This window comes from Protomyctophum bolini (genome assembly GCF_963924005.1).
Source record: "Protomyctophum bolini genome assembly, chromosome: 20".
In the NCBI taxonomy this organism is placed as follows: domain Eukaryota; kingdom Metazoa; phylum Chordata; class Actinopteri; order Myctophiformes; family Myctophidae; genus Protomyctophum; species Protomyctophum bolini.
In genome coordinates, this window is record NC_137881.1 from 25,156,659 (window position 1) to 25,445,016 (window position 288,358).

Consider the following 288,358-nt stretch of genomic DNA (forward strand, 5'->3'; position numbering starts at 1 on the left):
TGGGATCTCTGACGGAGTTGAGCCCTGAGTCAGATCTGCTTCGTACCGAACCAATCAGCGTGAGCTAAAGGCGGGATATGTGCAAAAGCGGATGTGACGGTATATAGACACGTCGATATGATTGGTTGTGTTTGCACGCCCACACGGTGATAGACAGACGCTCCCATCCAATCATCTACCATGTATCTTGAAAAAAAGGAACAGCCCCGTCATCGAATTTGCTTCCGCGATCCCAGATCCAAATAAGCTGTGAAACAAATTTGTGTAGCAAGCTTTTTGGATCTGGCAGCGTCAGGTTAGGTAAAAGTATATGCAATATAGAAATACTCTGTTACAAGTACAATCTCTGGAATTCAATATGTACTTTAGTAAAAGTATAAAAAATAAACTACTAACTAAGTGTAAATGTCCCATTGTAAGTTTCCGCGTGCATAAAAATCAGTCCTTAAGTACAGTAAGCGTACTTATACTTTGCACCACTGGAGGACAGTAACATTTTAGGATGCTTTTGACGGTTTTCAGCCATTTTCAAAGCCATCCTAAATGTTTCAGTTCGTGACGTCGCACATTAATTCCAGATTATCTCTGGATTAATCAAACTGTCCCCTGTTTATTTAATGTGAAAGCGCATGCATGCACACACAGTTGTGGTGATTCTGGATCAATCCGGCATTGACGTGGCAAGAGGACATGGAGACAATATCAGTGGTTCTCACTTTTCTTTTTTACTTTTTCATGTCAAGGACCCCCAAATAAGCCTGCAGACCACATTTGAAAATATATACCAGGAACCCCCATAGCAGTGATTCTCAACCATTTAAATTTCAAGGGCCCCCAGTTTGACCGGCATTAATCTATAATGGACCCCTATTTAATGGCATTTCTATCTCTGGAAACCCGATTTATATTGTAGAATCATTGTTAATTTAACTCTGAGAGTGTTCCATTTTGTACACTCTCAGAGTTACAGACACACAAGTGTCCATTTGGTTCCTAACTATCATTTAGCTGGGGACCCCCTGGAACTCCCTCAAGGACCTCTGGAGGTCCCCGGACCCCACTTTGAGAACAAATGCTGTACAGTGTTATCAGACCCTAGTTATGCTGCTACAAGGACAAGCTGAACCATAGACAGACAGACTGTACCAAAACAATCACTATCAGGCCACATTCTTGACTCTTAAAATCTACAAAATGTCAAGTCACAATGTGTTTTTGAGTAGATTTGGATTCCTTGTTCTTTTCATTTTCCAAAATATTCCAATATATATTTAAAGAAAGAAAAATCACACCTGTGTGAACTGAGCTGTCAAAAAATGGATTACAGCGATCCAGTTTTAAAAAAATGAACAAAAGACTTGTATACGTATACATACACATACACGTCCAAGGCACGTCCCGGTTTTATTAGAGAAGACGTGTATACACGTTTTTCTAGCCTCATAAGTGTTAAGCCACCATACATACCAGCGTTGGGTCCGGCGGCGGCGCAGGAGGCCAGCAGGGTCATCAGCGGCCTGAGCACAGCCTTGTGGTGGAGCAGCGGCTGCCGGGCCTGGCTCAGCAGCATCTGGTACATCCGGAGCTGCTCCACCTTCAGCTCCTCCGTGAACTGCCTCCGGAGGCTCCACAGGAACAGCCTCTCCATCACGCCCTCCACCACCACCAGCTCCAGGATGGGGCCCATCGCTCCACCTGGACATCCATCCATCAATGACGTGTACATGAGCCTGACAGCCTATAGGTATTGGTCTTTATGTAGCCTATAGGATCCAGACTGATTTGATCCATTCACCTGGCTGGCTGGCATGTGTCTGAGCACGAAAATAGCATTTGGTTGGTTTTCAAAACCAAGTGACACTGTTGCACCACTTACTTCACACGGGTATTATTTTTACTACTTTGAAAACACTATCTGCAGTATAAAGCATTATTGTTTGGTGGTGCCTGTAGTTGTTTTCGCAGATACCTGGCCCCGCCTCTTCCTCCATCAACAGGAAGAGCATGTGTTCTACGTAATTCTGCACGGCGCTGGCCTCGTCCGCGGGGATGGGGACCAGCCTGAGGTTGGAGCAGCCCGTACGAGCACCGGTGGACAGGAAGCCGAACGACACCGAGCCCAGAACACCTCCACGACCGGGCTCATGTTTCTCTAGAATCCTCACTACCTGAGAGACAGAGAGAGAGAGAGAGAGAGAGAGAGAGAGAGGGCGAGAAGAGATGGAGAGAGACAGAGAGAGACAGAGAGAGAGAGAGAGAGAGAGAGAGAGAGAGAGAGAGAGAGAGAGAGAGAGAGAGAGAGAGAGAGAGAGAGAGAGAGACAGAGAGAGAGAGAGAGACAGAGAGAGAGAGAGAGACAGAGAGAGAGAGAGAGACAGAGAGAGAGAGACAGAGAGACAGAGAGAGGGCGAGAAGAGATGGAGAGAGACAGAGAGAGACAGACAGAGAGCGAGACAGAGAGGGAGAGAAGAGAGAGACCGAGGCAGAGACAGATATATATATTACAATTACAATCACCCAAGAAGAGTTTGAAAACATGACTAATGACAAGAAAAGAAAACTCCCATATCTGCTGGGCAAAGTACAACAATGCTCAAACACAGCAGCAAGATGTGTGAGCTGGAATGGAACACTACCACCCTAAAGACTAATCATTGTGTGTATTCCATTTCCTGCACGGTCTGCATCGAGTGACCTCGGCACATAGAGAGTGATCTATATTTGGATATTCTGACTTTCAATCGTACACACATTTTTTGTTGACAATGACGTACACTTTTTGCTGTGGCATTGTAAACGTATGTTTTCTCATGCCAGTTGAATTGAAGTGAGAGACAGAGAGGATGTTATGGATGTTTTTATTTGGACTATGATGACTTGACTATGACGGACTAACGGTTTATGGCATAATGTACAACAATTAAATCTGTATTTCTGTCTTTGTTGATGCTGCTATTGGTTTTAAGTGGGTGTACTAAACAACATTTTGCTGTATGTCACATACAGTGCCATGTCATCATGTTGATGGTCCTATATGGGCGTGGTCGCCGTTTGAGAACAGGTGCGCAGCCCTAGGATTGGGTCTCTCGTGATAACGAAGGGAGAGGTTTTCTAAAGTTAGAAAACTACAACATAGCGTCACTCACCGCGGTGACTAACTCACTGCTCACCCCATCCCGACACATCTCTCTGTTTTTACTGACCCACATCTCCCCTTTCACTCTGGGCAGAGCCGTATAGCTGAGAGAGTTGCGCCATTGAGGGGTCAGAAAACAGCGCTTGAGCGCTGTTCATGCAGCCCTGGAGTGTGACAGCTGGAGTTTGAAATACATTGTTTTCAACGAGGGCGGCGCAAATGTCAGCAATTTAAGGCATGTGTGCAACATGACAACTGTTTTAAAGTATTGCACAGTGACAACTAAAGTCTCTGTAATGTTTATGTTGTACTATTATCTAAAATAAAGGGATCTAAGATCATTAAAGCTGGGCTGTTGCCTGAGTCCAGTGCATTCTGCCAACCTCCGGTCCAGGACTCGTCACTCTTCGCCTAGCACTTCGCCAATAGAAGTCTATGTAAAAGAGCCGCCATTGGACTGGCCCCATGAAGTGAACGGAGTTGTCGTAACTCGATTGGTCTAGAAGTTGGGTGGGCGGTCCCCTTGGGTTTTGCAGGCACGGGGGCTGCACATCTGAACCAGAGGGAGGCGGAAAGGTTATGCATGTGCATACTCTCTATACGGTGAGCTAAAAGGTGCGTTTCTGTCATCAAGACAGGATGAGAGAGACAGAGAGACAGAGAGACAGAGAGAGAGAGAGACAGAGACAGAAAGAGAGAGAGAGAGAGAGAGAGAGAGAGAGAGAGAGAGAGAGAGAGAGAGACAGAGACAGAGAGACAGAGACCTGTGTCCAGTGGTTCTTGAAGACTATCATGCAGGTCTCCGGGTCGACCCCTCTCAGTGTCAGGGACTTCCTCCGGTTGCCCGTGGCAACCGCCGATGCCATCATGGTGATTGGCTGGCGAGGTCTCTAGGCTACACCATGTCTGAACAGGAAGAGGTGGACACACCACACACAGTCAGAAATGTCATGAAATAATAATTACAATAATAAATACATGTCATATTACACACACACACACACACATTTGTGGTGATATTTGCGCGCACATGCACGCACGCACGCACACACACACCTCTAGTAACCACCAGGATATGTCAGACTTCCTGATGGAACAAACGAGGGAAGAGGAAGTAGGGGTCGTCCCAGCGACGACTCGGGAACATTCCAGGGATGCCAGGAGTGCCTCTGAACCAGGCTGTTGTCATGACGACATCGGACCTGAGAGAGTGAGAGTGAGAGAGAGTGAGAGTGAGAGTGAGAGAGAGAGTGAGAGAGAGAGAGAGAGAGAGAGGAGGGTGATGAAGTGCAAAAGGAGGGAATGAAGAGAACAATTTGTGAGATTAAAATCTAAACGCTACTTTGCAGCATGTGTGCGTAAAATACTGTGTGTAGTCACACACACACACACACACACACACACACACACACAATACATTAGTCGTGAGTGTTTGCAAATCCGCACTCCACCATCTGGGTCTATAATCTGTGTGTGTGTGTGTGTGTGTGTGTGTGCTGTCATCTGGTGGCAGTGGATCAGAGTCTATGGGCTCGCGCAAACTCGTACATGAACCACGTGACCGGGCTGTTTTTCTGCCACCTCAATGTCGTAACTCTGTCTTACTCTATGGCTCTGGAGCTAACTATCCTATCCAAGTCTGACATCACAAACTCCATATTTGGGCGTGGTTGATCTACATCAGTGAGAAGTCAGAGCATCACCAGCCGAGCACTGTATAAATAAAGGGTGGAAATCACACCTTCATTTTAAATGCAAGCAGGTGAGACTTCAACCTTCAAGTACGTCCTCGACCAGCTCTCTCACCAAGAGAGACTCCATCGCCTTCCCGTTGGCTGTAAGGATATCTGGCCTTACAACCAACCCAGGTATCTCTGCATTATACAGGGGTCTAGACGTCTCAGTTACCTTCTTACCGGACACCGCTGCGGCGGATTCTGGACTCGGACAACCAGTCCCCACTTCATCCCCGTCAACGTCCATTCATAGCAGAAGATTTGACGATGGAAGGAGACTCCCAGGTCGCGTGTTCCGAGTGTCCACATGCCCGTGCCTCCGCCGTCCTATGTGAACACACGAAGAGGAGCCACACTGACCACAACTACTGCCAAACACTGAGGGAAGAACAGATCCCTTCAGCAGCCCGTCGTCAGCAAATAAACTGTTCTGCAACCAGCCAGAAACATGGAGACACTGCAGATGGACAAAAACCTGACAGTCATCAGCAGTTTACCGAGAATATAGCTCTGGTGGGAGAAGGAAAGAAGCCTCAGATGAGTTACCCTGGAAAGAAAACCCACATCTGTCAACAGTGCAACAAGAGTTTCTCTACATTGTACCATCTGAGGAGACACCAGAGTGTCCACACTGGAGAAAAACCTTTCCACTGCGAACAATGTGACAAACGTTTCGCTGATTCCAATGCCCTGACTGAACACAAGCGTCGCCACACTGGAGAAAAACCTTTCCACTGCAAACATTGTGACAAGAGTTTCAGCTGGTCGGGCAACCTGAAGACACACCAGCGTATCCACACCGGAGAAAAACCTTATCACTGCAAATGGTGTGACAAGAGTTTCACTGCATCATGTGACCTGAAGAAACACCAGCGCATCCACACTGGAGAAAAACCTTATCACTGCAAATGGTGTGACAAGAGTTTCATCTGGTCGGGCAACCTGAAGACACACCAGCGTGTCCACACCGGAGAAAAACCTTATCACTGCAAATGGTGTGACAAGAGTTTCAATGCATCATGTGACCTGAAGAAACACCAGCGTATCCACACTGGGTAAAAGTTTATCACTGCGAACATTGTGACAAGAGTTTAATTGAGATAGGTAAGAGACACCAGCGTATCCACGCTGGAGAAATAAAGATAATATTGCTGTAAATGGTGTGACAAGAGTTTCATTCGTCCAAATACTCTGAGGACACACCAGAGCATCCACACTCGATAAAAACCTTTCCATTGTGAACAATGTGATAAGAGTTTCGGTCAGTCGGGTACCCTGAAGAAACACCAGCATCGCCACACTGGAGAAAAACCTTTTCACTGTAAACAGTGTGAAAGAGATTCAGTCATTTGGGTGCCCTGACCATACAACAGTGTATCCACACAGGAGAAAACCGAAAGACCTTAAGACCCTACCGCTGCCAACATGGTGACAAGAGATTTGGTCAGCCGGTTACTCTGCAGGCACACCACCAGCGCCGTCTCCACGCACAAAACCTAACCACCATAAACTGCTATATGAATTTCTGTCGAAAATATTACTATTATTACTAAGGACACATTTCAATAGTCATATAGGCGGTTCTGGACAAACGTGGCTCTGACCGACTCGACAACGGGCAATCAGGCAATGCAGTTACAGTATATTGTGATGACAGAAGTGATGTCAGCGGGCCACCATTATAGGCGATAACAAACTCATCTAGCAGAAACCTTGTCCTGCCTAGTAGTACTACTGTACATCGTCAGGACACTAGACTGACTGTCTATATGCTGAATTCTCCACATTCCACTCAGATCTGACATCTGCTGCATCGACATGTCTCACATGTCCTTGATACCATATGTGTACAGTAGGCTATAGCCTATCATGGAAATATACACACACACACACACACACACACACACACGTCAGTGTGTACTGTGTAGGCTAGGGGTTCACAAACTTTTTACTGCCACCTGTAGAGGCTTTGGGAGTTTGGCCCACATTATAGGCTACAGAATAGTTGTTTATTGTGGCCATTAACACTCGTTTTCTAGTTTACCAGGACCTCAGTGTGTGTGTGTGTGTGTGTGTGTGTGAGAGAGAGAGAGAGAGAGAGAGAGAGAGAGCAGAAGTGGCTCACAGAAGTATAATTGTTGCGTTTTCAGACAGTAGAGTAGAATATAGTGTTCTACTCAGCTACAGTAGAAAAGTAAAAAGTTGACAGACAACTTAATTCTTACCTTGACACGGCCACCGCGATGGAGAAAACAAAACAATCCAATGGAATCTCTCTCTCTCGTTGTGTTTACTTGTCGTGGTGAATGTCTTGCACCTGCATGCATATACACACAGACAGTGCTCAGCAGCTCAATAATGTGTGTTTGTTTGCGCTGAAGCTGATATACAGTAAGCTGCTTGACTGTCACTCACCGTGACGTCACTGGCAAGGTAGCCCTCTGGCCACGCCCCCACGCACGCTGCTATAAACGCACCCGAGAGAGAGAGAGGGAGAAGAGATAGTCACACACACACACACACACACACACACACACACACAGTCACACACACACACACACACACACACACAGTCACACACACACACACACACACACACACACACACACACACAACCATCCATCCCTCTGTCAGAGTATGTGACAGGACCATGATGGACAGGAGGACATGTAATCCGTCAGAATCCGCTCGTGACCCAGAACTGTGAGAAAAAAGAAAAAAAACAAACATCTGCGTACATTTTCACGTTTTGGTCGAAATATATTATGCCCGGGCGAATAATCCTAAAAATCTAAAATGTTGACACTATAAGGAAAACTTTTACCATAACGCCTATTTTTAAATCACATCACACTCAGTGTGATGAGGATTATGAAAACAATTCGGCTCTGTCACACTGCAAATGTGTTTTTGTTGGGGTCCGTCCAAGAACACACGTACAGTTATAGCTCTGGTCCAGAGCTATTAAAAACACACACACACACACACACACACACACACACACACACACACACACACACACTAGAAAACAGAGTAAAACAGCTACAAAATGTCAGTCTACTAGCTCTTTCTTTGGTGGCATAGAATATTGAATCTGGTTTCTCTTTGTTGACACGAGCATGGAAATATAACAACTACAAATCAGAGTCACAGAGTTAAATGGAAATCACCACACCTGTCTGTATAGTAGAGAGGTGCAGGTCTCCCTCTTGTGGCACAGAACTAAACTGCCACTGCACATATGGCCAATAATGTTATCAGAAATAGATAGGCCTAGCCATACATGTATAGGCTAGTGGACTCCTAGATATGTCAAATCTGCCCATTCTTTTACAATGATAGTATTTCTAGTGGTATGGAGTCTATTTGACAGGTATACTCGAGTAAAGTTTTTTTAAAGTGATGCCAGTCAAAGTTAGTCACATAAGAAAACCACTTCAGACAAAGTATCTTATATTATGTAGGCTACTCGAATATCTGATGTAAAGTACAGAGCTTTTCATATTAGGCTACAAACAAACAAACCAACCAGCTTGGAATACTTTTATTCTCCGCTCTCTCGTCTCAGCTTTATTATCTCATTTGAACTGTTTGAAAACACAAATAATTTGTCCCGGTACCATTCCTTCAGGCGAACTATCTCATTCACATGTAAGTGTTGGACTTGTTTTAACTTAATAGCTTAATTGTGCCTAATTTCAGAATTATGTTGCTGTTCATGCTATTTTTGTGGTCCTTGAGGGATGGTCCCCAGCTAAATGATGGAAAGTTGGTACTTGGTAACCTGCATTACTTCATTTACAAGAAGTCTACACATTTAGAGAATGTAAAGTAATTGTTATTTTGATCAATGTTTTCCTGTTATCTCTCCTAATGGTACCAACATCAATACAGCATGAAATGCTGTATTGATGCACAGAACACAAACTGGAATATTACTGTACTTCTTATTTTCTCAATGTCAAAAGCAAAGCCTGTAACAACATAATTTAAACAACACAACAATTGACGATGAGAAACAAAACGAAAGCAAGCAGGACAATGATTAAAATGTCTCATACTCAGTTTATTGGGATTAAACATTTGGAATGTTTGGTGATACATTTAGAACATGTTAATTGGGTACATGATCAGACAAAACAATAGCATGTTAAAGACAAAAGCATGCGTTTCTCTGTTGAATGCTACTGGATTGGACCTTAAAAAATACATTGGGTAAAGTATGTGTTTCAATAGATTCAAGAGGAAATCCCGTCTTACCTTTAATAAATACAAAAGCACTTTGAGAGTTTCGGCTAACACTGCAGACTCAATCATAAAAGTACTAGCAACTTGAAATGTAGTGTGTTTAAGATGTACTGTAGTGTTTCGACAAAGCAAATGTTTCTTGTCTGACTGAGCATTAAGGCTCATTTGCACTTTGCGTCACGCGACCTCTTCAACAAGTGTTGCTCGACAGAAATGACGCCATCATCCGAAAAGTAAGAACCGTAGCGTTCTGGTTGAAAACCACTGGTCTAACTAAATATCAGATATCCAAGCTCACAATGTGTTGCCTTTCATGTGTTGCCTTTCAAGACAGTATATTTGTTACAGTAAATAAATGTTATCTCGTACATAATGTTGGTGTGTCTTGGTGGATTTAAAGTCTTAACCCGCACAACATGCTAACCACAAAGTTGGTTTTAAAAAAATCCCAAACGTCCAAATCTTATCCACGTCACAGGCGCTGTAAGGTAGAGCAATAATTATAGCACAAGCGAAAAAAGAAACTACTGTACTAACTTTATCAAAATGGTCAACATTCTAGAAGATATTTCATTATACTTGTATGGTTTCTAAAGGAATACTGGTGTCCCGGGAAACATACAGTAACATGGACAGTTAATATGCAACTTCTGTTAACCCATTTAAGACCAGATTCTACAAAATGTCTTCTAAATCCAGTTTTCTGAAAAACCTGCGTTTCTATGACAGTGGTTCTCAGACCCCCATATGGAAATATGTTGTTCCAGGGACCCCCCCAGACGCAAAGATACGAGTTAAAAACCTCCACAGTAAAATAATACATATTCAAAGATCTGCACACGTTTTCACTATTTTTCAAAATAGCAGATCTACAAGCTCGTAGCGTCCGGGTCCAACCAAGTGATGAGAATCACTTGGTCAAGGCAACAGTGGAAGAGTAGCGTTCCGTTGGTTGCGCAAGGCGACAGGCGTTCCGTGTGTTTCTCACCAACACCCTCGGTTTCGACAGCGAGGAGGATACTGGGTTTTCGGTTCAACCGGCAAACCCGGTTTCCGGTTCAATCAATGTCGCCATGCCGCCATGGTAATGCTGCCATTGTGCTCTCGGATTGTCAAGACAACAACCAATAAGGGAGAAAAAGAAAAGTGTTCACAGCGGAAATGTAGGAGAGATTTTTATTTCCTGAAGTCGTCAAGGCAGCGAATAATTCAGCATTCCCAGTCACCGTGACAGGTCCTAGTGAGGTTGTTGGGCTCTCTCATTGGTCCATTAAAAAAGAAAAAAACACACCCCAGGTACTGTTAATTTGTCGTGTTTCAATCAAAAAAAAGTTTTCGTAATATTTCTTAGGTTTTCTGAGCTCAATTGCACCAAAAAAAATGAATGTCATGAAACCTTTAAAACACTTGATGATGATCAGAGATCTCTACCGATACGTCTGGGGAAATCTGAATTCAATGTAGAGAACGGTACCGCTACCAAACCTACAACCAGTGCTTTGGAAACACATCAGTCACATCTGTCCCAATCTGAGAATCCCATCGTCAAATATTCGGGAAAACAGCGCCTCCCCTGTTGTTCAACAGTCTGTCTTGAGAGACTACATCTGTCCTAATGTTAGGTCATTTGCATTGGTTCTGTGATGCAGCTCGTTTTAAATCTATGCCGTAAATAGTGTCCTCCCAGTTTAAGCCCGTTGTGGTCAGGAGCCCCTTTTGGTGCTTTAAGCATTATGTTCTACTTTAGCCGTTGAAAAATACCAGATCTACAAGCTCGTAGCGCGGCACGTGAAAATGTGGCGCAAATCTTTGAATATATATTGTTTGCCAGTGAACACTTTTAACACTTTTGCTTCTGGGGGGGTCCCTGAAACAACATATTTTGAGATTGGGATCCGCGGGCAATTACATATAATTCTGGGGGTCGTTGACATGAAATCGTTTTAGAACCACCGATATAGAAACATTAGATTTTTCAGAAAACTGTCAAGATTTAGAAGACATTTAGTAAAATCTGGTCTCCGGTCTAAATGGGTTAAGCCCATTCATTGAATTTAGAGGTCCCTAGACAGGGATCTACTTCTGAATGTGCTCATGATCATTCTAGACTTTGTTACGAGTTACTTCTCGATGAACTTGTTTAGATTATTTTAAGGCACTTTAGATTAAAGCACTTGTAACTTGTGGTAACTTGAGTGCTGGTATCTAGTCAGGCAGTGTACAATTACGCACCAAACAATGTGTCTGCCTATAATATCCACGGCGCAAAAACAACAACAAAACCACTTTCAACCTGTTGTCCATATTTTGGGAATGTCATTGTAGGCACATTTTCATGTCCTTTAATAGACATTGAATTCCAACAATCCTCTTTCTTCACTGCAGGGCTTTCCTGTTCATAAATGGAAGCCTTTCCCGTTTCTCTCTCTCTCTCCGAGTAAACATCGCCTCTGATGAAACGAAAAGTACACCGAGTCACAGACACGAGCCAGACACCCCATCGTGAGCCCTAGACCGCTGGTACTCAAGCCCAGGGACCACCAGAGGTCCAAATTACTCTTTTGAGTGTAACAAATGGAACCAAATTTGGTTCCATTTGTACACTCAGAGTTACAGGCCTGTAAGGGTCCATTTGGTCCCCGGAACCCCATGTTAAAAACCAATGCACTACACTGTGTCCTCCGGTGACTGTGGTGACATCCATGCTTGCCCATATTTGGTCAGTACCGGTTCAGTTTGTGTTGAGTTGGGGTGGGTGGAGTTTTCAGGCTACTTCCTTATAGTAGAGAAATGTAGTTCTTAGGGACGATGCCACGCCTCCCGCCTACAGTTCCCATGATCCACTTCTCGTCCACAGTCTCCACCTCTGTTAAGACGTCCCCCACCTGAGGGGACAGGGGGAGAGAGAGAGAGAGCAAGAGAGAGCAATAGCGAGAGAGAGAAAGAGAGAGAAGGTGGTATGGAGACATAATGAGATCTATCAGTTGTTCACTTGAATTGCAAACAAAGAAATTGCAATGCAATTGCCCCAGTTCTGCTACAGAATAACGCAGCTGGGAATGATATAACGTGATTGAAGGTTTGCGCAAGTAATTTCTCTATGGGGAATACCATTGGGTCATCTTAGAGTGGTCTCATATAATCATTGTGGTCCAAAAATAAACAAACCGTCTCTGCGATATTGTTGGGGAGGTGCCTCAATATCGTTTACGACAGTCAGTCACCCAAATTTGATAGTCTGCTTTCGGTGAAAAGTAACTAATTCAGCAGCAGCAGCAGCAGCACAGTTCTTGCAAATGTAGCAATTTAGTCACAAGCTCTTATTGACACTTTTTATTGGATAAACATTAATAAAAGTCACAGACACACTTCATTCTTTCTTTGCTGCTATCTGGTAGCATAAATGTAGTTAAGCTGTGCACCGCCTGCGTCCACTTTAAGATAATCGGTTTCCTCCCCGCGGTAGCCCCATGCACACACACTCACTGTAACCATTTGCTATCATTAGCATTAGCGCACACTGTTTACCTGTCGCCACACAAACGTTTACATGTCGGGAGCAATGCGAGACAAAGTCACAAATGACATCCGAACTTTGGATGGCTGACGATCACCAAGGACAGCACTCGTAGATTCCGAGTTATGGAGCTTTGAAAATAAAAGAGTTTAACCTGGCGTCCTTATTATTGGGCAATTGGGCATGTGATTACAGGCAAAAAAAAGCAGACACCTGTGTGAACTGAGCGGTGCAACTATACTGTTATTGTTATAGGTATACTGTACTGAACTACTCCCACACACACCTAGTTTACCTTCAGAGTCAGCTCATCGTCACACTCTGCTGTGAAGTCAAACAGGGCCTTGGCCACGCCTCCGACCTCCGACTGCTGTTCCACTATTGGCTGAGCTGGAAACAGGAAGAGGAAGTGCTTGTTAGGCAGGGGTCAATATTGTTTTTCAGTAGTCAAGGTATATGAAATGGAGGTAAAGTCACCAACGTCATTCACGCAATTCCAGACGGCAGATTTGTCACACCATGGGGAGGGGGGAGGGGGTCGCACGGCAACTGGCACAAGAATTAGTCACTAGCACTCACCTTAGCCAAATTCCAACACTCAAATTCCAGCCTCATCTGCTCCACACTGGTGCAGAAATTGTTCTCCCAAAGATTAACCCATTCAGGATGGGAATTGGGAAACCCCTTTTGGTGTTTTAAGCATTATGTTATGCTTTAGCTAAGGAAAAATGTACACAGATCTACAAGCTCATAGCGCTGCGCTACGAGCTTGTAGATCTGCTATTTTAGAAAAATCGTGAAAATGTGGCGCAAATCTTTGAATATATATCCTTTCAGAGTGAACGTTTTTAACTCAAATGTTTTGCTTCCGGGGGTTCCTGGCTGGAACTACATATTTTCAGACGGGGGTCGGTGGCCAAACACATAATCATTCTAGGGGACATGAAATACTTTGAGAACCACTGACATGGAATGTTTTTCAGAAAACTGTCATGATTCAGAAGACATTCTGTAGAATCTGTTCTCAGTCCAAAATGGGTTCATTTGCTTTCAGAGGAGCCGAGAGCAACATACAGCAGTACTCTATGGGTTGTATTAAAGCTACAGTACGCTATGTATTACCGGTGTAGGGTTGTGTGAAGGCCACAGGATACACCCCCTCCTTCCCATCCAACCTGCCTCTCCTCCACTCTGCGTCGATGTGCTCAACCACGTTGATCACTGCCCCCTTGTGGAAGGACAGGTCACCCGCAGCCTGCCCGGGGAAGTCAAAGAGCGCTATGGCCCTCTCCTCTATCTGGAAGGGCACACACACACGCGCATGGACACGGACACACACACACACACACACACACACACACACACACACACGGACACACGGACACACGGACACACACATACACAATGTCAAACTTAAACATGATATCTATATCCTATCACAAGGGTTTAACTTGGAAGTTGGTTATTGAGTCGGGTTCTTATCTATCGAGCAATTTCTATTATTTTGTGGAAAGACAGGAGACAATAAATTCTGAACAGAACCAGTATCTTTTACTAGGGCCTTCAAATACAGTACATTCCTAACAGGCAATTGACCTTTTTACCAATAGTATAATATTAAAGAAACTGTTAAACTTAAAAGTGTTATTTTGTTTACCCTGGCAGCGCTGGTTGGCAGGTATCAATACACTTTTAGACTGACATGTTTGTGCCAGCATGGATGATTACATTTATTTCTTGATCGCCTCTTGCCATGATTGTTTGAACATGACGTCATGGGGCGCTATGCTCGATAACAGGCTTGATAAGCCCAAAGCTTATTGATAACGGGAACTCAATAAGCTTGTTATCGGATTTGATCAGGTATCGGTTATCGAGCTCCATACCTAATTACGAGTCAGGACATGAAGCGATTAAAGAGGCCAAACACAGTAGGTCTGCTTTCTTCAGATTTCAAGCACGCACGCACGCACGCACGCACGCAAGCACGCACACGCCGCGCCACGCACGCACAAAGGGTGTTTGTGACTTAATATCCAACTTCCAAGTTCTAAACGGGATATTCCATCCTAAAAGCCAAGTAAATTTGATTAGACATGCTGTCCTCACCTCAGATGTTTTGTCCTGACATACAGCAGGCCCTGTTTCAGACAGAAAGAGACAACATTTAGTGACAAGTGGACAAAGATTGACATTTTTGTGACATACAGATGAAAGAGACGATGGCCTTGTTGATTTAAATCAGGGGTGACCAAAAGTAGATCACAAAGGTATAGATCACATAAAAGATATAATGCAAATATTAAAGAAAACTTGATATAAGGTGACTTGATAGATTTTTTTGGTGGGCTCCCCAGTCAAAAAAGTGTGGGCACCCCTGGTTTAAATCAACCTCCTTTACACATATAAAGCTAATAATATAGTAATCAGCGCGCGTGCGTGTGTGTGTGTGTGTCTATTCTCACCAGCCTCTCCCCGTGCCGGCGTGTCATTGGTCGTGTCTCCCCGTGCCGGCGTGTCATTGGTCGTGTCTCCCGGCGACGGCGCTTGCAGTGGGAGGGGCTCCACCACCTCGGTGAAGTTGAGGGGGAAGATTCCTATTCGCCCGTGGATCTGGCCTCGCGCCCACTCCTGGCCAATCAGCTGCAGGAGAGCGATGACATCCCCCTGAGAGAAGGTGAGCTCGTCGTCTTCCTCGCCCTCGTAGTCGAACTTGGCGACACACCTGGGACCGCTGGGACACACACACACACACACACACCACCAGTAAGACGCCTGAGGGTGAGAAGCGTGCACGCATCCGCCTGGGTGACAGCAGACTGCTGGGTGAGCGCTGGTGCTTTGGCATGGGTGGTAAGATCTTAATTTTCGGGACGGTTTCGGCGGTTGCCGGGCGCGGCTGCACTAATAACTTGTGTGTGTGTGTGTGTGTGTGTGTGTGTGTGTGTGTGTGTGTTACCTCTCAGGTGTAGTGACAGGTGGTTGTTTTTGTCCAGCAGGATGTTCGGGAAGGATGGACTGAAACAGAAAAAGTTGAATTGCAATGCAACAGATGGTATGTTATTATAATACCATTTATGCTTGTATTGTTTCTGATTAGCTGGCATAATGTACATTTAATTTAAGACACATTCAGTTCAGGTCAATTACTGCACTCTATTACTCTGTTAAAACATTGTATTGCCAATCCAATATCTTCTTAACACAATCTCTGCCGGGATTAATGTATTTATTTATCGCGCATTGCAAAGATTTTTTCCCCTTCAACCCTTATTTTGAAGAGCCAAATATCCGTAACTGTGGTGTCTTGACCGGTTGTTGTTCTCTCACTGGGTGCAGAAAGACCTGACCACGAGTATTACCTCGCCGGCTGTCGGCCGTTGAAAAACCTTGTTTTGACCAGAAACGACATTCATAGCGTCGATTTGGAGATAAAGGCCATTGAAAGCAGCACATAGAATGCACATACTGTATGTTTCTTTAATAAAACCCCATAAACACATCTGCCGAGCGGAGTGTGTCAGACAATAGACAATGGCCCATCTCATCGCCTCTCAGCAAACTGAATTAGTTTGCTCTCCAGCATACACTCTTCACCCCCACATTGAAAGAGACAGGGCAATGCATGTTAAATGACGGGATTTCTCCATATAAATAATCGCTCATTTCAGTAGCAAGAGCATCAACATGCCTTCTAAATCTAGTCAACCAGGCCTGCAGTAGGCTATGCACTGGACAAATTTGCATGACATTATTTAAATAAACTAGAAATACGAGGAAATGACAGAGGGAGACTACCCGACAGGAGTTTTCATGTTGCATGGTAAGACTACGGTCATTAGAATTATTGCCATCACCTGGGTGGGTCAGTCGTGTAACTTTCCTGACGTTAAGCTGCCTATGTATTCAACAACACAGCCATGCAAAATAACATTGACAGCTATGAGGTGGCGAAAGCATGACCTGCATAGCAACAGTTGCTAGACTATTTGGATTGGCATTGGACAATCGCTTGTGGGATTTAGCTTGTGGGATTTAGCAAAGGGCTAATAAAGGCCTTTCTCGGCCCCACCCTTCTCCCATTGTGTATACCGTGATATTCTGATGTGAATCGAGGAACATTGTGAAGGATCTTACGCAATAGAACCGTCACCGGTTCCACCTGTTGTCATCTGGGAGGCAGTGTTGGTGACTACCTTTTTTCACTAAAACTAAGACTAAATATAATTTTGTCAACAAATAAAAATTTGACTAAAATTTGCAGATTGCAGATCTACAAGCAGATCTGCTATCTTCAGCAAGTGTAAAATCAGTCATTACGGCGGCATCAAGGCCTGCCAAAATACATTTTAGTAGACTAAATCAACTGTAGATTTAGTCAAACTAGACTAACACTAAAACATTCCAGGTGACTAAAATGTGACTAAAACAAAATGAAAACTATTCAAGAGACTATGACTAAAACTAAAATCAAAATTTGATGTCAAAATCAACACTGCTGGGAGGCGCAACAGGTGTATCAAAGCAAGGACAGACAGACAAAAAGTATTGGAATCAAAATATATATAATGCTGAAGTGGTTAGTGTGTTTTGTAATAATATTACTCTGATCTCACGACGACATAACGAGATACCTGAGACTCCGATAGGCTGAGGCTCTCAGGGGCCATTTTCGATTGGTCCTTCTGCTCGGGAGGAGCCGGGTCGTCTGGTTGGATTTCCAGGTCTAGGAGACACTGTGATTGGTCAACGGGTGGGGTGACCGCGTTCTGACCACTCCCCTCACTCAGGATAGGCTCCGACGACAGGGCGGGGCTTGGATCGTCCAGCACAACCAGGACTTCCTGTTTCTAAAACATGAGTCCAAAACATGAATTAACAATCAATTAATTATCAATTATTCATCCAAACATAATGTACCTTGCATATGTCGAAAACACATACTTTTCAGGGAATGGACAAAATGTGTTCCAATGTAGTTATTTAGTCACTCTTGTTCGTCATTTCGGTTCCATACCGAATTAGCGGATTTACAGCGGATCAAACGCTAGGACTCTTATTCAATCGCGCAATTCGTTTTAGTTTTTTGTTTACATCTGTTCTAGATGATATGAAAGGTTAGTCCATGGAGTGTTGTTGTTGCTGCAACTCTTCCAGTTCTACGTGAGCTGACGTTAGTCCCCGCCTAGTGAGCGCCTACCCTTTTGTTAATTCTTTTTGGTCAATATACATATTATCAACATAATATTGTGTAAAAAAAAAACGGCTAGGAAGGAATTAGCCCTTCACTAAATCCCACCCCAAAAAGCAATTGTCCAATGCCAATCCAAATAGTTTAGCAATGGTTGCTATGCAGGTCAAGCTTTCTTCGCTGCTAACGTGCCTATTGGACAAGGATGGGTTGGGGAAGGACATGAGTGAGGGGCTAATTCCAGTTTAATACTTTTCATTGGTTCAGTATTTATTTAAAAAAATAGAAACATGAAGATACAAGGTTTCTACAACAAATATACATGTACAGAAACATTCATACCCAATCTAGAAACACGCACGCATGCACACACACACACACACACACACACACACACACACACACACACACACACACACACACACACACACACACACACACACACACACACACACACACACACACACACACACACACACACACACACACACACACTTTTTACAGTTTATATTTTGGTTAACCTCACGCCACCAGGCTTTTAGGAAAGCCTGGTCTGTGTTACTAAATTGCCGTGTGATCCGGTGGGGAGTGGATGGTAATTGTTACGTCATGTTCTACTCATTGTTTAGTAGTCATCAGGCCGGAACCCTCAATCTGGAACTTCCTTTCCCTCAAACCGATTGTTCCCAATAAAGAGAGTATGAGTTAAGCTTTTATTTGGAAGGTTATTATGTGTGTGTGTGTGTGTGTGTGTGTGTGTGTGTGTGTGTGTGTGTGTGTGTGTGTGTGTGTAAATGCCGTACTGTATGTGTGTATGCGTGTGCCTGCAGACATACATACCCCATAGCTATTATAAAGGGCGTGTCCAGGTTTGGGTCGGGGCGGCAGAGGGGGGCCTCTTTTCAACGTATTTTGACCCTGCGTCTGATTGGCCGTAGTGGGAGAAGGGGCGGATCTGTCCTTGGAGGGAGCAGGCGTCTGACTGGACGGTGTGGGAGAAGGGGCGGATCTATCCTTGGAGGGAGCAGGTGTCTGACTGGACGGTGTGGGAGAAGGGGCGGATCTATCCTTGGAGGGAGCAGGTGTCTGACTGGACGGTGTGGGAGAAGGGGCGGATCTATCCTTGGAGGGAGCAGGCGTCTGACTGGACGGTGTGGGAGAAGGGGCGGATCTATCCTTGGAGGTAGCAGGTGTCTGACTAGATGGTGTGGGGGAAGGGGCGGGGCTCTCCTTGACGGGAGGAGGCGACGGCTGTTTGGCCGACGAGGGAGGAGGCGTGGAGCTTAAATTGGAGAGAGGGGCCGGATTGGTTGCAGACGAGGAAGTGGAAGTGACGGTGGGAGGGGGCGGCCGGCTCGGAATGTTTTTGATTGGTGGAGGGCGAAGTGGGAGGAACTTAGCCGCCGCTGGCCTGGGGCGAGGAGAGAGAGAGATTCAACTTTACTGTCACATCACACGTTTTTACAGTTTCAAGAAGAGGCTAAATAAAATGGAGAAGGAAAGAAACAAGGAAAACGGTCACATAGAAGAAGACACAATATCCATATATAACCAATATAGTACCAGCAGCGTGAAATATACAGTATAATTGGCATTCAGTTGACTTTCAATACCATTCCAATACCAATACCATTATGCGTTAACCCATTACAAGATCTGAAATTGTGAAAATGTGGCGCAAATCTTTTAAAATATAAATTATTTAACGTTTTTAACTCAATTCTTTGTTTCTGGGGGGGGGTCCCTGGAACAACATATTTTCAGATGGGGATCGGCGGCCAATTACATATAACCTTTGGGGTCCTTGACATGAAATAGTTTGAGAATCACCGATATAGAAACATGGGGTTTTCAGAAAACCGTCATGATTTAGAAGACATCTGAAGATCTGTTTTCAGGTCTAAATGGGTTACATTATGTGACGTTGTTGGGGCGGAAAAAGTGCGCTCTGATTTTCATAATAACAGTGTTAACCGCCAGTGTTTAGTTCAGTGCCGCCGGTCCCCGTACCCGTGAGCTGGACGCAAAAGCATCGAAGAAAATGCCAAAATGATCACTGAACAGGAGGAGCCGGCTGCGGCGCTACGCAGGCGGTATGAACAGCCCAACTGGTTAACAATTGCAGTGAGGTCTTTCTGACACATTTTGAGATTTTTAAGTCTATTATCTTTGCCCGTGAAGCTCTGAGAAGGTTCCCCTTCCATAACTTTTCCTAAATAATATTTTTTTTGCAACCAAGTGTAAAATGACTTATACTGGATCTCTTGTCCACTAGTCCCTAGTCTTAACCATCATAGCTTAGTTTTCATTTAGTGTCCACCAGTGAAAAAAGGTAGTCGACGAAAAAAAAATTGTCATAGTTTTAAAGTGGATGAAATCAACACCGATAAGGCGGTCTGTTCCAGGCAGCTCACCGTGGAGGGAGAGAGGGCTCCGCGGTGGCCTTGCTCTGGGCCACGGCAGGAGTCTTCCTCTGGGGCGCGGTGGGCGGTGCGGGGGGTTTGGAGGGTGCCGGGGTAGACGACGTGGGGCTCGGTGGTTTCGTGGGCCCCGCTGGGGGTTTGGGCGGTGGTGGTCCGGTCTGGGTGGGAGGTGGGGGTTTGGGTGACACAGGGTCTGGAGGGGGTCCAGACGGCTTGGGAGCCAGCGATGGAGCTGTGGGTGTAGGACAAAAGGCACAATTTAAAATGGTATTTATGAACACTTTAAGACCTACAGTATTGCTACAATTGCCAACCTGCAAGCTCACAATGCATCGCATCACGACACTCGAGTGGTCCCGATACCATTTTTTTCAGGCTGAGTACGAGTACAAGTACTTAATTATTAATTATTTTAATGGGGTTTTTTTCTTTCGCCTTTATTTTATATTTTTTATGGAGGGACAGACAGTAGGCTGACAGGAAATGGGGAGAGAGATGGGGGGAAGACATGTAGTAAAGGCCGTCGGGATCGGGAGTCGAACCCGCGGCACACTGCCAGACTGGATTACCAGCCAAGGTGCCTGGACCATACAAGTACTTCATTTTTAGTACTCGTAATTTTTTGTTGAGTACCCCCTCGATTGGCGATTTGCTGCAGTGTTGGGTCAGACTTGCTCCGTTCAGCCTAGTGTCAATTGGATGTTTTGGTACTCGGGTCAGAGTATCGGGCCCGGTTTCGAGTACCGAGTAAGAGTACTTGAGGGTGGTATCGGCCCGAGTACCAGCTACCAGTACCGGGACAACTTGTGAGCTTGTAGATCTGCTGAAATTACAAGAGTTGATATACAACACCTCCCGATGTGCGCGAGTTAAAATGCGTTGGCAAATCTCTGTCGGCTTACGCAAAGAAATCTACGTCGGTTTGCATGAAAGATAATATCCAGACATGTTATTTTGTAGACTGTCTGAGATATGTCAGCACCTTTGAGAGCAATCTCTTAAATCCATGTGGATCAAAGTCTACAGTATGTGATGCTATTATGAAATGCTGTGCAGCAGGAATAAATGTCAGATTTATTAATGTGTGTCAAATTAAATCCAGTGAAAAGGCGTAGTCTGCCATTAATATTTAATAGTTTGGTTGATGCCTTCAGTCTTAAAGTAAATGTTCTCCATGATGAAGAAACGTGTTTATTCACAATAACAACAGAACGTCATGTGCTGTATTTATGCACTGCTCGCTCTCTCTCTCTCTGTGTGTGTGTGTGTGTGTGTGTGTGTGTGTGTGTGTGTGTGTGTGTGTGTAATGTATATGCGTGTGTTTTCATGTGTCAGCATGTGAAACACCCACACATACCACAAGAGTTATGTGGATAATTATTATGCACAGCCTAGACACTGAAAAACACATGAAATCGCACGCACGCACACACACACACATCTTCTGACCCAAACAAAAGAGAGTCACACAGCACACGTACATGAATGATGTACAGTAGAATTACAGTGTGTCTGTGCGTATGACACACACGAAACAGTGCCATTTGTGTTGTTCTTGCACAAACATGCCATGTTTCTCTCCCTCTCACACACACACATCTCTCCTCAAGTCCTCTATTGTCCTGTTTCATTGTAAACACACACACACACTCTCTCTCTCTCTCTCTCTCTCTCTCTCTCTCTCTCTCTCTCTCTCTCACCACTGGCTCTGCGTGGCAAGGTCAGTGCTGGTGGTTTGACAGGAAGTACTGGTCTCCCACTTCCTGTTTTCACTACAACAAACAAGCAACAAAACAAAAAAGCACTGATTTAACAGAAACAACAAATACAACTTATAATTTGATGCAGTAAATTGTCCGTCTCTGTTCCCTGCAGTCCCATATATATATATACACACACACACACACACACACACACACACACACACACACACACACACACACACACACACACACACACACACACACACACACACACACCGGTATATATTATATATATATATATATATATATATATATATACACTCAAGGCTTTATTTTTATCACAGTATCAATAAACGTAGTATCTTAGCTTTTCATTAAACTCCGAGTCATTCATGAATAATTTATTATTGTGATAGAATAACAAATAATGCTATAAAGGGCTGTTGGATTTATCTTATCACAGAAGTCAAACTTCCTCTCTGGGTGTTTGTTCAAGCACTGTATCTCAGTTGTATCACCAACAACACACCTTGTTCAAACATTGATCCAGCCCAGGTCGTACACTACAGAGTTTATTCAAGCTGAATGATAGGGGGAGTGTACAGAGCGTGTGCAAATCAACATCAAAACTGATAACACCCAATGGTTGAAAAAGTACTCACTCACAAAAGACAATGGGATTTAGTTTATACTCGAGTCGTGACCAGTGTTTTACAGTACACTGCCCCAGACATTACTGAGACCCCGCCCACTTAGTAATCTGGCCATTTTAAGACCTGTGAATCCCTTGACTCCTTTCGAAACTCTTTTTACTTCCTTTATAATGATTTCCTGTTTTCTTTTATTATAGAACTTGTACGTCACTAAATGTTGAATTTGAATGAATTGAAGACGGTTGTAAACAAGTGTAATGCTTTATCATGGTATCGTCCACAGTAACAGTTTTTGTATTGAGTTGTGATTTCGTTTGAAATTGACCTATTCTGCATATTGTTAATCAATCAATCAATCAATCAATCAATCATAACACAGCTCACCAGTTTGGATGTTGGACGTGTTGTGCGTGGTCTCGGCGTTTGAACCCGGCGTCTCTGCTCCGTCACCCGCGTCAGCGCCCACCTCCACCGAGGAGGGGGGTCTAGGAGGGGGCGTAGCCGGAGAGACGGGCCCAGCCACGGTGCTCTTTTCCCGGTTCAGCGTGCCGCCACCGGCCCTGGGAGCGACCGTCGGTCTGGGCGGGGGTCTGTGGCTTGTCGCGGTGGTCGTGGAGAGGTTGGAGCTGTTGTCGTTGCTTGGGGCGGGGGTGGTGGAGGGGGTCTTGGGGCGGGGACCGGGGCTGGGTGGAGGGGGTCTGGGGGCGGGGAACGGGGATGGGGGGACGCCGGGGGACAGGGTTTCACTGGGAGGTGCCGGTGGTGGTTTTGGGGGGAGGACAGAGGGGCCTTCGCCGGTTTGAGGCGGTTCACGTTCCAAAACGGCCTCTGGATTTGGGGCACCAGAACAAGCCGAGTCCGTTGGGGGTTGGTGTGGCGCCGAGTCGAGATTTAAAGTGCTGGCGTCGCTCGTTTCCGGGGTCTCCGAGACACCCGAGCGGTCCACCGACGCCGGCGAACCTCCCTCTTCCCATAATCCTTTGCAGGAGGAGGGTTTGGGTTTGGGGGCGACGGAGGGAGGGGCTGGTTTGGTCGGAAGTGGCCCCTGGGAGAGTCGTGGGCCGCGCGGCCGGGGTTCCGGTCTCTTAGGGGGTGTCGCGACTTCCTCGCTACCCTCGCTAGCGGCACCACCATCGCCGTGGTTAGCGTCTCCACAGCCGACGTCGGCAGACTGCTGCTGCTGTTGTTGTTCGAAGGCCAGGATTCTGGCTTTCAGAGTTCCCATTTCCTCCTCGTCCTCCTCGCCGCTGTCCGATTGGCTGAGCCCGCTCCCGCCGCCGCCGCCGTCGTCGTCGCTGTGCTGGTCGGGGAAGCCCCAGTCGTCGGAGCTGAACGCGTCCAGCAGCTCGCGCAGGTACCGCCCCTGCTGCTGACTCGCTTCCTGTGTGCTGATGTCACTTCCCTTGCGGGCGGCGAGCGTGGCCAGGCCGTCGTCGCGGAGTTTCACCAGGGTCTGAACGTTGACCTCGCGGCGGCCAATCGGTCGCAGGCCGGGCTTAGAGCGGGGGCGCGGCCTCGGGGTAGGGTCAGTGGGAGGGGTCGTTGCAAAGAAGGGCTCCCATTGGTCGGTCTGCGCGCCGGAGGTCGAGGACAGAGGTGCGTTGGTGGACGGGTGCGTGTGTGTCGACGAGTGTGTGTGCGTCGAGGAGTGTGTGTGTAGAGTGCGTTCAGCCTCAGCAGCGTGTGCGCTTGCTCCCAGAGAGTCGGACGGCGAGCTGAGCGATGATTGGCCTGCGGAGGCGGTGATGTCATCAACGTGAGACGGTTCGGGAGTGCAGGGTAAGGACGGACGGGCAGGTTTCACTGGTTTGACTACACACACACACACACACACACACACACACACACGCACACAGTCAAATAATAATCGATTTAATTGACTAGCCCTTACCCGTTGTGAGATATTTGCCCCCCCTCTTGTGGCCGTGGGGGGGTACTGCGCCCGGTGTGTTTTTAATTCACTGATAAATCTTGCATCCTTTGGTATTCTTCTCCTGATAAACTACACGGTTTGCACACATCTCACCATGCACAACGGCGACAGGTAGCCTGTCCACACATGGACCGCTACTTTGCATTCATATTCATGTGATATAGACAGTACAATACCCATTTTTGCATTTTTTAATCCACTAATAAATTCATTATAAATCATTAATGTGTCAAATCTGAAAAAGAGCTCCATTAAGACCTCCATGTAATTATGGTCCATGCCTGTGTGTGAAAAGTGGGAGTGATTGGGCCAGGCAATGTTGAGATAAAGCGCTGTCAGGGACATTCAGACAGACAGACAGACAGACATTCGCTGAATTTTAGTATGATGATAGTATGATGATTACAAAAATCACACGCTCTAATCATCTAAATACATCACATTCCACGCCCAAGCAAATCATTTCCATGGTACAAATGCACAGAGCACAGACACAAAGCTGCGCATAAAAAAATAATCACCAATCAATAATTACTTGCGTGAGCAGAGCGCAAGTACTGTTTTCGGCTGCGTATGTTGGTGACTGCCTCGGCCAATCAGGGATTGTGAATGTTTGGCGGTATTACAGTAAGTTCTGTGAGTTTGTTTGTCTTTAGTCCTTCGTGAGTAGGTCGAGTTCTGTTTCTTTGGTTTATGCCAATTCTTAGTTTGTTTCTTGAGTAACTAACGTGTATTATTTGTTATTTGCTCATTTCCCAGCAAAATAATCAACAAAATATTCCCTAAGAAAATACTGGATAGTTGCAGCCATGAAGTGAACTGATGTAAAGTGTGGTTCTTACGGGGGGCGGGGCGGAGTTTGGGGGCGGAGCCTGTGTCCGTCTGCGTGGCGATGGTGGTCTTGGAGGAAGAGGGAGATGAGGAGGAGGAGGAGGAGGAGGGAGGAGGAAGGAGAACCTGCTCCTGTGACTTCTCCCTGATCACCTCCTCATAGGATGGAGGAGGCTGGGGGGAGAGAGAGAGAGAGAGAGAGAGAGAGAGAGAGAGAGAGAGAGAGAGAGAGAGAGAGAGAGAGAGAGAGAGAGGCAGAGACAGACAGAGAGAGAGGCAGAGACAGACAGGGAGAGACCGAGAGAGAGAGAGAGGCAGAGAGAGAGAGAGAGAGAGACAGAGGGAGAGTAAACAGTGAGATAATAAAGAAAATAAATACATAAAAATCAAGTTTGAAGTGAGGGGCGCCTTTGTTTGCGTTTACTTTATACATGGGCATGCTTAAAGCAAACGTAAAGTCCATAGACTTGGCTGCCGCATGACGTCACAGGGGTGGGGGTATGCTAGATTCTGTGGGCTTGCTGATTCTTTTTTTTTTGGGGGGGGGGGGGCATGAACAGGACAAACATTAAAAGTCCATAGTACACTTGGCTGCCACATGACGACAATTACATTTAGAGAAGTCTGCAGGCAGACTGACAGACAGACAGACAGACAGACAGACAGACAGACAGACAGACAGACAGACAGACAGACAGACAGACACCTACCTGTAGGGACGAGGGAGGGATGGTTGGGCCCCAGATCAGTGCGCTGGGGGGAGGGGCGGGAGGGATGCCCCCAGAGGCTCCTGGGAACCCGGAACTGAAGGCCAGAGGCTCCGCCGACAGGATGGTGATCTCTGGTCGCCTGGCAACGCAACAGGGGTCAACAGGAAGTCACCGCACAGGGACAACAGGAAGTCACCTCACATAATCATTATAGAAATGTAGAGAAAAACCACACCCGTGTGAAGTGAGGGGCGCTCTTATCATTATACATCAACTGAATTTGTGCGATTGGTTAGCCAATTTGCTCGTCTACATAGAACGTACATTTTCCCTTCATTGTCAATAGCATTTAATGTTTGTGTTGCCACAAAGACATACAAAAGCTGTATATAGGAGAGAGAGAGAGAGAGAGAGAGCTCCGCTTATCTGGGAGTGCAAAATAATGACCAGTGGTGGAAAGTAACTAAGTACATTTACTTAACACTTAAGACTGCTGGCCACAAGTGGTAGTTAGCTTGCACGGGCCGGAATTGGGGAGGTTACTACTCAAGCACTTCCGTTTTCCCATCTCGGCAAATGAGAGGAGAAGAAAAGGCTAATGTTTAGCATTAGCTCACACTAGCTATCAGAAACGTTAATATTTCAATCGCGATGCCGTGAAATATCAGAAATCAGATCCGAGCCTCGGATGTCTGATCAGCACAACGGACAGCTGAAAAAGAAAAGAAAAGAGCCAGAGAAGGTCGTAATTATAACAGTATAGTCTATGCATGCGCGAGCATGCATAGACTATACTGTTCAGTGAAAAAAGGTAGTCGACGAACTTTTTTGTCATAGTATTAGTCGACAAAATCAACACTGCTCTCGTGTTCCTCCATAGCAGGTCTCTTACCTTCTGTCTCTCTCTCTGCTCGTCTCACTCAGAGAGGTGGACCTTGTGGAAGCTAACAGACAGAAAGACAGACAGACAGACAGGCAGAAAGACAGACAGAAAGACAGACGGGTGAGATAGAATTCTCCGGTTAAATCTGAACGCAGCAGCAGCATTTTAACCAAAACTAAAATGATTAAATTAATAATAAACAAATTGATTGATTTTATTTATTACTTTTCAGGCACGACGTCTAGATTTTATTAGATATGAGCAGGTGTGTTGCCTGAGATCCTTGGGCAGACACATCTGATCTAACTTTTAGATTTTTTAAAGAATCATACGTAAGCTAAGAACCGTGGAATATCTATATAATGAAACTGCGAAAATGCATATACAGTATAGAGTGCTATATGTCTACATAAAATGCTATCTAAATTACATAAGTTGAGCCTTTGCATGTATGCCTGTAAGGTCGTCGAGGCTAGGGCAAGTGCTACAGGCTAAGATAGAGTCTGAAGAGGTGGGTTTTCAGACTACGGCCGGAAGATTGGGAGTGAGGCTGCAGTTCTGATTGTAATGGGAAGCACTTCCATAGTTTTGGAGCCAGAAGGGAGAAGAGTTTGGGACGTGTGGAGCGTTGTCCCGGCGTTTCTTTAATGAATGTACTTCCAGCTTCCCTGCGTCGGCTGATCTGAGAGGGTTTGTAGGGTGCGATCAGACTTGCAAGACACGGGGGTGCCATTTCTCTGGTTGCTTTGAAGGCCAGCATCAGAGTTTTCTACTCTGGTTGTAGACCAGGCAAGCTGCCGCACGCATTCTGGATCAATGTAGTTTATGATGTTGTTATGACATGTTGTGTGAATACTCACTCCTTTTGATGGCAGCTCTGATGGAGGACAGCGGGCCCTGGCTGGAGAGGGACGGGAGAGAAAAGGGAAAAGATTAGTCACCACTTCTTCACCTCCGTCATCTCCTCTCTCTCTCTCTCCATCTCGTTTTCCATACAGACACGGTTCGGTTGAAAGCCAGTCATCAACACAGTTACAAATGTGGACCTGAATAAAAGTACATTGCTCAAACATAGTAATTTGTCTTCAATGTTTTGGGTCTCTTCAGGTCTCTGGACACTGAAAGTAAAGCACAGTGAATGGTTCTAAATGAGATTATGTGACCATATAATGTGTGTTGACCATATAATGCAATTGTTCGTTCTGACCTCGTCTAATCCACAGAGACACATGAGCCGAGGTTGAAGCTGTGACCTTTCCATCTCAGCGTGATCCGAGTCACATGGTCACATAAACTCTACTGTATATGTACTGTAAATGGTACATTTACTGTTATATATTCCCATCCGGTAACTCTAACTGTATGACACACATCAAGGAGTCAGGAGGTTCATGTGACGAACATGAAACTGTAAAGAGCCCTGGCCTCTTTTTAGCACCGTCCCGTTCCGTTTTCAAGTTGAAACATGAACATTATATGTACACTAAATGCAAGAGCAGGTACCCTGCTGTAGTACCCTATTAGTCTGATGGTGTTTCATATGTATGAGGCCCTAGACTCCGCGGTGGTGGGCAGATACTGGGACACGATGGTAATTCCGACGGAGCATTAGTCCGACATGCAGCAACAACGGTCGGACTAGTGCTCGAACATGCACTGCTCCCGTGCTTGTGGTTATGGTTAGGATAGGATAGGATTCGAGGTAGGTTGCCTGTACCCCAGTCCCCAGATACTTTCTAGTAGCTGGGGTAACTAATAACTGGATTTGTATTCAACCACTTTAGCCGTATTCGAAAATAGTCGATCTACAACGCTCGTAGTTTGGCTATTTTTGGAAATGTTTGAAACCTTTTGAAAAGCATCATTGGTCTGGCTCTACCTCTTGACAAAGAGAGTTATTAATTAGAATCGTTTTTTCTACTGTTTGGAGTTGGACAACATTTTATAAATACCTAAAAAAAAAGGAATACCAAAGACTAGCTGATGTTTTTTAAACATCATAAAACACTATGACTAATACAACAGAGGGGTGCCTTAACGCATCCCATCTGTCTGAAATCCACACACACGCGCACGTCGCACACGCGCACACACACACACACGCACACAAAGCAGGGCTCCATGTCCTGTCCGAGGAAACTGGAGATAGCTAGAGGGCAGATAAGACAGGAAACGAGTTCAAACGACCTTCCAGCCAAAAGCTATGGGACTTCCCTTTAACACAGCGTGTGTGTGTGTGACACACACATGCACGGATTGCACGTGCACACACACACATTTAACATTGAACATTTGAGTTCACATTTAACAAGAAATTCTTGAACACAAACAATAGAAGATGCGCAAACTTGGGAAAACTCAACAAGCGCTTCAGGATACAGATCACGGGTAAAGGACTTTATTATGGCTGGCGACTGCCAATTATCGGACGGACGGACGGACGGACGGACGGACGTATGGATGTATGGGCTGGGCTGTCAAGGCCGGGTATGAAGATGATGTCACACGCATACCCTCTATATACGGTAATTAGAATCGCAATATAAGCCTGGGCCACGGTCCACCAGACACCTAGGCTGGTAATCCAGCAAGTGTAAAATCTGTCATTGCGACGGCATCGAGGCCCGCCAAAATACATTTTTGGCGACAAAAATCGTATGACATTTAGTCGACTAAAACTAGACTAACACCAAAACATTTCAGGTGACTACAACTAAATGAAAATCAACACTGTAGCAGTGAATGCATTGCAAAGAGCCCCACAAGTGTGCAAAACTGCTGTGTGTGTGTGTGTGTGTGTGTGTGTGTGTGTGTGTGTGTGTGTCTGTCTGTGTGACATTGTCGTCTCCATTGTTGTAAAACAGTAACGCGTCGCTGCTTGGCTCATTATCTCAGAACAACGGACCCCAAGCAGAGGATTTTCTACTTTCATGTTGCTCAAGAGCACAGCGGTTTGTCTGTTTTCACTTACAAAGTTCTAACTATGAGCAGACAAGAATGACTCACTCCCCACAGACACACACACACACACACACACACACACACACTATAGTAAGGACATCGACATACACTATCAGGACGGCATTCAAAAGTAGCTGTAAAATATCAGATCCATAAGCTCACCACTACGTTGGCAGCTTGTAGATGGAGCAACTTTTTTGTGCGCGACACTGCTGGCTGCACAACTACGAATAATACAGGGACAATTTGAACACCAAACCCTTCAAAACAAATATGAATGTCTAATCCTGAATGTTTCCTATTTTTCTTATAAGTACATTTTGATTACCAGACTTTTAGGCTACTTGTAAACGTGTTTCTACATTGGCAGTTGGCACTATTGATAAGTAAAAAATAAAACCACTTTTCCTTTGAGTCTCTCACACACACACACACACACACACACACACACACACGCACACACACACACACACACACACACACACACACACACACACACACACAGCTCAGTCCAGTTATTTTAAATCTCTGGGTTCATTAGTCATGTTTATGGTTTCTTCTATGTGTGTCTTTGACTCTCTTCTCTTCTCTCTCTCTCTCTCTCTGTCTCTGTCTCCAAAACTCTTTCCTTCTCTGGTGTGTTGCTACGGGAACCAGCCAGCACTGTGAATACTTTCAGGAGTGTGTCAGTGAGGGGAAGAAGTCCCAGCAACATTAAGCTGACCTCAGCAACTGCACCACCAAAAAAATAATACCACACTTTTAGTTTACGGAGATAGATACAGAGAGAGAGAGAGAGAGAGAGAGAGAGAAATAGCAGATCAGCTATTTCCGCTATTTTGAAGTGGTGCACAACTTCCTTAAGTAGCTTTGTGTGTGCCTGGGTGGCTGGCTGGCTGGCTGGCTGGCTACCTGTATCTGAGCACGGAAATTGCATTTGGTTGGTTTTCAGGTGTATCAGTACAGTACAGTACAGTACAGTAGAGTAGAGGGACCCCCTGGGTACCCCCACATGGTAACTGTCATTTCTCAACCGTTTTGGACGCGGGCGGCTCGCCGGAACCGGCCCGGCTCGCCGGAACCGGCCCGCCCCCCTGGGCGAGTTCCTGGGGGTCTTTATGTTCCGGGGACCCCCCGGGGGAACCCCGGAATTTCCAGACCCGCAGGAACGCACCCAGGGTGCACCACTTACTTTTAGTAGTAGTATAAAAGATATATAAAATGCCTGTAATTTCTTGGTATGTTTCAGTTATTTGTCATATCTGTCCCGTTTTTTATTTACGAAGCCTAAAAGCCAAACAGAAATGTAATTTATTTTCATAATGTTCAATGCCAAAAAACGTTAATTGCAATTACTTGTGTGACAATTCATCGTCAACTAAACTTAAATGTGTAATCGTGACAGCCCTAGACAGATATTTTGGCGATGTAAACGTATGTTTTCTTATGACAATAAAGTCCCATTGAATCTTGGATTGGGTCTGCATTGCTCAAAGGACACACACACACACGTCACACACACACACACACACACACACACACACACACACACACACACACCCCTGCAGAATGGCAAAGGTGAAATAAATCAATTGCACCTTTGCCAAAGTAGACTGAACTAAAGGCACCGCCGTCATGACAAGCGGGGTGAATCAAATCAAACACACCTCCCTGGTCCCCAAAAAAATTAAATAAAACACCACACAAACCAAACGCACACTTTTCCTGCATGGCATCTATGACCACACAAAGCCAACTCCACCCACAGATGGTGGCCACAGCTTCACCAGGTGATGCAAATGAAACAGCAGGGGGTGAGGGAGTGTGTGGAGAAAGGGTGGAGGGATGTGTGTGTGTGTGTGTGTGTGTGTGTGTGTGTGTGGGGGGGGGGGGGTGATAAAGACAATGAGAGGAAGAGTGCAGTGTGTCTTACCTGTATCGGTGCTCTGGTTTGTGTCTGTCTGGACGACCTACAGACGGACAGACAGACAGACAGTCAGTCAAGACAAGACACAGAAACAGACTGTTTTTCACAACAACATTAAACTAGGATGGGGACATTAGCCCCAAAACAGCCCATTACATCTACAAGCTCACAACCATCAGCAAAAAAAATTGAATCAATTTGTAACCGCCCGTTTGAAGTTCAGACTAATATCTACGCAGTGACATCAAGTCTGATGATCATCACACACACACATCTTCATACTCATACAGAGAGTGAGAGAGAGAAAGACAGAGAGAGAAAGACAGAGAGAGCACAAAGAACAGGAGTAGGTTTAAGCAGAGTGCTGAGTTAGTAGTTCTTCTTACCTCCAGTAAAAACTCTGCACAACCAACATTAAACGTGAGCATTTGACTTCTGCACTCCTCTGTCACTGTCCTGTTTTCCCCTCTCTCTCTCTCTCTCTCTCTCAGTCTCTGTCTTTCCGTCTGTCTCTCTCTCTTTCCTGAACTGCTTCAAACTATTTCCATTCTCTTTCCTCTCAAACGCCAACTGGACACAGCTCTTCCTAGGTTTTTCCCTGGCTGCCATTGGTCGTTTGGGATGAGGTCATCCAGGAAGTGACCTTCTGATTGGTCGGTGTAGAGTTCTGCTGCAGTCATCAACAGTTTTTCCTTCCTTTTTTTTCTCTTTTCTTTTTTTCCCTACAACATCCAGATGTTTCTCCAGCTGGCATCCAGTGTTGCCATGTCTAACTTTGGGCTTCTTTTTTCTGTGAAGTTGCTTGTAAATATTGGGGTTTCGGTTTTTTGGGCTTGTTTCTAATTGTTTAAACCAATGATTCTCACACCCAGATTAATGTATTTATATATCTAAAAAATATATATTTGTGCCAGGGACCCCCGTACCAGATTTGTGTCGTTTAAAATTTCCAAGATTCTTTATTATATTATATATATATTTTTTGCAGATAGCTGATCTAATGTTCACAAAACATCACATTGTGGTGTTGTGAGCTTATAGATCAGCTATTTTCAAATAGCATAGCTGCATCTATTGCGCTCGCTTTTGTAGACCTGGTTGCTTATTTCTCTCACACAATCTGGCAACACTGCTGGCATCACACACACACTCAAGTTTTACCTTCCCCCTACACATTCTCTAACACACACACACACACACACAGTCACTATTACAAATTCAAGTTGCCGATTAATTGTGACACGAATAATTGTGATTAACGATTAAATTGTGTTTTTGGCCTCGCAATCGAAAAAATGCAAAGGGTAGATATGACCAATTAAAGAAATCACTGATCAACTATAGTCTGACGGAATGCCTGACACAGTTAGGTGGTCTGAAATGTGATTCAAGTCCGATTTCTGAACGTGTGTCTCGGTCTGGATCAGGGGTGGGCAACTTTGGCGATGGCGAGGGCCAATATATTTCCACACGTCGTCGTTGACTCGTTACCACAGCAACCACTGCAGTTGATTGATGTCTGAATACACAAATCCCATCTGATAACTTGGCAAATAAGAGTGTGGACAGTCAGTCCTGTAGATCAGATTTCACAAACAAAATGGGATTTGCCAGCAGTCTGAAGTGGAAGGTCGACATCCTCTTTAGCGTTCTGTGCAGCAGTCATTTCTGCAGGGACCCGTCTATAGTGGTGTAAAGTAACTAAGTACATTTATTTAAAAATAATTGAGGTATTTGCACTTACTTATTACATATTTCCAATTTCCAAGACTTTTACTCCACTACATCTCAGATCCAAATATTATAAATGGTGCACATATAGTGCTTTTATCCAAGGCGCTTTACACAGATTGTGAATTACATTCACCCATTCACACAACCTGCACATTGGGAGCAATTAGTTCATCGTCTTGCTCAAGGACACTTCGACACGACACCAACTCTGGGGGAGCCTGGGTTCGAACTGGGAACCTCACGGTTCCCATCCGCTCTACCCCTGAGCCATTGTACTTCTACTCCATTCATTTGAAAACTTTAGATACTAGTTACTTGTAATTGTAGATTTTGAATATTATTACCCAATAAAGCATATACATTAACCACTTCAGCCCTATATATTTCGGCCATTTTAAAATAGCCAGTGTGCAAACTCGCAATGAGACACATTCTGAGCTTGTAGATCTGCTATTTTTAAAGATATTTATACATTTGAAAACTTCTGCACAATGAGTATTTCACATTTTCAATTCTGGACTTTTACTTTTAACAGAATATTTCTACATTGCGGTATTGATAGTTTTACTTAAAGCTTCTATAAGCAATAATATGTCAAAAATGTGTCTCTGTGACACATCTAGGGGCCGCAATCTGCACTCAAAGATTTTCCTAGAGGCTTTGTCATTGGTCGATTTGCCTGTCTACTTCCTGACTGGTTACTCAAGCTTCTAGGGACATCTTTGAATGCAGATTGTGCATGAGTCACTCATGAGTCATGACACGCCACTATTATGGGCATGTCATGACTCAAAAATGAACATGACCACCAGTGTGTCACTAGTATGTGTATATTATGCAGCACTTTGTGAGCTTGTAGATCTCGTATTTACATTTTTAGCTACATGTGGTACAACGAAGTAGGGCTAAGCGGCTCTACTAGAATGCCAATTATTACAATATACATAGTACAATTATAAACGATTCTAATTAGCATTATATATTTGTAGCCAAAAGCAAGTTGCAGCAGCAATGTTCCAAGAAGTGGGGAAAAAAGCCGTCCAAGAAACAGTGGCAGTAGCCAAGTAATGTATCAGTGCTTCTATTCAGACACGAGACATTTGCATTTGGGTCAGACTCTGATGTTGAGTGATTAGACCAATGCATTCCAAAGGTGTTTGATAGCAGGGCTCCAGACTAACGTTTTGGAACACCAGTGGTGGAAAGTAGCCTACATGCACTTAAGTACTGTACTTAATAAGTAAAGGTTTCAGGTATTTGTACTTTACTTGAGTATTTCCAATACTTTTACTTCTACTCCACTACATGATCTCAAATCCAAACATTGTACTTTTACTACAATAAATCACCCAGTGTCTTATCCAATGTAAACCTGGGCGCTACGCTTCCTCTGCCAACCTGGGGGGGGGGAGCGGACTGACCTCATGCTTCCTTCTATGCATGAGGAGTCCAGGTTTGCTTCTTTTCACCTGACCGGCCGGACGTAGCACGTAGAAGGAACACGTTATTCCGACCAGTTCCTTTCCCCTCCATCAGGCGCCCCCGGCTGGCCAGGGGAGGTTTGGAGACCAGGATTACTGCGTGTTTTTTGTGAGGGTACCTACCCTATAGGGGACACAGCGTCCCCAGTGCCTGTGAGGCGACAGCAACACTCCACTACATTTATTTGACAGCTTTAGTTACTAGTTACTTTGAAGATTCTGATTATTATTACAAAACTTACATTAACCACTTCAACATTTCGGCCATTTGAAAATAGCCAATCTACAAGCTCACAATGTGTTGTGATAAAATGGCACATTTATATAGCGCCTTTATACAAGGTGCTTTACCATTCACACACCAATGGCGGAGGAAACCATGCAAGGCAGGCACTAACCTGCACATCGGGAGCAATTAGGGGGTTCAAAGTCTTGCTCAAGGACACTTCGACACTAACTCTGTGGGAGCCTGGGATTGGACTGGGAACCATCCGGTTCGCAAGCAGCCACTCTACCTCCTGAGCCACTACTACTATCAAATCCGATGCGACACATTAGGTATATAGTTTTTTTCATTGGCCTAAAATATTGTCTATATACATATATTAATGAATCCACTTGCTGACCGGCTGTTAGTATTGGGCAATTTGTTTTATAGGGGTTTATTCACTTTATTGTGACCTCACCCTACCATTAACATCCTATGGCTACTTTTGCTTTAAGTAGCATGTGACATGTCAAACTATAGGGGTTTTTCATGATTCTGAATCCATTCCAAGCATTAGTTTTGCACAAAATGCACTCCTTGGGCTAAAAACAGCCCAAAATATGCTGACCTCATCACAATTGTGCTGACCTCATTTGTCATGATGTCTATGGGAGTTTTTAGCCCAAGGAGTGTTTTTTGTTCAAGGTTTTTACTTCTACTCCACTACATCTCTGTCATGATCTCAGAGGCAAATACTTTTACTGCACTACTGTACATTTATTTGAAAACTTTAGTTACTAGTTACTTTGATTATAATTGCAAATCATACATTAAACACTTCAGCCCTATATACATTTCAGCCATTTGCAAAGAACTCGAGCTTGTACACCAAGATCTGCTATTTTCAAAAAGATTATTATACATTTGAAACTTGAAACGGGACATTCTGCACAGTGAGCACTTCTACTTTTGGCACTTTAAATACATTTTGTACTTTCACTCAAGCACATCTTGAATTGCGGACTTTTACTTGTATGGCAGATACAGGCACAGGTCAGTCACACTGTGACTGTGGATGACAGTCTCCAAAGAAAGGAGCAAACAGTAAACAGAGCAAACAGGAGCTGCACTAATGTGGCTCTAACATCAATGTTCTGTCAGAATCTATAGCCTATACCCTTTCAGTAGAATCAGTGCACATGCATACACACACGCACGCACACACGCACGCACAAAGGGAATGGAGCAGTGTGAGAAAGAGGGAAAGATAATGGTACAAAGGACAGACAGGGAGGGGAGAGGGTGAGGCAGCATGAAAGAAAAACAGACAGGGAGGGAAAACAAATGGAGAATAGTTAGAGACTGGGAGACACAGAGAGAGAGACACAGAGAGAGAGAGAGAGAGAGAGAGAGAGAGTGTTGAACATTAAAATAATGGGTTTCAGTCTTGGCACTACCATGTACCATTGCTGTCACCCTGGAATGTGTGTGTACTGTGTGTGTGTGTGTGTGTGTGTGTGTGTGTGTGTGTGTGTGTGTGTGTGTGTGTGTGTGCGCGCGCTCTGGGTGGGGGTCAAGCAGGTGCACACGACACAACACGTGAGTGTGCGTACAGGGAGGGTGTGTACACACCCTCCCTCGCGGCCGCCGGCTGATATAATTAAAAACACCCGATGAAAAAATTACAAGTGTTTTGAAGCACACGTGTGTTTAACACATACTGGTATATCATATGCAGGAAATATAGGTCAAATTGAATAAACAACGTCCTTCAAACTTCACTTACTTATTTTTTGCTTTACTTATAATAAGTTGTGAGCTTGCAGATCAGCTGTTTTCTACAAAGAGATGTGGTGTAGACTAGAGACTAGTGCCTGAGGGAGAAAAAAGGAGCTGACCTAGCGTAGAACCCTGGGTGACACCCGTCAACGAAGTATAATACACATTAAGTTAGATATTAACTTACTTATCCCCTTGTTGAACCCTTGCGTCCATATTATTTGGAGAACATTCACCAAAGATCTACAAGTGTCACTGTGTCACGTCCAACATGATGTGAGCCTGTAAACTATTTTCAGGAAAGAGTTTTGGTGTAGAGGGAATGAGTCTAATAAACTCAGTAAAGAGCCCTGGGGGACTCGATCTTTACTGGGATCCCACACATGTTTACCAATGAATTTCCAAAACTTTTCCAAAACCTTTCCTTTTAGCTTGTAGATCTGTTTTTTTCGTCACGTCCGGTGCAATAACCCAGCTTGTTCGGCAAAAGACTAATTATGTTATAGAGTAATGTTATATTACCATATATACATGTTTTGGAAATTGTTTTTATTAACAAAATCAATAGCCAAAAACAATGCATAGCCAAATACTTTTCCAGGGCCTTTGTGAGCCCTTGATCTTGTGAGCCTTGTGAGCTTGTAGATTTGCTATTTTCAAAAGATTTGTTATACATTTGAAAACTTGAAATGGGGCATTCTGCAAAATGAGTACTTACTTTTACATAAAATAATAAGGGAGTATGTATATATTGCACTATTGATACTTCAGTATTGAAACACTCATTTGAGTACATTTTACCATAACTGTTTACAATAAAACCATGATCATTTATCATAAAGAGTTGATCACCTCCAGAAGAGTTGGGTCTGGGCTGTCTCCTGACCACCTGATCCATCCGAGCGTCTCTCATGTTCTCCTCCTCGTCCTCTGTCCTCCGAGCTTCGGCCATCTCTTCTTCTCTCTCTTTCTTTCTTTTCTTTCTATCTCTCTATCTGTCCTCCCCTCCTCCTCCGTTCCTTCCTTATCCCTCCGTCCGACAGTCGGGTAAAATGGAGTTGAGAAAAGTGACAATAATAACACTAAGCCAGCCTGCCTAGCTCATGTTGTGATGATAGATTTCACGCCGACACCCACCCACTGTACTTCGTCCCGACGAGTCATTCGGTGAGTTGTCGTGTCTGTCTATCGGTCAGTCGGTGTTATTCTGTTAAAGTAAAGTTTGTAATATCTGTTGTTATTCTTTTCATGAGTTTCCTCGGTGTTCTTGTGTTTGTTTGGTACCGACAGGAACGACTCACTGCACTGTCTGTGCACGCTGCCCTCTGACGTCACCGCGGAGAACAGAAGAGGGGAGGAGATAAGGAGAAACAAGAGGATCAGGGAAGGAGGGAGAAATAATAATAAAACTTCGGCTCCGTTATTTCAGCAGATATAAGCTTTCCAGTTTACTTCCGGGGTGTGAGCTAGCAGATATATGGTTTCCGGTTGACTTCAGAATAAGAGTGAATGATTGATTGATTGATTGATTGATTGATTGATTGATTGATTGATTGAAATATGTATTAACAGTTTGCAGAATTACAGTACATTTCAAGCACAAACTCAATACAAAGACTTAACTGTGAGTGGATGACCCAATTAAGCATTACACTTGTTTACAAGAGGGTCCACCATGTTCAATTCATCAAAACATTTATAGTCGTACAAATAGACACTTCTATATAGTCAAAGAACAGAACAGGAATTCATCATAAAAAAGAAACTTATACAGTGAGGGGAAAAGGGGGGGGCGATGTCGTGTGCCCTTTGAGAGCGGTTTTGAAGGAGTCAAGGGATTTGCATGTCTTAATGATGGTAGAGCGTTCGTAATTTATGTTTTAAACGACATACATTTATTTTAAAAATGCATTTATTATAATGTATTTTTAAATTGCTTATACTAGAGTACTTATATGTGCCCTTAAAATGGCTATTGATACCCATTAAATGAGCACACATTCTCCTACGGTCCCTTGTATCATTATGTACATTGTGTGAGTGTCTTGTAAGCCTGTGTGTGGGCTTATGATGTAGGTCATTGTAGGACACTTTAATAAAAAAAACTCGTATCTATGTTAGATAGGAAAGTGTGGAGGGCAGCGATCCAGGTATCCCGAGTTGGTGTTGGCTAGACCTCACTCTTGCAGTAACTAACTATTAACTAACTATCTATCTATGTACTGTGCAGTGTGGGGGTTATAGTTAATCTCTCACCTATTTAACAATACAAATACAATACAAATACAAATCTATTTATAGGCCTACTGTTATATAGGCATATGTATGTAATTAATTAATATAGGCCCACAATGTTAAATAATTTTATTATATTCTTATTATTTAATGTATCTGTCTATTTAATTAGAACAATTTAGAAATATTGTCCAAATCATAATTAGCTTTTGTCATAAAAAGAGAGATATAATGACTGAATTAATGAATTGGCCTAGTTTAATTAGTTTAAAGACAGAAAACATTTTACCCATACCCTACTCTACTGTGTGCGTGCCGTCCAGACCAGTTTGGCCAGAGTAAAAAAAAAGGTGCAGACTATAGTGGACACTGGACCAAAAACGTGTATGAACTGCTCTACAACTCCACAATCTCCGCGAAGCCAGAGTGTGGCGGGTGATCCAGTGGGGCAAGACGCAAGAGGTAAAATATGTGCCATTTCCAGACTATAGTGGATGCTGGAGGAAAGAAAAATACGGTTCTGTTTCAACTGGTCTAACATATAACACGCATTCGGATAGAGAGTATACCTATAGGCTCCTTTACAACACCAGACTCCACTAAGCCAGAGAGGTGTAAAAACACGTGGCACATCGACGCACATTGACAGGTGGGTGCTGGGCTAAAGAGACTTCAGTTAAAAGATGGATGGAGCCTGCACACCACAAATTATCTGTCAACGTTTCGATCCTGTGGAATCTTCATCAGGTCATCACTCCATTTATAACCACATGCAAAAACAGTAAAACACAGTTTTCAAAATCCGAATGAAGCATTCTGTACTTCAAACTGATGGTTCTCTCTTAGTATTGACCCTCTGTCTCAGGACAGCAGGTCTCGTGTCGTGTGTACATGTTTTTTTTAACTCTGGCTGCACTGGAAGGCCCACCACACTTTTATTTACACCTGTCTGCATGGCTTAGTGGAGATTGTGGTGTTGTATGTAGACTGTAGATGAGGTCTCTCCGAACGCATGCGTATATGTCAGACCAGTTGAAACATAGTTACAGTTCTTTGTCCACTGTCCACTATAGTCTGGAAATGGCACTTCTTTTTTTTAACCTCTGGCCCCACTTGGCCAAGCTTTTTTTTTTACACTGCTGAGTGTGGTGTTAACTTGTAGAGGAGCTGAGGAGGTCTCTACGATCGCATGCGTAAAGACCATGCACTCCAGTGAACATAATTTATCAATTTATATGTCATTATTATTTGTTTTGTAGAGCATCGTTTGAATGCTTAATTTATAGTTTTAATGTTCAAATAGTTTTTCAATGGATTCAGTTCACTCTTGACAATACTCTTATTTTGAAGATCGTCCACCGGATCGTAAACCGGAAGTCTTATACCTACTAGCTTATATCCGCTGAGGGAACTATACCGCAGTCAAGAAGCGAAGCGAGGTATGTTTTATAATGTCTACATTCTGAATGATTGTTATTGACGTGCATTGTACTTTCTTTGTGTGAATATGTCTGTGCGTAAACCGTATTTGCGCGCATGCACGCACGCACCGTCACGCGCTGTGTGAGCTGTTATTACAGAGGTATGTCTGGAATACAACCACGTTAAAGTCATGTGTATTCCTGCACCATGGTCTGCACCGATAGATATAGTGAATGATCACTGTACAGATAAACACAGCAACTATAGGCTACCTTTTAATCACATCTGGGGGGGAATAACTGCTGTGCGCAATTGTGAATACATGGGTGGAAAAGATCTGCAATTTATCCCAATAAAGGTTTTATACCATGATGATGATGAATAGTGGGCCTACTAGTTTCAAAAGCATTATAACATGTTATGCTATTCCTGACAAGCAGTAGGCTACGTGACAGCAATTAAGTGCATGGTTCTAATGGTGCTGTAAAGCTGTTTCTGTTAAGTTGTGGTGTACGCTGCAATCTCTTTATTCCCTTTTAATTGCATTCATGTTTTATTTTAGCTTTGGCAATGTAAACACATGTTTTCTAATGCCATTTAAAGTCCCATTTAAAGTCCCATTTTGAGAAAGAATCGTGCAACACGTACTATGCCAGATGTCTATAGATTCGGGGCTGTTATGACATTATGATATTCTTGTCTTCCATCAGAGTGTGAATTCAACAACAGAGTTGTAGCAGTGATGCAGACCACCATGTTGAAACCAGTGATCAAGTTACACAGGATAGGTATGTATATGTAATTCTTCAATTTGTCTGCGTGCAGAGGAACGCACATGTGGGTCTCTCTAGGTCGTCCTCAGACGAGCCCTCCATCGTCGTTTCCAGTCATCCCGGTTCTCCATACATCTGGCCAGTTCGTTGGTACTTTGCGCTCCTGCGTCGTTCTTGAGTACATCCACGTGACGTATGTTAGCGTTGGACGTCCTCGTGACCGGTGCCCGTGCGTTGGTTCCCACAGCACTAGTTTACTGGCTGGCAGCTCTTGGTGTCTTTGGCAGTGTCCTGCTAGTCTCATTCTCCTGGCTGCTATTTTCTGGGTCACCCTTGGCATTCCATCATACAGGGTCGGTTAATAAAAAAGTCCCCCCCCCGACCTCGGTAGCCAATAATGAAAAGCAGAGAGCCATTATACTATGAATATGCATGATCATGAGCAGTGAGTCAATGATGACGGGGTTCCAGGTGGTCACCAGCTGAATAATGCAGAGTTGTTAACCAAATTTACCCCTTATAGATCTTTAAAAAAAATTGTTATCAAATGTTTTTTATTTAAGACAAAATAGCACAATAAAACATGTTAACACCATGAATGAATAAAGAAAACAAAAAATTAACACATACAACAGCAAAAGAAAGGAACACAAAAACAAACAACAAACAATCCCACCCACCCCTCCCCCCGGGACCAAAGATGCCACAAAATGCACAGCTGCGTCAGGACTCCTACCACTGTGCAATGGGGGGGGGGGGGGGGAATAAAATAATGACTAAATCATGTCCTTGACCAAATCTGCAATACCAGACCAAATATAGATGTTTTCCTCTTTCGCTCCGTGCAATCTTGCCGTTGACATTTCCAGATAGATGATATCTAGAAAGGTCAAAGCCCATTGGCGAAATGTCAATGTATGAGGCGGTTTCCAGTGCGAAGCAACCATTTTCTTTGTGGCCGTTACGCCAGCAAAGAAGACACGGATACGGGTATATGGCAATTGGGATACACTGATGGCGGAGGAAACCATGCAAGGCACCAACTAGCACATCGGGAGCAATTAGGGGTTCAGTGTCTTGCTCAAGGACACTTCGACAGTAACTCTGGGGGAGCCCGGGTTCGAACTGGCAACCTTGCGGTTCCCATCCAGGCACTCTACCCCTGAGCCACCGCCGCCCCTATGTAGGGGTGTAATGTTAATTTGTAAAATAATCGAAAGATTAGCAGCAACCAAATTCCAAAATGTGAGAACACTCGGACACTCCCACACCATATGAAAGAATGTACCTATGGTGTTCGAAGTGCAGAAAGTGCAGTTGGGATTATTTAAAATCCTCATAGCACACAGGGGGTCAAGTATACGTCCGATGAACAAAATGTAGATGAATTTGTTTGATGATCAGGATTCCTAGAAGACAGCATAACATTAGACCTCACTGTATCCCAGCCCCAATCTGAATCTAGATTTGGTATGTCATTCATACAGTATCGATAGGCAAGGTCCCATAACTAGATTCTAATAAATAAGCATACAATATGGAAACAAAACCTCTTGATCTAACATCACAGATAAGTCTATGCAACGGGTGCATTGCAAGGGGGGTCTGCCTGCCATGGAACCCCATAAGTCCTCATGGCAGTTCTCAGTTGTAAATAGAAAAAAAAAAAGAGTTACCAGGCAAGTTAAAAATATCACATAAATTCTGGAAAGAACGAAAGAACCATTGTCATCAAATAAATCACCCAAAGTATGAATCCCCTTGAAACTAGATTTTTAATTCTTGAGATTGTAAAATGGACCCGCAAGGATCCATTTGATTTCATTGTACGCTCTCAAGAGTGAAATAATTGTTAAAGATCTGCATTACTTAATTTACAAGAAGCCTACACAATTAGAGAGTGTAGAAGAATTGTTATTTTGATCAACATTTGCCTGTTATCTCCTATGGTACCAACATCAATACAACATGGAATTGTGGACAGAATCCTATCCAACGATAACTAAATATTCTAAGGTCTGAGAGGCTAAATGTCATGTCCTTGGCTCAAATGCAGAGTAAATAATGGACCTTGATATGAAAAGGGGTGAAAACCACTGCCATACAAGGGGAAGGAGCTAAAACATAAAAGTCGACTTTTTCAATTCTTTGGCGTTTTTTGGGCTCCCTGTATATTCTATCCCCACAAAGTCCCATTTTCAGGCTCTCTCATCCTATATGCATATGGGATTTTATGTAAATTCTATGTCAAAACGGTTCATCTGATTTGGTTGTACGGCCGACATCAGCCATGATGCCCAGACTCAGGTTTCTGTCTGATTTATTGTAGGTCTTTTATTAGACTTGTCTTATGTGTGAAACTGTGAATGAAGGTTTGACCCTTTTTTTACATTGATCTGTGCTCACCACCACCAAGAAATGCGCAGTCTAAACTAACTAATACGGTTTTATTAATGTTATGCTATTCCATTCTACTAGGCTTACTCTACTCATAACTCCCATACATATTACACAATGAAAGAACTAGTAGCCTAATCCATTTTATATTATTTCCATGTTTTAATATAGCATTACATATTATATATTAAATGTTTTGTATTTATTAGCATATGTTTAATTTTCCATTGATATTCAAGTGATACAATATCACCATAAAATAATAGTGACAGTGCCTTTAAACAGAAGATAGCTAATTCGATAACCAGTCACTCTTATTTTGCTTTATTGTGGAATGTTTCTAAACACTATATTCATCGTGATGATGTTGTTTTGCACTGTACGCAAGTAGTAAATGCAACCAGAGGGCTACAATCAGTCAGTCAGTCAGTCATAGATTATTAGACTCGGTGAGACTGACCCAAGTCGGACATTCGTTCATACTTCACACTTGTTGGCTGGCGGACCGGTCGCTCGGTCACAGCATATCGTTCAGGGACTGAAGGAAGAACGGTCAATTTCGTGGTCCGTCTCTCAGTCACCAGTCACAACACTTTGAACGAAGAACGACATATGCATGTCGTTTATCGTTCTTCTCTCGGTCATTCAGTCACCAGCCCCGTCTCCCTGCAACTCAAACTAGCCGTTATGTGTGCTGTGGGAGCTGGAAGAGCACGGCCCCACCCTCCAGGCTTCAGCTCGCACTGAATGAGAAGAGCAGCTGGCGAATCTCTGTCCTCGCATTTGCAAATGAACGGACGGCCGAATAACTATAGTTCATTTCATTTGTTCGTTCATGACCGACACAACACTAACAGGAATTTGTTCTATTAAAAAATAGCAGATCTTCAAGCTCATCCCTGAAACAACATATTTTCAGATGGGGGTCGGGGGCCGATTGCATATGATTTCTGGGGTCCTTAAATTAAAGACATTAAATAGTTTGAGAACCACTGATATAGAAACATAGTTTTTTTTCCAGAAAACTGTCATGATTTATAAGACGTTTGTAGAATCTGGCCTCAGTTCTAAATGGGTTAATTACAAAAGGTGGCATTATTAATTATTAGTTAAGGTTAGTTAAGGTTAAGATGATAATATACATTATATACAACTCACATAGATCAAGCTGCCAAAAGTTAAGCAACTACAGAAATTAACATTTTCTAAATATTGTTGCATTAGAATTTGTACTTCATAAAAACAAAACAGAGTAGCAGTGGTTTCACAACTCTAAGTGATGAAATGTCAAAGATTGGAATATGAAACCTAATGAACCAATGACACTGGTGGCCACCATTACTTCTCATTTTACACCCAGATCCTGTGAGAAAAGGGCTTGAATCATCATACTTCAAAGATTCCATAATGGAAATCTTCACACTGTCTTTCTGGTGGAAGTGAACAACTGAGCCTATTTTTTGTTACATATCACCCCCACAATAGTGTCTGTTATTGATGGAATTGACTTAGTGAACCCTGAATTAATGCCAATTAAATTCCTTCATTCCAGATCTGTCTGTGGAGTACAGACTGCAGGTGAAGATGAACTCTCTACAACGTGGGAAAACCATCACCGGAAAATCTATTGTCGTTCACACAGGAGAGAGGCCATTCAGCTGTGAAACATGTGGGAAGAGATTTCTTCGTGTCGGACACTTAAAACAACACCAGATTGTACATACCGGAGAGAAACCTTACAGCTGCGAACAATGTGGCAAAAGGTTTGGTTTGGTCGGACACTTAAAAACACACCAGACACTTCACACCGGAGAGAAGGCATTCAGCTGTGAAAAATGTGGGATGTGTTTTGCTCAGCGGGACACCTTAAAATCTCATGAGCATATCCATACTAGAGAGGAACCTTACTGTTGTGACAAGTGTGGGAAAAAGTACCTTCACAAGGATAGTTTCAGAAGACACCAGAGAATTCACACCACAGAGAATCCCTGGTGCTGTGACCAGTGTGGACAAGGCTTCACTTCATATTATTATCTCAAACTTCACCGGCAAATTCACACGGATCAGAAGCCTCACTGTTGCGAACAATGCGGCAAAACCTTCACTATAAAATCTAGCCTGTTGAAACACAATAGAATTCACACTGGAGAGAAGCCTTACAGCTGTGAAATATGTGGGAAGTGTTTTAATCGGTCTGGACACCTAAAAGGGCATTGGCGTGTCCATACGGGAGAGAAGCCGTACTGCTGTGACCAGTGTGGGAAGCGGTTTAGCGGTGAGACTGCATTAATAAAACACCGGCGAGTGCACACTGGTGAGAAACCGTACAGCTGTGACCAATGTGGCATAAGCTTCACACAAAACTCTACTCTCACAGTGCACCAGAGACTGCACACCGGAGAGAAGCCTTTCCGTTGTGACCAATGTGGTAAAACCTACAGACAAATGAGTCACCTTAGGATACACAAGAGACGTCACACTGGAGACAAACGTTACAGATGTGACCAATGTCCAAAGAAGTTCTATGACTCGGGTAATTTGCAGACACACCGGAGAACTCACACGGGAGAGAAGCCTTTCGCCTGTGTCACGTGTTGGAAAACATTCAAGCAAGTGGGCTATCTCAAAATACACCAGAGATTTCACACAGGAGAGAGGCCTTATGGCTGTGACCAGTGTGGGAAAAGCTTCCATACCAGTAATGGGCTCAGTGTTCATCAAAGAAGTCACATGGAAGTGAAGCCTTACTGCTGTGACCTCTGTGGGTTAACGTTCATTACAAAGCAATCTCTCAACTCACACAGAACAATCCACAGTGGAGAGAGGCCCTATTGCTGTGATCAGTGTGGGAAAACGTTTACTCTTAAGGGTAGTCTAACAGTGCACCAAAGAACTCACACAGAAGAGAAGCCTTACTGCTGTGAACAGTGTGGAAAAAAGTCCACTACATTGGGTACTCATAAAGAACACCTGAGAATACACACGGGAGAGAAGACTTACTACTGTGAGACGTGTGGGAGGATGTTCAATGTACTGTCTGCTCTCAAACAACACCAGAGAATTCACACTGGACAGAAACGTCCCCGCTTCAGCTGTGACCAGTGCGAGAAAAGCTTTACTAAAAATTCTAGCCTCAGTCAACACAAGAGAATTCACGCCGGAGAGAAGGCTTACTGCTGTGACCAGTGTGGGGAAAAGTTCACTGCGTTGTCTGATCTCAAAGTGCACCAGAAAATTCACACTAGAGAGAAGCCTCATCATCGAATCCCTACTGGAGAGAAACCCGACACAACCAGGACCACCTGTATTAAACAGAAGGAAGCTGATGACCTCCAGGACCTCAGTAAGTTTCATTGACCCTCATTTATAGTAGGATAAAGTAGTGTGTACTGTGTGTACTATGGACACAGCGATGGTTGGTATATTGCATCCTTTCTTTATAAAAAAAAATCACATCCGTGTGAAGTGAGGGGCGCTCTTATCATTGCACATCATCCATTCATTTTCAATGGGAATTTAATATTTGTTTTGGACAAAAATAGACGATTTGCTTGTCTACATATGACATAAATTCTCAATTCATTGTCAATGTGAATTTAATGTTTGTGTAGGACAAAAATAGCCGATTTGCGCGTCTACATATGACATAAATTCTCAGTCATTGTCAATGGGAATTTAATCTTTGTATAGAACTCGAATTTGCTCGTCCACAAACTCCACATATGACCTGAATTATCTGGGAATGTAAGACGAAAGTTCACTACACGGTCTTCTCTCAAAATACACCAGTGAATTCACTGGTCACAGCTGTAAGGCTTCTCGCTGTGACCAGGGTGAGAAAAGGTTCACTGCATTGTCAAAATCTCAAAGTACACCAGAGACTCCAGAGAGCTGCTCGGAGCTGCTGTGGGCTAGGGATGGAGTTGGGAAACCACTCGTTCTTGAAATTAACATCAAATTAAGGGAGGAAACAGTCCGGAATTCTGCTTTAAGAGATCTAAAATCATGGTTGTCGTGGCTTGTTTTTGACTTCCCCTCTCTGCCTTTGTACAGAGAATCAAGATCTGGGGCGGAAGCGTGTAAAAAAGGAGCCTACCAACACCCGGTTTGGTATGGGAATGCCAGGGATCCGGGCCGGGAATTTCCGTCTCTCCGAGCGGCAGCAGGTGGCCATGCTCATGAAAATGGCTGCTGAAGAGTCGGCCAACAGTCCAGGTAGGTGCTACTCGTAATGGAGGGTAACATGTCATTGTTCCAACCTCGCGTTAGTCTGACCGATTACTAACACTATCCCAAACCCTAACACTAATCTCAGTCTTAACCGGCCACGTAGGTCGCATACCTAACCTCAGTCTTAACCGGACACGTAGGTTGCATACCTAACCTCAGTCTTAACGGGCCATGCCTCAGTCTTAACCTGCCATGTAGGTCGTATAACCATAACCTCAGTCTTAACCGGCCACGTAGGTCGCTAACCCTAACCTCAGTCTTAACCGGCCACGTAGGTCGCTAACCCTAACCTCAGTCTTAACTGACCACGTAGGTCGCTAACCCTAACCTCAGTCTTAACCGGCCACGTAGGTCGCTAACCCTAACCTCAGTCTTAACCGACCACGTAGGTCGCTAACCCTAACCTCAGTCTTAACCGGCCACGTAGGTCGGACTAACGGGATGTCGGACTTCTGGGCAGTCCCCGTAATGGAGGCCACCTCTCCCTTATCTCGTTTAGTTTTATTTATTGATTTGTATTTATTGTATTCTGCCCTACAAAGCCAATATCCAGTAACTACAGGGATTTATTTTTGACTGATAGGTCAATAGTAGGTCGACTGGTCAGCCAAATGAGATATCGGCAAATAAGTGATATTACACTATTTGTAAATATGTTCTTGAGATAATTGTTTATCCCCCCATAAAATTTGACCTTTGGGATACACAAATAAGTCGACGAGTCCAAAAACATAGTTACTGCACTTTGTCTTTGTAGGGCAGTGTTGTGTAGCTGCTATTTTGCGTTTGATTATTGTATTTTTATGCTCATCTGAATGGCTCTGAGACTGATAATCTCTTCAGAAGGATTGGTTAAATGGATTAACTCCACAATTCATTCCCACATGTTTTATTGAGTTATTTTGAAGACCTGTTTTGTTTAGGGGGAAAAAATCACTCCCGCTTGAAGTGAGGGGCACTAGTCTTATCATCATACTGTACATCATCTCATTCTGGCCAATCACAATTTGCGTCCTCACTTTTGTCACCAATGTCTGTGTTTACGCAAACACTCAAAACTAGTCGTAGGAAATGGTATTCCCAACAATGGTTGTGTTTACACAAACCCTCTCCGAAAATCATTCAATTTAACATCAGACCCTGGTGCATGTTAATATATGTCCTCCTGTCTTTGCCATTTGTTCTATTCACTTCTCTCACAGGCTCCGATGAGCAGCCTGGAGTCATGGGAGGTGTGATGTCCGACTACCAGTGTCCTCTGGACTTCCAGGAGGAAGAACCTGCGTGATGTTTCTACTTAAATTCACCATAGTTAATATAGTTAGAGTTTTCTTTCAGAGCTGCTGAGTTTACATGTTAAGAATTTACCTATAATGGTTGAATTGGAGAAATTATACAACTTATATTACATCTTATTGTATCAGTCGTGGTGAATGCTGCAGTGGACTAACCTAAAAGTGTGTTGTGTTGTGTTGCATTGATCAAAGTGAAAACATTGGACCAAGGGCGGCGGTTTTCGACGCAGCGAAACATCATATCGGAGCTATCGTGAATGAGATGTCCAACAGACATGATTGTGATTATCATTATGATTATGATCATAATTGATTATTGAGCCCAGTGATTGAGTGGTGATTTTTTTCAACTGGTGGGACACTATTTTAATGACGTCATATGTGTGCGCAGACATACAGTACGTCCCACGCACATGCATGCATGTTCCAACTGTATTGGAATGCAACGCATGCGCACAGAACTCCATTATGCCATTTTACATTAGGATGTACTTAAATTTACTTTACGAGTGCATAAATAGTAGGAAACATGTTGTGTAGGAAAAATGACTATAGTTTTAGTTTAGTTTTTGAAAATCTGAATTATTGATGCTGAAAAGGGTGGTATAGGATGTTGAAACTGTATGCGTACATAATAAACAGATGGAAAACAAAAACAATGTTTTAAATGTAATTTCCGTCTCATACAGGTAGTTAGGCCTACATGTGCATTTTTATTATAATTTCTAGTTTAAAGGACAACTTTGTTTTTTTTCAACAAAGGTTCATGTTTTAGGTTGACATTGGAGAAAGTAAAAGATGTGTGTTAATCAATCATTTGCTGCTTTCTTTTCCAACTTATAGAGAGATGATCTCTAATGTTTTATTTTTATCCCACGATTTTGTAACCCATTGCCAATAGAGTGGCGCAGTCCCACCCCCTTTCATGACGACGCCAGGCCCAGGAAATTAATTCCAATGCATTTTTCCCATAGAAATTTCACTAAGTATTTATTTAAATACCTTTTAAGCGTCGTACGAAGCCAACTCGAGTCGTGACAAATCATGACAACATGAAAACAAATAATTACAAAAGAAGAAAAAAGTGTTTTTTTGTTGAAACCTGCCGTTTCTTTCTACTTTCTAATTCTTTGTTTGGCCCAAAACATTGTGTTTATTGTCATGATTTGTCACGACAAGAGTTGGCTTTGTCCGCGGCGTAAACGTCTTTAAATAAATACTTTCTGAAAAGTCAATGAGGAAAATGAACGGGGATTACTTTTCCGGGTCTCTCGAGGGGGCGGGACTGCGACGCTCTATTGCCTAAACTGTAATCCTGGGCGCTAATCTCCCTCTGCCAACCTGGGGAGAGCCCCGAACTGAGCTCATGCTTCCTTCAATGCATGAGGAGTGAGCAGGCCGCTTCTTATCTCCTGACCTGGGGGAGTTTCCCCAGTATAGGACTTAACGCGTGGAAGGGACACGCTATTCCAACCAGTTCCTGTCCCCTCCATCAGGCGCCCCGGCTGACCAGGGGGAGGCAGTATAGAGACCAGAATTACTGCATGTTTTTTGTGAGGGTAGTACTACCCTAGGCCGGGGACACGGGGAGAACATACAAACTAGCGCTAGCACTCCACACAGAGGCCCTTTTGTCAACCCCACCTATAGGGTATGGGCGCTGATGACGTGGAGGAGAGAACACGCCCAGGCCCCAGCACCCATAGCATCCCCAGCGGGAATCGAACCCGGGACATGTAGGCTGTGAGGCGACAGAGCTACCGACTCCGCCACCGTGCCCCCACTATCCGTTGCTTATAGCAGAGTCCCTCAGGCTCTATATACTGTGGTTTTGCTATACATTCGTTGCTGAAAATAGCCGATCGACAAGTTCATGATGAGTTATGCGCTTATCGACAATGTTCTGTGAAGGTTTTCCCAGAATAACGGGGTTTAAGTGGGTAATAAATATGTCTTGTGTTGTGTAGCCTGCAGGTACATAAAAGGAAAACAACACTGCTTGTTTAACCTGCATTGATGAAAATCTATAATAAAAAATGTGAAAATTAAGTTCCCCCCCCCTATAGGCTACCTGTAATATTGGAAAACTGCAGGAAAAGACACGCGCACACACACACACACACACACACACACACACACACACACACACACACACACACACACACACACACACACACACACACACACACACACACAGACCACACCTTAGTGGCCATAAATCCTGGTTAACAGCTGACATGACAGCTGTCAGTCAGGACAGTCAGAATAGCCACACACCGTATGTAGCTATACAGATGACAATCAGCATCATCAAATATTTACACCTGACACAATGGGAAACATTATTTATGAATGCATGCAGGCATAATGGTATAATTTGTATGATTGGTTTCTTTTTTTTAATAGTTCATAAATCCAGTCCTGCCTTATTATTTGTTTCTCAACCAGTGGTCCTTGAGGCGGTTCCTTCCAGGTCCCTTTATATATTGGATCTTTACTCTTGAGAGAGTAAAATAAAAAGGGGACCATTACGGGACCAATTGGTTTTCATTTTACGCTAAAATTATTGTTAAACATTTACTTAATTTAGGTCTATACTCAATTAGATAATGTACAATAATATGTTATTTTGATCATTTGCCTGCTATCTCTCGTATAGCACATCAACGGAATTGTGGACAAATTTTTATCAAACAACAAAATATTTTAAGTCTACAATAGTTTTAGGTTAGAAGTTGTAACTTGTAAGTAGTAAGATAATAGTATAATAGTAATAGGCCTAGTGATGGTCGTGGTGGTAGTAGGCTAATTATGTTAGTTGTAATAATGGAATTATTAGTTAGCCTACTGAATAGGCCTAGATGTTTTTTTCTTTACATGATTTTCTTTTCTTACATGGTGTTTTATTTTATTTTATTGCAGCCTGCAGTGCTGCCTATACTGGGGTAACGCTATCATACACTCACGAACCCCAGTGTATAACTCAAGTGCATGTCTCATGTGATTAATTGAAAATGGAGGGAGGTGGTGAAGCTGCTGGTCCTCTTTGTGCTCCATCCATCATTCACCTGATGGAGGAGCTGTCACACTGAGAGAGAGAGAGAGAGAGAGAGAGAGAGAGAGAGAGAGAGAGAGAGAGAGAGAGAGAGAGAGAGAGAAACGCTGCAGACAGTGGGAGAGGCAGGCTCAGCTGCCGTCAGTGCTGTGTGCGCGGTGTCTCGTGCTCTCTCTCTCTCTCTCTCTCTCTCTCTCAGCAGCGGCCATGCTGTCTGGCGCCTCCTCGCAGTAGATAGAGAGCGCCGTACAGTGTCACAGTGACTGAGGGGACACTCTAGCCACGGAGGGACCGCGGTACGTGTCGTCGCGTGGCGTGGCGTGTGTGTATGTGTTGTCTCCTCCCCCGTACTGCAGCAGCAGCAACACCCACGACGACACAACGGGAAGGACCGAGCCGGCCGGCGCGTGACGTTATCCACGGGGATACCGCCCGTCTACTGTAGCCTACCTACTGGCCCACGAGCCTGCAGCCACACACCCGCACACCGGCGACCAGCCGGGGAGGAATCCTCCATAGCAACAAACACACCGCATTCATTATCGGTACGTGTCTCCCACTCTAAGGTCTCCCCCTCCTCTCCCTCTCTAAATGACAGATGCAGACTAGACTGTGTGTGTGTGTGTGTGTGTGTGTGTGTGTGTGTTTGAAAGGCGATGTCAGCAGATGGATGGATGGATGGATGGAGGCAGGGAGGGAGGGATGCTATACAATACATACTATATGTATGGGTGGATGGAGGAAGGGATGTGCGTGCGTGCGTGCGTGGGGGGTGTTGACCATAAACCCTGTTTTACCTAGCGACAGAGAGACAGTGGTTAATTATTTAACAGTAAATACAGCCAAGAGCCAACTATACTTAATTGGGCTACATCTGTTGTAGGCTAATCTGGTTCAGATCAGATCAAGTATAGGCTAACAGGAAACAGAAGATGATCTGATTTGAATTAAATATGTAAGCCTGCGTATCGATCAAGACAATCAATCGATTGATTTGCACTGCAAAGTCAATATAGCGTCATGAACACATTGCCAAGCCTTAGGATAACGTTATAGCATACAAGCATCATGTGGTCTATATTACAGGCTACACATATCATTATGTATCTTAACATTAATGTGTCTTATATGGTGGGATGTAGATAGAGTCTGGTGATTGAACACTAAATATTGACCCCCCCCCCTCCCCCTTCAGGACCAAAGGGATCTCCATTGTAAAAAAAAACAATTGAACCGGCAACAAAAGCAAGCCGGAGAAAGACGCAGCAACCATCATCAGCCCCGCACGGCCGGTACAAGCAGGAGGAGAGAGAGGAGGAGGAGGATGGAGCCAGTGAACCTGGACCACCTACTGAGAGCACCGTCGTGTCCGATTAGCGTTAAACTGCCGGGGTCGGTCTGTCTATGCACCAGACGACTGTAATCCTGCTTAATGGAGAGGAAGAGGAAAGCCATTAGCAACATTAATAATAACATTAATTATTGCCGACGGTCCACCGGTAATAGCTACGGATACCGGCCACACGTTTTATTTTTGACATCGCGCTAGCCGAAAGCGTCCGCTTCGGACTTTGCGCGTTTTGTGTGTATGTACGTATACGAGTCGAATGCAGCATGAACAGCCGCAACTGATTGAAGTGTAAGGCTGCAACTAATTACATGAATTTAAGAGAGACACGCTGGCTGTGTCTGCAATATCTTTTTAATTGTCACTATTGTCACTGTGCGGCGTCGGAGCGTAGATTTTGTCCCCACGTTCGCCCCCCGAGAGGAACACGGTGGTCATGAACACACAGGTTTTTGGTCTGTGAAAACGTTGAGTCGCAGGAGTAAAAAAAACAAACGGAAGACATAGTTACTTTTAAAGCTCTGACCCCTTGCAGCCATGTCGCTGACCAACAACAACAAGAGCCTCGAACTGGAGCATTTCGACGAGCGGGACCGCGTGCGGCGCGGCCGCTCCACGCGCTCCAAGCGGGGCGAGTCGCCGTCGGGCCCCGGCTCGCGCGGGAGCAGCCTGGTGCCGAGCCCCGCGCACAGCGCCAACTGCAGCTACTACCGCACGCGCACGCTGCAGGCGCTCACGTCGGAGCGGCGCGCCAAGAAGGTGCGCTTCTACCGCAACGGCGACCGCTACTTCAAGGGCCTGCTGTTCGCCGTGAGCAACGACCGCCTGCGCTCCTACGACGCCCTGCTGGTGGAGCTGACGCGCTCGCTGGCCGACAACCTGCACCTGCCGCAGGGCGTGCGGGCCATCTACACCCTGGACGGCTCGCGCAAGGTCGCCGGCTTGGAGGAGCTGCTGGAAGGTAATGTATAGTTACACACACACACACACACGGGTGGCGGTGGCTCAGGGGTAGAGTGGCCGGATGGTAACCGCAAGGTTGCCAGTTCGCACCCGGGCTCCCCCAGAGTTAGTGACGAAGTGTCCTTGAGCAAGACTCTGAACCCCTAATTGCTCCCGATGTGTAGGTTGGTGCCTTGCATGGTTTCCTCCGCCATCAGTGTGTGAATGATGGGTGAATGTAATGCACAATCTATGTAAATCTATGTAAAGCGCCTTGGCTATAAATCCACCATTTTATTTTTACACATACTGTACACATACACACAGTCACACACACAGTCACACACACACACACACACACACACAGGGTTGTCACGATTACAAATTTAAGTTGAAGATTAATTGTCACACAAATACTTTTATTTTAACCGTGTACTGGTCAGCTCCCAGTGACCAACAGTATAAGACTGTGAGTGTACTGGTCAGCTCCCAGTACAACAGTATAAGACTGTGCTTGTACTGGTCAGCTCCCAGTACAACAGTATAAGGCTGTGGTTGTACTGGTCAGTTCCCAGTACAACAGTATAAGACTGTGAGTGTACTGGTCAGCTCCCAGTACAACAGTATAAGACTGTGAGTGTACTGGTCAGCTCCCAGTACAACAGTATAAGGCTGTGGTTGTACTGGTCAGTTCCCAGTACAACAGTATAAGACTGTGGTTGTACTGGTCAGCTCCCAGTACAACAGTATAAGGCTGTGGTTGTACTGGTCAGCTCCCAGTACAACAGTATAAGGCTGTGGTTGTACTGGTCAGCTCCCAGTACAACAGTATAAGGCTGTGGTTGTACTGGTCAGCTCCCAGTGACCAACAGTAGTAGACTGTGGTTGTACTGGTCAGCTCCCAGTACAACAGTATAAGACTGTGCTTGTACTGGTCAGCTCCCAGTGACCAACAGTATTAGACTGTGGTTGTACTGGTCAGCTCCCAGAGCAACAGTAGTAGACTGTGGTTGTACTGGTCAGCTCCTAGTGACCAACAGTATTAGACTGTGGTTGTACTGGTCAGCTCCCAGTGACCAACAGTATTAGACTGTGGTTGTACTGGTCAGCTCCTAGTGACCAACAGTATTAGACTGTGGTTGTACTGGTCAGCTCCCAGTGACCAACAGTATTAGACTGTGGTTGTACTGGTCAGCTCCCAGAGCAACAGTAGAAGACTGGTTGTACTGGTCAGATCCCAGTGACCAGAAGACTGTGGTTGTACTGGTCAGCTCCTAGAGAAACAGTAGTAGATTGTGGTTAACTGGTCAGCTCCCAGTATAACAATACAAAACTCATGTGTTTGTACAACAGTAGGACACTAGTACACTACTGTGGTTGTACTGGTCAGCTCTCAGGACAACAATAGAAAACTCTGGTCGGTTCCCAGTGTACTGGCCTGGCTACTAGAAGATTGATTGTACAATGGTTAGATCCCTGTGTCCACCAGTAGCAGAATGGTTGTAGGCCTACTGATTACATGATGTGTGCAAGAGAAGGTCTTCTCTTGTCCACAGACATTATGGCCAGAGACACACTAGTACCAGCGTCAGGTCAGTGACATTCACAGGTGCACATTAGCGTGTGATTGGCTGTAATGCTTGCTATTTGCCAATTTGCTAATGCATTTGTTACTGGTGGGAAGCTGTAGAGAGCTTCTGAGAGAGGGAGAGAGAGAGAGAGAGAAAGAGAGCAGCATCTTTAGAGTTACTGGAACTCACTAATTACTCACTCTCTCTCCCTCTCTCTCTCTCTCTTATATTAATTTGGGGTGAGTCTATAGCAGTGGTCAAAATGCCTTCTTCAGGGTATGTACTTCGTCATATGACACACTAATGGATTACTAGCCAAAACAGCAGATCTACAATCAATCAATCTCATGGCCTGACCTGACTCCCCCCCCCCCCCTTGCTTGTTTGCTAATGCTTATTTTAGTGCTAGGAAGTAGGAAACCAAGACTCAGCCTTCAGCTAGGAGAAAGGCGTATGTGTGTGTGTGTGTGTGTGTGTGTGTGTGTGTGTGTGTGTGTGTGTGTGTGTGTGTGTGTGTGTGTGTGTGTGTGAATTAATGAAAGACATGATATTTCTCGATGTACAGAAGGGATCAGGCACAGAAAGACACACACGTCCATGAGAAACACATCCATGACACTACCTAGTAGTCTACATAATTAGTTGGTACCGCGCACTGAGTGTTGCATGGTCCTAAATACCACATTAAATCAGGGTGCCCAGCGATTTGCAGCTTCAGGGCCTATTTCAAGGTGGCACGGCGCCATCTTGGAAGTAGCTAGATGTAGCCAAAACACCCCCGAGGGGATCGACAACAACGGGAGCTATGATTACTTCTAAACGCGACTAGCGACGGGACCGCGATGGGCCGTCAAAGACATAATCTTTGGTTAGAATTGGAAGCATTGATTTAGATCAAGAGTTATGGGGACCACTTTGGATGACGTCCCCAAACGGAAATGACATCCTATGTTGCTCAATAGACGCTCCCAGCATGTAGACCGGTGCACGAGTCGGTTATGATATCATTAAAGATGGAACTTTTGATTCATCTCCGTCCTGGGCGTCGAGCGGGATTTATTTGATAGGACGGAGACCTCCGTTTTTGCCGCTCAGGGTGTTATATTATAATTATAATGTAATAATGATATAAATCTACAAAGTAAGTAACTAAAGTTTTCTAATAATAATTCAGTAAAAGTGCAATAATTGCCTCTGATATGAGATGTAGTGGAGAGAGTGGAAGTAAAAGTATTGGAATTGAAAGGTACCTACCTACCTCAAAATGATACTTCATTAAGTAGAACAGGCAGGCCAGGTGGTATAGGCAGGCAACGCCAGTAACTGCAGTAGAGAAAGAGAGGGGGAGAGAGAGAGAGAGAGAGAGATGATTAAAATGATGGAAAGAGATAGAAAGTGTGTGTGCACGTTCTCATGAGAGAGACATGGGACTAGCCTAGCTGGCACCGTGGCACGTGTGTGATGAATGGAGGATGAGAGGAGAGGTGAATGGTGTGTGTGTGTGGCACACACAGACACAGCATGCACACAGCATGCACACACTACACATGCACGTGCGTGCATGCACGCGCTGCAGACAGATAACTGTGTTGAGGTGTTCCCGTCCTTATAAGGTAAAACAGGAAGTCGGCCGTACAGTAACGCTACTGTACGTGTGTTTGGCTCGTTGCATCTTAAAGGTGCACGTCTTAATTAGTGCGATAATACCAGGAAGCCATCGCATCATGGCAGTTATGTTCATGATTAATGCAACAAAACACAACATCCTGCCACACTAATAGCCAGCGCAACATCCCATCCTTGGTCCGCCTTCTCCTACCAAACCACACCGTTTGCACACGTCTCACCATGCACAACACCAACAGCATACCTGTCCAGACAACACGCACTACTTTGCATCCATGCAACTGTCATATCTACAGTACATATACCCATTTCTATGAACCGCACGGAAGGCGGCGAAATTCTAGTTTAACAAATTAATGTTTGGATGAAATGTCTGTGTATGAATTAGCTGATTAATTAATTCACTTATTAATTGACTTTGAACTCAGAGTGTATAAATAGACCCTTAGAGGACACATTAAGTACAATTTAGCCCTCTACCTAACCTGACTCCTGTCTCTCTTGCCTTAACATCTGCACTATTTTTTCTCTCTTTTTTAACTGCACTGCCAGCTGTTACCCTCTTGCCAGCCTGTTTTGTTATAACTAACCTATTCAAGACAGGTTGCGTTTAGCATCTTCAGTTTTCTTTTTATCCTCAATCTCAATCTACACTATAAAATCCTCAGTGTTAACACTCCCCCCCCCCCCCCCATTCACGAGTTACACGAGTTAATTGATTGTAGAACAGCTTCCCTCCCAATAACAAGTTACACAAGTTACATTTTCATTGTTTAATTAAGTTGTTTTAATACGTTTCAAGACTTCTTTAAAGGACCACTTTTCATCCTATATAAGACACACAGACACACAGACAGACATGATCTGCTAGGTCTCATAGTGAGTGCTCACTGCGTTCGCAATAACCATATAATAGGTCCTCACTAATAATCATGAAAAAATGGCATGATTCTTTTTTCTACTCAGTCTGTGTCTCATAGGACGGCTGTGGGCAGTTTAGAAACCGTCTTCCAGTGACATCATCATTAGGCAATTTTTTTTTTAAACAAGATCTTTTTACAAAAATATTTTTGATTTTCATTATCGTGAGAACGATGGCTTCCATTTTCGCGTTGCAACTTTTCAGGACTAGAAAGCCTGCAGTTTCTATTAGCTTGTATTCCCCATCGATGATGTCACTGGAAGACGGTTTCTAAACTGCCCCAGCCGTCCTATGAGACACAGACTGAATAGAAAAAAACGTGCAATTTTTTTGCAAAGTGGTGAAGTGGTCCTTTAAGGGTTTTAAGAGTCTCCATCGGACAGAGTGGGATAGGTGACACGTTTTGATGACGTCATCGGAAAAACATCCGTCGCATGGCATGCAAAGGGTTCTGGTAAATTGAGGCTTCCTCCCCGGCTCCGTTGTTGTGATCGCCACTTTGGATCGTTTTTCAACACTATGACAAGCGATTACACCATTTTAAAGCAGATTCTCATGAAAAGGAAGGATGATGCCTGTGCAGTCGCTCTTCAAATGTTAGTGAAATCCAGGCAGTGAACGTGGCATTGCAATGTAATCAAGTCACTTTTAATATAACTCTTTATAAATCGTACCCATTTGGTTCCCTTACGGGTCCAATTGGTTCCATTTCTTACACTCTCAAAGTTACACAGCCGTGAGCGGTCCATTTGGTTCATATCAATCATTTAGCTATCTCGGGGTGCCCTTGGAACAACTTCAAGGACCCCTGGGGGGTTTCCCAGACCGTTGAGAACCGGTGACTTGCATCATGTACTGTGTTGATGTTTGACAACTCCAGTAAAACCAAACACAGTCATTTCGCGATCAATTATTCAAATGACTGAAACGTTTCCTCAGCACTTGTGATGTGAATATTTCATGCGTTTGCCATTGGACCAGGCAGGGTGGTCATTAAGGGGTCTCGGCCAATCCGAGGGCTCCGTTCAGGGACGTTGCACGGAGGCAGACGTTGCTTGCCAGAGTGGTTTGTTCCGCCAGTAAAACTAGTTCCACCTGTCACCTCCACCATGCCACCCCCATGCTGCCAGAGTGGTTTGGTCCGCCAGTAAAACTAGTTCCACCTGTCACCTCCACCATGCCACCCCCATGCTGCCAGAGTGGTTTGGTCCGCCAGTAAAACTAGTTCCACCTGTCACCTCCATGCCACCCACATGTCACATCTCTGTAGTGTCTGACTGCTGACATTATCAGGTCAAACATGCATGCCGCTAGTTAAACTCAAACGCATGCAGGCGGAGGAGCTACAGAGAGGGGGGGGGTACCTACCCGCACACACACACACACACACACACACTTTAAAGACGCAAAAATACGTTATTTCTATTTGCATTTGCAGAGCAGCGAAGATGTCATCACTCACACATTCAAATAACCAACCAAAGTGTGCACATGTGTAGCTCCAGACTCAGTCACATAGTGTTACCATCCAGAATTGGGGGTGAAGGGTAAATATAGGTCATTTTCACCAGTTTTCCATAGGACACCTGTAGTAAAAACGGGGTGGTAAAATGATATTTCACTCCAAACTGTTTTATTTTATTTTTTATTTTATTTTTTATTTTTTGACAAGCTATGCAGGAATGTCAGTGTCTCCTCCTCTTCCTCCTCCTCCTCCAGGTGAGAGCTACGTGTGTGCGTCCAACGAGCCCTACCGCAAGGTGGACTACAACAGCGCCAGCGCCCCCAGCTGGAGGCCAGGGGTCACGGTCACCACCGGGACCAACAGCAACACCTCCAGCACTGGGACCAGTACGGCGGCCGCCACGGCGGGCGCGGCCGCCACGCCTCCCAGCGCCTCCGTGGGCAACGGCGGTGGAAAAGGTGCTCACATTTTTGAGGGGCCCTCCTTATATGCCCGGCTTTGTGTGTTTGTGTGTAACGCTACCCCCACGGCGATGACGTGATTGGCTGAATTCAACATTTACTCGAGTACAAAGTACAATTATTGGCTCAGTACTCATTCTGCAGAATGTCCCACTTGTTTTCAAATGGATATTAACTTTTGAACATTATGGCCGAGATGTATATAAGGGCTGACGTGGTTAATGCTTGTTTTGTTATAATAAACAAAATCTACAAAGCAACTACTAGTGACTACAGTTTTCAAATAATTGTAGTGGAGTAAAAGTAGTATTTGGATCCGAGATGTAGTGGAGGAGAAGTAAAAGTATTGGAAATTGTAAATACTCGAGTAAAGGAACAAACACCTCAAAATCGTACTCAAGTACCAGCAGGACGGGAATCCCTTTTGGTGTTTTAAGTATTATGTTATTACTTTAGCTATTTAAAATCTTTGCTTCTGGGGGGGGGGGGGGGGGTCCCTGGAACAACATATTTTCAGATGGGTCCTTTACATGAAAAAAGGTTGAGCACCACTGACATAGAAACATAGGTTTTTCAGAAAACTGTCAGGATTGAGAAGCCTTTATTTTAATTTTTATCTGCCTCAGGTCTAAATGGGTTAAGTAAATGTACTTAACCTTTTTTCTACTTTCCACCACTGTGACCGTGCAGGCTCCAGGGTGCGCGGCGGCGAGGTCATGGACTTCATCAAGCCCAAGCTGGTGACGGTGATCCGCAGCGGTGTCAAGCCTCGCAAGGCCGTCAGGTAGGGACAGGACGCTAATCGCCATTATCCTTTATATCCAGATAAAAAAAGGTTCAAGTGGTTAGCAAAAGTGTCATAGTAATATTTTTAAGCATATTTTGAATATAGCAGTATAATATCGTCAATCGCAACTATTGTTGGCCACAATAATCACGACACGCAATCCTTTCTATCGCCCCGCCAGGATCCTCCTGAACAGGAAGACGGCCCACTCCTTCAGCCAGGTGCTGGCCGACATCACACAGGCCATCAAGCTGGACAGCGGGTCCGTCCGACGCCTGTACACGTTGGACGGAAAACAGGTCTCACACTGGATTATACACACTAGTAGCTACAGTAGGGCTATACATACAGCAGCATTATTTAAAACAGGTCTCACACTGGATTATGCACACTAGTAGCTACAGTAGACATATACATACAGCAGCATTATTTAAAACAGGTCTCACACTGGATTATACACACTAGTAGCTACAGTAGGGCTATACATACAGCAGCATTATTTAAAACAGGTCTCACACTGGATTATACACACTATACAGCATCATTTAAAACAGGTCTCACACTGGATTATACACACTAGTAGCTACAGTAGGGCTATACATACAGCAGCATTATTTAAAACAGGTCTCACACTGGATTATACACACTATACAGCATAATTTAAAACTGGTCTCACACTGGCTTATACACACTAGTAGCTATACGTAAACATCATTTAAAACAGGTCTCGCACTGGCTTACATTCAATTCAATTTGATTAAAGTGTCAAATTGATTGATTGATTTAAAATTGTATTAGCTCGAATGGGTACAGTCCAAGGAAGGTACAGGTGATTACAAAAATACTTGTTTACATCAGGGTCCACCGTTTTCAATTGTAGTTCTAGACTATATAGCATTCGGAGATTGTGGAATAGTTGTCTGGCTATGCGAGACTACATATTCTGAATAAACGTTGTGGTTTTAAAAAAAAGTTAAAAAGTCTATATTATGCACACGGTGCGATCCGCTGTGAGCTTGTGCATCTGCTATTTTCAGTACTTCTGTATACGTTTGTCAGGTGAAACCTGAATAATGAAAGCTCATGAAATGTAGACGACCTTTTGAGGACCTATAGTCATACCGATGGCCTAGCCCGATTGGCTGCCACACAGTAAGCCAATGGGAGTGTAGTATGATTGCCTCGAAGCGACAACAGCTGCTAATGTTATGAGCTGGACAGCAGGAAAGCCACAACAAAACACAGTCATTGAACCACGCACAGAACGTCGGAAACGAACACGGCCGCGAGGTTGCGCCAGAGAAACATACATGTTACTAAAATCATAATAATAATATGGGGGGGACAACAAAGACAAAAGGGGGGACAACGGAGACAGCGCCTGTTTCACCTAACACATTATTAACATGTAATCATTCAATGTCTTAGTTTTTCTTCTCTTTTTTTTGAGTGGTGCAACCAATATAGACAGCTATGTGTATCCCTGGCTGGCTGGATCCCTGGCTGTGTTTGGTTGGTTTTCTCAACCAAGTGTCACTGTTGCGCAGCCTAACACATATTGATGATCTGGGGACACCCACACGGTAACTCTCAACCATTTTGGAACGCGGAGCTGCTTGCCGGAACCGGGCCGGCCCCCTGGGTGTGTTCCTGTGGGTCTGGAACTTCCAGGGAGTCCCCCACACGGAGTTGCACCACTCACTTCACACGGGTGTGATTTTTTGTTTGTTTTTAAATGTATGCATGGAAAAAGAATGTCTGAAAATGTTTGATTTAACGTACTTGCGGCCAGCAGTTGATATAGATAGCGGGACATGGGTTGCTTCCCAAGGTCGGTTAGCAAGGACAACGAGGAATTCCAGGTGGTAATCACATCATGCCCATAGACTTATTTAGACCTCTCTGATCTCGTCCAGGGCCGTGTGAGATCAATTGATTCCAACTGAAAATATGTTGCTTATCGTTTAGTAACATGAATTTAAATCTATACTTTGAAAACACGTGTGTATGCGTACGTGGCTGCGTGCATGCGTGTGTGCGTACGTGCGTGTTCAGGAATGTTGATATTCTACAATGACAGGCATGCAGACAGAATGGCCTTATTGTCTGTCTGTTTGTAGTGATGTTGAGTACAGGGTTGAATCTAAAAACTCTGCCACGAACCACTCCACATACCTCCTCCTGTGTGTGTGTGTGTGTGTGTGTGTGTGTGTGTGTGTGTGTGTGTGTGTGTGTGTGTGCCCGCGTGAGTGTGCCCGCGTGAGTGTGCCCGCGCGCATGCATGTGTGCATGTGTGTCTGGGCGTGTGTCCTCTCTGTCCTTTCAGTTTCTCACTTCAAGCAATGGGGCACCAGATCGCCCCCCCCCCCAACACACACACACACACACACACACACACACACACACACACAAACACAGCACTCTCTCGTTCCCATAGCAACCACTCCTGTTAACCCACAATCCCTCCCCATTCCTAGCCTCCTTCGTCTCTCACACACACACACACACACACACACATACACACACACACGCTGTGCAGTTCCGGAGGCGTTGAGACGTTGAGAAATGAGTGAATAGAGGGGGAATGGAGAGATTACAAGAGGAGAGGAGTGGAGGGGAGGAGGGGAGGGGAGGGTAAAAGGGAGGAGAGGAGAGGAGGAGTGGGGGGTAAAAGGGGGGAGAGGAGAGAAGGGGAGGTGTAGGTCATTGGTATGCTGCAGTGGTCCTCCTGCAGTGAAGGAGAAGAAGTGAAACATTGAAATATACTGTATAATGCTCATTACTGGAGAGGAGGGGAGAGGAGAGGAGAGGAGAGGAGAGGAGAGGAGAGGAGAGGAGAGGAGGTAGAGACATACTGACTGAGTTTAGAGTAGAAACAGCATGTCTGTCTGTCTGTCTGTCTGTCTGTCTTGTTTATGTGACCCCATTCCATGTCTGTCATTTCGCTCCTGTCTGATTTAAAATGATTTGACAAACACGGAGAGACAGAGAGAGAGAGAGAGACAGAGAGAGAGAGAGAGAGAGAGAGAGAGAGATCCATGGAGAGGGGGATTTAGAGAGATCTGTGTTAGGTCATTGGGTTGTCTGCACAGCACTACGCGCACACACGCACGCACGTACGCACAATTCTCCAACTGGAGTTCTCAACAGGCCCCAAAATTAAGGGCCAGCCCTACCTGTCTCCACCAGCTATGGGATTTTTTCCATCCAGCTCCATTGAGCCTCCATTATAACATGGTTTTCAAAGCCCTAAATCTCTAAAGCTTCGAGCGCTGTCCATGGTGTGCCGTTGCGCATCCCGGCGATTTGTGACTTTGGCTCGCATCGTGCAGGCCGACAGCACAAGAACCCCACCTCTCATGAGATGCAATGGAAAAGTTCTAACTGCAATAGATACTTCCTTAATGTTAACGAAGTCCACACCCATAACCACATAGGGAGTGCAACGCATGTGCAACCCAGATTCGGCACAAACAAGGGACTAAATTATTTTCGCTCCTATGCTACCAAAATGTGGAACGCCCTACCAACAGTCATTAAGACATGCGAATCCCTTGACTCCTTCAAAACCGCTTACTGTTTTTCTTTCCCCAGTGTGGGGAAAGAATCTCTCGCCCTTGAAATATATAATCCTTGGTTTCTGTTGTGTGTGAACAATAATAGCAATTCAAAGCAGTTATTGTCCTCAAAACCACACCTGCAATCGCTCTTATAACAACGCAGGGTATCGCTCATGATCAACGGCAGCAGAGCCTGTTTGTGCATGGCTGCACGCGCACCTGCAGCCCATCAAAAGTATAATTTATGCTCCGTCCCGCAATGGTGTCGCACACACAGACCTCTAAACTCACAAAAGTATAAATGTCTCCTATAGGGTGCACCTCACTAGCCAACACACAAGAGGAGGTTGAATGGACTGAAACCAGCGCTCCCCAAAACAACAGGTTTGGAGATCTGTTGGGAATTGATTACATGACACAATCACCCGCGCCGCAGAGTCCCAATGTTTGTAAACAAATAGTTCATACCGTTCACGTATTCAATGACAGAAACGCAATTAAATCGTTAATCGCAATGATTCTAGCGACAATTAATCAGCAAGTAAAATGCCATAATGGTGACAGCCTCTCTGGAGTAGTGTGTGTTTTTCTATGAGCAGGCAGCAGTATAGTCTGTCGGTGTTGTTTGGGCTGCATTGTTGGAGAGAGGGCTCTCTCTCTCTCTCTCTCTCTCTCTGTCTGGTTGAGTGCAGAGAAGTTGATCAAACAAAAACAGAGAGAGAGAGAGAGCGAGAGAGAGAGAGAGAGAGAGAGAAAGAGCTATCTTGCGCCACACCCCTTATCCCTACACCTATTTGCCATTTTTTACTATTTTAATGCATTTTAAGAGAGTTCAAATAGCTGATCTACAAGCTCACAACGTGTCAATGCAGTTCGGATCGCAGTGCCATCCGAACCAAAAGCTTCATACCAAATGGTTCAATACGAATAAGTGTATTGTTACACCATGCGTGTGTCTGTCTGTCTGTCTGTCATCAACATTCTATTCTACAGACTCTTCTCTCTGTTCCCTGTCTCTCTAGTTGTTTGTTTTAATCCCCCTTTCCCCCGTTTCCTTCATTCATGGATTATTGTTTTGTTCAACTCCCCCCCCCCCCCCCCTCTCTCTCTCATTATTTCCCTCTCAGTAAATCTGGGCCAGTTTGATGAATGACTTGCATTTTGTCCTCAAGACATTTATTTCTGTGTGCGTGCGTGCACGTGCGTGTGTGTACGTGCATCTGCGGCTGCGCTAGCGGTGTTGTCAGCCGAAAACTGGACCACAACTAACACACTGTAATGTGAAAAGAACACATGTATGCTATTATAATTTTATGATCAATAATTAAACCTCCTCGGGTGACAGTGATTCTTTAAATCAATAATAAATGTGTGTTTATGTGTGTGTGTGTGTGTGTGTGTGTGTGTGTGTGTGTGTTATTCTACCACTGTAGGTAACCTGCCTGCAGGATTTCTTCGGTGATGACGATGTGTTCATGGCATGTGGACCCGAGAAGTTCCGCTACGCTCAGGACGACTTGCTGCACAGCAGCAAGACGCCCACCTTCGTTAACGGTAACACAGCCCGCGGACCCCCATGTGAAAAGATATGCCAGGGACCCCCGATAAGAGAAGACTTTTTTTACGGCTCTAGCGGTGATCTTCGACGATTTTAGGACCCTCCAGTTTGACATGCATTAGGCTAAGGAACCCCGTGCAATGACCTCGTCCATCTCTCAGACTCAATCAATGTTAATTTAACTCTGAGAGTGTACGGGTCCATTTGGTTCCATGTGTACACTCTCTGAGTTACATACACAGTTACACACCCATAAAGGTCCATTTGGTTCCTAACTATCTATCATTTGGCTGGGGAGTGGGGACCCCCTGGAACTCCCTGAAGGACCCCTGGGGGTCCCCGGTCTATATGGTAAATGGTGCATTTTATCCAAAGCGCTTTACATGGATTGAGTGCATTACATTCACCCATCACATACACATTCACACACCGATGGCGGAGGGAACCATGCAAGGCACCAACCTGCACATCGGGAGCAATTAGGGGTTCAGAGTCTTGCACAAGGACACCTCGACAAGCCCGGGATCGAACTGGGAACCTCACGGTTCCCATCCAGCTGCTCTGCCGGCCACTCTACCCCTGAGCCACTGCGGCCCCACTTCTAAGCACGGCTTAAAGAATATTTCTCTTCTCTTTCTCTCTCTCTCCAGAGGTGAAGTCCAAGGTGTCTCGCCCGTCAGCTCTCCAAAAGATTACAACTCCCAGGATTCCTAGCACCTCCAAGACTCCGCCCAAAACGCCACCCAGAACCAAGTCACCTGGACCAGGTACCATATGTAACAACGCTAACAAAAAAATATTTATAATAATGTAGTAACATTCATGGAAGAAGTATACTGTATTTGATATGAAATCTAGTCCTTAGTCCTTCGTCTCGGTTGGATTCATGTTTTCATGTTCATAAGCGGGAAGTGAAACATTCTTTGTATGAGCAAGGTGGATGGAATGGAGATAAGGTCACCAACGTCATTTTCGCTATCATGCAATTCCTGACGGCAAATTCGTCGCACTATGGGAGCCAAACTACACCCGGAAGTTCGGTGGAATGCATTGGAGTCTGTGAGAGCCCCGTGACCATCTCATGAACAGACACTAGAGATCTTTTGTAAAGTAATCGCTTCTGGAAAATAACAGACGACATATAACACATTATTGTCTGCTGTGTTGCTTTTCGATGTGTACACTTTGTACATTTTATAGAGGTATCTAAAGAGCAAAAAGTATGTTTCTGAACGTGCCAAGTATTGCGAGTTTCCTGTCTGGCGATAGCTTCGAAACAGAAACAATGCACATCGAAAAGCAAGAGATTAGAAAACAAACTTTGATAGGTCTTCTTTTATATTCCTGAACCGATTATATGACACATGTCTCAATGGTTCATAAATAATGTTTGTTATGAGCTGGTAAAGCTGGCTCCATTCACTGCTTTGTATTCATGTAACTTCCGGTGCGAGATTTGGCTCCCATGAAAGTGTCATGTGACCATGACACTTCCTTCTCTAAGCTTCCTTGTGTATGAGCAGGAAGTGAAAGTTAATTGAAGAAAACTGTAATATTCTAGCATGGCTCCTCCTCTCCCTGCATTTCAGCCAATGAGGGATCCCAGGCGACACAGAGGTCATCGCGCTCAAGCCCCTCCCCCACCAGTCCTGGAAGCCGACGCAGCCTCAAGGTGAGACAGATGCTTTCACAAGATGAGAAAGACAGGTTAACAAGATGAGATAGACAGGTTAACTCTCCGAGCGGCCAAGGCGGGATTGTGTTTTTGACCGCCCATCGCGGTCCCGTCGCTAGTCGTGTTAGAAGTAATCATACATAAGTTGGTTGCCAATCCTCCAAAGGGTATTTTGGCTACATCTAGCTACATCTAAGATGGCACCGTGCCACCTTGAAAAGGGCTCTGAAGCTGCAAATCGCTGGGCGCATTGATTTAATGGTTCCAAATGTCGGCGGGCAATCAGAGTGTTAACAAGATGAGATAGACAGGTTAACAATATGAGATAGACAGGTTAACAAGATGAGATAGACAGGTTAACAATATGAGATAGACAGGTTAACAAGATGAGATAGACAGGTTAACAAGATGAGATAGACAGGTTAACAAGATGAGATAGACAGGTTAACAATATGAGATAGACAGGTTAACAATATGAGATAGACAGGTTAACAAGATGAGATAGACAGGTTAACAAGATGAGATAGACAGGTTAACAAGATGAGATAGACAGGTTAACAATATGAGATAGACAGGTTAACAAGATGAGATAGACAGGTTAACAAGATGAGATAGACAGGTTAACAATATGAGATAGACAGGTTAACAAGATGAGATAGACAGGTTAACAAGATGAGATAGACAGGTTAACAATATGAGATAGACAGGTTAACAAGATGAGATAGACAGGTTAACAAGATGAGATAGACAGGTTAACAATATGAGATAGACATGTTAACAAGATGAGATACAGGTTAACAAGATGAGATAGACAGGTTAACAATATGAGATAGACAGGTTAACAAGATGAGATAGACAGGTTAACAAGATGAGATAGACAGGTTAACAATATGAGATAGACAGGTTAACAAGATGAGATAGACAGGTTAACAATATGAGATAGACAGGTTAACAAGATGAGATAGACAGGTTAACAAGATGAGATAGACAGGTTAACAATATGAGATAGACAGGTTAACAAGATGAGATAGACAGGTTCACAATGTCAATCTGAAACCCTGGGAAACTGGGAAACAGAGCTGTTGTACGAGCAGCAGCCGACATGTCTAACTGGAGCTTATTAATTCATGCTTAAATGAGCCATGAGCCATGCAAATAAACAACAACCCACACTGACCGGAGAAGGAGAGATTCATGCGTCCCGCGTGTAAAGCTAAACCAGAAACAGGACAGTCAGCGTCAGCACGGATGTAGCCTCGGAAACCCAGACGTTTTATTTCCAGCACGGAGGTGGGGGGGAAATAGTTTGGGGATAAAGTTTGCGTGCTTCCATCTGTTACTTCTATGACACAGCACAATTCAACTGCAGTCAATAGTGGGACACCGCTGAGAGCCACACACAAAGCTGCAGTTAGGTTGTTAATTAAGGGCGCGTTCTGAATGCAATGCAAACTAATAGGCGAGTGCGCTCCGGTGCGGTATGCAAAGGGAAAGAATGACTTCTGTCCGTGACAATAATCAATCCTACAGTTTGAATTCTGTACACATGCAAGAGCAAAAAATATGATATGGGGAAAACAATTGAAAAAAATTTTTTGTCGTTTTCCACTTTCGACTTCTCTTAATTTGAATCGACTTGTGTTAATGAAATCGATGCATCGATGCATCGATTTTTTAAATGAATGCCCTAGTATGGCACAGTTGGATACAATAGCTATTCACAAGATTATCTCGTTCTGGCACAGATTCAGTTAAATTGCACCCATGAAAAGTTTGACAAAATTCGGTGTAAAGACTAAGATTTAGCAATTTAGTCGACCAAGACTAGACTAAGACAATTTCAGATGACTAAAATAGGACTAAAACTAGGTGGTGTGTTATTCAACAAAAGACTATAGATCAGAATTCGCTGTCAAAATTTGCTCAATGCCAACAAATAATACATTATATAATCTATCTCTGTCTGTGAAGCAGTGGAACATTGTGAAATGCTCACTCCGAAACGGTGGTAAACAACGAGGAACGACACTGTACATTTCTTTCATTAGATTAGACAACAGACTGGCACTCTGCTCCTAATTAGCACATCACTCTATCTCTGCTCTCTCTCTCTCTCTCTCTCCCTCTCTCTCACATCACTCTATCTCTGTGTTTCTCTCTCTCTCTCTCTCTCTCACGCTTATAGCACCCTCTAGCGATATTGACATCAGACTTCGGTGCTCTATTGCTGCAAGTAAATTAACTGAGATTACAGACATTAATAATAGACCTGTCTGTCTGTCTGTCTGTCTGTCTGTCTGTCTGTCCTATCTTCCTTTCTCTCCAGATCTCAGCTCATCATGGCTCCTCTGATTTGAATGGATCTCTAAATCAGACTGAAGACACCATCCCTGAAGGTGCTCATGCACGCACGCACGGCTTAAAGCCCCAAAAAATCCCAAGACTGAAATTGTTTTTTTGCAAATCTGCACGGATCTCATTAAATGACCCCTATGAAATCCTCAGGACTGAAAACGTTAAGCCCTGTGCACGCACGCACACATGGACATCTGCTTCAATCACGCTATTTCTTCTGCCAGAAGTGTATGTAATTGTGTGTGTGTGTGTGTGTGTGTGTGTGTGTGTGTGTGTGTGTGTGTGTGTGTTTGTGTCCAGTAAACGGTAACAGGTGTGTGTCGTCCTCAACCATCAATGACAAGTACAAGGTCGGCAAGGTCATCGGAGATGGAAACTTTGCTGTGGTCAAGGACTGTGTAGAGAGGTATTTACCGCACACACACACACACACACACACACACACACACACACACACACTTTATTTATTTATGTCCACACATGAAATTGCATACAAGGACATAAATAGTTTAGGTGCAGCAAAGTTACATGCACAAAACCCAAAACCAAGGGTCCTCAGTCACAATACAACAAGCATGTCATGTCACCCATGCAGAATTCCATGGGCACAAAGAGTAGTGTTGGCATCCTAAGTTCGAGACCCCATCCAACAACCAGTCCGCGGGCCGGGCATGGACAAAGGAATAAAGTTCCCAGTCCACTCCTGCCTTTCCGCCCGGTTTCATATCGCTCTCCGTAGCGTGTCCCATGGGCCCAAAATCCACCCACTGTTGTTCTGACAGCAGAACAACAGTGGGTTCGGTAGCTGCCCACCAGGCAGCGTCGGCTGTCGGTATACTCCTTCTTGTATGCAGGCTTGCGATCGTGTTGAAGCACAGTGTCCACAGAGGTTGCAAATGCATCTTCAATCTGCACCCGCTACATTAACGGCGGTAGTTACAACGGAGCAGGTTAACGTCATGCCAAGCACACGCACACACACACACGCATTCACCTCATTTCAATGTGTGTTCAATGTTTTGATTGACAGGTCGACAGGTCAGGAGTACGCTCTGAAGATCATAGACAAAGCTCGCTGCTGTGGAAAGGTACACAACTACTATCTATCTATCTATCTATCTATCTATCCATCTATCCATCCATCCATCTCTACTTTTCAAACACAAATTCCCCTATAGAGATTACAATGCAAATGAAAAGTACATGAACCAACGGACGATATTGACGTCAGACTTCGGTGCTCTTCTTGTAAATGATGTAATGCAGATGTTTAACCATCATTAACTTCTGAGAGTGTAAAATGGTCCATTTGGTTTCATTTTACGCTCTCAAAAGTTAAAGATCTATGAGGGTCCATTTGGTTATCAGCCCTTCATGATTTAGGACCACCTGGAAGTTGGAACCCCCCCCCACCAGTGCTCTAAACTGCCAGGGATCTTCCAAATTCACTTTAACATGACTATTACTATTGTCTGCTGCTACTGCTACTAATACTGCTATCTCTACTACTAACAATATGATTACCACATATATCACTGTGGGTGTACCTACTTTCAAAATGACCAGCTCAAAAAGACCTACCAATCAAAAAAATATGATCTAATATTATCTCATTGCTGAGAAAATTCCTGCACCCCCGGTGTACACACTGTCCTCTAAGCCTGTTGCACAGTTTTAAGCCTGATCAATACATTGTACTCTCTCTGTGCGTGTGTGTGTGCATGTGTGTGCGTCTATGTGTGTGCGTGCCTGTGCGTCTGACAGGAGCATCTAATAGAGAACGAGGTAGCCGTGTTGCGTCGGGTCAGACATCCCAGCATCATTCAGCTCATTGAGGTGGACGACACGCCCACTCAGCTGTTCCTGGTCATGGAGCTGGTCAAGGTATTTTTAACGCCATTTTAACAACATAGTCTTTGTCATGGTCTTCAAAAGTGTATTAAAAGGTTTTAACTGAAAAATCCAATCCAGTATGCCATGCCAGGTGTTTTTCTCTCTGGTTCTAAAGCTTCTTCAGATGCATGCACTTTGCCTGTCAATCATCTCCTCTGCACACTATCCATACTCACTCCAGAGGGCCACTATATTTCCATACTCACTCCAGAGGGCCACTATCCACACTCACTCCAGAGGGCCACTATATTTCCACACTCACTCCAGAGGGCCACTATATATCCACACTCACTCCAGAGGCCGGGCCACTATATTTCCACACTCACTCCAGAGGCCGGGCCACTATATTTCCACACTCACTCCAGAGGGCCACTATATTTCCACACTCACTCCAGAAGGCCACTATATTTCCACACTCACTCCAGAAGGCCACTATATTTCCACACTCACTCCAGAGGGCCACTATATTTCCACACTCTCTCCAGAGGGCCACCATATTTCCAGAGACGCTTTATACTTTTTGTTTGCATTTCATTTGGATATAAACATTTGCATGATTTTCAAAACCTCTCTGTCTCTCTGTCTCTGTCTCTCTCTCCCTCTCTCTCTCCGCTCCCTCCTCTCTCTCTCTTCCCTCTCTCCTCTCTCTCCTCTCTCTCTCTCCAAGGGGGGAGATCTGTTCGACGCCATCACGTCGTCCACTAAGTACACAGAGCGAGATGCCAGTGCCATGGTGTACAACCTGGCGGGGGCCGTCAAGTACCTGCACCGCATGAAGATAGTACACAGAGACATCAAGCCAGAGAATCTACTGGTACACACTACTAGTACTAACTAATACTACTACATGAACATAGTACACAGAGACATCAAGCCAGAGAATCTACTGGTACACACTACTAGTACTAACTAATACTAGTACACACACACACTATATAAAACGTACTGTATTGTGAGAAGCCCAAATTAAATTAAATCATACGCTTTTTGCGGCATTATTGCTTTCCCGACCACAGTCGGTGAAACTCACCACACACTCTTCATTTGCGAGCTTGTTTGGGAATCAAAGAGGAGGAAATGGCGATAAAGCACACAGAAGAGCATTAATTACCGTTGGATCATCATGTTGGAGCCTCCCGACGGGGATGTAGAGTTAAATAATCAATGAGGTTACTCTGCCGTGCCTCCTGGCCATTACACACTGCCTTAACTCTTTTTTTTGCTGCTAGCAAATGGAGGTTTGAAAATCCTGCTTTGAACCGAGGTGAATGGAGAGGAGTTGCAACGTCCCACAGCTGGTGGTGACGGAGGCGTTGCATAGCAACCGGATCAATGTTAACAGCTGCTCTGGGGCTCAACCACTATATACAGAGTATACGAACATGTTCGTACCTGGCTGATAACGTCCCATAGCTGGGGGGGTACGAATATATTCGTACCTTGCAGAGAAATAATTAATGACAGTGGTGGAAAGTAACTAAGTACATTTTTCGTTTACAGCCTCCAATTAAAATAGCTGATCTACAAGCTCACAACGCGTCGCGCTGTGACATGTTGTGAGCTTGTGGTGTAGTGTAAAATAAGTCATTACGACGTCATCAAGGCCCGCCAATATACATTTTAGTTGACTAAATGAACTGTAGATTTAGTCGACTAAAGTCGTATGATATTTAGTCGACTAAAACTAGACTAACACCAAAATAGGTGTTATAGGTGACTAAAATGTGACTAAAACTAAATTAAAACTATTCAAGAGACTGACTAAAACTAAGAGCAAAATTAGCTGTCAAAAACAACATCCAACCAAACCAACCAAGCCGTGTAATTAATGAATTGTGTTAACAGGTGTGCGAGTATCCAGACGGTACCAAGTCGTTGAAGCTGGGAGACTTCGGTCTGGCCACCGTGGTGGAAGGTCCTCTCTACACCGTCTGTGGAACACCTACTTATGTAGCACCTGAGATCATAGCTGAGACTGGGTGAGTTTCTCTCTCTCTGTGTCTGTGTCTGTGTCTGTGTCTGTGTGTGTGTGTGTGTGTGTGTGTCCAGGGTAAGAAATACCATCACAATATAGAGAATACTAGTTGTAGAGAGACAGAGAATACTTACAGTAATAACACCCATCAATAGGAGATAGAAAGCTAACAGTTTATGTGCGGAGTCACAATGCCCTCTACTGACAACATTGGTGTACTGCTGCTTTTGTATTTAGTTTTGTCCATTATGAATATTATCATCTTTTATATTACCATTACTAATGCTGCTCAGCTGCAATGCTGTCTGGGGTCAAATGGAATCAAATGGAACCCTTTACTCGTATGCACCTGTACACATCATATTTAAGAACATCTTGATCCTTGTTAACCCATTTAGGAGTAGGACTGAGGCCAGATTCTAAATCATGACAGTTTTCAGAAAATCTTGTTTCCATGTCAGTGGTTCTCAAAAACACTGAAAGCTCAATGGCACTTTGGTAGAGGTTTGGACTTTGTTACCCAAGTAGAATCATTGGGAAACAGAACAAGTACATGGTGAACATTCAGTGTGTGAAACATACAGCATCAGTAAACATAATGGAGTGGTGTGTGTGTGTGTGTGTGTGTGTGTGTGTGTGTGTGTGTGTGTGTGTGTGTGTGTGTGTGTGTGTGTGTGTGTGTGTGTGTGTGTGTGTGTACAGATACGGTTTGAAGGTAGACATCTGGGCTGCAGGAATCATCACCTACATCCTGCTGTGTGGGTTCCCTCCATTCAGAAGGTCAGACACCACACACACAGGATCTACAATGTTTTAAATAATTCTAGGAGGCCTGTTAGCATGTTCTAAATAAAACTTCTAGAATGACCCAGAAGACGTTTTCCTAAAATAAATAACACACATCCTCTGATGTCCGTCATCACTCCTCAGTGAGAACAATGTCCAGGATGAGCTGTTTGATCAGATCCTCAGAGGCAAGTTGGAGTTTCCCTCTCCAGACTGGGATGCCGTCAGCCTGCCAGCCAAGGTTAGAGCTTTTAACCACTTTATAAGCCATTCTTTTTAAACTTTTGCTGTTGACAAATAACCCTTTTTTTGTAATGGATTTTATCGATTTAATAAAAACATGTATCGTGATCCAAGGATTTGAGATCTGTGAAAAGGGTTCCCGTCATTTACTAGCTAATCGGCTAAATAAGCTTTTCTCTCTCTTCAGAAGCATTCATATTGAAAATGCGAGGTAGCGACGATTTAGTATTGAGCCCTAAACATCCACGCTTTGATCAATCGCCGCAATCCGCGGCTCAATTCAGAGAAAAACGCCTCTAAAGATGCGGCGCCCATAGCATTGAGCGGGCGGCCATCTTGAGGAGGGCAAAATGCACCGATCCGAGCGTTGCCTAGGGACGGAGAACGCTGCTTTACGGTAGTGCTGTAAGTGTAGTGTCAGAGTCAATGAAAATCTACAAATTACGTCAATTACGTCAACGGTAAGAATCGGCATTGTGATTTATTACGTCAATTATGGCAAGGGCTAAGCATTATGTCACACTAGTAGAACATACCTGGATTGGACTGTAAACCTGACCGCTGACGACCCGCCAATGGCCACCATTAAAGCTGACCTCTGACCTGTTCCTCAGATGCTGATTGGCCAGATGCTGCAGGTGAACGTAGACGCTCGTTTCACCGCTGAGGAGGTCCTGTCACATGAATGGGTGACGGTGAGGACACGCACACACACACCGCTCTCCATCTCCTATTGATAAAATACAGAGACAATCTGTGCGTGAACCATACTGTAACGCTCTCATCACTGTGTGTTATCGTTATATGAACGTTAACGTTATGCATGCGTATTGGTCCAGGACGAGAGCCCAGCAGGGAGCAACACTGTGACCAGTACGGATGACGAGCAGCCGACCGAACATCAGTCTCCCTCCGGACTGGTCACAGACGAGGAACTGGAACGCCACTCTCCAGAACTGGTCACAGACGAGGAAGCTGAACGCCAGCTACGCCACTCTCCATCACTGGTCACAGACAAGGAAAATGAACGCCAGCCACACCACTCTCCATCACTGGTCACAGACAAGGAAAATGAACGCCAGCCACGCCACTCTCCATCGCTGGTCACAGACAAGGAAAATGAACGCCAGCTACACCACTCTCCAGTACTGGTCACAGACAAGGAAGCTGAACGCCAGCTACACCACCCTCCAGTACTGGTCACAGATCAAGGTTAGAACAGTTTGGGATTTTTCATTATAGTTTAGTTTTTAGTTTTCTAACCCTAAGGGCATTTTATCTGTAATTTTCAGTTCGTTTTAGTTTCAGTTTATTTCATTTTCATATTATTATTGTCATTATTATTAGTTTTTATTTAGTTCACTTAAAGGAGAACTGACACGCCCCTCGGGAGCTAATAACTGCTATCAAACAATGCTATCATGATTCTGACGTCAGGGTGGCGAAAGCTTTCCCCAACGACTTCTATGCGGGCTCGCCGGGCTTGGTGGCCGTGGTAGCATAGCAACTTATGCTACTATTTTGGTGTCACATTTAGCTTGAATACTGGGTGAAAGTCTCATTCAAAAAATTAATTTTTCGCAACATTGTTCAGGTGAACTGTGTGTTTATGCTTGTTCATTGTAATAATCAATATCGCTATGATTATTTTATTTATCGCCGCGTCGCTCCGCATGACAACATACAGTCTAGCCCGTCTCAGATGCAGGCTGCACACACACGGACGGACGGACGGACACACACACACACACACACACACACACACGCAATGGCACGGAATCTGCCTCGGGCGTCTGTAGCTCTCTTCCCCGCTGTCATGCACTATAGCCGTGTGTGTGTGTGCGTACACACATGCCCAGTTCAATGCGGGGACCTGACCAGAGACTATACGTCCGTCCGTCCGTCCGTGTGTGTGCAGCCTGCATCTGAGACGGGCTAGACTGTATGTTGTCATGCGGAGCGACGCGGCGATAAATAAAATAATCATAGCGATATTGATTATTACAATGAACAAGCATAAACACACAGTTCACCTGAACAATGTTGCGAAAAATTAATTTTTTGAATGAGACTTTCACCCAGTATTCAAGCTAAATGTGACACCAAAATAGTAGCATAAGTTGCTATGCTGTGTGTGTACACACATGCCCAGTCCCCCGTAGAGGCTCATGATCTCGTCCGCAAGACTATGCCTCGGCATAGCGATATTTATTATTACAATGAATACAAACATAAACACACTATAGTTCACTTGAACAATGTTGTGGTAACTAACTACGGTATTACAGAGTGAGAGCGAGGGTGTACATGTCAGCCTGCGGCTGAGAGGGGAAAAGAACAGTAGTCGCGCTGCTCTCACAGCGGCCAGACAACAGCAGACCGTCCGTAGTCGCGACTGTCGCGCTGCGGGGCTGAGAGGTCTCAGAGCGGGCAGACAGGGGTGTTGGCGACCGGGGGAACATGGGACTCCAGTCCAAAATTTGCGCTTGTGCTGCAGTTCCCCTAAAAAACCCCACGCCAACCTCAATTGCATTCAAACTAAGCATTTCTGGCGAAAAAATAATTTTTTTCAATTACATTTATAGCCAATATGACGCTAAATGTACCGTCAAAAACGCTAGCCTGACCTATAGCCACTTGTTGCTAGCGCCGTAGCCCCGTTTCAAACTGTTTCAAACTGTTTTCAGTCAGACCACGTGATGTGCTGTACCACCCATATTAATTTCGGGGCATGTCAGCGGACCTTTAACTTCCCCCCCCCCCCTTTTTTGAAGGGGTTATTACGTTAACTTTTGTTAACTATAATCTCCTTGTTACAGATGATGAACAGCATCGTGAACGCCACTCTCCAGCACTGGTCTCAGAGGAGGAAGGTACTGGACACCACCAGTCTCCAGGAGGACTGGTCAGTGAAGGCCAACAGACAACTGACCACCAGTCTCCAGGAGGACTGGTCAGTGAAGGCCGACAGACACCTGACCACCAGTCTCCAGGAGGACTGGTCAGTGAAGGCCGACAGACACCTGACCACCAGTCTCCAGGAGGACTGGTCAGTGAAGGCCGACAGACACCTGACCACCAGTCTCCAGGAGGACTGGTCAGTGAAGGCCGACAGACACCTGACCACCTGTCTCCAGGAGGACTGGTCAGTGAAGGCCAACAGACACCTGACTACCAGTCTCCAGTGCTGCAGACCAAACCACTGCCCTCACCACTGGTTTAGCCCTGATGAACTCTGGACCCCACCAATGCATAGTCACGGATCTTCTTGACCTTTGCCCTTGGTCTTAGGCAGTCCTGTGCGGTTCCTCTCAGACCTTTCCATTTCGATGAGTCGACCCCCAATAGAACTGAGAGAGTGTACGACTGGAACCGAATGCACCCTTGCGCGGGTCCATTCGGTTCCACTCGTATACACTCTCACAGTTACAGACCTGTATAAAGGGTCCATTTGTGAGGGTCCCCCGGATTCCTACTTTGAGAACCACTGGTCTAAGGTTTATCTTAAGCATGTCTTTGATGCCAGATCTAACCCTATAACCCTTTATAAATGCCCTAAAAAGTACTGGTCCCATTTCTCCGCTGGGGGCTCAAAAAGTAAGCTTTTATTCTACTGGACCCCTGTGCGAGTCTGCTTGGATGTGTTCCATTTGTCCTTCTGGGCCTTTCTCTGACCTGTCCACCTTGCCTTGTTGTATGGGACAAGTCCAGTGGTGGAAAAAAGTACTTATTCTTTACTTAAGTAAAAATTAGGGACGTCCCGATTGCTCATGATCCGATTCCGATCATTTGATTTTGAGCAGCTTTTCCCGATCCGATATGTATATTTTACAGAACACGTTTATGCCATATCACAACAGTACAATATCCCAAATCACAGACAATTTCCAGTCTCATATCATGATATGGACATAATATCGATACTAGGGATGTCCCGATCACGTTCTTTGGCTCCCGATCCGATTCCGATCATTTGAAAAGGACATGATCATGTTGATGTCCTCTTGACACTGAAGTGTGGATAACTGTTTCCTAGGCCGGGGGGGGGTTCTGTACGGCCATCTTCCACTGGTCTAAGGACATGTACCATTTCACCGCTAATTCCCTACCCCCCTTACCTTCTACTAGGTCAGGATATGTTGGGGCATAATTCCATTTCTCCTCCCAAGTCCATAAACTTGACCTTCACGGTAGCATCGACACTGGACAGAAGGACACGTCCCATTTCTGGAGAACATATTTCCCATTTCTGTGCCTATTCAAGCAAGAGACAAATTCCACTAAACGTCCTGAATCCTAACCCCTTAACTCCTTCATCCTCTGCGTGCCACGTTTAAAAAAAGAAAGCAGACGTTCAATTTAAAGCATTTCCTCCTTGACTGTCTTATGTCGCATAACCTTGCACAGAGGACCCATTCTATTTAGCGTCCTCTTACCATCAACAGCAAGTTGAAGTCCTAACGGAAGGACACCAGTTCCTGGAATGTTCCAACTCCTAACCTGCGCCCTCAAATCCCCTTACTTCCTAAAGGGTGCATCTCTCAACAGAAATTAACCGAAGGACGCGTTGCATTCCAAACCCCCTAGCTCCTTGCTTCTAGGGCGAGTTCCAAACCTCAGTCAAGAGTGGATGGACATGTTTCCAAACCAAACTGCCATGCCATTGCCTCTCCCCCTATCTGCAGGTGAGGGGGGGTGGGACACATATTGTAAATGTTGTATATATCGTGTGTGTGTGTGTGTGTGTGTGTGTGTGTGTGTGTGTGTGTGTGTGTGTGACTGTGTGTGTGTGTGTGTGTGTGTGTGTGTGTGTGTGTGTCTCTCTCTCTGTCTGTCTGTGCGTTGTTGGTGTCTGTGGTGAAATAGAGGAAACCGTAGTTAAGAAAAAAATAATGAAAATAATGTCACAGAACAAAGACATGGCCCTTCAGTGACGCTTTTCCTCTCCAGAAATTACACCAGTGAGGGGCGGCAGGGGGGGGGGTATAGATGTACCGATATCTATAGCTATAACATATAAGCTGTTTGTTTCACTCATGATACAATTCATAACAGATGCATGTGCCAGATAATCCCCACATACATACAAAACACCAAGAGAGTACAAAAGAATAATAATAAAATAAGTAGTAGTAAACCAAAGTAGTAGTTAGTTGTGAATTAGCCAACTGGACATTTGGACCGAATGTTTCCTTTGTCCTGATGCACGCAACCGTGTTCCCATTCCTTCCCAGCTCCTCCCACCCATCACTGGTGTAATGTCAGGGAGGAAAAGCTACGTGGCTTCCGCTTCAGTGACCTGCACAAGTCTGTCACATCATCCTGAGCGCTAAAGCCACAGTCAGGAGGACAGGAATCCACATGATGTACTGTATATCCTGCCCAGGATTCCAAACCTGGGTCCCCTATGCAAACTGAGCTTACATTTCTACTCAAGCCCTTAGTTTGAACTGGGGAGATATGACCCCAGTATTATGCCGAATATAAGACAACTCACATTTTTCAAGACTGAAAAATGAAATAGACTAGTCCCAGATTTTTAGGATATTTCTATTGGAAAGAAAACTTAGTCTTATATTCAGACCAATAGGGTACACTTTGAGGATTTATTTTATTTTATTACACTGACAGATCTGTTTACACTGGAATTGGCTCTATGCACATATGCCATTTTGGAAAGAACTTGGTCCTCTACCCTACTTCCTTCAAAGGTGTTACCGATGCAAAGATAAGATATGATACTTGTACATGTTGGCTCACTGGAAACACTCTGCAGTGCTACACCAGTGCGTCTCAAAGTGTCCTTGAGTGGGTTCCAAATGGCCCCGTACGGGAGTATAACTCTGAGAGTTATGGGAATCCATGAAATTAAAAAGGTTTGAGAACCATTGTAAACCAAATGGAACAGAGCCTTAATTAGTATCATCTGTAACACCTGAAGGAAGTAGGGAAGGGGCCCTGAATTAGGAAGATCTAATCTGTGCGCATTTATCAACAACACTGATTGGTTTGTTTCTAGTATTAAATTCACTGTTAAAAGTGATTTGAAAAAGCATTTAAATGTTCATTCATTACAGATTAATCACAAAATATATACGTTAAAGCCATGAAACAATAAACATCTACTGTACAGCAGCGGGCATCAGGTACGGTCGCCCATAAGCCATCTCGCCCTCGTTTTCTTTCCGCCGACCTCATGCCGACCACTCGGTGCCGCGGTTCTTGTATTCTTTATTTTGTTTTACAGAGAATAAGGTTAGAAATAAGTTTAGGTTTAGGCGTAGTCTTACTGGGGTTAAATTTAGGTATAGGGTTAGGTTTAGACATAGTTTTTACGCCGGGGCGAGTTGGTAAAGGGGCGACTCGTCTGGTATTCCAGCAGCGAACTAGCTGTCAACAAAGTTAGAGCACACCTAAAACACAACAGTGGTATATCGGTTGTTCTATTAGGCGCGGGCGGCACTGAAGTCAAAACAATAGGCCTATATAACTTCCTTATATGGCCATGTCTGAGATCTGTGACATCATGGGGACAACCACCAATCACATCACCTAATTCATACCTCCATCATCTAGTCTATTGTTATTACTGGTTATTGTTAGCATACTCGTTTCTTTTTATAATTATTCGTTCTACGGGCAAGACAGGTGTGTGTGTGTGTGTGTGTGTGTGTGTGTGTGCGTTGGGGAGGGGGTATTTGATGGTCTAATAGACTATTGTGAAATGATGTGAAACACTGGAGGGTATTTATGTGTGCGCGTGTGCACGTGTGTGTGTGTGTGTGTGTGTGTGTGTGTGTGTGTGAAAATCTTTTTAGTATAACCTGAAAAGGAAAGTCCTGGGTGGGACACACGCATTGAGCTGACCCAGTATTATGACCTTATCATGACCCCTTGACCTTATGACCTTTCCATGGCCTTGTTTGAACTTTTTGACCAGAGCCATACATAGACGGACACAGCATGTACTGTAGTACACGTACATGCAAGACACACACACACACACACACACACACACATACGTATGCATTTTGAAGGAACACGCCTGTTAAATAGATGGAACAGTTTAAAGGGTGACCCATGTTTAATCTGAATCCTCTGGTTCTGTGGTGAGGACATGGAAGCTGTCCTAAAAGTACCAAAGGTATAGAAAGTACTCATTATGCAGAATGTCTCATCTTTCGAAATGAGCAGATCTACCAGCTCACAATGCGTCGCATCAAACGGCTATTTTTAAACGGCCGAAAAGTATATTATAGAGCTAATATATTATATTATATCAAATATAATAATCAAAACCTACAAAGTAACTAACGTTTTCAAATAATTGTAGTGGAGTAAAAGTACAATATTTGCCTCTGAGATGTCGCCTCACAACAGAACTGAGAGGATTCCTGCTCAGAATAGCCAAACGTTGGCCTTTAATTGGCTCTGTGAAAAACTAGACGCTTTTCAGAAGTCTATAATAACTTTGCCCACCTTCTGGGTGGAAACCTGGGACTATACAGTTAATGGAGGTTGGATTCAATCACTCCAACGAAAAGAGGCTCACTGCCTCGTGGTCGAAAGTCAACAACACCCTTAAAACACTTCCATGTTTACTGCCAGTTCAATCCAGTCTAAATGTAGCCTAATCTATACTCCCGCCCCATGACGTAGTAGCACTTTTGAAGCTACTGTGACGTGGCACGAGGCATGCAGTGAACGGTGTCTGTGTATGTATGGCTCTGTCTATGACCTGCTATATGCCTGCTAAACGAACCCAATAGTCTTAATACTGTTTTTTGCTTTAAATACCAAACCGACAGCAGCCTTCTTTTGATGTTTACGTTTCCGAGTGGTTCCATCCGTTTGTCTCACAACGAGTCAGCAGTTACACATTCAAAATGACTCGGATAACTCCAGAGTTTTGAAGCTGAGAAAATCCTATAACTTTATCTCCCCAGGGTATTGTAGTCTGTTAGTAGCATTCGTAGGGTTACATTCTAAACCCATCATAATGGCCGTTACTTGTTTGTCATCGTAGGACAGAACACCGTATAGTACAGTGGTTTTCAGCCTTTTTCATATCAAGGACTATTATTTATTCTGCATTTGAGCAGAAGGACTATTTTGTTATCTTTGGATAAGATTTTGTCTACAATTTCATGCTGTATTGATGTTAGGAGACATTAACAGGCAAACGTTGATCAATTGTTTACATTCTCTAATTTGTGTAGACTTCTGGAAAATTAAATTATTGTTATTATTATTAATTGTGTAGACTTGTAGAATTAAATTATTATTATTAATTAAAATGTGACACTCTTAAGAGTTAAAGATTCATGAGGGTCCATGTGGTTACTACTAGCGTTCCATCATTTAGCTGGGGACCACCTGGAACCCCCTCAAGGACCACTGGTTGAAAACCACTGCCGTAGTATAGGTCGATTATCTGTGATTTTGCTTCGGTTACTCCAAAGAGCACAGTGACGACAACATGCGCTCTAGAAGAGTCCCAATCCCGTTCACACCTCTATAGTCTATGGAAGCAAAGCGGTGGAGCTTCCCGTTGAGGCACTTTGACGTGTCGCTTTCATGTGTCTGAATTTCTGAATTAGGGCCGTCGCGATTACAAAGTTGTTAGTTTAATTTGACGATTACACAAATAACTGCGATTAACTATTTAATTGTGTCTTTGTTTTTTTGCATCGGAACATTATGAATAGACATTTCTGTTTGGCTTTTAGCATTCGTAATCACAAATTGCACAGGGCGGATATGATAAATGACTTGAATATACAAAAGAATACTGACACATTTAATCATTTTATACTTAATACAAATTTACAAATAGTGGAGATCGTTTCGGCTATGTTCGGAAAATGTTTGAAAATGTACGGACATTTCTCAACGTGGAAAACGATTGATGGTTATGCAAGAATAATCGAGATCATCTCAAATAATTGCGCTTAGACGGTTTTGTAATAATCGCGACAGGTAGTCTGAATGGAGGAGTACGTTGGAACTCCCAAAGTAAACTGGCACTCTTCACAACCACGCATGGCGAACGTGGGAAAGTGATGCGTCTGACGTCTCTGTGTGTGTCGCATGTGTTCACGCGCCAATCTGTGACCTTTAGGTATGACGCCTCTTCTATTACCGACTCCACCACCCTCATCCCTTTGCCAGGCTCCCCTCACACTTTTCTGTAACACATGCAGCAGTTTAATAATGTAGTTGGATGACTGGCTGGGGGATGATGCACAGGACATCATCCTGTACACTGTACACAGGACTTACACTGTGACATCACTGTTTAATACGTTTGAACGACTGGAGGTTCCACTGTGTGTGAGACGGGCGTAGTGGATGGAAAAGTAACTGAAATCATTTCAAAAGTTAATTGAACCCAGGATGGGTGTGTGTGTGTGTGTGTGTGTGTGTGTGTGTGTGTGTGTGTACGGCTCATTTGAGATCTATCAGGATCATGAGTACAATAGGCAAGATAGGTTTCTGAACCAAGCTGGGCTGTATTTCCTTGAAAGTATCTATTAAACTACCATAACCGAAGTCTATTTCTGCCAATGCAATCCCCCCCCCCCCCCCCCCAAGATTAAAATAGACATTGCCGTTGACATGACGTCATTTCATAACGACAAAGGTTGGATGGGTTGCTGAAGCAGCACATTTCAGGCCTTAAGTTCCTTACATATCGGGAATGTTTTTTCATGGATTAATTTTTTCGTACAATATGAACAGTTTGATGTGAAATATTTGCAAACATTTTCTGATCGTTTATTTGTCACCCCCCCCCCCCCCCCCCCCCCCCAAAAAAAAAAAAGGTGGGTAAAGACTTCCCACTCTTAAAAAAAAGTGCATTGTAACCTTTGGTTGGACGGAAACCTGGCCATGTTGCCGTGTTTCAACAGGAAGTTAAATATCACTATCAAACGACTTCTTGTCCCACCAAAAGTGGTGTCGCTACAGAAGTTAATAGTTTATCTTTTAGAGATATGTATGGTAGATTTATGGAGAACATAAATCATAGAGTTCTGGAGTGATTTCTTTCTTAGATACTTGTGAGGAAACAAGTGAAATACAGTAATGTAGTGAACACAGCAGACATAATGTAGACATATATCTGTACAGTATATTGTCTCTATTAGATGGAAACCTTGTTTAAAAGAAGTGGAAAATGTAATCTGTCCTCCCAATGGATCCAATGTTATAATTTTGTCACAAGCTCTCGTTAACTATTTAACCAACTTTTTTTTTTGGTGAAATAGTTCATTTTGAAACCCACAGACAAACATTATCGTCTACTATTTTGGGCATGACGTCATTATGGCAAAAGTTTTAAAATGTACCAACATTTTCAAAAGTGAAATTTGAATTCCCCCCCCCCGACTCAAGCTAGTGAAAATAGCAGATCTACAAGCTCACAACGCATCGCTGTGCTTGTAGATTGGCTATTTTCACTACCGACTTCTAATTTATGGAATTTATCTAAACATTTTCTTATATTTCTTCATGAAATTACTGGAAAAGAAATCGTTGACTTTGTTTGGAATTCATGAAAATGTGTTTTTTCTTTATTTTTATTTTTTTTGGGGGGGGGGGGGGGGGAGGTTTTTTGAAAATGTTTAGAAATAATAATAAACACAACATGTGGGGAAACCAAAAATAAAGGTTCCCAGTAAAGGAACCCAATGTTTGGAACCAGTGAGCTACCTGTGGACAAAGTAGGGCGGATGTGAGAAGATTTAAGATACAAGGTTTCTGTCCAACACCGATGATGATATGTTTGCAGATGTGTGCTAAAGAGGCTGTGCTGTGTACTTGTGTGTTGATTTGAAACGTTTGTTTGATTGTTGGGAACAGCGACATTCATAGAAGTGATAAAGAAAAAGAAAAGAACCTCCACCCTGGTTTGTAAAATGAGAAAAGAGCTGCATTCAAACTGAAAGATTAAAAACAAACAGAGTGAAACGTGACGAGTCAGCTAGATTCATTAATTCTACTCAATCTCATCTCTCTTAATAGAGCCTGCTGCCAGGGGCAGGGGCGGCCTTAGGGTTCGGGAGGCCCCATTCGTAACGTAATATGATTTTTAATAATTAATTAATTAAATAATTCATAATTCTTCTTTTTTTTTTAACCACTGGCCTGCAGGCATTATGTGCGGTGTGACTGTGTATTATCGGACTTCAAAGCATGAACAGCATACAAGTAGAAGAAAACACAAAATCAGCTTGATTAAAAACAAAGGGAATCTACCAACACACCTCAAGCCTGCTACCACGGGTAGTCCGTGTTTTTACCATCTTTTTTTACAAATTTAACAAAAGCAATGGCCAATTTCAGGGGCTCAAAGTACCGCGCGGTACAGTTTCCTCGAAGGGCCCCTGGTCCACGGCCCCACTGGCCTAATGGCTAATTTGGCCCTGAGTCCGGTGCATCACAGGAACAGCGACAACAGTTGCAGAGGAAGGAGAAGACGCAAGCCTTTTATTTAATTAGGTGCTATAGTATAAAAACTGCCGCCCCAACGTCTTGTCCTTCCTCTGCAGCTTGATTAAACTATTACTTTACTTTGTCTTGAAATTACGGTACAACTGAATTAGGCTATAACTGGCAGGCTGCAGTTTGATAATGGGATGAATCTAGAGTTGCAATACTATCCATTGACTCCCCATTCATCCAATTTTCATCTGCAATCTGCTTGTATTAAACGACATTAAACTCACCAACATTGCAGCTGTAGCTGTAGGCCAAGCTTGAATTATCCTTTCAATATGCAAAGGTTTTTCTTTCATACATACATATATATCACATATACACAACATAACATTGGGTGTCTCTAAAGGTTTCTGCTACCTGCTTCCTGTTACCTGTTTCCTAGTCATGTGACCTGAGTAACCAATACATGACAGCAGTATGGCAGCCAATCAGGACTAGGTCCTCAGTATGACTCATTGTACATTTCAGGTTTCACCTGACAAAAATCTAGCTGCAAATTGATCGGTTGCCTCTGCTACAGTCAGACAGTTGGCAGGTTCAAGTCCCATGTCATCAAGGTGCTGGAGGACCATCGGGAGGGGTGCGCTCTCCCCCTGTTTCCTGAGAAGTAACGGTTGGTGCTTATGTCTGAAAGAAGTAAGAACCCTGTCCACCTAACATTTTACAGATAAGAATTAGGTCAAACGTTTTTTTTTAAATAGCTATTTATTTTGGCCCATCATCTGACAGAATATATATATATATATAATCTGTGTATGTGCATACTGGGCCCGATTATAATCGTCGACAACGGCATACTATGTCATAGTATGTATTTTTTCTTGATTTGAAAAAAAGTGTGTAATTTTTTCATAATCTTCATAATTTATTTTAATCGTCGCAAAAACCATGAACTGTGGGCAGTTCAGAAACCCGTCCAATGACCAGTGACATCATCAATGGGGAATCCAAGCAAATAGAAACTGCAGGCTTTCTAGTCCTGAAAAGTTGCAATGCGAAAATGGAAGCCATCGTTCTCACGATAATACAAATCTGAATTTCTTTGTAAAGAAATCTTGTTTAAAAAAAAGATCTGCCTAACGATAATGTCACTAGTGGAAGGGTTTCTGGACTGCCCACATCCCTCCTATGAGACACAGACTGAAAGGAAATGGGGAGAGAGATGGGGAATGACACGCAGCAAAGGTCGCGACACGCTGTCAGGCTGGTAGACTAGAGCATCCTAAACAGTGGCAAGAGGAGTGGAATAATGAAGAGAGAGGGAGACTGTATTTCTCAGCACAGGCTTCTGTCAAAAGAAAAAGTATGTACCTGTATATGGGAGCTGGTGACAGAAGAGACTTTGGGCATTGTGGGCTAGCCAGTTGCTTGAAAACAGTGGGGAAACATCCAGATGGACGTCGGAGAGGAATTTCTTTTAACGTTTTTTTTTTTTACAACCCCTCAAAATGAGTACAGCAGCGCGCGCACACACACGCACACAAACAAAAGCATACACATGCGCACGCACTGCGCCTTGGTTTTTTCCGCCCCAGGGTCTCGAGGACCTCCCTAGGGAGACACCCGAGAGGCATCCTAACCAGCTGCCCAGGCGAAGAAGCCTGGGCAGCTGGTTACACTTTGTGTACAAATGGAAACCAAATGGACCCTTACAGGTCTGTAACTGAGTGTACACATGGAACCAAATGGACCCTTACAGGTCTGTAACTGAGTGTACAAATGGAAACCAAATGGACCCTTACAGGTCTGTAACTGAGCGAACGGTTCAGGCTAGTAGCTCTCAGCCGCCCAGTCTCTGGAATGTTGTTACACCGTTTGTCCAGCAGATGGCTCCAACTGGCATCTTTTCCTATGTGCAACAGAGAAACCACCTCCTCACAGCATTACATGTGACATCAGTCCAGAGGAACCACCATTTGATGACATTTAGCCTCTCAGACCCAAGACTAAAGAACATTTTGTCTTCAACAATTCTGTGCTGTTGGCAAACATTGATCAAAATAACAATGAATTCTCTAATTGTAAATGTGTAATGTGTATTGTAAATGAAGTAATGCAGATGTTTAATAATTTAACTCTAGAGTTTCAAGAGTTAAAGATTTAATTAGGGTCCCTTTGGTTATCAAATCCATAATTTAGCAGGGGACCACCTGGAACCTTCTCAAGGACCACTGGTTGAAAACCTAAAGAGCTGCAGCCTCTGTGGACATTTTTAACAACCACCTAAAAACAGTTTCACCAAGCATTTAGAGAATTCAATGTCCTTGAGCCTCTCTGCTGACAAACCTTTTTGGGCCGAACAAATATTTAGAAAGGAGAAAAACACAAAAAATGTTGTACCCCGTCCTTTTTTTCTTCCAATTATTTGTTTCGGGCCCAATTTCTTTGTTTATTGTCATGAGTTTACAGGTCTTTAAATAAATACTTTCTTAAACGTCTATGGGAAAAATTAATTGGAAATTCTCTTCCGGGCCGCTCATCGGGGGTGGGACTGCAACGCTCTAGACCTTGCAATCTTATGCAAAGGTTAAAATGTAATTAATTTATATAGCCAGGTCCATTTGTTTACCTGGCATCTGATAAGATTAAATTGTGAGGTGAAATTACTCCAGACAGCACTATTAATTAAAAACTACAAGTTCAACAATCTTTTTGATTTTCTTTGGTGAAGAACTTTGCAAATGTTTGTGAAAAATGTAGAATCTTCTCTTCTGGGGGTCCATGGCACCAAACATGTTCAGAGGACGGGGGTCTGCGGCCTAAATACATACATGGGGGTCCTTGACATGAAAACGTTTGGAGACCCATTGCCCTGGCCCCTAGCATCCCTATTCTGGAGGCTGGACATTCTGCTATCATTTTAGCTGAATGTATTTGGTGCAGAGCGAAGAAAGCAGATGTCCTAGGACAGACCCATGTGGGACTCCAGTGGGTTTAAGTGAATGAACAGTAAAGAAACCAGGATATTTCCAAAAAAACAAACTTTTATTGAATGGATTAATTACCGTATGTTTTACTTTTCAGTACAAATTAACACGTATAAGTAAGTGTGTGTGTGTGTGTGTGTGTGTGTGTGTGTGTGTGTGCGCACATCAGTGTGTAGAACACTTTGGCAGCTGGTCTCCGGTCAGAACTTTTCTCTCCACTCCGCCCTCGTTGATGGCGGCCAGTCTGATCACCCCCCCACTGGACCCGTCTCTCTCCATGGCAAGGGCCAGAGCTACACACACACACACACACACACACACAGAGAGAGAGAGAGAGAACAATTCATTGTTCAGGTCTTCTAAAGGACAGCATTTGTCCCAATCCGATCACGTGATCGGAAATCGGGGCAGATCACGTCATTTTCAAATGATCGGAATCGGATCAAGAGCAAAACAAAAAAATAATCATCATCGGGACATCCCTAGTGTCAATATTATATCCATATCATGATATTAGACTGGACATTGTCTGTGATTCTGGATATTCAATCAAATGTATTTATTCAGACTCAGGTCCAGTTAAAAACAAGCAACCTAAAATACTACATACAAACAGGAACACCCCTAACCCATAAAAACATACCAGTGCTTCCAAAAAGCAGACCGATACCTAGTGGTACTCAAGATATTTGTCAAAGGTTTACCAACTACCCATACCCAACCATCGTGTGTGTGTGTGTGTGTGTGAGCTGCAGACATTGCTCTGTGTGTGTGTGGGGCAATGCGTGCGCATGTGTACCAGAGGCAGTGAGCTCCAGATAGTGTGTGTGTGTGTGTGTGTGTGTGTGTGTGTGTGTGTGTGTGTGTGTGTGTGTGTGTGCGAATGCGTACCAGAAGCTGTCAGTTCCAGACATTGGTCTTTGGTCATCCCAGGTTTGTAGTTTGAATCCATGAAGCCGTAGATGTAAGTACTGCCACTTCCTCCAATGGACACAGGCTGTCTGACCATCATGCCGCCTATTGGTACAGAATACACCTGGTAGGGAGACAGACAATACATAGAGAGAGAGCGTTAAGACTCGTGGCTCAAGTTGGCTTGAGACAGCGCCCCTCCGTCGCAGTCTAAAACTGTACTTTATCCCGTACTGATAGGAGGGGGGGCGTGAACATTTAATCAAACGCAAAGGAGATTCCATGCTCACATCCTCCACACTTAGTGCTGTGCTGTATGTACTTATGTTGTACATTCTGTGCTTTATGTACCGTACATCCATCTACGAGTAAGACGCGCGAACGCGGGAAGCGAACGCACTTAGCTCCATATGCAACACACTCCATATTTGGACGTAGCTCCATATATGGGCACAAAGTGTCTGTGCCCTTTGTGCCCATATATGGAGCCGAGTGATTTGTTGATGCATCACACTCCATATTTGGACGTAGCTCCATATATGGGCACAAAGGGGGGACACACGCACGCACAGACATGATCTGCTAGGTCTCATAGTAAGTGCTCACTGCATTCGCAATAAATGCACCACGTGTCTGTATGTCTGTCTGCGCGTGTGTACGTCTGTAATGCAGGTAACTGCAGTGGCCGGTGTCAAGTCCGTCGGACCCAGGCTCCATATATGGAGCTGTTCTGACATCACAACACTCCATACTTGGGCATGCCTGACACAGAACTCCATATATAGGAATAAAGGACGCAGACAGACAGATACAGAAAACTCCATATATGGGCATCAAAGGGAAACGGACAGATGGGTGGAACAGGTCATTCTGAGACATAGACTCCATATTTGGGCATGCCTGACAAAGAACTCCATATATGGGAAAAAAGGGACACAGACATAATAGGTCCTACTTGGATCTTACATCGTTCCAATGGGCACCACTTTAGTTAATATAAGTAAGCCAGAGCTTTTGATCTGCTATTTTTTTTTTATCGTGAAATGTGTGCAAATCTATAATATATATTCTTTCACAGTGAACGTTTTTAACTATTATCTTTGAGGGGGGGGGGGTCCCTGGAACTACTGTACATATTTTCAGATGGGGGTCCGTGGCCAAATACAGATAATTCTGGGGATTCTTGACATGAAAAAGGTTGAGCACCAGTGACATAGAAACATCGGTTTTTCAGAAAACTGCCATGATTTAGAAGACATTTGTAGAATATGGTCTCAGTCCTAAATGGGTTAATCTGCGTCCTAAATACAATATTGGTGCTTTGGCTATCAGCGTGCGCGGCCACTTTATTGTTTTTTCAAGACTCCCTCTTCAGTTTATTCTCCCGTGGGCCGGCACCGCTACTCTTATCAACGTTTTAGGTGATAAGCTACTGTATCACCTAAAACGGTGATAACCTATCACCAAAAACTGGAGTATGTATGAGCCTTAAGAATCCTTGTGCACAATGTGGGCTAACCCGTCCACCTTTCCTCTTGTCCCATCCCGCTACAATGATCCCAGCAGACAGACAGGTTGTGTATTTGAATGTGGGCTAACCTGTCCACCTTTCCTCTTGTCCCATCCCGCTACAATGATCCCAGCAGACAGACAGGTTGTGTATTTTAATGTGGGCTAACCTGTCCACCTTTCCTCTTGTCCCATCCCGCTACAATGATCCCAGCAGACAGACAGGTTGTGTATTTTAATGTGGGCTAACCTGTCCACCTTTCCTCTTGTCCCATCCCGCTACAATGATCCCAGCAGACAGACAGGTTGTGTATTTTAATGTGGGCTAACCTGTCCACCTTTCCTCTTGTCCCATCCCGCTACAATGATCCCAGCAGACAGACAGGTTGTGTATTTTAATGTGGGCTAACCTGTCCACCTTTCCTCTTGTCCCATCCTGCTACAATGATCCCAGCAGACAGACAGGTTGTGTATTTTAATGTGGGCTAACCTGTCCACCTTTCCTCTTGTCCCATCCCGCTACAATGATCCCAGCAGACAGACAGGTTGTGTATTTTAATGTGGGCTAACCTGTCCACCTTTCCTCTTGTCCCATCCCGCTACAATGATCCCAGCAGACAGACAGGTTGTGTATTTTAATGTGGGCTAACCTGTCCACCTTTCCTCTTGTCCCATCCCGCTACAATGATCCCAGCAGACAGACAGGTTGTGTATTTTAATGTGGGCTAACCTGTCCACCTTTCCTCTTGTCCCATCCCGCTACAATGATCCCAGCAGACAGACAGGTTGTGTATTTTAATGTGGGCTAACCTGTCCACCTTTCCTCTTGTCCCATCCCGCTACAATGATCCCAGCAGACAGACAGGTTGTGTATTTTAATGTGGGCTAACCTGTCCACCTTTCCTCTTGTCCCATCCCGCTACAATGATCCCAGCAGACAGACAGGTTGTGTATTTTAATGTGGGCTAACCTGTCCACCTTTCCTCTTGTCCCATCCCGCTACAATGATCCCGGCACTCAGCTCTTCTCGGTAGCGGTAGCAGGAAGCTTTGAACAGATTGGCGGCCGTCTCCACCAATGGGGCCTCGTCAAGCTCGATGCTGGCGATGACAATAATAATTTGTGTTAATGAGCGAGTGTCACTGTACTGCACACATTTAACTGGCCTTCACAAAAGAAATACAATGTTGTTGTATGGTTAAAAAAATTTGATCTGTTACATTCCTGAGACAATAACCTGCTGAATCGGTCAGTGTGTGTGTGTGTGTGTGTGTGTGTGTGTGAGAGATCTGGAAGCCCAGCTGATATGCCACCACTTCAGTTTGTGTGTGTGCATACCTATATATGGAAGGCCAACTGTTACACCACCGCTGCAGTGGGGGTGTCTGTGTGTGTGTACTGTGTGTGTGTGTGTGTGTGTGTGTGTGTGTGTGTGTGTGTGTGTGTGTGTGTGTGTGTGTGTGTGCGTACTACATACCTATGGAAGCCCAGCTGGTACGCCACCACTTCAGCGATAGCCTGAGTGTCAGCAGCAGAACCAGACCTTTAACACACACACGCACACACACACACACACACACACACACACACACACACACACACACACAGAGAGAGAGAGAGAGAGGGGGGTTAATGTCGTCTCAGCATTTTATCACTTTCATCAACTTTATTGTCACAGCACAGGATAACAGCCTTATGGTCTACTGTCGTTATTATAGTTTATTGTGATAAAAGAACACAACAATCGCATTGTGGAAATTTGAATTTATGGTGCAATTGTGCTCCGTCATACACTAGGATGATGAATTAGCTTTAGTTGAGATGCAAATTCAGCACCACTTAAACCCTCTATATAGTTGATAAAACACTTAAACCCTTTATATATCTATAAATGCACGATGTCTCTGTAGATGGGTGGAACGGGTACTCTGACACGGGTACAACATGGATCTCCTCTTCTATATAGTTGATAAAAACAGACCTGTCAATAAAAGAGTGCATTTCGTACTCACTCTACACAATTCCATTTGCCTAAAATAGCAGATCTACAAGCTCACACCAAGCTACAAGCTCACAATGCGATATTCGGAGCAAAGATAGAAAATGAGTGGTGGACTGACCTGCAGCAGAAGATACGGTCGTGGATGGGAGTCAGTTTGTCTGTCACTCTGTTGGCAATGTATGCCCTGGATGGATGAACACACACACACACACACACACACACACACACACACACACACACACACAGGTTGTTGTAATACACAATACAGTATATCATGCTTTTTTTCCAAAATGTTTTTTTTAGCCCACAATTTTGTAACCCATTTTTCACCTTGTGTCAATTATCTAATCCCGATTGATCCTGGGCTCTACACACCCTCCACCTCCACTAACCTGTGGACAGCAACGGACTTGAACCCATGCTTCTTTCATGCATGAGTGTCCAAGTCGCTTCTTTACACCTGACAGGGGGGAGTTTTCCTGGTTGGACGTAGCGCGTGGAAGGAACACGTTATTCCAACCAGTACCTTTCCCCTCCATCAGGCCAGGGGGAGGCAGTTTAGAGACCAGGATTACTGCATGTTTTTTGTGTATATCATGTGCTTTAATGATGCGCGCACGTGCACACACACACTCTTACCCAGTGGTCGTACGGGAATCAGCTCCCATCACAACACCTTGATCATATTCTACCGCCATGATAGTAGTCTGAGAGACAGAGACAGAGAGAGACACAGAGAGATCAAATTAAGACATGATTAAAGACAGATTCCACAATGTCAAATTATATGATACAAAGGTGAAAGCGCAGCTCACTGGAGGCTGGCTTTAATGTTACGTACGTTATATGCACTTATGCAGCCAGCATACTCTCGTAGGTGTATTTCGACAGTTTAAATATTAGGCTAGGCAAATGACAATCACTTGATAGGCCTACTGACATTTGTGTTTTCCCTTCACTGTATATGTTTCTTTTCCCTTTTCCCCTCCTTTATGATGAATTCCTGTTCTGTTCTTTGACTACCGGTATATAGAAGTGTCTATTTGTACGTCTCTAAATGTTTTGATGAATTGAACAAGGTTGGACCCTCTTGTAAACAAGTGTAATGCTTAATTGGGTCGTCCACTCAGAGTTAACAGTCTTTGTATTGAGTTTGTGATTGAAATGTACTGTAATTCTGCAAACTGTTAATAAATATTTCAATAAAAAAACAGACTGTCCACATTTCATATCAAGGTCCATTATATATATTCAGCATTCAAGCCATGACATTTAGCCTCTCAGACCCAAAACTTGTTTTAGAATATTGTGTTGTGTTGGATAAGATGCTGTGCACAATTCCACGATGTATTGATGTTTGTTGGTAGCAAGCGTTTCCACATTGTTTGACAACAGATTCTCTCTCGACACACGCACGGACACACGCACGCGTTAGCCTAAACTATGCTAAGTGGTGTTAGCTTGGTGGTCAACAACAGCATCTCTCTTCCATCATGTAACACAAACACGCACACACACAACCCTAAGAAACATAATAATTATAATGATTCATTTGGACTAAACCATCTCTATAAACACATTAATTGTTGAACTTGTCATTCATTGTAAATAAATAAAGTGCTGTCTCATTGAGAGCCGCTAGCATCTTAGCTTAGCAGTATAAATCCTATTTTAAAGCAGTGTTTTGGGGGTCATAACTCACTCCTGTGGTGACTTCAGTACCGCACCAGTCTGGAACCATGTCGGTGTTAAAAACGTTCATATTATTCTCTCCAAACTTCATCGTGTAAAAACTAAGCTGTGTGTGTTTGTCAGTTTGTTACTGAGGAGACAACTGCAGTATGCAGGCAAGCGACTAAGCGAGGACGAGGAGTCGCACGAGTGACGTCACGACTGACGACTCACAAGTGGGCTGCAAACCAATTAGCAGAGTACTCTCTACTCCCAGCCATAACCACTAGAAAAAGTGTATTATTCTAAAAACGATTTATAAATCCTAAAGCCTTGTTTATACTTCACTGTGCAACGTCCTATGCTGGAAAATAGCAGATATGCAAACTATAACAGCACATTCATTCAAGACACTGAACTTGCAGATCTGCCATTTTTGCCATCCAAATGCATGGTTAAATGGGCCCTAAGAGATGCAGAAATTAATAGTGGACAATCTCGAACAATACCCTATAATGTAGTGGACTAGTGACAATTTCGGACACTATACTCCCTATACCTATGTGGGATCCAATAAATAATAAACTCCCCAACCTCCCAATGATTGTGGATTGCAAGTTATAATTATAATAATCATATTAACGAGTAAGACGCGCGAACGCGGGAAGCGAACGCAATCAGCTCCATATATGGGCACAAAAGGGGCCAGGTCCACAACAAACAAATCACTGGCCCCTTTTGTGCCCATATATGGAGCTGAGTGGACCTGGCCCCTTTTGTGCCCATATATGGAGCTGAGTGATTGCTGATGCAACACACTCCATATTTGGATAGCGGGACAGACGGACACACACACACACAGACAGACAGACAGACAGACAGACACACACACACACAGACAGACAGACAGACAGACAGACAGACAGACAGACAGCTGATCTGCTAGATCTCATAGTAAGTGCTCACTGCGTTCGCAACCAGTGGCAGTGAGGGCGAGAAGCGACCTCACATCCGCCTGGGTGACAGCAGACTATGGGCGTGCACTGCAGGCGCTTTGGAATGGGGTCAGATCAACATATCCGAGACTGCTGGGCGAGCGCTGGCTCTTTTGCATGGGGGGGGTCAGATCAACATATGGAATGAATTCTGTACTGGCCATATATGGAGCGTGTCTTGAGTGTACAGGGTTTGATGAGGTCAGATCAGCATATGGAATGTCAGAACAGGTCAGCTCCATATATGGAGATTTAAGGGTGGCAGATTTTCATATAAACTGCGACCTCCGGTTGCAATAACACTTCACTTATACTCACTTATACCCCCATCATCCCCCATGTGGTCTGTACTTAATATTATTTTTAAATTGACTAAAGGCCATCACTGCAACGGGCATACATGTATGTAACCTGCTTGTTTTTTGAGTGGAAGAAGTGCAGTTCCTAGGCCTTCCCACAAAGGGGTGATATTTTACAAATTAAGCAGAGCTGCTGGTGTGTGTACATATGGTGTACATGCAGGCTACACATTAATTTATTTGTGTATTTGTAGCATGAAAAGTGGTCAGGGGTGAACACCGTTTTTGGTTGATTGATATCTTTATTGACTGAATGCACATAAACAAAAACATATATGTGAACAGAATAATAAGAGATTATCTCTCATACCTCTGAAGCTAAACATAGTTCAATGTGTGGGAGCTGAGATTAATATAGCCTAACTGAAAAAATGTGTTGGTTGTTCATTTGAAATGTATAATGTGAACTTGAACTGCTGAATTGAATAGATAAAAAGGAGTGTATGTTATTTGTATGCAGCTGTGACTCTGTCTCCAAGACAAATTTCTCCCAAGGGAGACCAATAATGACAACCTTGAACCTTGAACCGAGTTGTTTTCTTTTACTTATTATTGTATTGACCAAATCCAAAGCATAGGCCTACTTATATAAAAACATAAAGTCAAGTTGTCACCAATTAAGTTTACAATATTGATTTAATGTTGGCACCCATTGCATTACAGCAGCCATTCAACAGTACTGTACATACATACAGCCCTCACAGCTACGTGGCACCGCTGAGCCGACTGATTTGCAACAAAAAAACGAAAACTGAAATTATACATTTATTTTGTTGGGGGGGAATTATGAAATCTTAATATTTTTTTATCATTTTGTTGAGCTTTTATTACACAATAGGCCCACATATGGGCATGCCCCTTTTGTGCCCATGTATGGAGCTGACTGATTTGTCATGTCACGTCACGACACATTGAAGTGAGACAACACACTCTATTTAGGCTGCATATAGCTGCATTGAGAACTCCTTATATGGTTATGCTGATGCCCCAGCCCCATATACAGGACTGTTGGATTATTTTATTTATTTTTTAAATGAACACACAGCAGCAGTTTACCTAGGAAAACGGACGTGTTTCGGCACGTCGGCCTTCCTCAGAGTTTCAAACTCCGTGTCCAAAGAAACCATTGGCCTGATTTGCGCATGTGGCCCCCATATTGGTTGGATCGGCAGTGTGACCCATGACGTGACTCCAGGGCAGGCCCGGATTGACAACGAAACTCAGTGGCGCTTAAGCCTCACGGCCCGCTGCTTGCAGGGCCCTGTGCGAGAGACTATTTCAAATAGGTACAGCTGTTGCTTCCGTCGAAAACCGTATTCATAGGTCACCGATTTCAATGTAATGCAACACAGGAACCCCCCCCCCCCCCAACCACTCGGTGGGCGCCTGGCCTGAGCAGCGTCTCATTCACTGGGCGCAAGAAGTGTTGTTCTTGATTGTGTTACGCACAAGACTTTTGATTTGGTGTAGCGCCTGGGCCTTGGGAGGTGTTGATCCGTCACTGTGTGACTAGTAATTTTATGAAATTATTTAGCTCTGGGAACCCCCCAATCTAAACTGTAAACTCCTCAGTGTTAATTCAATTAAGTTAGAGTGGATCCGACGTTGAGATACGGCGAAATACATGAGCAGCCTCCCCGTCCGTATCGGTCCATTAGAGACCCTGCCGCAGTCCATTTGAACCCCCCTAGTAGTGCCGAGCCACCCCTGGAACCGCCGAGGCAAAGCTGTGATACACGGAGCACAGTGACTCCAAGTGCTGCACCTTGGCGCTCAGCCCCTTGTTCTCGACCTCCAGCGTCGCCAAGCGATCCATGAGGAAGTTCACGTGCTCCTTCCTCTTCTGCCGGCACACCCGCGCACACTCCTTGTTCTTCTCCAGACGGTGGAGCCTCCTCTTGCGCTCGGCAGTGTCATCCGGCATGGCGGTCTGCCGGGAGGCGGTGGTCTTCGCCTGGGGACGGCCCGAGCCGGGGTTCGCCTGGGGAAGAAGACCTGAGCCTGGGTTAGTCTGGGGAAAGCCCCAGCCAGGGTTCGTCTGGGGAAGAAGACCTGAGCCTGGGTTAGTCTGGGGAAGGCCCCAGCCAGGGCTGTACGGCCCATAGGCGGACATGTCTCCAGCCGATGGTGCCGCCTTGTTGGGCAATGGCGGCATCACGTAGTACTGCACGCCATCGATGCAAGTGAAGTAAGGTTGCGCGCCGTTGGCTTGTTGAATGGCCGCGGGAACAACAGAGGGCCCCGGTAACGGAAGGAAGCTCCACGGCTGTTGGGGGTGTGCCTCCGTCTCTTCCTCTTTAATCGTCATCACCGCAGGATGAGGATATGACGACGATGATGATGCCGTTGGTTGCATCATCATGCTGTTCAAGTGATGCTGCCGTTCCATGATATTGCACTGCAGAGAACTTTTATTCGATGACAACACTCTGAGCTGTATTCGCTCCTGCTGATATGGCTCTCTCCTCTCCCTTTCCAGCTTCCTTGGATAAAGAAAAAGTGTAAGTGATGTAATGAAACAAACACAGTCACCTTTATATGGTCTGACATCACACCGACGTCACACTGACATCACACCGACGTCACACTGACATCACACACAACATAAACAGATAAACTGTTACCGTGAAGCCAGGCAGAAACACAAGGGCACACATGCATACTGTAGCGTATCATGCTGATGTCATCAATTGGGACATCATAGACTGACCTAGGCTCCATATTTGGGCATGCCTGACATGGAATTCCGCATATGGGCGTGAAAGGGACACAGACAGGCAGACAGACACAGCAATCTCCATATATGGGCATATAGATAGAAAAGAGAGTTGAGCCAGAAGGCAAAGCTCTCCGTCTACCGGGCAATCTTCGTTCCTACTCTCACCTGTGGTCATGAAGTGTGGGTCATGAATAAGGTCGCGAATACAAGCGGCCGAAATGAGTTTTCTTCGACGGGTGGCTGGCATCTCCCTTAGAGATAGGGTGATAAGTTCAGTCACACGAGAGAGACTCGGAGTAGAACCGCTGCTCCTTCGCCTGGAAAGGAGCCAGCTGAGGTGGTTCGGGCATCTGGTTAGGATGCCTCTCGGGCGCCTCCCTAGGGAGGTCCTCGACGCACGTCCCACTGGGAGGAGACCCCGGGGCAGACCAAGGCACAGTTGGAGGAAACACATCGACTCACTGGCCTTGGAACGTCTGGGAATCCCCCAGGAGGAAGTCACTAATGTTACTCTGGAGAGGGAAGGCTGGAGCACTCTGGTGGAGCTGTTGCCAACCGCGACCTGACTACGGATAAGTGGTTGAAGATGGATGGATGGAGATATAATGGGTATTTTATAACTGGCTGGGGCACTGGTCCAGTACAGTCGACACATCACAAATCTAAACTCCTCACAAAAGAAAATCGGAAACATAACTTTGTCGATTACGTCACCCCTTCAACAATTGTATTTTATATCATTTTATTGATCAGTCACCTTTCTAATTACCTGTAAGGATTGTGCAATCTTGGAATGAGCAACACAGCTAAACATGTGTCAGGATATATTGCAAGAAATACTGGAGCAGAAAGCTAGAATGGCAGACGCAAATGGAATAAACAGTCACTCTCAAATGTCCATGTTTATATACCAGTTTGTGTTTTATTTGAGACAGGTTGGAGACCACGTTGATCCAAAACTTTAAATTGTATCCACACATTCAGTCCTCAAAATCGATTCTCAAACAGCAGTATGTGCAGCACTAACCTTGCAAATTCACTTTGATTATATATATATATATATATAACTCTTAAATATGTTTTAACCCGTTTCGAGAACCAGAGATACGGGGTTTTATGACATCAGATAGTCATACTCACTTGTGGAGAAGCATGGGATATTGCCTTTCAAAGCATAACGGTGAATGTCAAATCTTCCCAGACTAGACCCCACAGATGTGAAGTATAGGCTTGAAACTATAGCAATAAAGGCTATTTATTAGTATGTAATGCCAATCTGCTACAGTCACACGTGGCAGAATGGTGACCAACGCCCACTGCAACATACCGTGTTAATAATGCAGTTAAATCACTTCACACCCAATGCAACCACTTCAGATTAAACATACATTAACATACATTCTCGTGAGTCTGAGACTGGAGCAGCGCCGTGAACAAAATTCTTATGTAGAATTTAGCTGACATGACTCTTCGAAACCCTTACACTTACACATCAATTGAAAATGTGAGAATTTGTCATTATAACATACGTTACGTTCCTATTGAATGTCCACTCTGGAAAACCAGTGCACAGCAGCCTTGTATTTCTTTCAGGGGGGGGGGATTTCTCCATGTTCAGTCTGAAGACAAAATATAGAGAGATCACCTATATAATTATGCATCACTATTACATTGGGGATTTATAATATCTGGGATGCCAGATTGGTAGTAGGCCTATAGTCTTAGTTTTGTATTAACTCACTGGAAATACGTTTTGGAGCCATACATGACCACTAGCTTTTTTGTGTTCATCAAAGTGTTGGCGATTACTTCCAAGCAAGCACTTCTTTATATTCCAATAATAACATCTGTATTATGTACACACAAAATTAAAACAACATTAAACCCGCAATAACAATGTGAGCTGCCTACGCGAGAATGGTACACGTACACAATTAGGATGGGGGCAGATTGGCAGAAGTCAGCATAAACATTCACGAAAATATTGGTATTTCCTTAAAAGAAAAAAAAGAAAAAAGTTAAGAATATATTTCCAAAGACTTGTCCTAGCCAAAACCGAGAGCTGTCTTTGGGTGGACAACCACAGTGATTTGTCAGTGACAACCTGTCACTGGAAATCAGCTCAAACTGCAGTTAATCAGAATGCAGCGAACACATAGTACAGCCCCAAACTTAATGTGGAGATATATTATCGAGTCATCATTTCCTTTCTTTGCATTGTCTGACATTCTTTATGCCACATAATGTAACACCAAACAAAGCCAAGTCAAGTTGGCTCTGCAAATTCAGCCAGTAAGTAAGCAATCTGTTTTGTGTGTCCATTCACTTCAGTGTTTCTGCGTTTATGAGTTCAGGTTAAAACCTTTGTAAGAGCAGCATCACATGGGCAGAGAAGGAAATAGGCTAAAGGTGTGTTCAAACCTGAAGCTATACATTTATTTCCAGTCGCTTCAATCTATTTACTTTGGTCACGCAGGTCAGGTTGGTTTAAAAAAAAAATAATAATAAAAAAAGTCCCATCGCTGCTGTCGCGCACTGATTGGCTGTAGACACAGTAATTTAACTTTGGGAGAGTAACCAAATGGACCCGCTCGTCAATATATATAACATAATTCCTGCTACTATATCATTTATCAGCAGCAGAAGCTAAGATACCAGGCGGCCGTTCGCATCGCCCCGGCATTGACTTTGTATGTATTCGCGTTGCTTTAACTATTCAGGTCTGAACGCAACTTTAGTTCTGGTGACTTATTGAAATCCACCCAACCTCAACTCAGTACATGGAGGTAAAATGTGATGGGTGTGTCTCAATTTGACAATGTAAAGTAGCCTCGCCTTGCGGCCATACTGTACTGTCTGTACAGTATTTTGCGTTGAATGTCAATGTTGCGTGTTAAAGGTCTTTCTTTAACCGATAGGTTACAGATATATACTTAGAAATGGAGGCCAAATATTATAGGTTTTATTTACAGTATATTTAAGAAATATTACTGGAGGAAAACAGTTTTGTGGAATACTTGTTTGGCTGAAACTTCATAAATAACATTTCACGAACTACTTCAGAGAATTGAGGCACTCTTCATTGACCCATTCAGGACGGGAACCCCTTTTGGTGTTTTAAGCATTATGTTATACTTTAGCTGTTAGCAGATCTACAAGCTCATAGCTCAGCTTGTAGATCTTGAAAAATCGTGAAAATGTGGCGTAAATCTTTTTATATATATATTCTTTCACAGTGAACATTTTTAACTCAAATCTTTGCTTCTGGGGGGTTTTGTGGAACAACATATTTTCAGATGGGGTGTCCTTGACATGAAATTGTTTGAAAACCACTGACATAGAAACGTAGGTTTTTCAGGTAAAACTGTCGGGATTTAGAGGACATTTTGTAGAATCTGGCTTCAGTCCTAAATGGGTTAAAAGAATAACTGAACTGTCGCTCATCCACAGTACAAGGCTAGCGCGGAAGTGGATCCATTTGCTTTCCCTCTAGCCCTAGAACGAGGATTGTTTATAAACCACGGCCAGCCCAGGAGGGTGTAGCTTTTGGACTTCTTGTCACTTCGCACAATAGTAAAGTCCCACACACCTACTGTAGGCTATCTTGGGTTCAATGAAATGAGCAGGTCTCGGGAATTGTATCACATACTAAAAAAACAACAACAACTCAAAACATAAAAACTCAATAAAAAAACAAGGTTTGGTTTCATTGTGCGTAAAAAAAAAGAACATGAAGTTGAACATGTTCAAAATCTATTCGCCGGAAATAGGCGATCTACAAAATTGTCCATGTTTGCAGAATGTTTGCCTCTTATTACGGTAGTTCTCAGAATAGGAACGCTGGGGTTCAAGTGATCATGGGGGAGGGAGAAGGTAGATTCCTGCCAATAGCCACTTTTTGAAGCATTTTAACAGCGAGCAACACATTCATTTAATTGGCCTAATCGCCCGCTATTGCCGGCCGATGTCGCCCAAAAGGTACATTATTTTCATATTTTAGTTAGGGTTCCATGGGGATCTGTAACTGTATATGGGGGTGCCGGCAATTAAAAGGATCCCTGACTAATAAGACAAAATGTGCACTTGTCAGTCAGTCAGTCCGTCCGTCACCGTCAGTCACGCCTCGTGACATGCTCCATATACTGTATGGCCGTCTCCATATATAAAGATCACGACACTGAACTCATCAAACCCTGGATAGCCATACATGGAGAAGACTGGATCATCACCTAGATCTGCATATATGGAGCCGGCCAGCAACTCTACATCTGACCTCCAACCTCAAACCCTTAGATCTCCATACACGGAGCTGACCTGTTCTGACATGTCATATGTTGATCCTTCCCCACCCGTCCTTCCTCTTCGATGTCTCCCTTTTGACTGATACCTGTCCATTCAAACTCTAGACGGGCCCGCCCCAAAGTTCTAAGCGCAACCGCGCCCGGCGGCCGGCGAAAACTAGAGTTCTCAACAGGCCCGAAAATTAAGGCCTGGCCCTACCTGGGCCCTAACTGGGCTGGCTCGAGGCCACCGTCTGGCCTTACTAATTAGCACACATTTTACACCCTACCCGGCCCAAAAACGCAAATTAAAAAAAAGGGGGAAAAAAAGGTCCATATATGGGCATTCCCAGACCTGTTGTTTCTTCTCGCCCTCAGGGCGTCTTACTGGGAATGCATTATGGCATATTTGTCTTATTAGCCAGGGATCCTTTTTAAAAAGTTTGAAAGGTGTAGTCAAGCACCTCGATCAGGCGGCTAGCGATGAGAACCAACTCACAGTGCGATACAAACAGATTCAAATAAGTGCAGGAGAGAATAACGTAGTAGAGGTGGGATCTGACGACAGCCATGACAAACACATCAGAAGAAGACATTAAACATGACTCAAAAGGCCTGTATGTATAGTGTGACAATGATGGGTTGTCACAAGACAGCAAGTAAAGTAGTATGTAGTTGTAGTACCTACAGTAGCTAGGCCTGTCACAATTATTAGTAGATAATCGCCTAATCGCAGTTATTTGAGATAATCACAATTATATTTTTTGCATAATTGTAAATGTTAAAGAAGCAGAAATAGCAGATCTACACGCTTTCAAGACTTCACAAAGTGCTTACAAGACGTCACAAAGTGACGTAAGCTTACAAGACAACTTGTAAGCTTGTAGATCTTCTATTTCCCTATTTTGTACACATTTTTCGAAAGAAAAAAAAAAGATATAAAAAGAACGATTAAATGTGTCAGTGATTTCTTTGTATATTTTAGTCATTTGTTATATCTGGCCTGTGCAATTTGTGATTATAAAGACTAAAAGCCAGAAATACAAATTGTAACGTTCAAAGAAAATAATAATAATAAAAATAAATCGTTATTATTTGTGACAATTAAATAAAAGCCAGGGCTATTATTTGCAGTTTCTTCAGCCTAATTGGAACTGTAACCAAATAATGGCCCGGTGCAGGCCAGTGCAAAAATAAATAATAGCCTATTGCAAATAGCCGCCTGGTTCCTTTTAAACGCCCGGGGTCCAAAACGATTTAGCATAATATGCAAAATAACGCCCAGGCTACTATTTGGAAATATATGGTAAAATAAAGTTTCATTCAAAAGACTACGACTAAAACTAAATCAAAAGTTGCTGTCAAAATCAACACTGGGCTGCTCACACCTATTTATTTTACCTATTTAGCATAATAGTAACAATTCTCTTCCACGGGTAAATGTGACGTTAAGTGTTCATTCATTGTTAACAGCACCACTTCATAGCAAACCACCTTTATCTTTAGCATGAAGCTAATAAAGATTAGCCTCTATGGCACTGTTTCCCCAAACAGTGGGCATTTGTGGGTCGCAGACACATTTTTATGGGCCAGAAGTAAATGTCCCTTTGCTTTTGGTTTCCTACATTTTGTTTAATTACTATTATTTCAAAATAAAAAATCTAAGAAATTCCATCAACAAATACTGAAACAAAGTACTGAAAATAGCCGATCTACAAGGTCACAGTGCGGTGCAAAGCTATGCGTTGTGACTTGTGAGCTCGGAAATCGGCTGTTTTCACTAGTTTGGGTCCCGGAGGAAATGTCCAATCTCTCTTTTGTGGTCTCCAGCTAAAAGGTTTGGGAATAACTGCACTATGGTGTTTGCAGATAGTTATTTTTTTGTTAAAATACACACACAGAAAAAAGGCATGTTAGAGAAGGTGTACAGTATGTGTTCCCAGCTCCGTAGCTGTGTTTCCACCATAATTATGTGAGGAATATAATATCAATTTTTACTGTAAGGAAACCGAGTCGTACTTTTTGCCTTGGTCAGACAGAGGCAAAAATGTCTTTCAGATTTCTTGTATCAATCAATCAATCGTCCCCACTAAGGATTGGAAGAATGCCTCTGTCTCACCTCTAATAAAGAGACACTTTTCTTAGGCTACGCTGTCATCTTTTTTCAAGGTAACCACTTAATCTCTCTCTATATATAAAAATTACTTTGGCGTACGACAAATAGCGAAAATAGGTAGCTCACAACGCATTAGCGAGCTAGCTTGCAGATTGGCTATTTTCACTATTTTTGAAAATGTAAAAAAAAAAATCTAAAACAAAAAAGGCCCAAAATAGAGGCCCGCGAGTTGAAAGTGAACGAAAGAACGTTTCAGGCTGCTGCATTGTGGGATACGTCTGGAGGACTGAATGATCGCCATTACCGGAGGCCATCTCAACTTTGAGCAACATCACAAACACCGCGGTCGAGCCGCGCGGCATTTCCACTGCAAGGTCCGCCTGCAGGAAATAAAGCCTGAATACTTATATGGGCGTGATGGGCGGAGCCTGTGTGGCAGCCATTATAGGCCCACTCCCGCTCTCGTTAGTGAGCGTCGACAGTCCGTTCGGGCTCCACCGATTGATCGGCTATTTTTTTGTTTTGTTTTGTTGTCGTTTCTCAGTCTCTGGACTGGTAGAACAGGATATAACCTGACTCAGAGTTCTTGGAAATGTCCGACGTCAGCCCGTAGAACTCCTCGATCGCCTGGGCGTCGATTTTCTGCAGAGGAAGCAAAGGAGGAGATAAAAGAGAGGACGGAAATTAGAGACCCCGCTACATTCTTATTAAAGACATTCCATAGCCCATAAATAAAATGAATTTCAGTTTTTGTATATTCTATATTTACTTGTTTAATAAATATGTTATCAAATAGAAACTTTAATTAAATCTATTTCCCCCCCCCCCAATTTACTAAATATTGGTCAAATCAACGGTAATCTGTGGTCTCCAAAATAGTGATCGCATTCAGACCCAAATATCTGGCATCAGTTGGGCTCTAACATAGATTGACGATTTTTGACACATTTTTTAAATCAGTCAAAACATCTATAGGTCAGGAGGACAAAATCAGGATCGTATCGACCCCCCAAAAAATGTGGCATCATTAGGGTCCAACATACACAACGATATTCAAAGAAATGAGCGATATTTTTAAGGATACAAATTCAGAGGGATTTAGGCGATTGTGTGGCAGGCCTTGATGGATTCCTGGCCATGAGGAGGCTTGTGTGAGCTATGTGCGATTTCCTTCAAACCGCACCGAACGTGAATGCAGCGAATATTATTATGCTTAATTATTATCACGTCCAGATTCACCTCCAGTACTTAAAGCCTGCGTGCGAGCGACAGAACATCGGCATCAGACATCAAACAGGCTGTGCAGTATGTGTAGTGTGACAATGACGGTGGCTTGTCGACGGATGGCCAGTCACATATTGATGTGTCATGTCTCGTTGGCAGCAGTTCTGCCATGGGAGAATGGCTTTGACAAGGACCTACAACCTAATAATGGGAGTGTGTGTGTGTGTGTGTGTGTGTGCGTGCGAGTGTGCGTGTGCGAGTGAGTGAGTGAGAGAGAGAGAAAGAAAGTGAATAAAGAAAAATAATGAGCGAGGCACAGAGAGAGCAGGAAGTACAAAAATGCCAGAAACATAGCGACATAGCATAAGATAGAAACATGGTGGACAAAGACCAAAACGCCATGGCAACCGTGATAAAAGAACACAAATAAAACATGACGGCTCGGTCCCATGGACCGAATTAGCCATTGGGGGAACTGGGCCGACGTGTAGCGAGCTTGTAGAGAAGTCTATTTTCCGAGCGCAACCGAACATAAAATGACTTGTCTTTTTGTTCTATGTTTTTGTCTTCTTTGTTTTAGTAGTCATCACTCATCATAGCTTAGTCATTTAGTTTTTGTCGTCATAGTTTTTTAGTCGACGTTTCAAGAACGTCCCTCAGCTCCTGGTCTACCACAACAGATGTTGAAGGGGCCGCCGTCCCATCGTAGTGGAAAAACTACTACGATGGGGGTTTGTGGCCTAATGCATGATTGAATACCGTATCTGTTTGGTGGAAACCTCATACGTCCAAAACTGTAACTTTTCAGCACTCAAATTCTAAAGTAGCAACGTAAATGGTAAACCATTTATATAGTGCTTTTATCCAAAGTGCTTTACATACAGTAGACATTACATTCATACACAGATGGCAGGGGAAACCATGCAAGGCACCAACATGCACATCAAGAGCAATTAGGGGTTCTGAGTCTTGCTTAACACAATCAGTGCCGCTTTTAATCTGATGTGGATCTTCTACCTTTGATGCTTTTGTGTGACGCTGTAGTGTAGTGTGATCAAATAGGGGGGTTATTTTACAACAACAAAACTGTAAAGGTAAAAGAATGTGGAGTTTCTGCCTCAAACTTAGGGTAAAAAAAAGGTGAAGTGACTTTAGTCAAACTAATAATAATAATAATAATAAAACTTTATTTGTATAGCACCTTTCATGACATGAAATGCAGCTCAAAGTGCTTTACAGAGAAATGGAGGATAAAAGAAAAGCATGGCAACAACATTAAAAACAAGCAGTAATGCAGTGAGGACATGAATAACAAAAAATAAAAAAATAAAAGATCAATTAAAAGCAATGTTGTAGAAGTGGGTCTTGAGCTGAGCTTTAAAAATGTCTACAGAGGCTGCCTGACGAAGGTACAGTGGGAGCTTGTTCCATACCATAAAGATATTGGGCGGCAGTGGATAAGGGAGTACAGTGGCTGCTTGGGAGCTGTGAGGTTCCCAGTTCGATCCCGGGCCCCCCCAGAGTTAGTGTCGAAGTGTCCTTGAGCAAGACACTGAACCCACTAATTGCTCCCGATGAGCAGGTTGGTTCCTTGCATTGGTGTATGAATGTGATGCACAATCTCTGTAAAGCGCTGGATTTGGATAGAAAGCGCTATATAAAATGCACCATTTGCCATTTAAAGATTAGATCAGCTCACCTCGACGATGTCGTCGTCAAACAGCAGCCAGAAGCCATGACTCTTTACGATGGTGATGTAATGACCACGGTTAGGACCACTGCACAGGAACGCGCGCGCGCGCACACACACACACACACACACACACACACACACACACACACACACACACACACACACACACACACAGAGTACACAGTATATGACTTACAATGTATACCACAAAAACTACAAGTACGCCCTGTAAAGAACTTTGGAACACCTTTATGGAAATGTGGCATTATAAAGAAAGTAGGGATGCACGATAAATATCGGCCCAGATACTTATCGGCCCGATAACGGGAATTATGACATCATCCCGATAAATCTGATAATATTATTACTAGCTCCAATATTATATATATATATATATATATATATATATATATATATATATTCTTTACTTTATATATTTCATATGCTTCCAGTTCTGCTAAGCTAAGTGTTTTATCTGCTGACAAAGCACCCAGAGGCCTTTGGATCTCTTTAACACTAGCACGTAAGTTCATCTTCATATAATGTTGTCCTCCGCTTTCTGAGCTGTCCACACAGCCCACCAATGAGACGCAGAGGGAGTAAACAGAAATGATGATGTCACTGGTAGGCAGGTTTCTGAACTGTCCACAGCCCACCAATGAGACGCAGAGGGAGGAAACAGAAATGGTGCGCCATGTGATACTAAGTGAGCACCAATATGAAGATGGGTAAAGTACTCCTTTAAGTATACCTGGTTTTCACCGTAGCACCACCCACCTCAACTTAAACCACGCCCACATCTGTTGTATGATATTAAGGGGAGGGGCAAATGTGTACCAATAAAAGCACCTGCGCAAATCAGTGTTGTTCCACCTGCATGACATCAGTTTTTGTTGTGAGTGACATCGAACCATAGATTTGTCAGCCTATATAAAGTGTTGCAGATGTCAAGAGATGGAGAGAAATAGTGAGAGCGATTGAGAGAGAAGCAGGCAGCTGGTGAGATAGTCAGTATCAGACAAAGAGAGGTAGACATGCTGTGCTGGTCAGTGTCCATGCCAAGAGGACCACGGGGAACTACGTTCTTCGGTTGTGCTGCTGGACCAGTGGAGGACAAGGTGTATTCCTTTGGAGGGTTCTTCTATGACGGGAAGACCTACAACAACAAGGATCAGATTGATGTGCACGTCTTCAACACAGTGAAGTTGTGCTGGACGACGTTGCCCCGGGTGACAACCGGAAGAGGAAAATGTTCCCTTGATGTTCCCTCCATGCGCTACGGACACACAGCTGCACTGATAGAAGATATCATCTACATCTGGGGTGGGGTGGTGAACTGTAACTGTAAGACTGTAAACACCTGCTTATACACTATCACAGGGGACAGGGTCAACATTCTTTATGCATTTGATGTCGACACCCACAGATGGTTCAGGGCCAAGGTTTCCGGAACTGTTCCAGAGGAGAGGTGCTTCCACTCAGCCTGTGTCTTGGGGAAGGTCATGTTTATCCATGGAGGATGGAACCATCTGACTGGAATAATTAATGACACCTACAAGTTGGACACCACCACAATGACCTGGTCTTTAATCAACATGGGAGGCATTCCACCACCTGCTTCATCACGTCACTCTGCCACCATGATAGGGACAAAGATGTTTGTATTTGGGAGTGTGGATCACCAAGGCAACATCAGAGTGTTTGACACAGAGACCAACTGTTGGCTGAGCACACCTTCTGCTCAGCTTCTTCCAGAACAACGTTACAATCATGCAGCCTTTGCTTACAATGAAGAGCTGTACATATTTGGTGGCAATGGCAACAGCCCTGATTCAAGGAAGTATTTGAATAATCTGTGGAAATTGAATCCCAAGACCCTTTCATGGAAGAAGATTGAGCCCAAGGGGAAAGATGTGAGTTTGATGGGTACAATGTGCTGTTGCATGGTGGGAGATTGTGTAATCCTCTTTGGTACAGATCTCGTCTTACAGATCTTGTACTTAAGGCCTAGTCTGAAGACATTATGCAAGCTAGCAGTCATTCAGTCCCGTCTGGAGCACTCAGGACTCCCACACAACATCAAATGGGAACTAATAGCAATGACAACAGCAACATGCAGACAAGCTTGGAGCCAAGCCAAGCTTGGACTCTCACCAATGAGACGCAGAGGGAGGAAACGGAAATTATGATGTCACTGGTAGGCAGGTTTCTGAACTGTCCACATCCCACCAATGAGACCCAGAGGGAGGAAACAGAAATGGGTGGCTGCTTGAACCCCCTGCCGTTATAAGAACTTTCCGCCTCTGGTCGGAGCGGTCTTTCTGACAGATTTTGAAGTGGATTTTCTTTGCCCATGAAGTCTTGAGAAAGTTCCTCTTGCATGACTTTTTCAAAAAAATTGATTAAAATCATCTCTGTTTTTTTTTTTCCATCTGAAACGTTTTGTAAATATGATTTTAGGCATACTTATACCTATTATATCTGCTCTTTTTCGCCCAAATGACCGCCGTCACCCTTTCTCCCCCACAAGCAGTGAAGTTCACACCTCCCTCCCGGCTGGAGACAGGCATTGTTCAAGCTAATGGGTCATTTGCATTCCAACTACTTCCACATGTAGGCAAACTTACATTACGAATGTACTCACAACATCAACATGTAGACTAAATGTTGTTTTAGAGGTTACATTTGTTAGATGCAGATTTGTTATTTGCAGAAATAACAATGTCTGGTGGTGATGATGAAAATAAATAAATTATCCTGATGGTTCGGAACTTGGGAGGGCACGCTAAAACCGGCATTATATTTATAGCCTGCTGCTGTGGATTGTTCCACAGCCTATTCTGGCATATACATATCGCCAGCTCTTTGTCAGTCAAAAGATAAGTAGATAACAGTTCTGTCCGTCCTTCCTTGTCTGTAAACTTTTCTGCAAGCGACGAGTGGAACTGATTTCCACGCACACGCGGCTTTCCTTTTTTCTCTCTCTCCCTCTCAGGGAGGCATGTAAATGTTCATGAATTCAAGTAACTGACGGTGAGGAGTGCATTTTAGATAACGCTGTAGCACTATTTGTGGCGGTGATGCGTCACATGACTTGACCTATCCTATGGTATATAAACCGTGCTGCTGAAAATAGTGCACCAGTCGCTTCCTAACATTTTAGTCTAGTTTATATTTGTTGACAAAATTGTCAATACATTTAGTCTTAGTTTTAGTCATCATAGCTTAGTTTTCATTTAGTTTTCGTCAGGGAAAAAGGGTAGTCGACGAACATTTTTCGTCATAGTATTAGTCGACAAAATCAACACTGCCCAGTGTGGAGGAAGAAGGTTGTCTTTATACTGTGATCTCTCCCTCTTGAAATATATACATTGGCTTGTGTTGTCTGTTAAGCAATTATAGCGATTCCCCAAAGCAGTTCTCCCCCAAACCCTGCCTCCAGTCACAGAGGGATCCATCCACACGACCTGGGCACCAGAGCCTGCTTGATCGGGCAGCTGTATCCCCTCAAAACCTAATTTAATGTTCCGCCGTGTCAAAGTGTTGTGCGTAGAGGACGGCCCGAGAACAGCAGATCTCCAAGCTCACAACGGTTGCGTCCTCAACGCGATGTGATGCTTGTATGTCAGCCGTTCTCGGCACGCAATACCGTTAACGGTATTGCACGCGCACGCACACACACACACACACCTTCCGCAGTGGACGACGACGGCCACCAGGTCGTACATGCGGTCGGGGTTGGTGGCGTCGCCCGACGTGTTGAACAGCCGCAGCTCCAGCGGGAAGACCACGCGGTACGACAGCTTGGTGTAGCGGTGCAGCTGGTCCATGTACTTGAAGCGCTTCAGGTGCAGCGCCAGGATCATGGGCAGCTTCTTTACGCGCATCCTGTGGCATGGGGGGGGGGGGGAGGCAGTCAGAGAGAGAGAGGGAGGGAATAATTCAGTTAGCCCATTTAGACCTGAGACCGATTTAAAAAAAGGCTTATGTAATTGGCCGTCGACCTCCATCTGAAAATATATTGTTCCAGGGACCCCCCCAGAAGCAAAAAGAAAAGAGTTAAAAACGTTCACTCTGAGTGTGTGTATGTTATTGGTAAGGGAGATGTGGGTAATAATAGTTGCCTCTTTCTATGCGTATGACTCATATCCTTGGTGAGGCTACCGTATACAGTATGATATGAAGGCATTCATGAGGCCGTTTCATATCCTGCATATTCCCAGCGGCTGTGTACTGTAATGTATGCATATTATGAAGCAAGTGTGTGTCAAGGAAACCAATGTGCTTCACTATTCCAACATTCAATCTCGTTGTCGGTCTACGATCTTTGAGTTTATCCAGCAGGTACAACTTAACCCATTTAGACCTGACGCCGATTCTAAAAAAAAGCTTCTAAATCCTGACAGTTTTCTGAAAAACCTGTTTCTATGTCAGTGGTTCTCAAACTATTTCATGTCAAGGACCCCCGAAACTATATGTATTTGGCCGCCGATCCCGACCTGAAAATATGTTGTTCCAGGTTTCCCCCCCCCCCCACAGAGTGCCGCGCTATATGAGCTTGTAGATCTGCAATTTTTCAATAGCTAAAGTAGAACACAATGCTTAAAACACCAAAAGGGGGACAGCAGCAGGTGAATGCTCTTACCTTTTCTGCGCTTCCTGTTTGCTCCGACACTGCTCACAGTAGTACTTGTATTCACTACACAGCGTCTCTGTGTTGCTGAAGCCCCTGTAACACACACACACACACACACACACACACACACACACACACACACACACACACACACACACACACACACACACACACACACTTGAAGTCACTGTTACACACAGAACAGCATCTTCTGTTCTGGGGGAACACTAAAGCTGTATAGACCCCTGGGGGGTCCTGGTCGGACTCCCTGTTGAACGCCCCTGCACTACATTCAAAGAATCAAGGTCTGGTAACATGACTCCTGGTTAAAAAGGTACATATTGGATTATACTAGATGGCTCCATTGTGTTCTGAACTCTTAGATGTTGGCGAATCTCATGACTTTATCTGACATCTGATCACAGTATCACTGTACAGTATAAAATGTACCTGATAGAGGCATCCAATAACTGTACCTGTACATCATGGACTGATATAGAATATGATATTACGATATTTACACAGGACAGGGGAAGGATCGGAACAAGCCCCTCACAACTGAGAGCCGCGAAGCGGGTCCAATCCAGCCTGAAACTATGCCTAAACCGGCAGAAAAGAGGGACTCCTCTCGTGGGGCTCCAGAGCCTTACCTGAGACAGTGAGTGATGGACGTGTTCTGCTCCACGTCTACCGACAGGTCCAGGAAGTCCTCGTCTTTACTGCTCACCTGCAACACCAGAGGAAACACGCACAAGGTGGGGTGCATACTTAGTTTAGACTAGTCATTGGTTAGACACGGGTTAAGGTTAGGTTTAGGTGTGCTGCCCCGTGGGAGGTTAGGGTTAGGGTGAGGGTTTGAGATGGGTTGTAGTTGTAGGACTAATGACTGCAGGTCTAACCAAATGACTACGGTAGTCTAAACTAAGTACTGTCTAGTACTGAACCCGCACAAGATCGTTCAAAAAGGGAAAACACGTCACTCAAACATTCGTCACTCACAGCTTCACAGTTGAGGCATCGAGTCTCGTTGGTCAGCGTCCCCTGAAAGATCTCATGAACCCACGTCTGCTGCTGCTGCGGCTGCTGCTGCGTCTCCTTCCCTCCTCCTCCTCCTCCCTCTCCTTCTCCTCCCCCCTCTCCTCCTCCTCCTCCTCCTCCGTTCTGCAGCAGCTTGCCGTTGTGCTGCCGCTCCTGGCCCTTCTCCTCCTGCAGGAGGTCGGCGATGGTGTTCAGGAGGTAGTTGAGGAACTCATGGGCGTCCTGCTGCATGTAGTTGTCAAAGAGCTCTGGGAGAGAGAGTAGAGAGAGAGAGATGGGGAGAGAGAGAGAGAGAGAGAGAGAGAGAGATATTAACCCATTTAGACCTTAAAAACATTCACTTTGAAAGAATATATATTCAAAGATTTGTGCCACATTTTTACGATTTTTCAAAAATAGGTAAAGCAATTTTTCAATAGCTAAAGCACAACATAATGCTAACACCAAAGCACTACCAAGCACATCATATTATGTCGCATCAAATCCAATGCGAGAGATTGAGAGAGAAGGAGAGGGAGATGAGTAAATAATTGACAGAACAAACATGCAAGTGGTTCTCAGTGGCAATTTCAGAGCGAGCCTGCCGTGAACCAGACATCTCTCTCTCCCCGTAAAGGTTCTGTCGGACGGGGAGCGAGTGACGCGGGCGACAAACTTGGTTCAGCGACAGGTCTGCTCCGGGTCTCCGGGCGCGTATAGCGGGCGCCTATAGTGTACAAAAAAAAGCTCACCAACAAATCCTGGCCTCTATACTGCCTACCGCTGGCCAGCCGGGGCGCCTGATGGAGGGGAAAGGAACCGGTTGGAATAACGTGTTCCTTCCACGCTCTAAATACGTCCGGCCAGGAAAACTCCCCCAGGTCAGGAGAAAAGAAGCGGCTTGGACTCCTCATGCATAGAAGGAAGCATGAGGTCAGTCCGTTGCTCTCTACAGGTTGGCAGAGCGAATAGCGAGTAGAGAGAGTAGCGCCTCGACTTCTCCGTGTAATAAAACGCACGCCTCTCGTTGAAAACGTATTACGATGGGTGCGTCCGAAAAGGCCTTTTTGTACCGTTTTCTTTCCTCAGGCGTGAGATGAACTTCTTAGGAGGGATGACTCCGACCTTCTTCTTCTGTGTGGCGATGCTGTTGAACAGGTCAGCCAGACAGGTGAGCAGGGACTCCTTACGACGAGGCTGCACCTGACACACACACACACACACACACGCACACGCACACACACACACACACACACACACACACACACACACACACACACACACACACACACACACACACACACACACACACACACACACACACACACACACACACGCACACGCACACACACACACACACACACACACACACACACACACACACACACGCACACACATATATATATATAACAACGCTTAAAAGGAGTAGACGTTCACCCAACACATGACTTTATTTTCTCTCAGGTTTTGTCTCATTCCTAATTTCCTAGTCCAATCATTTGATGACCAGGCGGAGACTCGGCTAAAGTCGAACTCTATTCATCAAAACCGTAATTCGAAAAGAATAAATCGCTAAGAAAATTATCAAAAGCTGCAGCGCTAAAAGTCCACCCGCTTCGAATGTTACCAACCGATAATCACCAGTAATAATTATAATACAGCAGTATTGTGATATTAACCTGAGGGCCACATTAAGTGAAAGTGGGGGCCGCATGTGGCCCCCGGGCCGGGGTTGCCCATGTATGATTTAGGGTTAGTGTAATAGTCGGACAACGCGACCAACTCTGCGTTTCCTAATCACAGGCAGTGCATTCGAGTGATAAGTAACCTACCTAGTGGTGGTTATCGGTTGATTTTCATTCAAATCCGCTACAAAGTCAAGTAAGTATAGCGACTTGAATAAGTGTGAAAATAACTGCTGTGGGTGTGTGTGGTAATGAAGAGGTGTCGTTGGTTGCTCAGTATGTCGTTTACCTTGTACGCCAGCACTTTCTCTCTGAAGGGCCGACAGAAATACAGAGCCTGCAGCACCGAGTTACAGTAGCAGGTGTTTCCAAACTGCAAGGCGACGAGGAGATGGAGAAACACGAGACATACAAGAGACCAAAGATTATTAATCACAAGAGATACAGATACCAAAGATTATTGACCCATTAAGACATGAGGCCGATTCTAGAAAATCAGTAGCTCTCAATCTTTTTCATAATTAGCCCTTCGCTAAGTCCCTCCCCAACCCGTCCTTGTCCAATAGGCACGTCAGCAGCGAGGAGACGGGGCAAGCTGTCATTCTCCCCCATAGAGATGCATGTTAAATGACGGGCTTTCTCCATATCAATAATCGATCATTTCAGTAGAAAGCGCACCAAAATGTCTTCTAAATCTATAGTCAACCAGGCCTGCAGTAGGCTATGCACTGGACAAATTTGCATGACATTATTTAAATAAACTAGTAATACGAGGAAATGACAGAGGGAGAAATCAACTTTTAACGACCACGGACTACCCGACAGTTTTCATGTTGCAAGGTAAGAATACGGTCATTAGTATTATTGCCATCACCTGGGTGGGTCAGTCGTGTAACTTTCCCGACGTTAAGCTGCATATGTGTTCAACAACACAGCCATGGAAACAGCTATAAGGTGGCAAAAGCTTGACCTGCATAGCAGCAACAGTTGCTAAACTATTTGGATTGGCATTGGACAATCGCTTTTTGGGGTGGGGTTTAGCGAAGGGCTAATTAGGGCTAGGGTTGTTTTTCATTGTTATTCGGTTTACATTTCTGACTAATTAAGTATTCAATCAATCAATCAAGTGGCTAACAAATGAACAGCTGTGACCGACACACTTACGTTGACCAATCCAAAGTAGTGTTCATTGACGGGGAACTGTTCCGGTCCGATCTCCTTCTCCAAGGCAGAGGCATTGGCGCCCTGAGAACGACAAAGCCAGCACACTCAACCAATCACAATCCGCCTTCCTATTGTCCGTCGCACGTCACAGATTCACAGGATGCAATTTGTTTTGTTTTGTGAAAAGTTGCAAACCCCAATCGTCCTTTTCAGGAAAGAAAAGTGGACAGAGGGAGACAAAAACCATGACGAACAATGTTCGACGACTACCCTTTTTCACGACGCGTGACAGTGTGACGCGTTGTGAGATCTGCTATTTTCAGCATGCAACCAAGTGTGAAATCAGGGCGTTACGACGCCATCAAGGCCTGCCAAAATATATTTTAGTTGACGACGTACAAGTGAACATCTCTGTATGATTGCATGCAATATCCAGACCCCCAAAGCGGGAGTGTCTCTCCCCAGAAACGTCATAATATAGTAGATGAAAAGTTCCTATGTTCTGGTGCATTTTGGGTACTCTGGTACCAAATCCAGGAGAAATGACAATGCAGGTCCTGCGAAGAGATGTGTTTGCGTCTGCCACCAGTGAGCGAATGAGGTGAAAATCATGTCAGCGGTTAGAAGTGCCGTCTAAAACGACAGAATCATATAATCACATAATCACAGCGACTCCTTCTAGAATTCCACAAGTTGTCTGCGGTTTCGTTCTTGATTGGTTAAACATAGCCTACTACTGATGTAGTTATCTTTAACCCATTTTGGGCGGGAACCCCTTTTGGTGTTTTAAACATTATGTTATAATTTAGCTATTAAAAAATAGCAGATCTACAAGCTCATAGCGAGCCACCGAGTGTCGCGCTACGAGCTTGTAGGTCTGCTATTTTTGAAAAATCGTTAAAATGTGGCGCAAATCATTGAATATATATTTCAGAGCGAACATTTTTAACTAAAATATTTGCTTCTGGGGGCTCCCTGGAACTACATATTTTGAGATGGGGGTCCGTGGCCCAATAGAGATAATTCTGGGGGTCCTTGACATGAAAAAGGGTGAGTACCACTGACACAGAAACATGGGTTGGATTTGAACACGTTAGGATTTGAGGATTTAGAAGCCTTTTTTTCCATCGAACTCAGTCCAAAATGGGTTAAAAAAAAAAAGAAAAGAAGAAATCCAATGTCTTGCCTGTGGTTGAACGTGATTAATGTCCTTGAGACAACATCAAACTGTCTAGTCTAGTACAAACGCCACTCACGCAGCCAGTTAAGCCTAGTGAGTCTGCCACGTTCTAAAAACAGCCTGCCTTCGTTGCACATCTTTCATCTGCACAGAGCCCTCACAGAGCCCTCACAGAGCCCGGCTGGCACTGACAGAAGGGAACCATATAATACCACCTCGCATCGAACCTTATATCGCCAAATTTCAACTTTCTATGTTTTCTTGTAAATGAATGCCCTACTTTCCGCGTACAAGTGTCAAGCAAATGTAGGAAAAATGTACGTACAAGCTCTGCTAGATCTGCTATATTTTTTTAAATATATTTGATCTTGTAGATCTGCTATTTTTCAATATCCAAAAGTATAACATAATGCCTGAAACACCAACGTCCTGAATGGGTTAAGGGTATAAAGTAATACGATTTTATCTCTCTGCTTTCCCCTGTCAATCCATCCGTCCACCATTGCGAGCTGTGATAAACAAACCGTGTTGTTATCGCATTGTCGCCGACCGTCGGGTTTGATTTCCACACATCGAAGGTCAAAAGTTGACAACAGCATTTTAAGGTCAACGGCCCCGCAGGTGAGAACGCTGACTTAGCTCCCCTGTGTGCGTGCGTGCGTGCGTGCAATGCATGCGTGCGTGTGTGCGTACGTGCGTGCGCAACATCTTTCACAATCCCTATTGAAAGGATTTACTGGGTGTCATTGGCAAAAAGTCAGAAAGAGAGAGAGAGAGATATGCCCCTACAATTACATCATGGAAATCTCTCCTACCTCAATATGTAATGGTTTTTAACTTATTCACTTGCGGTTGCTACTTTATTTCACTGTTTCTGTGTGTTGTATCTCTATGCCTTACTTGTACATTAGTTTTTTATACTGTATCTGTATGTGTCTTAATTGTTGAATTTGTGCATGCGATCTCGGCAGCATTGCAAATGAGGGTGAACCTCAATGCTCTTTGAGAATAAATGAAGGTTTCAATCAATCAATATACAGTAGAGCAGTGGGTCTCAACATGTGGCTTGGGACAACCCCAGGCACATGATTTTTTTATTAGATTTATTTTGTAAAAATAAAATACGAAAAAAATCACACCTGTGTGAACTGAACGGTGCAACTATACATTTATTGTAGTGTACTGTGTTCTGTGCTGTACTTTGATTATTTTTGGGAAAAATCTTCGAGAAATCACATCCAGACCCCCATGGGAACGCGCCCGCCGCCCAGGGGGGCCTGCCCTGTCCCGGCGAGCCTTCCCGCGTCCGAAACGGTGGAGAAATGACAGAGTTACCGCGCTGCAGCTTTCCGTGCTCGGACACGTATACATACTGTAGGCCTACATACAGTACATGTACACATACATACTGTAAATTACAAACGGACACACATAGCCGCGTAATTGAGTGGAGGCAGAAAGGCAGAAAGAAAAGGACCATCAAAAGTAATCAACAAACTATACAAACTGGCCAAATTGTCATTAAATAATAAGAAAGCAAATATTGTGAAAATAGCCTACACATTGCTCACAGAGCCTTGTGAGGCGTTGCGAGCTTCTAGATCTGCTATTTTCACCATATGTATGTGTGGAACCCGAGTCAAACTAAATTGAATGACTCGAGAACTTATTTTCTAACGGGTGCGGGCCTGACAGCTTGCACTGCCATATGAGACCCATGACAAACTTCCAGGATTCCCCCCGAGGCACGGATGTGTCTCGTTGCAGACAGTGGCCACAGCAAACTTCGGCAAAAATGTGGAGCCGCACCTGATGCTTGGAAGCCACTGTACTAGAGGGGGAAACAACGAATGAGGGTGGCAGGAAGAATGGAAGAATTTCGCCAACTTCTTTACACCTGTTAAGTGTGAACCTGTGATGATGATGTGACAATAATATAAAATGGATTCTTGATTCGAGCCCAGCTCTCACATGCACAGAGAGACACAGAGAGCAGGAGAGAGAGAGAGAGACTGAGAGAGAGACTGCAAAAGAAAGACACATAAATGAACCCCGGCCTATACAGAGTGGGGGAAGAGAGGAGGAAAGGTGATGATGATAAAAGGGCGACTGTGGCTCAAGAGGTAGCGCAGGTTGTCCAATGATCCATGGGTCGGCGGTTCGAATCCCGGCTCCTCCTTGTCTACATGTTGAACTGTCCTTGGGCAAGACACTGACTGAACCCCAAATTGCTCTCGATGTGCTGGTTGGTAGTACCTTGCATGGCTTCCGCCGCAATCGGTGTGTGAATGTGTGTGTGCATGGGTGAATGTAATGCACAATCTATGTAGAGAGCCTTGGATAAAGGCGCTATATAAATGCACCATTTACCATTTATGATGACAGAGGTTTGTCCTCCAGTAGAGAGAGAGTGACTCTACGAGTTATTAGTCATCATCACTCTACAACCAACGGCAAGCCAAGGAACAGCAGGACAACACGGTTATATATATTGATGCTGTCGGGCAGGAACAAAACCTCTTATCTCCGTAATAGTCCGTATTTTAACCTTTTTTTTCTCCTTCACAATAAGAATAACGGGTTCTAGCCTCGGTCCCAGGCCTTACTCATCTAAGAAGAGAAAAGCCTGGTCACAACCTAAGGCCAGAGACGATATCGGCGGAAGTGTCGGTCCGGAACATCCGGCAGATGTACTTCCCCCGGATACGATATTTTTCCGACCAATCAACAAAAACACTCGTTTCATTCGCGGAGAATGTAAACTGTTTTGTAAAGAATCAGTGTCATTTCCTTTGAGCGGTACTTCCGCCAAGATCTCACAACTTCCGCCCCAAAACAATTATAGCGTCTACTGCGTCTACTTGCGTAGGTGGGGTTCCGTGTCTTGCCCAAGGACACTTCCGACAGGAGGAGTCTGGAATCGAACCGCCGACCCACGCCGGGTCATTGGATGACCAGCTCTACCTCCTGAGCCACAGCCGCCACATAAATGAATGAATGAAATGAATACTACAGCCTGAAAAGTTTTGGACATTTGAGGTTTCCACCCGACAAAGACGATATAAATGCCGTCATTGGCTGCGTTTAGTAAACATTAAGCTCAGTGAGAGAATCTGCTCCCATATCAGAGCGCGCTGGTTTTTAACATTGTACTGTACTTGTACTGTTCTCAAACTTCTACAATTCAAGGGTCCATTTGGGGTCCATTCGCCTTTAAAGGACCCATAGGGTCCCCCCTAGACCCACCCACCGTCATAGAGCACTCTGATATTAGTTATTAATGTACAGTACACATACACGTGATAACGTTGCCGTTCCAATACGATCATAATAGATGATACATTTTGGCAGCTGGCTGTGCCGCAGCAGATCCCTGACATCTGTCTGACCGTCTGTCTGACTGTGGAGTGGACTGTCTGCATGTCTGTCTCCCTGTCAGTCTGTCTGTCTGTCGGGGCTGAAAGGCTCAGTGGCTGCTATAGGATAGGTTACAGTCGCGGCGGGCCTCCTGGGTTAATCTGCTGCTGCTGCTGCTGTTGTAGCTGGGAGCAGTGTCGCACAGCCCCCCCAGTCTGCTGCCAGGGCAACTTAGTTACGCAGCTAAATGAACAAAGGACAATAACAGAGCTGTCAGTTGTCAGCAGAGAGAGAGAGAGAGAGAGAGAGAGAGAGAGAGAGAGAGAGAAATGACGTTCGTATACTTCCTTCCACTGTGGTTACCAATTGTTGTGTTCCGAGGGGGGGGGGGCTAGTATGGCTGCCTTCCCTACACTGAAGTTTTTTTTTTTAGGAAAATGCATTCTTAAAAACGATGCAAGATGTCATGGACTAAACTACATCAAAGCAGTCTAAAAATCATGTAATGACACAATGTCAATAGCAATACATTATACAACAATATGACAATAGGTTCACACTAATGTTTTAAGTGTACCACTCTCCAGAGCACAACATATTACGGGGCAATGGGCTCTATGTACAACGAATAACTCTTCCTACCTCCGGGCCACTTCCTGACTTCCTTCACAGGCGTTACCGATGATACTAATTAAGGCACTGTTCCAAATTCGTGTGCTGTGGCTCTCAGACTTTTAAATTTAAAAAACGATTGTTAAAGTGCAGCTGCTACACCCGTGTGAAGTGAGGGGTGCTAATATATTAAAGTCTAACTCATGTTGATTAGGTGATGTAATGGTGATGTAAAACAAACGGTGCCAACACAAACATTAAATGACATTAACAATAATGACGTAATGAGGGACAATATGACGTAAATTTTCTCTTCCTTGTCAATGGCGTTTTTAAAACAAACATTGAACTAAAAACAAACATTAAACCTCACAACTGGAAAACTGGAGACCTGTAAAGTTTGGTGACTCAAGTCATAGTTGGTCTGTTTTTACTCAAGTGTCTGTTTACAAACTGCCAACGTAAACAACAGCAGCCCAACTCTGTAAGGAACAAGAAGTGATCCAAAAAAATCTAAAAATCTAAACTTTCCCAATTGTTAAAGTTTATAAGGTTTCCACTTTGGTCTTTACATTTGGCCAAAGAAAAATGCATTTTCTAATCAAACAATATTATGGAATTTGTTATGTACCACGTAGGCTTAGTACGGCATCTTCATTTCATGTAAACAGCATTAATATCCCCTGACTATGTCCTAAATGGGCCAATAAGTTATAACACCGTTACTCAATGTGTTGTGCTGCAATGATTCATCATAACCATTGTGTATTGCTGCTACAGTATGTCTGTGTAATAACGCTGCAGGGTCATGTAATGCAGATGAAAAATGTGTCACAATCACAATAGTCAAAATAAATGAAAACATTAAAACGTAACGTTTTAACCTCTAAGAATAACCAGCCTTTACTTATAACTGGTGAGGACAAAAAAAAACATGTCGCAATGTCCCAACAAAGTGACATCAGAAGATCAGATGTTAATTAATATGCGACTGGAAAACCATAGCCTTGAATCAAGACCATCACCATAGCTGCATTTTATCGATTCTGACGTTTGCACAGACACATCGTAGATGTGCAAATATCAAGATTGGTAAAAGTACATATATGGTAGTCTTGATCCAAGCCTAGGAAAAGCACAAATCTCCATCACAAGATCTCTGACACGAAATGTGTCAGAAACAAAACAAAGCTGCAGGACACAGATGTGTGTGTAACAACAAAGTGGACAATAACTTTCTGTTAATCCTCTCCTCATCATCATCTCTGTCACTCTCACACACACACACACACACACACACACACACACACACACACACACACAGTACACACACACACACACACACACACACACACACACACACACACACACACACACACACAGCTCACTTAGCATTAGCATGCTGGGCTAGCTCGCCCTGCCTGGACACAGTGGACAGTACTGTGGAGTACAGTGACGTGCAGAGCAGAGCACGGAACGGGACAGCATTTTGGGGACCACCACAGGGGGCCCGGACGGGTAATAATAATAATTAATAACGGTTCAAAAACATACCATCGTACAAATCGAGGCGATCTTTCGGACTGTCATCAGTATTTCCATCCGTAAGCCGCCATATTGGACCGATAACCCCGGTGTTGAAATGGTTTCACAGCCCCGATGCAAGGCTGCAGAGTTACTCCGGGGGGAGAAATAAGCTTCTTGTTCCAGAAGCCTTTACGTCCCTCAGTCCGGGTCCACAATGATGATGATGAATTGATGATGAGCTGGAGACTGGATCCCATCGTCCAAAGGGACGGTAGGTGGGGCCAGGCGTGCTGTTGTCGATTGGCTCTCGTTGGTTGTCAAGGCAACAGCTTGGTTTTGCTGTGTTGTGTGAAGTTGGATGTGCAGTGCACATTGTGCAGTGCACTGACTGACTCAACCCTGTTTATGTGTACGTCTTTATGTTCTGAATGAATTGAAAATGGAGGACCCTTATGTAAACAAGTCTTAGTGCTTTATCTGACTTTATCCTCTTAGCAGATTTTGTATGGACCTGTAGGCCTACCCAATATACCCATTCTACAAACTGTTAATACTAGCCTAATTTCAATCAATAAATAAAGTGTCAAGAGAGAACAATATTTATTTATTCCATGACCATGAATGAATGAATTACAATTTATTTATTTTAAATCAAACTGTTTCATATTTCTTTCTTAAGTAGCAAGGACAACTTTGGTCCTTTCAAGTCTACATTTTCTTTGGGCAAAAATATGTTTGTGTCATTTACTTTTATGGATATGATTAAGCACTGTAAACCCTGTTTAGGCTATACACGTCTGCATGTTTTAATAGTGCTGTCTGCGTGCGTTGCGCATGTGCACGCAAATGCACGTGCATGTGTGCGCGTGCACATGTTTTATGGGGCGTCCCCCACTTCTACAAAATTGTAAAATAAATACATATTTAGCCACTTAATTGTTCGAATGCCCCGCCACCTAAAAAGATCTGTAATAAAATTGTTAAAACGCAAGAAAGCAGCAAATGAAAACAAATGAACACTCATCTTTTACTTTCTCTAATAACCTAAAACATAAAACCTTGGTTGTCCTTTAACCCCTATAAGGCTGGGCCTTAGCTGTAATTTTATATAAAATATTTGTGTTTGATTTTGTGTATAACTACAATGATTAAATATCTACTTTTTACCAACTCGGTATCACACTGAGAAGATGGAAGGTTGATGCCCACACAGACAAAAATATTCTACTCTTGTTTCATGTATTCATTGACATAATATGATGATGATTGTTGATTGATGATTGGCAAAGAGATCATTTTGAACTACCCTATTTGTCGCACCACCAAACATCAATCTTTCATCAAATTTAGAGGCCCTCATCTATGGAACCAATGACCTCTTCCTACAGGAAAGGATTCCAAATAAGCCAGCTGGCTTCTTCCCTTCCTTGCATTGTATTTTTGTTCTTTGATATGTTATTGTCTATTTTTTGTACTACATGCTAAATAAATAAACCTAAACCTATGATCTGATCGCCCATGGCTGTGTACTTGTACGTGAATACACAATGTACTTGATATGTATTGTGTACTGCCTGTAAGCATACTTTATAGTTAGCTCCTGGAGACATCTCAGAAAGTCACGTCATTATAGGATCCAGCAGCTATATATTTCCTGTGTGTGTAATAAACTTTGTGAACCCTTGGCGTGATACGGTCTAGTGTCCTGTTATTTGATCCCCCGGGCCCGTCGACCGCCGCCGTACCAAAGGAATAATTAAACCGGATTGTCACACACCACCCAGCCTGCACACACACTATACCGGTCTGCCAGAACCAGACGAGGGTCCAATTAGATTCTACAACGATGATGATGATGATGATGATGATGATGATGATTTAAATCAGTGGTATTCAACCAGTGGTCCGTGGACCTCCAGCGGTCCTTGAGGGGGTTCCAGGTGGTCCCCAGCTAAATGATGGAGAGTATAGGTAACCAAATGGACCTTTAACGCTTGAGTGTAAAATGAAACCAAATGGACTTGAGTTAAATTATTGTTAAACATCTGCTTAATTTACAAAAAGTCTACACATTTAACAATGAATATAATTGTTATTTTGATCGTTTTGTTTGCCTGTTATGTTATCTATGTGTATCACATCAATCAATCATCAACAGCATGGGAATGTGGAGAAATTCATATCCAACGATAAGAAAATATAGTTAGTCTTTAGTCTGAGAGGCTAAATCTCATCAAATGGGCATTGATAATGGGCATTGATATTAAAAAGATAATGGGCATTGATATTAAAAAGATAATGGGCATTGATATTAAAAAGGAAAGATAGTTGGGCATTGATATTAAAAAGGTTGAAAATGTGATGATGAAATATTACTCTGGACTGGAGCGTTGAGTTCACGGTTGCCTGTGACAACCGACTACTAGCCAATCACAGCGCGGTAGTCCGGCCAGGACATGGGATCTATAGCAGACTAGATGAGGTCGCGTCTCGGTGGGTGAGCTTGATTCACGGCACGAACCCCGCGCTACGTGGGCGGTGTTACTTCTTGCACAAAACTTCAGCAAACACACTGTCGAGTTGGAAAACACCACAGTGTATTTGGAAGTTGGAACACATGCACATTGCACACCATTTATCGAGCCATTCCAAAGTAACTTAAGTAAGCAAAGCTGTTTCAGTGCTTGCTGCCGCGTATAGTGTTAATGTGGGTGTTACTGCATGTGCATTGTGTGCATACAGCCTAAAGTGCCATATAGCCTACCTGTACACACGTCCCATTAATGATGCCACATTCTGCACATAGCTTTTTGGGCTATTCTATATATTTATTATTATTATTATTATTATTATATATTTGAATGGGCTAGTAGCAGTAACATTGTCATCCATGATCCATACTGTAACTAATTAAATAATACCTTTATAAGTTAGTAACAGACAGTTTTATAACATATTATGCCATTATTTTTGACACTTTATAAATAGGCTGTACCGCTACCTTATTTGTGCAGTCAGGTGCCGTAGGTATATAGGCATACGTGCACTCCTTATATTAGTAATAGTTACATTTTAAAGCTCCACGTGGAGCTTTAAAATGTAACTAACTAATATAAGGATCATCAAAATGTGAGCATTTGATTTTGAATGAACAAGAGTAAAGATTGGAGATGTGCGGGCTGTCTCTGCTCAGCCCTTAATTCACGCCCCCGCAAGTTTGGGAAGTCTCTCTCTCTCTCTCTCTCTCTCTCTCTCTCTCTCTCTCTCTCTCTCTCTCTCTCAGCAGCTTGAGCAACTCACTGCTGGCATGCATGCCTTCATTCCCTTCGACGACGCACGTCTACACACACTGGGGATTATTAATGCACGGTCTATACAGGATGGGAGTTCGCTATAAGTTCACATTCACAACATGGTCCTGAAGAAGATGAAGAAGAAGAAGATGACCAGGACGGAGGAATGAATGCTCCATGCATGCAATCAACTATAGAGGAACCCCCACCCACCCACCCAGAAAGACAGATCACAGATGGACAATGCGTCTGTGAGTGTAACGGCAATTAAGCAGTCTGGTCGACGCGCACTGACTGTCCTGGTCCCTGGTCTGGGACTGCAGGGAATGATCAATGATGATGATGATGATGTTCTGAAAAGAAGAAGAGGACCACCGCATTTCTGCAGCCTAGATTCCCCCGAAGAAAAAAAGAAGAGATCCTTAAGGAGACTTCTCTATAGGTCAGCTAAATGCGTGTGACCGTGGACCCATCACCACCGCCAAGAACAATGAATAACAGTGGTTCTAGCAGCAACTTTCTGCTAGTTCCCATCCCGGAGTATCCGGCCGTGGAGTCTATGGTCGTTCCCAACAAGAATGTCAAGATCGTGGTTCTGGGAGCGAGTAACGTCGGGAAAACAGGTAGGCTACACGAAGTTCCCGAACCCTAATTATATAGACGTTGATTTGAGCTGTGAGTTGTGAGATATATAGTCCTATATAAAAAATAAAATAATGAGTAGGAATATAGATGGAACTAGCCTATAGACACGTGGTATTTAGACTTTTCAACATATGTCTATAGGCTATTAGATATTTTATTTATTTTTTTATTGCTATAGTCATTATTATTTCAAAATGCAAGCTGTTTAAGTTTTTTAACTGCTATAGTTAGGCTTTTTCGCACAACCTGTTGTAGGCTCTTAGTTTTGAGACGACAGGGGGCGACACATCTTTTTTAAATGTAATACTACGTCAATAAAACACTTAATGGTTAAAGATAACAGCCTAACAAAGGACTTAATTTCACCTTGATTGTCACTTTGCAATGAATGTCAAGTTTGTCAACTCAACAGAATCGCACCTTTAGGCCAACTAACTCACTGAGTGGTGACTGCAGTCTGAGCATGTTATTCATTCAGGCCTATCTTGTCTCTTTTCAAGCTCTGATTGTCAGGTTTCTGACCAAGAGGTTTATTGGGGATTATGAGGCGAATACTGGTGAGTTTCCACCTATATGGTGTCTGTCTGTCTGTCTGTCTGTCTGTCTGTCTGTCTGACTCTCTCTCTCACTCACTCACTCACTCACTCATTCACAATTCATTCATTCATTCATTCATTCATTCATTCATTCATTCATTCATTCAGTTGCCTGTCCCTCTCCTTAGGTGCTCTGTACTCCAGGAAGATCAATCTGGATGGAGAACAGGTCTCCTTACAGGTCCAAGACACACCCTGTGTCTCTCTGCAGGTATAATTGCTGAATGGAGAGATGGGGGCAAAAGAAAAAGGCTCCTACTAATGGAAAGCCAAAAACTGAGTAGGGCTATGGTGTGTCGTTCCAGGACGATGCATTTGAAAGGGGCTAGTCTCGTCTCGCGTTGCCAGACTGTTGCCTCTCACAATGTTCAAATGCTTCCGTCATACACAGTCTGGAGCAACGGAAGCTCTATCATGAATAAGCGAAAAAGCGGAAGTGAATCCTCCATCCCACTTCCGTTTCATCTTTACAGTCGCGTAAATGTTATCATAATATAAATAGTAATCATCTAAGCATATAGCTTGCTGCAGAAATGGAAAAATACATAAATGTACAATATATTTTCGTAAACGGAAATGGCAGCTTCCTTACTCGGATTTCGGGAGGTGTAGTGTCAGACTCTATATACAGTAGCATTCGGAGATTGTGAAATAGTTTAGTCTGGCTACCCGAGACTAGAAAGGAGCCAATAGGAGAGGGATAGGGGAGGGAGAGAGAGAGAGAATCATATATGACTCTCTCTCTCGCTCTAATATATATATACTAGAATTTCGTGCGCGCTACGCGCGCACTCATCCCAGAGCGACTTTGCCACGCACTATGGGAAGAAATAAATGGCGGGAGTTGACTCCACATGTAGTAACGAATGGGTTATTGGAAATGTACCATTGTTTTGTCCTGAATATTTCCACAGCCTAAGTACTAAAGGATTGTGACTGTGGGACAGACATACAGTCTGACATACAATAGGCTACACGTGTGCACAGTGAATAAACAATGACCTATATGCCCAGAGTTCTTAAATTAACATAGTTGGATTTTAACAGAAAGACAATGCCATAAATCAGTCAAAGTAAGTGACAGACTCAACAGTAGCACACAGCATGCAAGGCAGCGATGCATGCATGCAAACATGTTTGTCCAGCTGAGATTTAGTGTCTCCATCTCTCTGTGGAAGAGGTTGCACATGACCTGTACGGCCACACTGAGGCGCTCCAACACAAACACAGACACAAAACAACACCACGCTGTTTGTCCAGTTGACCCAAATCAACACCAATACCTAGCCTGTTTGTCCAAAACACAGTATCTGCTGGCCACGTGTCTACTTCGCCACAACCTAATGTTAGTAACAAATGTAGGGGAGAGCCGCCAAGGTTGTAACGCTTCACGGTTGTAACATGGACGTTATATCTTGATTGGTCAACGCCACCATGACGCCATCGCGTCAGTATGTGTACAGCAACGTACTCTACGTGGCCAGGAGTTTGAAGTTTGAAGTGTTTACCTTCAAAATGCGTCTAATTTTACACCTGGAGTATATGTGTGGTACAATTTTTGTCTTTGGTGTTGGTGAATAAAAATCCACATGGATGTGTTCATGCTTATGTTCTTCATTAGTTTGCATCGTGTTTAGACGGAATTCACGTTCATTCTGGTCTGTAAGCAACTGCAAAGAAAACTTGCAAAAGCGGGTCATTTGTAACATGTGTTACAAATGGTCCGCTTCCATTCAATGCCATTATATGTAATATTTACATATTTGACATATTGGCCAATATTATATGTTCTGAAATGGTATTGTATCGTGTAGTGTATTCTGAAATTAGTTTAGGGTTGTATAACGTTGTACAACTCAATCAATCAAACGTTTGTTTAATCAATGTATTGCCCCATTGAAAAAAAAGAAATGGCCAAACTGGTACTGGTACACCCGATACTATTTAATATTTCCCTTATGTTTGATACATTTTCTTATCACATCCATGGTATGAAAACAATGCTAAGGAGTTGCTTCAATGAAATGTAATTGCTTTAAGCTGAGAACGATATGTTTAATGGTGTTTTTTAGCGTTGTTACATTTATCATGCATGCCGTTACAATTGATCCGATATGCGCAGCAAATGTAACACTGAAACAGCGTCCACGTTCGGTTGAATAACTCCCGACCTGTTTTATCAAAAAAATAACTTGAAGTGGTTTATGGTAGCTGACATGTGTAGGTCCGTTGCCTGAAAATATTACATGTGTAGCTAAACGGATCTCTGAGTAAAAGAATGAAACGTGCAAAATGTTACATCCTTGGCGGCTCTCCCCTATTAGTTTACTCACAGCACAGCACCGTCACTCCTGTCAGTTATTTCGTCCTAATAACTTGAAGTGGTTTATGGTAGCTGACATGTGTAGGTCCGTTGCCTGGAAATATTACATGTGTAGCTAAAGGGATCTCTGAGTAAAAAAATGGAACGTGCAAAATATGTTCTAAAATTGTATTGTATTGTGTAGTGTATTCTAAAATTAGTTTAGGGTTGTAGAACGTTGTACAACTCAATCAATCAAACGTTTGTTTAATCAATGTATTGCCCCATTGAAAAAAAAGAAATGGCCAAACTGGTACACCCGATGCTATTTAATATTTCCCTTATGTTTGATACATTATCTTATCACATCCATGGTATGAAAACAATGCTAAGGAGTTGCTTCAATGAAATGTAATAGCTTTAAGCTGAAAACGATATGTTTAATGGTGTTTTTTAGCGTTGTTACATTTATCATGCATGCCGTTACAATTATTCCGATATGCGCAGCAAATGTAACACTGAAACAGCGTCCACGTTCGGTTTAATAACTCCCGAGCTGTTGTGTGTATTGCGTGGTTAAAAGGCCGTGTGTTTGTGTTGTAAACAACTCATGTCACACTGTATGTTGCTATGGCTGCTGACGTTAGCATGTGTGCTATCAGGCAAAAGCTGAGATAGATATGCAACTACTACTGGGGAAAATGCCATACAAAACACAACACCTAATTTCGGAATGTTATTGTGACCTATTGAGCACAATCAGACCATCATGATTTGCTTGCTGGACCTATAATTAATTTATTAGCATTAAATGTCCACTCGCCCATCCAAAAGAAAAGCAAGATGGCTGCGACAGATTGTGAGCGCGACGGACTACGGAGGCCAGGAGGAACAGAGCTGGTGACGTAAGAGGCAGGCAGTGTTGCCAGGTTTGCGAATTGTAAGCGAGTTGCAGTGTATGCAAGTAGCGTGGTTAAATTCCTTGTTTCTCGGCGTGTTGTGGCACCCGTTTATCTGCTGGCTCGATCGTGATTTTCATAAAAGTAATATTTGCAGAGTAAATAAGAAACTTGAAGGGCTAAAAAATAGGCTATGTCAGTTCGGGGAGGGTGGCGAATTTATTTTGCATATAGAGATGTGTGGTGAAAGTGTGGTTCGGTCGGAGATAGAGCATGAAGAATGAGTATGGGTACACCTTTTCACTTGTATATAAGATATATATATATATATATATATATATATATATATACACACACATTTCATTATAAATGAGGAGAGACAGACAAATTGTCACATTTGTCTGTCCACACCCCCCGACAGAGGCGATATATGTATATACTGTAAAGTATAAGTATAGAGCATGGGACAGAAAGACATGACCAACTGTTAGATATTGACGTATTAGAGCGGGATAGACATGTCTCCTTATAGAATGTTTTCCCCAAACAGCCCCAAAATTTGACGCGGCAGTGACACACTCGTTTGATGTTTTTGGCCCGGGGGCTTTTATTCAATATACCGTATCTAGCCAAACTATTCTCGTAAAGCTTTCCCATAGCTGCTCTTTCTTAACTGTTTATGTAATTGCAGGAATGTGTTTGATGATGAGAGCGAGCGGTAGTGACGTACAGACCACAAGCATAATGAGAGCAACGTGCTGGCCAGAACACCCCTCTTTATCTCTTCCTGGTCTGTTTACATTAGCAGAGATTTGACTCACTTATTACAACAAAAAAAACAACAGCGCTGGGCTGGGCGGGGGAGCCGGACCAAACAACCTCTCTGCAGATTCATAATGACTGTGACAAAACCCGGCCGTGACTGGAACTGAATTTACAATTTGGGCTTGTGTGTGTGACATTCAAAATAAGCAGATTAAGGCATGTAGTCAACAACAAACAAGGTAAATAGTCGTAAGAGTAGCGTGCAAAGAGAAACATGTAGTAAAATAGTCATAAAAGGAGCGTGCAAAGAGAAACATGTAGCACATCAAAGAAACTTCTAGGATACCAGGTAAATATTGGACCAAGCATCTGTCCAAACAGCATACTGTCTAAATAACATTCTTAACATTTGTGGTCAAGAAAAAAACTAATTTACAGAACAAAAACAAGGAAGTAGCCTTGGGAACCAACCGTTCCCGATGTGGCCCATACAGGGGTCATCGCCATGCATGCTGGCTCGTGGTGGACATTTTTGTCAAAAGTAATTTTTTGCCACAGATATACAAAATGAGCAGACAATAATGAATACTATTGAAAGCAGGAAATGCCAGCACTCAATGAATGTCCTTTTCACATGTTTTTATTCTGCGTCAGAGGTAATAAAAACATGTGAAATTGAGTATCTTTGAGCCATGCACCTACAAGAATTTACCGTGCTAATTTGAAGTGTTGCGGGTTGTCTGCTTCAGCAGTCTTTGTTTCTCTCAATAATACGTATACTATCCCTGCATGACCAGAACAGGTCTTTCACTCGGAGAGTGCACAAACGGCACTATAGTTATAGGGTTCCTTGAAAATAAAAAAGTTTCAGAACCACTAGTAGTAGTACTAGTGGACTCATAATGTGCCAGCATAGTGCCGTAGTAAATCAGTCTCATTGGTATTCTGAAGAAACCCTTATGATCAAATTAAGAACATTATAATGTTATGTACATTGTTCAGTAGCGTATCATTTCTGTAGTGTGCTGTGAGGCAGCTTGGTGTACAAGTACTTAATGTACAAGTACACCCCCTGGACATGATGTACAAGTAAGTACACCCCCTGGACACGACACAGGGACATACATACGTACCACAATCCAACCCTTGATGTTCAGTGCCAAGCGGGAAAGCATTGGGTACCATTTTATAGTCTTTATATGATTCAGCTGGGGATTGAACCCCGACCTCCTCTCCCAGTCTCAGGGACGGTCCGACACTCTAACCGCAAGGCCACTCAGCTGGGATGTGAATAAGTAACCATTATAGTAGTCTAAACTAGCATCCACATAAAGAAAATTGGCTGATCTAAGTAAGCTGGAAGGGATGATCATGTCCTGAAGGTATACGGCTGTGCTATGCTTTTAATACATCATTTAGTAAAACTACAGTTGCCGGCGTGTATGTACTGTATGAGTCAAGAGCCAATTGTCTATTAATGTATTTTGTTTGCCCCGGCCCCGCCCTCTCTCTCGATCTCTCTTTCCCTCAATCACTCTTTCTATCTTTCCCAGGAAGATGCAGATGATCTGTATTGCCAGGAACAGATCAACAGGTAACATTTATATGTTATTTATCAATTCACTTGTTCTCTCTTTCTTTCTTCCTTCCTGTCCATACATGTCCACACACACACACACACACACACACACACACACACACACACAGTACTGACCAGATGGGTGCAGGGATGTGCTGTGGATTTCGTAACTATGTTGCATGCACTCGTGAGGGATCACTAATTGCAATAACCTTTTTATTGTAGTAAGTCGATTTATTAACCCACAACATTCTGCATATCAAATTGTATTCTATTTAGTATTTACATGCAACATAATGTGAACTTTTGTTGCAAGGTAAATGCATTTACCTTGCAAACTTCATTTCTGTAATTTCATTAGTTCATGAATCCGTCAGCCACAACTCTTTAGATTTAGAGTAGACTACTTCTTCAGACACCTAGAGTAGGGACACAAAGGACCATTCCTGTTATTTAACCCATTTTGGGCGGGAACCCCTTTTGGTGTTTTAAACATTATGTTATAATTTAGCTATTGAAATATAGCAGATCTACAATGTGCCAATGTGCTGGTCTGGTCTCCTCTATAACGACGGGTGTTGTTTTAACCGGCAGGTCCATCTACTGGGCAGACGGATATGTGCTGGTCTTCTCCATAACGGACCACAGCAGCTACCAGACCATACAGCCGCTGTACCAGCACGTCAGGCGCATACACCCCTCCGGAAACATCCCTGTCATTCTGGTGAGAGGCGTTATAGGGCAGGGGTGGGCCACTTTGACGATGGAGAGGGCCACTATATTTCCAGTTCCACACTCGCTCTACAAGCTCAAAACGCGGCACAATGCGATGCGTTTTGAGTTTGACATATTAGTTTTGCTTTTTTTAATTGGGAGTCCAGAAAAAATACCTACTAATAGGCCTACTACTAAGCTAATTTAGACTGAAGTAATTAAAGTGGGTCATGTTTGAATGTTTGGAATTGTAACAGCTGAAATCATAATAATATATCAGTATTCCGATATTAACCTTAAGTGAAGGGGAGGGGAGGGCCAGTTGCCCATGTGTATTAGGGGGATGTTTGTTTGATATGTTAGTGGACAGTGGTTCCTCCAACCTCTTCATTTCAAGGACCCCAACGGTTATGGTAGGGTATGCATTATGGGACCGCAAACCCCCGCAACTCTGAGAATGTGCAAACGGAACCCAAAATGATAACTCTGTGAACCAAAGGTTCCCACTTCCCAGAGTTACAGACAGGTCTGTAACCTGCGGTGCGGAGTCCATTTTGGTTTCTAAATATCAATTTAAGTTAGCTCGGGACTCCCTGGAATGCCCTCAAGGACCCCTAGGGGTCCCCGGACAACACCTTGAGAACCACTGTTATAAATATGTGTACATGTCTTTTACAGCATATGTTGGAATTATTTTATATAATGTTTTGTCCGTCCATCCATCCATCCATCCATCCATCCATTTCTTAATTTGCTTATTCATTTATTTATACATCGCTTTATCGATTTGCCATTAATTCATTCAAATCTGTTTATATCTTCACTCATTCAATTGTCATTTCTTTCATTAATTAATTAAATATAATGTAAAGTCCATGAGAAACATAACATCATAACCTCATGCGCAAGATACTCGTGCAAGCCCATAGCTCTGGCAGTGGTCTGTGTAGTCCTCCATGCCTTAATTAGACCAGACCTAATCTGATGTGTAATCTGATGTAATCTGATCTAACGTGACGCGTAATCTCCCCAGGTTGGCAACAAGAGTGACCTGCTGCGTGCCCGGCAGGTGCCGACGGACGAGGGGGAGACACTGGCTGCCTCGCTAGGTGGGTCTAATACCACCCACTGTTCTTGCCATTAAAGGAGAAATCCACACCAAAACACATGAATCAGCCTATAATCCTGTCCCAACATGCATGTTGGCCTTGAATTGTTGCATAGATGCCTCCTGAACCCAGGAGGAAAATATATCCATGAATTCAAGACTTCATGGGGTGTGTATAATTAATGGAAAATAATAAGGTCCATTTACTCAGCATGTTGCGAGACATGGCCAAAAGCATTTCCCGGGCTCCGCAGCGCAAAAACTTTGAGAACCCTTTAGCTGCTCTAAGGAAAAGCTACAACAGATCGGGGTCCTTAAATCCCAGTGTTTTGTCCCACAATGCTGTTCAGGAGGCGTTTACTTCGAGGCGTCGGCCAGAGAGAACCACGACGGCGTTCATGCTGCCTTCCTCCATCTGTGTCAAGAGGTAGGAGGACCGTCAATCACCCCTCAACTATACAGTATATCTGCCAGACATAGTTGTCCAACCTGGCAACCCCTTGCATCCAGCAGCCAAACCCAGTAATAACTTTGAGTGGCACTGCACACGGAAGCCACATTCTGACAGAAATAGCAGACCTTTTTGCCAGAATTAATGCATTTCTGATAGAAATACAGTGTGATAAATATCGATGTATATGTCGGACATTACTAACCATACCCCGCCCTAACCATAACCCTGAGCAAAAACTTGTGTTAAATGTCCCATTTTGTGTGTCCCACACACGCAGGTGAGCCGTGCGCTGGGAGGAGGGAACGGGGAGAAGAGGCGAGCGGGTCTCCACCTGGCCAGGCCCAAGTCTCCGAACATGCAGGAGCTGAAGAGACGATTCCGACAGGTCCTCTCGTCCAAGGTCAAGTCGTCCACCACCCTCTGATGACCCCCGTTCGTCGCCTTTTCCAGAGAGAGAGAGAGAGAGAGACAGGACACTGGTCGGTTCGGTTCGACCCTGCCTGCACTGGAGAACGAGAAGACGAAAGGATCAGCATGTCCCTGTGTTGTACCTCCATGACAAATGGTTCTCCAAGTGGGGGTCCAGCAGGGAGGGACCCCCCAGGGTTCCTCGGAACCGCGGTTCCAAATGGACTCCATAACCAACTGTTATGGGGCGTCCTTGAATAAAAAAAACAAACATTTGAGAACCACTGCTCTATATGAGTAAGACTGACATGGGATCAATTATAAACCCCACTGGAGTGGGACATTCATCATGGAATCATTACAATCTTTGATCACTATCAGAGAGAAGGGGAGATCAACAGTGTTCCTGTGCATATATATATATATATATTATATAGCTCAGTGGATAATGCAGTTCAGTATGAGTTTCTCTCCCCCTGAGAACATCCGTACGACAACAGACTCTAATGTCTCATGGTACTTTCAATTCACAATGCTTTGTTTTATTTATTATAATTGTTTTTTGCATGTTTGGATCCCGGAGAGACATCAAAGTAATCTCTTTTGGGGGGTCTGCTGGAGCTGAAGAGGTTTGGGAAGCCCTGCGTCGTCACAGGACAAGGGGACCAGAGAAGTTCTGTGACCACTTCAGGGTTCAGGACTGTATGGAGACTGTATGGAGTTTGCATGTTCTCCCAGTGTCCCCAAGTTGTAATAACGTGTTCCTTCCTCGCGCTATGCGTCCAACCGGGGGAACCACCCCCCCCCGTCAGGTGAAAAGAAGCGGCTTGGGACTCCTCATGCATAGTAGGAAGCATGAGGTCAGTCCGTTGCTCTTGCCACGTTGGCAGATGGAGTGCAGTGACCCAGGATTACATTCGATAATTGACACTGTGTGAAAGAAATAATGGATATAAAAATCGTGGGATGGGAAATTAAAGAAGAAAGAAAATGCTTGTCTGAACTTCAAGATCTTTTTATGTTTTTGTTTTTTTTTAATCAATGCCCCGTTTCATCATACAACGGTGCCACACAAAAGCATTGCATGGATTTTATAAATAGTCCTGTTGGTCGTAAAAACCTCATAAATCCAAAACTGTTACATTTCAGGATTAACCACACAGAGTCAAGATGACATGACATTGATAAGGGTACAGGAGGCTATCAGGAAACTGCTGTAAGCTGTAAAAAAAACCCCCAAATAAACAAAGTGACAGACTGACTGACATTTAAACAGCTTCACACGCAGGAGCTGTGTAGTGTATACTCCCGTTACAATTTTAAATATCCACGCTAGTTTGTGTATGTATTCTACAAATGTCTTCTAAATCATGACAGTTTTCTGAAAAACCTATGTTTCTATGTCAGTGGTGCTCAACCCCCCCAGAAGGATAAAAACGTTCACTAAATGGGTTTTAACACACTAAAGAGAGACTTCTTTGATGTGTGCAGCTCGGTCTGTCACAGTCAGTGTCTCAGATCACTCCGGGTAGAGGTGTTAGAAGGATCTAATTGCGCTTAATGCTCTTTACCGATTACATTGAGGCAACACAGAAGATGGAAACGGCATGCTGTGAGGATTCTGCTCCACATTTGGAAAAAAGTGTGTGTGTGTGTGTGTGTGTGTGTGTGTGTGTGTGTGTGTGTGTGTGTGTGTGTGTGTGTGTGTGCACATATTAGAAGACCTTACAGTGACAGTTGCAGTGGTGGAATGTACATTAACTACATTTACTTGTACTGTAAAAATAATTACTCCACTACATCTCAGATCCAAATATTGTACTTTTCCACTACATTTACTTGAGAACTTTAGTTACTTTGTAGATTTGGATTATATATTATTACAAAACATACATGTGCCATTTTGGCCACATTGTGATGCATTGTGAGCTTATTTAGATCAGCTATTTTCAAAAGATAGTTTGAAAACTTGTGAAATGGGACGTTCTGCATAATGAGTAGCTTACTTTTGGTATTTTAAGTACAATTTGATACCAACACATGCATTCACTCAATGAGTATTTCATTGCAGTATTGATACTTTTACTTAAGTAAGACATGCAAGTACTTTGTCCAACACCGGACGCACGCACGCACATGTGTGTGTGTGTGTGTGTGTGTGTGTGTGTGTGTGTGTGCATGCATATGTACATGCATGTGTGCATGTGTGTGTGTGTGTGTGTGTGTGTGCATGCACATGCATGCGTGTGTGCGTGCATGCGCATGCATGCGTGTGCGTGTTTTAAATACACTGACGCTGTTCTCATAACCTTTCACCTCGTTTAGTGCTACGTCTTCTGTTTAACACACACCAGAGCGCTCTCACACACGCACGCACACACCAGAGGTTAGGAAGTGAACCGTTCTGCGCGCGCACACACACGCGCAGAACACACACACACACACACACACACACACACACAGACCACTGGTTCTCAGACTTGTTCATTTCAAGGGGTTCCATCTGTACACTGTACCCCCCCCCCACACACACACACACACACACGCACAGTGTTGCCAGATTGGGTGGGCGAAATAAGCAGCCAGCAGGTCTACAATGTGGAATTTCTTAAAAACATTTTAACAACACAAATTTGGTATGGGGGCGTCCCTGGCACAACATTTATTTAGATGTAGGCCTAGGGTCAGGTGTGAGAACCACTGGTTTGCAACAACATGCACTTAGAAACAATTAAGCCACCCCCAAAACACGCAACCCGCAACTACCAATTGATATTTACAAGCAACTTTACAGAAAAAGAAGCCCAAAGTCGCTTATTATAAGGGGAGGACATGGCAACACTGCCCATGCATGAGGCCTCTGAAACATTGTCCAATGACCCCAGCCCATGACCTTTGCCCTCTGGCCTGTAAAAGCACCAGTTGGGATTTTGCCAAAATCTGTTTTAAAGCTTAATTCCACTGAGTATTTGACTGAGTATCAATTAACTCAACGTCCTCAAAGGACATCTGAAGAATGCTTAGATAACAATAAAATGTGTGTTCATGCGTGCGCGTGCGACCTGTGCGTGCGTACATGCATGTGTGTGTGCGTGTGTGAGTCAGGTAGGTGGTAGTCAGAGGCTGAGGAATTTGTCTATTCCAATTTACGCCCAAATTAGCAGATTAGTGATGCTCAGATCCTCCTCAAAGGAGATCTGAAGAATTCTTTGCGTGTGCGCGTGCGTGCATGCACGCGTGAGAGAAAGAGCGCCAGGTAGGTGGTATAGAGGTTGAGGAATGTGTCTTTTCCAGTTTACAATTCAGGCACTTAGCAGATGCTCTTTTCAAAAGCCACTTAGAAAGTGCGAGATCAGAGTAAATGACCTGAAACCTGGTCACCAAATTAACGACAGGGTAAATGGACAAGTACACAACTATAGGACAGATTATAAATCACAGGCACGTGCACACATACACAACGTGTTAAGAGCTTGTAGATCTGCTATCTTCACTGTTTTTCCTTAAAAGTACTAGATTCACAGGGGACGCTTCTCTTCTGATGTGGACAGATGTTTGTGGAGCCGTGTTAATTTTAACAGCAAATGTAGTTGCATTTAGTCAGTCTTTTGAATAAAATGCCGGATGCACCACGATGGATTTGAACCCACAACCTCTGGTGGTGGTGGGCAGGGACTTTACCAATGCACTGGGGCGGCAGTGGCAGCAGTGGCTCAGGCGTAGAGTGACCGGATAGGAAGTAAAAATGTTCGTCGACTACCTTTTTTCACTGACGGAAACTAAATGGAAACTAAATGAAAAAAAGTTATGACTAAAACTAAATATATTGTCAATTTCGTCAACAAATAAAAACTAGACTAAAAGGTTAGGAAGCGACTAGTGGACAAGAGATCCAAATTACTCTGGGAACTGTTTCCCACGCACGCACACACATGCACACACGCACACATGCATGCACGCACACACACGCGTGGGCACTCACACTTAACGTCCCTTCTAAAGAGCCTCTTCCTGTGTGCTGTTCAATTCAATTCAAAGAAAGGGCTTTATTGGCGTGAGAAAACATACGTTTACATTACCAGCACAAAAAGTAGGACAAAACAATCAAAACCAAATGCATGTACGTAGGCCTACAATTGAAAGTCAGAATCTTCAATAAATGTATTTCTATGTACCGAGATCACTCAATGCAGATGCACTCGACGCAGCAATACACACAATGATTAGTCTTTAGGGTGGTTGTGTTCCATTTGATATCCTTCTCCTATTATCACAGATCATGAATCTTGCTGCCGTGTTTACACATTGTTGTACTTGGCGCAGTAGAAATGTTTTTCTCTTGTGTTCAAAATCTTCATGGGTGATTATAATCTGTGGGAAGTATTTTATAGCCCTCACTGTACAAGAACAAGAGAGTTAAGTTGTGGTGGCCAAAAAATCACAAGGCCAGTTAGTGGACGTATGGATGGTGGCAGCCAAGGTGTTGCTCACATAGCAGAATAGCATAAATAGGTAGTAAATCTCTGGGTGAGGGACCTAAACATTGGGACAGTTCTCAGAATGTTTTTTGTCTTCTTGAATATCTTTTGAGTGAAAGGTTTTGACGATGCACTCCTATGTGTGTTTTGGTTGGTTAACATGTTAGGGGAGAGGTCAACTCAGAGGTTACGCTGAAAGATGCGTCATTTAGAGTATTTAAAGGGCATATACAGACAAAATAACGGGTCTTCTTTTTTGGATTTTTGGTCAAGGAGTCGAGCGCTGGAGAAAAAACATAGAACTTTGAACCGTGGGGTGTCCATAGCCTTACTCGAGCTACATCCCTACCTGCTTTCTCTGCACCATTTAAGGCCATTTCCAAATGTTAAAATGTAAAAGACCAATATTATTATGAAGAAAACAAGATGTTAGGACCGCTAAAACTAATAGAATAAAGTTCACCTTCAGAAAAAGCGTTGTTTATGGCTTCTGAATGTAGGTCTTTTAACATGTAATGTCTATGGAGTGACGTCACGTCAACGCCACTAGGTCTGGAAAGGGGGCGGGGAAGGGCTGTGAGACAGGCCTATTGTTATACTAATGTGGCCGACATCATGATGCATGTTAAGATATAGCAACGCCAGACTAGCGAAAGGTTAATAGCATCCAGGAGGGAGAGACCAGACTTTTGGGGTTTGGAAAGTGGTAAAGTTGTTTCCTGCTTAGACAAACACAATGAATTATATACGTCTTCGGGGAGGGTGTCCTGGAGTTTGAAGCTCTTCCTGGTGTAGTGGTAAAGTTGGTTTATCAGAAGGAGGAAATGCTGATCGTATATTTTCAGGCCGTGTGACCGTGTCAACATGCCCTTGCTTGCACAAGGGAACAAAAAATAAAAAAAATGCTTTAAAAAACATGAAACAAAATAAAAAGAGGAAAGATCCTTAACAAGAGTGCCGACAAGTATTCCTTGTCAGCTGATGAATAAGGGCCCATTAAAGTATCTTGATGGGACATTAACTAGTAGGCCTGCCTGACCCAAAAGGTCAGTTAGAAGATAAATCTCCATATACTATAGTAAAAAGGCTCGTTTTGAAAATCTATTACTTTCATTATTATATGCATTAAAGTTATTTTTGACCGTTACACTTTTTATAACCCTCACTGTACCAGAACAACGGCAGAGAGTTAAATGTCTCAGAACTTGTGGTGGCCACAAATCACAAGGCCAGTGGACGGCAAGTGGATGGTGGCAGGCAAGGTTGGCGACCGTGCGGCGTGCGTTAAGGTTGGCGACCGGATTATGGTTGGCGAACATGCGCTGCTCCGTGCTTGCGGTTATGTTTAGGTTAGGGTTAGAGTAGAGATAGGGTTAGTAAGGTTTAGTAATGGTCGAACTAACGAGAGCTCGTACCAATGCCACGCAGCCTGTATGCATGCGTGCGCGTGTGTGCGCATGTGAGCACACGCGTCCTGTCCTGCTAATCACCGTGATACGGTGGCAGGAAGTGTCTGTGTCACTCAGACTGGGAGAATGTTTTCTCCCTAAACGCCCTGAGAATAGAGAGAGAGAGAGAGAGAGAGAGAGAGAGAGAGGATCGAGATAAGAGAGAGGGGGAAGATAGTAATAGGGCAATAGATATAGGCCTATGCTAGGGAGGGAGCTGAAGACTCCATAAAGGAGTAGAGCCCTAACCACACCAGAGGGTTGCCATGCAACTCCTTGCAACAAGCAACCTGCAACATCTTGCAACTACTACATTGGTGTGGTTTGTTTTGTTGCAAGGAGTTGCGGTTTGGGCCTAAAGATAAATGGTGCATTTATATAGTGCCTTTGCATTACATTCACCCATTCATACACCGATGCCAGGGGAAACCATGCAAGTCACCAACATGCACATCGGGAGCAATTAGGGGTTCAGAGAGTCTTGATCAAGGACACTTCGACACTAACTCTGGAGGAGCCCGGGATCGAACTGGGAACCTTTGCGGTGCCCATCCAGTCACTTTACCCCTGAGGCACTACGGCTCCCAAGATACTGTACAAGAGCACATGCACGCAGACAGACAGACAGAGTTTATTGTCCCAGAAGGAGATGTGATTTCACATTTCAGTCAGGCTGCACAACACAACCCAGAGACACAGAGTAAAACAAATACGTCCGTATAAACAGATACAGACAAAACATACAGTGCAGTCTCCATACAGTAAATATATACATTAACACTGCGGCACACACACAACATTGTGAGCGAGGCAGTTTGTTTATTCAACGCTCCGATGGCAGAGTCGACAAAAAACTCCAGAGGAAGTGAGTTCTCCGCCACTTTTGATTGGTCTCTCTTTATCCGTCATGTCTGAGAGTTTGGGAATGTATGAACAATTTAGACCTGAGGCCGTTTCCAAAAAATGGCTTCTAACAGTTTTCTGAAAAACCTATGTTTCTATGTCAGTGGTGATCAACATTTTTCATGTGAAGTAGCCCCAGAAGCATCTGTATTTGTTCCAAGGACCCTCCCCCAGAAGCAAAGATTTGAGTTAAAAAATTACGAAATAATATACCGGTAATTATATTCAAAGATTTGCGCCACATAGCGAGTGCCATGCACGCTATGAGCGTGTAGATCTATTTTTCATATAATAAACATGTATAACATAATGGTTAAAACACCAAAAGGGGTTCCCGTCCTGAATGGGTTAAAGACCAATGAGTGTACAAGTACTGTACAGTTTTGAGGTCATTTTACTTTACTTGAGTATTTTCACTTTCCGATACTATTATACTTCTACTCGACTACGTCTCAGAGGTAAATACACTCCACTAAAATGATATCAAAACTTTAGTTAAGTTACTCAAGTAGATTTAGATTGGCCCCTTTGTTATACTTCATCTATACGAAAATAGCAGACATACAAGCTCACAATCAAGCCGCGTCGTGACCTTGTGTACATCTGCTATTTTCAAAAGATTTTTATACACTTGAAAACATGAAATGGTAGATTAGTTCTACTGGAACTCTTCTGCACTAGTCCCACTCTATAACATTTTAGTCTCGCTTATATTTGTTGACAAAATTGTATATTATTCAGTCATAGTTTTAGTTTAGTTTTTGTCAGTGTAAAGAGGTAGCCGTCAAACATCTTTCGTCATAGTTTTAATCGACTAAATTAACACAGCTGCACAAGGATGGGTTGAATTATGCTTTTGTAGAGTGTGAGAATAAGTGGTACGATTTGAAACAGTACAGTACAGTACAGAGAAAGTGAGCCAAGCACGTACAAAAAAGAAAACAGTTAAGGCAGAGAGATATTATCGACCCCATTCATCAAACAAATCTCCACTTTCAACAAACCTTTCACCGCAGCAGATAAATAACCCCACTTAGTTTAAAGCAGGGAGCTTAAAATTACTCTATAAAAGGTCCAGGTTTGCACAAAAATGTTACTTAATCTCCATAACCTTTTACAATTCATAATTTGGATATGTACCAATGCCAGGATATAACGTAATAAAGATATGTTTCAGTGTCGGTATATTATATACTGTATGTAATTTGTAAGTTGATTAGCGGTATACTGTGGTTACTTGGGTCGTTTGATGCGTATGTCAGCATATGACGTGATGAACATATGACGTGATTAAAGAACATCGTTTGATGCGTATGTCCCTTTAATCCACCCGACACTGAAACATATCATATCAGAGAGAGAGAAAGAGTGAGAGAGAGGACATTCCAGATGTGAGTTGCGTAACTCACACAGATGGCCGATCACTTCGTCTGGGGTCCAACTCCCAACGCCATAACTCTTTCCAACAGGTCACTGAGTACTACTAAACCGCAGTGGTTTTCAACCAGTGGTCCGGGGACCACCAGTGGTCCTTGAGGGGGTTCCAGGTGTTCCCCAGCTAAATGATGGAGAGTTGGTAACCAAATGGACCCTTATATAAATCTTTAACTCTTGAGAGCGTGAAATGAAAACAAATGGACCCTCACAAGTCCATTTGGTTTCATTTTACACTCTCAAGAGTTACATTATTGTTAAACCTCATAGTGTACTACAATATTAAACCACAGTATACTTTCCACCACTGGCATGATTTACATACAGTACGTACATGTTGGTTCTGTTCAAACATTTATTTGGATAAGCGCCATGGTAATGCCTTATTTGAAGGTGGCACAACACTGGGCTGTTTGTGTTGGTGGGGGAAGGGTAAAATAATATTTGATAGTGTTTGTTGAAAATGAGGTACTGCTGGGACATAATGTAGCCCATGTGGCGGACATTTTTGTCAAAATTCCATGTTTGTCACGTACATGAAAAATGAGCGGACAGTAATATTACCAGAAAAAGCATAAAGAGAATGACCCTGAATGACCATAACAAGTCTGTAACTCTGAGTGTTCGAATGGAACCAAATGGATCCTTATACGGGTTCAACACTCTCAGAGCAAAGGTGGTCCTTGTAAATAAAACATTTGAGAACCACTAGTACTAGTTGGACTCATAATATCGAAGAAAACCAGTGTCGTAGAAGACCTGGAGACTTGACATTCAGTAATACGGGTCTTATGATCAAAATAAGAACATTATGATGGTGTGGTCTTAAAAATACCACCTCTTTGCCACGGACATGTTTGTCAGTGTACGGACATGTTTGTCCGTGTATCGGACATCATTTGATGACCCCTGATTTAGCCCACTAGAAAAGGAAAGGGAGTATACTTTCAGGAACATTTTGAAAATATACGGAGCTCATAGCTGAAGTTCAGGAGAAGGACCACACCTCCAATCCAGCTACCTCCACCTCCTATCAAGCCACCTCCAATCGGGTCACATCCACCCGTATATACAAGCCCATCCAACCCACGGTTCTCCCTCTGTTCTAACTTTCGTCATCCCTCCCCCCCACCCTAATTCTCATCCTACTCTCCAACCTCTCCTTTTTTACAGGTCCCTAAGGAGGGTTCGGGTTCGTCGTGCCCGGGAGCTATACAGCTCTCCCCACCTCGGCTTAAATTACCTGATGACCAGCTGGATGGCCAGATTATCTTCCTTCTGTTCACTATTGGTTTCCTTCATCGTTTCATGCATTCTTCTTTTCGTTAATAAATGTCGCTAAACTTCTTTATTTGGTGGTGTGGTCCTTGATCGTGAAACATTTTTGTGAACCGAAACGGCAAACAAATTACAGCTCCCCGGCGGTGTGTAGGACCTTTGGGAGGCGCATGTACTACAGACTCTAGCATTCTGACACTGTGTTACAGTTGGAGCAGATCGACTACAGTAGAGGCTACTCTGAGGAATTCCTCAATGGCTAAACGACAAGCTCACAGCAACGCGTGGAGAATGTGACACGTTGTGAGCTTACAGATCGACTGTTTCTGGACCGTTACACGTTGGCGAATGACCATGTATACATCTGGCTTAATCCCCTCCCCCCTCCTCCTCCTGTTTCTGCTACAGTGCTACTACAACGGGCGATAACCTGAGGTCAAGTGTTGCTATTTTGGGCCCTAAATGTTCCCACGGGCACCTCAGTTATCCTCCAGCTTCCTCTCTCTCTCTCTCTCTCTGTTTCTTTCCAAGTCTACCAAACTTTATTCCACCATGCATTCTCTTACTCCGTTGTTCATCAGACCCTTAAATATAGGGGAAAAGCTGCGACAAAAGCTACAAAACAGCCTAGCATGACCAGTGACAATTTTATTGCTGCAGGGCAGGCAGTGCACAGTTGATGTTGATGTACTGCAAACCACAGTGTGTAAACTAGATAAAGTGCCCCACAGGTCTCCACCAGGGCAGGTCAGGTTGTGGCCTCCTGGTGGCACTATAATAGGCCAATGTGAAAAGGGAGCCATTTCTTCTCACCCCTTGGATGGCAAATGTATGATTTGAGGCATTTTGTTCCAATCTGTTATGCAAAAATCCACCTGTTGGTGGCGCTATAACAGGCCAATGTGAAAAGGGTGGAATATTTCGTAAATTGCACGCTGCGTTCATGATTTGAGGCTTTTTGTTCAAAACGGGCCAATCTTGCCAACTTTGAAAGCCAATGATGGCCAATTAGGATGGAATCTGAAATATCGGACAGATCTGTCTCGAACACATGACTATGGAGATAGTGTGTAGCGATTTGCGGGATGTTTGGACAGAATCTGAAGGAGTATATATCTTTTTTTGTATGCAGAACGAGCCTGGGCTACTGCCAACTCTCTCTTTCTCACTTTTAATTATTGCCGTTTATCTCTCCTTCCATCTTCTAGCTCTCATGTTTACATATATATTATGACTTATTTGTGTAGCTAGCGCGAGCGCGCGCGCACACACACACACACACACACACACACACACACACACACACACACACACACACACACACACACACACACACACACACACACACACACACACACACACACACACACACACACACACACACACACACACACACACACACACACACACACACACACACACAAAATAAATAATAATAATCAGTCAAATTGACTCCCTCCCTTCCATCGGTTCTAGTTCCATAAACACACAGTGGTGGTGCCGGCCTGTCTTGAGAATGAGCCTGTTTAAGTGCCCATTTCATAAAGATAACTGCCATTCACGGAACTGGACGCTGGTTCTGCTGACCATTCAAAGTCTCCTTTATGTTAGGGGCTGTCATCACCCGCATATAAGCAGACCATTTAGACATGATGGGGGACAATAACCTGTAGCTGAACCCTACTAACTTCACCAGGCACATAATTAACTCATGGTACGTACAGAAAGTATCGGGGAAACATTGGACCATGATTCCGATCAGTGGGAAAAGTATTCCTATATTGCGTGTAATGGAGAAAGAATGTGTTTGTTCCAGATTTGTCAACATTTTGTCAGGAACTGTGGAAAGAAATTAAAAACTTCCGAAACAGTGAAAATAGCAGATACACAAGCTCTCAACGGCTCACCTTTTTTCTTACAAATGGAACCCTTCCTGGCCCTCTCAACTGCTCCTCTTCCCTATTATAGGCCTAATAGTTAAGTCCTCTCTACAAAATTGGAATCTGTTTAAAGACACTTTGACCTTTACAGACCTTCTCCACCCTTGGCCCCACTAATAGAAAACCATGCGTTTCCTCACGCACGTACATACCGGTATGTTCTGGTCATGTTCATCTCTGAGCACATTTTGGACTGAAATCTTTGAGACTCACAGTATTAACGCCATTACCGCTCTGTTTGGCATTCCTCAACTGCCCCTGTCTAGATCTCAAGCAAACCGTATCGGCTTTTGTAACACTATTCTAATACTTATGTAATCGCCCTCCCATACACAATGGATGGATGTTTGTAATAATTTGCAGCGCGAAAGGATTAGATACATCATACGGGCTCTGTTGTGAAGTTCCATGAGGTATGGGACCCTTTCTTGGCTTACGCAGAGGGAATCACTATTCCAGTCATCCCTGAATGACCCTTAATTCATTCATTAATGAATCATGAATGAAACCAGTGGAGCCGAGTATCCTGCACTGCAGTGTTGCAGACTCTATCCTGTTTTGTCTCCAGCAACTTCCATCATGTCACTGAGCATCATGAAGGTACGGAAATTTAGATTTCTTTTACTCCTGACACTTAACTAACTCGAGACGTATCCCATCATCATGAGACGTGAGTTTGCAGATCTGCTATATTTTCCCAACTTCATTTGAAATATAGGTCTTGATTTATAATGAAGGCTAAACGTTTCCCCTTCATAGAAAGGTAGTGGAGTCAAAAGTACACACGTTGTACTAATACTAGTACTCAAGCAAATGTATACTTTGTTACTGACTGTCCACCGCCGATTACAACATAGTGTTGGAATAGAGCAACGATAAGGGGGACAGACTAATCTGAGTTAGTAAAGAGAATGGAGAGAGAGCGAGTGCATTTTCCAGCACCGAGAATGAGATGATGTATGAAGGTGTTAGTCTAAGTGTATTGAAGGGTGTGAGGCCGTCAGGACCCCGGAATGTGTTTTGGACCCAAATGCAGAACTCGGGAGAACAGTTATACTTAACTTTAAACATAATACAAAACAAAGTACACTACACCTCACATAAGGTGGCCAACAGCTCGCATGCAGCGCACTGAACCTGGGCTGTCAATCAAGGACTCAGCAAAGGGGAGAAGGGCAGCATGCAGAGCCTAGTGGCCAAAGAGGGAGCTTCATTTGTTTCCATTAATCGCAAACAGGGAAAGGGCCGGGATCAGTCTAGGAATATAGTGTTACGCTGTATTGGAGACAGCAGGTCTAGCTGGAACCAGTGCACATCTGGGCCCGTTTGTCTTGGCTCTGCCTCTGACTGACCTATACGACCACTAGAGAACAAGAACCAGAGAGAGAGAGAGAGAGAGAGAGAGAGAGAGAGAGAGAGAGAGAGAGAGAGAGAGAACATTCAACAAGATTCTGTATGGAGGAATACTAAATGTGAACCAACACACGACACGCATCGATCACGTCACAAGGACGTCCCACATTACGCTGCAACGAGCTGGTCAAGATGTACTGTACGGAGAACAAATCTATTAACTATTAACTGGTAAAAATCTATTAACTGGTAACTATACAGTTATCTAGTAATTGTAGTGGAGTAAAAGTACAATATTTGCCTCTGAGATGTAGTGGAGTGGAAGTAAATGTTTACACTCAAAAGTGTACTTAAGTACTGTACGTGTACTTAGTTACACCACTGAGGGAGGGAGAGAGAGAGAGAGAGAGAGAGAGAGAGAGAGAGTAAAATGAAACCAAATGGACCCGTTTATCTTACACTCTCAATGAGGTACATTTTTCGTAAACATCTTCACACTTAACTTACAAGAAGTCCACACAATTAGAGAATGTAGAAGAATTGTTATTTTGTTCAACGTTTGCCTGTTATCTCTCCTATGGTACCAACATCAATGCATGGTATTGTGGACAAAATCATATTCACAACATAGTCTAAGTCTTGCAGGGTCTGAGAAAATAATGCTGAATGAATAAACATTAAGCAATGGACCTTGATATGAAAAGGGAACAAGAGGGATGTTGTATGAACCTCAAGAGATCGATGACATCAGTTTATATTCAACTGCTCCCCTAACCCCCCACCCCAAAAAACTCCCAAACTGAAACTCCATGACATCATAGAGGAGTAGACACACATGAGACACCCCCCCCCCCCCCACACACACACACCCTTTATTTTATGAGTTCTACTTGTGTTTGCAAGTGGTGGTACTGTCTCAAAGTAAAAGTATCAATGCTGCAATATAGAATTAGAAATACTCACAAGTAAAAGACTGGAATTCAAAATGTACTTGAGTAAAAGTACAAAGGTAGGCTATTGGTATCAAAATGTACTTAAAGCACCAAAAGTAAAAGTACACAGAATGAGTCTCATTTCAAGTTTTCAAATTATACATTTTGAAAATAGCAGATATTTATACAAGCTCACAATGTGACGCATTGTGAGCTTGTAGATCGGTTATTTTCAAATGGTCCAAATGTATACAGGGCAGAAGTGGGTAATTGGGTGTTTTGTAATAATAATCAAAATCTACAAAGTAACTATATAGTAACTAGAGTGTTTAAATAACTGTAGTGGAGTAAAAGTACAATAATATTTGGATCTGAGATGTGGTGGAGTAGAAGTAAAAGTATTGAAAATTGGAAGTAATTAAGAACAAATACCTCAACATTGTATACAGAACTTTTAAGTAAACTTTCCACCACTGCTGGACAATGAGAATGACCCCCACGAAGGAAGGACAATAACATTGTTAAACAAACGGTGATGTGTTGTTTCCCTCGATCTGCAACAACTCACACAACACGTGGTTGTGCAACAATCCCTTCACTCTCTTCTGTGTGCATCTGTTGTTGTGAATGTGAAATGCATGGCATCTCAAGAGACTGACGTGATGATGATGGTGGTGGTGGTGGTGGTGATGATAAGCATCTGGACTCTCCTTCAATCTGCTTTCCAGTGGTGGAAAGTAAAGTTCCAAGTACATTTACTTAAGTGCAATTTCGAGATATTTGTACCTGGGAATTTCCAATTACCAATACAATACCTTTACTTCTACTCCGCGAATCCAAATATTATACTTTTACTCCACTACATTTATTTGGAAAATGTAGTTACTTATAGTTACTGATTATGATTACAAAACATATACTGTACATTAACCACTTCAGCCCCATATACATTTAGTCAATTTGAAAATATAGTCTACAAGCTCACAATGCGTTGCGATCGGCTATTTTCAATTTTTTTTTTTAATAAATTTGAAAACTTGAAATGGGACCTTTTGTTTAGTACTTTTACTTTTGGTACTTTAAGTACATTGTGATGCCAATACTTTTGTACTTTTACTCAAGTAGATTTAGAATTCTGGACTTTTACTTGTAACTAGAGTATTTCTATATTGCAGTATTGATACTTTTACTTAAGTATGGTATTTGAGTACTTTTCCCACCACCGCTGCTTTCTATTTGCGTTTTCATGCTTTTTACGAGTCTCCCTGTCATGATGCTTGTTTCATTGTTTTCTGACTGCTGTTTTTATTTTGTTCACTTATCGATGTCAAATTCCCTATGGGTAACTTCAGTCAGTCAGTGCCTTGATTAACGTTGGCAATTAAAATGAAATGAATGCTTGTGCATACTTTGCTGCCCTCTAGCTGTCAGAGCGGTGCTGTACGTTTAACAAAATAACTGGATAAATTCCAGATATCTGTAATGAAATTCCATCCATTCTGTTTTACTGCACATAGTGTTATATAGATTGGCTAACACTGGACACACACACACACACACACACACACACACACACACTTGCAGACAGATATAATCTACTCTACTGCATGCATTCCTTATACCCAGCTGGTCCATGGAGACAGAGTTATGGAGCGATCAGTAAATCAAACCTGCTTCCACAGACAACACAGTACATACTTTGATGGAATGCTAGTTCGTTGGAAGGCAAAACTCCATCATGCATTTTCTTTTTCCTGTGTTGATTGGTCTATCCGACTACTTTCTGTCGAAACTTTTGAGTCACTGCAAAAACAAGAATGGCTGCCAACTATGTGGCAAGTACAAAGATTCATAAGCAAAACAGAACAACTGTACAAGAGTACAAGTACAAGATGGGAGAATGACGATTCATAACCAGAATAGAACAACTGCATTGGGCTCCAATAGTGAATACTGTGACTTTGCAGTCCAGTGCAGTGGTGTAATAGTATCAATACTGCAATATAGAAATACTCTTACAAGTAAAAGTCTGGAATTCAATTCAGTAGTAGGCCTACTTAGTTACTTTCCACCATGGATATACTACGTGGAGCTTTAACAGGAGATGCCAGTGAATTCAGATGTTTTCACATATCAAGTGTATTAGTCACGGACTCATGCACTGCAAAACAGGCCTGCTCCGAAAAGAGAGAATGATTAATTGTAAAAAATAACATTGGGCGGTGGAAGTGTGCATTGCAAGATCGGCCTTGCTTTTTGCGTACCACCTCTTTTGAATTTGCACATAATGCAGGAGGCAGCAGGATGTTGCTTTGCACTTCCAAACTTTGGCACTTAGAAAAATAATCACCTGCAAGGAATTTCTTGACAAAAAGCAGCGCATAACCTTTCTACAGTGGACTTTTACGAAGCAAACAATTTGCAGATAGAATAGATTTGACGTCGTTTAATACAATCAGATAGGACTTTCCTGTTTGGATGTACAGTATCAGATGTCAATGGCAAATTGCGGCTATAGTTGCCAGACATACCCTGCCATTACCGTAATGGCAAGATGGTCACCGTCTGCATAAGGTCTATGGGGATTCCTCCCAAGTTGTCTGTTCCGTGGTCTATTCAAACTGCTCACACTTTCTCCAACCAACCATGATTGATTGGATTAGATATAATCCGATAGGGTGTCATGTACTATATGCTAGGTCGTGACACACACACACACACACACACACACACACACAGGATTACAACGCACACACGATGCGAGTCCCTCGCCTGCGAGTCACAAAGTTTACAGGCACTAGGGAGGGCCTACTTTTACAATGAAGCGCTTCCTCCGTATACAATCTCCTGGAACGAACGGGACTCTCTTTTTGGATGAAAACTAAAAACGAAGAGATGAGATTCATTAAATGACCCCACCATTCCTGTGCTGTGGGTTCAACACGATGTGTCCATCTCATCGACGCATGGTAGGCAATGACTATAGACCTAAATTAACTTAGGCCTACTGTTTTTAAATGTTTGATATACGAGTGGCAGTGGTGGAAAAAGTACTCACTTGTTCTACTTAACTAAAAGTATCAATACTGCAATATAGAACTACTCGTTACAAGTAAAAGTCTGGAATTCAAAAAGTAGGCCTACTTCAGTAAAAGTACAAAGGTATATTGGCATCAAAATGTACTTAAAGTACCAAAAAAGACAGTACTCACTATATGCAGAATGTCCCATTTCAAGTTTTCAAATGTATAAAAAAATCTTTTGAAAATAGCAGATCTACAAGCTCACAATACCTCGCATTGTGAGCTTGTAGATTGGCGATTTCCAAATGGCCGAAATGTATATATGGCTGAAGTGTTTAATGTATGTTTTGTAATAATAATCAAAGTAACTATAGTGACTAAACAGGTTTTCAAATAAATGTAGTGGAGTAAAAGTACAATATTTGCCTCTGAGATGCAGTGGAGTAGAAGTAAAATTATTGTAAATTGGAAATACTCAAGTAAATCACAAAAAAAAGGGGAATACCACTCATTTTCAACATTTTACTGTCATTAATATACCTTAGAGCTGTATATATATTTTTTAAAGTCCCCCCCATTCTGTGTTTCCTAGAACTGGAGGTTTGAAAAAAATTATTAACATGGTGTACAACAAGTACATCAAATTATTGACATAGTAAAATATTGAAAATGAGTGGAATTAATATACTTTCCACCGCTGATGAGTGGATATTAAGCCCACTCAGTTCTACAGTAAATCATATGATGCTATAATGTATAGCCATATTGCATATAGCTGCGGAAGGCTGTCGATGGCTCAAATAAAAAATAAAAACTTTCAGTGATGATCATGCATTTTCAACATGTCTTGTTGTCAGAGGGCGTCCTGGGCCGAGGCTGTTCATGCATGCTTAATTGAATCAAGTCATGTATGTCTAGACTTTCAGACCTATGTTACATGTTTGTGGTTAATTAGCATGGTAATTATGTGTGGTTTACATTGAACTTGACACTGTGCAAGTCATATATACTGCATACTGTAGTGTCACTATTACAACCAACAGCTTGAATAAGACCAGAGGATTATAATCCAGTCAAGTTATATGCTGTGGGTTCATAGCAGATTATCCTGCTGTAGCTGACTGAGCCGCCATACACTATACGTCTTCTGAACACCGCTGAACTGTGTTAAACAGGGCTGGAGTGGGCCATTGGCCTTTAGTTTATATAGTCTTTAGAATTAAACTTCATTTAGTTTTAGTCATATTTTAGTCACCTGGAATGTTCAAAAACTGCTCAAAAACAACATGCAAGTACTTGGGGCGCCCACTGGCCTAGTGGTCCAGGTGCATGTCACATATAGGCTCTGGCCTGACAGCTTGTCGTGTGTTCGAGTCCTGTTCATGTCAACCTTTATTGCTGCTTATTGCTGCATATCTCTCCCCGTCTCTCTCTTCCTCTTTCTATATTCACTTGAAACTATCAATAAAAAGGCAGAAAAGCCAAAAACTAATCTTTTAAAAACAAACATCAAAGTACTTTTTTCCCCACCACTGTTGACTGCAGCCCTACCTGGGTGACGTGCTGTGGGTCATCGCCCTCCATCTGGTGGTCCTGGTGCTGCCGTGCCCCGCCGTGGTCAGCGCCGCGGGGGGCTTCAGGGTGGGCCTGGTGGGACCCTGGCAGTGTGACCCGTTCTTCGCCAAGGCCCTGCCCAGAGTGGCGGCGCAGCTGGCCGTCAGCCACATCAACGGGGACCCCTCGCTCTCCCACGCCGAGACCTTTGACTACACCATACTGCAGGTTGCACGCACACACACACACACACACACACACACACACACTTGATTTAGTTATATAGTTGGAGCATAGGATTATTTCACGCTAATTCATCTAAAAGTGTCAAAGTTTGCACAGATGTAGCACAGGGCATGCTCTAATGATTTAGCTAGGGCCAAATCCATGTGGCCACCATTAACAACCTACTGTATAAGGCAACATTTTCTAAATTCCATTATGATTTACAGTAAGTAGCATGTGTGACGTGTCAATCGAGGGAGTTTTCATGATTCTGAATCCATTGCAAGCATTAGTTTTGCACAAAAAAAAACTCTCATTAGGCTAAAAACATGCCCAAATGCGCCGACCACATTTGTGATGACTGCTATATGGCCGCTTTTAGCCCAATGAGTGTTTTTCGTGCAAAACTAATGCTTGGAATGGATTCAGAATCATAAACTCCCTTGACACGTCACATGCTACTTAAAGCATAATTGAAATGTTTGCCTTATAGACAGGTTAATTGTCAATCGTGGCCATATGGATTTGAAAGCAACCCCGAAGGTCGTCGGCTTGTCTCTCTCCCTATATGCTCCTCTTACTATTAGCATATGTTCATCTTAACCCATTAAAACAGGGAAAAGAGTCTGTCATTTTAGATATAGCAGATGTACAAGCTTATTTAGGAAAAAAATCTCTAAAGTGTGGGAATGGCTGAGTTAGAAGGCATTTGTATAGAAGCGGCCTGCAATTCCTAATCGGTACCCCATGTTCGGAGTTGCATCATTACATTGCACCGGATGCAGAAAAATAGAACTGGAATAGGTGGCCTGTATGGGTGTGTACAAAGTAGAATACTATAGATCAAATTAAACGCAAGGAAATAGGCAAAATACAAATGTGAGCCAAAAGTACCAGCACTTTGAAGTTCCTATGAATCAGCTGACAAGCCGTTTTCATTTCAAGGACCACGATGTGACATGCAAGTGCTTCACCAGGCTACTACTTGGCCCCACTCCCCAAACCCACCTCACCCCTGGCCATTTTGACAGACTGGAATGTTTTAGGCCCTGTACACACAGACGGACATGTTCTGTGCCGTGACTGCCGTCTGTGTTTCATTGCCCCCCCTCAAACACTTTGTGTTGGTCAAACCACGTGACTTCCATTGGAAAAGCATTTAGGTGGCCATGAAAAACGGATGGCACAGAGCATAGCCGTCTGATATGTGTGTACACAGACTACACACAGGGCCTTAGGGTTGACGAGTCGACAGACTGCATCTTGCAACGACAACACCAGAGGGAGTTCAACAAACCATGTGCTCAAGTTAATTTCTTGTTCAACTCCAAAAGGACTAGAGACAACTCAAGATTTCCAACTCAATCCAATGTTTTATTTTCCAACTTTGTTTCTTTTGAACGGTTGGCTTCATCTTGTTGATTGGTTCAATAATCATGTAGTTGTAAACCTTAAAGACGGAAAACAAAAAGGTCAACAACATTGCCAAACAAATGAAAACACTTTTCCAATCCAAAAACTCAATGACTAATTTAAATGATAACACTAATTTATTAGTCATTTAAGCAAATTAACCATTTTAATTAAACCATTTTAATTAAACAAAGAAATATAGCTGATCCTTGAGCTTGTAGATGAGCTCTTTCTCAGCTAGGCCTTTTAAACCTTTAACATGGTGAATCATTAGCTGTCCACATTTTTAGTAGTCTTTTAAATTCTTAAAGTAATGTAAATGATTTCAACATGGTCATTATTCTTTTGTAATTTAAAAGGACAACTTTAGATTTCTTCAACCAAGGTTTTAGGTTGTTATTAGAGAAAGTAAAAGATGAGTGTTCTTTTTTTTCCATTTACACAGTGAATGTGTTTTACAATGTGTTCCTTAACCAATTTACATTGTAGCAGTTAGACCATGAAGAGATTAAGCCGCATTTCAAACATTCAAGTAAATAAACAATTTAACAAACCATTGCGTCTTTGGGGCAACTCCTGAAAGAATTTAACTTGGAGCTTCTTCTCTCTGGTCTCTGTTTGTTTAAATGCCCTTTTAAACCTCTTCAGGTGCTTCTAATGAGCAGCAGCCATTTTGCTGCTGCACTCTGGGAAGTGTAGTTCTTTTTTAGATGCCAAGTACTACTGCCAAGTACTACTGACTTTTGACTCAACAATGTGCAACCCAGATTCGGCTCAAACAAGGGACTAAATTAATTTCGCTCCTATGCCACCAAAATGTGGAACGCCCTATACCAAAAGCCATTAAGACATGTGAATCCCTTGAATCCTTCAAAACCGCTCTCATAGTGCACCTACTGTAAAAAAATATATATAATAGACTAAATAAAATTAATTAAGGACTCAGTATGCATAAATCATTTTTAGCACCATTTATTTTCCTAACCAGGCAAGGCCCGCCAAAACAGATTTTAGTGGACTAAATCACCTGTAGATTTAGGCAAATGTCATAAAGAATGTGGTCGACTAAACTAGACCAATGTAAACTGTCACTGTTGTTGGGCTGCAGGAGCCATGTGAGACGTCCAAGGCCCTGGAAGCGTACCTGGGCTTCAATGCTAAGGCATCAGGCTTCATAGGACCAATCAACCCTGGATACTGTGATGCTGCGTCACTAGTGGGCAAAGACTGGAACAAGGTACTGTAAGTGCGGTGTGTGTGTGTGTGTGTGTGTGTGTGTGTGTGTGTGTGTGTGTGTGTGTGTGTGTGTGTGTGTGTGTGTGCATGCACTTGGTGTTATAGTAGCACGTACCACTGCAGTGGATGGACCAGAGCTATAGTCAACGTGGTGCATAACTGTATATTTGTCACATACATTGCATGTAAAAAGCAAACAACAACAAAAAACTATTTTCTATACTTCCTCTTTTCTGCTGCCCTACCTCTCCTCCCCTCTCCTCCCCTCACCTCTCCTCTCCTCTCCTCTCCTCTCCTCTCCTCTCCTCTCCTCTCCTCTCCTCTCCTCTCCTCTCCCCAGCCTGTGTTTTCCTGGAGCTGTGTAGGCGATGAGTTGGACGACACCCGCAGTCACCCGACCTTCGCCCACTCCATGCCCCGGCCGGCCCAGGTGCTGGCCAACCTCATGCGCTACTTCAGGTGGGCCCACGTGGGCATCATCTCCTCCTTCGAGGACCACTGGGTGGAAACAGCCACCAAGGTATGAACAAAAATGTTTTACATATAATTATTATACAAAAAAGTACCCGATGCATGCTTATTTGATCAAGTATACATGACAGCTCAGCTGCCTCGTTGGAGCTGAAACTTGGGTTGGAGACACCGTTCTAAAATACACGGTAACCTCACACTTCTTGTGGCTTATTGCTTTAGCATACAACAGACAGATCGTGACAATGCTGTCTCCCATCCAGCTGGCTAACTCTCTGAGAGGTCGCGGCATGCCGGTCCGAACGGTGGCTTTCATAGAGAACACACCGCACGGCGTCAAAACAGCCCTGGACCAGATCCGCACGATGGGAGACATGCGCTGTGAGTGTCCTGGATGTTTTACGGTGGTCAGTGTTGATTTTGACAGCACATTTTTATTTTAGTTTTAGTCATATAATTATAGTCTCTTGAATAGTTTTCATTTAGTCACATTTTAGTCACCTGGAATGTTTTAGTGTTAGTCTGGTTTTAGTCGACTATTATAAGATTTTAGTCGACTATAATTAAGTCTACAATTGATTTAGTCGACTAAAATGTTTTTTTTTGCGGGACAGACCTACATTTAATGGGATTTCAATATCTGGGACCCAATTTATATTGTAAAATCAAAGTTAATTTAACTCTGCAGTGTACAAAATGTATAGGCTAAAATTAGGTTCCGGTAACATTATTGACCATCATTTCTGTATGTCCGTGACCAAAACATAAAATGTGACCCCTGACCCCCCCCCCCCCCCCCCCCCCCCTCTCTCTCCCCCCCTCGCCCCACCCTAGTGGTCATCCTGTGCATGCACTCGGTGCTGCTGGGCGGCCCCCTCCAGAGGCAGCTGTTGGAGACGGCCTACGACATGGGCATGACGGAGGACGGCTCGCTGGCGTTCGTGCCGTACGACACGCTGCTCTACAGCCTTCCGTACCGCAATGTGACGCACGTCGTCCCGAGGGACAGCGCCCGGCTGCGCCGGGCCTACGATGCCGTGCTCACCGTGACCGTGGACTCGCCCGGGACGTCCTTCTACGATGCGTTCGCGGGCGCCGTGCGGCGGGGCGAGGTGGCCAAGAACCTGTGTCCGACGCAGGTATCATGATCATTCATTCTTTATAGTCTTCAATTATTTTATTCGGCATTTGCTGCCGTATAGTATAGTTTATAGCTTATAGCTCAGGGGTGGGTAACTTTGATAATGGAGAGGGCCACTGTATTTCCACACTCACTCCAGAGGGCCACATTGCATTATGTACTGTCACTCTTACCTCCATAATTGAACTCCATAATCATAATCATTCTATGTCACACAAAAGTAGCAAAAAAAGCTTGTGGTGCGAAGCGTTTTGAGCTTGTAGATTGGCTATTTTTGCTACTTTTGAATTGGAATCCTGAATTTTTTTTTTCCAAATACATTAGATTTAGTTATACTTGGACTTAAATACAAAAGAGAGAGAATTTTGGACATAAAAAAAGAGAATAAAATGTTAATACTAGTCATTAAGCTTAAGCTACTAAAGCAGCTCATCTGAAAAAAGAATTGTTCCAGGGACCTCCCCAGAAGCAAAGATTTGAGTTTGTGAAAGCATATATATTGGTATTCAAAGATTTACACCACATTTTTCACGATTTTTCAAAAATAGCAGCTCTACAAGCTCATAGTGCGGAACTCGGTGCAACGCTATGAGCTTGCAGATCTGCTATTTTTCAATAGCTAAAGTGAAACGTTTTAGCTCGAGACCCAAAAAGACAAAACTAAACAAAAAACTGAAAATCCCAAATTATTCTAACCGTGGCGTATATGTGTTCCATCCAGGTGTCTCCTCTGTTCGGCACCATCTACAACTCCATCATGTTGATGGCACACGCCGTGCAGGGCTTGAGGACGTCAGGTGACGAACTGACTGGAGAGACCTTGGCCAGACACGCACGCAACATCACATTCCAGGTAGACACATTTAGTATGAGATTGTGTGTGTGTGTGCACGCGTGCGCAAAAAAGGTAGTATTTGGTATTAGTCGACGAAATCAACACTGACACCAAGGCGCTCTGTGCGAATTTCCGAACACACCCGTAGTGGAGTATAAGTAAAAGTATAACAGTACACTTTCCATGTTGCAGGGTTTCAGTCACCCCGTCAGAACCAGTGTATCTGGAGCTGCTATGATGAACTACCTGGTGTTGGACACAGATGGACTGTCCTGGGAACTCAAGCCCACGTACATGTATGTCTCTGAAGTAAAAGTATCAATACTGCAATGTCGATTGATTGTACTTAACTGTACTTACAGTGGCAATAACAATCTAAATATTTCCCACATCCGTCCACATTTTCTGCAGGGTTGTGTAACTTCATAAAATACTACAGAAAAATGTGTCATAAAGACAAAGCCAACAACAGAAGCTACTTGTCATAAATTATATCAGTAAAAGGTGTTTGCACACTGGTGCGTTTTTCTCGGGCCGAATATTGGAGCGAATTTCGGAGCACGTAAAAAGAAAAACGCACCAGTGTCCAACCACTCTTTACTGTGAACTGGTATTGAACGCATCACTGAATTGACTGATAACAGGATCGATATGGAAGTCAACCAGCTGCGGTTCCTGGGCAGACACATCAACTTCCCCGGTGGCTACGGACCCAGCGAGGACCACTCCTGTTGGTTTGCTAAGGGAGTCATCTGCACCGGGGGTGAGGCTCTCATACTGTAGTATACACACAACAGCACTGTATACTGTACTGTGTGCACTCTCACACAATTTACAATTTACAATTTAGGCATTTAGCAGACGCTCTTAATCCAGAGCGACTTACATTAAGCAAGAACAAAATAAAAGCATTTATCATGAAACACTATAGCACTCAGCACATTCTGTGTACTGTACAAATGTACTCACACACACCGACTACCTGCATGACACTCACATACAGTACACACACACACACACACACACACACACACACACACACACACACACACACACACACACACACACACACACACACACACACACACACACACACACACACACACACACACAGTGTGTAAGAGTCTCTCAAAACATTATACAGTAACTGAAACTTTCCTCTATACATCAAACGTGTCCACGGTGTCGTCCCCTGCAGGTGTAGACACGTTGTCGGCCATTGGGATCATATTTGGGCCGCTGCTGTCTACTGCGTTAGCTGTAACTCTGATCTACGGCATCAGGTATTACTGTCCACTCCCAGTGTCCATACATACACCCACTGTCCCTGGACCCTGCACTTTGACAACCATTATGGTTGGGAATCCTTTAGGGATTTTAACCCATTTAGGCCTGACCTCAAAATTTAAAAGAATTCTTCAAAATCTTTTCAAAAATAGCAGACCTACAAGCTCGGAGTCGTAGCGCGCCACTCGGTGGGGTTTACCATCCCTATGAGGGTTTCCCAAATGCACCCTACAGGTCTGTAACTCTGAGAATGTATATACATGGAAGCAAACTGGTTCCATTTGTACACTCTCATAGAGTTATGGTACGATCCTTGATAAATGATAAAGTTTGAGAACCACTAAGACTAAGACTATTATGACAAAAACTAATCATCGACTACCTTTTTTCACTGACGAAAACTAAATGGCAACAAATATAAAATAGACTAAAGTGTTAGGAAGGGACTAGTGGTACAGAGATACAGTATACGTCACTTTACACTTGCTGTTGCATGCTGAAAAGAGCAGATCTACAAGCTCACAACTGCGACGCGTTGTGAGGTTGTAGATCGGGTATTTTCAGCAAGTGTAAAATCAGCCATTACGACGGCATAATAAAATTTAGCCGACAAAATCAACTGTAGACTTGGTCGACTAAAATCTTATGACATTTAGTCGACGAAAACTAGACATTCCGGGTGACGGAGACTCTTGACTAAAATGAACTAAAATCTAAATTTGCTTTGGTGTTGTGTGCAGGAGAACCATCAGGATGATGCTGCATCGCCAGAAGATGGTGCTGGCGCTGTCCGACGTCACCTTCGTCCACCCGAGGCTTTACAGGGTCAGTGCACTGTGTTCTGTTCCCAATGCTTTACACCAGGGTCAGTGCACTGTGTTCTGTTCCCAATGCTTTACACCAGGGTCAGTGCACTGTGTTCTGTTCCCAATGCTTTACACCAGGGTCAGTGCACTGTGTTCTGTTCCCAATGCTTTACACCAGGGTCAGTGCACTGTGTTCTGTTCCCAATGCTTTACAGGGTCAGTGCACTGTGTTCTGTTCCCAATGCTTTACACCAGGGTCAGTGCACTGTGTTCTGTTCCCAATGCTTTACACCAGGGTCAGTGCACTGTGTTCTGTTCCCAATGCTTTACACCAGGGTCAGTGCACTGTGTTCTGTTCCCAATGCTTTACACCAGGGTCAGTGCACTGTGTTCTGTTCCCAATGCTTTACACCAGGGTCAGTGCACTGTGTTCTGTTCCCAATGCTTTACACCAGGGTCAGTGCACTGTGTTCTGTTCCCAATGCTTTACAGGGTCAGTGCACTGTGTTCTGTTCCCAATGCTTTACACCAGGGTCAGTGCACTGTGTTCTGTTCCCAATGCTTTACACCAGGGTCAGTGCACTGTGTTCTGTTCCCAATGCTTTACAGGGTCAGTGCACTGTGTTCTGTTCCCAATGCTTTACAGGGTCAGTGCACTGTGTTCTGTTCTCAATGCTTTACACCAGGGTCAGTGCACTGTGTTCTGTTCTCAATGCTTTACACCAGGGTCAGTGCACTGTGTTCTGTTCTCAATGCTTTACACCAGGGTCAGTGCACTGTGTTCTGTTCTCAATGCTTTACACCAGGGTCAGTGCACTGTGTTCTGTTCTCAATGCTTTACACCAGGGTCAGTGCACTGTGTTCTGTTCCCAATGCTTTACACCAGGGTCAGTGCACTGTGTTCTGTTCCCAATGCTTTACACCAGGGTCAGTGCACTGTGTTCTGTTCCCAATGCTTTACACCAGGGTCAGTGCACTGTGTTCTGTTCTCAATGCTTTACACCAGGGTCAGTGCACTGTGTTCTGTTCCCAATGCTTTACACCAGGGTCAGTGCACTGTGTTCTGTTCCCAATGCTTTACACCAGGGTCAGTGCACTGTGTTCTGTTCCCAATGCTTTACACCAGGGTCAGTGCACTGTGTTCTGTTCCCAATGCTTTACACCAGGGTCAGTGCACTGTGTTCTGTTCTCAATGCTTTACACCAGGGTCAGTGCACTGTGTTCTGTTCCCAATGCTTTACACCAGGGTCAGTGCACTGTGTTCTGTTCCCAATGCTTTACACCAGGGTCAGTGCACTGTGTTCTGTTCCCAATGCTTTACACCAGGGTCAGTGCACTGTGTTCTGTTCCCAATGCTTTACACCAGGGTCAGTGCACTGTGTTCTGTTCCCAATGCTTTACACCAGGGTCAGTGCACTGTGTTCTGTTCTCAATGCTTTACACCAGGGTCAGTGCACTGTGTTCTGTTCCCAATGCTTTACACCAGGGTCAGTGCACTGTGTTCTGTTCCCAATGCTTTACACCAGGGTCAGTGCACTGTGTTCTGTTCTCAATGCTTTACACCAGGGTCAGTGCACTGTGTTCTGTTCCCAATGCTTTACACCAGGGTCAGTGCACTGTGTTCTGTTCCCAATGTCTTACACCAGGGTCAGTGCACTGTGTTCTGTTCCCAATGCTTTACAGGGTCAGTGCACTGTGTTCTGTTCTCAATGCTTTACACCAGGGTCAGTGCACTGTGTTCTGTTCCCAATGCTTTACACCAGGGTCAGTGCACTGTGTTCTGTTCCCAATGCTTTACAGGGTCAGTGCACTGTGTTCTGTTCCCAATGCTTTACAGGGTCAGTGCACTGTGTTCTGTTCCCAATGCTTTACAGGGTCAGTGCACTGTGTTCTGTTCTCAATGCTTTACACCAGGGTCAGTGCACTGTGTTCTGTTCCCAATGCTTTACACCAGGGTCAGTGCACTGTGTTCTGTTCCCAATGCTTTACAGGGTCAGTGCACTGTGTTCTGTTCCCAATGCTTTACACCAGGGTCAGTGCACTGTGTTCTGTTCCCAATGCTTTACACCAGGGTCAGTGCACTGTGTTCTGTTCTCAATGCTTTACACCAGGGTCAGTGCACTGTGTTCTGTTCCCAATGCTTTACACCAGGGTCAGTGCACTGTGTTCTGTTCTCAATGCTTTACACCAGGGTCAGTGCACTGTGTTCTGTTCCCAATGCTTTACACCAGGGTCAGTGCACTGTGTTCTGTTCCCAATGCTTTACACCAGGGTCAGTGCACTGTGTTCTGTTCCCAATGCTTTACACCAGGGTCAGTGCACTGTGTTCTGTTCCCAATGCTTTACACCAGGGTCAGTGCACTGTGTTCCCATTTTCCCAACTGACTGCCGTCACTGTACGACGGTAGCATTACTAGCCAGTGGTGGAAAGCTAAATTCACCTCGCTCCTGCTGAAGTATGTATACATGTACTCAAGTACTGCACGTAATTGCAATTCTCAGGTCTTTGTTTTCACTTTACTGAACTATTTCAGATTTGCAATACTTTTACTTCTACTCCACTACATCGCAGAAGCAAATTCTACAGTGTAATAATTAAAAAAACTTTAGTTGCTTGTTACTTTGCAGATTACTAGAAGTTTGCGCACCTGACAGTGCGCTCATATCTATGCCACGCGGGGTGTGGATTTAACGCAAATGTATTTATAAGTATAATTTCAAAACATACATTAATAGCCACTTCAGCCCTGTGTAATGTACAGGGCTGAAATGGCTAATCTATGTAAGTATATTATACTTAAGCTATTTGAAAATGGCTGTACAGGATCTTTGTACATTTTACACATTTGAAAACTTGTGAAATTGGACATTCTGCGTGGGTGAAATGTACTTTATATAGGCTAATGTATATGTTTTGTAATAATAATCTAAAATAAATCTACGTACGTAACTAAAGTTTTCAAATAAGTGTAGTAGACTCTACTACATTGTTCGTATACTTTTGCTCTACTAAGTAGTACATAAGTATACAACATTTGGATCTGAGATGTAGTGGAGTAGAAGTAAAAGTATATTGGAACGTGGAAATACTCACGTAAAGCAGAAATGCCTCAAAATTGTATTGAAGTGCAGTACAGTATACTTAAGCAAATGTACTCATAGTTACTTTTCCTCCTCTACCCGTCTGCGTGCAGAAAGGCGGAGACGATAGCCGGATCACCAGCGTCACAACGTCAAAGCTCGTGCACAGCGTGTCCTCCGTCGCCATCGAGACGCCCCCCACGCACGACATCTCCAACGTGATCCACTACGAGGTGAGAGTGACGGCACGCGGCCTCCAGGGTCACTTGAGAACCACTAAGACTTAAAAACAAAAACAAAAATTACAAAAACAAATCATCGACTATCTTTTTTCACTGACGAAAACTTGGAAGCTTGGAATGTTATCGACCAATCATCACCAGTATAGGTGACCTATTAAGACGATGCAACCGACCTGCATGTATACCTGGAGCCTAGTATAGAGCGTCGCAGTCCCGCCCCCCTTTCATGACAACGCCAGGCCATGCAGGAAATTAATCCCAATGCATTTTTCAAAACGTATTTATTTAAAGACCTTTTGAGCGTCGTACAAAGCCAACTCTTGTCGTGACAAATCATGACAACACACACAATACTTTGGACCAAACGGATAATTACAAAGAAGAAAAACAACAAGTGTTGTAACCTGCCGTTTCTTTCTACTTTCTAATTCTTTGTTTGGCCCGAGAAATTGTGTTTGTTGTCATGATTTGTCACGACAAGAGTTGGCTTCGTCCGCGGCGTAAACGTCTTTAAATAAATACTTCCTGAAAAGTCTATGAGGAAAATGAACAGGGATTTCTTTTCCGGGTCTCTCGAGGGGGCGGGACTGCGACGCTCTATACTGGCTGCCATTAGCAAACACGGAAGTGAAACTGACTTATGTGGCCGGTTAAGACTGATATGAGGTTAGGGGACTTACTGTACAGTAATACTCGTATAATACACGAATAATACGCAAATACACGTAAATAATATGCGAATAATACGAGAATAGCACTGGCCGTAGCACTCGCAGGTATAATGCAAAGGCTAAATATGTCATTTAGATGGCATGTTAAGTGTACTGATGCCAGGCCATTGTTGATCTGGCATTCTATAGTGTTCATAGTTTCAATTTACGGATATTATACTGTTGGACGGATGATAAGTTCTTCGTTTACTTGATCCTAGATGACTATTTCTAGGCATTTGATGTATTACCTTGTGTTGTTGGTTTTTTGAGGGGCGCTAGCCCCTCTCCATATTCAGCTGTAGTGTAGATTTTTGTCCCAACACAAACATTAAATGCCATTGACAATGAATGGAGAATTTACGTCATATGTAGACGAGCAAATTATCTATTTCGGTCCTACACAAATTCACATTAACAATGAAGCAATAGATGTTAATAGCGGCCCTCACTTCACACGGGGTGTGATTCTGTTGCTTATTGTAAATCGCTCTGGATTAAGAGCATCATCTAAATTGTAAATTAAATTGTTAAACGTTTCTTTTCCCTCCTGTATAGGGAGACTGGGCATGGGTGAAGAAACTTCCACCTGGATCCTTCGGTGGCATCAACAGTAAGACCAAGGACGTATTTAAAATGGTCAGTTACTGTCCTTTTTAACCTACTTTCTGTCCCGTCTGTCGGAATTCTGCCTCACTACTATAACCCTAGTCTCGCGTATAGCCAGACAACAACTATTCCACAATCTCCCAATGCTAAATCCGGAACTACAGCTCCTGACATCCGAGTAAGGCAGGAATTTCCGTTCACAAAGCTTTAGATGTTTGAAACCCAATCTGGGAACCCATCAGCAAAGAAAATTAAACAAAAGGAAAAGGATGCAGTGCCAGAATATCTCTCTTTAACCACCTTTATCCCTACGGTATATCAGCTAATTGAAAATAGCCGATCTACAAGCTAACATGCGAGGCATTGTGAGCTTGTATACAAGAAAGGCTATTTTCAACTAATCTTGAAAGAAGTTTGACAATTTTTGAATGTTTTTGAAACATTTTAACAACACAACTCTTCCCTCGTCCCCGATCTGCATGGCAACCCTCAGTAAAAATAAACAAAAATATATTAATTATTTTGGTTAGGGGGTCTGCGGCCACATATTAATGACCTAGAATGCATTTGTGCATTTTACCATTATTCTAAACTTTAGCTATTGAAAAATAACATACAATATCATAGTGCCGTGCTATACGATCTTGTAGATTTGCTATTTGTTATAAATTGTGAAAACATGTGCAAATCTTGAATATTCTTTCACAGTGAACATTTTTAACTCAAATTTTTGCTTCTGGAGAGCACCAGGAACAAAATATTTTTTGATGGGGTACGCGGCCAAATACATAACATTCTGGGGTTCCTTGACATGAAAAGGTCTCAACGGGTTAATTTAAATGTTGGGGGTCTCTGTGAAAATGTTTTGGGGAAAGCACTGCCATAGAACTCCTTCCTCTTCCTCCTCCACGCAGCTGACAGACCTGCACCATGAGAACGTGACCCCCTTCTTCGCCTTCTACTACGAATCCGGCGTGTTCGCAACAGTGACGGAGTACGCCTCCAGGGGCAGCCTGGAAGACATGGCCCTGAACCCGGACGTCAAACTGGACTGGATGTTCAAGTACTCACTGCTCATGGACCTCATCAAGGTGTGTGGACGCTTTATATACAGTATGTGGATTAATGGACGTCCACATTTGTGTATTTTTATATCAACAGTCCGTTTAAGCTGATTTTGATTACAGATAACTACTCCGTTTTTAATAAATATAATAATAATTATATATATATATTATATATATATAAATAAGCCACGTAGTAGAAAACATGCTTTGCAGGTCGACTGTCTCTTCCTTGTAAACAGACTCCACGGGTGTGGAGCTACGTCCCATAGCCTGGTATAGGATTGGTTTCCCACCCCTTTCCCCCCCCACTGTTTATGTTTCTTCCCAGTTTACCTCCTTTTATGACGATTTTTCCTGTTTTTTGTGTATGTTTGTACTTTGTACGTCTCTAAATGTTATGATGAATTGAACATGGTGGACCCTAAGGTAAACAAGTGTAATGCTTTATGGTGTCGTCCACAGTTAACACAGTCTTTGTATTGAGTTGTGTTTGAAATGTACTGTAATTCTCCAAACTGTTTTAAATTATTCGATCAGTCAATCAGAAGCGTAACAGCCTTCCGCTTCAGACTAAAACTTAAAAAATAAAATGAACAAAAAAGCCATTCCACCCCGACTTTAAGTAACAAATGTACTTCTTCCAACCTTTACGCGTGCGTGCGTGCGTGCGCGCGTGCGTGCGTGCCACCAGAGTGACTAAGATGTTTATAAAAGTGTATTTCCACGCCAGGGCATGAAGTACCTCCACAAGGAGTGCCTGTATCACGGCCGCCTGAAGTCTCGGAACTGTATGGTGGACGGACGCTTCACCCTGAAGGTCACAGACTATGGACAGAACGCCATTCTGGAAGCCCATGGCTTCCCCTGCCCAGAGCCGGAGCCCGATGGTGAGGGTCTTGTCTCTCTCTAGTAGTGCAAAAGAACGCAACGGAGGAGAAGTTCACATGTCATGTAATTGGCAAGACAGTGGGTTGTCAGTAATTTGTCAGAACATTGTCAATGAGAAAGGAGGGCATTTGCAGAGGTGGTGTTGTGTAAATGCTATTCAGATTATTTTATAGCAAGGCTATGCAGTAAAAAGAACTTTGGGAAAACCTGGGGAAGTTTTTATCCTGCGATTTTTTTTGTGTCAATTATTGTCTAATGTAATCCTGGGCTACACTCCCTCTGCCAACCTGGGGAGAGCAACGGACTGACCTCATGCTTCCTTCAATGCATGAGGAGTCCAAGCCGCTTCCATTCACCCGACAGGGGGCATTATCCCCAGTTGGACGTAACGCGTGGAAGGAACACGTTATTCCAACCAGGTCCTTTCCCCATGAGGGTATACCTACACCCGATAGGTGTATATACTTCTGAATATAATAATACGTATGTCTGTGTTGTGTGTGCGGTCCAGAATTGCTATGGACGTCTCCAGAGATACTGAGGATGGGCCACCCCATGCCCGTGACCTCCGCCGGGGACGTGTACAGCTTCTCCATCATCATGCAGGAGCTGGTGAGCCGAGGACGGCCCTACTGCATGCTGAAGCTGTCTGTTCCAGGCAGGTAGTACCAGTGGTAGAAACTAAGGAACCGAACGTGCATATTTAACCCATTTTGACCTGAGATCAGATTCTAAAAATGTCTTCTGCATCCCGATAGTTTTCTGAAAAAGCTACGTTTTATGTCAGCGGTTCTTCGATTTTTCTAAAATAGCAGACCTACAAGCACATAGATCTGCTATTTTTCAATAGCTAAAGCATAACATAATGCCAAAAGGGGTTTCCGCCCCAAAATGGGTTAAGTACTGTGCTTTTCTTTTTTCTGCGTCTCTCACAAAAATACATACAACCCCCCCCCCCCCACAACCCTCTCCCCTCCCCACATACAAGCCTACTATACTTAAAGATGCTATGAGCACTACATTTTTAATGGCCTTTTAATCTTTTTGGTATTCAGACAGCCAGCAATGGGTAAAACTCTCCCAAAAGAAGTCTCTGTGACCATCTAGAGGCCACAATCTGCATTCAAATATTTTCCTAGCTCATTGGTCATTTCGACCGGGTTTTGTTCGACCAATGACAAAGCTTATTTTCAGGCCAATAGGATACATTTTCTTTAAGCGATAATTTTTGAGGGGCGCTAGAGCCTCCAATGCATGCCTGTTGAAGATTACATCATGTGGCAGAGTGTGACATTGCCTCCGGGGAGGGGGTCCACGGAACAAAATATTTGGAGTTGGGCCAAATAGAGCCAGCCAACAATCACAGGTGTAGACAGTCTTTGTGCATTAGGACCAAGCCCCCAGAGAGGATGTTGAAGCCGCCGAGCCTACTGGTCAAAGCTGGAACTGCAGGCGGGCACCAAATGTTGGTGTCCAAATAGAAAAATAACGCGGACGTAGAGCGTTCTTCTGGGTCCTTCAAATGCCAGTGGGGGGGCGGGACTGTCCGCTCTCTACACTATAAAATATATAAATAACCCAATGGTTAGGACGTGTACGTCGAGCTGTCCGTCATCCTCAGGCCAACCAGGGCGTCGGGCACGGCTGAGAGGCGGAGCATGTCCACCTCCAGGGGGTGGAGCCTGCCGGTGACGATCAGCGAGTGGAGCGGCGCGCCCAGGTCGCACGACGCCAGCTGCTTGAGCGTCGCCGTGACGACGCGCTGGTCGTCGGCGCCCACCCGGGCCAGGCCCACGCACACCGTGTCCTCGGTCAGAGCCGGCTCCTCCCCCTCTCCTCCAGGCTCCTCCCCCTCTCCTCCAGGCTCCCCCCCCTTCTTCCCCCCCCTCCTGCTCGCGACGACCTCCAGCAGCTGCCGAGCGGCCTGGGCGACGCTCATGAACCGGGGCGGCTGGAACACCTCCCTACCCGCCACCATGTCCTCGGCGGACTGCTCCCTGACCTGGATGTCCAGCAGGCAGAGCGTGTGCAGGCCCGCCGCGCGGTTCCCCGCGATGCGCCCGTAGAAGCTCTCGGGCCGCCAGCCGGCGGTCCAGAAGGGCACGGACGCCGTGGCGCCGAAGGCGTACAGCTGCAGGCCGCAGCAGCCCACCGCCGTCAGGATGGAGGCGTTGTGGAGCACGCGGTGCGGGACGCCGGCGCGCGCCGCCCGCAGCACCAGGTCGCCGTGCGTGGTGGCGCCCAGCGGGTCCCCGGCCACCAGCAGGGCCACGTCGGACACGTCGGCGCCTCGCAGGATGTCGTCGGCGCGCTGCTCCACCGTCTCCCGGTCGGCCGGGAGGAGCGGCCGGCCGTGGAAGCGCTCCAGCGCCTCCAGGCCGCCGGGCAGCACCGACGTGTAGGACTCCAGGTAGACGCGGGAGCAGCGCCGGATCACCTCCACGCCCCTGACCGTGATGTCCTTGACGTCGCCCAGGCCCAGGCCGATCAGGTACAGCATGGGCGCCGCACGGCGACGGGCGCTATAGCGCGGCTGACGACTGCCGACGAATGTGCGGTGACGGAACAAACGGGCCACGTATGTCGGAGGAGCCACGGGTGAGTCTTAACCGTCAGATTTGTGGTACGTCGGACCAAAACGTAATGCCCCTCACGAAGGCTAACGCTGTACAACAAATACAGTAACGAGCAAACAGAAATTAACCCCGATTATATTAAACAACATGCATCTTTTCTCTGATATAAGATGTCAGTTATCAGAAGTCTATATCTGACCTCTATGAAGTCTATGGTCATAGACAGTCATCTATAAAATATATCCATATTTGGGCAAAAACCGGAGAGACAAATACTGCACAGTGTACGTTAGTGTTCTGTGTGTATACAGACGGAAAGACAGACGTCTAGCGTCTAGACATGACGGTCAGTCAGTCTATGGTGTCATATTGATGACATCGGGGATCTCCATATATGGACATAAAGGAAGGGACACAGACACACAAGATGCAACGAGAGCCATAACACGGAGCCATGTGTAATAATTATTTTCACGTGCAATGCTTGTCATACAGGGCAATGACGTCATACTGATGACGTTGATTATGGTGATCTCCGTATGTGGGCATAAAGAGAGATGATTGTTCATGAGCTAAATGGCGGTGGCCCTTTCTAGCGTGTGATTCTGTTACCTCCTAAATCTCTTATCGCCTAGTATGTTGTCAACCGGTCACGCATAATGTTTTCGCGGTTACGGATCGATGTCCACACTGTTGTCCTTTAAAAAGCCATGATTCCGTTAATCAGGTACACGACGGCTGGCCGTTTTTCCGGCTTCCGCAGAGCCGGCGGGGTGTCACCCCGAGGTTTTCTCCGCCGGCCTGAAGTCGTTTGAAATACCCCCGGACTTCAGCGACGTCGTTCTCCCCGGACGCCCCAAACTCAAGTTCCCGGACAAGGTGCCCGACTCGAAGACGCCCTCCAAAAAGGAGGGAAAGAGACTGCGCGACATCCAGGGCCCCGCCACGGCGGCGAACGCCTTCACCACGACGGGACGCTACGCCATCGTGGCCACGGGAGGGGGCTTCATACACTGGGGCCACGCGGAGATGATACGTCTGACCATCAACCGCGGCATGGACCCGCGCACCACTTTCGCCCGCTGGGAATACAGGACTTCTACTTTTTTTTACGGAGTACATCTACATTACAGTATTGATACTTTTACTTAAGTAAAACATTTGAGTACTTTTACCACCACTGGTATACACATAACGAGGACTCTTCATCATGGTACACAGTCAGTGATGGAATTAGTAGACTGTATACTATACATGTTTTACTTAAGTAAAAGTATCAATACTAGTCCTGTGTACAAAATGTATACACGAATAAAAGTATACAAAAGTATCTGGCATCTGCATCAAAATATACTAAGTACCAAAAGCAGAATGTCCAATTTCACAACATTTATAAAAATAGACATTCTACAAGCTGTATATAGCGCTCGCCGCTGAAGTGGTTAGTTTGTCTTAATAATAATAATCTACAAAGTAACTATAGTAACTAAAGTCTTACTGTCTTACTGAGAAGTAAGACAGCCCTCCCCCTATAGACCAGGAAGGAAGTGAGACCAGTGTCCATGACATCATGGACACTTTGAAATACAACAATATCTAAAAACACATAATTACCCACATAAAAACCCCAGGAAAGTGTTGCTGGTCTCCCAAACATCATTAAAATAATATCTGGTTGCAAAAGGGGTGAAGTATACGTGTCCCTTTATAAGGACCTCCTTTAGTAGTACCATTTTCGAACCCTCGCCAACGAGCACCTGTTGACAGCTTTTTACAACCACAAGGCAGAAGCAGTGAGTGCCGACAACAGCCGTGGCAGAGTTTCCTCTGCCGTGGCAGTGTTTCCTACCGTATATGCGCTGTGCCGTGGCTGCTGCCGCTGCCGGAGAATGCACTCGCTGTCTCTCCCACAAGGACCACCACGGCAGAGCTTCTTCTTTACATTCAATCCAAAAATCCTCCATGTCCTTCCATTCCAGAGGTGCTGCAGAGGCTGCGTAAGGGCGGTTCTCCGCTGTGCCGTCCCGTGCTGAGTCCGGACTTCGCCCCGCGGGGCTGCATCTTGCTCGCGCACACCTGCTGGCAAGAGAACCCCGAGAAAAGACCCAACTTTGAGAAGCTCTTTGACCGGGTCAGTGTTGATTTTTTATTTTAGTTTATCACATTTTAGTCACCTGGAACGTTTTAGTGTTGGTCTAGTTTTAGTCGACTAAATGTCATACGTTTTTAGTCGACTAAATAAGACAATTGATTTAGTCGACTAAAGTGTGTTTTGGCGGGCCTTGATGCCGTCGTATATATGGCCGATTGATTTTACACTCGCTGAAAATGGAGCTGCGACGCGTTGTGATTGTGAGCTTGTAGATCGGATATTTTGAGCATGCAACCAAGTGTAAAATGACTTGTGTCTTTTACATAATACTGGATCTCTTGTCCACTAGTCCCTGTCTAACATTTTAGTCAGGTTTTTGTTGACGAAATTGGCGATATATATATTTAGCCGGCTTAGTTTCAGTCATCATAGCTTAGTTTTCATTTAGTTTTCGCGAGTGAAAAAAGGTAGTCTCCGTCGCTGAACATTTCTCGTCACACTACCAGTTAACACTGGACCCCAGTCCCCCAGGGGTCTGTATTTGGACCCCAGTCCCCCAGGGGTCTGTATTTGGACCCAACCACTTTTTCCCCCCTACACCAAAATCTCTTTTAAGCTTGTAGACGGCTGGCTTTTTGCTCAAGACAAGCTCATTCTCCTCTCCCCTCTCTGGCAGTTCAAGGAAATCAACAGAAGCATTAAGTACAACATCATTGACTCCATGCTGCGCATGCTGGAGCAGTACTCGTCCAACCTGGCCGAGCTCATCAAGGAGAGGACGGAGGAGCTGGAGGTGGAGAAGGGGAAGACGGAGAGGCTGCTCACGCAGATGCTACCTCCGTGAGTTCATAACAACATGCACACTCCTACACGACGCATGCTGACCCGCATGGCATTCAATGTTTGTGTTATACAGGACAATGTTTGTGTTCACACAAACCCTCAAAGGCTGGACATCAAAAATAGCAGATTTACAAGCTCGTATGCAGCTTGTATATTCTGCTGTTTTTGTACAGTCAATTAATGGTTTTTGAGTATAAATCTAAAATGACATTTGTATATAGCTTTGCATCTTTGTAGCTGAAGTTGGAACCATGCAGCTCAACTTGTTTGTAGTGTTGTAGCTTTTGCAGCAGCTATAAACGTCAGATGTATATGTACCTTTGTATCTTCACGGCGCTGGCTTCCATTGACAATGCATTGTAGACTGTATCTTCGCGTCTTGCCTGTCACTGTGAGACATGTGTTGGACCAAATGCAGAACCAGACAGGCAGGCATGCAGGCAGATAAAGTTCAATGATGATTTATTCACAAACTGGATCGGACTTACATGGGCAGGACACTGTGACAACAACTATAAACTGGCAAGGGAAGACTGAACACAGGGAGGTTTAAATAGACTAGACACAGGTGCAACATAACTACAATCAACACACGATTGGCTGACACTAAACAGGACACAGGTGAAATACAATTGCAGTTACAAACTGGTGAGACAAGGCAGGCAACGACAAATAGAACAGAAAGGAAACACTAGGAACATAACTACACAATAAAGGTACACAGTTCATGACACATGCCCATGTTCACATGCAGCATTATGGTGCGTTCACATGGGCAGGTACCAGTACAATCGTCATCAAGCGTTCGTCCGTATAGTGACGTGTTGGGGTCATTGCAGCGTGGAAGTTGAACCCAGCTAAGCTTCAACTGCTTTGTATAGCTACTAGAATTTCGCCCCCCTTCGGGGGGCTCAATCCTAGTGTCGTTGCAGCGCAATATGGGAAGAAGGAAATTGCGTTGACAGAGTTGACAGACTCCACTTCATGTTTCAGCTGTGTTTTTAAACTCAGTAGTGTGCCCTGCACATGTAGTAACGGATGGGTTATAAATTATTATAATAACAGAAAGTGTTTTTTATTTCTCATAAATACGCAAACATGGTGAAACAACTACAGTCACAGAGAGCAGTGCCAAGGTAGCTGCTGCCTGCTAACGATGCAAACAACAGCCTTGCCTGTCGTGTGTGTGTGTGTGGGGGGGGGGGGGGGGGGGGGGGATAGCACTATTTTTCGACATTTTACTGTGTCATAAATATTTACATCTGTAGCCTATATTGTGATTACATTTGACCGTACATTTGACTCTTGTGTTATATTCTTGTGAAATATTCAGTAAAGTATTGTGGTGAAATATTCACCCCAAGTTGATAAGATATGCAGAGAATATAATACCAAGAAGCCCCATTTTGAAATGCATTAGGCCACAGACCCCCATTTGATACCATTTGCTCTCTGGGAAAATCAGGGTCCATTTGGTTCCATTTGTATGCTCTTGGAGTATGATGACTGTGCTAACAGTATTATCATAAAATATGTCTCAGTTTGAAGATTCAAAAAAACATATTTCATATGTGTGAGCTTGTAAAGGAACGTTCAACCTAGAGACAGTGTTGCCAAGTCTGATCATTATAAGCTACTTTGGACTTGTTTATCTATTGGTAGTCCTTGACATGGAAATGTTTGAGTTCCACTGCTCTGAAACAACATTAGACAACAAAGTTTGACAGTCAACACTATAATTGATTATTTTAAGACTAATTTCCGGACCATTTTTGATTTACCTACTTTGAACTGGCCTATTAACATTTTTATAGACCTGGTTGCTTGTTTCACTCTCACATCCACGATATGTGGCAACCCTGGTCCCTGGTTTGTTTTGCGTGTGGATGTTTTGTGTGTTGCTTTAGCATCTTTAGCACAGTAGCTATCAGAGGCTGCAGTCATGTGGAAGCAGGAGGGAAAAAGGAAAAAAGACGAAAACACACAGCATTGCGCGGCCGCAGATCTGCCCTTAAACGGCAGATCTGTCGTTTTATGGATCATAGAACGAACGTATGCTGTTAGCTTGTTGCCCCCCCCCCCTCCCTCTCTCTCTCTCTCTCTCTCTCTCTCTGTCTCTCTCTCTGACGTTCTCTCTCTCTCGCTCGCGCGCGTTACTCTAACACGTCTTTCTGTCTTTCTCTCTCTCTCTCTCTCTGTCTCTGTCAGAAAGCGTTGTGAGTTTACTCACAGCACCGTCACTCCTGTCAGTTATTTCGTCGTGTATCGGTAGCCTATATGAGCCCAATATTGGCGTTACGCATTTCACTTGAATAATGTTGTGTGCGCACGTGCGCACGCTGAGAAAGACAGTTATTTAATGAAACTGAAAATTATAACGTGCTGCGCTGTCTCGCCGCCGTATAGCCATTCCTGTGTGTGTATGTGTGTGTGTGTGCGCGTGTGCGCAAGACAGACGTGCGTGTGTGTGCAGGCTGAGAGCTGCTGACTGTGACTGACGTGTGAGCTGGATAAATCAGTGAGAGTTGGAAAAAGCGCACGCAGAGCCAACTCGCAGGCAGTGCCTCAGGCCAGATGCCTGAGAATCGGCACAGGATTCTCTGGGTCACCAGTGTTGGTGTGACACACACGGCTTCCACATTTAGCTTCATACTGGGTGAAAGTGGCGTTCCAAAAATTATTTTTCCCCTCGGAATTCTTATTCACAATGAGATGGAGTTGAGGTGTTTGTGTTTGCTTGCTGGAGCTATAATTAATGTATTTGCATTAAATGTCCACTCGCGCATCGAAGTAAAAAGCAAGATGGCCGATTGTGAGACTGAAAAGTAGCTGTGGGGGCGGGCCTGGTGGGCCTATGAGAACACAGAGCAGTGTTGCCAGGTTTGCGAATTGTAAGCGAGTTGTAGTGTGTGCAAGTAGCCTGGTTAAAAGGGCTTGTTTCTGCCGCTGTTGGGGCAACAGAACATGTCGACCAGTTTCTGTCAACCGCTTTTGGTCAGGTGACCAACTCCACAAATGTTAAATTAGATACATCGGATGTATCTCTCTATCTTCATGTCGCTGGCTTCCATTGACAATGCATGGTAGACTGTGTCTTTGCGTCTGTCCGTGTGACCGCATCAGAATTAGCGTGTTTGTGTGTTAGGGCATTCACTTCTAGTCATTTTTTACTAGTTGACTAGTTGACTAGTTGACTAGTTGTTTAACTACCTATTATGTAAGCTTTTCTTTTTTTTTTGGAAATAAATATTTGTACATTTAAATACTGTGTACATTGGTGACTATAACTATAATCTACCTGATCGTGTGGATAAAAAATCTTATCAACTAGTCAACTAGTACCAACAAGGTCGACTAGTGGATTTACTAGTGGACTAGTTGCTTAATGCCCTAGTGTGTGTGTTTCATGCCTCCAGGTCGGTGGCGGAGGTGCTGAAGACGGGCGGTAAGGTGGAGCCGGAGGACTTTGACAACGTGTCGCTGTACTTCAGCGACATCGTGGGCTTCACCGCCATCTCGGCCAACAGCGACCCCATCGACGTGGTCAACCTACTCAACGACCTCTACACCGTGTTCGACGCCATCATCGGCCAACACGACGTCTACAAGGTGTGTGCTGTGTTTGTGTGCGTGCAGCGTGTGTGTGTGTGTGTCTCGCCACGACCATATTCACGTATTGTTCACACACAGTAATCCTGGTCTCTATACTGCCTCCCCCTGACCAGCCAGGGTGCCTAGAGGGGAAAGGAACTGGTTGAAATAATCTGCCACGTGACTCTTCATGCATTGAAGTATGAGGTCAGTCCGTTGCTCTCCCCGGATTGGCAGAGGGAGTGTATAGCGCCCAGGATTACACTAGATAATTGACACTGGGTGAAAAAATGGGTTACAACAGGTTATAGTCCCCAGCTAAATGATGGAGAGTTGGTAACCAAATGGAATGGACTCTTATTTAACTCTTGAGAGCATAAAATGGTCCATTTGGTTTCATTTTACGCTCTCAAGAGTTACATTATTGTTAAACATCTGCATTACTTAATTTACAAGAAGTCGACACAATTAGAGAATGTATAGAAGAATTGTTATTTTGAACCATGTTTGCCTGTTATCTCTCCAATGGTACCAACATCAATACAGCATGGAACTGTGGACAAAATCACATCCAACGATAACAAAATATTTTTATTTCGTTTAGGGTCTGAGAGGCTAAAGTAAATCTCATCAAGTGGTGGTCCGTGGCTTAAATGCAGTCTAAATAATGGGCCTTGATGAAAAAAGGGTTGAAAACCACAGGGTTATACAAAATCGTGGGATAAAAATGTAAAAGAAAATCAATGGCGATTCCCCCTTGTTGCATTCCGCAGGTGGAGACCATAGGCGACGCGTACATGGTGGCGTCGGGCATACCCGTGCGCAACGGGAACCGCCACGCCGCCGAGATCGCCAACATGTCGCTGGACATCCTGAGCGCGGTGGGTGTCTTCAAGATGAGGCACATGCCCGACGTCCCTATCAGGATACGCATCGGACTGCACTCCGGTGAGCGCGCGCATGCATACACGCACACACGCACACACACGTGCGCACACACAAACACTCAAATGTCATTTAACCCATTAAAACAAGGAAAGCATCTCATCTGCGTCATTTTAGATTTTAGCTATAATAGCAACATACGGTGGGCCTATAGGTTTTTCAGAAGGCTCTTATGCTGCATTCACACGGGCAGATGCAAAAGATATACAAAGATGTTAAGCTACAGTACAGATTTAAAACAGTGGTTTAGAACAGTGCGGTTCTCAAAAACCGGATGGATGTACAAGCTCACAGGGCGTCACTCTAATTGCGCTGCACTGCAAGCTATGATTTAGAATAGGTCGAATCGGCCTCATGGGTCTTATACTGGGTTCAATGCGTTTCTTTTAAAGCACATTGAATTGGCTTGTTGAAATGTGCTTCACAAATAAATTTGCCTTGCCTTGACTTGCATTGTGTGTGTGTGTGTGTGTGTGTGTGTGTGTCCTGTAGGGCCATGTGTATCAGGGGTGGTAGGTCTGACGATGCCTCGCTACTGTCTGTTTGGAGAAACAGTGACCACTGCCTCGTTCATGGAGTCCAGTGGAATGCGTACGTATATAAGCCATGCCAGCATGCAGCCTGCACCATCTGTTTACTGTCTGTACATCATGTGTCCATCTGGCTACCACCTGTATAGGCAGTGGTGGGGAAAGGACTGCAAGTTTTACTTAACTACACCATCACTAAACCCGCACCAATGTAATATATTCCATACAAAAAGTACAGCAATACATGGCAATTTGATATTTCAACATGAACATTCAGCCAAAAGAACTATCATGTTGGGCAAAATCTGTGCAAATGTGAGTATAAATTAAAAGATATTCCTAAAAAAAACTAATAATGGAGATGGGAACTTCTCTTTTGCTCCACCCATTCTTCAGACATGTGAGAATGGTAAAAAGAAAGAAAGAAGAGAAATGGCCATTGTGGGAGTATGGGTTTTCACTCTATCACTAAACATGGGTGAAATTCACCCGAATACCTGCCGGTAGAAAAGAAACAAGGATGTGGGCAGACAAACAAACCTACCTTCTATGATGTCACTGAGCATCATGAAGCTACCCAAGGACCCACCCACCCCAGACATCAATAACATTATGAAAATCACATGAACATAATTGTCCAGGTGAAAATCACCTGGGTTTAGTGTTCTTCTCTGTTAAAGTTAAAGTCAAAGTTATGCAGACTCCCATTGGGAGTAGAAAGTATAAGATTTGATGCATGTATGTTATAGTTAGCCTACTATAGTTACTTCAAAGTAACTAGTAACGAGAATTGTAGTGGAGTAAAAGAACAATATTTGCCTCTGAGCTGTAGAAGTAAAAGTACGAAGAATTGCAAATGCTGCAGTAAAGTATATACCTCAAAATTGTACTTACAGTAAGTACAGTACTTTAGTAAATGCACTTCAGCATGTGTGTCGTCATGCCATTGCAGCCCAGAGGATCCAGGTCCATGAGTGCATGGTCAAAATCCTGATGGAGCTGAAGATGGGATACAAGGTCCAGCTGAGAGGGAAGTCCGAAGACAAGGTACTGGAGCTCCTGTGGGTTTCAACCTGGGTTCCATTTAGTGAAAAATACAAAAACAGAGGCGGGACGTTCCCTTCACCACTTAAAGGGAAACTTCACCCTTTTTTGCAAAACAATATAATTATGTTAATGATGTTTAGAAGATTTAACACTTTCATGTGTGTAATATGTGGTTTTAGATATTTTAGATTTTAGCAGTGAGCCCAGTGTCTCTATAATGTCATGGAAACTGGGCTCACTTACTTCCTGGACTACATGTTGTCCCCAGGAAAGTGTTCTAAATCTTCTAAATATCATTAACATATATTATTTTGTGTCCCTTTAAGCCCTTTAATTAGTTCTCCGTTCATTGTCAATGGCATTTTTAATTTGTTTGTTCAGACAACACAGACATTAAAGCTGTATATAGTGGGTATGCACATGACATCATCATCATACCCAGAAGTTATGCGGGAACGCCTACCGAGTGGCAAAAAAACTTTTCTGGCCTTGACAGCCCATACATCCAAACAGAAAAGTCAATCTGATTGCATTAAATGATGTTAAACGACATTCAATTCACTTTGCCAAGTCACTTTGCCACTCGATTTCCCATTCACTTTACCCTCTATATAGGAGGGGATATAGCGCCCCTCAAAAATAATATCGTCATACATTATGCCCAAACGGTTATGGTCTATTGTAATTAATTTAAATTAAATGACATTATATTCAAACGTAACTGCCACGCAAATGAGTCAAAGTTTGAGCCCATCGTATACTGTTGTGCTAGATATGCTGTGGCTAGTGGAGTGAGATGGTGTCGTGTGTGTGTGTGTGTGTGTGTGTGTGTGTGTGTGTGTGTGTGTGTGTCTTCAGGGAGCACTGACCTACTGGCTCACCGGAAGAGTCGGATTCGACAAACCTCTCCCTGTTCCTCCAAATTTCAAGAACAAGTACGACTGGCTCTTTTCTTCATTTATACAACAATGTATTATCCCCTTTTCCTGACTTCAATCAATCAATCAATCAATCAATCAATCAATCTATCTTCCAAGGAAATGCATCGCATCATCATGACGTGCTGTGAGCTTGTAGATCTTCTATCGTCACTGTTTTTCAAACACACCAGAATCACATTTGGCACCTTCTAATTGCAACTGCTGCTATGAGTCTCTCAACCCCTAACCTACTGCAATTCCCTACAACCGTGCGTACTTGAGCTTTGTTGATGTCTTTCAATCTGTCCCCACAGGCAAATGGCCGCAAAGCAGCAGATGGTTGAGATAACAAGGTCCAAGAAAAATAGACTTCAACGGCTTGCGAAGAATAAATGAGGTAATGTATAACATTTTGCATTGTTAGTCAATGACAAAACTCACTTCTTCTACTTCTTGTCTCCACCAGCCGAAGGCATGGGGAGAGCATATGTTTTGAACTCTGTCCGTCCGTCTGTTAACAGCTAATCTCCGGCACGCATGCTAATCCGGTCGATGCCAAACTTTGCACACACACTCCCTGGATGCCAACGATGAACCTCTGCCCCAAATTGCCCATGAGGCAGCTTTTCACCCTTTTTTTTTTACCTATAACTGCACCGATGTGCTTGAAACATTACATGCACACTCCCTAGAGGCCAAGGACAAACCTTTGACCTGTATTTTTCACATCTGCCTTTTATAGCGCCATCAGGAGGCCTTTTTCTAGTTCATTATGAACACAAAATAAAACAAAAAAACAGGATGGCAAATCAAATGGCACATTGTATCATGGCTAAGTGACAACCTCATGGAACTTTCCACTGTCATTTTATATGAGTTAAGCCCTGACTACTGTGTGTTTGGTGCTCATATATGAGCAATAGAGCGCCGAAGTCCTGACGTCACTCGCTCACCCCCTTGATTCCCCTGGTTCACGGAAGTCATTTCTCTATGGAGAATAACATGGGGTCATCTTAAACTCGTTTCATATAAGCATTGTGGTCCAAAAATAAACAAGCTGTCTCTGCGTTATTGTCAGGGAGGTGTCTCTGTATCGTTTGCGACAGTCAGTCACTCATATATGATACAGTCTGTTTCTAGCGAAAATGTAACTAATTCAGTAGCAGTAACAATAGCGTTGGCGTCAGTTGATTCTTCATATCCATATGAGTGAAGCGGCCTGTTTATTTTTCAAACACAGTTCTTATATGAGGCAATGTAAAATCCCCCTATGAGGATTACAATGCAAATAAAAAGTACATGAAACGTGGATTTGCGCCCTCTACCGATATTGACGTCGGACTTCAGTGCTCTATAAAGATGACATTATTGTCCTTTAAAATTACCTCCTCCACGACAACGCTATTCATCCATGATGTACCAACTACAAATAATGGGATTTTATTCAAGTATTTATGTTTTGTTTTTTTCAGTCCCCAGTCACAGGACTTCATTGAAGGACCCTAAAGCACGTGTTGGAGAGGCTGTGAGGAGGATCCATCCACATGGAGAGAGGCTGTGAGGAGGATCCATCCACATGGATTAAGCAAAATAAAATCTCACAACTGAAAATGTTTGCATGACCAAGTCCTTAAATATGTGATTTGTTAGACGTGCATGAAAGGAGCCGCACACTAGCACTGATTCCTAAACAATCAATACAATATGAAAAGGAGGCATCAGTATTGTCCCCGCTGTCAACCAGCTGGAAGAAATCGCAGATTGAGGCTTTAACCTTTGCTTTCATATGAAATATCCGACTGAGACTATTACAGATTTTATGGAAGATGCTTCAGAAATCAAAACATATTGCTAGTTTGACCACATCAAATGCTCTCAAAAAAATAACCGAAAATAGACGATTTGCAAGCTCTCAAGCCCTCTTCGCGAGTTGTTGCCGTTGCATTGAGAGCAGGTTTCCGCTGTGCAACATGCCTCCAAAGAAGACATGATGATGGCTGCTATGGAATCAAAAAGACTGAAATGAGTCGTGGCGACTGTGAACTTTAACCCATGCATCCATGATGTCCAGTGGTGGAAAACTAACTAACTGGAAAGTAAAAAATTTAGGTATTTGTACTTCTCAGAGATTGTACTTTTATAAAATAACTTTAGACCCTTTGGTTCCATTTGATCACTCTCACAGTTGAGGTGGTGCTCGCAAATGAAACATTTGAGAGACTAAGACCCCATCTGTAAAGGTTTTGTTCTAGGGTCCTGGGACCCCCATCCCAGATTTAAGAAAGGCGCAGTTGAGACCAGGAAGTTGTACATGCCCAAATTTGTGCTTGTACAACTTCCGGGTCTCAACTGCGCATGTTTCTTTCCTTCCAGGTCTTTGCGTCTCGTCCTCTTTAGACAGTCCTTGTGTATATTATCAAGGAAGTAAGTATATATATATATATATATATATATATATATATATATATATATATATATATATATATACACATACATATACACACATACACACACATACACTCCTTGGCAGAGTTATGTATGTAGGCCTATCATATATATGAAAATAAATGACTATTAGAATAAAGTAAGAAACACGCGGGCACCTCACGTATTAGGACAAAATCAGTCATAACCAAGAACAGGTGTTTTCGATTAGAAGATTCCATGGGTAATGTCTAAAGTTACAATTGGTTTCTATAGGAAGGGGGGGGGGGGGGGGCAGTGAAAATGAATATTAAATATCTAAATACTGAATCAAGCAACTTAAAAACTGTCTAGGGTGTTCACAAAAGCCTGGGTAGACAATAAAGTTTTTTTTTTTTCCTTTTTTAAAAAGTGAACTACCACATTATAGTTTGAACTGAAGTGACATCAAAACATTCCAAATATTATCAAAGCATTCTGCAGCACCCCTGGACCTGCGTCACGGCACCCACCTTGAGAACCACTGCACTAGAGGAAAGGTCATGGGATCAGTCTTCTGCGGAACAGAAAATGCCATGACACGGAAGGATGGACGGACCGGTTAGACAGCTTGATGGAGGGGAAAGAAACTGGTTGGAATAACTTGTTCCTTCCACACGCTACGTCCAACCGGGGAAACTCCCTGTCAGGTTAGAAGAAGCAGCTTGGACTCCTCATGCATAGAAGGGAGCATGAGCTGCTCTGTGGAGCGCAGCATGGAGGAACCCAACAGAACAACTTTTATGGAGTTGTCGTGACCTATGACCCAAAGGACACGTACGCACATGGAACTATGATGGTAGGTACATGTCCAGAGTATCATCGTTAATTAAATCAACGTGAAAACGAAAACTAGAATAAAAGAATAAAACACTTTTAGGTGACGGAAATTATTTTGTTTAATGAAATAAATGTAATTTTGACCAATCTGTATGGTAAGGTATGCCAATACAATATAACTTGTCTCACTGCTCTTCAAGTGAGACATTTAGATTGTGTCAAAGTCACACCTAGACACAGGATCTGACATGAATGTTGACCTGGTCAAGATCCAATTCATCCCCTGAGCAAGCAGGCAGGCTCTATTGAGCCAATGGTAAAGAAATATATATATATCAGCAACTGCACAGGAAACCAGGTTCAAATCCAGAGTAGAAGAGGAAAGTTATCTAGCGCTGTTTTAAGAACAAAGTAACTGAAATGGAATGTTTTAGACTCAAGTAATTTAGCTGTGCCAGTTTCAAGCCCTGTTAAAGCCCTGTGCCTCAAAGCTTCACTAATAGTGAAAATAACCGATCTACGATCTCACATCACATCGAGATGCGTGGTGAGATTGTAGATGTGATAATTTCACAAATGACACAAAATGTTAATTTTAAATTAATTTACAAACGTCCGTATCCACCTTAACAGAGACAGGATCAAAGTCATGCAGTGTAGGACTTTTATTATGTCATATTCTCATAATTCCAGGTGGTTCTGCGCTATAAGACAGCCTTCATGTCATGCACAGAAGCCACAGATTCATTCAGCCACATTGTACCGTTTTGCTGGAGACTGTGGCAATGTGAGCCGCCTGGAGGTGAACACGGTGTTTAACACCACAGAGTGGTGTCAACAAGAGAGAATCATGACTCGACTGGTTCCTATCAACACTTTGTTGGAGTGAGTAAAGAGAGATGCACTATATGACACAACAACATTTACTTTTGCAGAGTCCTAGACCACCTATTGCCGTTGTTTTTTGACCAATATATTGTCAGAAAAGTAAAAGTTTCCAAATCAATTTGAAAAAAAAAACGACAAATAAATACAAATACAAATAAATACTGCTTTAATGGAATCATTAATAAATGGCACTTAACGAAACAATTAATCTCATTTGATATGTGATGCATTGATGGATATGTTTGCATTTAATTTAAACCCCTTAAAATGATTGGGTGAAGCATGCAGGATTGAGCTCTTATTCAAGGCATCAGTCGATTGGAAGGTGTGGGAAATAAAGTAACTGAATGCACCCGAGAGCCGGCACCGACAGACGGCTACTATGGTGCTGAAATAGCATACGGCTAAATGTCTTTTTCTGGCGTTTTCAGGTAGCTCTCCACCAAACAGACGGCTAAAGAATACTACAGACAGTAAAGGTAGCTCTCCACCAAACAGACGGCTAAAGAATACTACACACAGTAAAGGTAGCTCTCCACCAAACAGACGGCTAAAGAATACTACAGACAGTAAAGGTAGCTCTCCACCAAACAGACGGCTAAAGAATACTACAGACAGTAAAGGTAGCTCTCCACTTTCAGGTGCTGAATGCACCCGGGAGCCGAAAAACGGTGGTACTAAAATTAGCCCAAGGCTTGATTTCTTACTTGTACTTGTGCATTGTATTTAGCAATATTATCCCATTCTGACCTGAGATCAGATTCATACGAGGTTTCCACCGGACACACACTGGTCTGAATAACCCATTCTGACCTGAGATCAGATTCAAAAAAATTCAGTCGTTCTTCGATTTTTCAAAAATAGCAGAACTACAAGCTCGTAGCGCGCCACTCGGTGGCGCGCTATGAGCTTGTAGATCTGCTATTTTTCAATAGCTAAAGCATAACATGATGCTAACACCAAAATGGGTTCCCGTTCAGAATGGGTTAAGAAGGAAAAAAAGAGGGGTTTAATTACTATTCCATTCAATATCGCTACACTTTGGTCTATTGGTAAATGTGTGTATTCTCTGTGTTCATGTCAAGGTATGGGTTTGTACAAATATGTAAATGTCCATGTATTTGCCAGAGAATCACAGTTTACTTATATTCATATTAAAAAGAAAATATATATATATATTTCCTTAGCTAAATAATTACTCTGCCGATTTTAAATAATTGAATTGTATCGTATCGCCATGAATGAACAAATATGGTCCATGTATCATATCGTCAACCATGTATTGTGATACGTATCATATCGCTGTTAAAATGTACCGTTACACCAATACTTTGGGGACCTTTAGTGTGAGCCAGTAGCTACAAACGTCGGATGCATCTTTGCATCTTCATGTCGCTGCTGGCTTTCGCTGAAAATGAATGGTGGCCTGTGTCTTTGCGGGTGCCATAGTGAACACAGTAGTAGGCAGCTCTTTTTTAGGTCTAGTATGAGTTACCTCGTGTGTCTTGAGATTGCCCGATGTAGCGAACCACTTCCCGCAGTGGACGCAGCAAAAGGGCTTCTCTCCAGTGTGACTTCGTTGATGTGCTTTTAGATAAGCCATCTGAGAGAACTTTCTCCCACAGTGGTCGCAGCCATGAGGCTTCTCTCCGGTATGAGAAACCAAGTGTCTTCTGAGATTTGTCCTGAAGCTGAACCTTTTCTCACACTGGTCACAGCCGTAAAGCTTCTCTGCACTGTGTACCGTCTTGTGTACTTTGAGTATTGCACTTGTTCTGAACCTTTTCTCACACTGGTCACAGCCAAAAGGCTTCTCTCCCGTGTGAATTCTGTGGTGTACTCTGAGATGAGCTAAAGCCTTGAACTTCTGCCCACATTGGTTACAGGAGTAAGGCTTCTCTAAATTGTGAGTTTTCAGGTGTTTTTTGAAATTGGTCAACGCAGCGAACTCCTTCCCACACTGGTCACAGTGGTAGGGCTCCTGTCCAGCGTGAATCCTCCTGTGTTCGTCGAACAGAGATGTTTCGTTGAACGTTTTCCCGCACTCGTCACACGTGAAACGTTTCTCTCCGGTGTGCACTCTGATGTGAACCACGAGGTGTTGCCTTTGTCTGAAGCTTGCCCCACATTGGTCACAGTCGTACGGTTTCTCTCCGGTATGAATCCTCTTGTGCGTATTGAGATAACTAGTGAATTTAAACGTTTCCCCACACTGGTCACAGCTGTACGGTCTCTCTCCGGTGTGAATCCGCCGGTGTTTTGTCAGGTAAGACTTATTATTGAACCTTTTCCCACATTCTGCACATTGGTGGGGCTTTTCTCCAGTGTGAATTCTCCGGTGTGATTTAAAGCTACCCAGTTGAGCGAACCTTTTCCCACATTCGGCACATTGGTGGGGCTTCTCTCCGGTGTGGACACGCCGATGTAATTTAAGGCTTGTGCCCTGAGCAAAACTCTTCCCGCATGTTTCGCAGCTGTACGGCCTCACTCCGGTGTGAATCCTCATGTGATGTCTGAGGTTAGATTTGTGTGAGAATGTTTTCCCACATTCTTCACAGCAGGGCTTATTGTGTCTTTTCTGGTGAATCTGCAGCTTCGCGATCTGAGTGAACCTTTGCCCACACTCGTCACAGCCATAAGGTCTCTCTGTGGTGTGGATGTCGCGCTTGTGTCTTTTCAAGGGAATGCGGCGAGCGAAACGCCTCCCACATATATCACAGCCGAATGGCCTCTCTCCGGTGTGAATCTTCAGGTGGTCCACGAGGCTAGCTTTTCTGGTGAAGCTTTGCCCACATTCGTCACAGCCGTGGCACCGTTCTGTGTTAACCGAGGACAGGACAGGACGGGTATCTGAGGTAGAAAACACAGAGCTGATAAGAGCTAGGTTCATTTCATTACAAAACAACGGTGTTGATTTTGACAGTCAATTTTGATTTCGTTTTAGTTATAGTCTTTTGAATACGATTGAATATTTTTGTCATCTGAAATGTTTTAGTTTTAGTTTTTAGATTTTAGTCGACTAAGTCTACAGACTAAAATGTATGTACTGTATGTTGTCGAGTTGCGACACATTGTGAGCTTGCAGATCTGTTATTTTCAAATAAAATGACTGTTATGACTAAACTGTCTTTCAGTTCTACTGGATCTCTTCTCCACTAATCTCCCCTAACATTTCAGTCTAGCTTTTATTTGTTTATGAAATTATGAATATATTTAGTCTTGTTTTAGTCATCGCAGCTTAGTTTTTATTTAGTTTTCGTCAGTGAAAAAAAAAGGTGGTTAACGGAAAAGAAAATTGTCATAGGTTTAGTCGGCAAAATCAACACTGCAATTCTGAAATATGTTTCCATAGAGTTTTATTCTGAAATATGGCATTGTTGTCTGCATCCTTGACAGATGGACTCAGGACAAAGTAAAGAAACAGAGAGCATGCAACTTACCGAGGTCCTGGTGGTCTCCATGTTCCTTCTGTTGAATAGAGCCAGGTGTGGCTGTGTCTGGAGAGTTCATCCTCACCTGCAGTCTGGACTCCGTAGACGGACCTGGAATCATATGATAACAATATCAGACACTGGGGGCCACGGTGGCGCAGTCGGTAAGAAGGTCTGGGACCTCCTCGCCTCAAGGCAAGAAGGTCCGGGGTTCGATTCCCGCTGGGGACGCTGTGGGCGTGTTCTCTCCTCCACGTCATCAGTGGCCATACCATAGGTGGGGTTGGCGAAAGGGCCTGTGCTGATTGATGTGTTTGTAAAGCGTTATACTATTAGTATAGAGCCAAAGTCCTGACGCAATCGCTAATCCCCTGGTTCACTGAATAACATGTGCACATGTTAAGAAAGAAAGAAAGAAAGAAAGAAAGAAAGAAAGAAAGAAAGAAAGATAATAATAATAAATTAAGAACACAATAATTAAGAATTGGCCCCAATCATGCACATTTTAGTCCAATCAGGCAGTAAAGTCATTGATTGATTGAGGCTTTTATGATGTTCTTATTGACAGAAATTCACATACGTATCCTGTGCAACTTGATCACTGGTTTCAACATGGTGGTCTGCATCACTGCTACAACTCTGTTCTTCACCCTCTGATGGAAGACTTTAGGATGGATGTCGTTAGAGCTGGATGTCAAATGTTGTTTTAACAGCCCCGGGTCTAAAAAAGAAATACAATAGAAAATATTAATAATAATAATAACAACATAAACAGCCCCAGATCATTTCATTGGTCATTCTAATCTTGCATCAAAGCCCTCAATAATGTTGATCAAAAACATAAGTATGTGTATTGCAGTGATGTGCAGCTAGCGAGGATTGAACCCCACTCTCCCACTGGCCTCAACCAATCACGCCAATAGGGCTGAGCCAGATTGTTAGAGCTGTCGTCATATAAGAGACAACAGCCCCCCCCAAACACTTTTTCTTCACGTCAAATAAGAACTGTGTTCCAAAAATAAACGACAGACAGACAGACAGACAGAATTATGCCCTTTGGTTATTATGCTCGTTGTCAGAGTCAGTGCCGTACCTATTATCACAGTACTTATTTACATAGTAGGACAGTGTATAACATCAGTACTAAGACATTCAGATCATATCCCTTAAAGTTATAATAAAACATCACATACCAAGTCTGTGTAACTTGATCACTGGTTTCAACATGGTGGTCTGCATCACTGCTACAACTCTGTTCTTCCTTTTCTGATGGAAGACTTTAGGATGGATGTCGTCAGACTCAGGCCTGGGTGTCAAATGTTTTTTGAGATGCTCTGGATCTAAAGGGGGGAAAAGAAAGAAACAATTACAAAACCTATAGAACAATGATTAATCCAAAAACTGATTAACCTTCAGTAAATAAAGGAAAAACTCTGGTCCCATGAAATCTGTGTTCATGTCCATTATTCCATTTAATTTCCAAATCCGATGTAGTGGGACAGCGGAGGGCAGGGAATCAATCACCCCAGTAAATCAATAAAGCTCTCATGAAAATTATCAGATTTAATTTTTACCTCTGCAAAGGTGCAGTGCGCAATTCTTCAGTAGGAAGGGCTTTTACAATATCCTTGACAACTTTTAATAGCATTTGGTCGTGAGGTTGAACTGTACAAATTAACTTCTTTCTCATTATACGTGAATGTAACTTCATCAGTTATTAACGTTCAGCAAGGAGTGAAGGAATCGCGTGCCAAAATAAGTTGGCAAGTTCCTATGCGGTGCACCGTGCTTCCCGACCCGGTTCTGACCGTTTATATATAACTCTATGGTACCGACGCGGTGTTAGCTTGAAGATCTGTCCATTTCGGAGCAACCAGAAACACGTTAGTTTCCAGTTACCATTTATGGAGGTAGAATGGGTGGTGAAACGGTGCGAAACGCTTCGAAAATAGCGAGTCCCGTAACTGTGAGGCAAAAATGAATTTGTGAATGACACGTGAGATTGATCGTACGGATTATACACACTCATTTACGCAGTTCATTTACACCCGATCGTAAATTAGATCCGTGAATCTGGCCCCATGTACCCATTTTGACTAAAGGCCTATTCATACTCCAGTTTTAGGTGATAAGGTGAACTACAATATGACGTCGACGCCGCGGTGGGAATCGGCTCACCGCTCACCCAAACACACCTCTCAGGGTAATACATTTAGGTTTAGGTGATATGGTTTTTACCTTATCACCTAAACCTGGAGTATAAATAGGCCTTAAATGTTTACAATGAACATAGTAAAACATTACATACCTATTGTGTACAACTTGATCTCAGCTGTTTTAACCATGCAACTCTTCACACACACAGATGGAAAACGGACGGGCGTCGTGTCAAACGTTGAACAGCTCCGGATCTAAAACAAAAACAGAAGAATTAAAAAGCAACACTGGATCGATTAATCGGTCATTTTAAAATCATGCTTTAAAGCCCTCGAATGTTGTTGACCAAAATCGCAGTGCATTTTGGGTCCAGAATAGTTTGTTGATTACTTTTGCTGCAGTAACGGTCTTTTTTCTTTTCATTTTTTTTGCTAAATTGTCACGTCACTGTCATCTGGGTGGGGACCCCCAAAAATCATGTGGGGACCCCCCTGCATGTCCCGACCCACAGGTTGAGAACCGCTGGATTATCTGACTGGACTACTACCTTCTGCCTGGACTACTGTAGGTGGAAACAGCTGGAGAGGATGACCACAGATAAGACCAAGGCAGAAACTGTTAGTGAGGGGTACCGTACAAGAAAGGACTGTGTAGAACTGGCTAGCTTATCTGGCTCCCAGCTAGGGATGTCGACAGAGGACAGACAACTTCTCTCATTTAGTATTTTTTACTTCAATGAGCATTTGTGTGTGTGTGTGTGTGTGTGTGTGTGTGTGTGTGTGTGTGTGTGTGTGTGTGTGTGTGTGAGATAATAATTACAGTAAGCAACCACTAATATCGATCTGACAAAGGCATTATGCTTGCATACAGCATCATGAATTACCGTACAGGACTACAGGCTACATTAAATCAACCTGACAATGCTTGAATATGAGCAGTATGAACACAACAATGTTCCCAAAGGACTAAAAGACCTGAGTAAGTATTTGTAAAGTAAAGTACTAACTTCCAGACAGATCTTTTCCACATGGTTCTCAACATCCACACACACTGCATCTGTTCTGTAAACTCTTACACAGCTCAGTTGCTGTAACATTTTTAACCTATACAGAAAAGGTTTAAAAAAAGAATCACTCCCGTGTGAAGTAAGTGGTGCAACTCCGTGTGTGTGTGTGTGTGTGTGTGTGTGGGGGGGGGGGGGGGGGGGGGGGGGGTGTTGCACCACTCAAAAATGCAGTGTCATAATCTGATACAATGTTGCAACAATACAATGTCACTATTGACCTGAAACACGGCCACATGGTTTGCTGCCGTGCGGGCGTGGTTTGCTTCCCTGTTCTTTCATTGTTGAAGAGAGACAGGCTACGCTTTATAGCAGACAGATACCACCGCCGCCCAGCGTCCGCTTCAAGCTATTTCCTGGTTTTCTGAACAGTGAACATAACTCACTCACTCCAGAGGGCCACTATATTTCCACACTCACTCCAGAGGGCCACTATATTTCCACACTCACTCCAGAGGGCCACTATATTTCCACACTAACTCCAGAAGGCCACTATATTGCCACACTCACTCCAGAGGGCCAATATATTTCAACACTAATTCCAGAGGGCCACTATATTTCAACACTATAACTCCAGAGGCCCAGTACATTTCCACACTCACTCCAGAAGGCCACATTGCAACGTGTGTCACATGTGAGCTTGTAAAGCTGCTATATGTTTGCTCTTTTTTATTGGAATCCTGAATTACCATTAGCCCGTAATAAATTGTGTTGCAGATTAAATTTGTTTTTAGATTGCATGCATTACTTCATATACCAGTTTGACAGTCACAGCACTGTCATTAGTGTTGTGTAAATGTATAAATGTTTTTGTTATTTGTTTAGTTTTTTTTGCCTTGGTGGCCTCTGAGGGCCCCCTAGGGGTCCCGGACCCCCTGTTGAAGACCCAGGGCTGCTTTACAGTAAGACACTTGACAGGTAGTATGAAATATCTTTCTTAATCTTACAGGTCAGTATAATGTAGCTATACTTGTAAAGACAGAGTCCAATAGTAGGCCTATACTGTTAGTCTGTTCTACAACGACGGGACAAACATCATGTTTTTACATTTATCCAGAAACAGGAACATAAACCCATTAATTATCATTCCTGGCAGCACGTAACATGGACTTGTCTAGAAGCATATGTAGGCCTACTGTACCAACATGGAAAACAACAAGAATTCCCTCAAGTGAACCTCAAATGTCAAGATCCCACATTCTATAACAATACGCATATAACCATCTGATACTCACGGATAAATCTCACTGCTCCAAGGTTTGGACGAAGACTAAACTACTGGATTTGACACAGACTCCCGTGACCCTACAGTCTATGGTCGTCACACACAAACACACACTGACTGGCTATAGTGGCTAGCTCAGGATTCAGGAAGTGAAGCTTTTACTAACTGGTTTAGTGCAGTACCAAAGCCCGTCACTAGAGGGCAATCGTGAATCATGAATAGCACCCGGGCCCGTATATAAAGTCCATCACTCTCCTTTTCCTCGTGAACTGTAAAATACTATTAATAGTAGATAATAATAGTAAATACTTTCGTTCCACATTCGTTGCTCAGACTTTCTTCCACAAATAATACAGACATGTTTTGATTGAACAAAAATGTATATGGCATCAAAGCCACAGAAACTATCTTGCTAAATGAAGTTTCAAAATTGTATCTCAAAACCTTTTTTTTCTTACATTTTTCAGTCAATGCAAACATCAAATTAACATGACATTTCTATTTCTCACTTATAGTATTCAATATGTGTACAAATAAATTACAGACATCTCTTAATTATGTGCTCTACTGAAGTAGGCCTACTGTAGCCTACAAAACGTGTCAGACCTTTGTATTGATTAGTGGCTTGATATGATCTGCCTAAAGTGAGATCCATCCCCCTACTGGTATTGTTTTAATTCGGAGATTGTGCAAAAACTGCTGCTCGTTAATGGGGGTAAAAACACTGATGTTGGCCTACAAAGCAACCAAAGTCTCACCTCCATATCTTCAAAACGCAGACTCACTCCCAATCTACTGCCATTGTCTGAAAACTCTTCAGACTCCACCTTAACCTGTAGCACGTACTTGCCCTAGCCTTGACGACAGCCTATGTAGACAGATGCCAGGTCATAATATTGATATGGCATATAGTATTTATAGTTTCAATGCAGCCTAATGCTACTGTTAGATGAATAACTCACACGTATCTAATTTTTATGTAGCCTATAGCCTATACACATAATTATGCATATAATATTGCCTTATTATTACACCTGGTTTTGGCTTTGTTTTCTCTCTAATGTTGAGGAACCGAAACTATTATCTACCACAATAGTAAGCTGCTGGCTACAGGCTGAAGAGCGTGATGAGCCAGGTGCCCGGGCCCCCCTGTAGAGAGAAACCACTAGCCACTAAACTTCTCACTCTGTCTCGACACCAAGAAGAGGTTTAGGTATCAGGAGCATGTGGTTTATTTGTATTTATTTATCACACTGAGCACATTGTTCTCACAGTGTCAATGCACACAGTGTACCTTTTTTTAAATGACATATACCGGTATGCAAGTAAATGCACCTTTGAAAAACATGACATTGAAACTTCTTTTGATGTATCATTGTATGATAAAATAAATAGTAATAATAATAGACTATAGTAGCCAGCTAATGCTATAGAATATAATCATATAATGATATTTGTTGTTCCTCAAGTTTGTTTAAAATAAAGCTATTTTGGAGGCAAATGCAATTCAAAATGACATCAGACGACGAAGTTCAGCAAGCTAAAGGAGTGAGAGACAAATTGCACGTTTGTTTGTATCTGTCCGCAAGCTGGCACAATGTAGCTACTAGCTATGTACCTTTACTGTATGCCATATTGGCTGGATAGTTAGGATGAGGAGGTGTATTCAATCAAACAATTGAAATAAAGTGACATGAAAATATTTGGTGTCTTCCCTCAACATGACAGGTGTATCTTCCGGCCATGTAGACAATGGTGAAGACGAGGACGATGCAGAGCTCAACTCCAGTTCTGCCGATTGGAGAGAAATACCAAGATCTCCATTTGGTGACAACAGTCACCAGGCTTCCTCATCGTCCGACCTGTTATTTGAGGCCACAGTACAGTGTGGACAGTAGTGTGTGTGATGGTACAGTTCAGAGTCACAGAATCTCCTGGTTTCTTCTCTGGAGGCTGCTGGACGATGACCCTTTGACGAAGAGCGTGATCTCTTCTTTGAACTGAATGTCATAATAGTGACTAGTGAATAGGAATACACGGCAGAGTCTAACATTTGAACATCCAAGATCTTGAGATGATTTGACGCTTCTCCCGGGACCACATATAATCCTAATATTAGTTGACAACGTATACGGTAAATTGTTATATGTTCACCTTTAACTTGTGATTATAAATAAGCATGGTGCATGTTGCAGTGTGGCACTACGCATAAACAATGAAATATTCAGCAGTATGACCCATCTGTAGTACTGTAGAACCCCAGCCTCCCACTCAGCAAACCAACACACAACCTACTGAGCAGGATTGGTAGAGCTGTCATGGCTAGCTATAGGTTTGGGGGCACTACACATCCGTCATCTACTGAGATGAAGCTTTAAAACCTTGCCTTACCACTGCGTGTCATTCTTAATTATTTATTGTTTTCTTGCTGCGCTGTTGACCGAAACCAACATCTCCACCACATTGTCAAAGTGCTGGCTGCAGGCGGACAGTGATGAGGCCCTCCCGGCTCAGAGATGTAGAGACAACTATAGGAACTTTACACTCTGTTTTCATAGCAAGAAGAGGTTTATTACGCAGGATATGTGGTCTGCTGGTACAACACATACACATCTCACATCACATTGTGCACACAGTGACACCTATACGTGTATACGCAGTAAAGTAAAGTCAATGAACATTTGAAAGACAATAATTGAACAACAATAGAAGAAATGCAAAAAATTGTCATGTAATTGCAACTTTTTGACAATAATAAGAAAAATCGTTGTATAATAAACATGGAAAAAAGACTATTGAATAGTACAGAAGCTATTTTGAATGCAAATGGCATTATTAAAATATTGGCATTAGAAAACATCATGGCACAATTGAAATTGAGTGACAAGAAAATATTGGTTTGCTTTGTTTATCTTTCCTCAACATGGCATTGGCAGGTGTATTTTCTGGCCATGTAGATGATGGTGAACACGAAGATGATGCCAAGCACAACTCCAGTTCTGATGACGGACAGAGTCACCAGCATCTCCAGCTGGTGACGACAGTCACGACAGTCACCTTCCTCACGTTCCTCACCTTCCTCATAGTGGATGGGCACCATCTCCCCACACAAGGCCACAGCATAGTCAGTCCCAGCAGTGTGAACGACGGTACAATTCAGAGAGTCTCCTGGCTGGACTGACTGCTCTGGAGGCTGCTGGACAATCGCTTGGATGCCGGACGATGAACCTTTGACATGGAGCGTGATCCTTTCTTTGAACTGAATGTCAAACAAAAACATTTGCATCAGACAGTAATACACTGCAGAGTCTGACATTTGCACATCCGAGATCTTGAGATGATCTTCTCTTCCCCCTATGACCACAGAGAAACGGGAATTGTTAAATTTCTCGAACATAGTAGCTCCCACACTGTGCGCGTTCCGGACGGCTAATGGCTGAGGTTTATCTCCGAAACGTTGCTTGTACCAGTAGTAGCTCCTGAAGTCATGTGGAACGGAGCAGTTCAAAGTCACAGTGTCTCCGACGTCGGCCATGATGAAACCATTCTGCTGCTGTTCCTGCACTGTCAGCGATGAACCATTGAACCACTGAACTGCAAGTGGTATTTGACCTTCTCCCCTGACTCCCCATAGAAGCAACATGAGATGCAGGATGATCTTTGTCGCTGCCGCCATCTTCAAGTCTGTCTCTTGAGTGGAAAGAGTTTAAGGACATAGACCACATCCTAAGAGGTGTGCAGCTGTTTGTGTGATTGGGCAAACCGTTTGCCCTGCCTTGTGACGAGGTCCTGAGAGATTGATGGTGACTATACCATGGCCATGGAAACATATCGAAAGTGCAGGGTGCTGTGTTCACGCCAGATTTGCACAATAACACAACTACCACCCAACACTACTATTTTGTACGCTCCAATCCAGAGTGACTTAATTATAAACCTGGTTTATAGGACAATGTTGCAATTAAGATAGTCCGGAATATACACCTATAGTCCAGATTAGCCTATACCCGCCCCTTGATTTGTTTCATTAAAAAATAACTATCACAAATAATGATTACTTATCATTGGTTTCTATTGTGTTCATGCTTTCAGTAGGCTAAAACAGAGTGCATATTGTGGAGGGCTGGAGGCCTATGATATATGATCAGTGGTTGTTGTGGTTTAAAAAGCGCCATAGCTGTGCTTCCTGCATGTTGTTGCTGTGAATGCATTAGTGTTGGTGGATGATGTGCCCCTGCCCCTGTGCACATTCTGCACACCATGCCATTACTGCAATATGCTTCTTCACAGTTACTTCATCATAGTTACACACACTATTAATGACTACTGGAGTCCGGAAGTATTGTTGTTTTTATAGTAAAATATTATTAGTGTGCAAAAATATACCCATAGGCTACTGTAATAACATTTTACTCTATGGCTAAAGATGTAAGAACAAACCGGGGCTCGCAACTCACTTGTCAGACAACTAGGAACTGTCTTCATAACAAGAGGTTTATTATTACGCAGGATATGTGGTGAGGTCTGCTGGTAAAACACATCTCACATTGTGCACACAGTGAACGTTGTTTTAAAATGACACCTATATGCAAAGTAAAGTCAATGAACATTTGAAAGACAATATTGAACAACGTGAATAGAAGAAATGCAAAAAATGGTCATGTAATTGCAACTTTATATATAACATAAGAAACATCGTTATATAATGAAGATGGAAAAAATACACAAAATAAAGAATATTGAATAGAATATAATTAAGTATAAATAGTACAATACGTTAAGCTATTAGTTACACTATTTTGGATGAAAATTGAATCATTATAATATTGGCATTAGAAAACATCAGGACACAATTTTTTTTAAACATATGTTTATTGATTTTCCTTACAGTACAAAGAAGTATTTTCAAAACAATTGACATATATTCCCCCCCCCCCCACATCCCCCTGGCAGCACAAATACAAACAAAATCTTATCACGAAATGTTTTGGTATGTTTTTATCTTTCCTCAACATGACAGGTGTATTTTCTGGCCATGTAGGCGATGGTGAAGACGAGGACGATGGAGAGCACGAATCCAGTTCTGCAGATGGAGAGAAACACCAGGATGTTCGTCTGGTCACGGCAGTCCCTTTCCTCATCGCCCAACCTGTTATTTGAGGCCACAGCACAGTGGTAAGCACCAGCAGTGTGGACGACGGTACAGTTCAGATTAACAGTGTCTCCTGGTTTCTTCTCTGGAGGCTGCTGGACAATCACTTGGATGCTGGAAGAGGAACCTCTGACATGGAGCGTGATTCCTTCTTTGAACTGAATGTCATGGAGCGTGATTCCTTCATTGAACTGAATGTCACTATACATCTGCATCCCACAGTAATACACTGCAGAGTCTGACAACCGCACGTCCGAGATAGTGAGAGTAGTTATTCCTTCTACTGAGAGTGAGACCACGGAGAAACGGGGATCATTTTTTAAGTTCTCAGACTCCTTATTGTACTTCTTCTGGGACACCAACAGCTCAGGTTTCTCTCCGAGATCTTGCTTGTACCAGTGGACTGTATGGAAGTCTTCTAGGTGGAAGGAGGGCAAAGTCACGTTGTCTCCGACATCGGCCATAATGAAACGCCTCTGCTGTTCTAGCACTGATAACTGAGCAAAATTAACTGGAAACAGAAAGAAAATGTATTTAAATATATTTACAAAAAAACAAACATTACTTTTAGAATGGATGTTTGTTATGGTTGTACAGTATAGGTTAAATGTGTGTGGTGTTTTACCTTCTCCCCACAGAAGTAGACACATTAAATGCAGGACAATCGTTGATGCTGCCATCCTCTTCAAGTTTTGTCTTGAGTAGAAAGAGTTCACGGATGTAGGCTTGTAGATCTTAAGAGTTGTGTGCGGCTGCGTGTGATTGGCCAGCCGCCAAACTGTTTGCTTTGTCTTGCATTGATGTCACGAGAGACAGGCAACAAGTCTATATGTGGCCCAGGCAACAGTACAGTACAGTACTTTTTAATTGTTCCACCACATAAATCTAGCACCAAGTGTACAGTATATGATGTATGCAAGCTATTGAGATACTGTTTACATATAGTTAGCTATGTTATTTAGATAGTACATGTGTTTATGTTTATACAAATTACATTTATGTTTATGTTAAGTGTGATAAGGCAGTGGTTCTCCCAGGTGTCCTGGGGCCCGGTTCTATAGGGGGTCCCCAGCAAAATGTGCTAAAGTATATTGTGTTGTCGGTTAGTGACTTCCTAAAGGAAGGAAAAGTGGACTCAGAAATACAAACCATTGACTTTATCCCGCAATATGAGATACTTTGAGTTAACTTCATGCATGCCTTACCGTGTAATAATCCTATTCTAGTTGTTTCCTATAGGCCTACATATAGGTGAACCTACCTCCTGGAAGAAGACGACAATTTAAGTTATTATTGAAGCTGCAACCCCTTCCCCCCCACTTACCTGACAACGCTGAATTCCGCTGTGATTTTGTACTAAATTATGCCCGTTGGGCTGATGTTGGTTCTGGCTCTTGTCTTGGTTTGGCTCAGATGCTACAGTGTTAATATAGCATATAAATCAGTTGAACCACTTTAAACCTACCTACAAATACATACATACCGGTATATCAACTTGGGGGTTCTTGACATCAAAAAGTAGAAAGGAGCAATGGAGGGCAGGCAGGCGGGCAGGCGGGCGGGCAGGCAGGCAGGCAGGCAGGCAGGCAGGCAGGCAGGCAGGCAGGTAAGCAGACACCCAGGGGTCCTTGAGTGGTCCCCAGCAATATGAGTGCACATATCATCACAATCAGTCAGTATAATCACCAGAATCAGCCATTTCAAAATTGTGAACGTTTTGTATGCAACACAAATCGTATAGGTCTGCCGCAGCCAAATGCACATTAATTTGGGGGTCCTTGACATGAAAAGGTTTGAGAGCCATCATGCACTGATCTATACTGTACATGGGGTTCAGTAGCTCTGGACTCTGACGTCAAATTGTATGCTCTACATCGCCAAACCGACTTTTATTAGGTTCTAAAATAGGAGTATGAATCGGCCCTATTGCGTTGCATTTAGAGCTATGTTACTGTCAACTTCCGGGGCTCACATGAATGCAGACCTGCAGCCTCTCGTCTTTAGCGTAAATTATACAAATATTATATTACAAGTGGGTTTTTTTTCTCTCTCTAATGTTGAGGAACTGAAACTAATATGCTGAAATGAGCATGACAGCACACCGTTAATAGAAGATTTAAGAACGGATTAATCACATTAGAAATATCATCAGTTGTGCTGATTAGTGATTAGACAGAGTTTTGTCAGAGCAGCAGCATTATTTGGCTTAGGAATGGAACAAAAAGCTCCTGTATTTTAACATCAGTTATTATGGTGGTACTTGGAGAGGTGATACTTAAAAGGGTACTTGGGAAACAATGTAGATTTTAGACCCCCTCAGTCCTTTGAGGGGGTTCCAGGTGGTCCCCTGCAGCTAAATGACAGATCCGTCTTGAACACATATATAGTAATATAAAAAATCCAAAAGTCGGTCTCCTGGTGGCGCTATAACAGGCCGTTCTGGAACATTTGGGGCAGATCAGGTTCATCATTGGCATCCAGGGAGGGAGTGTGTGCAAAATGTGGCATCGACCACAGAGGGTTTTTTTTCGATGAAAGAAAACCTCTATACGAGAGTCGAAATGTTTGGGCTAGTGGTTACCAAAGAATATGCTGTGACTGTGTATACCGGTATCAATGCTGTATTTATGTAGGCTACATTATAGCCTACCGTAATGTGGTATAAACATCAACAGTTGAGCTTCTAATCTAGAGCCTATAGGCACTGTTAGGTTAAATCCATGTACAAGTTTAATTAATGTTTTATTTAACTCCCCCAGAAACTTTTTTTTTTAACAGAGTAGAGCAGATGTAATTTTCTGTGAGAATTTGGTGAGGGTTTAGTTTCCAGGACAGGAGGGTAAGGCTTGGCTTAATGGCTTTGGCTTGGCATTGGCGTGCGAGCTTGCTCATGAGTCATGACTATCAAGTTTATCAACGTGTCAACGTCACATGGCTGGTTAGAGGCCCGCCTACTTACACGCACACACAGGCACGCGCGCACACACACTGCGCACACGCACACGCGCGCGCATGTGCACACGCGCACGCACAATTTCCATGACTAATGAGGGGGAAGTTCAGGAATCTTTACTGACAATGAATGTCCCAACTTGTACTCGTCAGCACTCTGGAGTCTGGACTCAAGTCCGGATACTTTAGTAACAAGCCTACACCTACTGTAGACTGTAGTAGCCTACTGTATGTGGAAAATGCCGCACGATAACCATTTTTTCACGATCTGATTCCGATTGGATTGCCTGTGCGTGGATCAAAAAGTAAGTGCATGCTGCTTTTGTGTTTCATCATTACGTGGCCACAGCACGCTAACCGAAGACAAGGAGCATATTTGCCATTTGCCAAGAGTTTAATAGAGCATGTTGGGAGTTGCACTAGTAGCCTATTAAATATTGATGCATGTGCTTTCATAAACCAACGTTTGTGTTATTTGTGTAGCCTACTGCACGTTAACATAACTTGTTAACCCTTTGTATATATATATATTATGATACCCTTTGTTTATAAACAAAGAGTATCATAATAGGCCAAGGCTATAGCATTTTGTAGTGTAGATTATTTATTAACATAATTTGTTGTCCGGGCTGCAACAGAGCAGTTTATTACTTACATGTCTATCAGTAAACAGTTGGCCTTAGAGATTATCTCTCTCTCTTTGTTTAAGCTCTGTATTGCTGATAACATACCGTGGCAACCAAAGACAGCTATGAGCTATTACACCACAAAAAAGAAGACCTCGTAGACAGCATTTTCAAGAATTGCTGGCTATAATAACGTCTAGACATCAGTGTGGTGAGTCACACACACACACACACAGACACACACACACACACACACACACACACACACACACACACACACACACACACACACACACACACACACACACACACACACACACACACACACATTATAACACTGGGCTATGCCTTTCTAAACCCACATTTGACACGTTACTGTCAAAGGGCCAAGGCCCTTGAATGATGGAATATGATTAAGGATTACTGGTAAGCTCACATTATCATACATTCACTGGCAAAAAATAAATAAATAAAAACATCTTTGAAAAAGAAAAAAAAATAATCTGAATTATTTCGCGGACCTCCTGGCTATGCGTCGCGGACCCCCGCGAAGTGAAGACAAACCAGTCGTACTGGCACGCACAGGTAAGGCACAGGTGCGCATGATTACACTGGTTTACTTGATCAACACTGACGTCGAGGTGGAGAGGTAGTCTCTTCACTCAGAGAACAAAGGTAACAAAGTAACCAAACGTTATCTATCGTATCGAGACTATCTCTCCACCCAACATATGTATGGGGAACTCTGTACATATGTACAGAAGCGAAGCTGTCCCACAACCCCAGAGACGACACCAGTGGGTGCCTAACCCAGCACACACTGAATGTTGAATTGTTTACCACATACTGGTATGTACTGTAACTGGTATGTACTGGTATGTACCGTACTCAATGAATTTTACAACCCCTGGAATGTCCAGATAGCCAGACGCCATCCGCAGCCGAATGCTCGGGCACTAGACGCTACCCAGAGCCCGGCGCGCAAGGCGCTATGGCCAGAGACCACAGGGGTGAAGGGCTGCCCAAGCCAGCCCACCAGACGCAAGGGTGGCTTGACTGGTGAAGGTGACAATGACACCCACCGCTGAGTAGCATGCGAGACTGACTCCCCAAAGGGAGCGGATGACGCATCAACCCCATGTCCCCATGGTGGGACTGGTTGGAGCCCTAACCTGAGCTCCTCTGAGCCTCAGGGCACCCTTCGGGAAATGCAGTCTGCAGGGCCTGCGCTCCCGCTCAAGTAAGCCCGCCGGACACCCGGTCAACTGACTGTTGAAGCCCTGTTCTCAGAATCAGAATCATCTTTATTGTCACGTCACAGTTTTACAAGTAAAAGAGTGGGTGAACTTTGTTTTTGTGCATAGTTGCTGGCTGCCATACCACAGTTAAACAGGTAAAACCTGATAAATAGATCTCAGATAGAAGGGCACCTCACCCTAACCTAAGCCCATGAGGCAGCAAGGCCCTGTGTGGAATGTACACATATACTGTATATGCCCACCTATATGCCTGCTGGATTGTTTTGCAAGCCAATGAGGGTGGCCAGTCTTGCAGACCATCTGCCTAAGACAGCCCCATTTGAGGCCCTGACAGGGCCCAACAGTGACTGAAACTCTACTTCACCACCCTGCTTATAGGAGGGTGGGAAGGGTGCAACTCAATAGACTGGCTCGTACTCCGATCAGGCCGTAGGGCGGAATGCAGGGATTGGTGCCAGCACCACCTAAGCATTGCCACGTAGGAAGCGGCAGCATCCCTCATACACAGGGACATTCTTGTGGCTGACACTGTTAACAGCAAGAATGCTGTCCTGCGAGAAGCCATTACGGCCCGCCGTGTCACCAGATCCCCAGCATAGCCACACGATTACAGAGTTTCATCATTGGCATCTGTTTGCAAAATTTGGCATCGACCGGGTTAACGGTGCCAGAGATTAGCTGGTAACAGACGGACGGATGGACGCACACACACGGACTCACGCACACGCGCGCACGCATGCACATACATGCACACACACACACACACACTCGGCCTGGTGGAGACAATAATAGGTATTTAAAATGGATACAACATTTGACTGTGTTCGATGGACCATGGTAGGAATGGATTTAAGCCATGAATGTTTTTAGAAAAGTCACAGGTATCTTTTAATCACGATGGTATGATGTGCGTGACATTCAAACATAATATCTGATCTGAGAAGCTGTCAGACATGACTGCGTGTTCAGGCACACCATTCAACACGGTTCAATAGTTTTTCTTCCTGGCTGCACCTTTTGACAACAGACTCCAAAGTCCATTAACTGCGTATACATTTATTGCATATTGTGCAGCACAGACAATCAAAACACGGACGCGTTTCGGCGTAAAGCCTTCTTCAGCGTGTATCTGTATTTTCCCCTTCTAAGCTATTTAAGAGGAAATAATAAAATATGCAACTTCTCCTTCATGCCGTTACATGCAGTATTAACATTGAGGACACATGTCAGGTGATGTTATGGCAATACCACAAACCTGCTGAACCATCAACACACATCACATGCAAGCAGTGTTGCATAACCAGTTATCTCTACCCCAAACCACTCCTGTGTCATGGGAACAGTCTGTGCCCTATACACAGAAAAGCTACTCTCATGCAAGTAATTGACAATATAAAGTGACAACACCAACTTTGATGAAGCAGTATTGCTGTGTTTTCCAAATATACAGTTTTCTTAATTTCCTGAAAACAATAGTCTCTCTGGGCGGTTGGTGTGGTAGGCCTACTGCGTGTCAATTACTTGCATGAGAGTAGCTTGTCTGTGTACAGTAGGGCACAGGCTGTTCCGTGACACAGGAGTGGTTTGGGATAGAGATAACCATCTAGCCTACCTACACACACACACACACACACACACACACACACACACACACAAGCACACACAGTAAATTACAGTTTGCAAGTTCCAACAAGTAGAGACAGAAGTGGAAGAACCCCTCTCTCGCTCTCTCTCTGTCTGCACAAGCTGCCTCTCCTCCACCTCATCAGGTGTGCCCTGTGACTGTCTCCAGGATTGAACGGCTTCCAGGCACTTCTTGGGCAATCTGAGAATCCCATCGTCAAATATTCGGGAAAACAGCGCCTCCCCTGTTGGCAACAGTCTGTCTTGAGAGACTACTTCTTGGGTAACCTTTCGTTGGGCATTCTCAATACATGACCGAGCCATCTTAACCTGCGTCTCTTTATCTCAAGGGACATATGAGAGCTGCCCGTCTTCTTATACAGTTCGTCATTTGAGATATTATTTTTGTTTTCTTCTTTAAAGAAAAAATAGTATAACATTATGCACACTGCAGCAAATACCTAACAACTGATGTGTGTACCTGTAACGTGTTTGTTTGTCAATGATGCTAATATTGTTTGAGCATAACTGTATTACAATTTGACAGATTTATTTTACTGTTTTACAGTTAAAACAAGAGCTGACATGATGTCCAAGGGAACCCCAGTGTCTGTCAGCTGTGAGTTCTATTAAAACTCAATGTCTGCCAAGGACTTAATTAACTGCTTTTTTATTAAAATAGACAGAATCAGCAAAATTATACTGATTTGGTTATTATTGATATTAATGAATATAACTTTTCATTTTCCAATCAGGGAACAGAACCCCAACAGACAAGAACAGAATCCCGCCAGACCAGAGAATTGTTCTGATTGGGGGAGGACATGGTGGGCGAAGTTCAGTGGGAAACATCATCCTGGGCAAAGATGCTTTTGACACAAACAGAAGAACAGCTAGGAATGTTGTGAGACAAGAGTCAGTGTCAGGAAGACAGGTTACTGTAGTTAACACTCCAGGATGGAAGTCTGCTTGTCCCCTAGGACTGACCCCAAAACGGACTCAGCTAGAAGTCCAACAGAGTGTGTATCACTGTCCTCCAGGACCCACTGCCTTTGCCCTAGTGATTCCATTAGACACCCCAAATGATGGGACATGGATGTCAGTAGAGGAGCATATGAGTCTTCTCGGTGACCAAGCATGGAGAAACACCATTGTGGTGTTCACTGTAGCTGATAAAGAGAAAATGAGACCTGTCAGAGATCTCATTAAGTCAGATTATGACATAAGATGTCTCACTAAGCAATGTGAAGACCGCTTCCATGTTCTTAACATCTCTGACAGAGGAGATGGAAGTCAGGTTACAGAGCTACTGGATATGATAGAGCAGATGGTTAGTAATCACTATGAGACAGAAAACCACATCCTCGAGGACCTAAAGAAGATGGAGAAAACTATCAGAAGAAGAGAAGAACAGAGGAGGGCAGACGCTCAAAAACAAACAACTGGACTTCCAAAGGGCATTGGTATGTATTGTTTTACCTTGTCAAAAATAATATAATATAATAAAATAATATTTTATGTACATCTTCTGTTGATTTCATTTATATCAATTACATTCATTAGATATTACTAATACTACTCGTGGCTATGCATGTTGGGCACAATAAAAGTCGGGAATATTATCTCTTCTCTTATGCCTATCGCTCCTTTTCATGGAGCATAGGCCGTTGACTACAGTTCGCCTGAGTCCTCTATCCTGGGCCTTCTTTTCCAGCTGTTTCCATGTCAGTCCACACTGCTTGATGTCAGTCTCAAGGTCCCTGCGCCAGGTGTTCTTCGGCCTCCCTCTCTTTCTTGTGCCTTTCTTGTGCCTTGCGGGAATATTATGGTAATCATACAATATGGTCCTCTCTACTACTTCTCGTACTGTACATTCTGTTTTCACACATTTTTCTTTGAATTTGATAAAGATGCCTTCCTTCTCCGTCCCCACATTATACTGCCTTTCCTCACATCACAATCTTCCATATTATCACATTTGCCCAGTTTTTGTTTATTTATATTGGCTATGCAGCACAAACATTAAGTGAAGCTATTCACTTAAGGTCAGGTTAGCCAATCAGGGAGTTATACTGGCTAAGCAGCTCAAACGTGACATGACAAACCAGCAAACACACACCAAGTTTGAAACCATTTGGTTGGACGTTTTCCGAGTTACAGAAGCCACACTGCCAAAGCAAGAGCATAACTTGTATTAACCTGGATATGGTGTAATTGTTCCTTAAACAAAAAGGCATCAAAGTGAAAGTAAACAAATGTTTTTTCTCTGACAGGAATGAAAGAGATCAAGATTCTGATGATCGGAAGGCGTGGGTCTGGGAAGAGTTCGACAGGAAACACTATTCTGGGAAGAAGCGTTTATAAAACTGGTCAGAGGTCGGCACAATGTGAGGTGGGATGTGGTAAAGTGGCAGGAAGACATGTGACAGTGGTGGATGTACCAGGCTGGCACTACAACAGTCAACTACAGGACACTTCAGAGATGGACAAACTGGAGATCCAGAACTGTATGAGTCTCTGTCCTCCTACTGGCCCACATGCTGTTCTTCTCTTGGTTCCTGTTGATCAAGCATTCACCAAAGCACAGAGAGTGGCAGTAGAGCAGCACATGGCACTTCTACCACAGGGAGTGTGGCGTCACGCTATTGTAGTGTTCACCTGTGGAGACTGGCTGGGAGACGGCAGCATTGAGCAACACATTGAGACCGAAGGAGAAGACCTCTGCTGGCTTGTTGACACATGTGGGAACAGGTATCACGTCTTCAACAATAAGAAGAAAGATGACACTCAGGTCACCAAGTTGTTGAATAAGATAGAGGACATGGTGGCAGCAAATGGAGGGGGACACTATGAAGTTGATGCAGATGTTTCACAGAAGACATCAGAGAGGAAGAGCAACATAGAGGAGCATGTCCAGACTTTCATGACCAAGACACGCAAACAAAGCACTGCTCTGAAAGCTCTCTTTGAAGGTGATGTTTATACAAATCTATCTATCTAGCTATCTGTCTGTCTTATCAGTATCTTATCAATATGTCTGGTGACGTGAAGAGGCTCACAAACGGAAGACCAGTAAAGCAGCTATTCTTATTTATATAATCTATTTAGGTTAGACATCCCTTTCTCCTCAAACGTTTGGTTTGCTTGAAATCATCCTTTTGATGTCCCAGACACTACATAGCATTTGAATCGAAACTCCTGCACAGCGCTTCCCATAACCGAAGGAGACTTGAGCTATGCTTGTATCCACTAACAAAACGGGTTTAAATTATTACGTCACTCCTTCCTTCTGTGAAATCAATCCACAAAGGAAATACCTCATCCATGCAGCTTGGATGATTTCCGGGTTACGGTGGAGGACAGAGGATGGTAGAAATGTGAGAATTGGAATCTCTAGACTCTTGTGAGCACGTATTTTTCCTGAGCTCAGATTATTTTTAATGGTTTATTGCGACAGTAGGTCGCAGTTTACTATGAAAACCTGCAAAACCAGTCAGTCCAGTCCGTCCGTCAGTCACTCCTCGTGACACGCTCTGCTACATATATGGCCAATACAGAATTCATTCCATATGTTGATCTGTCCTCATCAAACCCTGTACACTCAAGACACTGCCACCGCTGCCACCCTTAGATCTCCATATATGGAGCTGACCTGTTCTGACATTCCATATGTTGATCTGACCTCACCAAACCCTGTATACTCAAGATATGGCCAGTACAGAATTCGTTCCATATGTTGATCTGACCCCCCCCATGCCAAAGCGCCAGCAGTCTGCTGTATATCCAATATCCTTTTATTGTGTTTCCCTTGCTTAATGTTTTGTATAAAGCACATTTAATTGTTGTTGAAATGTGCTGTACAATTACACTTGCCTTGCTTAGTATGTAATTATTATTCATATAATACAGCTGATGAGACTGTGGATCACAGGCCTTACAGTCGTTTAATTGGTCTTAAGTGAACTAACGATAATGAGTTTGTGTCTGTCAGGAGAACATCAGGGTCTACAAGATGTGAGACTGATGTTGGTGGGTGGAGAACAGTCTGATCGAAGTGTGGCTGGAAATCACATCCTGCAAAAAACTATGTTTATAGAACCTACACACAAGGTTAGTAAAATGATATGAATCTGCTGCAATCTAGCACAAGGCCAAGGGGGCTAGCACCGAGTTATGGCCGGTATTTTGTGGGGTCGACACTTAAGGTTTTTGCTTAAAACCTACAAAGTATTAATAATTCTGACTAACATACAGTAAACCTTATATTTCAGGAGTTTGAACCACAGATTGCAGAAAAACGACACAGATCGGTTGCTGACAGAAATGTGAGTCTGGTGAACTGTCCAGACTGGTCCATTCTACACGGACTGAATCTGTGTTCTCCTGGACCCCACGCAGTCCTGGTGACTGTTTCTGCCAGGTCCAGTTTCTCTGAAGCTGACAGGAATTCATTAGAAGAACACATGAAGCTGCTGGGGGAGAGGGTCTGGAGACACATTCTAGTTGTGTTCACATGGGGATGGTGGCTCGGGGAGAGATGTGTTGAGGAGTACATCGAGGCCGAAGGAGAACCACTGAGGTGGCTCCTGGAGAAATGTGGCTACAGGTACCATGTTCTCCAGTTCTCTAACTGGGACATTTCAGAAGTAACCAAATTGATGGAGAAAATAGAAGGCATGGTGATGAGGAACAGAGGCCACCTGGACGACTCAAGAGAACATTATTTCAGAGACGAAACACACTTCCTGGTAGGGCATGACACAAGACGGAAGACACTGACTGAGAGACGATTTACTGCAATGGAATGGAACAACCGAGAAGAAGAATGGAAGAAGACAGAGGAGGCATTGAGGAGGCGAGACGAGGTATGGCAGAGGAGAGAGCAGAAATGGCAGTGCAGAGAAGAGGAATGGAGGAGGAGAGAGGAGGAGATGATAGAGAGGATGTTGAAGTTTGTGGTGAAGGAGTCAGAAGAGCCTCCTCTCAGGAGAAGGAACAGCATGGTTCGCCTTCCTCCAAGCAGTGAGTATCAGTGAAATTGATCTGACTTCAATGTGATCATTCTTATAGTGACCTTTCTTAATAAGATAAACACTTAGGAAAAAGTTACATACACTTTAATCAAGATTTGTGTTTTACTAAGGGTGCTTCTGGTTATTATATAATTTTATTGTCGCCATTATTGTTATGGATAGTGACAATAATGATCAGTTGCTGTTCTTTCTTCTTTTAATAATATTGTACACGTCTGTTGTCTTCTGTTCCAGTGAGTGGCGGAACACCCTCTGAAACAGGAAGTGCATGCTGCTGGTCACCTGCCAAGGTTTCTAATTGGCTGAATCAATGTCCTCGACGAATGGACTCTTCAGGATATGACGCAATGAGTGAAGCTTTCAGCCCGACAGTGTCACTGCATGGATCATCGTGGAGTATATAGCAGTATTTCCTGTAGGACAATGGGAGTTGCCCTAAATGGTAAATGGTGCATTTATATAGCGCCTTGGGGCTTTACATAGATTGTGCATTACATTCACCCATTCACACACCAATTGCGGCGGAAGCCATGCAAGGTACCAACCAGCACATCGGGAGCAATTTGGGGTCTCTATACTGTACTGTACTGTCACTGTACTGTACTGTATAAGTAAAACCCCAAATCATATATATACAGTTCATATGTGTATGTGTGTTAGGCTGCGCAACAGTGACACTTGGTTGTGAAAACCAACCAAAAGCAATTTTTGTCCTCGGACACAGGGACACAGCCAGCCTGCCTGCCAGAGACACACATAGCTGTCTATAGGAGTGGTTCAAAAAGAATATCATGATAAGCCAGAACATTTTTGCACTTGACACCTTACTGCTTTCTTGTAGTAGACATACTGAGCAGTGAGCAGCAAGCATGTTCAGAAGACTTGATTGGTTGAAGTTTATTCATTATTATGTCGTTGTGTGCTTTCTACCAAAAACCCAGTGTTTTATATTATATTATATTTATGTGTATTTTTCATTCTTCTTTAGTACAAATCTCTTAGTTAAACTATAGTGGACTATTTGGACAGCAAATTTTGATTTAGTTTAAGTCATAGTCTTTTTGAGTAAAATGTAATTTAAAATGTCATATTTTAGTCATCTGAAATGTTTGTGTTAGTCTATAGTTTTAATTTGACTAAAATGTATTTTGCTGGTGCCTTCACTGCCTTGATGGCATCGATAATGATTTTACACATGCTGAAAATAGCCAATCTCAAAATGCATTGCAGCGCAACGCGTTGTGAGCTTGTAGATCTGCTATTTTAGAGAAAATCGTATTTTTTGTTCTACTGGATCTCTTCTCCACTATAGTCCCTTCCTAACATTTGTTGACGAAATTGTCAATGTATTTAGTTTCTAGTATCTATTTAGTCATCATAGCTTAGTTTTAATGTAGTCTTTGTCAGTGAAAAAAGGTAAAAGGTAGTCGCCATAGTTTTAGTTTCTAAGTTACACACCAACATTGTTCTTGTGAAGCAGCTTCACCATTGAGGGAGACGACTTCACCCTCAATGCTTCTGTACAAGCTCTGTCACTTTGTTTTGTAGTTGCTTTGTGTACTGTATAATTGTACTGAGTTGAGAGGGGAACTCAATTTGTTTAAAACAACCATGCAGGAGTTATTAGTACTACTTAAAAAAGTATGCGTATTTCTGTTGGTGCTGTGAAGCTGTGGAGTGGTTTGCCAGAGATTGTTTGAGTGTAAATGTAATGCTTTTTTTTAAAGGTTCAAACAGACTATATTGGAGAAATACGTACGGTATGTTTGTTTTGTTTGTTTATGTTCTTCACAATTCTTTCCTGTTAAAAAGTAGTAACCTGTAAAAAGGATAGGCTATAGGTACTAATATAGGCTACAAGCTTAATTCTGCCTAGACCTTTTCGATCTGGCTAAAATAAAATGTTTTTTGTAGTCTAATGTCTCACTGTGCATTGTTCAGAGTATTGAAATAAACCATTTATTTATTCGTTAATTCATATTAATTCATTTGTATTCAATTCAAACTTTATTCAAGACGCTCACAGGGGGGTCCATAGGGCGGAACACATAAAACATAAAAACACAAAAGTAAACAAACTATAAATAAACTTATTTATAATAAACTTATCTCTGTACATACAGGCTAGAATGCCAGTGGCTCCACAGCTTAGATGCTCTTAGCAGGGTTATAAAGTGCTACAATGATGCTGTTCACAGAGTGTTAACCTGCGCATAAATCTATACATCAGGTTTCGTAGCACAGCAGGGCAAGTGGGTACATTTATTTCTACAAACATTTGACTGGCTCTACAGCATCTTGGGGCTTTGAGCAGCAGTCTCATGCAGTCATTATAGGCCACTGTCATTTTTTGCAGGCTGCCCTTTTCGTAGTGTCACCACAAGTGGGCAGTGTACAGCGGAGTACAATAGGCTTTAAAAAGATTTTCACTGGAACAGAGCAGAAATTAAACTTACGTATGAGTGTGTTGGCTTGAGCATACAGTAAGTATTGTGTATTAAAACCTCAAAAATATACAATTTAAAAAATATAAACTGCAACAAAAGTTCAGAAATGCAACTTTGGTCCTTTATTTCTCCACTTTGATGATACCAGTTGGTATTATGTTTTATATAATTATAATCGTTGTCACCTGTACAATGAGGTAGGCTATATAGTCTGTATAGATTGTAAGGATCGGGCATTCGTCTAGATGACTATTTATATGCATTTGAAATATTACCTTGTGTTGTCCTTGCTTACTGTAACTCGCTCTGGATTAAGAGCCTCTGCTATAAAAATTCCTAAATTGTACAAGTTGTCTAAAACATTCTGTCCATGTCTCTCGCTGTCACTCAAGTGACTACTGGCCAATCACAGCGAGTGTTTTCCGGCTGCAGGGGCGGATTTACTGTAGGCAAAGGCAGGCAGATGCCCAGAGCTATAAAGCAGGGGTTTTCAACTGATTGTGAACCAGGGACCACCACCTTGACTAAGGATCAACCTGGGGACCACTGTTGTGTTGCAATGGGATATGGGCTAATATTAGTGCTTTCGTAACACTTGTTATGGAATGCATCCCATGTCTGTTTCTCAAACGATGGTCCACAGACTTAACTGATATACAGTACTGACACATGTGGCCCTATATCTTGGGCATGCCTTAACCTTTATCCCTAAACTTTTTTTCCCATATTTTACTATCTTGAAAAATATTTTATATATATATATATATATATATATATATATATATATATATATATATATTACAAATGTTAAATACGTACATGATGACATGATTATATGCATGGGCACATTTCCCAATAATGATGACTCAATCAGGCAAGCTGGTACACTTCACCCTTCTTAAGATTCTAACTGCCTTTTCTGTGGAATTTCTTAACCTCAGACTTCCCAGTAATTCTGATAACATTGACACACTTGTGCACAGACGTTTAGTGCACACACACACACACACACACACACACACACACACACACACACACTCTCTCTCTACAGAGACAATCGGGTTTCTATCAGCTATCGAGGATCTACCAACAACACAGCTCAAAAAATTCATAGCTACTGAAATCAATTTGCATATTACGCGCATAAAAAGCAGCTGCGGTATCTCGGCAAAAAAATAAATAAGGCTCTGTTTTGACACTTACATTATGACGCCATTATATTATATGACTTTTTTCATATTTATCTCTCATGTAGGCTCCATTATATCTGGTGCAGTGCTTGTGGTTCATGAAAGTACAAAATAAAAGTGTATGTTGTCATCATTTAGCAATCATCTATCTATTGTAGGCTAACAATATATGCTACAGCAACATAAATATACATTGTATTTCGGACTTTCGATCGGTAAGTTCTGTCTATCAATCGGGGGGGTGCATACTTAGTTTAGACTAGTCATTGGTTAGACATGGGTTAAGGTTAGGTTTAGGTGTGCTGCCCCGTGGGAGTTTAACCAATGACTAGTCTAAACCAAAAACTGTCTAAACTAAGTACTGTGAGAGAAACTACCACCCTACCACATCCCCTCAGTGACAGTTTGTCCAATCACACACAGCCGTACGAACCTCTTAAGATGTGGTCAAACTTTGTAAACTCTTTCCACTCAAGAGACAAACTTGAAGATGATGTCAGCATCAAAGACCGCCTTGCATCTAATCTGTCTACTTCTATGGAGAGAAGGTAAAGAAAAATACATTCATTTTATTTATGTTTTTTTCTTTTACGAAACAGAAAATAAATTAAAAAGAATCATTATATACAACATTTATATATTTCTTTTTGCAGTTCATTTGTCTCAGCTATCAGTGCTAGAACAGCAGTTTATAATGGCTGATGCTGGGGACAACGTGACTTTGCCCTGCGTTGATCACAGCAGTGGCACCACGACCTACTACTGGTACAAGCAACGCTTTGGAGATAAACCTGAGATGATATTGTCCCGGAACAGGTACAATCCAAAAGCTGTTATGTCTGAGAAATTTAAGAACTGTCCCCGTTTCTCCACCGTCTCAGGAGAAGGAATAAATCATCTCAATATATCAGATGTGCAAATGTCAGACTCTGCAGTGTATTACTGTGGATTGAAAATACACGGTGACATTCATTTCCAAGAAGGAATCACGCTCCATGTCAAAGGGTCATCGTCCAGCATCCAAGTGATTGTCCAGCAGCCTCTAGAGAAGAAACCAGGTGATTCTGTGACTCTGAACTGTACCGTCCACACTGCTGGTGCTTACCACTGTGCTGTGGCCTCAAATAACAGGTCGGACGATGACGAAGGTTACTGTTGTCACCAGATGGAGATCCTGGTGTTTCTCTCCATCTGCAGAACTGGATTCGTACTCTCCATCGTCCTCGTCTTCACCATCGCCTACATGGCCAGAAAATACACCTGTCATATTGAGGAAAGATAAAAACATATTTTCATGTCGCTTTGTTTCAATTGTGTCCTGATGTTTTCTAATGCAAATTATAAAATTATTATTATATTATAATAATTCCATCATCATCATTAACTAATGACTAATAGCTTAAAGGAGAATTCCATGCTAGAAGGCTTTCTTTGTAGTTGTTACGTCCCCACCAATTTTGTGCAAAAGCGCATTATTGGCTATTTCCCCAAATATAAGCCCTCAATGAATTGAATTGAATTGCATTGAATTGAATGGGGCATTGGGTTGTTGTGCTAAATCGCTTATTTCCAAAGCTAAAACATTTTTTTAATATCCTCTCTTCATAATGTAAATAGTATCCCAAGCGGCACACTTTACTACTTATTTTGATGGAATTAAGCAAATTAGCACAAAAACCCAACCCCCATTGAGGGCTTATATTTGTGGAAATAGCCAATAATGCACTTTTGCACAAAATAACACCTGGACCTCTTTGGTGAGGACGTAACAACTACAAATAAAGGTAAGAAAGCCTTCTAGCATGGAATTTTCCTTTAAGCTTAACAGGCTCTATGAATAAAAAGGTATTGTACTTTATTCTATTCTATGCTATTCTCTTCAATATTCTTTATTTTGTGTATTTTTTCCATCTTTATTATATAACGAATTTTCTTATATTATACAAAAAGTTGCAATTAGATGACAATTTTTTGCATTTCTTCTATTCACGTTGTTCAATTATCGTCTTTCAAATGTTCATTGACTTTACTTTGCGTATAGGTGTCATTTTAAAACAAGGTTCCACTGTGTGCACAATGTGAGATGTGTTAGCAGACAAAACAAAACTTTGACAATGTGGTGGATATGTTGGTTTTGCTTCTTCAACATTGCAACAAAGATTCATGAAACACAGGAAATGATGTTGTAATCCAAAGTGCAGTGGACTCTGCATGGCAGGGGCGTCCTCCTCCCTGAGCCAAGCTTGCGCCTGACCGCATACCTGTTGTGTAGGATTGATGTTGGTAATCGAAGCACCGATGAGAGACACTGTGGGTCTTCAGATGAGCAGTGACAGCGTTTGGGTCATCAGGTGGGCAGGCCCTCCTTCTTGGGTGTTTCGCTGACTGGCCCACGACACCTCCAGAGGGTTCAGCAGTGAATCCCAGGGTCCCAGGTTCACTCCCTACTAGATGTCACGACTCATCTGAAGGCCCATGTAGGGTCCTTTTTCTTCATCCACAGCCACTGACTCCCCTTTTCAGCAGCCCTGGAGAGGTCCTTGATCGCCTGCCGGTGGGCCTTCCCCCGTACTCCCATCTCCCTGAGTAGCTTAGATGTTGAGGTAGCTACGAACCCTCTGCAACCTACTTCCACTGGGCAGACCTTCGCTTTCCAGCCTTGTTGTTGAGCATCTGCTGCGAGATTGGCGTACCTCAGCATCTTCCGCTCGTAGGCCTCCTCCACTGCACCCTCCCAGGGCACAGTGAGTTCGATGATGAAGACGAGCTTGAGCGAGGCTAACCACAGAACCAGGTCTGGTCGCAGGTTGGTGGATGTGATCTCAGCTGGGAAGCAGAGTTTTGTGTCCAGGTCTACCAGCATCTTCCAGTCCCGTGCTCTGCCAAGCTGCCCGGTGTCTGGTTTTGCGGTGGTGCTGCTTGCTTTACCCTTGCCCTTGCCCTTGAACAAATGGTATTGGCTGCCAACGGGATGACGGGGGAGGAAGGGAGTTCACGCTTGTCCGGCGACTTTCCAGCACTGCTGCAAGACACTTTAGCACCTGGTTGTGCCGCCAGGTGTAACGACCTTGGGTGAGGCTGGTCTTGCATCCCACTAAGATGTGCTTCAGTGTTGCTGGACTTGGACATAGAGGGCACGTGGGGTCTTCACCATACCACTGGCTTAGGTTGACAGGAGAAGGTAAGACGTCGTAGGCAGCCCTGATGGTGAAGCTCGCCCTGAATGCCTCCATCTCCCACAGATCTTTCCAGGAGATCTTCCTCTTCTCCACTCCTTCCCATGCCATCCACTGCCCTTGCTTTGCCTGCGCAACAGCCTTTGCGCGCCTTCCTGCTTCCTCTTCCTGACGTACCTCCTGGACCACCAGCTTGCGTCTCTGAGATGGGTTGGCCTTGCTCCAGGCTGGTGTACTGGCCCCAAGGCCGAGACCACTCCTCCCCTCTTGTACTCTGCCCACGATGTCCCTGTGTCTGAGTGCTGCCTTTGCCTGCTCAGTTGCGACCAATGGGGTCCACTTCCTTCCAGTGGCCAGGATGGGGGCAGCTTGGGCTACAAATGGATCGTTTGAATCCAGGAGCATCATCTCCAGTCTTACTTTGGTGCACTTGTACTCCTCTGCCAGACTGGAAATGGGTAGGTGTAACATCCCTTTTCCATAGAGCCCAATGCTGCTGAGGCACCTGGGAAGGCCGAGCCACTTCCTTACATATGAGTTGACCAGTCTCTCCAGCTTTTCCACCTTTGAGAGCGGGACTTCATAGAGTGTTAGTGGCCACAGGAGACGAGGAAGTAGTCCGTACTGCATGCACCAGAGTTTCAGCTTGCCAGGAAGCAGGGTTTTATCTATGTTTTCCAGGCCAATGACTACCTCATTGAGATGTGTTAGCAGACAAAACAAAACTTTGACAATGTGGTGGATATGTTGGTTTTGCTTCTTCAACATTGCAACAAGAACAAAGCAAAGAACTAAAAAGAGTGAAGAACAAAAAAGGTGAATGATAAGAATAAGCAACATTATGAAAATCTCATAATTACAATTGTTTGGGTTTACGCACACACGCACGCTCGCACGCACGCACACACAATGTCAATGCATACATTCAGGACAAAACAATAAATATACAAATACAATAAAACACCTAGCAAAGTACTAGTAAAATAATTCTACATTTTTAAAGATCTTTAAAAGAAAGCTAATTCAACTCTGACACGTGCCCCAGAGCCGGAAGAGGAGTCTACGTTTATATGTGTCATCCCCTCATTGACAGTTTGTCCAATCACACACAGCCAGTCAGCCACACAAACCTCTTAACCCATTGACGCCTGGTGCAACGTATACGTTGTCCTACCCTTGATGCCGGCCGCGCTCTCTGTGTCTCATCAGCTATTGCTATACATATAGCAACATAACTATAATATCACAGAATTTGAAGGTTTTCAGAAACCTTAGGTCAGGCCCTAGAAGGCGTTCCCAGATTCGGCCTCAGGCATCAATGGGTTAAGATGTGGTCAATCTTTGTAAACTCTTTCCACTCAAGAGAGAAACTTGAAGATGATGGCAGCATCAAAGACCGCCTTGCATCTAATCTGTCTACTTCTATGGAGAGAAGGTAAAGCTTTTTTTGCAGTTCATTTGTCTCAGCTATCAGTGCTAGAACAGCAGTTTATAATGGCTGATGCCGGGGACAACGTGACTTTGCCCTGCGTTGATCACAGCAGTGACACCACGACCTACTACTGGTACAAGCAACACTTTCAACGCTTTGGGGATAAACCTGAGGCGATATTGTCCCGGATCTGGTACAATACAAAGGCTGTTATGTCTGAGAAATTTAAGAACTGTCCCCGTTTCTCCACCGCCTCAGAGGCAGGAATAAATCATCTCAATATATCAGATGTGCAAATGTCAGACTCTGCAGTGTATTACTGTGGATTGAAAATACACGATAGTGACATTCATTTCCAAGAAGGAATCACGCTCCATGTCAAAGGGTCATCATCCAGCATCCAAGCAATCGTCCAGCAGCCTCCAGAGAAGAAACCAGGAGATTCTGTGACTCTGAACTGTACCGTCCACACTGCTGGTACTGACTATGCTGTGGCCTTGTGTGGGGAGATATTGTCTGACAGGATGCTGGGGGGTACAAGTAAAATCACTACAGACAAAGCAAAGATCTTCCTGGGCGTGGCACTGGTCATTTGCATCATCCTGGTCATCGTCTTGTCTTCCATCATCTGCAAGTTGAACTGGGGAACATGTAGCCATAGTGGTGAGTGTGTTAACTAAAGTCTTTATTTTGTGTGCGTGTGTGTGGGTACATAATCATATTTGAACCGAGGACCGAGGACCGAGGACCCCCCCCCCCCCCCACACACACACACACACACACACACACACACCTGTAATGCCTAGGAGTTGAGGCATTACATTTTGTTTACTCCATCAAATTCAGGGAAAAGAGAGTGCCGTTTTCCCTTTATTTTTTGACGATGGGTTCTCAGATTGCATTTTGTTTGACTCGGTTCCACAGATAAATATTGTGAAAATAGAAGATCTACAAGCTCACTGTGAGCTTTAGATCAGCTATTTTCAAAATGTTTGCCTCTTTCTATATTTCTTTGACAATTTGGCCAATGTTTGACAATTTGTTTTAGTATAGTACTATAGTTTGTTGATTTATTTTGAGGTATTAAAAGGGTTGAGAACCACTGCGCATAGATCAGTCAGGAAAGGTTATATAAACTTTGATTTAAGTTATATTATAGTATTATTTATAGCTGAGCCCACTGCCTAAAGTAAAACCACATCCAGAGTCCATGATATATATTTTATTTTCAGGACATTCAGTTGGTTCCTCTACGCCTCCTACAAACACAGGGGTAGGTGTTTTCTTCATTTATTTGTATTTTATATATTTATTTTACCTAATGTATCTTCTAAAGCTTTCCCATGGCCACAAAGCCCACACCAGGTTCTTGTTCCTCTGATCGTGATTTTCTTTATTGTTCTTTCTTTTCTTTTTTAATACATGGACCAGAATGAAGACAGCCTCCATTATGCTGCTGTGAGTCTCAGCAAGAGAGGTCCACTGAGACCACTGAGAGACAACATGGAGAGAGAGACTGTGTATTCTGCAGTTAGACAGTAAAGAACTGGCAAAGTTTGCCAGCTAACACCGAAAGTATTAGGCCTAAGGCCGATTCTAAAAACGCCTCTAAATCCTGACCTAAGGTTTCTGAAAAACTTCAAATATTTATATAGCAGGATCAAAAAATTTACATTTTTGAATACTGTACATACTGTACAGAACCCAAATATGGGTGCCCGGCCTGAGGGGGTAAGATACCAATAGGGGTTCCCGCCCAGAATGGGAAATGGGAACAGGACCTCTCACTCAGACTCACTCAGTCAGAAGTCCAGGAGATTGGTGCCATATATGTGATAAAATACATACTTGCTAAGTTGCTCCTATAACCTTCGTCACAAGTTATCCCAATTCAAAATGATACATATAGGCCGGGTTTATTACACACCAGAGAAGCTCCATAAGATGAACAGTGAGCTGTCTTTTCTCTGCTGGAGGTGTAAAAAACAGAAGGGGACCTTCATCCATATGTTTTGGTCATGCAGTGCTGTGTCATCATTTTGACATTCAATTGTAGATGCGGTTTCATCTTGCTTGGGGATTTCTGTCCCCCTTTCCCCTCGCCTATGCCTTTTTGGCACTAGCGGGGAGGACGGTTGGGACACACACCAAAAGAAATACATTGACCTATCTTTTCTAGCAGAGAATAAATGTATTACCTTACATTGGAAGTCCTCTACCCCTCCTACAGTTTCACACTGGCTAAATGAACTATCTAGTTACACACAAAATTCATTATAATATTAAGAATAGGCAACAGGACTTTTGGAATGTCTGGCAGCCCCACATGGATTACTTTGCAACTATACCCATACCGGTGTAGTCTGGTAGCAAATCTGAACCTGTACTTTAACTGTGATGTGTTGAGTCCTTTCCCTCCTCCTCTCCCCCCTCCTTTCTCTCTTGTCTCTTTTATTTTTTTCTCCCTCCTTTTTTATGTATAATTATTATCATTATGAATTATTTGTTTATTTCTCAGTTATAGACTCTATATTGTCTGTTTGGCAGCAACAACAAAAAAGTGCATAATGTAAACTGAAATGTAAAGCATATTTTTTCATGACTGTATGGCACTCTGAATAAAAAGATTATACAAAAGAAAAGACAGTAAAGAACTGATATCTACTGTCCACTGCTGACCGCTGCCAGTGCAGTGGAGAATGTTTCGTTCTTATTCATATTCCTGAGCCAATAAGTTTATGACCGGCAGAGACTGGAACAATCACCATTGAGTCTCTGCCAGTACGGCAGCCAACAGGTTTCTTTTGTTTAAAGTGGGAAATTTGGTATTTTTTTATTGGCCTAAAATATTGTCTACATACATTCACAAATCCACTTGCTGACCGGCTGTTGGTATTGAGCAGTGTTTTTATAGGGGGATCTATGTGACCATACCATTAACATCCTACTGTATATAAGGCAAGGTTTTCAAATTTTCATTATGCTTTATACTGTAGCATGTGACATGTCAAACTAGTACTTGCCCAAATGTGCCCAAAATGTGCTGACCTCATCACATTTGTGATGACGGCTATGGCCGTTTTTAGCCCAAGGAGTGTTTTTGTGAAAAACTAATATAATGCTTGGGCGAGATGAGGTGTGTAATTGATAGAAAATTAGTTTTTGTGAACTGTTCCTTAAAGTAGGGGGGGGGGGGGGGGGGGGGGAAGTTTCTGTTCTCGCTTCTTTGTGTTGTCAGTTGTGTACTTTCCGTTGCTGGAAACTAAAGTGCAGAGCGAGGACAGGAAGACTAATTATGGTTCCTGTCCTCGCTGACAAACAAACCACAGGGGCATGGCATCCTACTGTAGCAGAGATGTGTTTTCAAGATGTCCTACTTTTTATATGGCAAGTAAATGATCATGGATGGTAGTGTTACAGCACTGTTATCAATGTAGAAATGATGAATCCTATTAAAGGGGGAAAAAAACTACAATATATTATAGCCTAAAGTATGTATAGATTAGACATGTAGGGTGCACGCCATATTTCACCTCACATTGGAGGCCATGCCAGCTCCTATTGATCTTTGTTTGTGTTTACACTATGACGTAAAATTTGACTATGACGTAAAATGTACACTATGACATAAACTAAGAACTACCTCACTCCCTGTCAACATGCTATTTGTGTCCGGGTAGCTCAGTCGGTAGAGCTCTTGCCTTTGGACCGGACCACATGGTCATGGGTTCAATCCCAGGCACCACCAACTCAGCGCATCAGTAGCACGGTTTGGGTGCGGCAAGTCGTGCGGTAAGTACTGATGGTAGGCGTTGCACTCCACCTCAGCAGTACATCTCCTACAAGGGTCTAGTGCATTGTAACGGGGTCAGTCTCCCACATGTTACCCGACTGACCTACTTTACTTGTACAGTATGCTATTTGAAGATACCGAAAACGCTTTGAGAGACGCAGAGCAGCCTAAAGAGGACAAGCACTGCTACCCAGGGGTTGTACTGTAATAAGGGAGAGGACACCAATTTAGAATCTGCACTGGTGTGTTACACCATAGGGGGGAAGAAACTGTGTCCAACTTTGCAGCAGTTTGAACTCCAGAAAGCACAGCAAGCTAGTGGAAACGATGAGGGCCCAACACATGCCCTGTATAAAGGCACTTTGGAAGAGGTTTGTGTTATGTGGTGGTTACCTTGCCGTGATGTAACTCCATTAATTACATTGATACATTTGACTTAAATTGTACAGTAAAAATCACACTCGTGTGAAGTGATTGGCCCTCTTATCATCGTATTTAACATATGACGTAAATTCTCCGTTCATTGTCAATGGGAATTTAATGTGCAGGACGAAAATAGCCGATTTGCTCAGACACATGACGTAAATTCCCCAATCATTGACTTCTTATTAATTAATGTTTGTGTTAGGACAAAAATCTACACTATAGCTGAATATAGGAGGGGCTCAAAAAAGAGGCACCAGAGGCTCTCTATTTACCCATAAACTAATGCAAACAAAGTAGAACAAAATAGAACATCACAAAACCAGAGAGCAGACAGCCCTGCCCCCAGCTATTCATTTAAATGGAAGTTGTTCAGTTGTGTCTGAAGCACCCGGAAGTGCTTCGATTCATGAACGATCACTGTTAGGGGTTGTGGGTTATGTGTGTACCCCATAGCAATGATTAGATTGGCTGAGGGCTTAAAAAGTGAAGATAAAAAGTGACTGGCCGGAATGTGAAGATGTATAATGATGAGAGCCCCTCACTTCACACAAGTGTGACTTTTGAGTGGCGCAACCACTCCTATCTGGAGCTGTGTGTGTCTCTGGCTGTGTCCTGGGTCCCTGGCTGGCTTTGTCCGAGCACGAAAATAGCGTTTGGTTGGTTTTCATCACCAAGTGTCACTGTTGTGCAGCCTAATATATACACATGTAATGCACGTGCCACCTGTAGGCCAAGGAAGTGTCTCCGGGCCAGCATTTTCTCTTTTTATATTTGAGCCAACCAGCCAGCCAGCCAGCCAACCTCAATGTGATGTTACAGCAGTATGCTGCCTCCTGCTGTCTGGACATTGATACTACAGTCTAGTACAGTGCCTTGTGCAGGGAACATTGGCTGCAATTTGATTGCTGTGCCACATCATGAAGTCAGTGATCTCCATCAGTTTACAGTTGAGGCATTTTATTTAGCAGATGCTCTCAACCCAGAGCGACTGGCTCTACGTGCCACTACATGGCTTCCATGTCGACCACTGGTTCTCAACGCCCCATGGGGGTCCTTGACAGCTACCAGTTTGTAATCTATATTGTTATTTATACATTATAGCACCTTACATTTATCATTTGTCATATTGCGCTACGCAAATATGTAAATCTTAACCCCTTAAGATACAGTATGTCACCAGGTGAACTCTAGAGATTAGGACAGGTTGTAAATTACTTTATTCAACTTTGTTTAACCATTTGAACCCCAGCATCCCGATTCTGGGTGGAACATTCACCAAAATAGCCGATCTACAAGCTTATTACCATTTGGGACGTGTTGTGAGCTTGGAGATCGGCTATTTTTGGTGAATAGATTTGATTTAGATCAAACAATAACACCCGCAGGTCCGTTCTACTAGGTAAAAAGGGGTCCAAGTACCAAACCGAAGTGATGAATTCCAAATATTACTATTATCAAAGTTACACACCTGTACAGGGCCATAATGGAACTCACTCGAGCACACTTTGAGACCCTCAGGTGTAGCAGAGTGTTTCCAGTGAGCCAATAGCAGCAGCCTGGACTATTATGTTTGACCATGCAGAATGGAACAGAGCCTTCGTTAGTATCGGTAGCGTGACATTGGTTCGACCTCCTGACCATTACTAACACTATCCCAAGCCATAACCTAACCAGACAGAGTCAAGCAGTTGACTGAGTTGGCTGACTTTCAAAATTGTAAATTCAGCCCTGCCCTCTGTGCCCTCAGTCCCCATTTACCTCACAAAAGGTGAGCAACTCTCACAGCCACAACACTAGAGGGAGTATAAATAATGATCTGGTGCCACCCGCATATAGAACAAATATGGGTCAATTCACTTTCCACAGCACTGCCACTCAGGTGTGGAATGCCCTGCCCCCTTCCCTCAAAACAAACAAATCACTGGCTTCCTTTAAAACTGGTCTGAAAAATTACCTATCAATGTCAGCGGGTCAAAAAGAGAGAAGATGACTGCCCAACCTCCATATACCCCCCTCCGAGTGATTTATTTTTACTTAGATTTTTTGGTACACCTGTAAATAGTTTTCATGTTTTTGAGGTATCTCGATTACTTTCATCATTGTGTTGTGAATGAATGCATGGGACCCGAATGGAAACAAGCCCGCAAGGTCTTTTTTCGGTGCTATCCTTTTGGATAAATGTGCTTTGACTGTACCATGTACTGTTTTTCATTTATTATTGTCTAATAAAATAATCAATCAATTAAAAAAAAACTAAACCTCACAGGAAGCCACGGGTGATTTGTAACCCGCAGCACAGGTGATTTGTAACCCGCAGCACAGGTCGGACTAACGGGAGGTTAAGGATACCCATTAGTATCAGTAGTAACACCTGTGAAGGAAGTATAGGGAAGGGGTCCAGGATCTTTCCAGAATGGCGTGTGTGCATAGAGCCTATTAGAGTGAGTGACGTCAGCATGACGTGTGACATGATGTTAGTGCTGGCGGTATAAAAAAGCTGTCGGCGGAGTGAGCCCAAGTCAATGAATGGCAGGTGGAGATCTCTGATAGAATAAGTTGAACACTACCAACGACCACAAAGGGGCAATCGGCCGACATGTCGGATGATGTCAAGGCAATTGAACGATATACCAAGGCACTGGTACTTCAGCCAGATGACAAGAACTGCCTCGCTTCCCGATCGGCATGCTATCTGAAGGTAGGGGATACTGAAAGCGCGCTGCGAGACGCAGATGCCTCTCTCAAGCATGACAAGGACTTTTACCGGGGGCTGCACTGCAAGGGAGAGGCGCTGTACGCCATCGGTGATTTTGAGTCCGCACTGGTGTGTTACACCAGGGGAAAGAAACTGCGTCCCAATCTGCAGGAGTTTGAACTCGGTATACAGAAATCAAAGCAAGCCATTGAAAACGATGTGGGCCTCACGTCCTCTGTTAAAACAGAGGTCTTTGACAGGGACGAGGAGATACAGAAAAAGAACAAAAAGCAAAAAAGAAAGGGGCAACAGAAGTTCCAACCACCACCTGCCCGCAAACATTATCTGAGGAGTGACGCCGCTGCACCGAAATGGAACACAAAGACCTCGGAATATGCCAGTGTGCTAAAAGACGACTGGGATGACGTTCAGAAGCCACCTCGCGAGACCAGGCCACTATCGGCTAACTTCCGATACAACAAGAGTGTTCCGTTCGAAACCAAATGGCTCAAAGAGAGATCGAGCATGATCGAACAAAAGCTGCAGCTGGCCGGAAAGCTGAACAGTGCTTTGCAGAGGATTCAGTATCTGGAGAAGCAGATGAAGGCTGCGGCCAACGAGCTCCACTTCACAAAGGAGAAGGCCGAGATCATGGACAGGACCGAGTACCTGGAGAAACAGATGCGTTCGGCGGCCAACGAGCTCTATGTCAGGAGCAAGGAGGAGAGAACCCCCGTCCCCCACCCGGTCGACAAGCAGAGAAGCAAAGAGCTCCGCTTTTCCGCCTACGCACCGAGATTCACCCGAGATGCCAAGTCCCGTCGCAACACCCTGCCGCCGAGCGCGGCGGGTTTCGACAAAAGCCCGGATCACGTCAAGGCGCTGCAAGACGACCACGCCAGTGACGACATCCAGGATCCGCTCGGCGAGCCGTGGCACGAGGACGAGTTGGTGCATCGAAGACAGAGAGAAGCCGACGCGACAAACTTCAGGAACGCGCCAGTCGCAATGGGAGACTTCAGGAAGGCGACCGCTGTGAAGGGAAGCAACATGTGGCAGACGGAGAGAGAGGGTCTGGTTGGACAACATCAGGTGATGGCTAAGCGGCTGTTCTCTGCCCAGCAGAGGATTAAATTCCTGGAGGGGAAGCTGAAGATGTCCGGAGTCGAGGCCAAGAAAGAGATGGCCGAGGTGGACGACATGTCTAACAAGGTGCTGTACTCCCAGCTGAGCTGCGCCAGGAACACGCTGAGGAGCAAGCAGATCAACTGGGGAAACGAGCAGAGTGCCTTGGAGGAGCACTTCAGGAAGGAGATGCTGGCGTTGGAAGCGAGCTGGGAAAGGGAGCGAAAGGACATAATATGCGAGAATCAGGCTTTGTTCAAGGAAAAGCGAGATTTCACGAGGAAGGTCCGCTTCGCAGAGCAGGCGGTCAAGGACATGGAGCAACAGATGCACACGGCGGAGCACAGGCTCCACGAACGGCGCGACGCCCTCCTCATAAACCTCGGAGAGCTGGAGAGGAAGTTCCACACGATAGAGACCATGAACCAACGGTCCAGGGCCGAGATGGTGGTCAAGCAGGGCGAGGTTCTCCAGCAGCTCTTTCTAACAAAGCTCACGATTCAGAATATTAATATGGGCCCCTAGTATGGCTAGTAATGGAACCCTTTATGGCAGACTTTTTTTTAACTTCACGAATTATTTTCAAATTGCAACTTTTTTTTATAGGGTTCGGGCTAATAGTCCTACAATCGCGTAGAATGTTGATTCAAAAAAAGTTAATTATCTGTGATTCACATTTTTTTTCACATGAATGCATAAGATTGTTTGAAAGGGTAAACGATGGGTTTGCTACATTAATTATATAAGGAAAATCAGAATCTGAGGGCAGGGGACGCTTGATATCATCGGCCTATTCTCCAACATATCAGAATCGTATCGGCCTTGAAAGATCCATATTGGACCTGACACTGGACTTGGAGAGCATTACGGTTATTTCTTGCTAAATATACCTAAATACCTTTACAACGAGATTGAAACAAGTTAAATCTATTTGTATACAGCTTGTAAAAGAAATCACACCCGTGTGAAGTGAGGGGCGCTCTTATCATCATATGTCATCATACATCGATCTCATTCTGGCCAATCACAATTTGCGTCCTCACTTTTGACGTCAATGTTTGTGTTTACACACTTTTGTCTTCAAAGGTCCTCAAAGCTGGACATAGGGGCTAGCGCCCCTCAAAAAAGTGCAATATAGTTATATTTATTTTCCTTTTACAGGTGATTGTTGACATATACAATACAAATATCACTCGGTTCAGATTGGCTTCTAAAAGAGGAGCAGGATTCAACCATATAATCAGCATGTTTTGGTGGCCATTTTGATGTGCAAAACAGTTATTACTTGCACCTCGAGCAGAGCGCGCAAGTACTGAAATCGGCTGCGCACAAGTAGGCCATGTGCAAGGACAGAGCATGCATTTCTAGTTTTAGGCTGTTAGAACAGTGGTTCTTTAAGTGGGGTATTTAAGTGGGGGTATTTAATATAACATCACAATGGAAACAAGCCATTGCACTATTTTGCTAACTTTTGATTAAGTATTCATTCAATCAGTCGATCACAATCATCTAAACCACTTTGTCCATTTATTATGGTGGCTATTCAAAAAAAGGCAGATCTGCAAGCTCACAGTGTGTCACTTCGTGACATTTTGAGAGCTTGTATATCTGCTATCGCTAATTGAAAGAAATCTCAAATGTTTGGAAAGCAAATCTATTCTGGGGCCCGGGTACCCCATGGCACAAAACCATTTTCAGAAGGGTTCCACGACCAAATACACATCAATGTGGGGGGACTTTGACACAAAAAGGTTTGAGAACCATGGGCTCCATTTTCGTCACCGCTAAACCCCTTATCCCTAAACTTCTTTGCCTTTTATTTACTATTTTGAAAAACATTTTTGAGTAGTTCAACTAGCCAATCTACATTGACACGTTGTGAGCTTGTAGACTGACTCTTTAATGTTTTTGCAAAATAGTAAAAAAAAAGAAAAAAAAGGTATAGAAGTTTAGGGATTTAACGGTGACGAAAATGGAGCCCCATGTGTCAGACTCAGAAAGCCTATATACGCACAGTGTGTACAGGGCATCGGCAATAGGTTTCTGTGAATGTGATGCCCCTGGCACTGAATGAATGAATGAATGCTCTGCTACCCTGGCCTGACCGGTGTACAGAATGTTAAACACTGTAGCTCCGCACACACGCACGCACACACACACATGGAGAGAGAGAGACACACACAAACAGACAGACAACAGACAGACAGAGTATTTACATACATCTCAGATGCAAATATTGCACTTTTTACTCCACTACAATTATTTGACAGCATTTTACGTCACACCTCCATATGGTCACGCCTCGTGACAAGGTCACGCCTCGTGACACGTCACGCCACATCACGCCTCATGACACATCACGCCATATCACGCCTCATGACACAGTCCATATATGGCTACTGTCTCCATATGTCGATCTGACACCACCAATATGTTGATCTGACATCTGTCACTCGTGCTTCTCAACTGTGCCGTATTAAGAAGCTTTCAGGCTTGAAAAATGGAGGGAAAATGGGAATGTCAATATATGGCAATATTGTGACTTGATAACCAGTGTGGTTGCAGAGACACAAGTCACACTTGCAAATGAACCAAGTTGGTACAACACATGGATCTCCATATGTGGAGCTGACTATCTATCATCACTTGGATCTCCATATATGAAGATCACAACACTGACCTCATAAAACCCTGGATATAGGGATGGGGCAGGGGGGGATATCTTGTTACAGTAAATGGGGATTTCTGCATAATGAATACTTCTAATCATATACTTCTAATATATTTTGATGCCAGTACCTCTTCTTAGCCCTCATGAAGACATTGGTAACTTACAATGATATGTAGCACGGTAGCACCCTCTGGTGTATTCCTATGTTCACTGCAAGGCTAAACGTAGGTTTTTCAGAAAGAATAGGCTACTAGGTCAGGACCACCAGTGGATAAGGCTGCTCAAGACAAACATTAAAAGTCCATAGACTTGGGGATGCCACATGACGCCACGAGTGGACGCCCATCAACTTAATGTAATAACATAGCTAGAGAGAGGGCAGTATACACCCATCAACTTAATGTAATTAAACATTGACAGCTTTTATAGCTTTAAGTCATACTTCTCCCTTTTTCTATGTTTGTTTTTCTTCTCTTGCCGTCATCAGTTTCCTCCCAGTCCTGCAAGTAATGTCAAAACGGACCTAATTTGCATGATTTCAACAGTCCCTACATGAGGAACCTCTTAAGACATAAGACTTTTACAACAGACCCCCCCCCCCCCCCCCCCCCACAGAGGCGTTTTGACTCAGTTCCACAGGTATATACTGTGAGAAGAGCAGATATATCTGATATTTGCATAAATGTTCCTCTTTTCTTATATTATTTGACAATTTGGCCAATGTATGACTAGTTCGTATAGCATAGTTTGACTGACTGATTGAAAATTGTATTCGCAGTTTGTAGAATGGGTACATTTCAAACGAAAGCACAAGTCAATATAAGAACTGCTACGAGGATAAAAACCATAAAAAGCACTGAGACTTGTTTACATCAGCTATGGTCCTCCATTTTCAATTCATCAGAACATTTCGAGACGTACAAATATACAATTCTATGAAAAAAAGGAAAGCAAATCCTCATGATTTCTTTTGATGCAATAATGTTTTTTTCTCTTTTCTATTGAAGGTATTGAAAATGTCTCAAAAGTCCTTCAATGGTCACTTCTCTGTGATCTCCCCCCACATCATTGAGAACCACTGAGTTGGCATAATAGTAGCCTTAGCCTATACACGCTAAGTCACAGGACGCAAGCCAAGATAGCGCTTGAATCTTTGACCTGAATGGGAACCATAAAACCTCATGTCCAGTAACTGGTGATCGAAGTCCAAAACAAGTCATAAACTCACTTCAAGGAGAGCAGACGTTACAACAACAAAAGGGGCACATTTGAGGCAGCACTGTAAGTAAAGTCTTTTCATTCTCTCAAATTCTCTCAACTAAATGTCTGGCAATAGTACGATAGTCAAGGTTTTATTGTATAAAACAAATGGTTGTTTTCCTGATGAAGTATTTAACAGGAATACAAAAATGTGATGTAGTTAATGGCTATGGCTCTTTGAACATAAGGCATTTGCATGACTATTTAGAGAACGATAAGTGAAGAAAGACAAATGCGTGACTTATTTTGAGATACAAATATGTATTCAGAAAAATGACAGCTTCATTGTCACCTTACAGATAATTCCAATGTTGATTTTTTATTGCCCGGATTGAACTGGGAACCTTGCGGTTGCCATCCGGCTGTTCTACCGGCCACTCTACCCCTGAGCCACTGCTGTAGTCAAGCTCACAACTTGTAGATCGACTATGTTCAGTGTGTGACAACATGGTATGACAGAGCATACGTTAAATTAGACATGAGACGTGTAAAAGGTCTGGGCCATGTTGTTTCAGGCCATTTCTCTGATAACATAAAGAGGGCAAGTGGCAGTGTAAAGGTGCAAGAGCATTTAGCAACAGCTGAGCAATCGTAACAGTAAAATAAAGTGGACTTTGTTCTGACTTTGTATTGTTTAAATACTACTGCTGTGCAGATTCCCTGCACACAGAATATACTGCTTCTTAAATGGTGCTAACTAAGTTTAAACCATCACTACCCACACTGAGTCGTGATCCACAAACACATTTTAATAGGCCCCTTTATTTTAGTTTCCTACATTTTATTTTTTATAAATATTATTTTAAAACATTTTCAAAAAACAAAGCAAAGACTTTCATGAATTAAAAACGTGTTTCATGAAGATATAAAGACATTTTGAATAAATTCCATAAATCAGAGAACACATTTTTAAGTATAGTGAAAATAGCTGACCTACAACAAGCTCACAATGCGACGCAAAGCGACACATTGTGAGCTTCTATAGGTCCCCATATACTGTACATTGTCGTGGAGGATCCCTGAACAACATGTGTGCCATGTTTGGTGAGTATTGGAATAACCGTGTGCATGGGCTTCTCGGGGGGGGGGCTGACGTGACCACAGTGTCATGGCAGACCCCTGAACAGCGTTTTGTGCCAAGTTTGGTGTGGAAAACGGCGCGCCCGTGTCCTTAAGTCTGCATGTTACGCTTGTGACGTCCACCGTCTGTCTGCCCACACTCTAGGCAATTTTAATATAGGACGACATGTGGCGTGTAGAGGTGGAAAAAGGAGAATAGACCCCCACTCACTCACTAGTCTGCTGCTGGTCTGCAGGTCCGTCCATCCAGGAGAATGCCCTCTCCCACTCGGACCGCAGCAGGAAGCAGGGCCCAGCGCGTGAGGACGAGGCCCCCCGCTCAGCCCCTACGGCACAGAGGGCCCGACGACACGAGCACATCGACCAGGCCCCCTGGGAGAGTCAGCCTCACAAAGAAGCAGGTGCAGTCTCTCTCTCTCTCTGTCTGTTGTGTCTGCATTAAGTAAGCCAAAAGAGAAAGGTGACATTTTGAAACGTGGTGATAATAAATGTTATCTTTTTGGAGCATGATCCAGAAACCTCTTATGTCAATATTCTAACTTTTATCGTACATTAACGTCCTACTTGGTGTGATGCTGTAGTGACTACAGCATCACACGAAAACATCAACAGTAGCACAGATCTGCAAGCTCAACAGGGACGGCATGCACCTCAGGCACTTTAACGACTGGATCTGCGTGCGTGCTTTTTCACGTCTTGTTTGTGCATGAAGGAAAAACAAAAACACACATGTGAATATATATTATTATTCTATCTATTAAACGAGTGGTATGTTGTGCCCCCTGTGCAGGAGAAAGTATTGGAGACGACCAGACCAAGTTACTCTGCACCGTCTCTGAATGACATGCAGGTGAAATTATAGCAAACACACACACACACACACACACACACACACACACACACACACACACTTATATTTAAGGTCAGGAATACTGCACATCTGGGGTCACCTTTCATTGAGATGATCTCTGTCTGTCTGTCTGTCTGTCTGTCTGTCTCAGATGAGAGACTTGCCACGTGCCTACAACTCTGCACCCTGGAACAAACCCTCCCTCAGCAAGGTAAAAAAAACCTGGTTACCTACTGTATAGAGGTAGGCAACCACACTCTTTCTAGATATACTTTATTATCCTTTGTAGTACTCATAAACCACATTGGGATACCAAGTTGTAGCCACTGGGGATACCGGCAAACAGAGTATTTGAATGTGTAACCAGTTATAATGTCGTAACAATGGAAGTATATGGGGTTTAAAGGGTTAACCAGTTATAATGCAACAATAAAAAGTAGGCGGTGTCCATTGTTCATAATGTAACAATGGACAGAGGAACAAGGAAGACTTTATGGAAGGATTTATGATCAACTGATGGATTATGGTAAGAAGGAAACATGACAAGGAAGAAGGAAGTTAACAAGGTACGAACTGGAAATGATATACAAGAAATATATGTTAATAAATAATTGACTAAGTATCTCTCTTTCTCTAGCCTGACCTGAAAGGGTTACAGACGTTGACAGAGTGTCTACAGCTCATCAGTGAGCTAGCAGAGGAGGTGAATGACATCAGCGAGGTACAGCCATGTCACTCAAGTCATTGTCATGTCAATTAAGGACCCCCAAATTTGTATTGTATAATGTATTTTGGCCACAGACTTATCTTGTGCCACTAACCCTATATTCCCATATATTTTCCATATGATCCCCATAGTAGCACATTGGAAGAGTCACTAATAAGGCCTCGACGACCGTATACAACGGCTAAACTTACGTAATTCATATAGCATTTTATATACACAGCACTATAGTGTATACGCATAGCTTTACTGTGCAGTTTTTTTTTACTGTTAGACTATGCTAGGTTCTTAGCTTAATTCCTTGTGATTCTTGATGACCATTTGTATGTATTTGATGTACGTATTTCCATGTGTTGTTCTTGCTTACTGTAAATCACTCTCGATTAAGAGTGTCTGATAAATGCTTAAATTGTAATCAAGGCTGAAGACTGGAAAGTGCACATTCATTCATTCATAGTAAAAGTGGCACTAGTATGTAACCTTTTTTTAATGAATAAATTAACAATTTTTGTCCAATATGTATGGTAGAGACGAGTATGTTAATACAATATATATATTGTACACAATTGGAGGTGGTTGTCCTTTGTCCCCCTGCTGTTCTACTGGAACATTTAGATCGTTTCAAAAGTCATGTCTCACCTAGACACAGGATCTAACACGACACAAATTTTCGACACAAGATTCGATTTATCCCCTGAGCAAGCAGGCATGGCTCTATGAGCTCAATGGTAAAACATGTCTGCACTTGCGCAGGAAACCGGGTTCAAATCCGGGGTAGAAGAGGAAATATATATAAAAGTTTCTGAAGTTGTTATCTTCTTTTATGAACTGAATCCAGCTTAAGCGTGGCAGGAAGAGGGGACTGCCAGCAGAGGGTGTCAGTGAGCCAGACAGCCTGGAGAGCAGCAGAACGGTCATCCTTGGATGGGCTGAGGAGCTGGACAGTATCACCATGGTAACATACTGTACTCCACTACAATTATTTGACTAGTTACTTACTATTTCGGCCATTTGAAAATAGCAGATCTACAAGCTCACAATACATACATTCCTTCAGAAATGAAATGGTTTGATTTCAAATCACTGGATGACAATTTTAAAATATAATGACACCACAGCTAATATTCTGTTTGATTTATTTAATTTCTTTACCTGCAGTTGAAAAACACGCCCAAGACCTCAGATGACAGGATGATGGGAACCATAGACCCTGGAGGAAGGAGAGAGAGAAGTGTGGATAAAGACAACGAAAGGCTTCAACAGTGGGCCATAGAACTGAGGAATGTCAAAGAGGTGTGTGTTTGAGGGCTCTGCAATCGATATCGTATTAACATATTCTACCTTTAAAGGTGATATAGGCAAGTTTTCAGTGTTTGTACACAGAATTGATCGAGTGTTTCCAAACAAATTAAAATCTAGCTCCACCCCCCTCCCCCCGTCATTCTATTGGCTGAGCCAGGTCACTTCAGGCTATGGGGTTGTTGTTGCTGCTGGGAGGGACGCTATGGATATTGCGCTCGTATGGCTAAATATGACATTAAAAAATTATGAATTTCTATCGATATCATAGTTACAACAATGACATTGAGTTGACATGTTTTTTTAAGGGTAACTGTAGCGTAATCACAATATCACAAGACTGACACGACGAGTCCCGCAAATGAGGAAGTAGGAAGTAGTGGAGCAGACTCACTGGCTCTCAATTCAATTATCTTTCATTTGTAATCGTGCATATAAAACATATTGCCCCTCAAATGCCCCAGCCACTACAGCATCGTTCATGTGAACTACTTTGTCCACGGTTATTCATCGCTATGATGATCAGCGACGGCTTGTCACCGTTGGCGAGCACGGGTTGAATGCAAGCTTCAAGCCGGCCGGACCACCAAACCATGCGCTATACATAGCGATTCTCATAATTTCAACAGGCTTACATATTACATCATAAACATACTATTTCACATGAACAATGGTGAAACTAAGATATGGGGATAATATTATACTTGCAAATTGCAAGTATAATATTATCCCCATATCTTAGTTTCACCAATGCGATTTCATTGCAAGTTGCAATGAAATCGCATTGCGTTTTCATTATAATACTGCTGGATCGAACACACAGTCACAGCCTCGCGCTGCAATTGGCTAAGACTCCGCGTCACCCCCCACACAGACCCTCCTCCCAAAACGACGCTTCCGTCCCGCGACATAAACAACAGTGGATATAAACAGATACAAACACATAGAGGGAGACAAAGGGAGAGTGTATGTCTACAGGGCAGCAGCTCAGCATCAAAATATAGGGGAAGATAGAGGGAATAAGGCCACAAATATAGATAGATAAATATGTTGATTTTTGGCTGAAAACTTGCCTATATCACCTTTAAACATTGGTTAAAGCTGCACTATGAAATATATCTTCTATCCCGGATTTGAGAGCCTTCCTGCTTGCTCACGGGATAAATTGAATCTTGACCATCATGTCAATATTCATGTCAGCTGTGTCTAGAAGAGACATGGCCTTTGACCGGATATAAATGTCTCAATAGAAGAGAAGGGAGACTAAATACAAACACCCCCACTTGTATAAGTTATATTGCATTAACATGCTCTATTCTACCATACAGATTGTATAAATTACAATACTGTAGCCTATTAACATACTCTACCATAGTTTGGACTACATTATATTTTATTTGTTAAAAAAAAGGTTACATAGTGCTGCATTAAAATAAAGTTTTATTCATTTGTATAAATGGATTGCAGCTTGGAATGACCACTCTGTATTTGGCCGTACGTGCTTTGTGTTGTGTTGTGTGTGAGCAGGCTAATGGTTTGTCTGACGAGGACCTGAAGAGACTGCTGTGTCCCAGAGGACAGAAGGAGTCCAGGCTGTCCTCCATTCTGCCTCTGTTGGAGTTTGTGGCGTGGTCACTGCTGTCACACAACACTGAGGTAGGTGTGTGTGTGTGTGTGTGTGTGTGTGTGTGTTCAAAAATTGTGATAAGAGATGGATTCAGCAATGCGTTACAGCAGAGAACCACTGCATTACAGTGTAAGGGCCCCATCTTGCCAGCTTACTCCTGGCCTTAACCCTAAACCTATTAGCGATATTTTACTATTTTGGATTTATTTTTATTTTTTTTATAGTTCAACTAGCCGATAAACAAAGACACATTGTGAGCTTGTAGATCGGCTATTTGAACTATTTTAAAATGCTTTTCAAAATAGTAAAATATGGGAGAATTGGTTTAGGGATAAAGGGGTAAGGAAAGATATGGCTAATGAAAAACATCAGTTCCATAGTGGAGACCAAAACGTTGTGAACTTGTGCACAACAGGAGTCGATATCAAAGATGTGGCTGCCAACCAAACAGAAGGCCTGGAAAACTGGGAAAGGAAGTCCCAAATACATCCCTAATTCAGGTGCTGCGAACTGGGTCATTCTTTATTAGCCTTCCATTCCATGCATGAAGCCTTTGGAAATGCTCAAGAGATTAGAGTCAACTCAACATTCTCCATTTGTACACTCTCAGAGTAAAATGAACACTTATGATTTTGCTGTCTTTCATTGCCTTAGTGCAGTGGTTTTCAACGTCTCTCCCTTTTTCATATCAAGGTCCATTATTTATTCGGCATTAGAGCCATAGACCACCATTTGATGAGATTTAGCCTCTCAGACCCAAGTGAAAAATTGCGAATAAGTGGCGCATATCTTTGAATATTCTTTCAGAGCGAAGTCAAATCTTTGCTTCTGGGAGGTCCCTGGAACAACATATTTTCAGATGGGGATCCGCAGCCAAATACAGATAATTCTGGGGCACCTTGACATGAAAAGGTTTGAGCACCACTGACAGAGAAACATAGGTTTTTCAGAAAACTGTCAGGATTTAGAAAGCATATGTAGAATCATCCTCATGTCTAAATGGGTTAAACCAAATGGACCCATAAGGTTCCATTTGGTTAAAGATGTATACAGCTCCATTTGGTAACTCTCCATCATTTAGCTGGGGACCACCTGGAACCCCATGCCTTTGTACTCATATGATGTTATTGTCTTTCAGTGTGGCAGTGGATTATCAGTGCGTCAGGTAAACTACATTTGAATCATTCCAATTCGATGATGATTTCTTTTTGGTTGATTGATTGAATACTTTATTAGTCAGAAATGGAAATAGCACATTAAGTCTAAAAGAATAACATGGGACCATTGTGGTCCCATGTTATTTATTCAATTCATCAATATTGCATGAAAGATTTACACAATATCCCTGTCTGAGACCAAGTATACACATCCTTTATTTAATGGATGGTGTCAGGGCATTCCACATTTTGGTGGCAGAGTATTTATTTTTCTCCTTTCATTTTGGATTCACTATTCTTTCTCTCCCTCACTATCTCCTCCTCCTCCACCACCACCAACAGTGAGTGTGCGTCTTGACCCCAGCACCAGTCACCCCTGGCTGCTCGTCTCCACCGACCGCCTGCAGGTCCAGGAAGCTGCGCAGCTCAAGTCGACCCCCGACCACCACCTCCTCTCCTCCTCCTCCTCCTCCTCCTCTATCGCCGGTCCGTCCCGCCACTTCGACGGCTGGCCCTGCGTTCTGGGAGACGCCCCAGTCATCACGGCGGGCAGGCACTACTGGCAGGTCCGGGTCTCCCCTCCCACGGGCACCTGGAGGATAGGAGTCGCAGCGGTGTCGGCTCCCAGGACAAGAAGGTTCCCCATGAGCCCCAAAAGGGGCTTCTGGACCCTGTGGATGACGCCTCAGCAGCTGTGGGCCTGCACCGACGACGCCCCGACCAAACTGCCCTCAGGGGGGGACCCTCCTCGTCTGGTGGGCGTGTACGTGGACGTCGACGAGGGCCAGGTGTCGTTCTACGACGTGGCGAACCGGCGTCACGTCTACACGTTCTCCCTCTCCGACGGCGGCGCGGTCAGAGCGAGTCTGGTGCCTGTGCTGGCCTGCATGGACGGAGACACCGTGCTCACGGTCGTTCCGGCAAACGCAGACACTTAGCCACTTAAACCCCGGAGTCCCTCAGGGCTCTATACTGGAGGCCCAGGTCTCGTAACATCACTATGACATCATCAGGGATGATAGTAAACCAGGGATCATAGTAAATGTGACCTGCTGTTGCAATTAAGCCCATATATGATCCCTGATGTCATCAATATTAGTACATGGATAGATGTCAGAACCTGTTCTGCCATTCCATATGTTGATCCTTCCCCATCCATCCTTCCTCTTCGATGTCTCCCTTTTGACTGATACCTGTCCATTTAAACTCTAGACGGGCCGGCAGCCGGCGAAAACTAGAGTTCTCAACAGGCCCGAAAATCAATAAGTCCCGGACCTACAGTACCTGGGCCCTCATCAAACCCTGTACACTCAAGACACTGCCCCCGCTGCCACCCTTAGATCTCCATATACAGCTGACCTGTTCTGACATTCCATATGTTGATCCAGTGCACGCGACCTCACCTTTTAGGGTCCTCACCCTAAAGGTGTCTTACTGGTTTTAATAGCGAATTAATGAAAGATAGATCAACAGTATCACACCTCCTTCTTCACATATTAAGCTACTTTTAAATTCTAATGCATTTTGAATTTTGTTTTTATCCCTGTAGCCCACTGCGCACTTGCCACTTTTTTCACATGAAATAAAAATAAATCTTCTTTCTTGTCATAATTTACACGATTGTTCTAAATCACTTTTTTCCCCACAGAAGTTTACCTTAAAGAGTTTGTCTACAAGGTATTGGATCTTGGCAAAGAGATGATGTGTTATAGCTTTCCTTATACGGTATTACCCTATATATATATTATATTATAATTATCCCTAAACTTATTTGCAATTTTTCACTATTTTGAAAAACATTTTAACATTTTTTATTTTTAGTTCAAAGATCCGATCTACAAGCTCACAAAGTGTCAATGTAGATAGGCTAGTTGAACCATTTTAAAATGTTTTTTCAAGATAGTAAAAACATGGCAAAGAAGTTTAGGAATAAAGGGTAAGGCACACCCAAGATAGGCCCATTTTGTGTAGAAAGAAGAGTGCCAAAGCACAGACCTCTAGGCCCACGGGGCCTGGGGGGCCCGGCCGGTTAACAAAGTACAGACCTCTAGGGCGGCCCACGGGGACCCGTAATTTTGCAGCTACGATTACATTTCAGTCAGTTACAATAAAAAATAAACATTGTTTTTGGATGCCCATGATATTTATTGGTATTAAAGAAGAACACATTTTCACACATTATCAACTGCTCCAAATATTCCACTTCAATAAAATGGTCCGGATGCTTTTTTGATCTCGTTCATCAAATCAAATCCTCTGTCACATACATGGACTGTAGTTGTCAGTCACTGTACAATACTTTAAAACAGTTGAAAATGTATTTCAAACTCCAGCTTGTCACTCTCCAGGCTCAGTTTTCTGCCCCCTCAATGTCGTAACTGGTCACCACCAACATAATCAAAAAAGTCAACCAAATATTCCTAATATTTCCTATACAGGATCTCCTCACTGGTCAACAAAAACGCCTTGAAGACCCTAACAGGAACCCTCGTACAAGGTTTCTTCGACTATGCATGCACCTCTTGGTACCACAGCACCACAAAGGCCTTTAAAACAAGGCTTCCCAGAACAAACTGGTCAGGCTACTACTTGGCCTCACTCCCCAAACCCACCTCACCCCTGCCCACTTTGACAGGCTGTATGGCTTGAGTACAGCATCTTGCAATGGGTCTGGTGAGGGTATCCTGGTGGTGTAGAAAATCGATTTTCTACACCACCATGATACCCATGTACCTGTCTAAATACTTCCTTGATGTCAACGAAGTCCACACACACAACACCAGAGGGAGTTCAACAAACCATGTGCAACCCAGATTTGGCACAAACAAGGGACTAAATTATTTTCGCTCCTATGCCACCAAAATGTGGAATGCTCTACCAACAGCCATTAAGACATGCAAATCTCTTGACTCCTTCAAAACCGCTCTCAAAGGTCTGCTACGGACGGCTGCAATTCGAAACTGGCCCCATAAAATCTGAATCCCCCCCAACCCTTACAATACATGATTTCCTGTTTTTTATATAGAAGTGTATATTTGTTCTCTAAATGTTCTGATGAATTTAAAATGGTGGACCCTGTTGTAGGCAAGTGTGAGTGCTTTATCAGTGTGTCGTCCACAGTAACAGTCTTTGTATTGAGTTGTGCTTTCATGTGAAATGTAGGCCTACCCATTCTGCAAACTGTTAATAAATACTTCAATCAACTCTGCTCTGGGTTAGCCATGGTTCACATGACGCCCATACTTCTCTACATTTACATTGTAAACGTGTACATAAACATTCAGATTTCAAATATAAAGTACTCACCACGTGGGCCACGGGTGTTTTGCTGGAACAGCGATTAGCATTGTTGCATTCCGTGTTGTTTAATAAAAGGCATTTTTATCCAAGCTGTTTTTTGCCATTGGCTTTCAACTACGCGCCCCTGTCGGTCAGGAGGAGTGTGGCACTCTGAAACACTGGGTGTGTTCGATATAATCACACTGACCGCACTGCCAATACAGACTAATAGGCGAGTGCGCTCCCGGTGTGCAACTGTGAATTTCCGAACGCACCCCCTTTGAGAAAAGTAGCCGCGGCGCTCGGATAAAAATGCCTTTTATTAAACAACGCTAAATGCAGCAATGCTAATCACTGTTCCAACACATTTCTAACACCCGTGGCACACGTGATGAGTACTTTATATTGAAATCTGAATGTTTATGTACACGTTTTCAGTGTAAATGTAGCGATCGCGTAAAACTGGCTTCAGTTGCGTCATGACTGACAGTCAAGTTTCAGGGCTACTCTGGGTGGGGACAGTGTGTGCTACACAGACAGAGCGCTACGTCATCAGCACAGACAGAGCGCTACGTCACCTCATCGCTCCACATCCACAACAATGGCGGCTGAAACGGTAGTGATGGAGCGGAGCTCCTCTTTCATGGAGCCTTTCAAAGATACCCTGGTCACTTACTTCATGCCGGAGTCCTGCTACGACGAGTTCTTCCTCGACTTCAACTTCCTCGACGGTGAGAGAGAGAGACGTTGTTGTTGTACGATTTAAATCAAATGAAACCTTAGAAGAGAGAAGCAACTCAAGATGGGATGATTGGGATCGATTCACTTTGCAGTTTGCAGATCAAGTGTAGAACAAAAACGGTCCTAGCATGCATGTGTGCGTGGAAATCACCGGATACAGTAGGCGGGCTCTAGAACGGATGTGAACACTGAACAGCAAATAGTGGTGATGCGATGTTCATTCAGGACGGGTCTAGAAAAATGCTACTTTTAGTTATGTAGTGTTGACTTCCGCTGTTTATTTGGACAACCGTGGCCCAGGGAAGCTATTTTGCAACTGTTAAGAAAGCATCTGCATCTTTGTGAGCCCTGATTTTATCCTAAAATGATGGGGAAGGTCTTCAGAATAAGTCACAGACTTGCAGGACTGGACTGAAGGTTATTTGTTGTGACAGCTCGTTGGGGCGGGACTTACTATACACAGGGCACTATTTGATTGGATGTTGAAGGCTTCAGATACATCACGTTGCGTGATTTATTGGGTAATTTCTCTGGATAATCCTATCATCTATTAATACAGATATTAATACTATACTTTCTACCTCTCTCCCTCTCTCTCTCTCTCTCTCATGGAATACATGAAATGTGAGGAAATATCAGCTATTCTAGGGATAACCTAAATGAAGCATAATTATGATTACGTGCCGTGAAAAGGGTTCATGCAGCAGTTATTATATGTGCAGTGTAATAATGTGTGATAATTACGTGTTTATCCACCACAGTACCATGTCTGAAGATCGTGTTGAGCAAAGGCCTTGGGATTGGCATCATCCTGGGCTCTGTATTGGGTAAGATCCCCCTCTATCTGTACCACTTTGCACCATCTCCATGGGTTGACACTAAGGTCTCGGAGGCACTTGCCTATCGGGCAAGTAAGTACAGGTCATGTTCTACTTGCCCAAAGGTCATGTCCACTTGCCCGAAAAATGTATCGGCCATTATAAAATGATATGTAAAATTTGAATTACCGTTACATTTCTGGATGTGCGATAAAAAAGACCTACATTTTTACGACAAATATGAAGAATGTGGCAACAGTGAACAGCAGCTTATAAAACAGTGCTTTTATTTTACATTCCACAGACCAGAAGACAGAGTGTTCTGGCCACGTTCAAGTGTTTAGAGTTTAGACAGTTATCTAACTTATCTGGTGTTGTGTTTATTGACGGTTGCGTCCGCTCTCAAATGAGCACTTGCTCGGTTGTGCAACCTGAAACCAGACTCCACCTGCTCCAAAGTTTTATTTACCTGCCAGGGGCAGCTGGGCAAACCTTAGTGTCAACGGCTCATCTCCTTAATAATGGGTTCTGCTTTCTCCCTGTACCACTTTGTACACACACAGAACTCCTTGCTTTCATTGACCATTTCAGCTGTAGATAATTGATGGTCTCTAGTCTTATGTAGCCAGACAACTATTCCACAATCTCCGAATGCTATATAAAGTCGTTCTGGCTTGCGAAGACCACTATTTCTCTGCACTGCCTCAAATAAATCGTTTGTTTTTCCTTTTCACCCCCTAACACCCCCCCCCCCCCCCTCTCTCTCTCTCTCCAACCCTGTCTTCTTCGCCCTGACAGTGAAGCTACCTCAGATCTTGAAGCTGATGGGTGCCAAAAGCGCGGAGGGTCTGAGCTTCAACTCTGTTCTGCTGGAGCTGCTGGCCATCACAGGAACCATGGCCTACAGCATAGCCAACAACTTCCCCTTCAGGTAACACACAAACACAAAAGCAAAATTGTCTGTCGGTCGGGTGGAAACCTCAAACATTATGTCCAAAGCTGTTACTTCTCAGGATTCAAATTGAAAAGGGGCAGATCTACAAGCTGGAAACACGTCGCTTCGAGCTTGTGGATCTGCTACTTTTGATACTTTCGTGTGACGCCGTAGTATGATCAGGTAAGGCTTGTTAAAACACGAAAAGTTAGAATATTGACATAATAGGTTTCTGCCCGATATCGGCTAATCATCCAGAGATCTAGAACAGTCAGAGGTTCCCAAACTCCCAGACAAACGGAACAAAAACTATAATCGTGACCCATGAAAATGGGTCCTGAATCATTGTTCGGAGAAACAATGATCTTTGGCCACAGGTTTTCAAAGTGGGGACTGTGTGGCCCCCAGGGGGCGCCAGGGAGGTCATTTGGGACATGCACACAGAGCATGCATGCTGAGTCTTGCTGACATGACATTTCTATAGATCCATGAAGAAAACAATCACCCGGCCGGCACACATGATATATGAAAGACAATTGGACTCTGCTGTCTGTGAAAATCTCCTGTCACAAATACCCATGGATTAAAGTTCTCAGTCGCCACAAACACATAATTTTACATATTGTATTAATAGTTTAGGAAACAATGATGGACTCCTTTCACACTGTTTCACAAATCACACATTAGGACATGAGACCATACAACGTTGTTTCTACAAGACAACATTTTGTCTTGACATTTTATTCAACTTTAATCCATGAATACCTAATATGTTAACACAGTGATGATATTTATGAACTATGATGTGTGTGATCTTCCTCACAGTTCGTGGGGCGAGGCCCTCTTCCTCATGCTACAGACGGTGACCATCGGGTTCCTCATCCAGCACTACGCAGGGAAAACCGCCCGAGGTAAAACAGCATCACACCACGCTAAACACACAATCACATGTCACCGAGGTAAACGCCATCATCACACCACGCTAAACACACAATCACATGTCACCGAGGTAAACGCCATCATCACACCACACAACACACGATCACATGTCACCGAGGTAAACGCCATCATCACACCACGCAGCACACGATCACATGTCACCGAGGTAAACACCGTCATCCACCACGCAACACACAATCACATGTCACCGAGGTAAACACCATCATCCACCACGCAACACACAATCACATGTCACAAGCAAGCTGCTTTGGGCTGGGTTTGCTCTACTCGGTCGACCGTTGTTCTGTAATCATTGCTATTACACCACAGTCCATGTGATAAGTGTAATGTTTTACCATCTACTCTGTAGTGGTTTCCAAATGGTATGTCGTGGTGAGACAAGTCCATGTGTGTGTTGGGAATTTGTGACAACCACACATTATTATTATTACAATATAATATATAACTTAGAACTTCCAATCTGGCATCCCTATGTTTTGCAAGCCCTTAGTTTTTTCTTGTTTTGTCACAAATGTTCTAAAATAGTAGAAGAAAATGCTCACAATGCCTCACATTGTGTGCTTGTAAATTGGCTATTTCTTCGAAATCTGTGAAAATGTGGTTAAACGTTTTGTTTGGAAAATAAATAAACATTTTACAAAGTTATAAGAGTCAGTGTTATAGAAGTTATTTTAGCACGGATGTGTGAATACAGGAGTGCCTTGAGAATTTGACCTTTTGGTTTGTACCGTGGACACACAAGTATTTAAACCATTGATCTACTTGTAGCCGCTAAGCTGTTTAGTAACTTATATAACAGTAACTTATAATAGGACGTAACCACTTAACCCATTCTGGCCGGGAACCCATTTTGGTGTTGGCATCATGTTATGCTTTAGCTATTGAAAAATAGCAGATCTACAAGCTCGTATCGCGCCACCGAGTGGCGCGATACGAGCTTGTAGGTCTGCTATTTTTGAAAAATTCGAAGAACGACTGACATTTTTAGAATCTGATCTCAGGTCAGAATGGGTTCATCAGACCCAGTGTGTGTCCAGTGGAAACCTCGTATGAATCTGATCTCAGGTCAGAATGGGTTAAGTCCTATTATATATATTTAGTGATAAACTAGGCAGGGAGATGGAGCTCACAATGATTTAATCCCGCAGTCAAGCCGTTACTTTTCAGAATTACATTTCAAAAAGCTTGTGGATCTGCAACTTTTGATGCTTTGGTGTGACGCTGTATTGTGATCAAGTAATCAAAACACAAAATATTAGAATATGGAAATAAGCTTTCTGCCGGACAGCAACAATAATACTTGTCATACGATGAGGATGAGTATATACTGTAAGTATAGTAGTAATACTGTGGACGTTTTTTGGAAAACAATGTACCAGTAAATTGCGTTTGGCCTGATTGACCTGCTTTGGTTCCGCAATGTAGCAGAAGATTCAATGTTCAGTGTGTGGAAAAGTCCTGACGATAAATAAAATGCACGTGTGCACTGCAGTGCACAGACATCCTCACGGCAGGCAGTCGGACTGGTCCAACCTGCGTTTCCATGGATTAAAGTTCTCACTCAACCACTGTACTGATTCCAGTCATTTGGATTCCATGGAAGTCAGCATGTTTTCTATGGAAGCACGTTGTGCACCGACAATAGACTGTATCTACAAAGCTTACAACACGCCAACGATATGTCCTAAAAGCAAAGGTTAACCTTGCTCTCGTGTCTGGCATTTTGTTTCAACGCATGTGTGTGTGTGTGTGTGTGTGTGTGTGTGTGTGTGTGTGTGTGTGTGTTCTGTCCCATGCAGGTCTAGTGTTCCTGGTGGTGTATTTCGGCCTGGTTGCCCTGGTCCTGTCCCCAGTCACGCCTCCGTCAGTGGTCACCAGCATGCAGGCCTCCAACATGCCGGCCATCATCATCGGCAGGGTGGGTTTGCTGTCCCTGGCCCCTTTTCCACCAGGGCTGAAACGACCCGGTTCTAAGGGCCGATTCATACTCCTATTTTAGAGCCGAATAAAAGTCGGTTCGGCGCTGTAGAGCCTACAATGTGACGTCATTTGAGGTTCGGGGGGGGGGCAGGTACCGTCCTAAAGTCGGCTCTTCAGTGCTACTGAAAATTTCTGACGAGCCGAAATCATTTCGGCACTACAGCGCCGAAACAGCGGTAAAATAGGAGTATGAATCGGCCTTTAGTCCATGAGCCAGAGCCCCAAAATGTTAACGTTAATTACGAATTGAGTGGGAAAACCATGCCTATATTGAATTGTTTACTTTACAGGATCAATATAAGTAAATTAATATGCGAGTAACGTTTATTTTTATCACACATTTTGTAATATTCACCCATTTTCACCCATTAACCCATTCAAATTAATGGGTTAATTAATAGTTATCACCATGAAACTTCCCCAGTTGATTACTTACAGTTACATGAAGACAATGATTTATTGTATAACTTACAAGTTTCCTGAAAAACCTACTGTGGAAGTGTTATCATATATTAATTTACTTATATTGACGGCTATAAACTATTTAATATAGGTATGGTTTTGCCCACTCAATTCATAATTAACCAATTTTGGAGCTCGGGCTCATGGACTAAGAACCGGGCCAGACGCCAGCTGCCTGTGAAACCTTAAGATGGAATGAGAGCGTTTCTCTCTTGACACAGACCCCCGTTGTGACGAATCATGTATGTTTTGGTCTCAGCTGATCCAGGTGGCCGCTAACTTCAGAAACGGACACACGGGCCAGCTGTCGGCCATCTCTGTCTTCCTGCTGTTTGCCGGATCTCTCGCTCGCATCTTCACCACACTGCAGGTATGAAAGCACTGCATACTATTTGCATGCGTAGTCACACACACACACACACACACACACACACACACACACACACACACACACACACACACACACACACACACACACACACACATTTGCATGCTCTCTTCAACCACTTAAGTCCTAATTGGCTGCTCAACCAGTTCCCACAAAGACGGAAAGACATGCAACTAAGATTCTACGTTATATTTGTTTCTGAGGAGTGTAGACATAGCATTCTACAGTGTATACCGGTACTCATAGTTTCATTGAACAGATATTCTACTGTTAGACGGATGCTAGATTCTTAGCTTACTTGTGATTCTCGATGACTATCTTTTTATGTATTTGACTTATTACCATATGTTGTTCTTGCTTACTGTAAATCACTCTGGATTAAGAGCATCTGCTAAATTGTAAAATAAATCAACTTTAATTCAGGGTCTTCTGTCAGCCGTCGGTTGAGAAAAGAGAAAAATACTTGGAATAGCCCAAATAAAATACCTAGAGCGTTCGAATGGGTCTGCATATTTTATTCAAATGCAGGCATGGGTGACTAAGTAAGAACTAATGATTCCATTGACTCATGTTAGTCCTTTCCAAACGGCAGTTTTAAAATTATTACTTACTTTTTTTATATAAATGTCCTCCTCCACAGGAAACGGGAGACTCACTGATGGCCCTCACCTACGTCATCTCCTCCTCCTGCAACGGCATCATCGCCCTCCAGGTGGCGTACTACTGGAACAGCTCCCCAGACCAACAGAAGAAGAAGCTGGAGTAGTCGGTAGTAAACACATGTATGACAATAGACAGGAAGTCCAGTTGAAACAATTAACTGTCTTGTCGGGCAAATCCTTTTCCCTTTCCAGTTTTCATGTCGGCCAGTATACACACAGGCAACGGTCGCAGCCGCTTCGGAGCTGCGCCCCTTTGCAAACCGAACCAAACCGTGACCCTTATCGCTTGGGCAAAATGTTAAGAGCAGCGTTTCTCCACCTGTGGGTCGTTACCCCCCCAGGGAGGGTCCGCACAGGATTTTGAGGGGTCCCCTCAAATATATCTAAATATAACGCACATCAAAACAACCGCAGTGCGAACACTCCATTGATTCAAGTGCAGACGATGAACTATATTATATTATAGATGATGCGTCGCATGATTCCAACCTAGTTTAGAGCAGACATACTCATACTTGAGGCCCCAGTGTTCTTGTAGTTTCAACCATACTTCAGCAGTGTTTAGTCCCAGGTGAGGGAATATACAAGGGAGATGTAGTCCTGCGTAGCCAGGCGATCACAGAGATTCTGGAGATCGTCTAAATTCAATATATGGGGCTAGAACAGGGTGGGACCATTCAGAAATGTATAGGAAACGCTGCATTGGCAGAACCAATGCAAATATTTTAAGTAGGGTCCATATTCTATGCTGCTTTCTTTTATATGGATGGGCCCATGTGGGTCTGAAATAAAGATTCTTGTTGTCATTATAGGGACTGTATCGGGATTGATTTTCCCAGCTGTTTTTGCCGCTGTTCTGGCATTTCTCATTGAGATTTTCACAGATGTGTCGTGTCGGTATGGGCAGAGATCTCTTAACGTCCGTCTGTCTGTCTCTACCACGCCGCATTGTGCTTTTTTATCATTCCTTCTGATTGGAGATTTCGTCCAGCTTGGTACACAACGGCAGGTTTACGTGGGTTGAGAAAATGATTTAATCTCAATTTCTCAAATGCAGCGATGATGTTTTATTGTTTTGATATAATCACCCCTAGGAGACGGTTTTACATGTGACTTGAAAATGTATAGAATAGTTTATTTTCTTTTTCTTTTTTGGGTTCCTTGCGTTTTATTCTTGGAGCTCCCTCCAAGTCGACAAAAGCTGAGCACACGTGTGTTCCTCAGACATGTTTATATTTAACGATGCCATTACTGTTACTTACTCTTAAGTAACAGTCTTACTAATCTTACGAATAAGATTTGGAGTTGGAAAAAAGCAAGGACCTATTTAAAAATGGTAAAATACAATTGTGCAACATGTTGATTTGATTACCTCAAAAGGCCTCACCGTGAATTGTTAGGACCCCCATGTTGGGAGAAAAGAGAAGTGGTTTTAGAGACTCCTGCACACTTTGCATAGTTCTCAGCCCTGTGTGTGTACAGGTTTCAGTCACTGCCATGTTGGATAATCCATGGAAAAACCTGCCTGTGTGTGCCGACTTACTTACATTATGATGATCATCAGCTGTCAACATGTTAAGATACGTTGATGGCTAAATGCACAGAAGTTGAAATGAACCATCAACGGTGCTTTGCTACTATAGAATACAATGGAATAGACGTTTTGCCATGTGCACGAATGCATATAGGACATCTTGGAGCTTAGTTCAGTCAGCATTAAAAAGACAGAAGAAAAAATATCCTACAATTTTATATTCTACAATACTCTTTAAAAGGCAAATGGAATAAATAAGACTTCATATTGTTCATAGTCTGCAAATACTATTGCAATTCAGCAATCATGATTCAGTTAATCTGAATAGTGCAGATTCTTCTTGTATAGCAAAGCACCTTTGTTTATTTCAAGTTAACATATGTGCGTTCTGTCATTAACTTATCACTGATGTTTGGACATTGTGGTTGATTTGGACCATGCTCTACCAAGCTGTTCCATCTTGGAACAAAATATTTGATCAGAAACAGTGATTCTCAACTGGTTGGACTCTTAATAGGACCTGGATTGGATTTTTGCATTATTGTCAGGAATTAATAGGTTCATTAAAACAATATGACTCTTATTGGAGTCATTCTTATCTGGAGAGCCCTGTCAAAATATATCACAATCCTTTTTTGAGCTCCTAACCACTGGTTGAGAATCACTGTTCTTATAGCTAGGAGAACTCATTCTAAAACATTTGACCAGTAAGCACATTTGCATCTGGGAGAATTGTACTGTGTGAACGCCTTTTGTCACTACGTTTAACCGTGTTCAACCCGTCTTATAAATGTTTAGAAAACGGCAGGGGAAAAAAGCTCACAACTCGTCGCATCGCTACGATTTGTGAGCTTATCGACCTGATATTTTCACTATTCACGGTACGGCGAAAGTATATCGTTTCTGTCTGGTGTTTTTGTTTCGGGTGTTCGTAAATGAATGCCCTACTCGATCATACTACAGCGTCACGTATCAAAATATCAGATCTACAAATCAATGTATGACTTAGGAATGTCGAGCTTTGTAGCTTTGGGTTGTGATGAAATCTAGAGGGAAACAAATGTTATTTTACAATTTTACAATATGTAGTCTGTTGCACCTTTTTACATTTAATCCTCAGAAGCTGGACAAAAAACCCCCCCAAATCACACGTGTGAATTGAGGGGCGCTCTTATCATCGTACATCATCCAATCATTGTCAATGGGAATTTAATCTTTGTGTAGGACAAAAATAGCCGATTTGCTCATCTACTTATGACGTAAATTCTCCATTCATTGTCAATGGGAATTTAATGTTTGTGTAAGACTAAAATCTACACTAACTACACTGAATATAGGAGGGGCTAGCACCCCTCAAAAACATGAAATTAATACAATAATAGTGAACCCCAAATTATTCAGCAGTCTCAAGGAGTGAGAGGAGAAAATATTTTATCTGATGCATGTTATAGGACTTTTCAACTTGTCTTCATATAATTGGTCTTCACTAATGTTCATGATAAAATGGCACCATTTTTTCCCTACTCGGTCTGTGTCTCATAGGAGGGCTGTGGGCAGTTCAGAAACCCGTCGTTTTTTTATGCGTGATACTACAGTAGTTTAATATTTGGGGCCTAACTGAGACCATGGGGGCAGAAGTCCTGAGAACACGTTGATTTTTTATTCTTTTCTCAATTTTAATTTATGAATCGGCGTGGGTGATTTGCATTTTCCAGCAGCATAATACCGTTATGTTGTGGAATGTATTGAGCCAGTATTGAAATGAAGTTGAACACAATGCTGTTTACGTTTATGTAAATGAGAATCTTGGTGAATGGTTGTTTTTGTTTTTTTTGGTTGACTTCTGTTGAAAATGAGAATTAAACTTTTTCTTTTTCTGGTTACATGGCAACAAGTGGTTGTGGTTCTTGTTGTGAACTGAGGTGCGATTCCCTCTGGTGCCTGTAGATGGAGACAAACTCTCACCGACGTCGCCTTGATAAAGCCTGTGCTGTGTGTTTTCCTTCACAGTGGAAGTGGTTTTCAGTCAATCATCAACACTTAAAAAAAACTCACTGGAGAGACTAGATTTAGACTATTTGCAGAAGGTTGGCATACAGAAAAAAATTGGACCTCTCCCTCAATTCCACTTTGAACGCGACAGAAAAAAAGGATGAAATGTCAAACTGGTGTTTTCATGTGTTTGCCTCTCGGAGCTGTCATCACATTTCTTTCCCCCTTTTTTTTCTCATGCCCTCTTTACCATAATGTTATTTTTCACGACGTCTGTCTATCAATCACCTCTTTTCTTTTGTCTCTCGTTTCTTTTCATTCCCTTACGCCCTCCCTCTTTCTGAAAAGAACTGCCACCCTTCCTCCACTTTCTCCTCCATCTCCTCTCTCTCGCCCTCTCTCTCTCTCTCTGTGTTGGTGACAGTCAGGTGGTCGACCAAACCCCCGAGCCGCGTCTCAGTGCCCCTGCCTCTCCGCTCACATGCATGACCAACCAAAATAGGCCACAAAGCCACAACAGAATCTTTCAACTTTTTCATGTCGAGGAACCCCAAATTGGTATTTATTTGGCCACAGATGGACCCCCCCCCCCCCCCATCTCAAAATTGTTCCAAATTCCAAAAAATAGCAGATGTGAGATTGTGTAATGTCCTATTTTCTTTTTTAATATATCCAAAGTTTGAAATAATAGTGGTTACAATATTTGTGACACTATATTAACAAATTCTGCTGGGGACCCCCTGGTACTGGGTCCCAAGACCCCGCTTTGAGAGCCACTTAAAACTTACATGATTAGTAGGCCTATTTTAAATATTTTGTTCATTTCATTCTTGAGAGGGTACAAAGCTTTTGCTTAATTGCTACATTCAGAATTTCCACCTATATTGTGGACTAGTTTCCCTATATTTTGATCTAAATATCAGTTTCATTTTGCCCGTGTCTCACAACTCTATCCTCTCCATATAAGATTCTAGGAAGGTTTGAGTGAGGAAAAACATTTCAGATTAAAAGAAATATCCCAAAATAAGATGGGTGAAAATAGAATTAAAGTGGACACAAAGAAGACCATACGAGTTGAGGGTTGCCTATATGGCCTTTTTAGAATCCTAATACTTTATTTTAAAGTGTGCTGCTTTAAAACGACTATCGCAGAGTGCCCCACAGTCAGAAAAAGGCAAAGAAAGATTGGAAACTGGAAGAGTACAGTTAATGAATAAATAGTGACATAATGCTATTTGCCAGATAAGTCAGGGGGAACCGGTCCAGAGAAGAGTGGAGGGAGGAGGGGTCACATGGAGGGTGAAGCCATGGGCGGAGGTATAGAGTGCTTCACAAACTTTTTTTGTTTTAGCCAAAAGAGGGAAATTAAGACTTTTGCCAGCCCGAGATCGAACTAGTGAAAATAGCAGATCTACAAGCTCACAAGGTGGCACGAAGCAACGCACGGTGAGCTTGTAGATCTGCTATTTTCACTAGTAGTTTCACTATACTTCTTTCCCTACTTTTATTTTTATATATATTTTCTTTTTCTATTTGTTTTTTTTTCCAGGGCAATTCTTAGATAAAGAAAATAATATGTGAAAGATTGTTGGAATTGTTTTTAGGAATTGTTTTGTCTTTTCTTTTGTTTAAACTAAACAATTGCGTATGGAAACTTTACTCGTGAACCGATCCGCGACCCAAACGTGGGTCCCGACCCGTTGTTTGGCAAACAGAGCGAGAGAGTTCATTTCTACAGCAAGGAAAAGCAAAACAAAAAAGGGAACTCCTCGTTAGAGAGAGAGAGAGAGAGAGAGACAGACAGAGAGAGAGAGAGAGAGAGAGAGAGCGGGGGAGGGAGGGGGGTTACATCTGATTGTGCAAGGAGGCGAGATGGCACAGAGATTGGGTAGAGCTTGTTTGGCCGTATCACCTGCGACTCTTCATCTTGGGAGGTCCTCTCGCTCGCCCACACAACTCTCCGAAAAGAGTGTGTGTGTGTGTGTGTGTGTGTGCACAGCACAGTTACACACAGCACACACACACACACACACACACACACACACACACAGTGCCACACAGTGCACACCACACACTGCACAGGCAACAACACTTCTCCACATTGTCCTATATCCCACTGGTTGTCCACCAGTGGTCCTTGAGGGGGTTCCAGGTGGTCCCCAGCTAAATGATGGAGTGTTTACAAAATGTCTCCTAAATCCTATGTTTCTATATATCAGTGGTGCTCAACAACCCCCAAATTATATGTATTTGGTCGCCGACCCCCTATTTCAAATGATTATGTTCCAGGAGCCCCTGAAGCAACGAGTATTTTTTCACTGTATATAAAATCTAAAATGACACAGATGCTGCTTTCCCAGTTTTCATGGAATAAATCCCCACTACGCAATCAGTCAAGCAACAACACCACACACAACAAGCAGGTTTACCCGCAGGCTTAGATACTATGTGTGATTGTGTCAGTTTGGAAGATGTATTACACAGACGCTGTGCATTGAAAAGCAACCGGTGGTTATCTACACCAAGCATCTTGCCATGCTACATCAAAACGTCTTTGTAGATGTTCGTGTCAAGCTGCCATTTACTACCATTTACTATATTTAGCAGTGCAGTGGTTCTTGTCAATGAATAATTCAGAATTATTTAAAATGTCCAATACTTTTCAAAAATAGCAGAAAAAAGAGAGGATCTGGGTGCCAGTAAAAGAAAAATCACACCTGTGTGAAGTGAGGGGCGCTAATATATTATGTTGATTATATATATATATTAGGTAATTATTAATGGTGATGTAAAACAAACATTAAACGCCATTAACAATAAAGAGACAATATGACGTAAACTTTCCCTTCATTGTCAATGGCGTTTAAAAAAAAAACATTGAACTAAAGACAAACATTAAACCTGCGCCCCTCAAAAATAATGTCAATAATGACATGGCATCTTCGTCGAAGCTAGGGCGAGAGCTACGGGACTTTGTGCCAGAGGCCAGCCTGGTTCCTGACAGTTCTACTGTATATCCATAGTCCAGCACCTGCACAACATGTTCTATTTGAAGTGGCTATACTTCCTGTAAGGGCCCTGCTGTGTCTATACTACACAGAGGCCGCGCACAATACTGACTACATGAGAGCATAATATTTTTGAAAAACTAAACGTGGCCAAACAAATACAAAACTGGCAGGAACGGGAGGTGTTGGACCCATATGCAGGAACTCAAAACTCACATGAAACCCAGGAGACAACCTAGATGCAGTTGACAGAGACGTTACTTGGACACAAGGAACTTACAATTTACAAATGTACGATACACTTTACAACTAACCCCAACACCCACAAGTGGAGCTCGTCACCCAGCCACGCTCAGCTGGTCCTCACAGGTGACCACACTAAGGGCATTTTGGACTCTTCTAGACCCCGGGGAGAGGAATGAGAAGATTGGCCAGGTTATATTTTCACGAGCCTTGGTGGTACTGTGGGTGTGAGTGTTTATTAATGGTAGACTGGGTTGGGATGGAGTTGCTTTGCAGGCTGCTGATTCGGTCTAGATCTAGACTAGAGCGGATACGGAAACGATGCACACTTAGTTATAAGTAACTTCTGTCAGGGAGTAATATACAGTAATAAATATAACTTATTTTAAAGTAACTATAGTAATGGTTAATATTACAGTTTTTGAGTAACTTTTCCAACATGTTTGTAATGGCTAAAGTCATCATAATATTTCGACCACGCCAGACTTCTTCATTGCCATCCCCAGTTCTCGCCTACTGATGCATGTGTCCCTAGCGATGAAATCAGGGAACGACAGTTTTCTACCTCTGGTCTGCTTTGAGGCAGGATTCCAGAGAAGAGGGGAAGATATACAGTAACCATGATCAGCTCTGTAGCAGTGGCCGGAAAACTGTGTTCTTCTGGATCAGACTAGTGAAGAAACACGGGGAAGGTTGTCGTATATTAGATAAGTCGATGGGTGGCTCTTCCAAGAGAGATTTTGCGCTTTCATTAGAAGGCGGGTGTAAGTGCTGTTTCTCTAATTTCTTTGAAAGTGTCCATGTCTCGGATGACCAGATCTTATCTTGCCCAATGTAACGAAGGCTCTCACTCCCTCTGTTGGGATGAAGTAGACCTTTTAAGCAGTTACTATTACTTATAACAGTGTGCACCCTAGCTGTGCTCAAGCAAGGTCACAGAAAGATTTCTATATAGTGTCTGAAAAAGTAGAGACACGTCAGAATTCTCCAGGACAGACGACCCCTCTGGCCTGCGCTTCAAGGGGCGCCCCGATCAACGGACTGATGTGATCGAATCTGATTCGTGATGTAACAGGTCGTATTTGCTTTCATCTATGTCTGTGCTGTTCATATGCATATCACATGACCATTCAATTTGGGATAAGTATCCCGGGCAAACATTAAAATATGCCAGATCTATGATTCCATGACTTATGTTTACAGCCTGTTTATTGGACTATCAGATAACTCTCCCATGATAACAACGCATCACCTCTCACGAAGAGTTCCATGTATGGAGTTGACATCAGGTCAACGTAGAGACTCCATATATGGATATGGACGACTGGCATCGTAATTCAGCCGCCTGGCATCGTGACGGGCACAAGCAGCACTTGTTACCCTCCTCGCGAGAGACTCCGTCGCCATGACCATCTGAGCAGCCATCAGCAGGAAGATAATTCCCTCTTCAGAGCCGATCGGTCTCATCATGTGTGGCCCCGCGGACCGCTTATCGGAGCCAATCAACAACCTGTATTTCCCACCCCTTCTCGGCCTATCTCTCTCTCTCTCTCGGGTCTGAACAACAAAAATTAAAAAAAACTCCCAAACATGGAACGGAACGCACCATTCCCCCCACCTGCGCACGGGTGTTCCCTCCCTGAATGCCTGCCTGCCGTTGGGGAGATAAGGACCCAACGAACGGAGGCGGATGGGTGGCCCTTTCATCCGCCGCCGCCGCGGTCCGGTCACGGTGCGGTTCACCTTTAAACGTGACACATGTTGTTCCCCCCCCCCCCCCCCCCCGCCTCTTGTTTATCGGGAACATCTAGAAATGTAGCGTGTTTGCAGAGCTATTTTTCTTTCTAACACAGGGCAGGGCGTTTTCTCTGTGCTTTCCCATGAAAGTGTCTCACACACACACACACACACCTGTGGACACACACACACGGTCCCCCTCCTTGTGCACACAAACAGAGAAAACAAATATAGACTCCACCAGGGCAGGCTGGGTCGGTCGGTCGGTGATTCCGAGGTCTTCTAATTTCACCTTCACACTGTTCACTGCTCTTGGCTGTCACACTACTGGCCCTGCTGCCAAAACCCTGAGTGTCACTTTGTGTGTCACTTGTGAGCGTTGGATAAAGTGGACCCGTGTTAAGGGTCCGAGTTAAATTGACGCCCAAGACTCTTGCTGTGTTCTGGGTGTGTCCCACTTTTCCTCTCCTCCTCTTTCAGCTCATAAAAAATGGTCAAAAACATAATTCTTTATATAGCGCTGTTCCAACATTTTTCAAAAACATTTGCGACGTAGCAGATCTACAACCTCTTTTTCTTTGCTTTTTTTGCCATTACCACACTATACAAGTAGCAGCTATTGCGTAATAGCGCAAGATCAGCTATATTCGCTATTTTCTCGCTGTTGCAACAACCTCATACGACAACAACGTCTAAAAAACAGGGCTTGGGTTTGTTAACCGTTCCTTACCTTACCCAAGGTGTGTCTCTCTCTCTCTCTCCTCACCTCATTAGAGCGAGCTGTCAGTCAGTCTCTCAGGGCTTGGCAAACACTTGGCTCTATTAGTGGCATTAGGCCTTTATCTGTTGACTGCCGGCTGTCAGGTTAGAGCCACACAGCTGGCCGCTCAGGTGGTCTGTCTGTCTGTCTGTCTCTCTGTCTGTCTGTGCTTCACGATGACGTTTCAGTGACGTTTGTTTGTTTATGGAGGCATTTGGAGTATGGATTCCAAACAAAGACCTTTCTCTGGCTTAGGATGTGCTGCTGACAACCCTTACAGAATAGTTCATAACACTGAAACACAACTACAGAATAGTTAATAATACCAGCTAGGATCCTTCAGGGCTCTGAGGGAAACTGCTGATCACCGCAAGCTCACAATTTGTCTCATAGCCAAATGTTCACCCCAGACGGACGCTAGCGTAATAATAATATGGTAAATGACAATTAACAGAGGACTAGTATCAACGTAGTGTGAAGATACACGACTTTCTAAGTTCAGTGCATATTGTGGAACTCGCATTGTGACAAGAAGGAAACACGAAAATGACTCGGTCATAACTGCCAGGTGCAACAAGCTCTTGTAGCGCCCGTTTCCGACGTTCTTTTGTTGGTTCACTCACTGTGTTTTATCATGGCTTTCCTGTAGCTCTAGTTAGCAAAAAACGACATAACAGACATAACCACATCACTGTGAGTAGGCTATGTCTGTTATGTCTCATAGTGTTAACCTATCAAACAGAATACCTTGCAACGGCAGTAGGCTATTACAGTAGTGTGACGTTTGATTTGATTTATTTAGCACAATTTGTAAAAACAATGCAAAAAAACTGTACACAGAATATAGTGCCAGGAGGAGGCAAGAATTGAAGGCCAACGGCTGCCTTATACTAAACAAAATCTTGTTTATCTCTCTCACACACACACACACACACACACACACACACACAGTTTCTATTGGAAAAGTGACAGGGCTGTCTCTGTGTTTCACACTATTCCTCACTATTCATCAACTTTACTAAAAAAGGTTTAACCATTTAAGCATAGTTTACTGAGCTTACATTTAGGAATACCAGGCTGAGCAGTTCCGCCGTAATTGTTTACGCAATATGTGAACGAGCAAATCGTCAATGTTTCTCCTACATAAAGATTAAAGTCCCATTGATAATGAATGGAGAATGAAGTCATAATGTGGACGAGCAAATGTTACGTCATACCCGGGTGTGATTCTTTTCGTATTACTTTGTGGCTGCCCCCTCCGTAAGGTTACAAAATTATTGTTAGTGTAGCTAAGATTGGATTTGAACAAACAAACATGCATTCACCATTCACACACCCAACCACAACACTTAATTTGTAATAACAAGCGTCTTGTGTTTTCACAGTAAACATCCTAAAGTAGCAAGGCTGCGGTCGCGGCACATTTCATTTCAGTTGAGTTTTGACATGTCGGGTTGGTCTCCTAACAATTCATTCACACACAGGTGACAACAAGCCGGATGACATTAGAGGTGCTCAGTTACCACTGACTGCTGCAGCACTGCTTGGCTGGCTCTCTGGCTGGCTGTCTGCTAGATTGAGTTACCACTGCACTGCTTGGCTGGCTGGCTGGCTGGCTGGCTGGCTGGCTGGCTGGCTGACTGGCTGGCTGGCTGGCTGACTGACTGCGTGAAATTGTAAAAAAAAAAAAAAAAAAGAATTCCAGTCTGAGATTTTTTTAAATGGTATCCTGAGCTCAAAATGCATTTCTGTTTATTAAAGAAGAGAGACTCCTGTTACTGAACACTCTAGTCTAGCAATGAGTACTGTCAGAATATAGAGCTTTAACACTATTTTAACCAAAGAAAATCACTTACCCTATACCTTTAATGTCTGACTGTACCGTTTACATTTCTGACTGACAAACGCATTTCAATCAATCAATCAATCCAAAATGCTGATATGCTGACTCAAGTAGAGTACTTGAGTAAAGCCACTTTCCATCACGCCATCCAGCCAAGTCATGGTGACTCAGGACATAGAAGTTATTAACTTTAGAGTTAGACCTCCACTGTGTCGGTTCAAGACCAAGCGGTGTGTCATGATCGGCAGAAACAGCTTCACACTTGTTGTGAGAACATAGCTTCAGTACACAGTAGGTGTGTAGGACGTTTAAAGGCAATGGTGTAAAGCAGGGGTGCTCACACTTTTTTGTGACTTGAGTTATACTTTCACGGCTTGGTTGAATGCTTGATACTCATTGGTCAATCGCTGAATTCAGTGGTCTGTTATTTCTTGATAATGACCGCTCTGCTCTATAACAGACCGCTGGATAATCAAAGCCTTGGAGCACCTGCTGTGCCCCGCTTGATTTACTGCCGTTTCCAACATGACAGCCATGTAAACACACACACACACACACACACAATGTCATTTCCAGCTAAACAACTCTACAGCTCTCAAAAATGTTTTTGAAAACATTTAAGCGAGGAGTACATGAAAGCCATGTAAACACACACACAATGTCATTTCCAGCTAAACATCTCTACAGCTCTCAAAAATGTTTTTGAAAACATTTAGACGATGCAGTACCCGAAAATGGATTCTATTTGATCAACTCACTTCCCTGTTTTCCGCTAGGCCAGCGGACCACTTATAGAATACTTTCATTACCGTAAGTTAGGAAATACCTTGTTTTGTTGTCTTTTGGGTCAATTTATTAATGTATGTATCAAGTAGCCATGTAATAAGCGGGATAATGTCTGCATAGGTGGTCATTGTAGGGATGTAATTCACCTTCAGGCTGAACACTGTCTGTGAATTATCTCCCTACAATGACCACCTATAGGCAGACATTATCCCTTACATAATGACCAGGTCAACAAGATCTACTGACCAAAATAATTAGTATCCCTTTGCTGGAAATAGTTTAAAGTTATACTTCCACTTATAAGGAATGGGAAATAGATGGGTCTGGTCCACAAGATTCGATACACCATGAAGATACCCAATTACCCATGTACCTCTCTAAATACTTCCTTAATGTCAACGAAATACACACCCAAAACACCAGGGAGTTCAACAACCCAGATTCGGCACAAACAAGGGACTAAATTAATTTCGCTCCTATGCCACCAAAATGTGGAAAAGCCCTTTATGGTGTCGTCCACAGTTAACAGTTTTTGGAGTTGTGCTTGAAATGTACTGTAAATCAATCATGAGTAGGGTCTACTTTAACTTTTGGTAATTTCATTATATTTTGATACCAATACTTTTGTATATTTATTATTTACTCAAATAAATGTTATATTTAAAAAAATGTATATTTCTACACTGCAGTATATTGATACTTTTTCCTTTGGTGAGAAATGTGAGTTCTAGTTACACCACGTGTAGAACGTACAGTAAAGATGTCACTATCAAACGGTTTATATGCTCTTCACGTCTCTGTACGTTCTCATAAATCAGACACAGCATGTCAGGACTGTGACATTCACACACACACACACGTGCGCGCGCTCGTCTGTGACATTCACACACAAACACAGACGACGTCAAGAGTTCATGGAACACCCTTTCTTTCATTAATCATCACGTTCAACCTGACGTCTCGATTGTGATCGAGTGTAATCATAGGCCAAACTTTCCGAAAATATTCAACACATTGTGTTGTAGCTTGCAAGCAGAACAGCTATTTTCACTATTTGAAATGGTGTTGTACCAGGGACCCCCCATAAGAGAAGATTTTAGATTTGACGTAGCTAGCACATAATTCTACGGCTCTGTGTTGAGATAACAGTGGATAAGAGTGAAACGTGTTATCTGAGTAGCCATCCTAAAACATCTTCTCATTGGTCTAGTCATTGGCCTAGTCAAAATAGTCCCATTTTGCCCAGGGAACCCCCTCAGGGACCCCAAACTGTCCCCACTCTGAGAGCCACGGATATAGGGGTTTTATATATAGGGCCAACATGTTCCTACCCATCCGTATGTGCCAACATAGAGCAGCATTTTGGCCACTCTAATGAGACAGCTGTGCCATATACCATGTTAAATTCACACACGCCACAGTGTGTACACACTACACATGTGTGTGTGTGTGTGTGTGTGTGTGTGTGTGTGTGTGTGTGTGTGTGTGTGTGTGTGTGTGTGTGTGTGTGTGTGTGTGTGCATGTTATCGGTGTGCAAATCAGGGGCTACCAGTGGAGGGTGTCTGTACTGACAGCTACTGTTGAGGGATGAGGGAGCGAGTCAGGCCTTCCCTACCGCAGTGAGTCACCGCATGCACACACACACATAGTTTTTTCCATCTCCAGTGCATGGCCTCCCAGCATGCCTGTGTCTGTGAACACAGTTCACGTCATATTGGCTGAGATTATAGACTGAGGGTGCTACAGTAAAGGCTAGATAATACTACGATGTTGGAGCATTTTGAATGGTTTTAAGGCGTGTCACTGGTGGGGAAAGAGTGCAAAATTATGTGATAACGATGTGATACCTTATTCATATCCATAGGAGGCCTTTTTGCTATGTTTCACCAGTTTCAATTGAAATGGGCCTTGAAATGGCCCTCTCTCTCTCTCTCTCTCTCGCTCACTCGTTGCCTTGCTCTCTCCCACGATGTTAAGTTACACCTATTTTCTGTTGATAACCTGGATAGAATGTGCTGCATTGCACCTTTCAAAGAGCTTCACAACTTTAGATAAAATTAAAGCAAATAAACAATAAAGACAAGACGATAAAACAGAGCAAACCAGATAAGACAGGACTAAACCTGGACAAATATATAATCTTGCATGTCTAAAATCTAGAACCAATTGATCCAGTTTAGTTTACCATTTTTTTCAAGATTTAATATTTTCTCTTTTCTTTTCTAAAATAGGCCACTCATTCATGAAAGAAAAACATAATAATAAGATGAAATATCGACAATGTTTCTGCCCGACAGTGACAAACTATATTTTTTAAACCATAAAGATAAGAAATTGGCACATACTGTTACTGTAGTACATCCTACTATACGACTACCATACATCCTACATGCAAAGTCTCTTGAGACAACTTGTTGTGATTTGACACTTTAGAAAAATGGAACTGAATTGAATTACATGGAGCTACAAGCCACCCAGGGTAAAAAAAGATAATACTCCTTTTATGTTGTTTTAAACAGGGACAGAATGAGCCAGCATGATGTCATTGCTTCTCTAATCTGCGAGCCACGGAAACAGAATCCCTGTTTGATCTGGAGGACGACCAGTGGGAGTTCCAATTAGGCCCTGAGTCGAGGCAGGGCCCTGAGGCACTGATTCTCATAATGGCAGGGGGATCCAGGGAACCCCAGGGGTCCTTGAGGGGGTTCTGTTCCATCCAAGTCCCCAGCTAAATAGTGAATATATCTATAGGCATCAGAAGAATCACTGTAATCACTTTGACCATATGATATACTCTGGCTATTAGTGAATATAGGCATCAGAATCCATTAAATCACTTTAAAAAAAGAGACGATCTGCGATGCCGATGTGTTCTGAGATTGTGGATCGGCTATATAAAAAAATATTTGAACCAACATGAATCTTTCATTCTGGAGGTCCCAGACATCATTTTCTGATTATATCTTAGGCAACTTATAATATTTGGGTGTCCTTGACTTTGTCAGGCTGGCCCAATTCACGGTTAGCTATCACTGATGGAGTGCAACCAAGAGTTGCAAAAATCAAACGGTGACATGGTGATTTTTAGCACCATCTCCTGTCAACAACAGAGTCTGTTTGAATCTGGCAGCCTTTTATACTCAGCTAAGCCAATTAGTCAGGATTCTACCATGTTACGGGGTACATTAACAAATATACAAATACACAAATACATGTAAGTTTAACCCTTATAAAAATATATATTAAAACTCTATAAACTAGCAATGTTTGGTCGTTTTTATAGGCCACCACAATGCTTTTCCAATGGGAGTCACATGGTTTGACATGGTTTGTTTGATCGGGGGGGGGGGGGGGGGGGGGGGGGCAGAACACCACCAGCAATCAAACACAAATGTTTGGTCAAACCATGTGACTCCCATTGGAAAAGCATTGTGGTGGCCTAAAAAAACTAAAAAATGACCAAACATTTGTTTGATTGTGTTTGATATGTGTGAATGAGGCCTAAGCATTATTCAATCAAACTTGAGGTGCAACTAGTTATCAGACACAAAACAACTACTGAAGATGTTTCAGTTAAAATGTATTCAATATAAAACAATAAAATGCAAACTGCCATCAGAGTGTATAATGCATAAGAACTCTATATCCCTCAATATGGTCCCGTGTCGGCCCTGGTCTTATGCGATTATGTCCATCTGTGCCTGTTTCTGTTTGTCTGGTATTATTTATTTTATCACATTATGCTGCCGTTAACGCCTCATCTTGCCTTTGGGGATAATAAAGTAGGCTATATCTCACCATTTAAAGTTACTGTGCGCACAACTGCGCAAATTACGTACGGCCCTATTGCATTGGTTCCCAAAGTGGGGTCTGGAGACTCCCAGGGGTCCTTAGGTGGTCCCCCAAAAAAGTAGGACATTTACAAGATCACAGTGTGCCACTTTTTGGAAAAACCTAGAATATTTGTGCAAATCTGTGAATATATAAATTTCTAGCTCAAATCTTTGCTTCTGGAGGTCCCTAGCCACAAAATATCTTTGAGATGGGGGTCCACGGCCAAATACATTTCATTTTGGGGGTCCTTGACATGGGAACGTTTGAGCACCACTGCCCCGAACGGGACGAGACGTGTCGGGACAGTCAGCGCGGGTTTCAATAAACACTCAATGTTATTCTAGCGGTCGGTTTGATTTCCACAGGGAGGGACGAGGTTGGGTGCTCATGTCCTCACCTGTCGGAGAGGGATACCGGGGCTTAATCATAAGCCCGAGTTCCTTGCCTTTAAGCCTGGTTCGTACACGGTGGTTTAAAGAAGTATTGTGATTGTTCTACTTTAAGTAAAAGTAGCATTACCACAATATACATGTTTGCACGCTGCTGAAGTGAAAGGCCTTGTGTATGTGATGTTTGTACCTGAGTGAAAGTACAAAGGTATTGGCAATTTTGCATAAAAATATAATTACATGGGCAAGATTTGTCAAACTTTTTCGAAAATAGCTAATCTACAACCTCACAACACGTGAGGTCTTGCAGTGCAAGACATGGTGAGCTTGTAAATCAGCTATTTTCAGAAAACCAAAGGGCTTAAGTCCTATAAAAGGTCAATATATTTGACCTTTTACCCATAATTTGACCAAAATATGCAGTTTAATATCCTCTAAATCTGCAAATTAACTAAAGTGGTCAAATTATGGGTAAAAGGTCAAATATATTTTTCTCTGAGGTGTACACTAATAGCAGTTTAAAGTGTCAAAAAATGGAAATACCCAAGTAAACGCATGTAGGCCTACCTCAAACATGTACTTAAGTACAGTACTTGAGTAAACAGTAATTAACCACTTCAGCCCTATATACATTTCGGCCATTTGAAAATAGCCGATCTACAATCTTCTGTCTGTGTGTAACTTTTTTGTTGCACACTACACCTCCTGCATCCACTAATAATAGTCTCTTTGAGACTGTTGACTCACACAATTCTCAGACGCTTCCACCAAAATGCGAAGAAACTACAGTTGATCGCCCTCCCACCCCACTTCCGCTTCCGCAGTTACGTAAATTTGACTGACAATCAGTCAACGAATAAGTCAAGATTATGTAACAGCTGTCTGGCTTGAGAAGAGTAACTGATAGAGAGGAGAGGATACACGTGGGTCAAAGTCATCCGTCTACTAGAAGGCTTTGCCCTTTATCTGAGGCCTGCCTGTCCGTCACCCAGCGCTCCTAAACCTGCAGCGGCTAATTATCTTTGTAGATAACACTTCCTACTGTACAGACAAAACACTGATTCATATCGCCACGTGCAATTCCGGTCCCTCTTCCCTCAGCCCCTGTGAGTGTGTGTGTGTGTGTGTGTGTGTGTGTGTGTGTTTGTGTGTGTGTGTGTGTGTGTGCGCGCGCATTGCCAAACATCTTATAGAATTTGAGCAACAGACATTTTGAGGATCATTTTCCTGGTGGTTGGTGTATGGTGGGATAAAATAATAATAAGTAATAATTACAAAACAAAAACATGTTTAGAGTTTGGCTTAGTTTGTGTGTGTGTGTGTGTGTGTGTGTGTGTGTGTGTGTGTGTGTGTGTGTGTGTGTGTGTGTGTGTGTGTGTTTTCACCTGCATGTCATTCAGAGACGGTGCAGAGTAACATGGTCTGGTCGTCTCCAATACGTGTGTGACCTTCAAGCTGCGCGTTGTGTTGTGGTTTAATGAAGTTCCAGACCACTTCTCTCTCCCTGTTGACAGTTTATTCTGGGTAAGAATACACACAAGTATCTGGTCAGTCACTTATTTTGGTATTAGTATTACACAGCCTAGCCGCAATTTGCAACTCTAGATTTTTTTATAATGGGATGAATCTAGAGTTGCAATACCCTCCATTGACTCCCCACTCATCTTTTTTGGTTTGTGATCTGCTTGTCTTAAACGACGTTAAACTCACCAACATTGCAGCTGTAGTCCAAGCTTGAATTATCCTCTTTCAATCTGCCGAGCTTGTTTTTCATAAAAATCCACCGTAGAGATGTTACTTTCTGTCAAGACATCCTCTGCAAGTGATTCAACTGTTGCAGTTTGGAAGCACTCGTTTTTATTAACGGGTCGCGCTGCTGCGGCAGTGCTGCCTCCTGCATTATGTGCACATTCGAAACAGGTGGAACGCAGGGCCGTTCAGTGACGTACGACGAGTGCTTCCAAACTCCAGCACTTAGAAAAATAATCACTTGAAGAGGATGTCTTGACAGAAAGTAGCTCAGAACATCTCTACGGTAGATTTTTATTAAATAAATCTAGAGTTGCAAATTGCGGCTATACACAGCCAAGCCTCGATCTGCATGTCTTGGGCATGTCTCATTTTAGACTGGCCAACAATCAATAAACAAACATACAGACAACACAATACAATTTGATTAAATAAAAACAAACCCTTATGTATGTACCTGGTAAGCATACCGTGCACAGAAGTATCTGGTCGCAATGACTTTTGGTGTTACACTTACACATCCAAGCCACAGCACGTCTATGACCATGAAGAGCATGTTTTTGTAAAAATGTTTGGTATGACTAATTGAAAACATGCACAAAGCATCACTACTTCAGCACTTATAGGTGCATTTAGCATGTTTAGAACAACCAGTGTTCCTCACGGTATCACAGTAAAACATACAGACTCTTGTTGACAACGTGTGTGCTGAGGAACACAGCTTACCTTATAATGGGCATATCTCATTTAGACTGACACTGCTCTAACGTGGACACCTGTGTTACTCAATGAGGTGCCGCCCACTAACCAATAAGAAATGCCTTTACTTAAGGAGCAAGTGGAACCCACTAAACTCTGTTTCATGTAGGCCTACTGTGCGTGTGCTTTGAATGCAGGACCTTTATTTGTAAGGGAGTATTTTCACAGCAGGCAGGGACAAATTAGCCATTGGGCCAGTGGGGCCGTGGATCAGGGGCCCTTGGACCGTGAGGTACTATAGGTTTGACGCCCTGAAAAGGGCTCCTGGGGCCCTTCATTGGCTGTTGATTGTGTTAAATTTAGGTTAAAAAGATGATAAAAACACATAAAAACACGAAAATGTCGCGCGCACGCGCCCTAAGGGGGCCCTGAAAATATTACCGGCCCAGGGGCCCTCGTAGGGGTTAATCCGTCCCTGACAGCAGGTTATTACAACTTTTAAGTACTCCTAACCCCCCTCCTCTCTCTCTCTCTCTCTCTCTCTCTCTCTCTCTCTCTCTTTCTCTTTCCATCCACCCCCTCACACACACACGCACACACCCAGTCCATTGCGTGACAGCAGCAGGGCCTCCTATAGCTCGGCTCTGCGGCAGGGAGGGAGTGAGTGAGTGAGTGAGTGAGCGTGAGTCCAAAAATGCAGCGGATCCGGAGTGAGTGCGGCGTGACACGGCATCCAACCGTGGCGGCTAGCTGCCAAGAAAGCAGACACCCACCCAGCGGGCGGCTTCACCTGGCCGTGTGCAAACACGGCGATAGGCGCGGCGCGGTGCAGCCTGGCTGCTACAGCACCTCTCCTCTGTCAACGACCTGGAGCGCTAGCATGCATGGGATGGGAGGGGCCGCACTACAGCTAATCAGTCACATGCACATACCTGTTGATGTCTTTCTTTCTTTCCTTGGCTGTTCCTGTGCTGTGTCAGTGTGAGTGTGTACGTGAATTCTGTTCAAAGAAGTTGAAGTTTTTAAAGATTTCTTTCTGTGTACATGACTTGAATTTGATCCATTGACCTTTCTGATGATGGTAACCACTCTCTCATACACTGATTAGGTTTATTCGGAGAATGAATAGTGTAATTTGGAGCATCCAACGTCTATCATGATATGGATCGGTATACAATAACGGAATTCCAATAATAATTCCAGCCATGGACTAGATGGAAGGTTATCGGGTTCGATAGACTCGAGAGAACACAGTGTATGAGAGTGGTATATCATCAGAAAAGTCAATGGATCAAATTCAAGTCATGTGCACAGATTTTCATTTCATAGTTATTAAGTGAAGATGGAGAGAGGGTGATGACGGGGGGGAGACACGCAGCAAATGAAGGCAGTCTGGAACAGTGGAACTGGACTCGAACCCGCGACGCGCTGTCAGGCTACATTAGAGCCTATAGGTGCCTGGACCGCTATAGGCCAGCGGTCAGGCCTTTGAAGCTTTGAATTTAATTTACAAACCAAGACAGTGTAAAACAAAAAGGAAAAGAAAGAAATGTAGGCGGGGAATACAGCTATGTAAACAGAGCTATGTCACAATGAAACTATATAGCCACAATTATAGTACAATTTAAGAAGTAGACATTGTGAACAAATCCCCTTTCCCCCACAAGATAAGTTATTATTGTTTTGTGGTTACAAAAAGATTGTTAGAGATTCCGTTTTAGGATTAGGTATTTAGAGGTGAGGTTTCTGGTTAGTTGGTGTTCTAGTTGCATGCTTGTGTCTAGCACCAGGTTTAGGGTTAGAAATGGCAACAACATTGTCATATTCATAACATTGCTGTTCTAAAATGGTGTCTTTTATAAATATAGTAAATAATATGTGTGGTGATGAATGGTGCATTTACAGTATATAGCACTTTTATCCAAAGCGCTTTACATATAGATTATGCATTACATTCATTCACTTACACACACATTCATACACCGATGGCGGAGGGAACCATGCAAGGCACCAACCAGCTCATCGGGAGCAATTTGGGGTTCAGAGTCTTGCTCAAGGACACTGGGAAGTGTGCACGTGTGCAGAGGTGGGCAACTTTGATGACGGAGAGGGCCACTATATATCCACACTCACTCCAGAGGGCCACATTGCATATTACTGTCGTAGCAAAAATAGCCGATCTATAAGCTTGTAGATCAACTATTTTTGCTATTATTTGAATTGAAATCCTGAATTATTTGTTGCTATTTTTCAATTGGAATCCTCGTGTTTGCAAATCAATAATATGAATTATTAATTATTATTAATAATAAGTATTCTGAGGGCCGCATGTGGCCCCTGAGCCGCCAGTTGCCCATGTATGCACGTGTATGCAGACATACAGTACATGGGAGGGTGTGCACCCACTGCACCGTAATAACTTAAGGTGGGTGTGTGTCTGTGTGTATAAGAGAGTCTGTCTGCCAAATAACTATATTTATCTAATGCGTTGTGAGAGCGGCACGGAGCACTTTGAAGTGCACAAAGGTCTGCATATTTGGGAACGCGTAATCCACAGTGCCAGAGTTTGTTTTCAGCAGGCCTCTGGATCCTAATATAGTGTGTTCTCTCAGGGTGAATCTGTTAGTTTTTATTTTGTTTTTATTATTATTATTATGCATTTCATGTATTTTTCTTTATTCCATTCTTCCTGGCATTTCTTTGTTTCAGCATTTTTATTATTATTATTTGTTTTATCTCAACAGCATCATTCTGAATGAGAGTTTTTTCACTGGAAGAAACTGCAGTCACTCAATGTCAATAGTATACTATGTGTAGTATAGGCCTAGACTAGAGAACAGTGGCACAATTCGAAATTTGCACTCTTTGGCCAGAAAAATAATGATGTCTGTGTCTTTGCCTATAGGGTTTGACTGGATTGCTGAATTCATACAATGCCCATAATGCTTTAGCGCACTGCCCCTCCTTGCGGAGAGGGGGGGGGGGGGAGGTGTGACTTTGTAGTCCAGGAAGGAAGTGAGACCATTTTCACCAACAGGTGTTTGGTCATGAACACGGCGTCATGACTAAAATATCGGAAAAAATAAGCTCTGGTTGCAAAAGGGGTGAAGTAGCCCTTTAATTTCAACGACCCATACACATATAGAACCAAATGCGTGCATGCGTGTGTGTGTGTGTGTGTGTGTGTGTGTGTGTGTGTGTGTGTGTGTGTGTGTGTGTGTGTGTGTGTGTGTGTGTGTGTGTGTGTGTGTGTGTATGTATGCGCGTGTGCGTGTGTGTGCATTGCGTGCGGTAGAGGAGTGGTTCTCGGGCCCTGCGGAGGAATGCAGCAGGTATAGTGTTGTACATAAACACGCATGGGCCGTCGCCATGGCGACCTTTATGAAGCCGCTTCCTGGAGGAGCGAGGAGGTTTCCTTTTATCTGTAGCGTTTTGTGTAATCATCCAATCACTGGGGAGGGCTTCATTCACAAAATGATCCACCCGAGTCAACAAGAGAGCTGAGCTGGCCATGAGTCAGGATGAGTAAATCACTGCTGCCCAGCAGTGGGGTAGAGGGTGGGCAACTTCCAGAGGGCCACAATAGTTCCACAATCACTCCAGAGGGCCACAATAGTTCCACACTCACTCCAGAGGGCCACAATAGTTCCACACTCACTCCAGAGGGCCACAATAGTTCCACACTCACTCCAGAGGGCACATTGCATATCGTAACAGAAATAGCAGATCTACAAGCTCAAAACGTGTTGAGCTTGTGTTGAGCGAGAATGCGAGCACATTGATTGATTATGGCCACATTTCCTTGTGGTGACTCAACCAGGAAATCCAGGGCAGTTCCCCTTGACATTCTAACTCTTTTCTGTGGAATTACTTCTCAGTAACTGACAACATTGACGCGTCATCATATGTCACCCCAGGTCATTTAGCCTACTGCATTGTTTCTCAACTAGTGGTCGATAAAATAAAATAAAATACAAATCTTCAGTTTCCTACATAATACTTTCCTACCAGATGCATGGTAGTCAGGGACCACATGCAATACCTTCATGGGCCACCATCCACGGACCACCAGTTGAAAACCCATGGTGTAATTAAAGTAACTGCATACAGACAGAGGCAAATATTGTAGGCTACTTTTACTATTACCCCCGGAGACCCCCACATGGTAACTCTGTCATTTCTCTTCTGGAGTTAAAACGTCTGGGAACTGCCGCCGACCATAAAATACACACCGTCACACAGTGACATTACAGTATCCACATTCCCACCCTATTGCACATATTATGGCTCCTGGGAGTCTCGCAGGGGCCCTCGAGGGGCTCCCCATGCAGATCAATTATTGATAGTCAGGAGGAACAGTGTTGATTCTGAGAGCATTTTGATTTCGTTTTAGTCATGGTCTTTTGAATAAGAATAAGACTCCGTTTAGTTTTAGCCATATTGTGGTCATCATTTGGAATGTTTTAGTTTTAGTCTATAGTTTTAATGGACTAAATATCAGATATTTTGGAAAAATACATTTTAGTTGACTATAAATTAACTGTAACTAAAATGTATTTTGGCGGGCCTTGATGCCGGCGAAATGGCAGGTTTGACACTTGCATGCTGAAACTAGCCGATCTACAATTAAGCTCAAGACTAGTCATAGGAACCAAATAGGGGTCTGACTGTAACTCTGAGAGTGAAGAAATGGAAGCAAATGGACATACATGTCTGTAACTCTGAGATAAGGGTTCATTTGTTTTTTGTTTTTCATTTCGTACACCCTCAGTCTCATGAGGGGCTGCTGCATGTGGCATAATGCGTACCAAACTGAGGGTCCTTGAAATGTAAACGTTCTGTTTCGGGAAGAACCACCACTCACTGACGTAAATTAACCCACAAGACGTAGAGACTAGAGTGCCATCAAAGGGGGGGGGGCACCAAAAAATGGGTTTATGAGTAAATTGTGTGTCAGCAAAGCAAATGCCAGCTAGTGCTTAAAAAAGTGTGAAAGAACTGTGGGTGACCACCACCTGATTCACACACACACACACACACACACACACACACACACACACAAACACGCTCGCTCACGCACGCACACACAGAGCCCCTCTTGTGTTTAGCTTTGGGCTTCTCTTCTCTTCTCGTAACGACTTTAAAGTCATCGCACCGCCATGCAAGCGTCTCCCACGCACTTACTTAGCCCCGAAATCCATGGCAACCACTTGTTGAAGGCTCACTGGCCGTTGCTAGGAGATGGGATGTATTCCACAAGAAAATCCTTCTCTCCCCCCCCTCTCTCCTCTCACCCTTTCCTCCCCTCTCCCCCTCTCCCCCCCCCACCTCTCCTCCTCAACGCCCCCAAAAGTGCCCCTCATCGACCTTAGCACCCCCCCCCCCCCCATCCGAAGGTATAGAGGCCAGTTCCCATAGCCTGATCGTCCATGCTGTGATTGGCCCGGTATAGTTTTTTGGTTTCCATGGCAGAAAGTATAGCAGTTGAAAGCTTATCTATGATCTTGTTTATTATTCTGATGTCCTTATTAAGTGCAGGGTCCCATACACAAATATAGTTATGAAAGTCACAACGGTCACTCACAACGTGATTAAACTGGAGTTGATGGAATTATTAATGACGCCGTAATCTAATTGCGAAAGAAACGTGGTCTCAATTGTTGTCTTAATTTCCATATTATACTGCTTATTTTTGTTTATTTTTGGTTGAATACTTTATTAAGAGTTTGCTAAATCATGCAGTGCATGGGTACGATTGTACAATGATGCTGCTAAAATGATCACATACAAATCCCCATAGGGGCTTGTTTCCATTTTGGTCCTGTGCATTCAAATCATCAATGCAAGAAAAAGTTCAGATGATACTTTTTTAGTCTGACAATAAAGTATCATCACCATCACCAGACAGACAGACAGACAGACAGACAGATAGACAGATAGACAGATAGATAGATAGATAGATAGATAGATAGATAGATAGATAGATAGACAGACTCTGAGACATGCATTGGATGCATATAGTGCTATAGTCTACATGTAAAACGTATAGACTATAAGCAATCATATTTGTAAATAAATACAAATTGTTACTGGACAAATACAATGTTGTGCCAACAGTGGAGGCGACAGCTAAACAGCCTCTGTACCACAATGATCCTCTCTGAGGATATGAGAGCTCGCCCCCAACCTTATGTTGGGGAAGGGATGAGTGCCCCCCCCCCCCCCCCCCCCCCAAACACACACACACACACACACACACACACACACACACACGCACACACACTAAAGCTGCAACCCCCCAACCCTGCCTGCATGTACACCCCCCCACCCTTAATTCTGCATGGTAGGCCCTCATCTTTCCTCTGTAGCTCCCATCCAGTCATCTCAGTCTCAGTTAATGGATCACACAACAGACGACATGTTTCAGTTTCAGCCAGGGCTAAACTAAACTTGCAGACAGTAACACAAAACAATGTTCAGCTGCTACAGCAACTTATAACAAACATCTTACCTTTCTTTGGGGAAAATGGTCCAAGTTTATATAGTTCCAGACGAAAGAAAGAAAATACAAGCAGCAGGCCAGCAGCTAGAAGTTCCAACACCTGCACCGTGTTGAACTGATTGGGGCAGTGATTAACATCTACATACAACCAATGAGTAAAATCTACTCATTTTCTACATCTATCGTTTTTAGTGACACATATAATTAAATTCTAGTCAGTTATGGAGAGCTGATTTTATTCAGACAACATTGTGTAAATGCAATTCATAAATAACTAAAATTGGTATGAAAACACCTTCTCCCATATGAATAAAACTTACATAATTCCTGCATAATTGCAATGACTCAACAATACAATTAAATTCTACTCAATGATTCCTACCTGATTTTATGCAAAGAAAGTTGAGTAAAATACAGTGCATTATATCGTTTAATTCAGCTCAATTTCATTGTAAACGGCACACAGTCCTTTTTATAAGCAACATGAATACATATTTATTAATTAAATATTACTTCAGCCCAGTCTCAGTTTTTAGGGTGCAGTTTTCATCCCTTTTCATATCGGTCCATTATTTATTCAGCATTTGAGCCACTGACCACCAGTTGATAAGATTTACTTTAGCCTCTCAGACCCAAAACATATAATATTAACATATTATATGTTTTGGGTCTGAATATATAAAATGTTGTCCACAATTCCATTTGATGTTGGTATAGACTTTAGGCCTGTGGCTTTTCTGGACCCACTGAAAACTCTCCAATTCATTTTTCCCAGAGATTTACAAAAAATATATATTATTGACTATCAAACATCAATTATTCCAAGCCTATAGAATCAAGCCAGGATCCTGGTGAATCATGGCCATAAAACATTTGATTCTGTGAAGAAAAAAATGATGATTGAATATTTAATTATATATTTATAAACTACATTTAAGAAATTTCATTTTCATTTTTCACAGAATCAAAGGATTTATGGTCATGAAAAATGAATGGTCGATTTTTCAGTGGGTCCAGAAATCCACGCCCACTGTATGCTCTATATAGCCTATATATACCATTAGGATAGATCACGTTACTCAGAATAACAATCCTACATTCTCTAATTGTGTAGACTTCTTGTAAATTAAGTAATGCATATATTTAACAATGATTTAACTCTTGAGAGCGTAAAATGAAACCATTTGGTTTCATGTCACGCATCAAGAGTTAAAGATCTGTAAGAGTCCATTTGGTTACCAACTCTCCATCATTTAGCCATGGGGACCACCTCGAACCCCCCTCAAGGACCAGCAGTGGTTCTCAACCGGTGGTCCGTGGACCAACGTGGTCCCGGACCACTGGTTGAGAACCACTGCCCTATAGTCCCTACAATCCATCCATCGCATCCCTCCCCTCCCCTCTCTCTCTCTCAGTCTCATCCCATCCCATCCCATCCCCAGATCCCCTCCTCCTCTCCCCGGCCGATTAGCCGGTGCGCGGGGCTCCCCCACGGGCATTTCCATGAGAATGGCGGTGGTCGGTGAAAGGGTTAAGCCCTGGAGCTCACTGCGGAAGAAGGGAAGACGAAGCAACGCTAATTTTCTGCTCCGCGGGGGAGCCAGAGAATGGGAACAATGGACGCGGAGGGGTGGGGGGTGTGGGGGGGGTATGGGGGAGGCGGCCCCGGGAGCTCCGCGGCTTTACTGTGTGCACCTGCGAGCTCAAAAGGCACGGACAATGTGCCTCCGAAACGGCCAATTACGGACGGGCCAAGCCACCCGCTTTCTCTCTCTCTCTCTCTCTCTCTCTCTCTCTCTCTCTCTGAGGGGAGGGGAGGGGGGGGGGGGGGGTTAAGGAGGGGAGTGGAAAGAGAAAGTGAATTTTAAAGTGTGTGGGGGGGAGAGCTAGAAGAAAGTAAATGATCGACCCTTAAATCATTCTGCGGGACCCCCTCCCCTTCATCACCCCCCCCCCCACACACACACACACACACACACACACACACCCGGGTATAGGTTGGTTAGGTTAGTTTGGACAGGACACCCATGTTCCCTTCTCTCCTCCGCAAAAAAATAAATAAAAAAAGTTTTGTTCCCTCCATCGCTCCCTCCCTCCAGAGTTTTATTTTAAGTAGCCTTACGAGTCACGACCCCCTTCCCAACTCAACCCCCCCCCCCCACACACACACACACACACACACACACACACACACACACCACCACCAGAAAGCACCTGTGGAGAACGCTGCGAGACGTTATAATAACTGCTTCGTTTGGGGGATTGTTAAATAATTCTCTAATCGTTTTTTTGGACGCGGTTGGCTGGTTGGTTGAATAATTCAAAAACAGCTGAGCAGCAATGCAACCAAAAAAAGAAAGGCTACTAGGCCTAGCCTACTATCTCTACACACATGTTAATTTAACAATGCAATTCAGAGGAGCTTTAAATTGGCGTGAGAAAACATATTGCCCAAGCAAGAAGTGTCAAAACAATTACATTTTACGTACGTATATACGTGCGTGCGTGTCACATAATTGCAATGTGGGGAAAACTGCAGCTTACAAAACCACAAATCTTCATTTAATGCAACTCCCTCTCTACAAATGTAACCAAATAGACCCTTATATAAGTGTCGATTATTGGGATACAAAAGGATAAATTAAGTGATTTTACTAATAGGCTACTATATATCACTTATCTCTGCTTTGATTATCATCAACTCAAGGGACCACAGCGCATGTCAGCAGGCCTAGATAATATAGCATGGAAAACCAAGTGACTGGGACTCAAAAAGCCCATTTATTAGGCTGAATCGACTTCTCTGCTAATCTGTCCATTATTTAAAATCTATGGCCATTGATGTCCATTCATTAAAAGGAACGTGAGTGCCCCCTGGGAAAATAGCCTGACCTGTAGGCTATTCTTTTGTACTCTATAATAAAGAATATTATGATCTTCCACTATATAAATAATGTCTCTATACTTAAAAACAGGCTTACTCCAACATGAGTGGGTTGCCTTGTAGGCCTAAATGTAGCAGAGTGGCTCAGAACTCATGTCTTTCACACGGGAGACCGAGTTCGAATCCCAGGCGTTACATAAAGAATTTAATCACAAATACAAGTTTTCATTGTTTTTGCTTTTTTATTAATATTTTGTTCGTCATTCACATAAGAAAATGACAGTTTTAATAAAAAAAAGGATTAAGACTCTTAGTATAAGAGCCTAAAGGAATTTCATACAGCTATTTACACAAACGCTGTGAGCTCCACAGCTTACAATCTATATATACAAGTGAGAAGTCGTACCCATACTCATTCTTCATGCTCTATCTCCGACCGAACCACACTTTCACCACACATCTCTATATGCAAAATAAATTCGGCACGCTCCCCGCACTGATATAGCCTATTTTTTTGCCGTTCAAGTGTCTCATTTACTCTGCAAATATTACTTTTATGAAACACGCTGTTATTGCTCAACGTCAACAGCCTACGTCACAATCGTCATGTTGGCGTCTACCAAAATCGTCATGTTGGCGTCTACTACGCCAACTACGTTCACTTAACGGGGCCAGTCTTTCACAGTGACACACATGTTACATGAACCACGCGCCCGGGATGGTTTCTACCCCTCAATGTCGGATTTGCTGCGCCCTTGGCTGTTGCCACAACACGCGAGAAACAAGGACTTTAACCACGCTACTTGCATACACTGCAACTCGCTTACAATTCGCAAACCTGGCAACACTGCCCTCTCTTACCAGCCCCGCCCCCACACTAGCTTGACTATGTCATCTCGCGCAGCACAGAATCTGCTCTCGCGCAGGACATTGATGAGAGACAGAAGGAACAGGAGAGATTATACGATCGCTATTTCGCTTATTCCATCTAAATCTCTTTATTTACAAAATAAATGACTCGACGATTCCCTTAGTTACATCAACATTGTTCTTTGGCATTCATCGGATTGTGCCCAAATATCACCCTTACACCGATCACTTTGCCTATTTTCGCCACACAGCCAATTTACTTCCGCGAGCGGCCGGCCCATTCCGCCCATGCGAATGCATGGAGAGAAAAAAAGACGAAAATCCAGCTGTATCGGAGCAGTGCCACACACACACACACAGTCAGTCACACACACACACACACACACAGAGAGGAGTTGACAAGTGAGAGAACGAGACGGCTGTTGCGTTTCACCATGGCCAGTGCTGTTGTAGACATCACAAAGAAATCGATCTGTCCAACGACGATGGTACAAAGACAACAACACAGCCAACTATATTCTTATAGAGAAAAGCTCTCAGCTAATTCGCCCCGTGCAAAACAATTAACGCACGGAGTTGCGGTCTGCATAGCTGCAGACATGCGACCACTATCAGTGGTGGAAAACGCTGGCTTTCAATATTTAATGAGAGTTGCAGAACAGCAGAACCACGTTACAAAATGCCATGCAGGTCACACATGTTTTCACTCCTAAAATGTATAAAACTAATAATACATGTGAAACGTTGCCCGTTACAATCGTTTTGTGTAAAATATCGTCAAATATATGGCCGTTAGTACTGTTAATTCAACATCCGGTGAGGGGAGGATACGGATTGTGTATGGAAATCAGCGCATACAGTGGGTGGGCTTTAGACCGGATGTAGCCACATCCACTAAATGTACACTAAATAGAAATAGTATAAAATACTGCATCAAATGGTGTAGCCTACTGCAGCTATTTATAACCAGGTAGTGTATAAGTGAAATTGAACACTTAAATTAGTATTTAATACTTGAACTAACAACAGATGGGTCTATATACTATTTGTCTTTTTTTTTTTTTCCTTTCTTTTACTTACTTAGAGCTTAACAAGAATATTACAAGTCATCTCATCTTAAAGAAACATTTAAAAAATGTTAGGGCATAAAACCCAAAGTTGTTAAACCTTTTATTATTCTCATTCTGATTTGTTATTTATAGAAAATAAATGTGACTTATTGGGAAACAAGTGTTTTTCTTTACAAACCAAGATATTGGCCTAAATTATAATGAATATAGCAAATCGTGAGCTTCAAATCGAAAATTGCATTGAATCGTGGACTAGGCCAATCGTGATAGCGAATCGAACATCGAATCGAATCGTGAGCTGCAAATCGAAACTTGAATGGAATCGTGGACTAGGCGAATCGTGACAGCCCTAATGTATACATACGCCTGCACGCACACACACGCACATGCACGCCTGTAAGGCCCCCCCCCCCCACACACACACACACCAACATGCGATTCATTAAATAACTATTTCCTTCTTCCCATAGTGCGTGGCGAAGTAACTCTGGGATTGAGTGGCCGCGTAGCGGCCACGAAATTCTAGTGTTTATACAAACAAGTATTAACATTCTAAAAGTAAAAAAAAAAAAGTTAATTTTTCAAAGCACTTGGATTGCAATGTAAACACTTGAGTCATTTTTCTCTGATAACTGATTATAATTATGAAAGACTGCATTGCAGGGCTTTTACAAATATCAGGTGACTAAAAAAATCCCCCCCCTCCCCACAAAAGGAATCCAAGTTCTGGTTAGTAGTGGATTGCACACAACTATAAAAGAAAAAGGAACCATCCCAAGTGAGAATATTTGGAAGGCAAGGAGTTAAAACATGTTCCACATGCCAACATATTCTCAAACAAGTGTTCGTTTATCCAAAAATATACAAATTAAGTTCCCCATTTCAAGACTATAGCAGCGACTGTTAAACTGGACTTTGACACCCCATTTATATTTTGTCGTGGGCATTGTCGAACATTAGCTCACGTGAGCTTGTAGATCAGCTCGGAACACAGGCGTACAGAGCATAAATGAAGCTCGAGATAATGAAACACTTAATTTGAAAATCAACTGATCCGATTAAATCAAAACTAGTTTTGATTTTTTTTTTTTTTTATCTGACAATTTGATATGCATTCCCCTTCATTTGTGGTCAAATGAAATGGCTTGAAACCAAATGGATGTCCTAAAAATAAATGTACACATTGTTCAAAATCAATTGTGTTGAGGAAAACATGACAATTCTAAACTTTGTCTGCCGTTTTGAAGTAAAAAACACCATTTAACGTCAGGAATGCAGCATTGAATACAAATGTTTTTATTGTGTTAATCAAAAGATTCCAACTATAAAACAAACACCTGCTTTCGCGCAGGGAACAGTATAGAATTAAAATGAAGAGCAACTTGGGGTGCTGCCGGCTGGGACAACAACAAAAAAAACAACAAAAAGAACATTTTTACACATTAACACAAACAGATTCAACCTATAGTAGACTAAAATTGTGCTGCAACATTTTAAAAGTCACAGCGGCAGCAGAAAAGATCAGCATCATGTCAGAGTACCAGTTTATCTATAGCAACTTCTAAAATGGTGCACGCTAGTGAATATCAGAACATTCTCAAATTAAAAAAATATCCTATGCTATCCTCCCATAACAGAGTGCACACAAATGGAACTGGATGGACCCCCAAGGGTCCATTCGGTTCCATTTGTGCACTCTGAGTTACAGACATGTAAGGATCCAATTGCAAACGCACTTTGACAACCACTAGAACAGTTAGGATCCTATCAGTTTTCCCATTGGATTCAGTGGCGATTGTCCAACAGTTTTTTTTCCCCCACTACCATGTTCTCCAACAGAAGAGTTCTTTAGAATCACAAAAATATACTATAATATAAAATAGCACTTTAGTCAACCAAAAGAGGCCTCACCCCACCCCCAAGGCACAGAGTTCAAACTTGTAAAAAATATATATATTTGTCATTAAAGTTTCTCTTTTCATCAAACTATAGCGAGCAAAACAGTAAAATCCTTTGCGTTCATTAACCTGATGAAACCAGGGAGGCTTCTCAACATGCAAAACCTTTTGACAATACTCAGGTTTTACATGGGACCAAATGGACGTCTGTTAAAAAGAATTGATCCTATATGGGTTTCTATACGTTTGAGGGGGTCCATTTGTACACCTTCGGAGTTGAATTAAACACCAGAGGACTTTACTGTGTAATGAGCAGCTGCTATTGAGCTCTTAGGAGACCACCCGCCGTACACCCCCCCCCCCCCCAAACTCATCTGGCCCAAACATCGGACCACCGGAATCCTGGAGGGTCACGTGATTTGCATGTCACGGGCCCGGAGATTTGAACCGGTTGACCTGCTTCGCATAAAGAGTATTTTTTTTGCGTGTGTTTCAGGGATAGTGGTTCTCAAAGTGGGGCTAAAATTATTGCTATAGTGACAAACCAAAATGACCCTTTTACAAGTCTGTAACTCGGAGCGAGTGTATGAATGGAACCGAATTGGACCCCGAAAGTCCACTTTGGTTCCATTTCGTACACACTCCCGAGTTACCGGCGGTCGGTGGCCCTATAATGCACACCAAACTGAAGAGGTCCTTGAAATTAAAAAGGTTTGAGATCCACCACTGCTGTAGGGTGTCTCTGCGGGGGCGTGCCAGGACTTTGGGGTACCGATGAAGCTGCCACTCGAGATGAGTGGCACCCCGTAGCTCTCCCCGACCTCACAAAACTATAGGGCAAAGACAGACTATAGTAACCGGACATCTCGTCAGCGTGTGTCCCCGCCCGTTATCCAACACCGCTGACAAGGACCTCAGCGTCACGAGAGGGGGGGGGTGTTTTAGGGATGACTAGGTGCGACCGTAGACAGATAACAGTTGGCGGACTCGGCCATGTCATAAGTGCCGACACGAGGCATCGTCGTCGACGGGCGTTTGTTGTGAATAGGAGCGAGTCCACAAATATAAAAGACAAAATGACAACATCTGTACACGAAAACAAAGTCACTAACTATGTACAGAAGTCCTTCATGCAGGAATGTCCATATAGGCAGACGAAGACTTTCTGCTGGGTGCGTGTGTATCTCTGCGTCTGTCTAGCGGGCTGGAAGTTAAGTCTTACATAAACATGAAGAGGTAGAAAAATAGCCTTTTATTTAAAAGAAAAGAAAAGCCGCTGCTTGTAATACCACAAGACCACGATGTGTGTGTGCTCGTCATGCAGCTTATGCTCAGCGCACAAGCACACGTGTGTGTACATGCATGTTTGTACATCCTTACATTTCTCACGCATCCACACAGCCTTCAGTTTAGTGTCACAAAAGCTGTCCCCCCCCCCCCAAAAAAAACGTGCCTCAGTGGGGACTGTCTCTTATCCGCTCCCTCCCCTCGTCCCGTACACAAACGGAACCACACAGTCCAGTCTTCATTCCCATCGTTCCCAGTGATGTCCTCCTCATCAGATGTGCGTGAGTGGGACGGTGCCGCTGAGGTAGTGCTGCTGGACGCTGGTGTAGCCGCGCTGCGCGCCCGTGGGGTCGCCGGCGTCCCCTCCGGGGATGTACATGCTGATCATGTCCCTCATGTCCCTAATGTCGCCCTGCATGGGCCCTCTGTGGTGGCTGGGTGTGCCCGCGGGAGGCGAGTGGGAGTGAGATACTGGCTCCGGCTTGACCATGGACATGGCAACTGGGCTGGGCTGCTGGGGGCTGCTGTAGGACATGGGACTGTTGGAAAAGAGAAAGTTTTAGATTATATAAACACACAAGAACAAAAGTTTTTTAAGACTTAAAAAATTGCTAATCTGTAAATTGGTTCAAGTAAAGTAATAGAAGATTTAATAAACACGACTTGATAGAACACTTCTAAACCACTGAAAAACAAAATATGACACCCAGGATAAGCCAAGTGTACACTGTGAGTTAAATCTGGATTTTACCATGGAGCCCAATACATGCCATGGTGAGAGGACATTATTGGATTGCCATGACAGTGGCTCTGACCATTCGAATGCTTAAACCACAAGTAATGAAAGGGTATTTGTGTTTGAGCATATTGGAATTTATGTTGAATTCTGGATACTGTAGTTAAGTGCAGATACAGGGAAGCACTGAAGTTACGGATGAGAAACCAACAGTGTCCCACAAGACCAAGACCAACTTTAGAAGACCGTGCCATGGACTAGATATACAGTATGTGATATATTCCGACATAAGTTGAAAACGGTTGGCGGTAGCCTAAATAATGCATGTGCATTAATTGTGTACTATAACTTTTACAGAGGACCAAACAGTGTCAAACTTCAAATTGATAAGGGAATGTTAAATACAAGGATTCATTTATCAACTTGTCTCATTGTTTAGTTTAACCCAGAAATTGTTCTTTTGTTTAAAATGTCACATTTCCTCTCTTTCACAATACAGAAACACCCTTTTATTTTAAAGTAACTCCTTGCCTTGAGCCAACACAAAATAAACATTGTTCCCGACCGTGTTCGAGACAATCCCAACAAGTAAACCGCAACCGTTCCTCAGTGGAAGGAAGTTGGGGCTTGCCCAGGAACGGAAGAGCCCAATTCTGCATGAGCGTGCCTTCCTGACTGAAGCGTGCCAACTACTCTCCCTCTTTCTCTCTGCTTCACACAAACACACAGGAAAGCCGCAGGCTGGTGCACAGTGGTGGAAAGTAACAAAGTACATTTACTCAAAAGTACTGTATTTCAGTACAATTGAGGTGTAAAAACGGCACTTTAATATTTCCATTTTTCTATACTCAAGAGGCAAATATTGCACTTTTTAGAATTGATTATTTGACAGCATGTTATCCTATTCAAAATAGCTGATCTACAAGCTCACATGTCACAATCCAATACATTGTGAGCTTACAGAGAATATAAAATCAATTTAAAAAAAGTTTGGCAAACATTTAAACATTACTTTCAACTCAAAAAGGTTTTTTTGGAAGTATTAAGAGTATTTCTACGTTGTGGTATTGCTACTTTTACTCCAGTTAAACCCCTCTCCTCACTGCCTCGGTGAGTCAGTGTTTGAGCAGAGTGTGGTCGGTGCAGTCAGTCAGTTCCCAACCAGAAAACACAGATTAATCATAATGAGAGCAGTATACACCTGCGTGCTCAGACACACAAAGGGAGGGGGATCAGGGAGATCGAGCCCCGTTGCATATTTGACTGATCTTGGGATCAGCGTTGGCCCACTTTACACCGCCACCTGCAGACCTGCTGTTTTTCCCACCGTGGCAAGACACCTCGTCTTTTCAACGCAGTCTAAAACGCACAGATAGCTCGGGATTTGGGATTTATTTACTTAAGCGTGTTTAGACAGCAAGTGAAAAGATTTGACTTTTGAGCTGGGTTTTTTTTCTTTTTTGCAAAACAACTTAGAGCTGAGCCAAGAATCACTATAGCGTGCATCATGGTTATGTTTTTCCGCTCGACATACAAGCGTGTTTTTTTTTGTGTAAGTGGTAGGCCTACTTGAGGCATGGTTCCCTTTAATGCCGTAGTTTCTAAACCTGTGGCTCTGGGGCCCCGCCAGGGCTGGAGAATGTTCTGACGGCATTGTGGACAAAGAAGAACTACTTGAATTTTGCGTTGTTTATTACCTTAGTTCCTAAACCACATGAACTTTAGCTTTCCCCACTCTTCTGGGAGCGAATGTTTGGCCATAATAGCAGATCTACAAGCTCACAGTGCTTGCAACAGGACATGCTGTGAACTTCTAGATCTGCCATTTTAAGAAATGTTTAGTGTAGACTAGGGGGAAAAAAATAAAAAAGGTCTGGTACAGATCCCTGGGGGACCTCAGTCAACTAGGTAGGGTTCAAGTGGTTCATTTTGTGTTATTTAATAACCTAGTTCCTTCAATTTGCTGTGAACCTCTCGTTATATTATTAACCTCTCCCCACCCCACAAACACACAGGGTTTTTAAATGAGCCCGATTCTCATCCAACAAGGCTCAAGTCTATTCGGGACGTCCGGAGCTTGGAGAAGCACTCAGGCGATATCTATCCATCCATCATGGTGGAATCTGTTGCTTTACATGTGGCATCAGCTTGGGACAACACCAGGGGACAAGCCCAAACAAGTCTGACTTGTACCAGCATAACTTGGAAAAACCCAAACATACACTACTTCTTAATCACGTTTGTCTCAGCTTAATGATTTTGTCAAAAAGACTAAACATCATTCGAAAAGACAAGACTATTTTTGATACATTGAGCATAAACTTTACACTTGTCACAACATTTTTGCGTGGAGGAGACCCCCGTCCCCGTTGACCGTGTGACGTCATTCAGTCCTGAAAAGAAACTTTTCACTGAAGCGTAGCAAGGCATTCTGGGTAGGAGGGGGACCACACACCAAGTTGCCCTGTGCAGGAATAGAACCAATGCTCATAGAAGCAACCCTCCTCACTCGTACCATCAATAAGTCCACTGAGGAGACCAATAATCACTTTTGGTGATTACCAAAAAATTAATTTAAGTTAAGAGTTCAAATGTGGCATCATTAGTAGGGGGTATATATTATTGATGTCTGTTTTATATCACAAATGACTATTGGTATCTGTAATCAATAATGTTAAATATAGGCCTATTATTTAATAATATGATCTTAACATGATCTTAAAGCCATTACCAACTGTATTGCATTTTAGAATTAAGGAAAATCTAATTCAATTGACATTCAAGAATGACAACTAAAAGGAAATCCAATTTGGTGGCAAACACTGAGAAAATTATCCGATTTACAACCAAATATTAATTCTTTAGAGAAAGTTGACAAATTGATCAAATGAAGGGCAACCTCCACAGAATTTTACAAAGGTCTGATGACTTTAAATATACTGGATGCATATATTTTGGGCCAAAAAATACAGCCCAACTTCACAAAAATGACGTTATAATAGAAAGAAGAGCCTGTTGCAAGCAGTAGGCTGAAAATAGTTTCCTTAAAATAATTTATGTCAAAGGGGGTGACATGATTTTGGGAAGAAAGGGTTTTCCCTGCAAGAAAAATGAAATGCCAGTTCGAAAAGTTAGGCCTACAAGTTAGTATTATCCCTCAAGTTTATATTTGAGTCTATTAAAATTCAGAGAGAAGATTATTCAAAATGTAGGCTACACAAGATGACATTATTACGCAAACTGGCTACACCTGTAGAACCTGAAATCAAACATTTTCTTGCCGCATATAATGACCAGTTCTGAAATAACTAAATTGGCAACACCACCCAGGAATGTTAGCACACACACACACACACACACACACACACACACCCAGGCCTGGGAAATATAACAGCGCTATTTGCACAGCACTTTACTTTTACTTGACAAAATGACAAAGTGCCAGCATCCATCCAAGAGAGGCCTAATTTCAGAAAGGGTTGGCCAAAAGAATAAATGTGCTCAGTGCTCACTCATTACAATTTAATGAAAATAGCCGGTCTGCAAGTTCACAGTGAGTCAGTCTTGATGCAATATTGCCTAGTTGCGAGCTTGTAGATCGGCTACTTTCCGTCACATTTTCTGTGTATCACTCACATGTAGTAGGCTAGCTGGACGGCCGTGGGTTCAGGTTGAGATGCACTCAGATCAGATCTACAGTCAGATTGGTTTGCAAAGACAAATTGTGTATAAATTAAGAACTGTATTTTGGGTTTAAATAATTAAATCGAACACTGGGACCCAAAATAACACCCGTGCACTCAAATAGATAAATCAAGTGAATTTTAGGTTAAAACAAAATAACACTGGGACCCCAAACACCCTTTAGTTGCACTCAAACAAGAACTAAAAATGTGGTTAATGTTAAGGACAATGTTATCACAGTTGGTTCTCACCTGTACGAGTTGGCTCCGTTCATGTAGGACTGCGCCGTCATGGCAGGGGGGTACTGGAGGGCCGACAGGTCGTAGCGGTGCAGCTGCTGCGTGTAGCCCAGTGCGTCGCCCTGCATGGCGTAACCCCCCGCGGCGGGGCCCCAGCCGTAGCTCTCCATTCGGGGGCTGCCGCCCTGGGGTCCGTGGACGCCGCCCTGGGCCGCCGCGGCCGCCAGCAGATTGCCGGCGGACAGCGGGTACTTGTTGCCGCCCAGGTGCGTGTCCTTCTTGAGCAGCGGCTTGGTCTTGCGCCGGGGCTTGTACTTGTAGTCCGGGTACTCCTTCATGTGCACGGCGCGCAGCCGCTTGGCCTCGTCGATGAACGGCCGCTTCTCGGCGTCAGTGAGCAGCTTCCACTCGGCGCCCAGCCGCTTGCTGATCTCGGAGTTGTGCATCTTGGGGTTCTCCTGGGCCATCTTGCGTCGCTGGCCGCGCGACCACACCATGAAGGCGTTCATGGGCCGCTTCACCTTGTCCATGGGGTCCACCACCACGCCGCCGCTGGCGCAGGACGCGGAGGTCTTGGAGCCCGGGTGCGAGGAGTGGATGCCCGGCCCGCCACCCATGCCGGTGACCGGCGACATGCCCTGCTGGCTCTGGTGGTGCTGCGGCGGCTGGCCCGTGCTGGGCTTCAGCTCGTGCTCCATCATGCTGTACATGTTCATTTGTACGCCGGACGTTTTCTTATTTGTTTAAAACGGGATAAAGCCACGTAAAAACTAAAAATGAATTATTAAAGCCTTTAAAAGTCGCCCTGGTTTACCTGGCTGGCGACTTCGTGGCCAGGTGTTTATCCCTGATGCAGTGTGCGCGTCAGAGCGAGCAGTGTGAACAGCACCACCGGCTGTTCCAAATCAACTAATTAAATATATAGGGAAGACACCTGTGTGTGTGCCAACAAGACGATAATGCCAACTAGAATGATCGGATTCAACGAGTTCTCTGCGTTTAAACTTTAACGGAGTTCGATGCGGATAATTAAAAGAGTTTAAAAGTCACCAGAAGTTCCTACCATAGCATTAGATGGGAGCCTTCTAAAGTTTAAACCACTTGTTGGAGCTCCACGTTGAGAGTGAATGGAACGGCGAGTGTACAAAAAAAGTTGTTCTCTTTTCTTCCGTACGCTCGCGCCCGCCGCCGACCAATCATGGCAGGGATGGGCTGGGCTCCGCTGTGCGTTCGCGTTCGCGCGCGCGCCCTAATTTGCATGTGAAAAGAGAGAGAGAGGAGCACTTGTTGATGGAGAGAGAGAGAGAGAGAGAGAGAGAGAGAGAGAGTGAGTAGCAGGCGAGAAAAAGTTTCATTTCATAGAATTAATTTGATGTTTTGTCCTTGAAGTGGTTTCTGCCATATTGATCTCGCGTGAAATTGGGCCCGTATACTATTTATTTTATGATTTTGTCATATTTATGCATATGAGTATAGGCTAGTAGGCTAGTCTAATAATGTTTAGACTTCTTTGACATAGAGCCTATAACACAAAGCCGACCCAAATTATCAATTCTATATCAATTTTGGGAGTGAAGTTGATTGATTAAATGCGTCCTCCTCTCTACCTATATTGGGAAACAACTGCTTTGAAGTTTCAATTTAAGCATCACTGTCAATAATCGATTGGCCATTATATTAGCTACTTCACAAATGCACTCACTACAAAAGTAGGCTCATAGAGTCCATAGAGGTTGAAAAAGGTAATTTTTTCGGCAAACGAATTAACTTGTTGTGTCTGCGATCTTTTTTCCGAGTCCGTCTGACCGATCCTTTCAGTAGATTTGTCTTTATACAGGGGGTATTGATTCGCGTACAATAGCGGCCAGAATTACTTTAGGGCTCCGTGAGAATAAGGAAGAGGTCTGTTGGTTTGGCCAAATAGGCCCTTTATTGTGCTGGCTGCCCTAACCAAGGTCTTTGTTAAGAATAGTGGTTTCCCCCAAAAAACCCTTCCTCCATTAGGCTACCCCCCTGGTGGAAAGCAGATATGCTGGGGCTCATTTTCCTGCCATGGCCGCTCTCAAGTGTTGGCGTTTATTTATGGTAAACATTGCAGTCTCATTAAGTGCAGATTTATCAGTGGCAATCATTTGGGAGTTTCAAAGGTGTTTGTTCCTTCTCAAGGCTGATATAAATCTTGGTGTGGCCAGCACTACTTAAGTCAGTTTGTCTATCAGAGATGTGTTAAATTCAACTCTGCAGAGTGTGAGCATTTTCTAAACACTATAGTGCTTTCACAGTGATTTTTACACCTGGCCCGTTAAGAGTTAGGCCTACATCAGTTATTTTAATGTTATGTCATGTTCTGTTTGAATGGATGGGTTTATGATTTCAACGATTAAGACCATCCCAACAACAGGTTTCTGA

General features: G+C 43.4%; 12 protein-coding genes and 2 long non-coding RNA genes across 17 annotated transcripts in view; 8 read left to right on the forward strand and 6 right to left on the reverse strand.

The window, feature by feature from the left end:
* The window catches only part of LOC308335456 (FHF complex subunit HOOK-interacting protein 1A-like), a 15,256-nt gene extending 11,235 nt beyond the window's left edge, over positions 1-4,021 (reverse strand). Inside the window, exons 1-3 of the mRNA XM_080792497.1 lie at positions 3,901-4,021; positions 1,970-2,168; positions 1,468-1,695 (exon numbers count right to left, since the gene is read on the reverse strand). Of these exons, the coding sequence (XP_080648623.1) occupies positions 1,468-1,695; positions 1,970-2,168; positions 3,901-4,005 (532 nt within the window). The 5' untranslated portion in view covers positions 4,006-4,021. The remainder of the gene's footprint in view (positions 1-1,467; positions 1,696-1,969; positions 2,169-3,900) is intronic.
* A 7,845-nt stretch (positions 4,022-11,866) lies between these two features.
* On the reverse strand, positions 11,867-38,375 carry LOC308335686 (uncharacterized protein). Its single transcript, XM_080792819.1, has 17 exons — positions 37,907-38,375; positions 31,859-31,895; positions 27,825-27,865; positions 26,974-27,025; positions 26,082-26,220; positions 25,383-25,545; positions 22,992-24,419; positions 21,952-22,023; positions 20,243-20,483; positions 18,669-19,239; positions 17,272-17,487; positions 15,597-15,655; positions 15,103-15,371; positions 14,747-14,778; positions 13,760-13,934; positions 12,933-13,027; positions 11,867-12,005 (listed from the first exon to the last, which is right to left on the reverse strand). Exons 1-17 carry the CDS (start codon positions 38,004-38,006, stop codon positions 11,898-11,900), a joined length of 3,798 nt encoding a protein of 1,265 aa, XP_080648945.1. The 5' UTR covers positions 38,007-38,375; the 3' UTR covers positions 11,867-11,897.
* Positions 38,376-40,698: 2,323 nt separating this feature from the next.
* On the forward strand, positions 40,699-50,040 carry LOC308334948 (uncharacterized protein). The gene is made up of 5 exons (XM_080791846.1): positions 40,699-40,728; positions 41,422-41,499; positions 45,434-47,224; positions 47,935-48,096; positions 49,314-50,040. The coding sequence occupies exons 2-5, from the start codon at positions 41,454-41,456 to the stop codon at positions 49,397-49,399; spliced, it is 2,085 nt and encodes a 694-aa protein (XP_080647972.1). The 5' UTR covers positions 40,699-40,728; positions 41,422-41,453; the 3' UTR covers positions 49,400-50,040.
* A 2,702-nt stretch (positions 50,041-52,742) lies between these two features.
* LOC308335454 (serine/threonine-protein kinase DCLK2-like) lies at positions 52,743-78,924 on the forward strand. The gene is made up of 20 exons (XM_080792495.1): positions 52,743-53,006; positions 53,657-53,753; positions 54,345-54,770; positions 60,590-60,793; positions 61,487-61,580; positions 61,765-61,882; positions 66,577-66,697; positions 67,352-67,468; positions 68,291-68,373; positions 70,703-70,772; positions 71,032-71,137; positions 71,762-71,819; positions 72,496-72,615; positions 73,292-73,438; positions 74,470-74,603; positions 75,302-75,379; positions 75,530-75,626; positions 76,243-76,323; positions 76,468-76,840; positions 78,448-78,924. Exons 3-20 carry the CDS (start codon positions 54,347-54,349, stop codon positions 78,849-78,851), a joined length of 2,829 nt encoding a protein of 942 aa, XP_080648621.1. The 5' UTR covers positions 52,743-53,006; positions 53,657-53,753; positions 54,345-54,346; the 3' UTR covers positions 78,852-78,924.
* An 11,172-nt stretch (positions 78,925-90,096) lies between these two features.
* On the reverse strand, positions 90,097-96,347 carry LOC308335482 (proteasome subunit beta type-6-like). Its single transcript, XM_080792533.1, has 7 exons — positions 96,183-96,347; positions 95,120-95,187; positions 94,599-94,664; positions 93,956-94,021; positions 93,449-93,578; positions 90,949-91,093; positions 90,097-90,350 (listed from the first exon to the last, which is right to left on the reverse strand). Exons 1-7 carry the CDS (start codon positions 96,261-96,263, stop codon positions 90,223-90,225), a joined length of 684 nt encoding a protein of 227 aa, XP_080648659.1. The 5' UTR covers positions 96,264-96,347; the 3' UTR covers positions 90,097-90,222.
* Positions 96,348-102,019: 5,672 nt separating this feature from the next.
* Positions 102,020-124,897, reverse strand: usp12b (ubiquitin specific peptidase 12b). The gene is made up of 10 exons (XM_080792070.1): positions 124,743-124,897; positions 118,040-118,120; positions 117,165-117,248; positions 116,264-116,393; positions 115,173-115,459; positions 114,824-114,900; positions 114,183-114,266; positions 113,228-113,425; positions 109,544-109,622; positions 102,020-107,262 (listed from the first exon to the last, which is right to left on the reverse strand). Exons 1-10 carry the CDS (start codon positions 124,788-124,790, stop codon positions 107,161-107,163), a joined length of 1,170 nt encoding a protein of 389 aa, XP_080648196.1. The 5' UTR covers positions 124,791-124,897; the 3' UTR covers positions 102,020-107,160.
* Positions 124,898-128,051: 3,154 nt separating this feature from the next.
* On the forward strand, positions 128,052-139,141 carry rasl11a (RAS-like, family 11, member A). The gene is made up of 8 exons (XM_080792501.1): positions 128,052-128,631; positions 129,154-129,210; positions 129,378-129,460; positions 134,769-134,809; positions 135,389-135,518; positions 136,542-136,617; positions 136,967-137,043; positions 137,348-139,141. Exons 1-8 carry the CDS (start codon positions 128,460-128,462, stop codon positions 137,492-137,494), a joined length of 783 nt encoding a protein of 260 aa, XP_080648627.1. The 5' UTR covers positions 128,052-128,459; the 3' UTR covers positions 137,495-139,141.
* Positions 139,142-149,553: 10,412 nt separating this feature from the next.
* LOC308335277 (retinal guanylyl cyclase 2-like) lies at positions 149,554-183,931 on the forward strand (the record flags this gene model as incomplete). Its single annotated transcript, XM_080792295.1, has 28 exons — positions 149,554-149,559; positions 155,813-156,049; positions 158,568-158,696; positions 159,036-159,215; positions 159,430-159,547; positions 160,001-160,305; positions 161,029-161,160; positions 161,335-161,451; positions 161,809-161,905; positions 162,341-162,425; positions 163,170-163,254; positions 166,430-166,549; positions 167,827-167,907; positions 168,792-168,968; positions 169,675-169,831; positions 170,344-170,494; positions 171,454-171,643; positions 171,742-172,414; positions 173,136-173,462; positions 174,388-174,539; positions 175,177-175,340; positions 178,760-178,952; positions 179,708-179,882; positions 180,372-180,470; positions 181,362-181,456; positions 182,315-182,391; positions 182,691-182,773; positions 183,849-183,931. The coding sequence occupies 27 exons, from the start codon at positions 149,554-149,556 to the stop codon at positions 182,770-182,772; spliced, it is 4,404 nt and encodes a 1,467-aa protein (XP_080648421.1). The 3' UTR covers position 182,773; positions 183,849-183,931.
* Positions 183,932-186,724: 2,793 nt separating this feature from the next.
* LOC308335139 lies at positions 186,725-187,320 on the forward strand. Its single transcript, XR_013965984.1, has 3 exons — positions 186,725-186,938; positions 186,987-187,034; positions 187,131-187,320. It is a non-coding gene; the product is annotated as an uncharacterized lncRNA (long non-coding RNA).
* Positions 187,321-187,440: 120 nt separating this feature from the next.
* LOC308334949 (uncharacterized protein) lies at positions 187,441-194,505 on the reverse strand. 2 transcript variants are annotated; one of them, XM_080791847.1, is made up of 6 exons: positions 194,394-194,505; positions 192,247-192,349; positions 191,132-191,278; positions 190,519-190,659; positions 189,948-190,049; positions 187,441-189,357 (listed from the first exon to the last, which is right to left on the reverse strand). In XM_080791847.1, exons 2-6 carry the CDS (start codon positions 192,281-192,283, stop codon positions 187,895-187,897), a joined length of 1,890 nt encoding a protein of 629 aa, XP_080647973.1. In that variant the 5' UTR covers positions 192,284-192,349; positions 194,394-194,505; the 3' UTR covers positions 187,441-187,894. The 2 variants fall into 2 exon arrangements, with proteins under 2 accessions (XP_080647973.1, XP_080647974.1); XM_080791848.1 differs by lacking the exon at positions 192,247-192,349 and having other exon boundaries at positions 194,394-194,490.
* Positions 194,506-202,650: 8,145 nt separating this feature from the next.
* Positions 202,651-212,370, forward strand: LOC308335109 (GTPase IMAP family member 8-like). 2 transcript variants are annotated; one of them, XM_080792095.1, is made up of 8 exons: positions 202,651-202,792; positions 203,197-203,324; positions 206,564-206,614; positions 206,751-207,458; positions 208,269-208,967; positions 209,987-210,105; positions 210,267-211,017; positions 211,263-212,370. In XM_080792095.1, the coding sequence occupies exons 3-8, from the start codon at positions 206,581-206,583 to the stop codon at positions 211,430-211,432; spliced, it is 2,481 nt and encodes an 826-aa protein (XP_080648221.1). In that variant the 5' UTR covers positions 202,651-202,792; positions 203,197-203,324; positions 206,564-206,580; the 3' UTR covers positions 211,433-212,370. The 2 variants fall into 2 exon arrangements, with proteins under 2 accessions (XP_080648221.1, XP_080648222.1); XM_080792096.1 differs by lacking the exons at positions 202,651-202,792; positions 203,197-203,324; positions 206,564-206,614; positions 206,751-207,458 and adding an exon at positions 207,710-207,823.
* Positions 212,371-219,752: 7,382 nt separating this feature from the next.
* On the forward strand, positions 219,753-220,825 carry LOC308335515. Its single transcript, XR_013966026.1, has 3 exons — positions 219,753-219,936; positions 220,506-220,546; positions 220,705-220,825. It is a non-coding gene; the product is annotated as an uncharacterized lncRNA (long non-coding RNA).
* Positions 220,826-241,860: 21,035 nt separating this feature from the next.
* mpdu1b (mannose-P-dolichol utilization defect 1b) lies at positions 241,861-249,948 on the forward strand (the record flags this gene model as incomplete). The annotated part of the gene is made up of 7 exons (XM_080792073.1): positions 241,861-241,990; positions 242,762-242,827; positions 243,617-243,749; positions 244,578-244,663; positions 246,512-246,630; positions 247,414-247,524; positions 248,183-249,948. The coding sequence occupies 7 exons, from the start codon at positions 241,861-241,863 to the stop codon at positions 248,306-248,308; spliced, it is 771 nt and encodes a 256-aa protein (XP_080648199.1). The 3' UTR covers positions 248,309-249,948.
* Positions 249,949-279,378: 29,430 nt separating this feature from the next.
* Positions 279,379-287,072, reverse strand: LOC308335733 (transcription factor Sox-19a-like). Of its 2 annotated transcripts, XM_080792903.1 has the most exons (3): positions 285,962-287,072; positions 285,663-285,719; positions 279,379-281,829 (listed from the first exon to the last, which is right to left on the reverse strand). In XM_080792903.1, exons 1-3 carry the CDS (start codon positions 286,663-286,665, stop codon positions 281,562-281,564), a joined length of 1,029 nt encoding a protein of 342 aa, XP_080649029.1. In that variant the 5' UTR covers positions 286,666-287,072; the 3' UTR covers positions 279,379-281,561. The 2 variants fall into 2 exon arrangements, with proteins under 2 accessions (XP_080649029.1, XP_080649030.1); XM_080792904.1 differs by lacking the exon at positions 285,663-285,719.
* Between the last annotated feature and the right edge of the window lie 1,286 nt (positions 287,073-288,358).

Coding starts and splice junctions, on each gene's coding strand:
- LOC308335733 (XM_080792903.1), bottom strand. CDS start 286,665: ATGAACATGTACAGCATGATGGAGCACGAGCTGAAGCCCAGCACGGGC. Junction 285,720..285,961: donor AACGGAGCCAACTCGTACAG/GTGAGAACCAAC, acceptor ATCTGACTGTAG/ATCTGATCTGAGTGCATCTC. Junction 281,830..285,662: donor GTCCAGCTAGCCTACTACAT/GTGAGTGATACA, acceptor CTTTTCCAACAG/TCCCATGTCCTACAGCAGCC.
- LOC308335482 (XM_080792533.1), bottom strand. CDS start 96,263: ATGAAGTTTGGAGAGAATAATATGAACGTTTTTAACACCGACATGGTT. Junction 93,579..93,955: donor TACCAGCTGGGCTTCCATAG/GTATGTAGTACG, acceptor TGTCATCGCCAG/CATCGAGCTTGACGAGGCCC. Junction 90,351..90,948: donor TCTGGAACTGACAGCTTCTG/GTACGCATTCGC, acceptor GTGTGTGTGTAG/CTCTGGCCCTTGCCATGGAG.
- LOC308335109 (XM_080792095.1), top strand. CDS start 206,581: ATGATGTCCAAGGGAACCCCAGTGTCTGTCAGCT. Junction 207,459..208,268: donor TGGACTTCCAAAGGGCATTG/GTATGTATTGTT, acceptor TTTCTCTGACAG/GAATGAAAGAGATCAAGATT. Junction 210,106..210,266: donor TTATAGAACCTACACACAAG/GTTAGTAAAATG, acceptor CTTATATTTCAG/GAGTTTGAACCACAGATTGC.
- rasl11a (XM_080792501.1), top strand. CDS start 128,460: ATGCGTGTGACCGTGGACCCATCACCACCGCCAAGAACAATGAATAAC. Junction 136,618..136,966: donor GACACTGGCTGCCTCGCTAG/GTGGGTCTAATA, acceptor AATGCTGTTCAG/GAGGCGTTTACTTCGAGGCG. Junction 137,044..137,347: donor TCCTCCATCTGTGTCAAGAG/GTAGGAGGACCG, acceptor CCACACACGCAG/GTGAGCCGTGCGCTGGGAGG.
- usp12b (XM_080792070.1), bottom strand. CDS start 124,790: ATGGAAATACTGATGACAGTCCGAAAGATCGCCTCGATTTGTACGATG. Junction 116,394..117,164: donor AGAAAGTGCTGGCGTACAAG/GTAAACGACATA, acceptor TGTGTGTGTCAG/GTGCAGCCTCGTCGTAAGGA. Junction 114,267..114,823: donor TCCATCACTCACTGTCTCAG/GTAAGGCTCTGG, acceptor TGTGTGTTACAG/GGGCTTCAGCAACACAGAGA.
- LOC308334949 (XM_080791847.1), bottom strand. CDS start 192,283: ATGGTTAAAACAGCTGAGATCAAGTTGTACACAATAG. Junction 190,660..191,131: donor GATCAAGTTACACAGACTTG/GTATGTGATGTT, acceptor TTTCTTTTTTAG/ACCCGGGGCTGTTAAAACAA. Junction 190,050..190,518: donor GATCAAGTTGCACAGGATAC/GTATGTGAATTT, acceptor ATATGATTCCAG/GTCCGTCTACGGAGTCCAGA.
- LOC308335454 (XM_080792495.1), top strand. CDS start 54,347: ATGTCGCTGACCAACAACAACAAGAGCCTCGAACTGGAGCATTTCGAC. Junction 60,794..61,486: donor GGGCAACGGCGGTGGAAAAG/GTGCTCACATTT, acceptor GTGACCGTGCAG/GCTCCAGGGTGCGCGGCGGC. Junction 70,773..71,031: donor TGAAGACACCATCCCTGAAG/GTGCTCATGCAC, acceptor GTTTGTGTCCAG/TAAACGGTAACAGGTGTGTG.
- LOC308335686 (XM_080792819.1), bottom strand. CDS start 38,006: ATGGCCGAAGCTCGGAGGACAGAGGACGAGGAGGAGAACATGAGAGAC. Junction 26,221..26,973: donor AGCAGAGAGAGAGACAGAAG/GTAAGAGACCTG, acceptor TTGCGTTGCCAG/GCGACCAGAGATCACCATCC. Junction 15,372..15,596: donor CCTGTCACTACACCTGAGAG/GTAACACACACA, acceptor TGTGTGTCCCAG/CGGTCCCAGGTGTGTCGCCA.
- LOC308334948 (XM_080791846.1), top strand. CDS start 41,454: ATGCAGACCACCATGTTGAAACCAGTGATCAAGTTACACAGGATAG. Junction 41,500..45,433: donor GATCAAGTTACACAGGATAG/GTATGTATATGT, acceptor CCTTCATTCCAG/ATCTGTCTGTGGAGTACAGA. Junction 48,097..49,313: donor AGAGTCGGCCAACAGTCCAG/GTAGGTGCTACT, acceptor CTTCTCTCACAG/GCTCCGATGAGCAGCCTGGA.